The sequence below is a fragment of the Mixophyes fleayi genome, chromosome 1, assembly GCF_038048845.1.
Source record: "Mixophyes fleayi isolate aMixFle1 chromosome 1, aMixFle1.hap1, whole genome shotgun sequence".
NCBI lineage: Eukaryota > Metazoa > Chordata > Amphibia > Anura > Limnodynastidae > Mixophyes > Mixophyes fleayi.
Genome location: NC_134402.1, coordinates 70,765,882 through 71,013,976, shown reverse-complemented (window position 1 = coordinate 71,013,976; position 248,095 = coordinate 70,765,882). Strand labels below are relative to the sequence as shown.

The 248,095-nt window shown below is 40.5% G+C and overlaps 2 protein-coding genes across 4 annotated transcripts; both read right to left on the bottom strand.

The window, feature by feature from the left end:
* Window positions 1-12,267: 12,267 nt before the first annotated feature.
* PDGFRL (platelet derived growth factor receptor like) lies at window positions 12,268-110,093 on the bottom strand. Its single transcript, XM_075196441.1, has 6 exons — window positions 109,852-110,093; window positions 85,724-86,015; window positions 32,236-32,387; window positions 18,545-18,838; window positions 17,254-17,393; window positions 12,268-12,771 (listed from the first exon to the last, which is right to left on the bottom strand). Exons 1-6 carry the CDS (start codon window positions 109,904-109,906, stop codon window positions 12,583-12,585), a joined length of 1,122 nt encoding a protein of 373 aa, XP_075052542.1. The 5' UTR covers window positions 109,907-110,093; the 3' UTR covers window positions 12,268-12,582.
* Window positions 110,094-134,434: 24,341 nt separating this feature from the next.
* Window positions 134,435-213,835, bottom strand: SLC7A2 (solute carrier family 7 member 2). 3 transcript variants are annotated; one of them, XM_075196418.1, is made up of 12 exons: window positions 213,664-213,835; window positions 174,023-174,413; window positions 171,802-171,957; window positions 166,200-166,365; window positions 161,232-161,368; window positions 158,681-158,903; window positions 154,182-154,321; window positions 148,361-148,463; window positions 145,435-145,640; window positions 140,777-140,943; window positions 139,531-139,639; window positions 134,435-138,578 (listed from the first exon to the last, which is right to left on the bottom strand). In XM_075196418.1, exons 2-12 carry the CDS (start codon window positions 174,396-174,398, stop codon window positions 138,379-138,381), a joined length of 1,983 nt encoding a protein of 660 aa, XP_075052519.1. In that variant the 5' UTR covers window positions 174,399-174,413; window positions 213,664-213,835; the 3' UTR covers window positions 134,435-138,378. The 3 variants fall into 3 exon arrangements, with proteins under 3 accessions (XP_075052519.1, XP_075052509.1, XP_075052529.1); XM_075196408.1 differs by lacking the exon at window positions 213,664-213,835 and adding an exon at window positions 187,209-187,491; XM_075196428.1 differs by lacking the exons at window positions 154,182-154,321; window positions 213,664-213,835 and adding exons at window positions 153,619-153,755; window positions 187,209-187,485.
* Between the last annotated feature and the right edge of the window lie 34,260 nt (window positions 213,836-248,095).

Sequence of the window (248,095 nt, the reverse complement as noted above, 5' to 3'; positions counted from 1 at the left end):
TATAGCTACCTGTTTATCCCCTCAAGCTGGTTATCTAGCATTTCTCATCAACTCCAACAGTTGTTGATTCTGAGTTTACACATGGACAAACCATCATGGTTACAGTGTGTGTATTCCAAATAATCGCTATAAGCCTACATCAAGGAGTGGCTGCAGATTTGGCAGAAGTCCCCATAACTTTTCATTGTATGCAGAGCATGTTAAACACCTTATGAAAGAGCAACATACTTTGAAAGTAACTCAAGTCTCAGTGTGTGTATTCTTGCATTTCACAGTCTATAAAAGCTACCATATGTGTTTCTGAGAGAACTGTCAGGTATGTACACTAGTTGTAGGGGGAGAGACATAGGTGTATTGTGGTTGTAGAATGAATGTGTTCTAGTTAGAATGCACACTCGATAACAGCTGTGTATCATCCTGAGATCCATTAGTGAAACTATGACATTGAGTGACCTTGCACAATGAGGTGACCACATCAGACATTTATTGATTATTGGTGAAATTACAGCCTGTCCTATTCCAAATGGTCCTAGTCTTGTGGCCCGATTGTATCAGTTTACAACTCTTAGCATGGTCGATATTGAGATAAAGGTTCTTCTGTTACAGTAAGCTGGGCGAGTAAAACTTGCAATGCTAATTGCAGGAAGGTGTAATTTTTTTGAGGCATTTTGATGGTAATGTGGGCGTAATATGTTAAACATTTTGTACATAAAATCCTGTTACAATGTAAATATAGATGGGTAGATACTATATGGCCATAAGTATGTGAACACAGAAAGGGTTCAGAGAAGGGCGACAAAATTGATAAAGGGTATGGAGTCATTAAGTTATGAGAAAAGGTTAGCCAGTTTAGGCATGTTTACTTTAGAAAAGAGGCGTCTAAGGGGAGATATGATTACGATGTACAAATACATTAGGGGTCAAAACAGAGAACTTTCATGGGAACTTTTTACCCCATGGACTATACACAGGACACGTTGTGACCCCCTAAGGCTAGAGGAGAGGAAATTTCACAACCAGCAAAGGAAGGGGTTCTTTACAGTAAGGGCAGTCAAGATATGGAATTCATTGCCAGGAAAGGTTGTGATGGCAGATTCAATAGATATGTTTAAGAAAGGGTTAGACAAATTTTTAGCGCAAAGGTGTATCCAGGGATACGACCATTAATTAAAATGTAGGATAGTAGTGGATATAGGGTAAAAATAGGACTGCAATATTGAGTCTGGGGGATTTTCACAATTGAAACAGATGGGCGGTTGCTTACTCTGGATCAATTTCAAATATAAGTGCAGGATCGCAGGAGATCCAAAATAGGTTGAACTTCATGGACTGGTGTCTTTTTTTTTTTTTTCAACCTCATCAACTATGTTACACTTTCTAATTGGTGTGTTTGGCCATTTCAGCCACAACCATTGCTAAAAGGTGCATATAATAAAGCATACAGTCATGCAATCTCCATAGTCAAGCATTAGGTTGAAAATTCTTCAGTGTAACCCATTCTACTGCTGACACACTCATAGGATGGCACCTTTCCAACAAGTCAGTTGGTCAAATTTCTGACCTGCTTGAGCTGACCCAGTCAATTGAAAGTGCTGTTTGAAATGGAATAGTCTAGGAGCAAAACCGTATTGATGTGAAGCTGTAGACCGCACAAGCTCACAGAACAGGACCACCCTCACAGAATGGGACCCCCGAGTACTAAGCCACATAGGGCGTAAAAATAGTCTGCCCTTAGTTGCAGCACTCTCTATGGAGTTCCAAACTGCCTCTGGAAGCAACGTCTGCACAAGAACTGTTCATTAGGAGTTTCTGGATTGGGTATCCATGGCCAAGCAACCACACCCATGCAATCCTAACTGTTGACTAGTGTTGTAAAGCGCTCCACCATTGGACCCTAGACCATCAATGCATTCTCTGGATTGACGAATCATGCTTCACCAGCTGGCAGTCTAATGGTCAAATCTGTTTGGTGGACTCCTGAAAAATGCATAATGCCAAATGTAAAGTTTGGTGGAGGAGGAATAATGGTCTGGAGCAATTTTCATGGTTTGGCCTTGGCCCCTCCCTTCCAGGGAAGGGTAGTCTTGATGCTAAAACATAAAATGGCAAACTAGAGAATTGTGCTTCTGACTGTGAGACAGCAGTTTGGGGAAGGCCCTTTCCTGTAAGTTCCAATAAAAAATGGTTTCTATAGTTTGGTGGAAGAACTTGACTGGCCTGCACAGGGCCCTGACTTCAACTGCATTGAACGCCTGAAACACAGATTGGGGAACCAAGCCTTATCCCCCAACATCAGTACCCAACCTGACCACTGTTCTTATTGCAAAATGGGTGCAAACCCCAACAGCCATGTTCCAAAATCTAGTGGAAGTCCTTCTAGAAGAGTGGAGGCTGTTGTAGCAGCTAAGGGGGAAACCAACTCCATATTAATGCCCATAGTTTTGGAATGAGATGTTCAACAAACACGAACACATATGATGTTGAGGCACCCACATACTATATACCATGTAGTGTATATGGAGCGCTATCTTGATGGTGGTGTCCCCTGTGATCTAGTGAAGACAGGAAGTGGGACACCTCCAGCCGTCCGAATCACTCTACTGCGCATGCACAGATGCCAGGTTCAGCTCTCGGCAGCTTCCAAGTGTCAGTTGAACTGTAAAAGACGTAATGCAGCCATTTTGTGTTCTCTAATTTAAATCTAGATATATCAAGTGACCGGAGACACAAAAATGTATGTGAACAACCTCTTCTGACATTGCCCACAATATAAGCTTACCATCCGCATATGTTAACTTTGTCATACTGCCTGTCTGTTGCAGTCAGTATCAACTGTGAGCAACTGTATATATCATCTGTTGCAGCAAATTCTGAAATAAAACCAACAAATTGGTTAAATCAAAAAGCTTCTTGTGGTTTAACATCTACCACCAACGCCGCTGAGACCTATTATATATGATCGCACAAGTGCCCTGATGATGGGTTTCTGTAAATACATATGTAATATAGATATAAAGGTAATTTCTCTGCCATGTGTTACACTGCTGGCAGGAGATATAATAAAATAAAGCAGAGTGAGCTGGGGGAGTGTAGAAGAGCCTTTGCTAGCTCTGTACACTACAAGTAAAGCTACGCAGTTGTGAGTGATGTCTATATGCAGTTTTAGAACAGGTGCTGACCAGTAGTAATTTGAAAGCCCATCAAAGCACACCGCTACTTGCAGCATGTATGGTAGCTGCTTGATCTACATGAGATTTAGCTTTGTAAGGTGATTGAACCACAGATTATGGGACAGCTCATAGCTAAAGGAGAACTCCTGCTGGAGCAATTTGTTGTAGAGCCACAGTCACCCAATCTGTTTCCAGCTTTTCTTCCCTTTAATGGCGTTTCCTTATACAGCACCTGGACTTAATGTAATGGACTGTTGTATTTAGTGTTTTCTTAAATGATTTTTTGGCTACATCATGTAATGCCATACTTGCCAATGTCCGGGAGACTCCCGCATTTTGCGAGGGTCTCAGACTCCCGGGAGAGTGTGGCAATCACTAGGAAGTAGGCAGAATTTAGGTCCAAAATGATGCGATTTTCGGGGCCCCGCCCCCTGCATGCCGACCTTCCCTGGCAGTCTCCCGGATCATACTTGCCAGAAGTTGGCAAGTATTTGTAATGCTTCAGTTTGATCTGGAAACTTTGAGAGTGTTCATAGTCTGACACTGAAGACTTCAGGCTTGCTGATATAACTGTTTGCTTGAACTAGAAATTATTTGAGTGAATTTAGAGTTTGTCATATGAACAGAACCAATCCTATTTAAAATGACATCAGGTCGCTGTAAGGCTTATATGAAGTGTCTCACATACATCGTGTTCTGAGTTAAGACACCTCATATAAGAAGTCTCTGTGTGGCTGCATTGAAGGGGTCAACTTCATTCACTCTAGTTACTATAGTGGTATGGGTTTAACACATTCTCAGCTATTCATCCTTGTGTAACCCAAATAAACCTAAATGGGTTTATGTTCTCCATTGTACAGCACACTCCACTGCTATCTGTTTATAATGCTTGTAATGAAGCTGCAAGCAGACATTAGTAATTGCATGATCAGGTCTCTGTAATAATAGGAATTATGATGTGAAAACGCAGAAATGACAGGTTTGTGGGATCCACATGCTCATTTTAGGGATTCTAATTATGGATCTAGTGGAATCATGTATGCAATAATAGTTGGTTAATATTCTTTTTTTTTTTGAAAAGATATTTTATTGAGTTTTTCCAAACAGACAAAAAGGGAAACAGGCAATACAGGTGACAGATAGCTGCAACAAAGTTTCCACGAAATATAAACAGTATATTATTAATGATATGAAGAAGCAAAAGTAGATTTAGAGAGGAGAGAAGGGAGGGGAAAGAGAGAAGAAAGAATAGGGGTGAGAGGGACGGGGGGAATCACTAGCCAAAGCAAGGAAAAGTGAAATGAGGAGAAGGTGGAGAACCATGACACGGTTTAGGAATGATAGTAGGGGCTTGAGGGCCTTAAAATGCGAGAGGGGAGGAGGCTCCGTAATACTCAGTCCAAGGACTCCAGACCTTGTTAAATTGAACGGGGGTGTGGCGGAGAATGCTAGTCATATACTCCATATGGTAGACCTGCCATGTGCGGTTAATAACCGATGGCAGAGAGGGAGGGCTCGGATTTTTCCAAAATAGAGCAATTTGGCATCTAGCAGCACTGAGTATATGTGTGATGAGTTTCTGAGTTGGTTTTGATATCTTGGGAATAGAGCGCGGAAGTAAGGAATACGACAGAGATGGCGGAAGGGGGATCTGAGTGATATCAAAAATTAACCGATGGACCGACTTCCAGAAAGGAAGTAGTTTTGGACAGTGCCACCATATGTGAGACAGGGTACCTTCCCGACCGCATTGGCGCCAGCATAGCGATGAGGAGTCTGGGTATATCATGTGAAGACGGTGAGGGACCAGATACCAGCGGTAAAAGATCTTGTGACTGTTTTCGCTGATCTTGATGCAAATAGAGGTCTTAGAGAGATTCAGGCGAATCTTAACCCATTCTCCGGGAGAGAGTGACTCCCCCATGTCCTCCTCCCACTTGAGCTCATGAGAATCTTTAGGGGGGCAATTATATTTTTCCATGAGGCGGTAGAATGTGGAAATCAGGCCCTGAGAAGAGGAGCGAAGGCTGCAGAAAGAGACCAAGGGAGAAGTTAGATGTATATCCGCGACTGTACACCGGATAGAGTTATAGAAATGCCGAAGTTGTAGGTATTGAAAGAAGCAGGACGAAGGGATACGAAATCGCGTTTGAATATCGGTGAAAGATGGAAAGATTGGCAATGGCCTGATGTCGGAGAGGAAGTTGATGCCACAACGCGTCCAGTGAGAAAATTGAATAGGGCGGAGTCCAGGGGGAAAGGCGGGGTTGTTCCAGAGAGGCGTCATGCGCCATGAGTTGGGAGCTAAATTATATGAGGAGACTGTGTGGGTCCAAGAGGTCAGTGAGAATGCTAATGGAGGGGGGAGACGTGAGGAAGGAGGCTGATGTTGGGGTTTAAGCCAAAGAAGCGAGGAGGGCGAGATAGTGTCTGAGAGAGCGGATTCAATGTCGACCCAAACTCGCTGTCCTGGAGGAGAGTGAAGAAGAACACACTGGGTGAGGTGAGTAGCGCGATAATATTTGAGAAAGTGAGGAACGCCCAGGCCCCCATCTTGAATAGATTTGTGGAGAATCTGCATGCGAATTCTAGGCTTCCTAGCAGACCAAATAAATTTGGTGGCCATTTGTTGAAGGAGCTTAAAGGAGTTAGCAGGGATTTTGAGGGGTAAGGTCTGAAACAGGTATAGAAGTCGAGGGAGGATGTTCATTTTAAGGGAATTTATTCTGCCAGTCCAGGAGATAATGAGTTTATCCCACTTTAAAAGGTCAGCCTTAATGGCCGAGAATAAAGAGAGTTGGTTAATATTCTTATTCCTATATACGCGTAATTTTTAAAAGTAGATTTTGGGTTTGTTGGAGGGTAACTCTGTGATACAACGTGGGGAGTATCCACTCTGGTACAGGAGGGGGTAATTACTGATTTTGATCTGTCACCATACAACACAAAGCAACATATAGATAGATAGATAGATAGATTTATTTATTACATTTTTTTCCATCTGTCTCCACACACAAAAAGGAAAACGTTTTGGGCCAAGCTTTGTTAGCTGGAAGTATGTATTGTCTATAATGTTTAGCTCAAATTTACAATGCATAAGTGAATCAACATTATTGTTGTCCATGGGTGCAAGAGGCCGAAGTTGCTGGCCAGGAGGAAGATTACATCGATCCTGGTTTTTTTGTATTATGTAATATCTTGCAATTGCACATTTCATCATTACATGAACCTGTATGGTTGCAAAGAGTTAATGTGCAGATATATACAAATTCTATACTTGTTGTGAAATACGAGTTTATAATGTAACAAAACAGATGAGGGTAATGAAGGAATTGCACGCCTGCGTGTTCCTCTGACAAGGGATGACATAAATGCATGCAGTGCAAAAAAGGTGTTGTCTGGTGCATCCAATAGAGGAGCAAATAAAAAAGCGCTACTAGATACGATAAAATTGCTGGCACATAAGTGAGCTGCCCCGTATTCATCAAGTTACATAGTGCCTACATACACTTGACCTTGAATACGTTAAAAAACAAACATTGATGAATGGGACCCATAATATCTATCTTGTAGGCACTGAACTGAACAAGCGGGGTGGTATCAATCATTCTGTAATGTGCATGGAAGAATGTATAATGTTTTTGACACATTTACAAAGAGAGATAGTGTTTGGTCAACTTTGCAGTGACTAGTGAAGATGTGCGCATTATAAGCAGCCTTACTTATAACTCCAGCACAACAAATGATATATAGTTTAGTTCACGTACATTGAGCTACTGGCCTCCCCTCTGTCAGCTGGGGTGACACCTGCCACCGTCATCCATCTTGACATGTGATGTCCCATTTCTCCGTCCCCACTCTACATCCATGATGCTGCTACTCCTCCTCCACTTCTCAGTAACCTGTGCCCTGATGCTTCCTGACACCACCTCTCCCTCCAGCCCCCACCTCTTTTGGCACTTTGTGTCGTAGGTCCCATATGCTGTCACCTTATCCATTGCCACACACTTGCCTGTCACGCAGTGACTCCACATGGTGCAACTCTGAGGGGAGCGACTGCTGGGGTAATGTGGTGAGATATTGGTGGAAGGGCTCTGGGTGGCAGTGGAAGGAGGGTTATAAAGCTCTGGGATCAATTGTAAAGCTCTACGGAATTTGCTGGCGCTATTTAAATGTTGATGATGATCTGCTATGCTGCAGCTCAAATGGACTGTGTCTTCCTGCTACAATCCTTGTGGCCAATGGCTGAGCTCAGAAAAGGTCAGACAGAGACAGACTGCAGAGCTCATCAATGAGAGGGGAGAATGGTGTTTGTTGCCAATGGCTGAGTGACCCCCGCCAAGGCATTGAGAAGCAGGCAGAAGCCTGCCCGCTCTGTATATTGAAGGGGGGGAAAAACAAACAAACAGCTGCAGGACGGCATCCTCTATTTGCCTCTCAACTACCATGCCCAACCATGCTGTGTGTGGTCACAGGCAAATGTCATACAGCCCAGCAGTGGGGCCCACTTGGCATTTTCTCAGTACCCTGTTGGGCCAGTCTGATCCTGGCCACTACTATCCAATCATCAGTTCTTCATTCAAAAATATAAGAGCCACTGATAATCACACAGCCAAACGATCATTTAATCGGTACAGTGGAGTATATCCAGGGGCTGGCTGGGCAGGTGGCCACCATAGTGGGTTATCTTGGGCTGGGCCACTGCATCCACCTGCTTTTTTCTCCCTCTAAAATAGGCTGCCCTCAGGGCTTAAATTTGCCAGCTCTTCCATGACTAAACCCTGAACAACGGGAGTCTCAGGAGTTGGAGCCCCTGCCATTTTGCTTGTTCGTATGGGAGTTTGTTGTAGAAGATTTACTAAAGATGGAGTAGTTCTTTAAGGTGCTTAGTCACAATCCCAAGAATCCGCTGCCAACCACTGGTAATTGGTAGTATATTTGGATTGCCAAAGGTTTCTAAAGCCTTTTTTAAATTGGTGATACGATGGTTTAGCCACTGGCATTATTAACCTGAGCTACAGATCCATTTACCCATAATCCACGTTCCCAGCCCTGCATCCAGTTGTTTTAAAAAATAGCAATAATTAATTTTAAGAAGTAAATTTTAAGAACTAGTTTCAGCAAGTTTATATATTGAATATCATCTGCAATTAATAAATTTATATAGAATTAGTTCTGCCATGCAACCAAGATTTATAGATCTAGAACACAATATTGATATTTTTTGTAAGTAATATAAAACCATTGAAGGACAATCTTATGGAAAGTGACCATTTCTTGGTATCCTTGATATGTGAGCAACTGTATTTTATTTTCCTTATTTTATCTGCAAATTTTAGTAGAGTGTATATATAGTAATTACATGTCCTGCAGCTCCTGCCATCTTTGGGGGGGTTGGCCGTAGAGAGTCCTCAGGTTTAAATAGACGTCATCAAGCTTGAACAGAGTAACGGAAATAGATTACAGTATAGACCATTATACTCAAATCTGTGGTCAGGCGGTGCTCGCCCTAGACAAAGGACACGCTATGGCAGGGGTTGGCAACCTTTTTCTATCAGTGTGCCAGCTAAGATCTAGTCCAGCACAAATGTGCCATTTGTGTATGTAATAATGAAATGTTAATGTTATGCCACACAGTGCTGCCCCCAGTTCAATTTATGCCACATAGTAGTACACCCAGTTTGTTTTATGCCACATAGTAGAGCCTCCAATTCATATCATGCAACATCGTTGTACCCCCAATTCTTAATAAGCTTCATAACTGTGCCCCCCAATACATATGCCACATAGTAGTACCACCAATTAAATTTATGCCACAAAGTAGTGGCCCAATTTTTTGCCACATAGTGCCCCCAATTTGTATTATGCCACAGTATTGCCCCCCCAGTTCATGGTGTACCACACGAGTGCCCCCAGTTTACGTTATACAGACATATGTGCCCCCGAATTGACATTATACTACATTAGGCAGCTGTGTGTGCGACTCACCTCTTGTCGACACACAAGTCTTCAGTTCCGCAACGGGAGTAGGGAGGAACTGCTGGGCAGCAGTTGCATTTCAGCGATCTTCTCCTTGAAAGATGCTCGGGGCGTGCCAGACAGCACAGGGCTACGTGCCATGAGTTGCCAACCCCTGCACTATGGTATGTGAATGTATTGTACATGTCGTTGGCTGCAAAAGTTCTTCATAGTTGCACATCAATATATTGTATATTCTCTATTTGATCAGCTCATTGTTTTCCATCTTAGTTTGTATTACGTTCTTGGGTGCAAAGATCATGTTGTTTTTAAAGGAAATACTTTCAATGAAATTTATATATGTTTTCTGTTTCATGTTGCTCGCTAAAACAATAGAAATTGTGAAAAGCTTTCTTCCTGGGTAATACCATGCAATATCCTGCAAATGTATCCTGCAAATGTAGCTATAGCCTTGCAGTTGTCTGTTATTCTTCATATTACCTCAACATATGTAAATATACCACACATTAGTAGTTCACATTATTATAAATATGCAGAGATTATAGGATCTCTACAGACGAGCTTTACATAAACCTGACTCTGGGATTTGAACAAAAGTCACCATGACATCTTTCAGAGTAAGCTCCCAGTGATTTTGGTGTTTTGTGACAAATTGACTGATTCAACTAGTAGATTCTAAAATGAAATGGTATTAAACCTTTATAAAATATTATTTAAGTGACGGATATAAATTCATGCCTTTATCAAGTGGTATGTGCTTTGTGGATCTTTTAACTAATTCCACTAATTTTACTGATTTTTACTACTACTGCTGGTAGGCACAATTAGGACATTCAGTAAAGGAGGAACATGGTTGAGGGGACAATTGCCAGGATTTGGAATATGTGCAAGGAGGAAAAACATTTAATAGAACTAAAATTTTGTTGTCATGGAAACTTAAGGCTGAGTACACACTACAGAAAATGTTTCCCCATGCAATATCGTTAACGATTTTACAAACGTCAAAGTCCCGATCAGCATCCTGATTCCTGTGTACACACCATACACGTTTTACAACATTTGCTTTCAGATCTGTGATTTTCATCTGTCACAACAACCTGCTGAAACGATTGTGACTCTGTAAACTCTATGGAGATCTGCCTACAATGCTGGTCGTGACTGCAGAATTGGAGCAACAACGTTTCATAGTTAAATAAGATTTTTCATCTGTTTATAAAATCAAATGAAACGATACGATGTGCTTTAGAACCAATCGCTCAATGTTGGAGTGGAGTGTTCACACTAATACAATATGGGGCCGAATGGGCATTTATCATGTGATTGGCCCAATAACCTGGTGAAGAACCTGTAGTGTGTAACAAGCCTAAGTCAGGCTGTGACTGTTCTATGCCATCTACCCAGGAACTCACTTATTACAGCGCAGTATTTGTAATCATATCAATATATTGTAACAATTTTTTTATCAATATTTTCCAGTTGGAACAGGTCTGTTTAGGGTGTATTGATGAGTACAGCAGCGCACATATATACAAACACGTTTCTATTCAGTCTTTAGATTATAGAATATATTCTAAGAAATACAGTACAAAGACAGAGTAGCTGTAGTCAGTCTGTATGAATAAATACGAGTGTTCATTAGTCAAATCTAATCAGTGATAAAGCATTTTTCTTAATGTAATTCAGTGGAGCAAGTCACTCTCCAGAGAGAGAAGACCCTCTTTTTATCTTACACAACCGCGTATTATTTAAAAAAGGAAAACTAACAAATCCTCTTTTTTAAATGCAGTTGTGCAGTGTTATAAAATATGTATTGTAAGTGTAATTAATATATATATATATATATATATATATATATATATATATATATATACATACACATATACATACATACATACATACATATTTATTTCTAAAATTGATGTAATAGAGCTTCACCATGTCTTTAAATATAATCAAATTTTTGTATTCTTAGTTATTGTACGATTAAGAGGCTCTTCTTTAATACTTTGATACTATTTTCTTCAAGCCTACAGGCGTCACTGTAGCCATTATTGCTGTCTGTAACAGTTAGATCAATCTAATCACATGCTAAGCATCATTTTAAAGGGGCATAGGGGGCAGAGTGAATTAAATTAATGAAACACTGCTTCTTTTTTTTTTTTTTGTGAACAAGTTGCGGAGTTCGGTAATTTTATTTTACACAGCACTTTAAAAAAATGCAGCTCTTCTGTAAATGTAATTGTAATATACAAAAAATGAAAGCCTGGTTATTTTTTATTGTTTGGACCAAATTATTGTATTTAACAGTAGTGCGTGTGTTTTTTTTTTTTTTTTTTTGTTGTATCCCTCTTCATTTCTTGTTACATCCTACTGTATTGTGTCTTACATTTTTTCTTTAATAAAAATCATTAAATAAAGTGATCAAATACTAGCTCTAAAAATAACCCCTAAAACTATGGGCCTGATTCATTAAGGAAAGTAAGGCAAAAAAAAAGAGAGCACATTTTCTTCTGGATAAACCATGTCACAATGCAAGGGGTGCAAATTAGTTTAATATTTAAATATCAGTTAAATACTGCCTGTTTTTTTTCATGTAGCACACAAACACTTGATAGCTTTATTTTTACACTGCAATATAAAGATGATATCGGACATGCCCTACCCCAACTATAAATCTGTCCCCACATTTAAAATGTATCTCCCCTCCAATGCAACATGGTTTTGCCAAGGTGCAAAGATACTACTTTTTTTTGCTTTACTTTCCTTAATGAATCAGGCCCCTATATGTCAACACTCAATGACAGAGATCCCTGAAAATGGGAGATGAAGCACATACATTATATAGGGAAAGATGGATCTTGTATTATTGTGCTGAAAAGGCAAATTAAAATGCAATTAGTAGATACAAAAGCAGTACAAAGACAAGATTTTTAATTTTATGAGTTACAGCCCATTTCACACAAACAGCATAGCCTGGTGAGTGTAGTGACAAGGGTTTATTGCAGTTCTGAAAGAGGTTTGAGGTGTGAAATAATTAGTATTGCTGTCCATTATGTCTCTGCTATAGAAATGCAGTATAGTTGATTTAAAGCTAAATAGGACTACAATGAAAAATAAGTATTTATTTTGCTTTTTTTAATATGAAACATGGTTAAATGGAATACTATACATAAAGTATTTGACTGAATACAGAATTTTCTATCATTATGATTAATTATTGCAAAGGGAAACCAGACCTAAGGCTGAGTGTAAGCGTGAGCGGTTTCTCTGTCCAATATGTTCCACATCTGGAAGGCTGAACGTCTTACTTAGTAAACGTGGGCTGCTTGAATGACATGGAAACGGTCTTGCTGATAATATATACATGTGAAACCTCTGAGACATCTAGCAAGCGTTGCCTTTAAGGCATTCTTGTCCGGAATGGAAGGTCCATTTAAAATCTGTCCACTCTGGTAGCAAGTGTCGTCTGTCCTCGGAGATTCTGCGCCTTACAAATATAGTAGCCACCGTCAATGGTTTCAAAGTCTTCCACGGTGATGATGCTCTTTGAGATTCTGGTGGTGTGTCCAATGCCACGGTTAACCAATCTCCAGGAGTCTTGAATAGTCACAGGCCTTTCATACTGTTTCAAAACACACATACGGCAAATTTCATCTTTTACATCAAAATATTTTCTACTCTTAGTGCAGAGGCAATATGTAAACGTAACAACAAAGAACGTAAATTGTAATGAAAGTGGTCTGCAGTAATTAATATAGAGAAACTTATTGCAATTAGAATTGCTTCCTTGTTAGACACTAGTTACATAACTCAATGTGGAAAGTGGCTAAAACCTGTAACTTAGTGCTTTGAAAACAGTGGGAGAAACATGCATGATGTATCTTTGTCCATTTTTTATTTTGTTAAATGTCATTTCAGGACAAGAGAGCAGTTGGGAACCATAGACTGAACAATGCATTAGTATGTAAAACACAGTGGGGGAGAGTCATGAACACTTTTCTACAGGCAACTGTTGAGAATAGTGTGGTCCATAGCAACCATTGATATTCTTATGGTACATACCTACTGACGGCTTTTATGTGTGGTCCATAGCAACCATTGATATTCTTATGGTACATACCTACTGACGGCTTTTATGTGTGGTCCATAGCAACCATTCATATTCTTATGGTACATACCTACTGACGGCTTTTATGTGTGGTTCATATCAACCATTCATATTCTTATGGTACATACCTACTGACGGCTTTTATGTGTGGTTCATATCAACCATTCATATTCTTATGGTACATACCTACTAACGGCTTTTATGTGTGGTCCATAGCAACCATTCATATTCTTATGGTACATACCTACTAACGGCTTTTATGTGTGGTCCATAGCAACCATTCATATTCTTATGGTACATACCTACTGACGGCTTTTATGTGTTCTTAACATTTGTAAAATGCATGTAAATGGTCTAACACTAGAAACCATTATTTATGATGTTTTCTTACCACTGGCGTTTGTGTTGAGCTCAGTTGCACAGTTTCAATGCATTTGTGATTAAAATCATCAGATAATCTAGAAACACTAGTAAAAGCATAAAACACACCAGTGGAAATGGGTGGCCATAACTCATTGTTATAAAACCCCACAAAAATGGGTCTGACACTAGAAACAATTGTTTTTGTTATGTTTTCTTCCTTTGTATCCCATTGCAGAGTTGTTTTGGAACTTTACTTATAGAGTATAATAGGTGTTTTATCATGCCTGTAGGCATTAGAAATGAGCAAATGCACAGAAAAGTAAAGACATCGGGGTGTTTAAACTAGTGTTAAAAAATGCATGTAAAACACCAATACGGTGTGCCTTGTACTGTACAAAATGAAAACAAATGTCTGGTTACTATGGGTATCGCCATCTTTTCTAGTTACCGGTTGAACAATTTTATAAAAGTCCCCTAATGCATGTATTATGAAAGAACTAGCCCTTTCTATACTGACACTAATACTTTGCATGTGTCCATAAAGCAGTCTTGATTAATATGAACCTATTCACATTTATCATCTTAATTTGAGGACATCAGAAATCATATGTTATAATCATTGTGAGGTAAAGATTTACAGTGAAAAAATACGGCTGTGCTGATATAACCAGGGTCCGTGGGAGTTTAGCAATTGGTTGGCTGTATGACAGCTGGTGATTTAATAGTCAGATTTTATTCTCCCTAAGACACTTTATGCCATGGGTAAACTTCAGCCTACTTAGGTGTCCTGTGTTTTTTATGGGAGCCTTAAGGACATCCCCCAGCTTTGGGGCCTTTTCGGGTAGCAGAGTCTGGTATGTGTCTGCAGTCAGTGTCAGAGTTGGCAGATCAGATCCCAGAGTCTGTTCAAGTAATTAAACCAAGTTCTGTGGTCACAATGGCAGAGGAAGTGATGTTACAAAACCAACACAAAATATCTGGGATATTTTAAACTATAAAAATAAATTATTAAGCTGGTTGTTGTAATTTTCTTGTCCATGGGCGTGAGGTGGTGCCCAGGACTCCTATCTCCAGCAACAGTTCAATAAAGAATTCACATTTTGGAAACAAGTGACTACAGATAGTTTGCAGCCTGTTCTTGTCAAATGCACTAATACAGACATAATTAGAGAACTCTGGCAGCTTCTAAACAACATCTGCAGCAGCTGTGTCGATTACTTGTCTCACTCCTGAAAAAATGTGATTCACTTGACTAATCCTTCCTGTCAGTGCGGTTTCCTCCCTGTCAGCCCTTATCATCTCAGGGACTGCCCAGTATCTGCAGCAAACTATTTTATCATTTATAGTGACAAAACAAAATATCCAGTGAGTCAGTATTAGGACATTATTTTTTACTTGTCAAACATATGAGTATTAGAAATGCTGGATGATGGGTACTATGGAATAAGCAACATGTGATAGATATGAAAAGTTCTGGATGATAAGTGACAAACCATGTGTTTGTATGAGAGGAGATGATTGAGGTGTAACATATTTCAGTCATTATTTTGATTTTTTTTTTTAAATAGAAGCAAAATAGACCACCAGGGGGCGCTGCTGGCTTTTGATTTTTGTCGCCATACAAATACATTCAAAATGGCCTATAAACTTCTCTTTACACAATGATAAATGACACTATTTGTTAAACCACCTTGTGTGGAAATAAATATTAATGAAACAATGAGCTATTTTTAACACATTGGAGTATATTTACTAAACTGCGGGTTTGAAAAAGTGGAGATGTTGCCTATAGCAACCAATCAGATTCTAACTGTCATTTTGTAAAATGTACTAAATAATGAAAGCTAGAATCTGATTGGTTGCTATAGGCAACATCTCCACTTTTTCAAACCCGCAGTTTAGTATATATACTCCATTGTGATTTGAATCACTCTGAAGGAGCTGTAGATAGGGTATAATTCTGTTAGATGTGAACCAGCAGAAACGGGTAAGGCGTTACCACATAAATATCTTCATCTAACTGTTTATACCAGGGCATTTGTCATTGATAAATGTAATTCTACATCCTCCATCTGAAAAGAACAGCTGAGCTGAGAGATGTAATATAAAGCCTTGTTCCTGACCACTAAATGTCACTGTTTTCACAAGGAGACTCTATGATCAATCCTCTCACTGCCAATACCAACAATATGAGACGGATCTCACACTTTCCCACCCCAGGTGCTGTGCAGCCAGAACACAACGGTCTCTGTGCTTGAAAGGAAGATGTGTCACAAGAGGTCAGAACACAATAAGTGGAAAGGATAGTCATGGATGACAGGATTCTTTTGGGTGTGTGCTATTAAACAGATATATACTATTGTACATCCAAGAAAGCTTGTGCTTCACATCCTATTAAAACTTGTATTGCAGAAATCTGCTATTGTACAGCACTGCTTAACTATCCTGCTGTTTTGTATATGGTTATAATATATCATTCAGGTAGAGGAGCAAATAGCCCTTGTTCTATGTGCAGTGTCTGTGACTGACTACATTAAGAACGGGCTATTATCTGGAACTGTTACTTTCACTTATTGAGTTACAAATATAAAGGGAATTTGAAGAAGAGACATTTCTGTATGCTTTCATTGACTTGAGTTATAAGCCATGTATAAATGATAACAAGAATTGATATTTTGGGGTAGTGGTAGAACTACCATTAGTGCGGCAGGTTTGGTGCATCGGGGCAGATAATGGAGATAATAGGGCCCACTGCACGGCCGATGCAGAGGGTCGGAACTAGCAAACTGGGCCCTGGTTCCCTCCCTCCTTCTCCCTGGCCCACAGTTCGCTATTTCCGCCTCTGTTTTGGGGGGTGTTAAAGTGGATGTCCTTCTTCTGAGCTGGGAAAGGTGTATTACAGTAAGACACCCTCTAGACACGTCAGATTGGCGAGGCTTCTTTTTCTTGGGTCTCGTCTGCTAGTTAGATTCAGCTCTCCTCCCATACTGTACGCTGCATTGGATGGTGCCTGCAGGTACATTAATCTGCCTATGATTTGAAGATCCTGTAAAATGAAAAGTAGCTCCTAATGGGATGGTTGCTGTTATCTGTCCAATGAGCTGTTGCCTTCGATTTTACAACGTCTCCAACAATGGACGAGAATAAGGGCCAAGGAACAACTAATTCCTTGTAGCAGTTGGGTCACTCCCCCTGTTTTTGCTTAAGGACACATTGTTGTGGGTAATTATGATAGCTCATATGTGCAGAAAGTGGAGTTGATTGCAGGAGAGTGGTCACTAAGGTAGAGCGAGGATAATCTCCATTTGCTTTAACTACTGGAAACTTTGTAAAACAAGCTCTCCTTTAAGTTGGAGCATTAAATCGTCCACATTGTCCTGGAATATGCAGGTTCCAACAAGTAAATCTAGTTATACAGACTCATTGTTAAAAATAATACTTTGAAATAGCTACTGGTTTTCCTATGTTGTATTATGTGTTCGTCACCAACCTCTAGCTCACGCCAACCAATATCCAAGAGTGCACCTCCACTTTAATTTTGAATGACTATCAAATAACAATACAATGAAAGAATTTGCACACATGGGAATTCTCACTGAAACTTCCCATACACATCTATGATTATCATCTTACTTGTTGTCCAGGGTAGATCCAGGTGAATTCTACTTCTACATCTGGCTCCCCCAGGACGGTGCAGAAGATGCTGAAGTCACCCCCACTCCGAACCTTGTTGGCAGAAGCTGAGATTGTTGCAGAGGGTGGACCACTGGGAACTATACAATACATAGATATTAAATGTTATAAACTGTATTGGTGCTCTAAGCATAAACTCCATGAATAGAATTAATAAGCTTCAAGGTGTCACTTCTTAAGACAGACGAATATTGTTACAGCTGTGTTCCAGTCAGTTCCATTTGTTTCACTGTTTCTCTGGCATTTTTCAAAATCACATTCGCTAAGCAAGTGGGGGAAAAATGATAGAAATGTGCAAACCCCTGACCGTTCCGTTGTTATGATCCAATACAAAGTCCCCCTTGGCAATAAAGGTGTGGCCTAACAACATTATCAATTATCAGCACAGGGACATGACAGACCAGGGATGTGACCGGGCAAGTTAGGGAGGTAGATAATTGAATTCTGCTAAATGATTAACTTTATGAGGGATGGCCTTGTATAGATGCAAGTCTGGTTAAAATAATGTCAATTATCTTTGAATATATATTTTGTGCATATGTAGGGAGCCATAAAATACAGATTCTTTATAAATACTTATTATATCTTGAACAATAGTTATAGTTTTATAGACTTTGGGAGACAGCACAGATTTAGAATTACATACGCAGGAAAGTACATGTAATTAGTAAGGGTAATGAACTAGGAAACCTCAGTGTTCTTAAGTGATAATATGCCCAGTCACAGTAGTCTTAAGGCTGTGCCAGGATGGGCTTTTTTTGGAGTGTATTTGGAGTACTTTGACAATGCAATGATCTACAAATATACCTCTCCATCCACCTGGAAAAAAAGTTAACATTCCTAAACACCTATGTGTTTTTATTTAGAAAATGCCAAATATTGGCAAGGATGGTCGGAAGTACCTCTTTTTCCATGTTTCTGATTGGGGTGAAAGAATAAGTAAGAAAAAAAATCCCCCGTGAGGTTTTAGCACAGAAAATAAAGTCCTTTGGACATAATTTAAATAGAAGATAAAAATGGACTTTGGCATCACCCTGGTGTGACAGGGGGTCCCATTAACTTCAATATTACACTAACTGAGCGTATCATAACACAAACTATGGATTCAGAACGCTGCAGTCTCCTGGCCAGAAAACCACAGCCTTCAACATCACCTGTGTGTCCCTGCTCTATCAACATGAAGGAAAAGAAACATAATTGGTTGGACAGAATGGCTAAGCTCTGCTTATACCTTCCACATAGAGTAACTGATATTTAATAGATATTTGTGGTGCTCCTCTGGCCTCTGCTCGGCAATATACTACTCCACTTTGGTTAGCACTGGGATGCTGGTAAACAAAACCTTTCTTCACATCATAGAGGATGTCGGTGCCATCAGTTTTGATCAACTCCGCTGGAAACTCTCTGTGTAGGGTGACTTTAGCGGATGCAGTCGTCACTCGACATGGAATGACAGCTGGTCTATCTGGGTGCAGGTAGACAATCTCAAAATAACTGGAAGACGGCACAAAGAGTTCTCCTTTATCTGCAATGGTAAGAGATTCAATTTATTGTATTAAAACTGTTATTTCTGTTTTAATCTGCATTTCATCACACAGCCCAGTGCACATTGCAAGAATGAATACATCTATCTATCTATATATAAAACATTTTTAATGGTTGAGGTTTGATTCATATATGCTCTCCAGCCTTTCACAAGTTTGCTTTTAAATTCACCAACTTCAGATATTTTGTACAGCATGTAATGTTGTTTATTAACAAACAATATAAACAGACAACATCTAACTGAATAATGGAGGGATTATAGCTTTTATGAACTATATATATATATATATAAATATTTATTTTGCTTGTAGCACTTGAAGTATGCTCGTATTTGCTACAGAATGCAGAGTTGGACAACACTAAGCTCAGGTGACGGGCTGAGTTCACATGACCGTCTTCTCCAAAAAGTTCATATGTGAAGCATGGGGTTAAAATACATAATCTGGTAATTTACTATAATTTTTACATTTTTCATGGATTTTCCACTGTTGCATTATTTACAATGATAGAAATTGCATATTTCCTTCTCCTTTCTCAGGTGAAAAGCTACATTTAATAGACCAAAAAGATGGGTCATTACATACTCAAACCTGAAGTGACATTAATGGTCATACAAGCGTGAACTCTGTACAGACTATTATTGTTTCTTGGGTTGCTACAAGCTGATCAAGCAAGCTATGAACAATTACGCTTCTTTTACCCCTTTCTTTCCCTGTCCAGAGTGATAAAAAAATAGAACCCCTGGTTATTCATGTTTAGCAAAAGGATGGGGCCAATAAAATACAGTCCTGATTTAAAAAGTTATTTCAGGTATATAACTTATGTTCAACTTATAACTGGAGTTTGTGAATACTGTATTATACATGACTTAAAAATAAGTTTTAGATATATTGCCAAACAATGTGAAAACTATATTTTTGTATTATTAGTAATGGAACATTTAGTGCCCTGTTTCCATTTTTGGGGTATAGATCACTGACTGAAGGCTGCTGTTGCTGTCATTCTAGGTCTATTATATCTGAATGTCTCATTTCTTTGTTTTCTTCCTGAAATGTTCAGCATTCATCTCCATACTTCATAGTTTAAGTGCTAAGTATTGTACCAACAGTAAACCCTAATCTAACAGGAGTATGAAGTACATATATAAGTTCACATTATATTTATAGGTTTCAGGCATGTACCATGTATGGAGGTAATATTATTATTAATAGCAAAATATGTGTAGCTAATAAAGAAAAACAAATTTGCAGTAAGGTGTAAAAGGAGGCAGTATAGCATTTAAGTGTGCTGACCAGATAATCATCGTCATCATCTTATATGGAGCCATAGAATCTCCAGTTCCGCACAATCAACAGAAAATAAAACAAAACGAGATATAGATTAGTAACGGACAAAAGAAACAATAGAATACAGTAAAAATGAATACAAATGATTTTAGAAAAAGTAACTACATAAGAAGGCACAACTAGTACAGGAAAACATTACTAAGAGAATAAGACGACAGGGCATAGAGTGGGACAAAACTTGTGAGAGTTAACCTTAAGAGGATTAGGGTGGTAAACAGAGATGATAAAGGTGGAGTGAAAGGGGCAGGTGGAGCGTGAGGAGGGAATTGCCTTAGGATGGGGCCGGGTAAAGTGTGTAAAGGTGATTTCTGAGGGAGCGTTTGAAAGATTCAAGATTGGATGGGTGGGGCAGAGAGTTCAAAATGTGGGGAGCAGTGTAGGCAAAGTCCTGAAGAGTGTTAGGTGGTGATAGGTGATGAGGAGAGTCGAAGGTCATTGACAGAATGTAGTGGGAGAGCAGGGGAGTATTATTTGACAAGATTGGAGATGTAGAAGGGGGAAGGCATTAAAGAGGGCTTTAAAAGTGAGGGTAAGCAACTTGAATTGTGTTATAAAGGACATTGGGATCCAATGGAAGGTTTTCCAGAGAGGCATAACAGAAGCAGAACGTTGGTTGATGAAGATTAGTGGTGACATTCAGCACAGATTTTAGGGGAAAAGAGACGTTTGTTAGGCAAGCCAGAGAGGAGAAGATAGCAATAATCATGGCGTGACATGACATGAGCATGTATGATGGTCTCTGTGGCATCCACGGAGAGGAAAGCATGAATCTTGGAAATCTCCCGAAAAAGTAGGCGACAACAATGGGCAAGGGACTGGATGTGGGGAGTGAAATTGAGGGTGGAGTCAATGATGATCCCCAGGCAGTGTGTGGGGGGAACAGGGCAACAGCATCAACCTTATGGGAGATCAGAGTAGGGGATGTGAATCTAGGTGGGTGGAAAGATAAGTTCAGTTTTGAATATGTTGAGCATAGCGTCCAGCCATCCAGGTGGAGATGGCAGGGAGACAGTCAGAGACACAAGAGAGGAGGGAGGTAGAGAGGTTAAGGGAGGAAATGTAGATTAGAGTGTCATCAGCATAGAGGTGATTGTGGGGTCAAAGAAGCGGATGAATTGACCAAGAGAGGGGGTATAGAGCCTTTGGGAACCCCAACAGATAGAGGACAGGAGTGGAGTAGGCATTGAAGGAGGTAAACGAGGAAAGGACAGTGAGGCGAAAGACAAGGGAGTGAAGGGTGTCAAGGAGGAGAAGATGGTCAAGTGTGTCAAATGCAGTAGAGAGGTCAAAGAGCAAGAGGTGGGAGAAGTGGCCATTCACTAAGAATAGATCAGTAGTCACCTTGGTGAAGAGAACAGTGTGTAAACCTGATCCTGTAAGTTAATCTTAAGAAAGTGTGTTAAACATTTGTAGACTACCCATTCAAGACACTTGAAAAGAAATATGAGAAGGGATATGAGACGGTAACTGAAGAGAAAGGCAGGGTCGAGAGATGATTTCTTGACAATAGGAGTGAAGAGCGCAGGTTTGAAGGCAGGAGGGAACATGCCTGTAGCGAGAGATAAGGGAGGGTGAAGAGAGTGGCAGGCAGCTTTAAAATGGACTGGGGTGAGGGAAGGGAGAGTTGTAATTAGGAGATAACATGGTGGATGGAATAGATTTTACCCTTGAAGAACCAATTCTTAGATGGTGGAGGGGTTGGCGTTGAGGGCAGATGATTGGAAAGAGGTGCTGGGGGTTTTTGGACTGGGAGATAAGAGTTTTGATGTATGATTGTTTGGCAAGAGAGAGGGCAGCATAATAGGATGACAGGATTATTATTATTAATTATTTATTTATTTATTTATAAGGCACCACAGATTCCGTAGCTCCGGATTTAGAAGCAAGTAACAAATAGATGAGGAAATACACATAAGTAGTACAGATGAGTGTGAGTAATTCTATGGAGACTCACACAAAGTGCACCAAAATACATGACAGGACATACAAGGGAGTCAGACAGTGGACAGACATGGGACATTCTAGAGGGAGGGGTGATGAGAGACAGTAGGAACAGCTGGAAGAAAATGGACATGGCAAAGGAAGAGGAGGTGTTGGATAAGATGGTCAGGAGGTGGTAGGCTAGGGAGAGTCGATTGAGGCAGGATAGGGAGTACCAAAGGATGGAGGTTGAATTTGAAATAGATAAAATCTGTGTGAGAGCGGGAATTTCTTCAGAGGTGCTCAGTGGAACGGAAGCCTCTCTGAAGGTAGTTCCAAGGTAGAGGCCTAGAATGACGAAGGTGAAGTGTGGTGGAAGAGACTGCGAAGATGTTGGAGTTGTAAAAGCAGGCTGCTGCATTAGGGCAAGACAAAGAGGATATGGGCGGGAGGAGTGGTTCACGGATGGCAGAGAAGTGGGAAGGGTCAAGGTCTGCAGGTTGCGTAGTGTCTGCAGGGTTTTGAGTGCAAGAGAGGAGAGGGTGGTATGGAGAGGAGGTTGTAGTCAGAAAGTGGGAATGATGGATTGGAGAAGTCTAAGATGTCACAGAGGTGAGAGAATACAAGGTCAAGGGAATGCCCATCATGGTGGTGGGAGAAGAGGTCCAGTGTGTGAGACCATGGGCAAAGCCGAGGGAGAAGAGTTTGGGGGTAGTTACCATTGGGGATATCAACTTGGATATTGAAGTCCCCAAGAATGAGGATGGGTAGGTTGGAGGAATGGAAATGGGACAGCCAGGCAACAAGATTGGCGAGAAAGAGAAGGGTGGGGCCAGGTGGGTAGTAGATAACACAGAGGTGGAAAGGGAAGAAAAGACATATGGTGTGAGTCTCAAAGGAAGAGAAGGAGAGGGAAGGGACAGGGGATAAAAGGATGCCTATGCATCCACCTAGGTGTCAGAGCATGGAGTGTGTGTGCAAATGTCAGATCTCCAATTGAGAGAGAAGCAGCAGAGACCGTGTCAGTCAGAAAGAAGATGGGATCCAAGTTTAAGTGAGGACAAGTAGGTTGAAGAAGCTATAGTGGAAAAGGTCATGAATGGGAACAAGCTTAATACATACAGATCTGCCAGTCTAGAGTGCGCAGGTAAAGGGGTGGAATTTAAGAGAAAGGATGGAGATAGGGTTTCAGGGGTTGAAGGAATGTGGTGGGAGGGGTAGATAGTGGCGGAAGGTAGACAGCGGGTGGATGGTGGGAATAGTGTGGGGCCCAGGGATGGAGAGGCAGTTCCCGGAGCTGTGACAGAAGGTGAGATAGTGGGTAAGAGCAGCGATTGGGAAGGCAAATTGGTGGAATCAATAGCAGTAGGTAGGGGAGTGAGGGGGGTAGAGGCTGGCTTTAAGGAAGAAAGTATGTGGCTGAGTGCAGGTAACAATGGTGGGGCTAAGGAGTTTAGGTGTGGGGAGGTTGTGGAGTTGTGGAACCTGATAGGGGAAATAGTAAAAGTCTCAGGGAGGCAGGGGGATCAAGGAGAAAATGGGACAAGGGATATGGTTGAATGGTATAGGTGGGATAGGAAGGTGAGGTGGGCAAATGGTGATGGTAGGAAGAAGGTAGTACTTTTGGATAACAGGGGTGAGTGAAAAGAAGTGCTGGGGATTGTAGCAAATATTGGGAGGGAAAGGAAAAAGAGGTAGGTGGAAGGCACATGTAGATAGTGTCTGGAGTAGGAGGAAGGAAAAGGAGAGGGCAGACCACTTATGGGAGTAACTGTGGAGTATAGTGCTATATGGTACTTAGGTGGGAAGCAGAACCTCATGAATTTGTGAGTCACACACCATGTCCCATCATGTTACACTACTGAACTAGGATCTGGATTTTTCTTCACTCCTCTCTGTAAGTTCAACAGAGAAACTTTTCATGCTGTACATGGTTCTGGCACAAATTGAATGTGCTATGCATAGTAAATAAATTAAAGCATTCACAGAGTTAGCATTTTTCTGTAAATGAAGGAAAAATGGAGGTGTTGCCCTTAGCAACCAACCAGATTATAGCTATGATGTTCTAGAATGTACTAGATAAATGCCTGCTAGAATCTGATTGGTTGCTATGGGCAACATCTCAACTCTTCCTGTTTAGAAGGTTTTATAAATCTACCCCTAATTTACTGTTCATCTTCAATGCTTATCTTATGCAACACTAAAGTGTTGATGATATAATAATCAGTAATTGAATTCTGGTGCCTGGTGTCCTCCTGCACACCCTCAGGGAGGTTTTTCCATGTCAGATGTTTCCAATGGCACATCCTGCCTTGTTACAGGTTCAGTGCCTGGGTCACTGTTCTGTAAACACTGCTAATTTTGCTGCTTGTCAGTTTCAGTTAATGATATTTGTGGCTAAATCTAATTTAGGAAATATAACCATTATTGTCTTTTCCTGACTTTCTTCTTCCAATGAATCATTTATTGTGATTGTACAGTTAATAACATTTCTAACTGGTGTCAAATACTGTTTTTCAATAATCATTTACAATTGATAGAGGGACTTTGAATTTAGTTTATTTATAAAGGGTATACCGAACAGGGATATGCTCTCTATTTGTTTGTTTGTTATTATTATTATTATTGTTATATTTTATTTTTTTTCTCTTTAAATTATTATTCTTTATATATATATTTTATATACTCAATTTCTCTCTGTACCCTATATTAGTAATTTGTATATGCATATGATTCCGGTATGGTTGATATATAATTTTGTTTGAGACACAGAACCGATTAGATTTATAGATTGTCTAAGATGGAATGGGTTAATAAATAGATACATGTAGGTCCAATTAGTGAGTCCTATAATTGCCCCTTTCCCTCCACATAAGACCCTTTGGAATAAAAGACTTTACTGTTTGAAATAGTATGTGTGTGACGGGCGAAACACGTTAGGGAGGAAGACGTACTGGAGAAGACCAGATTGTAGTGTTGCCTTTGTCGAGCTAGGAACGCAGTTTATGTGTCTTAAGTTTTATCCAGTGGGCGGATAAAAAAAGGTGGCCACCAGAGTAGACAAGCGTATGTGATTGCATGTCTGATCCAAATTTTCATTTGGAATTTGGTGTGGACAACGCATGTTGGGGACATCTCTCTCCTAAAAACACCAGGGGGTAAATGTATCAAGCTGCGAGTTTACGGCGGGTTTGAAAAGTGGAGATGTTGCCTATAGCAACCAATCAGATTCTAGCTGTCATTTTGTAGAATGTACCAAATAAATGATAACATCTCCACTTTTCAAACCTGCCGGAAACTCATAGCTTGATATATTTCCCCCCAGGAGATCCATTACAGATTGATTAACATTGTGCCATTCATTCAATTTGGCTCAATGGGATACCATATATTTGGATAGTTACTTCCTAACATAAGCCATATGAGAAAAATGATTACTATCTTTTCTGGATTATTTTCCACTATGCATGTGCTTCACTAACACCATTTGTTCCTTGCAATTCTTGCATAATATTTGTCCTCTGCTGATCACAGTTTTCAATAGTAACTTATTGATTTTATGTATTGTATGTGCAATAATTTTTTGAACATACAAATATTTGCATATTTTAATGCTATACAATAAAAGAGTTAATGCAAAAATCGATTCTCTAGAGTAATCGTTTCTGCACTGTCAAAAACATTAAAAGAAATATATCTACATAACTTGGGTATCAAATGAATTGATATTTTTCTGCTTGTACTGCGCTGTCCTAATTTTTGCTTTTGGCCATAAATGAGCAGCAAAATGTGCACTTTCTGCCCCATTTATGTGTAACCCGTGTGCAGGGACATCTGACATTACATGTGCTTATCTAGACAGTACACTGCTACATTTAAACATTGAAATGTATACAACGAATTGGTCAACTAGTAAAAACTGAGACAAGTTGAGTGTATGAACGTTTATTGCACAGGTGCATTTTACACCACATTCTTCCTGCTCTAGTCTCACAGGTGCTTCACATCGCTACTAAGCTGTTTGGGAACTCTGCTCCTTCCAACACTAACTAACCCTCAGTCACTGCACCCCTCTTGCCTCCATTCCTCTCATCACTTCCCAGACACTGACTTAGGGGCATATTTAACAAGTAGTGATAGTGCACTATCGTGTACTTACCGTGAGATCTAGGTCTCTCCGTGACACTCGAATATTTAAGAAGGGTGCATCGCAGCAGATATCGTGGATATCTGTTGCTTTGCACTCCTCTTCGTTTTTGGGAGCAGTCACCATTCTACAGAATGGTGACTGCTCCCGGCCGCAATCTAACAACTTGTCTTGAAGCTGGCGTACATTATCATAATTGAAAAAAATCCAATGCTCCGAAGAGCAGAGCTGGACAGCGCATGTGTGGAGGGATCACATGATCCCTCCCTGTCACTCACAGCTCTCTCTGCAACTATAGTTATATACTATAGTTGCAGAGACAGAGCGGGGATCTTTGTGCTCATGTGCAGTTCTTTGAAATGCACATGCGCAATTGAAGGAAGAAGAGGAGCGAAGAACACCTGGAGGAGATCCTGAGACAGCGCGTCCCGAAGAGGGGGGTAAGTGTGATTTTTTTTTATCACAGAAACAGCATTTTTTCGGAACTGCTGTCTCTGTGATCCGTTTTTCATAAATTTGAGAAATAGTTCAATCCTTATCCATGCGATAAGGATTGATAACTATTTTTCATTTTTGCCGATGATTGATAAATGTGCCCCTTAGTCACATACAGGCCTGTCCTCCCACAAGATCACACACACATCTCCTGAAATACTCAGTGTGGCTACTTTATGAAGATCTGACTGGCTAAAGGTTGCTCTGCACCCGCCCACTCCAAAACAGGGTATAGGTGGATACATAGAAGATCATGAATAATTAAAAAGGGATCAAATCCTAATCAAAGACACCTTAACCGGTAAACAGTAAACAGATACACTATACCTTCCAAATGTTGAGAGATATGTCTTGCTTACCATGGTGCTATGCACATGACAATGTAAGGGTCTTCTTAGGGGAGGAGAGGAAGGTTAGAGGTGCTAGGTACACCTGTGGGGAGGTGCAATCTCCCAATAAGGTGTGATGCTGACCCCTTTTTGTGTGTGTGTGTCTCACATTAATTATCCTAATTTGTTGGGATAAACATACAGGCACATAAATGGCCAAATTGCATGAGATGACCTGAGCAGACAGATCTCTTCTGGCTTCACTAGGATGTGAAATTAATCCAACTGAACTATTATCCTACGTTGATGTTCTCCTGGGTCCACTTATGCAGCAATATTAGACCAGTTACCGCATTTTACTTCCAATATTGCAATGTATGTGACTAGTTTTATAAAAGTAATTTTTTACTAACAAAGTATAAAGGGACATTAACTCATTAATTAGGTTTGAGTTGGAAGACAGAGGGTGGAATAGGGCCGATTTATGTTAACCGCTGTTGTTGGGCCTGAAATTCCCCTTTTTGTAATCAATAGGTCGGGGATTCAGTGCTAGTATTTAGAGGCAGGAGGGGGGGGGGGGGGTGATTAAGGGGGCAGACACATGGTTACAGGTGTTAGAGGAGTTAGTAGAGGTAAGGGTTGGGAACAGCCAGTAAGACAGGTAGGCAGGTGTGAGAGGTCTGGGCCTGGGAGGAGTACAGATAGGATAGGTATAGGATTATAAGGAGAGACACTGGAAGAAGGGGACAGAATAATCTGTGATTAGAACTACACATTTTCCCACCGGACTGCACCCAATTAACGGCGTTCATAGATAAGTAATTATTCTAACAACTTTTATTGAGTCGATCAACTAGGGGAGAGCAAACTGAGTTATAACTTTCCCTCCTCTCCCCTCAGTGGCTCATACAAGAACTATCTATTATTGTTAGCTTCTAAGTGTAATATTACAGTAATGGAGGAATGTTATGTATCATTAATAACATGTTTTTTGGTTTGCAGATGGGTGACAACAAGACAGGAAAGCACTGCAGACAGTGACCTTTGGGTCATACAAGGAACACATATGAGCACCCCCTTCAGGATGCTGCTGAAGTGCACCTCACCACCCTTGTGGGGGTCCTTTGTGCAAAGCCAGGGGAAGGTGGGTGAGTTATGGTTATGGTATAGATTGGAGCTGGCATTTGTTTCTTTACCACCATGTTGCTGAAATATATTAAATAAAGTTGTCACCATTTTTAGCCACACATCCCTTTTGTCTTTATTTGGGTTACAATTTGGGGCTGATATAGTGGGCCTAGAAAAGGGGCTAGGAGGGCATCAACAGTTATGTAGCTTAACAGAGTGCAAGTTAGACAATGGAAACAAATGTCTAGCTGTCAATGCTTATTGCACATTTGCACTATGTGAGGATAAATAGCCGATTTTTCAAATATTCTATTAAAAATTACTAAAAATACAAACATTGTACTAAAGACGTATAAATACACATACACCATATTTATTGATCTAAAAATATATATTGCAAAACATGATTGTAATATTTTATTATGCATGCTAAATCCTGTATTTGTTTCTTACTGGCTCCATAAAGATATAAATACATTTTTTAAATAATAATTGTGTTGAGTAGGAAGAATGTCTTAAGTGCAATAATGTCAATATTAACAACTAAATGCATCTGGCAGCAGCTAATCAGATTGTACTAATGATTATTCTACAATCAGCCACTGTTCTGATCTGCCTGATCCTGAGACGTGGTTTCCGTGAAGTACAATGGGGGCACTTTGTTTCTTCCATGTAGACCTTATCTTTCTGGAACATGAGCTTTAGCAAACAAGAGCTATTTTTATATCTGACAGCAACATCTGTCAGGCTTCTTCCCTGAATACCTAATGTCCTACATATAATTACCATTTCATTTCAGTATAGGCTAAGACAGGGTTTCTAAACTCTGGTGTTGGAGGATACCTAAATCATGGACTGGTGCCTTAATCTATTTTGGCTTTGTCAGTAATTATTTCACTTGACCCCCAGAAGTAAATCCTCGAAACATGACCTGTTGGGTTAAGCGAGAATTGGATTTGAGCGATACCTGACACAAGGGGGGCAGATTCAATTGATAAAAAATCCCTGCGAGGTGCCTCCAGAAATGTCACGAGGCACCTTGCGCAGAGGTGCAAATGTGCAGTAACCTGTGATAGCCAATCATTAATCAGCTTTTATCTGTCTAGTGTAAGTTTGACATTGAAAACAAATTTCTGATTGGTTGCTATGGTTTGTTTAGTATCTTTGAGTAATCTTTGTAAATCTTGTAATCTTGTAATCTCTGTAAAATGAACCTAAGAGTGACCAGTGCAGTTGCACAATAGTTCAGATTTAAGAATGAATAAATTTAATTGCAAGTTGCTGTATGTAACAGAGCTACTAATAACAGTAACATATGTGTAAAAGTTCTAATCCTGTGGCAGAACACAGGTGTAATATTGTATTTACGCTGACTATGCAGATGTATTGCTCTCCTTTGTCCTCTGCTATCAGCCACTTGCAGACATAAAAGGCTAATGTAGTGTGCTTTAGTGGGAAGACTGACAGGAAGCTCTATTCTCAGAATCATGGCTTCTTGTCTGGGAAAAAGTGGAAAGTATTATTGCCTGAGAGGACAAATAAAATGGTGCCCCATTCACAAGCGACATAACTCTTTGCAGTGGTGTAATGGACCCTTTGAAAATGAATGTAATAATTATTAAATGTAAGATATAAAACACTTCAGACTTTAGCAGCAAAAAAATTGTATTTCTTATATTTCTTTTATTTTACTGGTCTCCAAAACCTGCTGCAGGATTCAGGAGCTTCAGCTGGCCACATTACTGGATTACACTGACACAGACTGACAGGATATTTATAGGAGCACCACACTAAGGACACACTATGGAGGTATCAGTTCATCCAACTTATCTGCTCTGCAGCTTCATTGGAAACGTAAGATTCCATGGATCTCTGATTCCTAACAGATACGAACGCTGATATACATTGGAGCTGTGCTAGCTACTTACAGAGATACACTAACACCAGACCCTGGGTACCTGGAGTACCCTGGGAGTATTCAGACATTGAGGCTAGGGCTATCTTTGCTATACTGCATCGTGGGGGATTGGACTCCTTTGATCTTGGCATTCTCAATATATAGGTGTCAGTCATACCCACCCTCTAGTTATGTCGTGTTCCTGACAGGTCTCTTTCACCTACAGGATTTTATGTTTTAGATTGCTTAGGTTTTAGAGATCATATGTTGCTATTGCTTCACCATACTACTGAACACAATGTAGCGTAACTCTTTGTATATCTGGGTCTGAGACTGTTTAACCTAAATAAAATGAACTATTTTCTTCCCCCTCAGATGTTAATATTGAATCTAAATTATTAATTAGCTAATTTGGAATATATGTTTTTCAGGGCCACATACGTCACTAGGCGTGACCACATCTGCCATGGGGTAGGTTGTATTAAGTAGTGGCTCCTCCCTGATTCCAGCCAGTGTAGGCCTCATACAGTATATACATTGTTTCTGAGGAGCTGTAATGCTCAGTATAGTTCTCTCCCACGCCCTGCAGGTTCACTTACCTAGTTAAAGGCGTTTATCATTTTAATCATATTTTGTCCTAACTATCATCCCTCTCACCCTCCAGTGGGGGTCTCCTGGGACCCCACCATTTAATGTATACAGTAGGGTCCCGTTCACACATTGCCGGGGCCAATCATATTCAGTGCTGCTTATAACCAATACAGCGGCTATGAAAGAATGCCCACTCCTTGTCTCACCCCTAATAAATATATGTACAAGTGCATCCCAAGTGCACATTAGCACCACTCTCCCACACCCACTCAGCTATCCCAAAATTAGCACAAATGCACAAACCCCCCAAACCAACCACTCAAACCACACACACGTGCAGAGTCCCAAACACATAACTCCAAATGCAATCACGCCCATTTGCTCATCCAAATACAGATATGAAGGCGTCCTCCCTCCCGACAACCAAATTTCAAAATGTTTCACAACATATTTATTTATGTAAAAATAAATAGCTGCAGAGTTTGGAAGAATGGATTTATAACACAATTATTTAAACTGTGCAAGATTCTGCAGTACTAAGTCCAGATATTAAAGGATCTGGTAGTTCTATAGGGTTAATTAATTTATCATTCACTTGACAAAACTTCTTGCATTAAAGAGCACCTGTCACACAATCACTGGAGGAAGTTTTTCTTGTTAAGCTGAAGCAATATTCATGAGAACACAGCTTATCATCAATTGATTAGGAACCAGTACCCTAAAGAAGTCTGGTCGTTTACTGCCTTAGTGATGTCACTGGTTACTAGAGATCCTAAGCGCTGCATTCTTTTAAATATTGGTTGAGTCCTAAAGATGGCTGCCTCCAGAGGTGTAGAGTAGATGCACTTTAAAGCCAGTGATTGCCTCTGTTAGCATAGTTATGAAGTAAGTTCTCCATGCTTGAATAATTTCTGAAGCACCAAGCACTTGTGTCACCAAACTTCCATGTATGCTGACTGGTGTTGTATTCTGGGTTGGGTACAATATGGTAACAATGAAAATGTCAACATTTAAAATGTTGACACCAAACTGTTGACAATCAAGAGGGCCCTTGTTAATTTTTTATTATTAGGTAGTACCGGCTAAAATGCAGGCATTGCCACTTTAAATTTAATGCTTTCTGTCGACATTATCATCAACTTAACCTTTCGGAATTCACAATGTTGGCGTTTTAACTATAGCTACATAACGAACGTGTCACCATTCTGAATGTTGACCTTTTAACTGTGTCGACATTATGATTATCATATGGTTCATTGTCGCCATATCGACTACATCCCTTATATACCAGTTAACAGTGTGCGTCCCTAATTGTAAATCTTCCTCTACTGATTTCTCAAGGACCTAGTGCAGCACAAATATACACTTATATGTGTATCATGCATACATCCTTCAAAATAGGAACCAAATTTTACATTTTGCATCCGTTTTACCTGTCTGCCTTAATGTCAAATATTGAACTGTGAAAGCTTGGATGTGACGTGTATGAATCTCACACCACATTAGGCTGAGGTTATTTGTTACCTGTGAAAAAAATGTATGTGGAGCCAGTCTTGGATTCATCCTTTTTGCATCCGAGACTGTCACAGTGCTGGGCCCAGCAGCTAAACTCCCCAGTGTCTGCGGCAGAGGCGTTCATCAGGATCAGCTGCCCGTATCTGTCAAGTTGTTTAATGCTGGAGAGAAAGCAAAGCACAGTACACTGTTCAGTCTCACAATAAAGTGTCTACCTGTGACCTTTAATTCAAATTACCTCTTATATGTTATATGTATTTTAAATTTAAACCATGCTTTAGCTTCTTGTATTTGCTTCATTTTTAATTGCAGTAATCAGAATAAAAGACTAGCGTGTAGGGGGCAATTTATGACCAATGAATCTGGGAAGCTTTTATCTATAATATATATCTAATATATAAATGTCTAGTGGCGTGTGTTAGTCTGTCTGTCTGTGTGTGTGTGGAAAAAATAAAACCAAGCTGCAGCGCCACCTGCTGGGCGGAGTTATACACTGACCTACTAAATTCTTAGTGTGTGTGGTAAAAAAAATTCAGAAAGGGCTGAAATTTGGTATACTAAAATGTTTTTAATTTGTTAATTTAATTTGTTAATTTTTAAAAGTGTTTATAAAGATTTAAAAAAAAAATATATATATTTCTTGAAGGACAAGTGACAGTTGGGAGTGGTTGGTGGTTGCCGGGGGTGACAGTGGGGAGTGGTTGGTGGTTGAGGCCTGGGCTATGGCCCAAATGCATGACAAGAACCTTTTTTAACACCTTAAATAGCTTGATTTGACTAGAATGCATGAGTATCATGCGCGGGTTAACTTGTGTGTATATATATATATATATATATATATATATATATATATATATACTGTGTATTCTATGCTATGTGATACTGAGCTGTGTATCCTGTGCTGTGTGACACTGAGCTGTGTATCCTGTGCTGTGTGATCATGAGCTGTGTATCCTGTGCTGTGTGATACTGAGCTGTGTATCCTGTGCTGTGTGATACTGAGCTGTGTATCCTGTGCTGTGTGATACTGAGCGGCGTATCCTGTGCTGTGTGATACTGAGCGGCGTATCCTGTGCTGTGTGATACTGAGCTGTGTATCCTGTGATGTGTGATACTGAGCGGCGTATCCTGTGCTGTGTGATCATGAGCGGCGTATCCTGTGCTGTGTGATACTGAGCTGTGTATCCTGTGATGTGTGATACTGAGCGGTGTATCCTGTGCTGTGTGATACTGAGCTGTGTATCCTGTGATGTGTGATACTGAGCTGTGTATCCTGTGCTCAGTGATACTGAGCTGTGTATCCTGTGCTGTGTGATACTGAGCTGTGTGATACTGAGCGGTGTATCCTGTGCTGTGTGATACTGAGCGGTGTATCCTGTGCTGTGTGATCATGAGCTGTGTATCCTGTGCTCAGTGATACTGAGCTGTGTATCCTGTGCTGTGTGATCATGAGCGGCGTATCCTGTGCTGTGTGATACTGAGCTGTGTATCCTGTGCTGTGTGATCATGAGTTGTGTATCCTGTGCTCAGTGATACTGAGCTGTGTATCCTGTGATGTGTGATACTGAGCTGTGTATCCTGTGCTGTGTGATCATGAACTGTGTATCCTGTGCTCAGTGATACTGAGCTGTGTATCCTGTGCTGTGTGATACTGAGCGGTGTATCCTGTGCTGTGTGATACTGAGCGGTGATCCTGTGCTGTGTGATACTGAGCGGTGATCCTGTGCTCAGTGATACTGAGCTGTGTAAAATATACAGGTGAGTGGACAATGTACAGAAGTGTACGAGGTCATAAAGTCACCGTGACAGATTCATGTGAATATAAGAGTTTCCTGAAATAATGAAAATCTAAAAAAATTAGTGTATGAAAACACACTTTAAATAAATTAAAAAAAAATACAAAAAACTGTGAGGTCCCATCAGTATAAAGCACATCGTAAACAAGGCTGACTATAGGCTCAGAACACCTGTGGGTAGCAGTAAATGGCACAGCAGGAGTATGAGTAGCGAGTCAGGAACCAGCTCACGTTACCGAATAGTAATTAGCACCTTGAAGAAGTTGGGGGGGGGTTGGTGAATGTGCCCAACCACGTTTACCATATTGTATTATCACTGCAGTATCAATGTAGTTAAATGCATATTTAGAAGAGGGAGCAGTTTGGTGATTTAACTGTTCTCCATTCTACACCTTCTTCTGTTCATGGATGTTTCTTGATTGTAGACATGAATACCCATATTCTCATTAAGGAGCTTTAAAGGACCATTAAACTTTTTTTTCCTGGTCATAATTTGGTTGCTGTGATGGAGGAGTAATGTGCCAGTGGATGTAGAGTTATGTTGTCCACTCACAGTAATTAGGGCCTTTATAATCTCCCCCTAATCTTACTCATCTAAGGGGTCTGTCCTTTTAGAGATAATGCCGAATACCCGGTAGTTGACCATCCAGTTACATCTGCATTTTAACATTTACCTTACGTGTGTAAGGTAGACTTATTGTAGTAGGTATTGGATTGCTCAGTGAACGTCCTGGTGGTCTGACTGGTAGCTGCAGGATTCAGTTGGTTAATTCTTCAGTTTTGTTAGAGATAACATGCAGGTTTTACACCATATAGATGGTATAGTTTGGGATAAACATTTTTGATGGGTTACCTGTCGTATCTTTGTACTTGTGTCCCACATATCTGGGCCTTGGAAGCTGTTCAATATCATTTAGCACTTCTGCCTCACAGCACTGGGGTCATGGGTTCAATTCCTGACCATGGCCTTATCTGTGTGGAGTTTGTATGTTCTCCCCGTGTTTGCGTGGGTTTCCTCCGGGTGCTCCGGTTTCCTCCCACACTCCAAAAACATACTAGTAGGTCAATTGGCTGCTAACAAATTGACCCTAGTCTGTGTGTGTGTGTGTGTGTGTGTGTGTGTGTGTGTGTGTGTGTGTGTGTGTGTGTGTGTTAGGGAATTTAGACTGTAAGCCTCAATGTGAGAAAGTTCTCTGTACAGCGCTGTGGAATTAGTGGCGCTATATAAATAAATGGTGATGATGATGATGTGTATCCTGTGCTCAGTGATACTGAGCTGTGTATCCTGTGCTGTGTGATACTGAACTGTGTATCCTGTGCTGTGTGATACTGAGCGGTGTATCCTGTGCTGTGTGATACTGAGCGGTGTATCCTGTGCTCAGTGATACTGAGCTGTGTATCCTGTGCTCAGTGATACTGAGCTGTGTATCCTGTGCTGTGTGATACTGAGCTGTGTATCCTGTGCTGTGTGATACTGAGCGGTGTATCCTGTGCTCAGTGATACTGAGCTGTGTATCCTGTGCTGTGTGATACTGAGCTGTGTATCCTGTGCTCAGTGATACTGAGCTGTGTATCCTAAATAGACTTCTACGTCTATATCTCAGAATACTTCTATTGTTATCCTGATTTTAATACACTGTATCTCATCATTGTTACTCACATTATCAATTTGCAATAAAGAAGCTGTTTTCTCTTAAACTAAATGCTTGGGTAGCTGGTACATTTGAGACAATCTCTGACACACTAATTATTAAGTATTTCTAAAACCCATTGGAAATAATAACAAAATATTCCATTAATATATCACAAGAAAAATATGAAGATGATAAAATGGAATTTATAGAAGCTCCCTCTTATCTAATTAAAATTATATTTAATTTCTAGGCAAAAAGAATTGTAAATGAACATATAACAATTCTATTGGGGCCTTTTACATTAACAGTTTATTAGAGACCCATAGCATAGCAGTATATATTTGCATGATATTTTGCCTGTACTGTATGAGCAATAAATCCATTTACCCTATTATTTTGTAATTTTATATATGTATAAATAAAAGTTTATAAATATATAGTAAAGTTTCACTACTAAAATTACTCTTAAACATTGTCAACTGCATTTGAATATTATCAAATTCACACATTATAAGATTATTTTGATAGGTTAGTGATGCGTTGTATTACATTATCCCCTGTCATGTATATGTTTCACTCTAATGGTGGCACTTGTATAACAAAAAACAAACAAACCAAGGTCACAAATATTTTTAAAACAATAGGTGTACCTGGAAGGTAAAAATAATATGTGCACAGAAAGATATTACAGACAGTCATCTCCCAAAAGGACCCTCATATCCGAAACAGGACAAATTCATAGGAAAATAGCAAGAGACTCAAATAAACCAATTATTATTATTATCGTCCTCTATTTGTAAAGTGCTCCGTGCTCTGCAGTGCTGGACAATGAGGAAAACAGTGCACACATAAAGAAGTATCACAATACCTAGGAATAACTATACATATGTAAGACAGTGGTAAGCCAACAGAATGTTTATAAACCATCATTTGACAAGATGACTGAAGGCGTCAGGTGGGGAGGCCTGTTATTGAAATATGAAATAACGTTTTGCTGTGATTTACTGTTATTTATATTATTTAATAATTGTGGCAGTTGAGCAATTCTCCGCTGCGAGAGCAAAAGCTGTGTAGACTGATGAGATTTATTTATCCGTCTGCGGGTCCACATTCTGCTGACCAATGTGTGGAATTGGAAGCCCGATTTGAGCTGTCATTACAAAATATAACATTAGAGATAGATATAGAAGAGATAGATCTACCTTTTCTGTCCCCTACGAGAAAATAATATTTATTTCTGGGGACAGGGCAATAGTCTTATTCATTTCAAACAGATACAAAATGAAAAAAAAATATTGAATAAACTACTTTTCTGTTAGCGCCATCCCGAGTTACATGTACCACTGTGATATTTGATATATAGCCAGGAATACCCCTGTAATATATACAGTGTAGTGAAAGAAATCCCTATGGGCTGTGAAACAGATGCTTTTTGCCCTTTGCTACAGGAAACCCTAGGTCACCACAAATGGCTACAAACATGCGGAAGATGACCCTCCCCAGGGGCACACCCCCCACCCAAAAAAAACACAAAAAGAAACTCTGTTTCGGCAGCACTGTACTATACAGCATCCGCAGCGCTGTCAAAGAAGCGTCAGCAGATAGTGTTGCTGCTGTAAAGTACTGCTGTATAGTACAGTGCCGCTATGTGGGGCATTTAGTTAGCGAAGGGAAGGATTTCTGGAGACCCAGAAACCCCCCCTGCATGCGCCCTTACTCCCCTGTGATATTTTAGCCACTTCTCCAAAGACCGGTCAAGTTGTAATACATTCAGCAGTTCATTATCTTCATCATTCCTGATTTGTTCCCTTTGGTGCAAGGTGAACATTTTGTGGAACTGACTTGTGTAAGATGCTCTTGTGCTGGTCAAACAATACAAGCAAATGGTGGTACAAAAGTTATTATTATTATATTATTATTATTATTATTATGGTATATTTATATAGGATCACTCCTATTACACAGGGTAATACATATGCAGTACAGAGAATTTGTAATCGGTCACAGTAATCCCTGCAACTTCACACAGATAGGGCCCAGGTTGGAATTAAACTCATGACCCCAGCACTGGGAGGCAACAAAAGTTATATTATTATCGCCATCAGAGGCATATTGAGTGGTTAACACATGGAATGGTAATACGACATGATGAGTTGGGGAGTGCACAGAAGATATCTAATAAGACAACTTCACCATAATTGTGCTACCTATAGGCAGCAGGTCGGGAATGTATTACAATTCTCCCTCTTCAATCAATTATATTAGCTACTCCCAGCTTATGTGAGCAGAGTCTTTATATGTCTTGGTCTCATGGTATGTATTGTTAGGGCATTGTTACAATGTTGATTGCATTGCCTGTGTTTTACAGTACTATTGAATATTCTATTATCATAGCTTGCCATAAATACTTTCTACTGTTATGTTAACAATGTGTGAACTACTGTACTTACTCTATTGAAGTTTGTGGTGCAGTATTTTGATGTTGGCTAGATTTGTCTTCTCTAGCTGCTACAATACTGTGCTAGTAATATATAGGATCTAATAAAATATGTGAACACCAATTCAACTGAACATTACTGAATGAAATACCTGGCAACATCCCCAACTGGATAATCAGAACAGAAAAGAAAACATGATTCATTTGTATAATATGTCCTTATTATTGTCTGCATTATGTAATGATGTTGCAATGTGGTGAAAATTGCTTCCAGGCAGTGTGTATAAATACCAGCCAGACCTTTTATCTTATGGATTGTATGACTTGTTGGAAAATAATATCCTGCTCATTTTCATTTGTATGCTAAGTGCACTTTAGAAGAAACACTTACTTTTTAAAAGGAATCAAAATTTAGTTGACACTATGGAAAAAATAATATGAGATTTTATTTACACTTCACATAGAGGGCTTCAATTAAAACAGTCTGCAATTTGGGGGTCCTTACATAGGTCATAAATCTACCCTCGCAAAATTGCAGTTTTACGTATATGAATTTTGAGTGGCAAATATTTTAATTATGATTAAGATACATAAAAATTGGCGGCCCCATTCTCTGAGCATATACGGCAGGCGCAGGAACGCCATCAGGAGGTACTAACGTAAAGGGCGGGGACTCATCAGGGGGCCCGTCGCCAGCAGATACTCCCAGCAGCACCAAGTCATCTGCGGGAATCACCGGCCCTTGGGAAAGTCACCTGCAAGGTGCGAGCAGCAGCAGAGGAGTTGCTATTTTTCTGTTTTCTCACAGACTGTGCACTGCTCCCTGCACCCTAAACTGTTGTGAATGTGTCTCAATGACCATGCTGTCGGCACAGAGGAACCAGGAGGAGTCGAAAATCAAGCTGAGAAATAAGTGGAGCTGTCATAAGTGTAATCTTGACCTGATGGGATCAGTCCCTCCCCAGGGTCCAAATTTCAAATTCACTTATTTCTTCCTTTATTTTTTCACCTCTACATATAAATTTTTTTAAGATATTTCACCTGTCACCAATGTACAAATGAGTGTTTTTTAATAGTTATTAATAAAGATTTAATTTTTATTGATACTCTATTAGATAAATGACTGGAGTGCTTCCGTGTCCGACCTTTCTTCTTTTAAATGATTCCATACATGTTGGAAGAAGCACCCCCTCATAAATGGTACACATTCATTTAATAGTGTGTCTAGAGAGGATGGTCCATAACCTGGTGCGGAGCTAAACTTTTTTGTTGTGCAGGTGATGGCGGCTGTAGCGACACATCCGTCCCTGGAAGAGCAGCAACAAAGGAGGTTGTGGTCAGTGTCAGTCAGTACCATTGTCAGCCTGTGTCAGTCATTGTTAGAGTCTGTCTGTCAATCCTATTCATGTCCTCTATTCTATTCTTATTTGTTGGTACTATGACTACAATCTAAACATGTCATTTCTGTTCTCCATATATATCCATTATATCCTAACCATAACTAACAATAATCTAACTCACATTACTATATATTCATTACAGCCACTGGGGGACATTTACTAGAGTGGTGCAAACATATATATGTCATAAAACCAACAGCAACCAAACATTTCATTAGATGATCCTGCTTTACACCAATCACAGCTATTCCTCGACTGGTTGTTTTGTCTTACTGGATGCTTTTACTTTGCTAGTAAAGAACATTCTCTATATTTTTTATTAACCATGTCCTTTATTCTATTCCTATAAACCAGTGATGGGCAACAGGTGGCACTTGGGCCAGCACCAGGCTGCCGAGCCTTCACCCGCGGCTCCCCAGCCGGCTGGTTCTGATCTTATCACAACGTGACGTGACCATCTGAGCACGGTGCAGGAAGGTCATATCCGGAGGAGGAGGAAGGAGGGCACTGTGCTCTCCCTCCTTCCTCTGTGCTTCCCCTTTGAAGGCAGGAGGGCTGCACATCACTGCTATAAACTGTATATTATCACATCTCCTTATCCTGTCATACACTGCTTTCTGCTTTTCCTATAAGCTAACACAGTCACTCAATCTCTGTAATTCCTATACACTTACTCCTATTATCACACCCTAATAGCGTCAGTCTGCTATTCCCATCCACTTGGTACAGGCACTAGATCCTCAACCTGTCGTATATGCTATACCTACCATCACAATGCATGGCTCTCCTTGAATTTCTGCAAACAGGTTCCCAGCTGTCCTTCTGTGTATGTGAGGTACAGTGTACACACTGGTCATCCTGTGTCTGTAGGGCAGGAGTCAGTGGCATGAAGCAGGTAGTCAATGAGTTTGAGTAGGCCTGGCCAGTAATTCTCAGCAACTGTTCCTGCACAGTCCTTCCCCTCCTGTCTGTCCATCTCTCCTCCTCTAGTGCCTCTTCTCCTCTTCCTGTCTCCATGTCAGCTATACACCTCTGTCTGTCCTCCTCACATCCTCATGTGCTGCTCCCAGACACTGGACCACAGACACACAATGTCACTTACTATGTTCGTATATTCATAGTTTGACTACTCTCCTAGAATGTCCGGAGACTCCTGAAACTTTGGGAGATTTCCTGGAAGCTCTGGGTAGGCTAAGTTCCTGTTGTGTCCCCTAAATTGTCGGCTTGCCCATTTGTGTTTAACACATGATGATGCAACATCACCCATTTAATGCAACCTTGCTAGATTTCCATCTGCCCTTGTACATGATACAGAATCTGGTGTGTGCCACCCATACACAAACCCCCTCTGGCAGCATGTTGCACACAGCACTATAGTTTCTACCTGGTGGTATTATAAATGCCCCTGGGTGGCACTAGATATGTCCACGGGTGAAGTAAAAAGGCCCCTTGGTGGGAGCAGATCACGACCCACGCCTGCCTATTACTTGCCCCTGAAATTATTTTTCAATTATAGCCAAGTATGGTGTAATTGTGAGTCTGTGTGACAGTCTATGTGAGTGTGGATATGTGTGTAAGGAATAGATTTATTTTTATTAAAACTTGTGCATTATATGGAATAAAGTACCCCCTATTATTCTGAATTTACATAACCTGGAATCTTGTAATTTGTACATGGTAATGGAACTCCTCTGTAACTTATAATATCCTTAGAATTTACATTAGGGGGTATTTTTTTCTATATTATATAGAGCTGTTAGATATGGCATTTAATTTAAACGGTGGTCCACCCAAAGCCTTGAAGGAGGGCATGTTGTCACAAGCAAGTCAAATTCTTACTCATCATCATCACCATTTATTTATATAGCGCCACTAATTCCGCAGCGCTGTACAGAGAACTCACTCACATCAGTCCCTGCCCCATTGGAGCAATACCTACAAGTATGTTTTTGGAGTGTGGGAGGAAACCTGAGCATCCGGAGAAAACCCACGCAAACACGTGGAGAACATACAAACTCCACACAGATAAGGCCATGGTCGGGAATTGAACTCATGACCCCAGTGCTGTAAGGCAGAAGTGCTAACCACTAACCACCATGCTGCCACAATTTGTTAACTGAATGGAATGATCGGACTGCTGTTCCTGCACTGTGGAGTGGAGCATGGTTTACTCATGAACAATCTGTCACACTGTAGTTACAACCACACCTGCAAAATAAAGTCCAGAGAGATCCTTTATTTATACAGTCTGATATCATCTGGCAAAGTAACAAATTTTATTTCGCCAAATTATTTCAGACATGTTTACTTTATGGGACTTAACCTGAGCTATTCTCTATTGGAATATAAATAACCTTATACAATACATTCTGTCATCATAATCTTATAGATCTCGATGGAAAATTGTAGGAACTTACTGCTGTACTGTAACCGAGAGTCTGACTCATTGTGAGGATATTTCAGTTATGCCAAAGCTAAATAATGAGATTAATTGTTTTACACAAACATATAAAAATGTATAGATTTGTTATAAAAAAAAGCAGAATACAAGCAGTGTATGTGATAATGTGGTAACTAATTACAGTCATTTTTAATTAGTTAAATTCAGGCTAGAAATAATAAAGCGAGAAAAAGATCATAAAGTCATAATTTATACTTATCATGATATAATGCCCTTGGTTTGGAATAGGGTATGTCTCTCTCCTTTTTCTGTTTTCAGTGAGTTGGAGGGAGGAGGTTTGGAAGTCGTTACACTTAATGATTACTAGCGTGTTGATATAAGAGGATAAAAACACACATTGAAGCTATTGGATGTTAAAACTAAGTTAGGTTTCCCATTCTGTTCTACTGAACTCTCCCTCTGAACTTCCCCAGCTCTGCCATCATTGCCTTTCCCACCACCTCTCCCTTCCTCACTGGCATTGCCAAAAAAATACACACACCTTCTTTTTAAACCCATATGGAGTGCGGAAGGTCCCACACTAAATGCAAATGTGTAAAGTGCATAACTTTCCCTACACAGACTTCATAAATGCAGAGCACATGCCACCCATCTATTCCAAATGCAAAGCACATGCCACCCATCTATTCCAAATGCAGAGCACATGCCACCCATCAATACCAAATGCAGAGCACATGCCACCCACCTATACCTAATACAGAGCACATGCCACTCATCTATTACAAATGCAGAGCACATGCCACCCACCTATACCTAATGCAGAGCATATGCCACCTATCTATACCTAATACAGAGCATATGCCACTTATCTATACCTAATACAGAGCACATGCCACCTATCCATACCTAATTCAGAGCACATGCCACCTATCTATACCTAATTCAGAACACATGCCACCTATCTATACCTAATGCAGAGCACATGCCACCCATCTATACCTAATGCAGAGCACATGCCACCTATCTATATCTAATGCAGAGCACATGCCACCTATCTATACCTAATGCAGAGCACATGCCACTTATCTATACCTAATACAGAGCACATGCCACCTATCTATACCTAATGCAGAGCACATGCCACCCATCTATACCTAATGCAGAGCACATGCCACCTATCTATACCTAATGCAGAGCACATGCCACCTATCTATACCTAATGCAGAGCACATGCCACCCATCTATACCTAATGCAGATCACATGCCACCCATCTATACCTGATGCAGAGCACATGCCACCCATCTATAATGCAGAGCACATGCCACCTATCTTTACCTAATGCAGAGCACATGCCACCTATCTACATTATAACTGGTAGTATTGCAGTTGATGAAACGGCTGATGGGGAGCGATGAAGAGGCTGATGGGGAGCGATGAAGAGGCTGATGAAACGATTGAAGGGAAGAGTTGATATTGCTTAAAGGGAGTAATGAAATGGCCGGACGGAGCATTTAAAAAATAGAGCAGCTTGTATTTGATATATATATTTTATAGCTCTTTGACAAAAATGAACATATATTTTATTGTCTATAGTTAGTATGCCTGTGCTAGGGGTAGTTTTATCTGGAGTGTTGTGTTTGAAGTAAAGGGCCTAATCATTCAGGGGTTGTTAGCATTTTGCATTATAATACAATTTTTGCATTTATTCAAAACAGGACCCAGACTTTCCAGAAATCAGCCAAACAACAACAAGGCTGTAAGAACAAGCAAGAAAGACCAGCAGGATTAATACTGCAAGAACAGGTAAGAGAGGATTTGAATGCTGGAGAATACTCTTGAACAGGGCTATAACTAGGGCGGTGCGGTCCGTGTGGCCGCCTTAGTTACGGCAACACTCGCCCGTCCGTTACATGCCACCGAAGCTTGATGTGGTGCATGTCACAGGCAGCATCGCAGGGCTGTATTTGCCCATTAACAGAGAGCCGGCACACTGGCTCCCTGCTCACCACAGCTTCCTGACATGTAAACATGATGTCAGGATGCTCTCCCAATAAAGGTGACAAGAGGAGTCTTAATGAAAGATGATACAGAAAGAAGACACAGGAAGATAATACACAAAGAAAAAGCAGAGAGAAGATCAGGAGCAATAAGGTAATTAAATTACTATAGGGGCTGGAGAGAACAGGAGGGCAGGCTGGAGAGAAAGGGGAGGGTGTCTGGAGAGGAGGGGGCCTGGAGAAAGTGTGGGTGGGTCTGGTGAGAATGGGGGTGGGGACTGGAGAGATTAGGGGTGAATGGAAATAATGGGGGGAGGGGGTCTGGAGAGAATGGGGCTCTGGAGAAAGTAGGGAGGTCTTGAGATAATGGGGAGGGGGCTCTGGAGAGAATATGAGAAGGTGTCTGGAGACAATAGAGGGAAATTCAGGTGGCTGAGTGTTGGAGAGAAGTGGGGATTTTCTTTGGAGTGCATAAATATATGATACATACTATAAAAACATAAGTAATATAAAACGTAAATCAGTAAAATATTCATTAGCAATAATAATCTCTATAAAATATGGGGTGAGCTAAAATCATTTGATTGCAGGGCTGGTGGGGAAATAGACCTTTGTATTAAATGGGAATGTTAATAATTTAATGTCGGGGCTGTTGAAGGGTGAAATTGGTCTGTTTGTTAAATGTGGTGGTTATTAATTTAATGTAGGATTTGGTGAGGAGGAATAATTCCATGTCTGGGCTGATGGGGTAGTATGTCTGTTTATTAAATGGGAATATTATTAATTTAATATTGGGCTGGTTAGGGAGAAGGAGGCCTAATTATTAAATAGTGGGAGCTATTAATTTAATTTAATGTCTGGACTATTTGGAGGTTAATGGGCATATTTATTACATGTAAATGTTATTAATTAAATTCTGGAACTGAGTGAGTGGAAGGAGGCATGTTTATTAAACAGAAAAAACTACTGATTTAATGTCCGGGTGGTTGTGGGGAGGGAGGACTAGATTGTTCACTCACTGCTCAACTTACCAGGAGGTGAATTGTAACAATTTCTTTTCCAAACAGGGCCCCAACATTCCAGGATCCGGCCAAGCAGCAACAGAACATAAGACTCCAGCGGCAGCACCAGGTAGTCAAAGCAGCAACAGGTAGGAGAGTGCAGCACCATGTTGGAGAAAAGCATTGTACTTCTAAAGTTCTACACACATCCCCTCCGGTGATGCGTAACCACTGAGAGGCAGTACCCCACTCCCTCCCCCCACCTCCAAAGTACGCAGGGAGCCAGTGCCAGTGTTCTGTTTTGCCCAAGGCACTAAAATATTAGCTGTCTAGTTACAGGAGTATTTGTATACGCCCATACATTGGGGAGGAGGGGGCGCTATTGGTGTATTAGCCTAGTGCAGCTGGAACCCTTAATCAGGCCCTGCAAACAAAAACATTTTTTTTTATATTATCAATATATTTTATATTATAAATTGCTATGTAGTCAATATAGATATAAACATGGGCATGGTTCATCTTCAAACATAAGTCTATTTGCGTGTCGTGTCTTGTGTGAAAATGCTCGGCACATGCGCCAGAACAGGACTGACGCCAGTGAACGCAATTGTATGCAATTCATGTCTGCACACAACTAACACTTATGAATGTCTACAACTTGATGGACAGAACAGGAGGGGGAAGGGGGCGGACAAACTCAGGCAGTGAGGCCATGCCGAGGGCGTGCTGCCTGCACAGATGCGGCCGAGGTGATGATGTTTGTGTATATACAGTGCTGCCTAATATGTTGGGGCTATATAAATAAAAGATAATAATAATAATGTGTCAGACGCCTGCTATTGGGTATCTGGCACAATGATTTCTATGATTTATGGATAGTGTCAGCCATTCACTAGTCAGACTGTCAGATACCCTATATGGTCCCAACACTCTAATTGATGAATTAAGAGTCATTTAGTGGTTATGACAGCTTCCCAGTACTTCGTTTTGAGCATGCCACAGGGAGACAATGCAGGATGTCAGGATTGGTAAGTATTCAGATCTGCATTATGCCACTACCAGAGATCTATAGAAAGAAACCAAACATTTGGAGATATGAACTGTAAATCCACCAGAAATTTGAGTTGTTTTGCTTTGCAAAGTCAGGTGAGAATTGGTTGTCTGCATTTTAAAGACACCACAGATCATGGGGTAGTATTATCTTGTGGGTATGGTCAACTTGATTGAGCATTGTCATGGGACATACTTATTGCAATTAGTGTATCACTTTGTGGCACGTACTAGCTGTGCCATTATCTTCATTTTTTTGAAAAATGTGTATATTATAAGTATAGAGTACAGTTCAGCAGGTAGAGCAATCGTATACATACAAATAGCAAAGGTATGAACTTACAAACTAGACATCAGCCTGAATATCATAAGAACCATTTTTGGATAGTTGAGAAAGAGGTAAGGGAGGAGAAATGGCGTAGCTAGAACCGTCAAAAAGAGAAAGGGAGAGATGAGAAGGAGTAGAAGGGAGAGATAATTAAGTAAAGGGGGAACTAGTGTGAAAGAAACCTTGTTAAAGGACTTGGAGGAGGTCTTAAGGATGTTAGCCATATACTCCAGCCTCTAAAAGTGCCACACCCTACTAATGATTGATTGGAGGGTGGGGGTGGGGGGACTGTTTCCAGTTAGCAGCAAGTTGCCAGGTGGCCGCTACTAGAATGTGTCTAATAAGCTTATTTTGGTGATGCGTGGCTGCGGGAATGGCAAGGGGCAGCCCAGTCCTCTTTATCCAGGGACTCTCCCAGGTCCCGCTCCCAGGCCAACTCTTATGGGTCCCTTATCGGCACCCTGGAAAGTGTGAGTTCTGAGTATTTGTGGACATCAGGCCAGCAGTCAAAGTCTGATGCAGGCATAGTGATTTAACAGTAGTCAAGGTGTGATGAGTCAGGGGGCTCTTAACTATGGTGTTATTATTTTGGAATTGGAAGTACTGGTACAAATTTTTAGATGGGATATGAAATGTGGTTTAAATGTCAGAGAATTTGGGGAAAGGAGCCATTGCAGGACAAGTTATTCAGGTATCTAACACCATTTTTCTGCTAGAGAGAGAAAGCTGATGGGACGAGGCCAGAAGGGAAGTCTGGAGAGTTAAACAAAGGGATAATTTGGGAAGGAGATGGGGAGAGGGCAAATGCTTGGACAGTTCAATCCCAAACCAATAGGGAGTTGGAAATTCTAAGATGATATTAAACTTTCTTCGGGCATCCAGCACATGGTAGTCAGAGGAGGGAGGCAGGAGCGAGCAGTCCCAGACTTTCAGCCTCAAGATGAACCCATACTGTACAAAAGTCAGGGCTGCTCCCTAGAATGCATGGGAGTAGATTTATTTTGGTTGCATTAATTTAGTCTATCCAAATATAAAGTGATGGGACCACGAAGCACGGTCTGACTTGATTTGGGAGAGAACGCGGGAAAAGTTGGCCTCAAAAATCTGATGATAGCGCTTGGTTATAAATATTTAATTTTGTGAAGTTGCCAATTGAATGGAAAGATGTATTCTCGTGATGTCTAATCCGTCTGTGAAATGTAAAAATCCAAGACTTCTGTTTAGCACATTATCTTCTTTTTAGAAATTCAGTACGACCCATATTGCAAAATGAATTTGGTTCTATTCACAATCAATGCCAACAGCCACAATATGTAGCACCTCTATATAAAAGTAGGACCAGTTTGGTCTGAAGCATTCAGTCTTTACACCATGCCAAAAAGAAAAGATAAATGCAATAATCTTAGAGAATCAATTGTTGCTACTTATTAGCATGGAAAGGGTTATAAAGTCAATTCCGTATAATCTGAAGTCCATCACTCTACAGGGAAAAAGATTATTTACAACTAGAGAATACAGAGGACAGTGTTACCAGTTGCACATCCCAGGACTGGGCCTTCTAGCAAAGTCACCCAATGATCAGACTGTCTGATGCTCCGAGAAGAACTCACAAAGAAAACAAGCTGCATCCAGGGATCTCCAGACCTTCGTCAACCTGGTAGATGTCAAAGTTCATAACTGTCATCAGAAAAAAGACTGAACAAATATTGATTTCATTGAAGTTTATCCAGGAGAAAGCTTATTCTCTCTACAAAATTTGCAGTGTGGTTTAGGTTTGCAAAGGTGCATGAATAAAACACAAGAATGAATCAGTAAATGAAACACAAAAGTATAACAATGTGCTCTGGACAGATGAGACTAAAGTGGGGTTGTTTGGTTTTAATGCAAAATACCATTTTTGGTGAAAACCAAGAACCTCACACCAACCATCAAACATGGTGGTGGAGGGACGATGAGTTGTGGCTGCTTTCAGGACACAGGACCTGGATGCCTTGCAATCATTAAGTTTACCTTGAACTCCTCTATATGCAGGTTGTCTGAATGACAACTGAAGCTTGGACAATATTCAATCATGCAACAGGACAACACACCTCAGTAAATCTACAACTGAATGGCTGAGAAAGAAAATAATCAAAGTGACTTTAAGAGAGCTGGCATTAAACAAATGCCCTCAAACATCAGTGTTGTAAGTAGGAGTGGGTCAAAATTCCCCAAATACAAAGTAAGAGGCTGATGAACGCACATTCTGTATACGTTTTATTATTTTCTATTATAGTTTTTGCTGCTAAAGGTGATTTTACAAAATCATTGGGTGTACTTTTTATACGTGGCTTCTTTATGTTGGCTTATTTTTTTGATGGACAAGTAAAACTTCTTATGGGTTATTTGTGGGATTAGGTTTAACAAATTTTAGGACATGGGGAGAACTAGATGATTGTTAATTATGTACTGAGTGTACTTTCTTTTTTACATGAATATATAGCTGTTCCAGTAAGGACATTTATAAGAACATTGTCAGATTCCTTCACTCCCATACAGTAATAAAAGGGAGCTACAAAGTGGTTAATGCTGTACATACGCGGCTTCTATACAGCCTCTATGTCTGTCAGTTCAAACATCTGGGTCTAGATGTGTTTTCCCTGAATCCCATTTACCAGCACATGTATTACTCATGTGTCTATGAGTAATACACTTAAGGTAATGATTGTGGCCTTAAGGATTTGAGTGCTATGTTGACCAGATGAAACTGTTGTTGTCTGATCACACAGAACTCCATAACAATGTAAATCCTGCAGGTGCCATGTACAGTGCAAATTAACAGAAATGTAGAATCTAAAGAAAACAGCAGTGGGGGCCAGTAAGATAGAAAATGTGTTATACTTTACAAAAGAAAACAATGATTCTTGCTTTTTACCGCTTCTAAAAATGCAGATTACTACTGTGGGGAACACAGATAAAGCACATTAACAATCACTAATGTAAACGGATCCTGAGTTTGGTGGACAAATTGCTCTTCTCTGTGCAGTACATAAGATAAGGACTGGAAGGTATGCAAGGATCAATCATTTTACCTGTAATACTGAGTAACGTAACATTCTATAGTGCTGTATCTGCCATAATAACATAATCAGTGGTGTGCTTCTAATTGGGCAAATAAGGCAACTGTCTAATGCGGGAGAGCTGCAGAAGAAGCATGTAAGAGTGTTTTCTAATGCCAGTAACAATGCATACCAAGTGTGAACATGTTTGACATGCGTCAGTTAATGAGCATTTATGCTCGACGGTTAATAAGTGCTTATGCTAGCATCCAGGGTGTCCAGTGTGCGAGAAGGGCAATATTACAGTTGAGGCCTCAAACAGCAACAAGATTGGTCTTATTCCTGAGTGTAATACAACAAAAGCTTTTACAAATGGATTCATAGTTGTCTGCTTGTGACTGTACTAAATAGGTACTCTTTTGCCATGATAGTAATATATATGCAATTTAATGACGGACTAATTAATCGTTTTTAAGCTTTTTTTTTGTTAATTTTGTTTTTTTCACATTTTGTTATTGAAAACGAGCAACATATAGAGAGAGCCAGTTAATAGAGTACAAATATAGTGAAGCTTCAACAGACATAAAACTGTAAAATGCTGCCACCTACTGTTCCTTTTATAGAAGATACGCTCATCATTATTTATTCACTAGAGCAAATGGTTCATAGCATTTTTTGATGTTGTGACACGTCTGCCAACACAGATGACAAAGGTCATTTGTTTGTGGCACACCAATGTGAAAATATTGTAATAAATCATACAAGAATCTTAATATAAGTATGTTCAAAACCAATGTAAACTTATGCCAATTTGTTTAGTGAAAATAGTTTGCATATAATCCTTATTGCAGAGGTACCCAAACTCAGTTCTCAAGAGCCACCAACAGTCCATGTTTTCAGGATTTTTTTAATCATGCACAGGTGAGTTTATCTATTTTCCTGGGTAATTATCCCACCTGTTTCTACAGACAGAAATCCTGAAAATATGACCTGTCGGTAGCTCTTGAGGACTGGGTTTGAGCACCTCTGCCTTATGGTATATCTTTTTACCTGTTACTCAAGCTAGCGTATATAGTACACTCTGAATTCTGTAGCCCGACCATCAGCTTCCATATAGACAGTACATTAAAATGTATCCATTGGTAACTTGAGTTTTTTTTGGTAAAAGCAAGGACATTTAAATGACAAAATACTAGGTTACACAAAAAAATAGTTGCAGGTTGATCTAAAATGACAGTGTTATAGCCACTGATACCTCCACAGTGTTAGTATTCTGGTGGTGTTGCATCCTAGAAAATTAGGAGGCAGGACTGGCTGCCACAATAAATTGAACAGATGCCCCAGCCTAGGATGTAACTACCATAGGTGTAGGGTGTGCAGCTGCTATGGGGTCCTGAGGAGGGGCCAACATTTCACATCACATCCCCAAGTGTATATGTGAGTTTTTCACCGTTTGGCGGTACATTGGGGGGGTTACAAAACATTGCTATGGGGTCTACAAATGTTAAATTATGCCCCTGGCCACAGTCATCCAGTCCGTTGCTGCCTTCCAATCAGCACACACCTTTCACACCTTGCACGGTACTAAGTATTTGGAGAATAGGAAAACTGTAGTAGTGGCTATATCAAAATAATTTTATGGCTACCGAAAGTAGAACATATTAGTTGTCTGTGTGATGAACGTCTGAGAAGAAAAAATATGCTGTAATTCATAGCTCGCAACATGTTAAAAAAATCAAAATTGGGAGAAAATAAGCTCCACCCATGATCCACCCAAACCACACCCAGATTCAACCAACAACTTCTGAATTCATCATCATCATCAGCTATTTATATAGCGCCACTAATTTCACAGCGCTGTACAGAGAACTCACATCAGTCCCTGCCCCATTGGAGCTTACAGTCTAAATTAATTTTTGCATTTTTGTGAGGCCGCCCCTGCTTTCTACCAGGGTATGTCAATTTCACAGTATTTTTAAGGGCATCCATTTAACTGCTTTTAAAATTTCTTATGCTGTGTTCAAAATAGCAGAATTTGCTTTTTAAGAAATACAGTCCTGATTCTTATATTCACCATAAATCTGGTACTGACAACACCCAAGAAACACCAAACTCCAGTTGCAGCAGGGACGAGTGTTAGGTTTCATTGATAGCTTTTGACATGCAGTGTGACTACATTTCAGTTGTGTTGGGTATACATGCTTTCCAATTTGAAGACTTGCCTAAGTACCAGAAATCATCATTAATCCTCAAAAAGAAAATGTTGGGAAAATTCCAGATAACTCTGTCTTAATTGAACAATATAGAATGCAGGATAAGCTCCCATGGTTGCATATATAAAGGAAACTCTGTTATTTGTTGCACCATTTTATTGGAGACCACTGAAGCATTGAGCTGCTTTTTTCGGTAGTGCTATCACGGCATTGACAAGTAAGGGCGTAGCTGCAAGAATCCTATCATTGGCTGAAAGGGCACTGCTGAGGAACAGATACAGAGGTTAGGGGGGTGAGTTGGAAACTGTGCTCTGTATAATTGATGCCAGTCACAGTAATATAGTGATTGGAAACACCAGTCAGCTGTCATTCTGGAAGTATCATTCGTTTTTCTTCTTTCTGCTCCTCATATATTGAATAACAGATTTGCAGCATCTCTGTACTTTAATCAGTAGAATCAGAGTCTGCTGGGGCTCCCAATAAATTTAGGTAGTCTTATTTTTCTCACAACCTTCCAGGACATGAATTCAGGAATTTTCCATGCCCTGATCCACCCAGCTCACACCCCAATCTGCCGTAACATTTCCTCATTTGGCAAAGCCACAGCTCCAAAAGCATAAGTTGCTGCAGTAACATCTATGGCCAGAAAATGGTACTATATAAGTCTTCCACTGCTTATAACACCTATGGCCAGCAGGTGGCACTAAATAAGTCTTTCGTTGCCTGTTTATTGGCCCATGTGGTTTGCAGACTATTGAGGTAATTACTCATATTTACAGTACATTTATAATGTGTTTTTGGCTTGTATGTTTGCTCATATAGTTTTGATGTATAAAAATAACATCCCGGTTTGTTTGTTTTTGACAAAAGAAACCAGGTGGAATCTTCCTGTGAAAACCCAGCATTTACTTTTATATCCTGCCCTTGGTGTATAATTCTTCTTTGGTATGTTACATATAAAAGAAAAAGAAAAAGACATAGGACATTTATAAAATCAGGTGCAGAGGTATGTATGGGAAAGGTTCTGTAACATAAAGCATCCAGTCACTAATTGTTATTTTTAATACAAATTTGAAAAATAAAGCAAACATCTGAATGATTGCCCTGCAACGCATGTAGCGTTCCTAATTGTGGTCCCCCTCCTGATAGTAGGCGTGGTCACTGGGGGAGATCTATCAAGAGTGCAACAGTGGGGCGGGTGCCGGTGGCGGGGATTGTCGCATCATCATATGTGCGTTCCCCTGCGATGATGCCGGCAGACACATCATCAATGGGTGCATGGCCAACAGCGTGAAAGCCGTACATGCCTACTCTCCCGGGATTTCCGGGAGGCTCCCGAGTTTCTGGGAGTCCTCCCGGACTCCTGGAAGAGTAAGCAAACCTCCCGGACTGCTGAAATTCACGGCATTGAAAAGCGGGGGGGGGTTTGCTTTATTAAGCCCCACCAGCACTATTCAGCACCTTGAATTTCTGTATTCTCTAGAAGGGGCGGGGCACTCCCTTCTACCCTCTGTCACATGATCTGTGCTCTGGGATCTCCTGGGGTACAGGTTTAAAAAGTAGGCAAGTATGGTGGAAGCACCAGTGCCATGTATAGGGCTGTCACATGGGAGGCTCTGGTTTCCCGCACTTTTAGCTGGGACCCAGGAAGGAGGAGGGTGGTCCCGGCAAATAATGGTGGTGGGTGCTACAAGGGCACATGTTACTAGTTTCCAGTAAAGGGGAAAAAGGGCCTCATTGTAAATAACATCCCACAAAGGGGGGAGCGAGGTGGTGTAGAGAGGCTCAATTTCAAGACCCTGTAGTGGGAATAGTGAGCCCCATATTGAAGAGAGTCCTGTAGAGAACAACAGTGGGATCCCCACCTTTAGGGCTTAACCCTTGGGTTGAGTGATATTAGTTGAAGCCACACATGCTGTGAGAGAGGACCCTGTGAAGAGCCCCCTTGTAGAGGCCCCCATACTGTGAGGGGGGGGGTCACTGCTGATGCAGCCGGCTAACAGGAGCTTAATTAGGGGAGGAGGTTCCCCCTGTAAGAGAGCCCCCGTGAAAAAGCCCTATAAATTGAGGTGGGAGGGGGGGGGGCGCTGCAACTAGGCAGTTGGCTACTCTGAAGGAAGGTCGTTCCCCACGGTGAAAATTAGATGATAGAGTCCTGTGGTGTAGAAAGTGTTGCAAGCAAGTGAGGCAGAGTCCCTGGCCAGTGGGATGTATGTAAGAGGTCTGCCTGAGGGATGAATGTCCCTGAACTGCACAATACTGCATGGGGGTTCCCAAGCTTTAAAGAGTCTCTCGATATTTGGATGCTACTGGAAAGTGTCAGTGTGAGACACAGCAGTGGGGCTGGAGTAAGAGAGGGTCCATGTGAGGGATGGGGGGGAGGGGTGGTCTGTGGCCAGGAGAATCCCTGGATAGTGGGATATTCGTTAATCCTTGTTGGATCGTGTGCATGAAGGGGTAGTGATGGAGCATTATCACTAATAACATCAGCTGAAGTTTATGTGCTGGAGGCGTTTGGAGAAATTGTGCTTATAACCACTATGACCTGTGCGGGAGGAGAAGCTTTATTGTTACCATGAGATGGTCTGGCGCCCAATAATTTATTGTACATTGCACTGCACACCACTGGTGACCACTCCATGTTCATTGTGTTTAACCCCCTGAGTATTTACGGTACCCTCTGATCACAGATGCCACAACCACGGCATAGCCAGGGCAGAAGAGGAGTCCACAGCGAGTGCTGTACGGCAAGTCAACAGGACGCCTTAGTAACTGGTAGCACAACTCCATCACCAGACCAGTAAGGTTTCACAGCTTCAGCACCATTTCTTCAGCCGCCCATTAGGAGGATAAATAGTAAAACACAGGAACATAATCATCTGCTATTCATCCGCATGTAAGTTGTGAGAATTCAGAGGAGACCTGGCAAGAGGAAGATTGCTCTTGTATTTTGCAGATGAGAGCAGGGACTGATAGGTTAATGAGGTTGCGCACATGTCAACCTTTGTGGTGTAGATATATACTTACTGTGCAGCGTTCCAAAATGTGCCTCTGTCTAGTTTTGTGCGTATCTTAGACCTGCAGACCCGTATGCCTGGAGAGTCGACATGGGGATAAGTGCATGTTGAGTACAGTACGGGTGTGTTCACGTAGGTGCACGACGCACCCTGGAGATACCACCTAATGAGACTTGGCACATCTCCAGATATGCCTCTTAGGGGCCATATGTTTTGCAGGTACTGGTGACCTGATGTAAAGATATGCAATGATGATGATGACACCTGCAGCAATGTCTAGCTGCTGCTGATTGGCTGCTCGTATATTGAGCCCTGCAGCCTATTTTTATATGAAGCTGTTGATTACTTGTCATTTCCATTGGACTCTAGGGAATAATTCTCTCCTGTGTATTTGACACTTCATAACATTATATTTTGTTTGAATAGGGGAATGTAGTTTCTACTAGAATGGCCAATCGTGTCATAGGGGCATATACACATTTGTACACCTCACATACACCTACAAAAATGCACATTCTAGCTGGATTTACTGCTTACTCAAATTGGGGCCCTGCGAGCACAGAATATATACAAATACACACATATATATACACATATATATCTACATGAAGCAGGTAGTGTACCGTCAGCTCAGCAGTGAACCTGGTTGTGGGGTTGATAACTTGATGCCTTTTGCCAGTTCCTGAGAATCAGGATATGAAATGGATTTTGCTCTGCAGAGAGGTGAGGTGAGGTGAGGTGAGGTGAGGTGAGGTGAGGTGAGCACACACTGACATTAGTATTCGGCAGTGCAAGGGTGTATACGGGTACAAGAGTGTATACGGGGAGGGAAGTGAGGATGGGTAATGCCCCTTTTGACGCCTCCTCCGCGAGGCAGTCACATCCCTATCCCAATAGTTGGAATGTTGGGTGCTATTTATATTTAATATTTTCCCAATAATCTAAAAAATAGAAAAATAAGCATTTTAGTTAAAATTTCCATTGTGAAAAAACAGGACCCAGTCTTATAGCAGATGTCACATAATCATGACTATCCTGGAGGAGAAGCTGAATCAGAATGGATATTGTACTTTCTATAATGGCCTATTATTGTAAACAGGTATATGGTGCTCTGGGAATAGGGTTCTGTTTGCTGCAGAACAAAAGCTGGCTGCCCTCGGACAGTATTGTGTGGTGGATCTACCCGGTTTTAGTTATGGAAAAAACAAAACAAATAAAGAAAATGATGGTAGGCCCTTATTGTACAGTACAACAAGAGTGCTGCCATTCCTGAGAGATGATTAGGAAATGAGGCTGGGTACAGAAAAGGCCATTAAGAGTCAGATTCAGAGGTTTAAGTAAGTCCATTAGCGCCATGTAAAAATGTGACTTTGCATGTGCACAACTTACACTGTACTGTAACACATTGTATTTTAAGTTGAGCAATGGTTATATTTATTAACCTCCAGGATTGAAAAAGTGGAGATGTTGCCTATAGCGACCAATCAGATTCCAGCTGTCATTTTGTAGAATGTACTAAATAAATAAACTAGAATCTGATTGGTTGCTATAGGTAACATCTCCACTTTTTCAAACCCACAGTTTAGTAAATATAGTCCCATATCTTATATCTGTGCTTGAAGAGGCGAATCATGGGGGTTCACATGCAAATTCAGTACTGTTAGGAAGTGTAGACGTAAGTTAGTCATGCTGCCCCTTAGAGATGTCTTTCAGATAGGCCTTTAAGGAGCCATATCATAACACGTTTCACAGGCCTGGTGCCCATTTCTGAGCTGATCATTATGGCGGCTGCTTCTTTGCACAGATGCATCTATACACTAATGATAAAGTTGCATATATTTTAAAATATGTGCAGCCAAAAATATAACTGTTCAAATTTAAGTGTATAGACTCATTTTTCCATGTACATAGAAGTTGAAATTTTACATTTAACTCACACACACGTCCATTTTTTAAGCAGTCTATTAACTTATGTATGTTTTTGGACTGTGGGAGGAAACTCAGTGAGAACAAATAAACTTCACACAGATAGGGGTTGGACTTGAACTCATGAACCCAGAGCTGTGAAGCAGCAATGCTAACCACTGTGCTGCCCCAGATCCTTAGTGGTTTAAAACACTTTTCACGATTTGTTTTGTGGACTGCGCACTCCCTGGTAATGTACATGAGACCTTTCATTATATCTCAAAAGAACAAACAGTTTGGCAACTACCTCTCTCATTAATAGTTAAATAAATGAACATTTTGCTATTTGTTACATTTGTCTATTAACCTATGCTGGCCATGTTTCAGTACACTGTTATACTTTCAGGGACGTCAATACGCGAGTAGAGCCGGGGGCCCCAGGCTGTAGTACCTGCATGGTGATTGGCTTATGTGTGTACGATCATCACATACCTCTTTCAGCTACTGGCAGATTAATCACACTGAGTGACTGCCTGGAGGGGCAATGGACATGGAAGACAGTAACACAGTGGTAATTAGTACAGGCACATACACGTAACCTGCAGTGCTTACATTCTGTCAAATAATGTACAATATTGTGTGATGAAAGTCTCTCCCATGTCATACCATGAGATGAGGTGGCGAGGGCCCCATAAGAGGGGAGGCTGGAGGGACATTCCTGTGTTCTCTTAAAGCTAGCTGTGTGCAACCAGTATGTACTATGGTGGAAGTGGCTGTGTCCTGCAACAGACTGAATAAAGTCCTGTCTTGATATAGAAGAAAATATGAATCATCACTTTTACACATCTATAAAGACCAAGGTGCAGGGGATTAGTCTGTTTCCAATCAGTGCCTGACACTTGGGGCCTTGCTGGAGCTATTAGACTGGTGCAATGAGTCACATGACTAACTAGCCGCTTGTGATTGGATGTTTGCTGATCACCTCTCCAGTGTAGCACTTAAAGACTTAGTGCACCTATAATATTGTCTGAAGTTGCGTCCGTCTATTGCATTAGTAATTGATATTTCCAATTGGATTACGAAAGGGAACAGATTTTTAAAGGGGAACATAACAGATGTTTGTGTTTATTGTAATTTCACTCAATTTTATTGAATTTGTATTTGTGTTTATATATAATCATATTTTTCGTGGTAAGTGCAACATTTATTAATATCACTAGCCAGACACTGTTCTACTGTGTATACAGTCAAGTCAAATCTCTATGCTTTCTCCATGCTACACCTGTCGCTCCTGCTGTGAATGGGGCGTATATGTTAGTGTTGTGTAGCTGGAAATATTGTTTATTTAAAGCTTGCAACCTAACATAACCAACTAACACACAACGAGGCAGTGTCGTGTAGCTGGATGCACCGTGAAATGCGGCCAACTGAGCGTATATATAAGTAAAGGCACTTTATTATGCAGACGCCTTTTCCTCTTAAAGTTCAGGATGTAAATGCATCCAACTTTACATGAGCCCTGGGTGTGTCAACATTGTAAATATATATATTTCTGAATGGTGCTTATGGTTTTTTTCTAAAAAGCCTTATAGTTTGAATTATTTCAATTGGTTTCCCACATTGTACAACCCTCAATTGTTGCATTTGACAAGATACCACGCTTTCCTAAGACATCATTAGCCAAGTTCTGGGGAGACAACTAATGAACTGGCTGTGCACAGATTTATAAACTGCAGTGAAACACTTCTAGTGCCTGATTCACTCCATGAGAGTTTGCTTTAGAAAGCACGTAGATCGGGTATACGTATGCCCGAATTTAGCCAGGAGTGGATGTGAAGATATGTGTTTTGATGAATATGGATGTAGGTCTGCTCTACTAGACAGGACATTGCAGGATATGTCCAATACATATGTAGAATATAAAATCACAAAAGAACACACACATAAAAAAGACTATTCAATTAATGTCACCTGTCAATAATATAGGAATTGAAAAATAAAAAGTATTGCTTTTTTAATCTCCGCCCATGAAATACATTTATTAGTATGTTATGAATGTCTACTGTACAGTTGCTCCTGACTACATACACATGTAATAACATGCATACTCAGCCGTCATCACTTGTAATCAGCACTTAGACTAGACCTGTAGCTGAATCAAGAGATATTCCTGAAAAAAGCCCTTTTCGAGATGCCCAGAGCTTGGATCAGATGCTGCTGTGTGTGCTGGAGATTGGCACGCGATTGGCACGCTCTCATTGTACATTGACTATGGACAAATGCCCCCTAGAGTTTTACGTGAGGATATCAGAAACTACATTCAAATGTTCATGGTCCTCAAGTGATTCCAGATAGAGCTAAAAATAGTGCTGGAGCTGTGGACCTTCTGGAGAGACTGTGTGCTCCAGTCTACAGCAAACTGTTTTATCATGTTTGGCTGTGTGCCGTTTATGCATTTTATGTGACCTGTATAAAGTATTTAATAAATACCATTTATTGATCTGACAATGAAAAGATTGGGAAATCGTCCTCACCAAACCCCCAATAAGCTCAGTCTCAATAGTACGGCGAAAGATGTGATTTAAAATTATTTCTTTGAGTAGAGTAGGATTACCAGATCAGGCATTTTAAATCAAACACATATAAAATACACATGTTGCATGATTTCACTGTAATTTGTCTAGATGTTTGCTGCATGCTTATATAGTAACAGTGAAAGCTATGCATCATGTAGATATAGTAACAGCTAAATATATGCATCCTATACATAATGGGCCTGATTCATTAAGGAAAGTTAAGCAAATAATTGAGTAAGTTTCCTTACTCAAGTTTTCTGGACACAACCATGTTGCAATGCAAGGGGTAAAAAATTAGTTTATTTTGCACATAAGGAAAATGCTGTCTGTTTTTTCATGTAGCACAAAAATACTTGATAGATTATTAGTACACTGCAATTTAAAGTTGATCTAGGACATGCTTTACCCCAACTATAAATCTGCCATCTCATTTTAAATTTACCTCCCCCCTCCAATGCAACATGGTCTTGCCTACTTACTTATTTTGCTTAACATCCCTTAATGAACCAGGCCCAGTGTGGCAATATCATATTTGTCCAGTATTAATCATGCATGTATCTCCTACACAATATAGCTAACTGAGGAATTTCTCTCAGGCAGTAGATTTGGGGAAACTAAAAATTGCAAATGGTCTGTTTATGTAAACATACAAATATTCCTGCTACAAAAGTTTAAGGGGTCTATTTATGACCCTTCGTTTTTTTTACTTGATACTTTTCATTCCTTATCTCCTTGATAAGGATTGAAAAGTAATGAAAATGTATTAAAAAACTTCTCAGGGACAGCAGTGCCGATAATCTGCTGTCCCTGAGTAGTAACTCACCTGATCATCGCAGTATTTTCTCAGTTTTGAAGCATAGTTGCCTACTCTCCCGGAATATCCGGGAGACTCGAATTTTTGGGAGTTCTCCCGGACTCCTGACAGAGCAGGCAAAAATCCCGGATCCAGCATCTCCCCGTTGATGAAGATGGCGGGGGATGGGGCAAATTGCGGCATTGTGGACCCGCCCCCTTCTGCGATTGGCTAGAATTTATCAAGATTGACAGGGGCGGAGCCTAACGGTGCACGCCGAGTGGCCACGACCCCTTGATGGACCCCCTCCCAGACGGCTGGCTTCAAAAGTAGGTAAGTATGTTTTGAAGGCTGCGGTGATCTTTTCTTTTTTTTTTCTTTTTTGTTAGTGCGTATGCACTGACCGAAAACTTGGTGCATGCGCAGTAACATCCTAGACGGCAAACTGTACGATAAGTGACAGGGGGGGATCACATGATCCCTCCACACATGCGCTGTCCAGCTCTGCTCTTCAGAGCTGACAGCTGCGAAAAGTTTTCAGATATGTTACTGTGCGCCAGCTTCAGATGGCGCCAGCTTCTGGCGTACATTGTCATGTAGAAAAAGAGAAAAAATTCTCTAAGCAGACTTTCATACATAGTGGTTCTGAGCACTTCACATACACTGTTACGGGGAGTGCTCAGAAGAATGATAGGAAATGCAAAGCAGCAGATATCTGAGATATCTTCTGCGATGCTTCAATAATACATAGCAACAACAGTTTTCGGGGGTTTAACACAGGGGGAATGTTTGATAAAGGGGCCCCCAGATGAGGGATCTCCAGTTTGTTGATATAATTAATAATTAAAGGGACAATATTTTATCTTGTACAGCAGCCCCAATACAAATGCTTATGATAGGTTGGGTAAGGGTTGAAAAGGACCATTTGCTACATCAGGGAGCAGAATGATTGACGACTCTCATTGATTTACTGTCTCTACAGCTCTCACACGCACACAGAACAACCTGTCCTCACTGATGCCAGACAAGGCTATAACAGACTGGCTGCAAGTGGAAGTTTTGTTTAAATACAAGCTCCTGTCATTGAGGAAGACATTGATCCACTGGCATGTAAATGGCATAACACAGAAGTACGTTCTCTTTTTGGAATGGGCTATTTGCACCTCTTGCTGGCAGCCCTGTGGGAGAAAGTATTTCATTTCAAACTCATAAAAGCAAAATATAGAGCTACTTTCTTATGATTACACCAATAGTCATTAATGTGTATTATAATTATCCAAAGTTTAGTTGGGTTTAATCAAACTCCCTTATATGTCTTTATTATAATACCTAGTAGAGATCATTTATGAAGGGCAAAGTGGGCACTGAGCAGTGGAAATACGCCTCGATTTGTGCGACTACATGTGATTTTCTGCCACCGTGCATACGTTTGCAAAGTGGAAACTTACAAAGACAGAGGGAAGTGTTGGGATGAGGAGCTCTCACTGAAGTACATAACAGGTGCACCTTGCCATGCACAGCTCCCCCTCCACAAACAGTCTTGAACTGAGTCCTATACTTCTAAACAGATAAATCAGTTCCTATGCACAGTACACTGTGTCATTAAGAAATAAAGCAACAGGCAGAATGCCCCCTCCCCTCCACCCTAATCCTCAACCAGCCCCACCACTAGACAGCCTGGGCTAGTTTCCACTATAATATTAAAATATAACAAAATATATATCATTATGTTAGAGCCATCAAACACAGTTATTATGTCCTTGGGAACAGACCTGCAATCCCACACCTGCATGTTATACCCGGTGAAGAGCATTTAACCAGAAAAGCTGTTTCTATTACTTCAATTATTGTGTTTATTAAAACCAGTTCAATACATATTGCACCATGTTGTCTTTTTCTGATTGGTAGAAAGAGGAGATGTGGAGAATTCATCAACAATGATTTAGATAAGGTTTAACTTACTACCACACTGGTGTGAGGCCACTTTGCACCTTCTACTAATTTTCACTTATTGAAAATGAATTATTGCCCTAGAAGTCGTCTTTCTTTTTCATTTCAGATCTTATGCCTGACGCACCACAGGGTTTACAGACATTGGCTGCCACCTTATTACTAAAAGACAGTGCTTTTATAATTACACATATTGAATGAATCACTTGGACATTTAAGGACTTTGCGGACAGAGTGATAGCTCCACTTTTTTACTATGTTCAACTAAAAGTTAAGCCCTCTGGGACCCACTCCCCTTCAGATACCCCACTCATGTTTCCCCTTTATCAATATGTTAAATATAATGTGTTATGTGTTTAAACTGTGTCTCTATGTATGTACCAATGCTATAGAAATATATAATAAAAGAGCTGCACCCTGGGGAAAGACCAGTCCTGCAAAGCCAGCTGTGAGTGCAGCCTGCCCCAGCTCTTGCAGCAGCTGCTAAGGAGACTATGCAAGTAGAGGGCCTGCTAACACCCATAGGAAGTGCTATTGTGTCTGTAGCTCTGGATGTCACTAAAAGACTGGAAGAGGTTAATTCAGGGAGATTCCCACAGCTAATTTAGGCTCTGTACACACTACAGTGTTTTCATCACCAGTGATTAGTCTCCTTCCTTGAGATCCAGTGTGCAAGCCTGTTATCGCCATACTTTATGGGGCCAATGACAGCAGGGGCCAGGAAGGAGTTGGGCAGCTTTCTGTCCCTGTCCAGCCCATGGGGGACAAGGGCTGCCAATCGGCTAGCCAGCAGAGTTAGCTTCCTCCCTGTACCCAGAAGCCATTAACAAGGGAACCAGAGCTAGGATAAAAGATCGTGCTCAGAGACCAGAAAGGAGTCTCTGTGATTCAGTGGTCATATTGTGGAAGGACCGGTAAAGACTTTCCAGGATGCACTCTCCACTCACCAAAATAGCCTGCGAGTGCCCCAGCATTGTGACAACACACATGTTCAGTACATCATAAGCTTCAGCCTAGCAAAACAATATTTTGTTTGAGAACATTTAGGATAAAAACATTATTTTGTACACTTAATAAGAATATTAGTTTAGTATTAGTCATAGGACTCCAGCTTGTCTATATGATTCATATGTGAATCATTGTTAATATTCCAACAAGCAAGTTAAAGAGACATTTAAAATACAGCATTTAATACCAATACATTTAAAGAGACCTAATTCCTTTCAATCTTACAATAATGAATGCAAATATAAATATATATGTAATTACCCCTTTCACGCTACTATAGTAAAAACCAGACCCGGTGATAGATTCAGAAAGTGACTCGTCTAGGCAGGACCGAATCAACGGTAGGTGGGGCCAACACAAAAGTAGGTGGGTTTAACATACTGTTATCCCTAGTCACATCAGTGGTAGAAGAGGCTAATACAACATGCAATGGTAGGCGGACCAAACACTCAAGTAAAGCAAAGCATTGATCTGGTAGGTGGAACAAACACAAGTAGGCAGAGTCAGCTCACCAGTGTGTAGCATCAGTTATATGAGTGGTGCTGCTTAATCCAGCATTAGGTAGTATCTTATCATTAATGTGATAGTAGTTGAGTCTGGGAATTGGTTGCTGTTACATGAAGTCCGGTCATTATAAGATGGATCATTCTAACTGGGGTCTCATCCACTGTCAATCTCCCACCAGATCTAAAGTCTTCCTATCAGTAGAAGATAAACAACATCACATTGCATCTGCCTACATGATGGTGGGTGTGCCCTTACACCAAGAGGTTTCAACCTTCCAGAGCCCTCCTCACCTCTTCTTGTGGGCAGAGGTGGCTTTCAAAGATTAAATAAACCAATTATTTGATTAACTGTGATTACTTGAAAACAATAGCATCAGTGTTTTCAGTTCAAATTACATGAAAATACTTCTATAAATGTGCCATGAAAAATGTATTGCAAGACAAAGCAATATTATACTGCTTTGCATGATAACTGTTCCAGTATTAGTTATAGATATACATTTCCCCATGTAGTATACCTCACCCTCGTTCATCCTCCATCTCTCCCACTCTGGCTTCTTACCCTCAGATCCCCTTACATTGGCTCACCCCATGTGTCAACCGTTTGTCTGCCCCTTTCCCTTTAGATTGTAAGTTCTAGTGAGCAGGGTCTTCTTCCCTTCTGTCCTCATTATCTATGACTTTTTCTCATCAGTTATACTCCGCATCTCCTCCTTGAGCTCTCTGCCCATTGACTCCTCTCCTCCATTGTCTTTGCACCTCGTTCATTGGCTCTAAACCTGTTAGAGCCCATACTAATGAGAATTGCCTACACTCGCCTGACATGTTTCCTTTCTGCAAACAACCTATTGGATCCTCTTCAGTCAGGCTTTCGTTTTCAACACTCCGCAGAGGCTTCATTGAGTACGGTTGTCAATGATTTGATCACTGCTAAAACTAAACGCCATTACTCTCTTCTAATTTTCCTGGATCCCTCTGCTGCATTTAACACTGATGACCACTCTCTTCTCATACAAACGCTACAATCCCTAGGTCTTCAAGACACTGTCCTACCCTAGTTCTCATCCTACCTTTCTAATCGCTCTTTCAGTATTAATTTTCTCTGGTTTCACCTCTGCTCCACTTTGTTTATCAGTTGGAGTACCACAAGGCTCAGTACTAGGTCACCTGCTGTTCTATCACTTCTCGAGGGAAACTAATAAGCTTTTTAGGATTTCAAAATAATTTTTATGTGGATAATACCCAAATTTATCTATCCTCTTCTGATCTCTCACCATATGAGTTGTCTCGCGTTACTGACTGTCTTTCTGCCATTTCACCTTGGATGTCCTCTCGCATGTGCGTTCCACTGACGGGAAATTTGGCATTTGTAAACAAAAACTTCCTGTCAGTGACTTTTTTCGAGCTGCACCCACTCTGTGGAATTCCCTCCCTCGCACAGTAAGACTTTCCTCTGGTCTGTAAACCTTCAAGAGTTCTCTGTAAACCCACCTCTTCAGGCAAGCTTAAAATATTCCCCAACCAGCCTCTTAACCTCCCTAGGTTATCCTATTACCACCCTCTGCACAATTCCCACAAGAAAACAACCCTCTGACCCCCTGACTGACATTGCTGTGTGACTGGATCATATAGCATACAAATCACTTTTACATTTGCAATCTGGCTGGACCAAAATGCAATATGTAGACATGTATCAAACTCCCATTGTCCCTTAGATTGTAAGCTTGAGAACGGGGCCTTCTTACCTCTTTGTCTGTATTAACCAGTATTGTATATTATTGTGTTTGCCCCCAATTGTGAAGCGCTGTGGAATTTGCTGGCACTTTATAAATAAATGATGATGATGATGGGCACAGGTTTCAGCCTGCACCCTAGTAGCTGTGTTGAGAGTTGCAGTGTTATTTGTTTGCTGTATTGTACTGTTATACCATGTACTGTCTTGTTGTTTTCCCTCTGTACAGGGCTGTGGACCTCATGTGGCACCCTATAAATAAAGGTTAATAATAATAATAATAATACTGTGCTTGCCATCCTAGTGACCACCATACAATACGGTTAACATAGTGACTTCCATACAATACAAAGTGCATCCTAGGGACCACCATATAATACAAAGAGCATTCTTATGATCAACATAGAATAGAGAGAGCATCCTAGGGACCACCATGTAATACAAAGAGCATGCTTCTGACCACCATACAATACCAAGAGCTTCCTAATGACAACCATACAATACAGAGAGCATCCTAGTGACTGCCATACAATACAGAGAGGATCTTAGTAACAATCATACATCTCAGAGAGCATCATTGTGACCACCATACAATACAGAGTGCAACCTAGTTACTGCCAAACAATAGAGAGAGCATCCTAGGGACCACCATGTAATACAAAGAGCATGCTTCTGACCACCATACAATACAGAGTGCATCCTAGTGACCACCATACAATACAGAGAGCCTTCTAGTGAAATATTTATGTGTGTTTTTTCTTTTTACTCTTTTGGCATAGTCGAGAGGCGGTGTGAACCTTGATGGGCGCTGGGTGGACCATTGAGACATGGTGAGCATAGTGTGTGCTCTGCAAATAAGCTCTGGTAAGTTTAAGTTTAATTAATATACTAATACATACTCAAGGGTGATTTCCAGATTCTGTCAGTGTGGTCACAGATGTGAGTCACCCGTAACCTAAAATTTCTTTCTCTTCTGCAGTTAATCAAAGCTAATAGATCTCTTATAGCATTATGGATTTAGAAGTTGAATTTCTAGGATGTATGAAGGATTATTATGCACACAGGGATCATATTGTGTCCCATTTGTTGCACCTGGTATATTTTGTTCCTGGCACAAGTTTTAATAAAGGATCAGTGCTGGCTGATGTGGCATTACTTCTGTCACATGTTCTGAGAGACCAGAATATGCCCATCTTACAACAGATCACTTTACCCCCACTGTCTCGTCACCAAGAAGCTAAAACATGTCATTTTTGTAGGTTTAATACCCATGCAGTCCAACCATATTTTTATGAAGCTAAATGTACTACACACAGTGCACCGAAATTGTACACAACAACCAAACCTTTACATTGTACGTGAAACACCCACATAATTTACACACCGTGCCCAATCTGTGCACAATAAACAAAACCCATACTGTACCCATAATGTTGACATAACAGTGAACACACAGCACTGTCAGTGTACACACAGGTAACCCATGTTGTTCTCATAGTACTGTAAACACATAAAGACATCAGTCTCTCACCCCCAACAGTCAACTTTCGCCCCCTACTCTTGTTTCTAAAGGAAAGTTGCCCCATGCACTCCTATGTATAACCTGGAGAAAAACTTACTTTTTGTCTGAACACCTATTAATATACAGTATATCTGGAGTATATCTGCACTGACCAGATCCAGGCTGCAGGTTACCGACGTTCCAGACAAATTTGGCTACGGAAGAAACTTGGCAGTGATTTTTTTCCTGTGAAACTCGCAGCAGATATCAATCTGATGAGCAGCTAGGGACAGATTTATTTTATATACTTTGAATCCATAATAAGGTCCATACAGTGATAATTTCACCTTGTTTCATTAAAGGGTTACATACACATTTGAGATTCTTCTCCAATATGCTTTTATGACAGATTCCAGCATAGTACCAGCATTTTCCACTGAGGCAGCGACACAGCATTCACAATACAACGCTGCAGTGCAAACTGCAGGACCAACTTTAGGGCAAGAAGGGGGCATTTGCCCTTTGTTCATCAATTTTTAGGGGCTGTCTTTACCAACATTTGCTCTGGTTCTGAATTTGTTATACATATATAATATAATAACTATATTTGTAATTCAAAAGGATATTTGACCAAAACTTAAAATATATGCACCTATAGAGCAGATATACAAGCACACAGACAAGCTTATGCTTCATATATGCTGCACTGCAAATACTACATTGTCCGTAACTGGAATCTAGCCAGGCCTCCTACATAAAGATAAGTGATTAATCACGTTTGGTTCATTTTTCTAGAATGGAATAAATAACTAACTTACAGTTAATAAATCCCATAAGGTGAGGGATTCCTGGTACTCATATCACCCCACCACCCCACCCAGTCCCCAACCCCCAACAGCCCACTGCCCACCACCTAATTATTCTCTCTTCAAAATATTCCTCCTGCAGCCCCTCTTTTCTTTTGCCCAATATTCCCCCTCCCCACATATAACGTATATAAACATCAGGCAGGAACAGTAATGTGGGTGGAATTCTTTAAGGGTGTCGTTTTTACTTTATTTAATGATCAACTACTCCTGCTGTACTTAAGATACTTACCAAACCAGTGTTTGAACCCAAAGCTATTACCTGTAGCCTGGAGATGTTTGTTAAATCATACTGCCCAATCAGATGCATTGAAAACCTTTCACTGAACAGTGTTTCCACTCACACTTTTCAAACTGGTTGAGCTGGGTACACACTGCAGTGTTTTCACACAATTATCGGGCCAATCACACGATAAACGACCATTCGGCCCAATATCGCATTAGTGTGTACTCTCCAACAATGAACGATTATGGTTCCAGACAGGGGCTACCTGGGCTAGGTCACTGGGCCACATGCATTTATTTTTTTTCCATTAAAATAGGCTGCTGAGTTGGGCCCCCTGGGTTAAAATTTGCCAGCCTTCCCCTGGTTCCAAAGCACATCGTATTGTTTCATCTGATTTTTAAACCAGACTAAAAATGTCGTTCAATGATGGAATGATGCCGTTCCAATTCTGCAGTGTGTACGCACTCACTACCGGCAGTGTCCATAGATCTAGTGTGCGGAGTCATGATCTTTTCAGCAGATGGTTATGACAGATGAAGAGCACAGTCCTGAAGGTAGATCTTGTAAAATGTGTATAGTGTGTACACATGAATCAACACGCTGATCGGGACTTGTATTTTTTCAGTCGTTGGTAAAATCGATAATAATATTGCATTTTTCTGTAGTGTATAGCCAGCCTTAGTCTTGAACATAATTCTCAGGCTTCGAAGAGAGATTTTTATTTTCTACCTAAGTCTAGTTAGAAAAAAATAATAATTTTAGTGCCATGTATCCTTTTAACCTTTCCCTATTCACACAAAGATGTGTGGTCTTCCATCCAGCAGGTTTATAGCAACTGTCACACAAATATTTCAGGTCTAGTCGGCACAGGGGTGGACAAAAACATTTACTCATCTGAAATGAATGTTTTAATTCATGTCTACTTTGTTATCTGTAGATAAATGCTCGATTATTTTACAGATCAGTTCTAAAATAAAGCAATTTAATGTCAGGCAATTATACAAGAATCTTTCAATGACAGAGTGTGGGAGTTTGTTTTAGGTACACGGTTGGCTGCCACAATTGTGTCCAGGTAAGACGCCTTCATAACAACTACTGAGTGACTATCTGCAATTGGATGTTAATCTATGTCTGATAAATGACACCTATAGAACATCATCTGATACATTGCAAATTCCATAGGCTTGGAGGAAGAGCTAATGTTTCTGTGAGCAATTAGTATTTAATCTTAGCAAAACTGGTCAGGAAGATGTATCTATTTTAAACAGTAAAATAAAATAATTTTAAGACAGCTAAAAACACATGCAGGGCTCTTTAGGCTCTTTAGTTTAAAGGATACATTGAAATGGCTTTTGCCAGCAATTTTTCAATACCAATAAACGTATGCAAACTGATATGGAGATGGAACCTATTTATTCTAATGACCCCGTACCCACTTCCGCTTCAGCCTGTGGATGGGTCCAGTAGTGACATGACAGCAGCTTTAGATGCTGCATGCTCCATTTACTTTTAATAGTAAATTGTACCCTCCATGGGCCCTTCATTACCATTGTTTTAATGTTATTGGGTAACCGGCATATAGGAAGCATTCACATTTTCCTATATGAATCATTAAAATAAACTGTACTGTGAAGTAATTGCTTTCTTGTTAAATGTACATTTTCATCCACAGCAATAAAACAAAAGTACATAAAAATAGCCACCAGATCAATATCTGCCCAAACACTGACCTTGGCACTGCAATGTGACTGGTGTTTAGATGCAGGCAATCTACTGAGTTCAGTACACAGCTTGTTCTGCATGTAACATCCACAAGCAGTGTGGGATAGTTTCATGTACCTGATGTATTTCATAACTGGTTGTCACTTTCTTAAGTTATTTCTTCAACTTTTGTTTCCCGTAATGGGAGCATCTACAGAGTTTTACACTCTGCTTGTCTATCATGTACAAAGAAATATTAATTTACAGTTTTTTCCTTAAGCTTTTTATTTGCGGGCAATGGATATAAGTAGTAAGAGAAGGGTCAAATAGTATAATAAAAGGATGATTGTAACGCAAATGAAGCAGTTTAGGCATATGTTATCTCATCACTTTGCTTCTTATATGGTTAAAGTATTGGGCTCTCAGAAGTTGTTGAAATCTCAATTTAACTGTTTAAGGTTCAGCTGATCTGGTATGTAAATCAGGTCCCAAAGAGACGTTAGAACTTACAACTTCTTGGATGGCCAATGACCCTAAAGACAACAATGGGGGTATTGGCTGACACAATTTTTCATTCTGCCCAATAAAATCCAATCTGATCATGTAGAAGGGGCCGTAGGACGTTTCTTCTTTTAGGATTTTTGCAATTTTAATGATAAAGGAATGAACTGTTTTGGTAGTGTTGGTGAACCACCATAAGTGGAATAAGTACCCATGGTCAAAACTGAACAGATCTAATTATCAGGTGATCAGTGAAGATTCACAGGTAAAGAGACACCAGTAAGTCTGGCTTCCTGGTTGGTAGATCACCACACATTAATTGGACCGTTAGCTAGAATTGCAGTACTACCTATTCACATCCTGTGTAATCAAGTAAGATTTGCATACTACAATATGGGCCACAATACATTACAATGTACATGACAAGCTTTAAGAGTTGACATTTTTTAAACATCTTGTGCTGCCTGCGATAAATTAATCAATGATTCCTTTATTATATGGGCACCAATGGTGATATATTGTCAATGTTAAATTGTTCCATGTGTCTTCAGCCCAATTTGTTTGGCCAATAACGTTACAAAGGTGGTGTGGACACAAGCCTACGGACCATGGCCAAGCATATCTAGTTGTGATTGTTTCTGTCTTGGTTCTTGAATGTAAAATTTTTTTTCATGAATTGCCAGGGGTCACAAGTAATGCTTATAAGAATCATACTTTTAGCATATTAAAAGAAAACAAACCTCAAAGAGGTCTAAAACGGTTTATTTATATATATATGTGTCTGGATGAGGAATAACCCATTGTAAATTGCACTTTTTTAGCCAACCTAATCCTACGAATTGAGAGCAGTCCAGGATGTTGTTGGCTGTTATAGACAACTTGAAATCTTAGCCACATGTTCTGTATAATACACTTGTGTGAAGCTGGACTCCATACTCCTAGCTATCACACCACTGCAGTCTGAGCTGGTACTGGCACTAAAATAACATCACAGGCTTTTACTTCATACCACTGAAAAGCTGGAGAAGTAGACAGATTATACCCAGGGAGTATTATTTTAATCAAATAAAGTCTTTCCCCTGCTTATACCTTTGGCTTCACAGATTGTACAAAGCTTTGGCAACGTAAACACATTCTTCTAAAAATCCTCCTTTCTTTTCAATGCTGTTTAGGAATATTTCTAATCATTAAAAAAAAATCCCTGGAAAAAATGTTAAATATATTTTAATACCAATAAGATGGTATACAAGGTATAGCCAACTTTCTGGTGGTAATTTTGTGTAAAAAAATCTAAAAAAGTACTATGTAAAAATATATAAATTATCAGTGAGTCATCACAGCCTTACTGACAAGATTGTTGGCAGATTCCAACAGAATCCTCAGTAATCAGTTTTATTATTTCAATCAGAATTCCAACTTTTGAGCCACCTTGTGAATAATGACTTATAATTATGTACACTGTTACTAAAGACATATGTAGTCTTTAGTAACAATGTATTTATTTAATGCCAGCATATTATGCAGCAGGAGAACGGTGCGGTCAAGCAGAGAAGAAAGAAGACGGCGAGGAAAAGACATTGAACACAGAGAGCCCTTTTCAGGAACTACTCTGTGATCGGAAGACCGGCGTGATCAAGATAGAGGAAGGTGGCAGAGCCTAAAAGCAGCGGCTGTTGGGGAATCCCAGGAGAAGATCCCCGAAGACCTAGGAGACAGGTAAGGCCCTTCTGGGCATCATCCCTCTTGGGCCCCCCTCCCGCACTCTATTCTTTTCTCAGATAAAGGCACAAGCCCCTCAGCATTTTGGGCGCTAGGCCCCGGGCACAGTTAGGCATAGGCAGGGAATAGCCTGGAACTAGGCCCCCATAAAGTGTTGGGCTTAACACCCATAGTTAAAGAGGGCATAAGGCCCAATAAAGAGGCCGTAAGGCCCTATAGGTATAGTGGCATACAAGCCCAATAAAGAGGGCACAAGGCCCTATAGATAGAGTAGGTATCACAGCCCATAGTTAAAGAGGGGCAAAAGGCCCAGTAGACAGAGGCAGGGCACAAGGTCCTTATAGATAAAGTGGGCGTGAGAGCCCTTTGCTAAGAAGTTAAGGCAGGGCACTAAGCCCTTAGGAGCAGTGTGAGACGGAGGGCTAGCGTCAGGCAATAGGCCTGGGACAACAGTTTGAGCAGAAGGCTCCTGTTGTTGTGTTGTACACTAGACTTATCAGCTAACCAGAGCAGACCATCCTAGACAGTATTAACATGTAATTGAACTTGTGTGTTGATATAGCATTGTGTATTGTGTTTGGATTGTGTTTAGTAGTCTCTTCCAGGTACAAGACGTCAGGCCCCCATTAAAGGTAGGCTCTTGTAACCTGCTCTCTCCTTTGTGTTTACTCCCACAGAATAAACAGATTGTCACGGGCACTAGGAGTCTTGCCCTGGATTTCACCAGTTGGCTATGCTTACCAGAGAGGCGGAGTTTGCACAGCGGTCCTCTGGCAGCAGGGTGAATAGTGGAACGTATGTAACAGCAGATGGAGAGAGGATGCCAATGGAATTGAGGATAGTCAGTGACTTGCAGCTATACTGGTAAATGAGTCAGCGACTTGCAGCTATATTGGTAGATGAGTCAGCGACTTGCATCTATATTGGTAGATGAGTCAGCGACTTGCATCTATAGTGGAAAGGCAGGTTTGAACCACGGAGACCAGGGTGGACGTGAGCCGGTGAAGGAAGGTAACAGGAGAGTCAGTGGTCTGCGGATAGCAAGTTGTACCACTGCTGTGAAGGGAAGACTTGTCCAGGTGCAGGTAGGTAGCGGGGAAGTCAGTGGTCTGCGTACAGCAAGTTGTACCACTGCTGTGATGAGAAGACTTGTCCAGGTGCAGGTAGGTAGCGGGGAAGTCAGTGGTCTGCGTATAGCAAGTTGTACCACTGCTGTGACGAGAAGACTTGTCCAGGTGCAGGTAGGTAGCGGAGAAATCAGTGGTCTGCATATAGCAAGTTGTACCACTGCTAGTAAGTGAGGAGTTGTTCAGGTGTGGATGAGTGGAGGCATGAAAAGAGTCAATAACTGTATGAAGACAATGAGAGCACAGAGGAATTTGTTCCAAACAGATATGCAGCGTTTACAGCTAATAGTCTATAACGGTATATATACCGCTGCTGAGTAGAGAGGCTTGCACAAGGCTGATATGCGGGATAATAACTGATAGTCAATCACAAGTATGCATATCTCTGCTGAGTAAAGAAGCTTGTTCCAAACTGATATGCAGCGTAACAACAAATAGTCTATAGCGGGTATGGATACCGCTGCTGAGTAGAGAAGCTTGTCCTAGGCGGATATGCAAAGTAACAGTTGATAGTCAATAACAAGTAAGCATACCGCTGATAAGTAGAGAAGCTTGTCCACGAGGATATGCAGGTACAGCGGAAGCGCTGAATGGCTGTAGCGGGTATGGGAACCGCAGGTGAGCAGAGCAGGTAATCCAGCAGACAGCTGAGGACACGAGCAGGATACAGGAGTATGTAGCGTGTAAGGGAACCCCAGGTGAGCAGAGCAGGTAATCCAGCAGACAGCTGAGGACACGAGCAGGATACAGGAATCTGTAGCGGGTATGGGAACCCCCGATGAGTAGAGCAGGTAATCAGCAGGAAGCTGAGGACACTAGCAGAACACAGGAGACACCTTCAGAGACTCACAGGGAATGAGACTTAAGATCAGGCAACGATGTAATGAGCAAAGGTGCCTTAAATAGGGAGAGGTGCCTGATCCACCAATTAGATTAAAAGCAAAGGTCATAAGTTCTTGGATGCTGCGCATGCGCAGTCCATCAAGATGGCGGTCGGCCGCGGCTCAGGACAGGCGCCGGCAAGAAGGCTAGAGAACCACGCACCAGCGCAGAGGCACTTACGGTCCGGTGAGTGACACAGATAGAGAGTCAAATTACATCACATACGGTAGGTGTAGGATACATGTTAGTTTACCTGACCCGTACTTCCCTGGGCACGCAGACTTACCGAGGCAGTGATTGGGTACCCCAATGGCAGTGCAGCACGGCCCATTTGAGTTCTGGGGGTTCTTCCTTCAGTTCCACTTGGGTGCATGATTCTGAGTTCCGGCAGGTCCACCTGGCAGTTCCAGTAAAGGCAGTGTTACCACAGGATTGGGCGTGTCCGGTCTGAGTTCCGGTAGTGGCCACTGACATTTCCAAGTGGAGGCGTCTTGCCAGGTATAGCTGGGCCCCGGTCGAGCATCTGCAACTAGTCCTTGGTGCTGTGTAAGTGCCCCTAGTGAGGAGACAGTCTCCTTGGTAAGTCCTGGGATTTGGGTTTAGCTTATATCCCCTGAGAAGAAGGTAAGTACCGGCTGGTGCATCCCCATGAAGAGGACGGGGGTCTTTGGCAGTACACCACATAGTTGTTGTAGGATCAGTGTGCCTGTTGTTTAGCTAGTAATATCTTGTGATTGGTACACTATAGTCCCACGGTTAGTGTAGGTGAGAGGCTGTGTGTTGTCGTTGCAGGTGATGGGGGCATGCGAGCGAGCAGAAGTCAGAAGTGGGAGAAGCTCGGTGAGTATAGCTACTAGGTTTCCCTACTTCTGAGCGGGCCCTCGTCTATTGGCGAGTATAGTACTTGGGCGGAACTGTTTCTAGTCCCAAGTAATTGTAGTGCCGGTTTCTGGCCCAGAGGTGTCGGCAGGCGGCGTAGAGTGAGTGTCTCTGCCCCTTTGTCGTGGTCTCGGACATATTGTAACCTGGTGCAAGCAGATCCTCACTTTTGGTTTCTTCTCCAGGCGCAGTGGCAGGAAGACGGGAGAGTGATCCTTGGTTTGACCGACATGCATGCAGTGAGGTGTGCTTCATAGTGTCTACTCGGGATCCAGTGAGTCGTTGGAGTGTAGGAAAGGGGATTGTAGTCTGTGTGGCTCTGTCTCCTTCTTTTGCACTATTTACAGTTTACAATGCAGGCTGTAGGAGAAGTGGTGGTATGGCATACCACCGTATACACCCCACTTCAACCACTGCTATAAAGTATATAGAGGATAATGTAGACTGTACTATACGTTGTAAGGATATTAAAGTTCACCGAGGAATTTTATGTCTATATATAGTAGAGGCACCAGGCTTCTGACAGAGTTCCTTTACCTAGATCACAGGATTTCACGGTGCATACTAATATTCAACATAGGTGTCCTTTTATTACCATAAAGGTTTAATCCGCTATAAAATCTTGCACTGATTATTTCCCTTTGACATTCCTCTTTGGGAAAAAAATGTGGTGCTCCCTTAGTAAAATCCAGCCCCGTGCTGATCGCACTGGGGCTCTTCCCAACACCCCTGTGGGGTGGCTGTTGTGGTAATATTGTTTAACACTTTTGTATATGGCACTACTGGTTCCAGCAAGCCACGAAAGCCATAAAATGCTTGGATATACTGGCGCTTGTAGAACTTGGGTGGCACAATATTTAACATTGCACTGGGGTAATGGGTTCAATTCCAACTAGGGACCTATATGTATGGAGTGTGTATGTTCTCCATGTGCTTAAGAGATGAGTTTAACCCCAACTACATTGGGGTTAACAGGAGAAAAGGCATGGAACAAGCAACCTACAGTCATGGCCAAAAGTTTTGAGAATGACACAAATATTATTTTTCACAAAGTCTGCTGCCATTTTCTCTGATGAATCCCCTTTCAGATTGTTTGGGGCATCTGGAAAAATGCTTGTCCAGAGAAGGAAAGGTGAGCGCTACCATCAGTCCTGTGTTATGCCAACAGTAAAGCATCCTGAGACCATTCATGTGTGGGGTTGCTTCTCAGCCAAGGGAGTCGGCTCACTCACACTTTTGCCTAAGAACACAGTCATGAATAGAGAATGGTACCAAAACATCCTCCAAGAGCAACTTCTCCCAACCATCCAAGAACAGTTTGGTAAGAAACAATGTCTTTTCCAGCATGATGGAGCACCTTGCCATAAGGCAAAACTGATAACTAAGTGGCTCGGGGATCAAAACATCGGGTCTATGACCAGGAAGCTTCCCAGACCTTAATCCCATGGAGTGGTCAATCCTCAAGAGGCGGGTGGACAAACAAAACCCCCACAAATTCTTTTTTTTGTGAAATAACTCTGAAATGATGCAACCGATTACAACACCAATATTTCTGCAAATATACACACCGAGACCTTTAACTTGGTATATGATGCTCAGACAACGGCATCATAGAAATAAGCCACTTATAAAAGTTGTACTTATGCTATTAATATATAGATTGTACCTCTGATGGGTGATTTAGAGTAAGACACAAGTGTACTTGTCCTGTGAAAATATGGATCTTGCATAAAATTTATAACACTGTGTATGCACAAATTGATACAGTTTTTTGAGATGCACCGATTTAACACTTATGGTGTTCACGTGCAAGTGCATTAAGGGGGTGCATAAGCAGGTTTAACACGTCCCTCTGAAATGAGTTTTATTTTGGGGGACACAAATTTTTGAAATGCGTTAGTAAATTTTGACACATATTTTTTCCAGCTGCATCTATATGCTAGATTTAAGGTCGCAAACGGGCATCTTTTATGTTTAACTCTAAATTACCCCCATATTGTTCACTGAGCAAGAGAAAAAGACATAATTTTGCACTGACTATGTCTGTTGTAAATATTATGAAATAAAATATACATATGTATATATGCTGTTGTAAATTATAGCATAAAACTGTCTTAACAAATATCTGCAATGATGTGGAGATAAACAATTTATTAAACTACTGTACAGTCAGGAATATATACATATCACTTTTAAATTAACACACGATTCTAAAGTTAGAAGAAAAAAATTGACCAGAGGGAAAGGGTGAAAATGTGGAATTTCAGAAATGCTAAGATCTTAAAATGACATGTGGTGAACCTGCCTACTCAGCATATGAAAAAATGTTAGAAAATGTGTTAAAAACACAAACTCTGGCATAATTCAGAAATACAATAACTGAGGCCTTCTGGATTCTATTAATATATCATTTTGAAGAATGCCCAAGAATATGTCTTGCGTATAAGATAATATGGGACATTTACGTTTAGTGTTGGTGTGGCAGTGGTACGCCTGGGGCCTGTAGACTGCTTCCCAGACCCAGTCATTTACGTTCAATAAACTGTATGTGATTTTGCATTGACACTTTGTAACCGATTGAAGTAACAACATAATATTAGACCTGTGAGAACAGTGCGCTGAAAGCGTCCACTCGTGATGTCAGAGGAGAGGAATATTGCTTCCTATGTCTGCCTGTTGTGCATGCACTTACCATTAGACAGACTACACCCTGCGGTGGGGTTAGTGAGAGGTTAGTTTTAATGAATAGATATGGCTTCCCCCTGATAAAGAACCAAGCTGGTTCAAAAACCATAGAGCAGGCCTGCCAACCTGCGGCCCTCCAGGTGTTGTGAAACTACAAGCCCCAGCATGCTTTGCCGGTAGACAACCAGTTGATAGCTGGAAGGGCATGCTGGGACTTGTAGTTTCACAACACCTGGAGGGCCGCAGGTTGGACAGGCCTGCCATAGAGCATCTCCCCTTACCCTTAACATCACTAAATCCTACTTCCCAACATTTAGAATGCCAAAAGAGGGACAACATTAGCCCCACCCCCATTCCAACCAAAAGGATAAAATGTCTAAAAACCCCACCCACTTTCATGTTAAGCACCGCCCCCTTTGCGTTCCGAGAGTTGGGATGTACCACTAAAATCGAGACCAATGGGAGGTATATGCTAAGTTCAACTGGGAATCCATGGGCAGTTTTAGTTGAACCATATCTGGTGCCAAACATACAAGATAATCTATATTTTCTACCAAGTATAACATGCTAAGACAAGTTTGAGCCCTATTTGGCAAAAATGTAATCATTCTTTATTTATACAGTGTCTTTCTCCTAATAAAACTCAAAGTAACTTACATTGCAGCAGAGACAGAGAGTGAGGCAGCCATCTTGGGTGTGCTCAGCAGCTATTCTATACAATCACTCACAACAGCCTCTGCCTCATTGGAGCTTATAGTCTAAATTCACTTCCAGACCCACACAGGTCTTTTTATGTCACAAGTTTTTGGACTGTCTGGACGTAAACCTGAAGGAATGTCACACAAACAGAAGGAGAACATATAAACTTCACACAGATAGGGCTATGGTGGGTATCAAACCCATTGTGGTTGAAAGCAGTAATACTAACCACTTTGAGCATCATTTGGTGCCAGGTATAATATGCGAGCCATATCTGGTAACAAATTTTAATACACAGGGCCATAACTGTACCAAGTCAAATATGGAAAGCCATATCTGGTGCCAAGTCTAATATTCAGAGCAATGTCTGTTGCCTAGAATATCATGCACAGCCATATCTGATAGCAATTAAACACTTACCCTTGCTGATCTCTCTCACACCGATACTCTCTCTTCTCTATTCTAAAGTGATTCCTCAGGCAAGTTTCACCATCGGCCTACAAGCTGCCAAGCAACGTACAGCGTAGGACAGGAACAAGGGCAGATATTGGCCGGAAGACAGTGCGGGAGAGAGGGGAAGAGGGTCGGCAGCTGAAGCTGTTTTTCACTTTTTTTATGTAAATGTAATGTAAAAATAAAACTTGGAGATACAGGACCTTAGGCAACTGCCCAGTTTGCCACTCCATTCACAAATGCTGTAGAAATCACAGATGGGCACCATGCCCTGCAAGCATCCATGTCTATTTGTGTTCCACGTGTGGCTTTCAAACAGACATTCTCTGCAGGGCTGTTGATGTGAGTTTTATAGTGTTACATTGTTTCGATATTGTAAGTATAATTTTATTTCTGAATAAATCATTTTTTGACTGTACTACCTTATAGGCTCTATAGTGTTTCTTGGTAGAATAGACATATTATTATACAAAAGTAGGGGTCATAACCATTGCCACATCTGCATAAGACTTGGTTAGAAAAGATATGCTTCGGAAAAATATGTTTGGGTGGCATAGTGGTATAGTTGTTTTTTCTTTATCAGCCCAGGGTTCAAGTTCAAACAGGGACTATCCGTGATAAAATGTTATGTTCTCTCAGTGTTCATGTGGGTTTCCTCTGGGTACTCTGGTTTCCTCCCATAATCCAAAGACATACTGGTAAATTAAATGGCCTCTGACTAAACTGGCTTTGGTATTTGTGCTACGGCTGTAGGGAAATTAGATTGTAAAGTCTATCGGTGCAAGAGATGATATGCCTGAATAATCCCCTGATTAATTGCTGCATAATACGTTTATGCTGTATTGATAAATGAGAGAAATGATAAAGTTGTTTAGTGTGGTCCGAGATTCAGGTCAGTGAGTATGTCACTGTTGCCTAAAGTTCTACAGAATGTAATGTGTGGAATCTGTATTATATTAAGTGGTTCAAAGGAAATTTTTGGGGAAATGGAGTAAAATGTGAACTTTTAAATTTCAAACTATTTATTCAACGGATTGTATGTTTGAGGCTGTGTACCTGATTAGTGCCTGATTCTGCTGTTATTATTGACTCCGAATTCCTATTCTGAGATACTAAGGGGCATATTTAAGAAATCACGGTAGTGCACTATCGTGCACTATTAAAGTAATTATATCGTTTTCAAATAAGCATTGCATAGGCGATTGTATTATGTTTCTAATGCACAAAGTGATTTATTTTAGCAGATGTAAATAGTCAACAATTCAATACATTATTATATTATGATACAGTACAGTACAGCCAATGCCAAAAGATACATACATACCGCGCTCTTATTGCATGCATTCGCTGCGCATCCACGGGACCCAATGGACAGTATATCTGCTTAGAATACTGTGTCAGAGTTGACTGAGGGCCGTGGGGGTGCAGCTATGATTATATACAGTACAGTGTTACACAGTGAACAATAGAGATGACGTAGATTGTTTCTATAGGTCAAGACAAAGGGTGGCTCCAGGGTAAACAGGTCATAGGCTGATTCAATCTAAGGAATCCAAAGGTGGGGGTCGTCTCTCCAGGGGGTCTGCTCCTTTTATAGCCAACATCATACAAAGGTTTATTCCCTAATATCAATAACTAAAGTATGCAATGTGCGATCTCTTCGCCGACTGCACCGGACAGCTGCTGATGAATAGGGGATCAATATGATATCAGGCATGACACCTTTCCTATAACCTAAACCTTTAATAACACTAAAATGTACATATAATCATATTATATAAACTAATATTAAACCAAATACTATCTGTTTATAAATGACAGTGTAACGGAACTAATATGAATATGAATTATATAGATAACTAAATGTTGTAATGCGAGTGTGTGCGTGCGTATTTTACCGTGCGATCGCACCACGCGCTGTGTTAGGTGGCGTACGGAACTGTGTTACGTGGCGTACGCATCGCAATCGCACGGCAAAACAGTATTAACCAATATATTTTCGTTCATCCAATTATACGACTTCGACAGCACTTACCGTGTAAATCAGGTCCTGATGTGTCCTCCGCAAATTTATTAAAGGTGCATCATGCATATCTGCTGCTTTGCATTCCTCATCGTTTTTGCGAGCAGTCACCATTCAACAGTGTGGTGACTGCTCTGGCCGCAATCTATCAAGTCCCGAAAAAACTTGTTATGTTAATGTACGCATTATCGGAAATGCAGGTGAAACTTTTTTTCTTGGTTATGTCCAGCTCTGCTCCGGAGAGCAGAGCTGGACAGCGCATGTGCAGGGAGTGATTTTGTGATCCCACCCTGTCACATGATATCACTGGTTTGAGATGTCTTTGCGCAGCCTCAAGGTCTCTGGACGGCACATGCGCAGTTGCATGAAGAACACAAACTAAGCTGAAGAGGAGGAGATCCGGAGACAGCACATCCGAAGAGGCAGTGGTGAGTATGTATTTTTTATCACAGAAACAGCAGTTTATCGGAACTGCTGTTTCTGTGATCCGTTTGTCATAAATTTGAGAAATAGATCAATCCTTATCCATGCGATAAGGATTGATAACTATTTCTCATTTTTGCCGATAAATGATAAATGTGCCCCTAAACCTTTGGTTGGCCCTCTATGCCATCCCTTAATTGCCTAAAGAAGTGTAAGGTAGGATTTCATCCTCTTGTCCTCCGATGATTAAAAAAAAATTTGCAAACACATTCACGTATATTCCAGAGTTTCTTCTTAATGAATTAAGTCCAGTATAGTGCAAGATCATTTTTCACACTTTGGCTCGGGATAATTATTACATTTTCCTAGCAGCCTGTCTGATGCCATACCAAATTCCCTTTGGCAACCAATTACCAATCTGACAAAACATTGTTTTGGGTGTGTGTGAGCAGTGCCGGTGCTAACACTAGGGGAACCTAGGTGATCGCCTAGGGCGATGTGTTTAGGGGTCACCGAAGATACTGAATGAGTGACAAGATGTCACTACGTTATCCCCGCACTGCGTGCTAGTCGCTGACATGGAAGGACAATAGCCAGCTGCTTCTATAGGGAAAGGGGTTGAGAGGGTGCCCACGACGGGTGTGAGCCTAGGGATCCCAGGGTGCACATGCCAGCCCTGTGTGTGAGAAGGTTCAACTTTGTAAATGTGCAAGGCCACCATAGGTTTTATATGTGTTACGCCACAAGTAACAACTTTAAAATGAAGTAAACAATTCCATCTCCTCCTCTCGTCCAACGTGAGTTTCCTGCTATGTTGCTGCTACCGATGGCGCATGTTGATAACACTGGAATAAAATCCACGGTGATCCACGGTAAATACAGTTTCCACAGCTCTCACTAAAGTTACCTGCACCTATTTATGTATCAAGAAGAATATAAGGCGAAAGGTGGTCGCTAAACAGTGCAATAATTCGGAGAGAAAAAGGGGTTGGATACCACCGCACAAGATAGTGTAAAGTATAAACTAATCTCCTCCTATAGTATATGTTACGTAACAAAACCTGGGATATAGAGATGTCAGAAACAGTGCAACCCAAAATGTTTAATTACATACCACAGAAAACACAAAGAGATTGGTGGACTTGCAGTGCATTTCCGAGTATTTACTTGAAGTTAACAACTCCTATTGAGGAATTTAAGAAGCCATGATAGGGGTAGACAAGGGCTTCACAGCTGCGAAAACTGGGACAATATCCATGAAAAACATGATTTTTGGAGTGAAGCATAGGAATGATAAGAGCACGTGGTTATTCCAGACATTGTATCATGTGCAAGACAACAATTTCCTGGCACTGATATTCCCTGAACTTGCAAGCAAATCTCCCAGCATGCATTGCCTGGTATACATCACTGTGGAGCCAATGCTGTGGGCACAGCTAAGTGCTATGGTGTATGGGGTGTATCAGAGAGACATGATGCTGATCTAGTTACAATGGGAGTGGAGTTAATATAAATATAAATGTCTCCATCTCCCACTGACTCTCCTCATTCCAACCAGACCGCTGATAGCTGTACAGAAATGCCAGTCACCAATGTCTGGATTATGATTGGCGGCTGGTAATGCTTCTGCCTTACACACACTTATTCCCACCACCAGCTATAATTGTTATTCCTCAACCATGTGCATCAGTGGTTGCCCACCTTATTATCATATGTTATTTATATGCATCGTGGCCCTCTGAAAATAAAGCATTGCATAATATGTTGGCACGTAATAAATAAAGCATAATAATAATGTGAGAAATGCTTACTCAGGCATGTTGGTGATAGGGCAAAAACCTTTTGTAGTGACAAATAAGAAGAGCAATGCATTGATAGTGACACATATTGGTAGTAACTAGAGATGCTCACTGACCTCCGTGAACTGGTTTTGGTTTTGGATCTTGATTAGCTTCGTGTTTTGGTTTTGGTTTTGGCAAAACCGCCCTCGGTTGTTTTGATTTTGGATTTTTTAGAAAAAATCCTAAAATATACTAAAATCACATATTTTTGTTCTTTTTTTGTTCCTACATTATTATTAACCTGAATAACACTAATTTTAAGTCGATTGCAGTCAATTTTGACCACCTCACAGATCACAATATTATTTTCATACACTTTCGGACAAAGACTGCAGCGACCTGGCTGGATGGTAAGTGACAGAGCAATGACACAAACACATAGCAGTTCCTAGCACATCTAGGACACATTGGTACACAGCAGTGGCAGAAAAGAAAAATGGTGCAAGATGGAATTGTCATTGGGCCCGCCCTCCCTACCACCCACCCACTGTTATGTTGGATCTTAAAAAGGAATCCAAAAATCCCGAGATCTGAGGACGTAACAATGACGTTTTGCCTCGTTTTAGATTCCGAGGATGATATTGTTTGGTAGTGCTAGCATATAACCCTGGACATGGTTAATCCTCAAAGTGCTGGTCATGCATTCTAGTTTTCCCACTTCCTCTCCTACACATCAACAATCACACCTGGTAGGCTGATAGCATATGTGGGCCTCAATGTTGAGCTTACAGCCCAGGTAAATTAGTTTTTATATATATATAAAGGGGGAAAACTTTTCCTTTGTTGGATGACGGTAGTGCAGGCAGGTCTCCAGCAGGGGGGGGAGCATATAACAATTGCAGTGCATCACAATTAGAGAAAAAACCTTACTGCAGACAATAATATAAACATCTTTCAAATCCTTCAAACATGCCTACATGAGGACACGCACATGTTGCTGATAACACAATTTCTTTCTTTCTAAAAGAACTGTTTTTTTGTATTTATTATGTGCTTCTTATTGCGATTTTCATGTATCAAGTAGAGGAATTGTATAAAGAAGTTTAGATATATGAATATTAATATGTGTCACCAGCTTAAGTGAAATAATGCCCTTATTGGAGGGTTTGAATATAAATTGCCCACAAGAGGGATCAGTTTACTATGCACCTTGAGAAAGACCAGTTAAGGTCGAAACATGTTGGAGCATGTTATTATATCTTTTTATTATATCTCCTCCATTGAATGGATGTTTAATTTCCGGCTGTTCTACACTGCGACCAATTTGGAAGCCCTGTGGAATTATACCAACTGCCTGAATACTCTGTTTATCTGGTAGGAGTAGATACACTTTGTTTTAATATTGATTTATATTTATATCTTTGTGATTATATGAATAAATTTTATCAAAACAACATCACACTAGATATATTTTTTTATATATTTTTTTCTCTGCTGGTGAAATATACATGATGTATGTTAATGGAATTTACCCACGGATAAAGATCCTATGAAAAGAAAAGGAAAACCACAATTTGATGGGCCTGTATTTCATCTAACTCTTGTGAGTACCCCACCAAAAGGGGCGTCTACATGTAAAAGAGATCTTCTTTTTCAACCTATAAGAACATAGTTAAATTGTTCCATGTACAATTTTGATTGTATTACACTATGTTGCTCTTTTCTCTTTGTTCTATGACCACATGAACAACCTGTGAGAAGTAAGATTTGGAGGATTACTATCATACAATTTAAGTATTCTCCTATTCTATACTATCTAACTTTATAGAGAATATTTATAAGCGCCTGCAGGTTTTCATAATACTCTATATGCTCTGAATGGCTAAAAGTTATTTTATTCTACCTCATCTTCCTGTGTTTTCTGTGTGTTATAAGTTTTGAAGAACGAATAAAGTAGGGTCATATACACAAGTTGAAATGAGTGATGTAAGTTTAATGTTATGACTTACTGCAACTAGTGACACATATGAGCAAATTGGATGTAGGGGGGGTCATAACTTGGTCCCTCTGGCTGCAATAGGGCAGTAGGATGCAAAGAACAGAAACCACTATCTACTAAGCTTGGCCACATTTGTGAACATCTAGGGGTAAATTTATCAAGCTGCGGGTTTGAAAAAGTGGAGCTGTTGCCCATCGCAACCAATCATATTCTAGTTATCATTTACTTAGTACATTCTACAAAAATGACAGCTAGAAACTGATTGGTTGCTATAGGCAACATCTCCACTTTTTCAAACCTGCAGCTTGATAAATTTACCCCCTAGGCTTTAACTGAGTGCAAGTAGAGACAATGGCTGGTAATAAGTACTAAGTGAATTACCAGGATTATCTATTATTATTATTGTTGTTGTTGTTTTTATTATTATTCTATACAGACAGCCCAAGGGTTTGTTACTCATATAAACGTATTCAGTATCTGCTGCACAGATGGGCTGCACACTGTACACATGAAGAAACTTAGCAGCTTTAATTACACGTGTAGAGCTCTGTTCCTGTGTGCTTGTTCCATGATCTGCAGCTGCTTTATTGGTTGTTTCTAAATGACTCTGCTCACTGTACAGCTTCTGGTAAGTATCCATTGCGTATTTCTATTATCAGTTCTTGGATGTCTCTTTGGCAAACCACTAACTCCATGTCTGCTGTGTTGCAGATCGTGCCTCCTTTACTGATACATGTTACCGTTGTGCTGCTGTTTGTCTTTATTTAATGGAATTATTTATTGTGTTTTTATGCAGCTTATTATGTTTCTAAATAATTCATTGATATGTATCACTGTGGTGCTAATAATTATTATTATTCTGTTCCAGTTACTTTTAAAAGGAAGGAGATTATAATTTCCTTCTGATCAAACCATTATAACCTAGTGTTTAATATGGCATTTTATGTGTTTTTTAACAGGTTGTTCATTTTTATAACACTCAGTTGTATTTAATAAACATAAATTCAAGACTTGTTTATTTGTATAGCTTTTTTTGCCTGTTGTACACACAGGTTCTCATATTTTATTAAGGCTCAATTTCTTTATTTTGGAAATGATCAATTATTGGATACTTGGCAAACAGTAATGTATTCTAGAGATGCTGTATAAAGTACCTGTAAGAACAGTTATAAATGCTCATTGTTAAACAGCACAAAGCCCCGTGACAAGGAGATAACACACAGTTTAGTTAGTAACTATAAACCAGTACCTGAGTCTGGAGTCCTTGAATGTGTTCAGGTACTCAGGGTAGCTCCATGCTATCCTCTCTCCCTTACACCTCAGCTCCATGCTCTGCCCCGCTGACATAGTCAGCATTGCTGGGGGCTTCTGGAAGCGGCCTTTGTCCATGACTTGTGTCATTATGGACTGAACCTTGGAGATGGGCTCTGTGGATTCCTTTAGCTTAGTAAGTTTGGGTTTCAGTTTCTTTATTGCAGGTTTAATTTTATTTTCTGCAGGTTCTTTCGAACGTTTACCTTTGGCGGCAGGTTGACCAAACACTAAAATAAAAATGTACAGAGGCGTTTAGTATTGTAAAACACCACATAAACATATTAACAGAAGGGCAGTTACATGCTACAAACACGTCACGAAAAAAAGAGAAGAATTTAACAACTGATTAAAAAATCACCAAACCTGGTAAGATTTTTTATTTTTTTTTAAACAAACATTAACATTCCTGGGGGTATATTTACTAAACTGCGGGTTTGAAAAAGTGGAGATGTTGTCTTTAGCAACCAATCAGATTCTAGCGGTCATTTTGCAGAATGTACTAAATAAATGATAACTAGAATCTGATTGGTTGCTATAGGCAACATCTCCACTTTTTCAAACCTGGAGTTTAGTAAATATACCCCCTGAAACTGATATGGCCTTTAAACGAACATAAAACACCCCACCATTTTAAAGTTGGTGTATTTTCATTCTTATGGGAATATATTAGGACACCTTATTTCATTTTGATACTACTGCACCCATCCCACTTCATTTTTTTATTGGAGGGCATTAATGGAGAAATAACATAAAAATTAGATATTGTTATTAGAGAATTGTACAGTAACATATCATGATTAGAGAATTTTGAAGTAACTCCACCGTTTAATAAAAAAAAAATTCCACAAAAATATCTCATATGTCTGTAGTTTATGTTTGGCATCCAAACATGACCAGTATAGAAAAGAATACATAATACACCTCATGATTTTCAAATACAGACTCTCCAACATAACACCTTTCCCCAGATATAACATTTGATGCTCCTGAAATTCCCACTTAAATTACTATTGCAGTTACTTGTACTAAATTTAATTAATTTACATTAGTGAATTAAGTACAGATAACTGTAATAATAATTTAAGTGGGAAGTTTTAGGAGCAGAGCAGTTTGTAACATGGGGAAAGAGTCTTGTTGGAGGGTGCGCAAATGTAATTTAACATTTTGGCAAGATTATGAGATATAAACACAAAGAAAACCTCAATAACTATTTTCTCCCTTACGCTAATGGGGCTGCGGCCTGCGGGCATAGAGGTGATTGTATTCACATCTGGTGGCATTGCCCGAAGATCATCCTATTCTGGAGGGAAATTCATGCAATGCTGGAACAGATATTGGACTACACCCCCCCCCCCCCCCCCCTCCCCTTCCCCCCGGTCTGCTCTCTTGTGCCTCCCTGTCCCTGGTTTAGGACCACAGTCCAACAAACTTGTTTCTCAAATTTTGAATGCAGCCAAATCTTTTATAGCTAAATACTGGAAAGATCCTTTCCCACCTTCTCTCTAACATGTTAACAATACAATTTGGTCCTCTATGTAAAAAAATACTTTTCAACTGCAATTGAAAGAAGATAAATTCCACCCCATTTGTGAGCCTTGGATTACATTTGCCTCCCCCACTCTCATCACTACATAGTTGCTGAATATCGTGTTTTATATCGACTCTTCCCACTATAATCCACCATTTAATCTGGCTTCACTATAATAGCTAAGTGGGCACAGTGTATCACTAACCTTCTTGCTTAAACTAAGTTTGGCCCTCTGTCTTTTGCCCTTCCTCTTTTCTCCCCTTTTTTCTCTTTCCTCCCACTGTAATCTAAATTTAAAAACAGTTCAAATGACATACTGAAAATGTTCTTTTTCTTAGTCTTGTCTTGTTATTATTGTGTTAATGTTATATTGTTGAACATTTTGTTTTACTTATTTATTCTGTTTGTACAAATTGCCAATTCAAAATGGAAAGTTTAAAAAAAGGAAAAAAACTCAACAGTATTATTTCTTTAGTTGATATATCAAAGAACAACATCATAAGAGCACATAACGAGACATAAACTAAACATAGGGACCAGCACACAACTCAATAGATTTTGTTATGCACGTTTTGTCGCTATTCAATAACGATTCTCGAATCTCGATTTGTGTTTCCAACGCACAAATATTTATTCTCAAAAAGTAGCAGAATAATTCAAGCGAAATAATAATAAGTACAGCCGTTACTTATCGCAGGCGCTCTGGATCCAGTGAACAGTCATTCAGGTCTGAAGTCTGTGGTCAAGATGACTGAACACTAGATGAAAAGCTCCTGCTTATATGCAAACAGAAATACAGTAAAACAATGCAGATGGTGTGGCTTGCTTCTATTGGTCCAGGATGTTGCAGATCATAGGCTAGTTCAAACGAAAGAATCCAAAGGTGGGGGTCATCTCTCCAGGGGATGTGCTCCGTTCTTCCCGCCAAGACTCCAGTTTCAACTAGTCCATTAGCATTTTATAGTCAGTATCACATTAAAGGTTTATTCCCTAACATCAATAACTAGAGTATGCAATGTGCAATCTATTCGCCGAATGAACCGGACAGCTGCTGATGAATAGGGGATTAAAATGATACCATACATGACACATTTCTTTTACTAACATGCATATAACTTATAATATTACACATAAACACTACTATATTTCAACATAAATAACTATGTGTTACAACTACAATTAATGTGTACTATTTACAAGTGCGAGTGTATATGCGAATGTATATAAAAGTGTAAAAACTGTTTATTGCCACGTGTTGCGGCTGGATACGCCCTTCCACGCCGTAGCGTGCTCTACGCATATTTTCGGACAAAGACAACCAAGTTTGCTTGATATTAATTGAAATGACTTTACCCAATTTGCTGACTTCGACAATTTCTATACAGAAATTACCAAGAAACAGTTCCTATAAATGACCTTAACAATCACAATGCAATAGCATTCACAGAGAGGCGGAACAGGGGATTGAAGGGGCGGACGGACGTAAGCCGTGTACAGTAAAGGTGTTATGAGGAAGGGGGGGAGCAGGGCAAGTACTGCGATGAAAGATGAGGGAGCGGAGCATTTTCTGTGATGAGGTAGGGGAATGATGGAATATTTACTGTGAGGAGGGGGGAGCACAGTATGTACAAATCTACGATAATAATAATAATAATAATAATGTTCCGCTCCCCCCGTCCCTCATCACAGTACATGCTCTGCTCCATCCCCGTCCCTCATCACAGTACATGCTCTTCCCCCCCCCTCCCTCATCACAGTACATGCTTTGCTCCCCCCCTCCCTCATCACAGTACATGCTTTGCCTCTCCCACATCCCTCATCACAGTACATGCTCTGTCCCCCACATCCCTCATCACAGTACATGCTTTGCTCCCCCCTCCCTCATCACAGTACATGCTCTGCTCCCCCCATCCCTCATTACAGTATATGCTCTGTTCCCCCCTCCATCATCACAGTACATGCTCTGCTCCCCCCCTCCCTCATCACAATACATGCTTTGCTCCCCCCTCCCTCATCACAGTACATGCTCTGCTCCCCCATCCCTCATTACAGTATATGCTCTGTTCCCCCCTCCCTCATCACAGTACATGCTCTGCTCCCCCCTCCCTCATCACAGTACATGCTCTGCTCCCCCCCTCCCTCATCACAGTACATGCTCTGCTCCCCCCCTCCCTCATCACAGTACATGCTCTGCTCCCCCCTCCCTCATCACAGTACATACTCTGCTCCCCCCCTCCCTCATCACAGTACATGCTATGCTCCCCCCTCCCTCATCACAGTACATGCTTTGCCTCTCCCACATCCCACATCACAGTACATGCTCTGCTCCCCACATCCCTCATCACAGTACATGCTTTGCTCCCCCCTCCCTCATCACAGTACATGCTTTGCTCCCCCCTCCCTCATCACAGTACATGCTGCGCTCCCCCCCTCCCTTATCACAGTACATGCTCTGCTCCCCCCCTCCCTTATCACAGTACATGCTCTGTTCCCGCCTCCCTCATCACAGCACATGCTCTGCCTCCCACATCCCTCATCGCAGCACATGCTCCGTCCCTCCCCTCCCTTCCCTAGATGTATAAATGTGTAGGGTTCATTGGAAGCCATGTCTGGAGGACAGAGAATGGTATGTACTGATATTTAAAGCATAAAGATCTTAACAACTGGCCACATGGAATGAAAGAGGAACAGATGTACAGTACAAACAATGTTCTTGATGGAACAGATCACACCCCAGTTCATGGAGGCTAACCGGTACAATATAATACAGTCAAACATAAGGTAATGATACAAGAAAACACCAAGGAAAAATAAATAAGACAATCCCTTTGAAATCAATCCATAGGAAACTTCCTGTGTGATTTATTTCCTAGGTCCTGCAGTCTGTGTATGATTAATTCAATATTTCAGACATGAGCTATGTGTATCACCCTGGTTGTCGCTCATTTTATGTGTCGCAACACACATGCCAGATACACCAGAAAATAGAAAACACATTTACTGTAAACGTAGTTTCAGTCATCTTCTATATTCCAGTTCACAACTATGCAGTCAGTGGTTCTCCCGGTGAATGGATTAAACATATACGAGTGTTGGCTGTATGTCTCTGCTGCTATCCTTATTGCACCATACTGTAACATTGTTATCTTATCGGAACTTAATAGGAACTCTCTAAAGAAATCTGACTTTTTGACGTCAACAATGACAATATTGTAGCAAACCTACAGGGAAACAAACCTGAAATAAAAAGTCTACTAATAAAAGTAGCATTAATACATTTTTAATTTAGTAATTAATATCACAAAAGGAAAAAAATAAGAATCAGCCTTGATATTATTATACATTTTATTTTTTCCATTTGTTATATGAAATGACAACCAAATTTTCAATTTTATTCTTTTTGTTCGAGAAATCTATTATTAGTTTTTCAATTTAATGACAGTTCTCTAAGAAATAATTTATCTTTAACCCTGTATGCTTTAGTCACAATTTGTCAACTGTATTTCATCTGTGGCTTTAAAATATAAAAGACACTAACATGGAAAATCAACATTACAGTCATTGTAGAACAGAATAAGTGACACTACCAGCAGCAGATCACAGAAGTTTGTCAAGAGGCCCCAAGACGTTCTCTGAGGGTCAGACATGGATTGACCTAAGTTTGCTCATAGGTAATGGAGAGATTTACAGTCAGAGGATGATAGTATCTGTAGGAACCACATGGGGGATTTGGATCAGAAGTATAATGAAGATATAATGGATATGGAAGTTAAATATGTGTTTGAAGTGTGTTTATCAATGGTCAAAGCACCTGTTGCATTCATTCTTCATGTTCCCCATCTCCTTCATGTCTGTGTGGAGGATACAGTAGCATTGCATGCATTGTTCTGACCCTGGTAAAGACAGTCACAATTTCTATTTTAATAAGAAAACTTCCTAGGTGAGCGATCTAATCTTTGAAAAGAAGAGGTTTCCATGGTAACCTATAACTGACATAAGATTGCACTTAGACTAGAAGGTGTCAGTGAGCATTCTGGCAATGTTACCATAACATGGATGCTTCAGACGATCTTACAACAGTAGATAAGACCAGTGTGGGACTAGTATAGCTCTGCAGTAGAACTTGAAAAATGCAGATTACATTAATATCCTACATGTTTTCTTTATTTTTAACCTGTTTGTTAACCTGTGTAGAGTAAGACCACAAGCATGATATAACATAAGAAGCTGATGATTTGAGAACATTCAGAAACTTTCTTTTCATTTGCAGGAGACACAATTAACTGCAGGTGATCAGTGATTTTTATCTGTTTCAGATTCTTGTTTAGAAACTGGCTTATATGAAATGAAATGAAGTTTAATTGATTTAAATTCATGATTATAACCGAATGATCTGAACTGCAGTTCAGTCTTCTCTGTAGAATCTGGCTTCTCAATATTTATTTGCACAAGACCTCAGGAATCAGGCAGCTGTTAAAATACGTGTGAAGGTTGGTAAATGAAACGTTGATTGGAATATGCAGCACATCCGCATACCCACTGTAGAGGTTAAGATAGTATATATTATGTAGTAGACATTTTATAATCTGTTAACACTAACAATAATCTACAATATTATTTGATTTGGTTAATTGTTTTGTAATGTAAACAGCCAATATAGTTTTTTCTTATGTTTTCTTTCTTTTGATCATGCTGGAAAAGGGCACAAGAGAAACACTGAAGAAGACCGGTCAGTTCTGAGATAAAATATTTTTATCATAGTTCCTTGTGCAGTATGGGGCTCCATTAGAGGTGGATATGAATGTTCCGTTGGCTTATGTAGTAAAAAAGGCACAAATGTAAAAAGCATAACTGTGAGTCAGGACACATCTTACAATGTGAACAACACAAGAACAGTATATACGCCAGATGTACCAGTGTATGTATGTACACTTGACGGAAGTATAGGACAAGCGTTAGGCGTATATGTTAGTACCCAATGCATTACTCTAATGATGTAATAAAAACATATTTTAATACAGTATTATGTTTTTTACAATCAGATACACAAGGGAGAATTATTATCTCATTTAATAAAATGCCATATATCAAATGAAATGCAGAACATCTATATTCACTGTTTATCCCTTAAAATTTCTTGCTGCAGCCTATATTAAAATGACAATTAACTAGTGCAAATAGATGGCGACTAATTAATTGAAATAATGACTGACACTAATATCTGGAGGTTAATCCAATCGGAAGCAGCTAGATAGTGTTGCTGACAGTCATCATAATGTATTTTTGCACCAGCCCTCCAGCGCCTGTAAGAGATACGCCTCCTGACTGGCAGATCTGTGACTGCGTCCATGTATGATTAAGTCACAATTACGTGGATGCACCCATTACTGTACTTGGCCTACACTTGCTTGCCCCTTCCCTCCCTCATGCTGCCTCTCCAGGCATAAGCTTTATTTGGTGTCTGTGATTTTCCTGGATTGTTAAACCATAACACCTTCCAGCTTTTACAGTTACCCTTACAGAGCCAGATGTGTTCATGTACTGGTATCCACACCAGTGGTGAAAGTGGTGGTGTATACAGTGGTATGCCACTGCCATCATTGTAAAACGATCAAGTTCCATTCACTTATATTTTCATTACATTTTTCATACCACCACTTCTAAATCTCCATAAGGCCACTACTAAATCTCCATACCGCCACTTCTAAATCTCCATGCCACTACTTCTAAATCTCCCTACCGCCACTTCTAAATCTCCATACCACCACTTCTAAATCTCCATACCACTACTTCTAAATCTCCATACCACTACTTCTAAATCTCCATACCACCACTACTAAATCTCCATACCACCACTTCTAAATCTCCATACCACCACTACTAAATCTCCATACCACTACTTCTAAATCTCCATACCACCACTACTAAATCTCCATACCACCACTTCTAAATCTCCATACCACTACTTCTAAATCTCCATACCACCACTTCTAAATCTCCATACCACCACTAGTAAATCTGCATACCACCACTACTAAATCTCCATACCACCACTAGTAAATCTGCATATCACCACTACTAAATCTCCATACCACCACTACTAAATCTCCATATCACCACTACTAAATCTCCATACCACCACTACTAAATCTCCATACCACCACTTCTAAATCTCCATACCACCACTTCTAAATCTCCATACCGCCACTTCTAAATCTCCATGCCACTACTTCTAAATCTCCATACCGCCACTTCTAAATCTCCATACCACCACTTCTAAATCTCCATACCACTACTTCTAAATCTCCATACCACCTCTACTAAATCTCCATACCACTACTTCTAAATCTCCATACCACCACTACTAAATCTCCATACCACCACTTCTAAATCTCCATACCACTACTTCTAAATCTCCATACCACCACTACTAAATCTCCATACCACCACTACTAAATCTCCATACCACCACTTCTAAATCTCCATACCACTACTTCTAAATCTCCATACCACCACTACTAAATCTCCATACCACCACTACTAAATCTCCATACCACCACTAGTAAATCTGCATACCACCACTACTAAATCTCCATACCACCACTAGTAAATCTGCATATCACCACTACTAAATCTCCATACCACCACTACTAAATCTCCATATCACCACTACTAAATCTCCATACCACCACTACTAAATCTCCATACCACCACTTCTAAATCTCCATACCACCACTTCTAAATCTCCATACCGCCACTTCTAAATCTCCATACCACCACTTCTAAATCTCCATACCACTACTTCTAAATCTCCATACCACCTCTACTAAATCTCCATACCACTACTTCTAAATCTCCATACCACCACTACTAAATCTCCATACCACCACTTCTAAATCTCCATACCACTACTTCTAAATCTCCATACCACCACTACTAAATCTCCATACCACCACTACTAAATCTCCATACCACCACTTCTAAATCTCCATACCACCACTTCTAAATCTCCATACCGCCACTTCTAAATCTCCATGCCACCACTAGTAAATCTGCATATCACCACTACTAAATATCCATACCACCACTACTAAATCTCCATATCACCACTACTAAATCTCCATACCACCACTACTAAATCTCCATACCACCACTACTAAATCTCCATACCACCACTTCTAAATCTCCATACCACCACTTCTAAATCTCCATACTGCCACTTCTAAATCTCCATGCCACCACTAGTAAATCTGTATATGACCACTACTAAATATCCATACCACCACTACTAAATCTCCATACCACCACTTCTAAATCTCCATACCGCCACTTCTAAATCTCCATGCCACCACTAGTAAATCTGCATATCACCACTACTAAATATCCATACCACCACTACTAAATCTCCATACCACCACTTCTAAATCTCCATACCACCACTTCTAAATCTCCATACCACCACTTCTAAATCTCCATACCACCTCTACTAAATCTCCATACCACCACTACTAAATCTCCATACCACCACTACTAAATCTCCATACCACCACTACTAAATCTCCATACCACCACTTCTAAATCTGTATACCACCACTACTAAATCTCCATACCACCACTACTAAATCTCCATACCACCACTTCTTAATCTGTATACCACCACTACTAAATCTCCATAAGGCCACTACTAAATCTCCATACCACCACTTCTAAATCTCCATACCACCACTACTAAATCTCCATATCACCACTACTAAATCTCCATACTACCACTACTAAATCTCCATGCCACCACTTCTAAATCTCCATACCACCACTTCTAAATCTCCATACCGCCATTTCTAAATCTCCATGCCACCACTAGTAAATCTGCATATCACCACTACTAAATCTCCATACCACCACTTCTAAATCTCCATACCACCACTTCTAAATCTCCATACCACCACTTCTAAATCTCCATACCACCTCTACTAAATCTCCATACCACCACTACTAAATCTCCATACCACCACTTCTAAATCTGTATACCACCACTACTAAATCTCCATAAGGCCACTACTAAATCTCCATACCACCACTTCTAAATCTCCATACCACCACTACTAAATCTCCATACCACCACTTCTAAATCTCCATACCACCACTACTAAATCTCCATACCACTACTTCTAAATCTCCATACCACCACTACTAAATCTCCATACCACCACTTCTAAATCTCCATACCACTACTTCTAAATCTCCATACCACCACTACTAAATCTCCATACCACCACTAGTAAATCTGCATACCACCACTACTAAATCTCCATACCACCACTAGTAAATCTGCATATCACCACTACTAAATCTCCATACCACCACTACTAAATCTCCATATCACCACTACTAAATCTCCATACCACCACTACTAAATCTCCATACCACCACTTCTAAATCTCCATACCACCACTTCTAAATCTCCATACCGCCACTTCTAAATCTCCATGCCACTACTTCTAAATCTCCATACCGCCACTTCTAAATCTCCATATAACCACTTCTAAATCTCCATACCACTACTTCTAAATCTCCATACCACCTCTACTAAATCTCCATACCACTACTTCTAAATCTCCATACCACCACTACTAAATCTCCATACCACCACTTCTAAATCTCCATACCACTACTTCTAAATCTCCATACCACCACTACTAAATCTCCATACCACCACTACTAAATCTCCATACCACCACTTCTAAATCTCCATACCACTACTTCTAAATCTCCATACCACCACTACTAAATCTCCATACCACCACTACTAAATCTCCATACCACCACTAGTAAATCTGCATACCACCACTACTAAATCTCCATACCACCACTAGTAAATCTGCATATCACCACTACTAAATCTCCATACCACCACTACTAAATCTCCATATCACCACTACTAAATCTCCATACCACCACTACTAAATCTCCATACCACCACTTCTAAATCTCCATACCACCACTTCTAAATCTCCATACCGCCACTTCTAAATCTCCATGCCACTACTTCTAAATCTCCATACCGCCACTTCTAAATCTCCATACCACCACTTCTAAATCTCCATACCACTACTTCTAAATCTCCATACCACCTCTACTAAATCTCCATACCACTACTTCTAAATCTCCATACCACCACTACTAAATCTCCATACCACCACTTCTAAATCTCCATACCACTACTTCTAAATCTCCATACCACCACTACTAAATCTCCATACCACCACTACTAAATCTCCATACCACCACTTCTAAATCTCCATACCACCACTTCTAAATCTCCATACCGCCACTTCTAAATCTCCATGCCACCACTAGTAAATCTGCATATCACCACTACTAAATATCCATACCACCACTACTAAATCTCCATATCACCACTACTAAATCTCCATACCACCACTACTAAATCTCCATACCACCACTACTAAATCTCCATACCACCACTTCTAAATCTCCATACCACCACTTCTAAATCTCCATACTGCCACTTCTAAATCTCCATGCCACCACTAGTAAATCTGTATATGACCACTACTAAATATCCATACCACCACTACTAAATCTCCATACCACCACTTCTAAATCTCCATACCGCCACTTCTAAATTTCCATGCCACCACTAGTAAATCTGCATATCACCACTACTAAATATCCATACCACCACTACTAAATCTCCATACCACCACTTCTAAATCTCCATACCACCACTTCTAAATCTCCATACCACCACTTCTAAATCTCCATACCACCTCTACTAAATCTCCATACCACCACTACTAAATCTCCATACCACCACTACTAAATCTCCATACCACCACTACTAAATCTCCATACCACCACTTCTAAATCTGTATACCACCACTACTAAATTTCCATACCACCACTACTAAATCTCCATACCACCACTTCTTAATCTGTATACCACCACTACTAAATCTCCATAAGGCCACTACTAAATCTCCATACCACCACTTCTAAATCTCCATACCACCACTACTAAATCTCCATATCACCACTACTAAATCTCCATACTACCACTACTAAATCTCCATGCCACCACTTCTAAATCTCCATACCACCACTTCTAAATCTCCATACCGCCATTTCTAAATCTCCATGCCACCACTAGTAAATCTGCATATCACCACTACTAAATCTCCATACCACCACTTCTAAATCTCCATACCACCACTTCTAAATCTCCATACCACCACTTCTAAATCTCCATACCACCTCTACTAAATCTCCATACCACCACTACTAAATCTCCATACCACCACTTCTAAATCTGTATACCACCACTACTAAATCTCCATAAGGCCACTACTAAATCTCCATACCACCACTTCTAAATCTCCATACCGCCACTACTAAATCTCCATAAGGCCACTTTTAAATCTCCATACTGCCGCTTCTAAATCTCCATACCGCCACTACTAAATCTCCATAAGGCCACTACTAAATCTCCATACCACCACTTCTAAATCTCCATACCGCCACTTCTAAATCTCCATACCACCACTTCTAAATCTCCATACCACCTCTACTAAATCTGCATACCACCACTACTAAATCTCCATACCACCACTAGTAAATCTGCATATCACCACTACTAAATCTCCATACCACCACTACTAAATCTCCATATCACCACTACTAAATCTCCATATCACCACTACTAAATCTCCATACCACCACTACTAAATCTCCATACCACCACTTCTAAATCTCCATACCACCACTTCTAAATCTCCATACCGCCACTTCTAAATCTCCATGCCACCACTAGTAAATCTGCATATCACCACTACTAAATCTCCATACCACCACTAGTAAATCTGCATACCACCACTACTAAATCTCCATACCACCACTACTAAATCTCCATACCACCACTTCTAAATCTCCATACCACCACTTCTAAATCTCCATACTGCCACTTCTAAATCTCCATGCCACCACTAGTAAATCTGTATATGACCACTACTAAATATCCATACCACCACTACTAAATCTCCATACCACCACTTCTAAATCTCCATACCGCCACTTCTAAATCTCCATGCCACCACTAGTAAATCTGCATATCACCACTACTAAATATCCATACCACCACTACTAAATCTCCATACCACCACTTCTAAATCTCCATACCACCACTTCTAAATCTCCATACCACCACTTCTAAATCTCCATACCACCTCTACTAAATCTCCATACCACCACTACTAAATCTCCATACCACCACTACTAAATCCACATACCACCACTACTAAATCTCCATACCACCACTTCTAAATCTGTATACCACCACTACTAAATCTCCATACCACCACTACTAAATCTCCATACCACCACTTCTTAATCTGTATACCACCACTACTAAATCTCCATAAGGCCACTACTAAATCTCCATACCACCACTTCTAAATCTCCATACCACCACTACTAAATCTCCATATCACCACTACTAAATCTTCATACTACCACTACTAAATCTCCATGCCACCACTTCTAAATCTCCATACCACCACTTCTAAATCTCCATACCGCCATTTCTAAATCTCCATGCCACCACTAGTAAATCTGCATATCACCACTACTAAATCTCCATACCACCACTTCTAAATCTCCATACCACCACTTCTAAATCTCCATACCACCACTTCTAAATCTCCATACCACCTCTACTAAATCTCCATACCACCACTACTAAATCTCCATACCACCACTTCTAAATCTGTATACCACCACTACTAAATCTCCATAAGGCCACTACTAAATCTCCATACCACCACTTCTAAATCTCCATACCGCCACTACTAAATCTCCATAAGGCCACTTTTAAATCTCCATACTGCCGCTTCTAAATCTCCATACCGCCACTACTAAATCTCCATAAGGCCACTACTAAATCTCCATACCACCACTTCTAAATCTCCATACCGCCACTTCTAAATCTCCATACCACCACTTCTAAATCTCCATACCACCTCTACTAAATCTGCATACCACCACTACTAAATCTCCATACCACCACTAGTAAATCTGCATATCACCACTACTAAATCTCCATACCACCACTACTAAATCTCCATATCACCACTAGTAAATCTGCATATCACCACTACTAAATCTCCATATCACCACTACTAAATCTCCATACCACCACTACTAAATCTCCATACCACCACTTCTAAATCTCCATACCACCACTTCTAAATCTCCATACCGCCACTTCTAAATCTCCATGCCACCACTAGTAAATCTGCATATCACCACTACTAAATCTCCATACCACCACTAGTAAATCTGCATACCACCACTACTAAATCTCCATACCACCACTACTAAATCTCCATACCACCACTTCTAAATCTCCATACCACCACTTCTAAATCTCCATACCACCTCTACTAAATCTCCATACCACCACTACTAAATCTCCATACCACCACTACTAAATCTCCATACCACCACTTCTAAATCTGTATACCACCACTACTAAATCTCCATACCACCACTTCTAAATCTCCATACCGCCACTACTAAATCTCCATAAGGCCACTTCTAAATCTCCATACCGCCGCTTCTAAATCTCCATACCACCGCTACTAAATCTCCATAAGGCCACTACTAAATCTCCATAAGGCCACTACTAAATCTCCATACCACCACTTCTAAATCTCCATACCGCCACTTCTAAATCTCCATACCACCACTTCTAAATCTCCATACCACCTCTACTAAATCTGCATACCACCACTACTAAATCTCCATACCACCACTAGTAAATCTGCATATCACCACTACTAAATCTCCATACCACCACTACTTCATCTCCATATCACCACTACTAAATCTCCATACCACCACTACTAAATCTCCATACCACCACTACTAAATCTCCATACCACCACTTCTAAATCTCCATACCACCACTTCTAAATCTCCATACCCCCACTTCTAAATCTCAATGCCACCACTAGTAAATCTGCATATCACCACTACTAAATCTCCATACCACCACTAGTAAATCTGCATACCACCACTACTAAATCTCCATATCACCACTACTAAATCTCCATACCACCACTTCTAAATCTGTATACCACCACTACTAAATCTCCATAAGGCCACTACTAAATCTTTATACCACCACTTCTAAATCTCCATACCGCCACTACTAAATCTCCATAAGGCCACTACTAAATCTCCATACCACCACTTCTAAATCTCCATACCGCCACTACTAAATCTCCATACCGCCACTACTAAATCTCCATACCGCCACTACTAAATCTCCATACCGCCACTACTAAATCTCCATAAGGCCACTACTAAATCTCCATACCGCCACTACTAAATCTCCATAAGGCCACTACTAAATTTCCATACCGCCACTTCTAAATCTCCATACCACCACTTCTAAATCTCCATGCCACCACTTCTAAATCTCCATACCACCACTTCTAAATCTCCATGCCACCACTAGTAAATCTGCATATCACCACTACTAAATATCCATACCACCACTACTAAATCTCCATACCACTACTTCTAAATCTCCATACCGCCACTACTGAATCTCCATACCACCACTTCTAAATCTCCATACCACCACTTCTAAATCTCCATACCCCCACTTCTAAATCTCCATGCCACCACTAGTAAATCTGCATATCACCACTACTAAATCTCCATACCACCACTAGTAAATCTGCATACCACCACTACTAAATCTCCATATCACCACTACTAAATCTCCATACCACCACTTCTAAATCTGTATACCACCACTACTAAATCTCCATAAGGCCACTACTAAATCTCCATACCACCACTTCTAAATCTCCATACCGCCACTACTAAATCTCCATAAGGCCACTACTAAATCTCCATACCACCACTTCTAAATCTCCATACCGCCACTACTAAATCTCCATACCGCCACTACTAAATCTCCATAAGGCCACTACTAAATCTCCATACCGCCACTACTAAATCTCCATAAGGCCACTACTAAATTTCCATACCGCCACTTCTAAATCTCCATACCACCACTTCTAAATCTCCATGCCACCACTTCTAAATCTCCATGCCACCACTAGTAAATCTGCATATCACCACTACTAAATATCCATACCACCACTACTAAATCTCCATACCACTACTTCTAAATCTCCATACCGCCACTACTGAATCTCCATACCACCACTTCTAAGTCTCCATACCGCCACTAGTAAATTTTCACTTCGACCACTGATCCAAACCCAGGGCCATCTTAACAACATTATGGGCCGCCGGGCAAAGCAGTGCACCGGGGCCCCTAGATATGGATATAGATATATAGATGTATACAGATACAGATATAGATAGAGATAGATAGATGTACTTGATCAGTGACCCTTGAAGGTTTTTTTTGCAGGTTTTTTTCTTTTGCAGGATTATTTATTCTCATGGGCCCCCCTTGCCCGTGAGGCCCCTGGGCAGCTTCCCATCGTGCCCAATTGAAAAGATGGCCCTGTCCAAACCTGATTCTCAGAGACAGCTTCATCTTCATGCAAGCCTGCCACCTTGTTATTCTGAAGCCTGGGTACTTTATTTTATTTCTTCTAGGTTTGAGTTTATCTACACTTCTGTGTCTTTGGCTCCTGTGCAATTGTGTATCTGCTGTATTTTGCTCCATATTCTGGACTGTTTGCTGTGTTGTACTTTCTGGCCTTCTGAGGGTGTGACTAACTTGCCATCACGTGTGGTGAACATAATAGATTTCATCATTATTTCACCCTCTTATGACTCCTCTCCCAGTGTTTGAACACACAGTGATCACCACACTGCTTCCTCCATCCAAGATGCAGATTGTTCTGTCTGCACTATAGGCAAATGCAAAATGTAAACTATGGAGACACCTGTTCCCTTCCAGGCGAAGCTTTAGGTTGCAGTCTCCTGCATGCGAGCATGAGATCATAGTTGCAGCTAAGATTTGGCATTTGGATATATTGTGCGGGGGAAATTTTATTTCAGTGGGGGACTTGATTCTAATGCACTATGCAAAAAGGACCTTAATTCAAAATGACAGGTTATCTTTAATAGCCAGTTCAAGCCCAAGGTAAACATGTTATTTGGTATTTTGGTATTTTGTGACTTCAGCAGGGCTAGGTAAAGTAAAATCTGTATCATACATTGGAATACATACACCATGTAGTTTAGAACAAGTTATGTAAATATGTCCTCCTCTAAAAAGCACATTTCCTGTTTACAGATTGGTATGAATGCAGCCAGTCTGTAGCCATAAATTCCCATTTTCACTCCTTACCTTAACCCCATCCCTTCATTTGTATTTATTTTGTTGCTGGTTTGCTCTTTTTGGTATATAATAGCAATTTAAAGTACACACTTCTTGCTTGGTAGATTGTGTATATATATATATATATATATATATATATATATATATATATATATATATATGTTTACGTTCTGCTTGTCTGCTCTGTTTATTATTTAAATGTTAGTAATTTACATGTCTCCCAACTATAAAGTTGGCTAATTGGGATCAATGTGCGCACTCACGTCATGGGCTGTGACCGCATCCCCCGGAAATGTCTTGTGCTTTCATGTGCTTGGCAACCCCCAACATCCTTAAATACAATCCTTGAATGGCGCAGGCTCCGGTGGTGGATACATACTGCACCTGTTCATCGCTGCAGTGTGCGGGATATACTTCTCAACCTTCCCAGTGTGGCTCAAATAGGGACTGTCCCACCTAAGTGGGGACTGTTGGGAGGTATGACTTATGTTCATGTTAATTCCTGTCTGCAGATGTAGAAGTATGGGGACAGACCACAAGAGAAAGTAGGCACATCACTAAGTTCATTTTGAAGTGCACCTGTCATGTCATATTTTCTAAACCAAGATGAAGAACGTGTACTTAATCTATAATCTATGCATACTTGCCGTTAGTCCTGATTTATGTGAGACATCCCAGGTTTGATGGCCAAAGGGACATAGCCAATTAGGAATGAGTGATATCTGAATTGGACACAGTTTGGGAAACCTTGGGTCTCATGTGGAAGAGGCCTAATGTGTCCTGATTCCAATTGGGGATGTTGGCAGGTGTGAGGCATGTTTTTTTTTGCTTTTTTTCTGTATCATGACAAACTTATACATTTTGTTATGCCAAACTCTACCTCATTTATATATAGGTGTAGCCCACCAATGTCTGTCTGTCTGTCATGTAGTGTTTAATACTGTGTGTCTTTCCATTATGGAGTCTTTATTTTTCCTTTAAGTAGAATGTTATTGTTGGGCACTAGACCCCTGGTTAAATGAGTTTAGCTTAAAATTTAGGTAAACTTTGCTGGAATTTTGACCCTTTGGGTCTGATTCATCAAGGCACATATTCTGGGCGTAACGTGTGTTAAATATTCTATGCCCAAATTAATCAAGGCACGGATCTCAAGATACGTGTGCTTTTGAAATTGAGGGCTGGTTTGGTGTGCTCTACTACACAAGACGCTCAATATCTATGTGGATTATAAATTTGCAAAAGAACAGAAAATAAAAAAAATATTGCATTAATGTCAACTGTTAATAAAAGCATTAATGATAAAACAGTGCAGCGCTTGCTCAGGAATGGCAGCAGGCAGGTGTGAGTGCATCTGCACGCACAGTGAGGCAAAGGGGTATATTTACTAAACTGCGAGTTTGAAAAATTGGAGATGTTGCTAATAGCAACCAATCAGATTCTAGCTGTCATTCTGTAGAAAGAACTAAATAAATGACAGCTAGAATCTGATTGGTTGCTATAGGCAACATCCACACTTTTTCAAACCCGCAGCTTAGTAAATCTAGCCCAAAGACTTTTGGAGGATGGCCTGGTGTCAAAAAGGCCAGCAAAAAAGCCACTTCTCTACAGGAAAAACATCAGGGACAGACTGATATTCTGCAAAAGGTACAGGGATTGGACTGCTGAGGACTGGGGTAAAGTCATTTTCTGTGATGATTCACCTTTCAGATTGTTTGGGGCATCTGGAAAAACGCTTGTCCGGAGAAGGAAAGGTGAGCGCTTCCATCAGTCACGTGTCATGCAAACAGTAAAGCATCCTGAGACCATTCATGTGTGGGGTTGCTTCTCAGCCAAGGGAGTGGGCTCACTCACAATTTTGTCTAAGAACACAACCATGAATAAAAAATAGTACCAAAACACCCTTCAAGAGCAACTTCTCCCAATCCATCCAAGAACAGTTTGGTGATGAACAATACCTTTTCCAGCATGATGGAGCACCTTGCCATAAGGCAAAAGTGATAACTAAGTAGCTTGTGGATCAAAACATTGAAATTTTGGGTCCATGGCCAGAAAACTCCCCAGAAATTAATCCCTTTGAGACCTTGTGGTCAATTCTCAAGAGGCGGGTGGACAAACAAAAACCCACAATTTCTTACAAACTCCAAGCATTGATTAGGCAAGAATGGGCGGCCATCAGTCAGTATGTGGCCCAGAAGTTGATTGACAGCATGCCAGGACAAACTGAAGAGTTCTTCAAAAAGAAGGGTCAACACTGCAAATATTGACTCTTTGCATAAACTTAATGTAATTGTCAATAAAAGCCTTTGACACTTATGAAATGCTTGTACTTTTACTTCAGTATACCATAGCAACATCTGACAAAAAGGTCTAAAAACAATAAGGCAGCAAACTATGTGAAAACCAATACTTGTGTCATTCTCAAAACTTTTGGCCATGACCTTAATTATATATTCCATTGAGGTTATGTGCCAGATTCAATTAAGAACCTATTACCATTTGTTTAAAGCTGACATTTCTGCTACATTTGATTCACAGTGAATATCAGACATACAATATCAGCACACCCCATTGCAGCAGGGATATGTTTGCCTGGTCTGCTATTTCTCACTTATTTTTTTATTGCATTAACCAGAGCTAATTAGTTGATGTAAATTATGTATTTTCAATAATCAAAGAGTTTGTTCACTTTTAGACCCATTTAATATAACCACCCCATGTAGCAAATAGGGGTCCCTCTTACCTAAATCCAGGATCTGGATTGCATTGTGTGCTTACAAAGCTGGTGGACTCCCCCCGTCAGTCTTCTCATCACAGCTACATAAAACTCTTATGAAGAGCACTAAATGGATTGGAATACATGCAGTGTGTTACAGCAAGAAACAAGCTACTTCACAGAGGCAGGTTATATTAATGAGGCTCATCAAAAAGTTGACAACCCCATTAATTGGGCATGATGTAGTGAAGAACGCCAGAACAGACATTGGCACAACTGCCTCCCAGAAGTATTCCCCTTTGAGGTTATCTGAAATTAATCTTGGTTTTGTACCTGTCCTACTCTTCCTACCAAAGTGCAGTAAGGTTCATCTTTTAATTGCTAGATAGAGTCTGGCACCCTTCATTAGTACATACTTCATCATCTGTAATACATGCTTTATCATCTGCTGTCAAACACTATCTGTAGTACCCTGGGAACAGTTGCTTACAGCTTTCTACCACATGGTCACTGGGATGTCTACATCTGCTAACGTTCTTGTATGGCAGAGTAGATGGGTTCAACAATTCTAAATCATGAAAAAATATATCTGCCCCACAAGTCAGACTTCAATTTATAGTCTCACGCTATTTCCCAATACAAAGCATCTGACAAAGAGTCTGTAATTTAAACACTACTTAATACTTAATGCCTGGGGCAGAGACTGATGTGAGTGAGTTTCTCTGTACTGCGCTGCGGAATTAGTGACGCTATATAAATAAATGGTAATAATAATAATAATAATAATAATAATAAAAGGTTGAAGTAATTTATAAAGCTAACTTTTTATTTATAGCTGCTGGGTATGTTAGCTAGGAAAAGTAGTGAAAAATATGCCTTACAATCTTTATACAGTGTATCTACTGAACACTATCCATATATAGCTGATATCCCTTTAGAGTATGACGACATGGGATTTGGATGAACTGTCATAGATCCTTGATAGTCATCCAGTAATAGCTCCTGTCATCCTCTCAAGTTGTGAATATAACATGCACTGAAATCTCAGTAACAGCAAGTTAATGTGGAAAATATATAGTTTATACAGCATGTTATCATTTCATATATATATACTTAATGTGTAGGTGACAGGTCCATTTCTCTTAGGTCATGTGTATAGCTCATGTTTCCTAGTTATTTTATTTGAAAAAAGAAAAAAACTTTTTTTCCAACAGTGTCATTTGCTTCCAAATAAAATCTATTAATTCCATCCCTTCCTTAGAATATTCTTATAATAATTTTCCATTTGTTGTATTGCGCAAGGTACAAGTACATATATACAGCTTGTCATCTGCTGCCCACATGTCATAATCATTAGGTCTTGGTTGGGAATCCAGCCCCCGTACTATTCTAAAGACGGAGGCAATAAAAATATATGTATTTTAAAGTGGAAAACGCCTTTGATTTACAAAGTTTATTTTTTCATTATTCAAACTCCTGATACACTTAAATAAAAACGAATAAAGGACTGTGTCTGTGCAGGTCCAGGACATGCACAGTAGAGCCCTGATCGGACCGGCGCATGCTCAGCAGAGAGGGTACAGTAGCATTGCGGGGCCCATATTTTGCTATGGACCTGCCGATGCCATGCTACACCCCTGCCACAAACAGAAAGGTAAGAAGGCTCTGCTTGCAAGCTTACAAACTGTGGGACAATAGGAGTTTCGTTCATGTGGTCTGGAGCCACATTATGCAATTTGGGAAAAAGTTGGCCTATATGATCAAGTCACATAGCAATGTTGGTTTTGGGGGCAGTAGGTTGTACATCAAACACACATGATCCAATATCCAGCATGAAAAAAAATACTTTTGTAGCATGTGTTTGGTGTCATAAATCAGCCTAGGCTTTAATCCAAAACTCACTTGTTGCATGATGTGGACACTAAACATCTATTATGCAAATGCATCTCAGTTCTGCGCATATTACAAATTAGCGTGAGGGCTGGCGCTATGCATGGAGGGCCCCAGGTGGTCATGGGAGGGCCCGAAGTGGTCACCCCTCCCTTCAGACGCAGGACCCCCACTACCACTGATTCTTACCATGGAAGCATCCTCGGCTCCTCAGACTTGGTTGTGACTTCATAGCCAAGGGCCACACTCTCAGGTTAACACAGACACTGAGGAGCAGCAGTCGATGGCTTCACATGGAAGACACTGCTGGCTGCTTCTCCTTCAAGCCAGTGACCAGTGCTTCATGCGTGTGCATTGCAGGGGGTCATTCAATCTCTGAGTGACTGACATTATGTCATTCAGTGGTTTAGGTGCCCCCTAACTATTGGTGTCATGGGCAGCTGCCTACGTTCACTTAATGGCAGCATCAGCTCTGATTAACATTTTTGCCAACATTTGAGTAAAATTTCCAGGGTCCCTCTGTTGCTGATGCACTACAATCCCCATAATGACATGTTTACTAAACATTTAATAAATGTTGACATGTGCTAGAGGGAGGTCTGCTGGTTATCGTCTTTGGAAATTGACATTTTAGACACACATAAATTTGTAATTTTCTGAATTAGAAGAGAAATATTCTGTGAAGATATGTCAATCTAAAGGGTTACACCTATTCATTTATATGCTGACATTGGAGTATAATCATTTCAACAGTTTTGAAACTTATTGGACCGCTATGCGGACTGTGGTCTGAAGGATCTCTTTGAGTTCTTCAGTTAAGAAATGTGCTCAGTAATTTTTTGATGGTACCATGGCAATACCTCATCAGTGTAATGCTTCCGCCTCCCAACTATGTTTTCATAGCCTAAAAAGCAATATTTTGGTTGTTCAAGACTTTTGGACCCAAGATTCTCAAACCGGTTTCCAGCTTTTTAAAACAGTGGCGCTCAGAGACCCATTGAAAATCTTTTAGGAAACATTGATTTTGATCTTGACTCTGTTCTCAACTTGGAGGTTGCTGGTGTCAGTGTGTGAGTGTAGAAGTTTGCACAAAAATCTGATTTGTAAAACTATTTTTGTTTTGTTGTTGTTGCATTGAATTCTATCTTATAAGGATGAAGTGTACCATCCACTTGATTAGTGTTCAATATAGATATTTAGAAGAACAATTTCCTGTGACAAATCTTTCAAACATAGAATTGATCTTAGAATTTAAGAACAACTGGCAATCCTATATTAGTGTGTAGGTTAGCTAGATCAGTCAGTTCAAACCGGACGCCTATGAAATGCACATGTTGCAAGGCTACGTTGTAATTAGCTCAGATGTATCCCTTGTGCATGTAATATAACAAATACAAGTATGCAACATGCACCTTCCTATGGAGCCTGGAGCCTTAACATGTGCATGTCATATCTCTGGTTTTAGATGATTAGCTTTCTGATCCTATGCCAGATATAGGCTTTACCCAAATCCATTTATGTGACTGTTTCACCCACAGCTTATTATCTTGTTGTCCCTTATTGTCTCTGTGATGTGTGTTTTTGGCAAATTGTACACATTAGGAATTACAATAAATAATCTGCATTCTCCACTGATAAATAGCTAAACCGAATTTAGTATGGAACTTAAAATCCACATAGTGGATAATCTAAATGCCGGTATCAATATTTTCTAATTACGCAAACACACAGTTATGGCAACACACAAATTGTAAATTGGCGCATGGATGCTCTTCAATAGGAAGTGGAAAGGGTGCGGGAGAAAGTCTACTATCCCAGGGGTCCGGAAGACCTACCCGAAGTCATGAGTCTTCCGGATATTCTGGGAGAGTTGTCAAATATGATTGATGGTTCAAAGTGACGTCATTTTAAATTGTCGGGCTCTCCTTATATCAGAAATGGGTAAACGTAAGTCACTGTTTTTAAGATGACTACCACTGGTGCTGACCACCACTTGCATTACATTGATAACTAGCGGTCATATTTCATAAATATAAATAAAATAATCATATCAGCGCTATTTGATAAATAACCCCCTATGTCATTTATTATAAATTACAATTTTGTCCTTGTATTTGAAAGAAAATAGCAAATTCTGCAAAGAAAAAGACCTAATACAAAAGCAGACACATAACATGCAGTGAGAAGGACAGGTGTATTTATTGTGTCCACTGTCCTTCTACCCTCTGAAACTTGGTGGATTAACAACAGTGATTAACAGAAAAATAAACAAACATTAATAGCAAATGTACCCGTTGTCTGACATTTGGTTTACAGTATAAACTTGTATCACACCTAACAATAAAAATTGTATCCATATCTAATATAACAAATATGCAGACATATACATAGGTACATCAGCCGTGGGGATTCCAGAGAACACATTCTCAGTCAGTGATTTCATATATTTATCTTTGCTTCCTGACAGGATTATCCCAATTGCAGTTCCCCCAGTCCCACAGGCTGCGAGTTCCTAAAGGCTGCACTGTTAGACTACAAGGTGCTCCTGGTGCACTAATCACAGTCAGTGAAATAACTCACCATTTTGTAGTGCTTCGTGGACAAGAATCAGGATGAAAATGACCCAGAACTTCATTTCGGGAGCAGGCTGGGGTCCCCTAATGGAGCCTTACCCCAAGACAGTATGTTAAAGGAGAAAAGTCCCAGCGTGCTGTCAGTAAAAGGATGATGTAAAAAAAAAGGTAGTTAGGAATGTGGACTGCTGATTTGTATTTTCCAAAGCATGAAGTGAGGCTTCTGAAGGATCAAGTTTCAAGAAATCCTGGAAAAGAGAAAAAAAAATCTAAACTTTGTAAAACTCGCCTGCTCTCTACTGGTTACTGGATAGAATGTACCGTGATGTGCTGTGCAGGACACAGCGACATCAGAGACTGCAGATCGTCCAGATTCACCCAGATTTCACTAAATGATTTACAGGCAAATCTCAGGGCATTGAAAGTAAAGAAGACAATCGGCATGGATCAACAAATGTCACTAGGAGAAGTCGCTTGTGAATGCTACTAATTATCTCATAGATTGTCAGCTTGTGAGCAGAGCCCTCTTACCTCTCTGTCTGTCCGTATTACCCAGTATTGTTCTATTACTGGTTGTTCCCAATTGTAAAGCGCTTCAGAATCTGCGTGCTCTATATAAATAAATGTTGATGATGACGATTTATGATTGTGACTGTGTCTTGAGATGTGAGCTGTGATTCACATCAGTAGCTTGGGTCTCTGACTATTGTAATCTTCAGCTCCACTGTTTCTACTTATCTAGCTCCATAGTCAGGGCTGGTGCTGGCATTTCCAGGACCCCTCTGCCGGCAATTTGCGCACGTGCAGCGAAGCCTGGTTCTGCTCCCCTGCACCGAGCACCTATTCCAATCCCCGCTCTGTTCAGAGAGAGGACTTGAAGGTTAAGGGAGAAGGCGCCTCAGGTGGGCTGGTGGAGCACTCTGGGAAGTATGGCACCCTCCTGCCTCACTTACCGGGCTGACCATGTTCTGTAGGCCCTGCCTATAGTAACTCACGGTCTATTGGAGTCTAATAAAATTGCCTATATCTTCACCCACCTACTTTATATCATTCAGAACTTAAATAATTTGTCATTGCTCATATAGGTGTATTACCCAGGAAATACTTTTCAAAACACATTTTTCTATATTTGTCATTAATGCCATTGCTATCTAGGTGTACAAACAGCCAAGCAATACATTGTCTTCTCAACAGGTGTATTTTTTACAAAGTCAGCATCATTAGTCATATTATGGAAGCCTAGATTATTATTATTATCGTTTATTTGTTAGGCGCCACAAGGTTTCCGCAGCGCCGTACACGGTACAAACAATAGACTATACAGGGTAAAAACAGTACAGAACAATAAACACAAAGTACCAGTATTCCAGAAACTCCAGGCAGGAAAATACAGTAGAGATGGAGCGGAAGAACAGGTATGGAGACAGGAGGGAAGAGGAGCCCTGCTCATACGAGCTTACATCCTAAGGGAGGGTAAACAAAATAGGCACAGAAGGGAGCCAGTGAAGCATAGGGGAGAGAAAAAAAGGTCCAGGGAGAAACAGAAGAGGTGAGAGGTTAAGTGGATGGTTGGTAGGCCTTAAGGAACAGGTGAGTTTTAAGTGCCCGCTTGAAGGAGCACAGATTGGGTGAGAGGCGGATGGAGCGTGAGAGGTCGTTCCGGTGAAGTGGGGCAGCGCGGGAGAAGTCTTGGATTCTAGAGTGGGAAGAGGTGATCAGAGTGGAGAAGAGGCGGTGATCATTGGCCGAGTGCAGGGAGCGGGCGGGAGTGTGAATGGAGAGGAGGTTAGAGATGTAAGGGGCAGTAGACTGGGAGAGAGCCTTGTAAGTGGTGGTGAGGAGCTTGAAAAGGATTCTGTAGGGGAAGGGGAGCCAGTGTAAGGCAAGACAGAGAGGGGAGGCAGAGGAGGAGCGGCGTGAGAGGAAGATGAGTCTTGCAGCCTGTCACGAACTTACCTGCTCCCCCCTGCTCCGTAGAGATGCCGCACTTCCGGGTTCAGCGGTCACATGACCGCAACCCAGAAGCGGGGATTTTGAATCCCTGTTAGCATAAAAACCTCACTCTGACACACGCTGAGTGTCAGAGCAACACTTACCTGTTCCTGGCTCCTGTGCTTCGTGGATTGCTGTGTCTTCCAGTCTCCTGTGTCTTCCTGTGTGCTGATCTCTGCCTGTTAGACTATCCTGGCTCTCCAACCCCTGTGTACCGACCCGGCCTGCTGACCATCCCTCTGTTCTTGTGACCCGTGTACCGACCCCAGCTTGTTGGACTCCGAGTTGCCTCCTGATTCTGCCTGACTCCATTCCTGTGTACCGAACCGGCTTGTCTGACTCTGCATCTTCAGCTACACTCTGCTGCACTACATCTTGGGACGAACCTGAGGACCGCGACCTGCGACTCCTGGCAGCGAAGCCCACCCCGCCTTGCGGCGGTTCTTGGTGAACACCGGAGAGATCGTTAGACTCCGTGCCTCAGGTAAGCCAGCGCTAATCAAGATTAGTAGTAGTAGAATTCAGTATCTGTTACAGTTTGCTCTGACCATGGATTCCACAGCAAAAGATCTGTTGGAGCATTTAGTGGGAAGGATGGATAAGCAAGAGGCTAACCAAGAGCAACTTTTAAAATTCCTCAATAGTTTATCCACCCGGTTGAATGTTTTCAAGAATACCCTAGTGGATAGCGGACCACCTGCGCCGGCAGTGGCTGCCCCAGAACCCCAGCCCATAGCGGCAGCTTCTTCCTCGCAGTTACGGATACCTAACCCACCTAAGTTCGATGTGGACCCCAAATATTGCAGAGGATTTTTAAATCAATGCTCCATACAATTCAAGCTATTACCCGGGAACTTCCCTTCCGAAAAAGCAAAAGTGGACTATTTGATTTCTCTGTTGTCCGGTCAAGCCTTAGCATGGGCTTCCCCTTTATGGGAGAGGGATGATCCCATTCTATATAACTTCAACACCTTTTTGTCCACTTTCAAGAAGATATTCGATGAGCCAGGAAGGGTATCTAATACCGCTAGCGGCTTATAACGTCTTCGCCAGGGAAACCAGTCTGTGGGACAGTATGCGGTCCACTTCAGAACAATGGCCTCTGAACTTCGCTGGAACGACGAGGCTCTAGTAGCTACGTTCTGGCAGGGCCTTTCAGACCGGATCAAAGATGAGCTGGTATCTCGGGAACTCCCTACGTCTCTGGATGATATCATCTCCCTCTGTGTCAAGGTTGATTTGTGTTTTAAGGAGCGTAGTTCCGAGAAGGAACAATTTCGGCGCAGTATGATTCGCTTGACCCCCAACTTCCAAACCCCTGTTCTTCCTCCCAAAGAGCCAATGCAACTGGGGAGGACCCGCCTGTCGGACGAAAAAAGGGAGAGGAGATTTTGGAACAAGTAGTGTCTCTATTGTGGAGAGGGTGGCCATCTTCTGAGTTCTTGTCCTAAACGCCCGGGAAACGACAGGGCCTAACGAGTTCGAGGGCTGTATCGTTGGGCCTCTTCTCTCAGTGTTAGTCAGTTCCTTGTACTAATGATTGCCTGTCTATCCCCATTTCCCTTCAGTTAGGACAGAAGACTTTCCCGCAGTCTGCACTTCTTGACTCCGGAGCCGTAGGAAATTTCATTTCTGCCGCAGTAGTTAAACAATTCGCTATTCCCACACAAGCCTTGGAACAACCCATCTCATTGCTGGCCATTGATAGGGAAAGAATTCCTGAGGTGTCCATCCTGGTACGCACTATTCCCCTCTCTCTCCAGATCGGAGCGCTTCATCGGGAAAAGATCTCTTTTCTAGTAATTCAGAAATCTACCAACCTAGTCATCCTTGGACTTCCATGGCTTCGTCTCCATTCTCCCACCTTAGACTGGAAATCAGGTCACATATTGTCCTGGGGACAGTCCTGCTTCTCTCACTGCCTTCAAAAAGTGATCCCTCCAGATATTACCAGACGTTCCCAAAAATTACCTGTGACTCTTTTGCCTGAACCATTTCAAGCCTTCTCTGATGTTTTTTGTCAACAAGAGGCCACTAGGCTTCCTCCTCACAGAATCTGGGATTGTGGCATTGACCTTATACCTGGTAAACCTATTCCTAGGGGCCGTGTTTACCCCCTTTCCCTTCCGGAGTCTAAGACTATGGAGGAGTACGTTCAAGAAAATCTAAAGAGGGGCTTCGTCCGCAAGTCTGCCTCCCCAGCTGGGGCTGGCTTCTTCTTCGTAAAAAAGAAAGATGGGGGTCTCCGCCCTTGCATAGATTACAGAGGTCTGAATGCTATTACCATTAAAAATCGGTATCCTCTGCCACTGATTTCCGAATTGTTTGACCGTATTCAGGGTGCCACCATCTTCTCTAAACTTGATCTCAGAGGAGCTCAAACTCCTTAAGGAGGGGGATGAATGGAGAACTGTGTTCAACACCCGTGACGGCCACTTTGAGTACCTGGTCATGCCCTTCGGGTTATGCAATGCCCCGGCTATCTTTCAGGGCTTTATGAATGAGCTCTTTCAAGATCTCTTGTATCAATCCGTAGTCATCTACTTGGACGACATCCTCATCTTTTCTCAAGATCTAGTATCTCATCGCAGTCATGTACTGGAGGTCCTCTCTTGTATCCGGAGAAATCATCTGTTTTGCAAATTAGAAAAATGCACCTTCGAGCAGAAACAAATTCCTTTCCTGGGATATATTATTTCTGGCACCGGTCTGCAGATGGATCCCACCGAATTGAAAGCCATACTTGACTGACCTCAACCTTCTGGTCTTAAGGCTACCCAACGCTTCCTAGGATTCTCCAATTACTATCGTCAAGTCTTGTGGCTCCCATCACTGCATTGACCCGTAAATCTGCTGATGCTAGCATATGGTCCACTGAGGCTATCCAAGCCTTTATATCATTAAAGTCTCTCTTCTCGTCTGCACCCATTCTTCAACAGCCTGATTGTTCACGTCCTTTTATCCTGGAGGTAGATGCCTCTTCCGTTGGTACTGGAGCTGTTCTGTCACAACGGAGCCCTTCTGGCAAACTTCATCCTTGCGGATTCTTTTCCCGTCGCTTGTTACCTGCTGAGAGGAATTATGGGATTGGCGACAAAGAGCTCCTGGCCATCAAGTTGGCTCTCTCCGAATGGAGACATCTACTAGAAGGGGCACAATTTCCAATCACCATATATACCGATCACAAGAATTTGCTTTACTTACGTACTGCCCGATGTCTAAACCCTCGGCAAGCAAGATAGTCCTTATTCTTCTCACGCTTTGATTTCAAATTCACCTTTCACTCTGGATCCAAGAATACGAAGGCAGAGGCCTTATCTCGCTCTTTTGATCCAGCTGATATGGAACCTTTGGAGGACAATAAATTCATTGTAGACCCTTGCCGAGTATTGGCAACTACACGCCTGGACAAGGGTTGCCCTCCGGGCAAAACATTCATCCTGCCACGTCTGCGCACGCAACTCCTTAGCTGGGCTCATCACTCTCTCTTCTCTGGGCATGCCGGCATCCGCAAGACCTGGGACTTGTTGTCCTGAAGTTACTGGTGGCCTTCTTTACGGGAGGATGTGAAGAAATTTGTTTCTGCTTGTTCCAAATGTGCTCAACACAAGACCTCTTGAAAAATACCTTATGGATGTTTGCTCCCATTACCCATTCCTGACTACCCGTGGTCACAGATTTCAATGGACTTTATCACAGACCTTCCACCTTCCAAATCCTGTACTGTGGTGCTAGTGGTCATGGATCGCTTCTCTAAAACAGCCCACTTTATTGCTCTTAAAGGCCTTCCATCTTCTTCCTCCTTAGCCGATATTTTTATTAAAGAAATATTTCTCCTCCATGGCTGTCCTCAACATATTGTTTCCGATCGTGGATCACAATTCATATCAAAATTTTGGAGGTCCTTTTGCAATAAATCCGGAATTAAGCTTGACTTTTCCTCCGCATATCATCCTATGTCCAATGGGTCTACGGAGAGAACCAACCAAGAATTAGAAAAATTCTTAAGAATTTTTATCTCAAGTAATCAAGATAACTGGGTGGATCTTCTCCCGTGGGCCGAGTTCGCCGATAACAATCATTTTCATGAGGCCATCTCTAACTCTCCCTTTTTTGTACTTTATGGCTGCCATCCTAGCCTACCCACTTTCTCACGAATTACACCTTCCGAAGTTCCGGCGGTGGACTCTATGTTTCGTAACTTCTCTTTTATTTGGGAACAAACCAAGAGGAATTTAAAGAGCGCAACCATTCGTTCCAAGAGATCTTACGATAAGAGGAGGAGAGTTAGCCCAAGCTTTTCTATTGGTGACAGGGTATGGCTATCCACTCAAAACATTCGTTTAAAGGTTCCCAGTAAGAAATTTGCTCCCAAGTTCATCGGCCCATTCGCTATTTCTGAGGTCATCAATCCGGTAGCTTTCAGATTGAATCTGCCGCCTTCTCAACGCATACCAAATGTCTTTCATGTCTCCTTATTAAAACCAATGGTAACAAACAAATTCTCCATTCCATCAAGAGTTCCTCCTCCTAATGTGGACCAGGATGAAGTGGAATATGAGATTAAGACTATTCTGGATTCCCGCAAAGTTCAAGCTTCCATACAGTTCTTGGTGGATTGGAAAGGTTACGGCCCTGAGGAGCGCTCCTGGGTTAAAGCTACTGATCTGCACGCTCCCCGTCTCCTCAAATTATTCCATAAAAAATTTCCCCTAAAGCCCTGTTAGGTGTCCGAAGTCCACCTTTAGGGCGGGGGGCACCAGCTTGTCTGACTCCGCATCTTCAGCTCCACTCCCCTGCACTACATCTTGTGGCGAACCTGAGGACCGCGACCTGCGACTCCTGGCAGCGAAGCCCACCCCGCCTTGCGGCGGTTCTTGGTGAACACCGGGGAGATTGTTAGACTCCGCGCCTCAGGTAAGCCAGCGCTAATCAAGATTAGTAGTAGTAGAATCCAGTATCTGTTATACAGCCGCATTGAGTATAGAGCGGAGGGGGGCGAGGTGGGAGCAGGGGAGGCCAGTAAGGAGGAGGTTGCTGTAGTCAAGGCGGGAGATGATGAGAGCATGGATGGTAGTTTTGGTGGCATCTTGAGAGAGGAAGGAACGGATGCAGGCAATGTTACGGAGTTGGAAGCGACAGGCTTGGGCGAGGGATTGAATGTGGGGGACAAAAGAGAGAGAGGAGTCAAGAGTGACTCCTAGGCAGCAGAGTTGGGTGACAGAGGAGATGGTGGAGTTGTTAACAACAATAGAGAGGTTGTGGTGGGAAGGGAGTCTAGGTGTGGGAAAGACAATGAGTTCAGTTTTGGATATGTTAATTTTAAGAAAGCGTGAGGACATCCAGGAGGAGATGGCTGAGAGGCAGTCAGTTACACGAGAGAGGAGGGAAGAGGAAAGATCAGGAGAAGAGATGTAGAGTTGAATATCATCAGCATATAGGTGATACTGAAGACCGAACGAGGATATGAGAGCCCCAAGGGAGGAAGTGTAGAGCTAGAAGAGTAAAGGGCCAAGAACAGAGCCCTGAGGGACTCCAACAGGGAGAGGGGAGGGGGCGGAGGAAGAACCAGACGTGGAAACAGAGAAGGAGGGGTTAGCAAGGTATGAGGTGAACCAGGCATGGACAGAACCAGAGAGGCCAAGAGAGAGAAGAGTATGCAGCAGGAGAAGGTGGTCCATGGTGTCGAAGGCCGCGGAGAGGTCGAGGAGGATGAGTATGGAGTAGTGACCCTTGGATTTGGCTGATAGGAGATCATTAGTAACTTTAGCCAGGGCTGTTTCGGTGGAGTGGAGGGTGCGGTAGCCGGATTGGAGAGGGTCAAGGAGGGAGTTGTCAGAGAGGTGTCTGGTGAGGCGACTGCAGACAATCCGCTCAAGTAATTTGGAGGCATATGGGAGAAGAGAGATAGGGCGGTAGTTAGCAAAAGAGGTGGGGTCAAGATTGGGTTTCTTGAGGATAGGGGAGATAAGAGCGTGTTTGAATGAGAATGGGACAACGCCAGAGGAGAGTGATAGGTTGAAGAAGTGTGCGAGTTAAGAGCAGGCAGTAGGAGAGAGAGAGCGAAGGAGGTGGGAGGGGATGGGATCAAGAGGACAGGTAGAGGGTGGAGAGGAAAGAATTAGGGAGCGAACTTCTTTACCTGATGTGGGGATGAAGGAGGACCACAGCTGGTTGATGGCGGGAGGTGAAGTAGATTGTACTGTGAAGCCCAGATATCAATTTTATTGTATCGACTATTGGTTACTTTAGTGTTTACTTTATAGAAAATAACAACTTGCGAGAACAAAAATAATTTTAAACCTCCAAAATGTGAGAAGCTTTGCTTAATGACTTTGTTGCTTTTATCACCCCTATGCTAGAACCTATTTTGGCCCTTTTTGGGCAGGTCACATTCCAACATACATATCTGTAATTTGTTTATGCGGCACCTACACAAATGGAACCTGTGTAGGAATAAAATGTGTAGCACATTTTTAAAAATAGACAATATAATGCATAAAATGAAAGTTACCCGAGTTTATAACAGCTATGATGGAGTTCTAAGCATTAGAATGCCCCCATCCCTGGACTTATTAACCCTTTCTATCATGTTATTGTCTGGTGATCACCAGACAATATTATTGACAAAAAAGGAGAGAGAAAAAAGTGTGTCTTAGGACAGAGGCACTCTAATGGTCAAAAACTTTAAAATTTATAATTTTATTGATTTACATTAAAATGTATATTTCATTTATTTTACAGAAAATAATTTGTCGCAGACTAATAGCGAAATATTAAAATAGAATATGAAATGTATTTACCATGTTAATAAGTACTGTTAAAAAGGTAGAAGAAAGAACTACCTTGCTGCGCTGCTACTCTAAGGTATTGCTGATACTTCTTAGTGAGACCGAATATAAATCTGATTATCCGGGATGTCTGCCACCTCTGGTCATTGGCGGAACGACATCCTGTTGGTGTGATGTTCAATTATTTCAATAGTCACTATATATGGTATGGATATATTATGCGGGACCCTTAGAATGTAATGAAATATAAGGCTCAATAATCTAATTATAATTATACTTAACAGGTCCACTATCTAAGCCTGTATGGTGAGGAGTATATTCATGTTTTAGAACAAGTTATATTCATTCGGAGCTAATGTTGCTCAATTAATACGGCAACAGAAGCTTCTGTTTATAAAGTTCCAGTTGGAATGGTTAATCCAATCCACATATATGTACTAGGTAGAAAACCAGTTCCTAAAACGTGGGGAAGTGATAAGTGATCCCTAAAAGGGAGAGTGAATAAAGAATTGAATATTATATATATTTACCAATGATAACAATTGAGCTACATAAACACTCTAGAACTAGATATTTTAAAATCTTCCACTCAATAGTCATAACATGATGTGGATTGGATTAACCATTCCAACTGGAACTTTATACAGGCTTAGATAGTGGACCTGTTAAGTATAATTATAATCAGATTATTGAGCCTTATATTTCATTACATTCTAAGGGTCCCGCATAATATGTCCATACCATATATAGTGACTATTGAAATAATTGAACATCACACCAACAGGATGTCGTTCCGCCAATGACCAGAGGTGGCAGACATCCCGGATAATCAGATTTATATTCGGTCTCACTAAGAAGTATCAGCCATACCTTAGAGTAGCAGTGCAGCAAGGTAGTTCTTTCTTCTACCTTTTTAACAGTACTTGTTAACATGGTAAATACATTTCATATTCTATTTTAATATTTCGCTATTAGGCTACGAGAAATTATTTTCTATCAATAAATGAAATATACATTTTAATGTAAATCAATAAAATGATACATTTTAAAGTTTTTGACCATAAGAGTGCCTCTGTCCTAAGACACACTTTTTTCTCTCTCCTTTTTTGTCAATAATATTGATTATATAGAGTGTGAGAGTGCACCCTCCTCTTAAAATATTGTGAAAGAATTATTGGAGAACTAATGGTCCACTTGGTGCGGTGTAATCCTACAAATTACAGATCACCAGACAATAACTACTGAGGGGGCACATCACTTGAAGAAGGGGTTTATCCTCTTTCAAACAAGGGTAATCCTGAGTCTCTAGGTACCAAGATGATATGCCACATATGTACACTGAAATAATTCAGTGTACATTCTTGCTGGGATTCGGCTACTGGAGTTGTACAAATTTGTGAGAAGGATTTCTACTGTTAGGTCTGGAAATGATCATATTCACTGTGGGAGACCTGTTGTAATGGCTGAGTAAACCATTTGATTCTAAATAAAGTGATAGTGGAAGGTGATTGCCTTGTGTCGAGGGATTCATTTCCTTGTTAAATTTTAAACTAGCCATGGCTATTGCCTACAACCACCACTGATGGCAAAATATAGCAGGGCACATCCTAGAGGACTAAACTTCAAAAATGATAGCTTTTGAAATTATGCCTTCCAAGTTTCTTTTTATATCTGTGTCAATTTAGGAGTTGGTGGCTTGTACGCAAGCAAGATGAAGCTTGCTTAGATGAAACTGGAATTTTAGTGGAGAAACGCGTCAATAGAGCCGTTGGATCAGAATACTAGTGCATACTAAAGATCCTTATTCACCGTAACAACTTTAGATTTGAAAAATTAAGGTGTGTTTGCAACAGAACCATATAACTTTCAGCCTATAATAGGCCTAGCCCAAACTCTGAACAACAGCTGCATACCATTATCCCTCCTCCACCAAACTTCACATTTTGCATAATGAAGTCAGGCAGGTAATGTTCTCCTGGCATCCGCCAAACCAAGACTTGCCCATCTGACTGCCAAACAGAGAAGCATGATTCATCACTCCACAGATCACATTTCCACTGCTCCACAGTCCAGTGTTGGTGTGCTTTACACCACTCCATCTGACGCTTGGCATTGGTCTTGGTGGTGTGAAGCTTGCATGCAGCTGCTCACCCATGGAAACCTATTCCATTAAGCTCCCATCGCACAGTTTTTGTGCTTACATTAATGCCAGTGGAAGTTTGGAACTCTTCAACTATGGAGTCAGCAGAGCGTTGGCGACTTTTACGCACATTGCACTTTAGCAGTCGTTGACCCTGTTTTGTGATTTTACGTAGTCTTCCACTTCGAGTGCTGTTGTTCCTAAATGCTTTCATTGTCTAATAATATCACATACAGTTGACCGTGGAATATCCAGCAGGAATGAAATGTCACAAATCGTCTTATTTGAAAGTGGCATCCTATCACAGTACCACGCTTGAAATCATTGAGCTCTTCAGAACAACCCATTTTGCATCACAAATGTTTGCAAATGGAGACTGCATGGCTAGGTGCTTGATTTATACACCTCAAGCAACGGGTCTGGTTGAAACACTTCTATTCAATAATTAACAGGTGTGGCCAAATACTTTTGTCCATATAGTCAGAGCTATTTTAGCGTCACGAGGGGGACCTGCACAATATTAAGCAGGTGGTTTTAATGTTGTGGCTTATTGGTGTATATCACATACTGTGATCCAGTTACATTTCCAACTTATTTGAAGCTGGAGGTTAAGACTGAATACTTGAATTTTGGAAACCTGTGATTTTTTTGCTATACTATTTTACTCAAGAGGTTCAGAGATTACCAGCAATCGGGGTCTAATTTTGCCTATTTCTTCTCAGAAAACTGAACACTGTAGGATCATATCTATGGGTTGGATCTTTTGCAGGTTACAGCTGGAGTGTGGCATCCTTTAACTAGGGACTTTAAGCAGAACCTGAGAGTTTAGAGTTCCTGTTTTTAATGTGGTGACAAGAGATCCAGTCTAATGCTGACCTCAGTTTGTTTACTGATGCTGCAGGATCTCTGGGGTATGCAGCAGACTTGCAAGGCAAACGGATCATATGCAAGTGGCCAGATGATTGGCATAGGGATTAATTAACCAAAACTGTATTATATATTTGTTTCTCATTAAAGTTGCTGTAGAAATCTTGGGGTAGATTTTTAGTCAATAAAACAAAAACTTCCAGAATAATTAACAGTGTAACAGCTGATTCTCCACCTGCTATTAATGTGATAAGGGCGACACATGTTCTGGGTTTGTTGAAATGGGCCATTGATGCTTTTTGTCTTAGTTTCAGTGATTCCATATTTCTATGCTGGCTCTTCGGATAGAGATGAATCCTATGCCTTGCATGTACTGTTTTTGGAAGGGTCAGCAAATTGGGTAAAATTTTGTTTGCACCCCTCAACACGAGACTTTTTCTCTAAAGTTTGGTTTAAGTGGTTGGATTTAGAGAGTTGTGTTGGGAGTCTACTAGGTAAAGTGCTTAGAGCAGATTTGTTGTTGTTATTTCAAGGTTGGGTTGTTAGTTTCCATGTTAATGGATGAGACCTTGCAGCTTTGTATTTTGTTTTTTCAAAAGGATGGATTGAAGGGATTTTACGAAAGCATATGAGGTGAGTGGACAAGATGAGGACTGGTAAATGTATAATTTCAGAAAAGATGTTTTCTGCTTTAGTTTAGTTGTGGAGTTAGTGCCCATAGTGGCAGTGAGGGGAATTTGCAGTTTAGGGTAGTGGTGTTCCATGATGAGGTGTTGTACATATGTCTTTATAACACCAAAGCAGCCAAGACATATAAGAGTTTTGCATCTTTTTAGAGTGGAGGGTCTCATTGTTTTTATAATTTGATGGGGATAAGCCTCATGGCTCTTCCTTTTTACTAGGGCAGTAGATCACGCAGCCATTTCCATTCTCCATATATAGCCAACTTTCAAAAAAAGATGTTTACATGGTTTAGCTTAATAAGGACTATGGTTCGCACTCTACCAGGGTTGGGGATGCCACAGAAGTGGCTCATAGCGGTTTTGGTTAGACAACGGGGAGTAGAATTGGCAATTGGGACCCCAAGGGTTAGGTTATGTTTTGTGCTGGGAGAAGGATAGTGGTGGAAAGGTTGTTGAGGCAACTTTTTAATTTCTGCTGTCATTTTCAAGTTTAAGTAAGTGTGTATGTGACTGGTTGTCCATTATTAGGTATACATAGCAGAGACGAGGGCATGTGTTTGACCTACAGGTAGGTTATTTAGGACAGAAGTGTTCATACCTTGGTATGGATTCAGAGGTATGATCTGGGATCAGGTAAGTCGTATGGTTGGGGTGTGGGCTACTACTGAGTACTTCTCACATTCTTTTCATTCATACTGATGCAAGTTATATAGGAAATAACATAATTTGTGATATCAAGAGAGATGCTTTATGGTTTCCTAGGGTTTCAATGAATTATTCAGAAATTGTACTATATTGTTTTGGTGTTATGATATTTTACTGTCAACCTTGACTACAACTGGAGTAAAAAGAAACAAGACTGTATCTAAATTAGTTTGTTGAATGGGTGCCTGAGTGTTAGGCATTTGTTGTTAGACACTTGCTTCATTGGGAAGGATGGGGTACATTTGTCTGGGTGTGTGGAATGGTCAGCTGGTAGTCAACTTTGCATCCAATGATGGGTCCTTGACAATCAGTAATATTAATTTTGTGGAGCATTAAGCACTTGAGTGGTTTTCATTGTTTTCAAGTTAAGTGCACTTCCCTAAGGCATTGGCCCCAGGGAAGTTGTGATGTTTTTTTCGTATGTGTTAAGCAATATCCCTTTAGTAGCCACTGTAGCAGGCCTGGGGATTTGAGTCTCAAGGCTGGTATGGTGTATATTTTTATGATGACCATTAACTGACTTGGGGGTCTATTTATGACCCATCCCATACTGCTCGCATTAATTGTCATATCTTATCGCAATGATAAGAAATTAATTAAAGTGCCAATTTATTAAAATTGATTTGCTGTACTTTTCTAAGGGCACTAGTCCCTAGAAAATGGCAAATGGACTTTTCTTATGTGTTAAGTAATATTCCTTATATACTGCCCTTGTCATGAATTATTAATATTGTTTATTTATAATGTGCCACAAAAATCTGCAGAGTGGGAAGTAGAGCATATAACAGCAAAGAGATACCCCAACATAGTAACGGACATAGAGGATACAATACTGTGCATAAGACGTAATAGTCAAGATATAGAGAACATTCACCAAATAATTTTATAGATGGTACTGGGTCCCCTCCCACATTCACTCAGTTTTCCCCAATTCCTCGGATCTCTGTTGGTGGGCCACTGGCATGCGAGGCACCCTGCTGCTTATATGGTGGACATGCCCAAAAACACGCCGTTACTGGCAATAAGTCCACTCACTTATACTATCAATCACTGATGTTAGTATGCCTGCCTCCGTACTATACCCAGGCCCATCCCTGATATCCCCTGCCACAAAAGTTGATCAGACACATAGTAAATGTGGCAACATGCCTCATAGACGCAAACTGGAAAACATTGCCCCACCCACTATCTCCAATACTATTCAGAGTGTGCGGGCCACATACTGTATGGAGAGCATAACAACCACACTTCATGACACCCCTACTGCTTTCCGGGCCCTCTGGTCACCATTGGATCGATCACTACAGAGCTACTCTCCTTTTAATCACAACATATTCCCACTTACTCAACTCTTCCAACCCACTGTCACCATATTAGAGACTCTTTGCTGGCTGACATCATTCATCCACTCTCACATTCAGTCTAAATAACCTTCCCACCCCCTTTTCCATGCCCCCTCCTCCCCATTGTATGTCCTCCCCTGAAAAACATGACATATGGATATCTCTCGGTATGCATAGGTTCGTTTCCTCTGTTTAGAATCTATCTTTGCCTTCTGACATTGTGTTTTTGACTTTTTTATGACTGTGCAACACACAGGTATCTATGCATCCAATGACTTATTGTCATTCACATTTATGCCTTGTAAAAACCAATAAAATTTTGTTAATTTTTTTTAAAGAATAGTCAGATATATAACAGGTGTCATAACGAACATGCAGGAGGCAAGAGACAAGGACACAAAGGTTGAAGAGGTAGGACCAGACTAGAAGAAAGAAGGCCCTGCTTGTTAGAGCTTACAACCTAATGAGGAGGCGCAAGTCTGAAATGAGAGGGTGTTACACAGAATGAGAATGTGGGTAAAAAGAGGATTGGCCTATGGGTTAAGTTAAGGAGCATTTGAAGCATTGGAGGCTGGTGGAGAATCTGATTGAACATGGGAGTGTGATCAGTAGATGAGAACTAGTGCCAGAGAAGTCTTGGAGGTGGGAGTATCATGTGGGAGTTAGCGTAGTAGAGAGGGCAGAAGGGAGTGCAGAGTGAGATGAGGTAGGAGATGTAGACGCTGAGTGATTTATAGGGACAATGAGGAGTTTAAATTGTATTCTATAGGGAATGGGGTGACAATATAGTAGTTAACTTTTTGATTGGCTGCAATAGATATGAAAGAACAATGGATTGCAGAGATTTGTGTTTATTGCATTTAGGATGGATTGAAGTGTGGAGAAGTGGGTGAGAGGCAAATCAAAGAGTAGGAGGAGTGGATACAAGTCTTGGTAGCGTCATGGGTGAGAAAGGGTCTAATCAATGTATGGAAGGTGGAGAGACATGCTTGGGATAGGAATTGGATGTGGAGAGGGTTTGGGTATGGATTGCCTATGTTGAATATGTGGACATTTATCCTGTCCTGTCGACAAGAAAACATCAGCAGGTTAAATGCCTAAATATTCATTTTGTTGATAAGCGTTTTTATATTCTGTTTGTTTGTTTGTTTTTAATAACTGTTTTGTGCTGACAGGTCTGCCGGCATTGTCCGCTTAATGTCGACATTGTGACTGTCGACATTACTAACTGTGCATATTGAACTTTGGAAATATTGGGCAGCACAAATGGGTAAGTGGTTAACAATTCTGCCTTACAGCACTGGGGTCATGAGTTCAATTCCCGACCATGGCCTTATCTATGAGGAGTTTGCATTTTCTCCCCGTGTTCGTGTGGGTTTCCTCCGGGTGCTCCGGTTTCCTTCCACACTCCAAAAACATACTGGTAGGTTAATTCGCTGCTAACAAAATTGACCCTAGTCTGTGTGTGTCTGTCTGTCTCCGTGTGTGTTAGGGAATTTAGACTGTAAGCCCCAATGGGGGTAGGGACTGATGTGAGTGAGTCCTCTGTACAGAGCTGCGAAATTAGTGACGCTATATAAATAAATGGTGATGATGATGAAATATGACTGGCACCGGTGGAGAGTGAAGGAGGGGAAGAAGTTGACGATGCTTTGCAGGCAGCGGACATGAGGAACATAATGATGTCCATGGAGAAGGAACGGTGGGGAGGCTTGGAAACTCTAGAGGGTTGTCAAAATATCAGCTCTGTTTTCGACATGCTGAGCTTTAGATAACGTTGTGACAGTCACAAGGAGACAGCAAAGAGAGAAGAGAAACTGGGAGATGTGGAGTTAAGTTTGGGTGTCATCAAGCATAGAGATGGTACTGGAGAAGTAGTTGAATAGTTCACCAAGGGAGTAGATTAATTGGCTGCTATCAAAAGTGACCACAGTGTGTGTGTTAGGGAATTTAGACTGTAAGTTCCAATGGGGCAGGGACTGATGTGAAGGAGCTTTCTGTACAGCGCTGAAGAATTAGTGGCGTTATGTAAATAGCTGCTGATGATGATGATGATGGGAGGCGTACAGGGAATGAGCAGATGGCTGAGGATAGAGCCTTGTGGAACCCTAATGGATAAAGTGAGAACAAAAGAAGAGAAGCCAAAGGTAGCAAAAGAGAAGGAGCGGTAGGTAGGAGGTAGGGGGAGGTAGTGAACTAAGAGAGAAGATTATTGCTACCATTAGTAAGGGCTGTCTATGTGGAGTGCAGAGGCTGGAAACCAGATTGGAGTGGGTCGAGTTTGGAGTGAGAAGTGTGGAAGCTTGTAATCTGGAGATGAATGGGTGGAGAGAAATTGGGTGGTAGTCAGAGAATCCTACGTGGGTGACAAAGGGTTAATCACAACAAAACCACCTGGTTTTCTACAAATGATAACTCCGCAGAGGTTCTCCGGTTCTCTCTAACTTATAACCCACTACAATTCAACTTAAATTAACCAGAGTTCATAAACCAAACAATAATATTTGTCTATTTATATAGCACCACCATATTATTAAGCACTGTACAGAGAATATTTGTCCTGCCCTTAACACACACACACACACACACACACACACACACACACTATAGTCCATTTTAGTCAGCAGCCAATTTACCTACTAGTATGTTTTTGTAGTGTGGGGGGAAATGGAGCAAACCCACATGATCACAGGGAAAACATACAGTTAGATACTATTGCCGTAAGTCACTGAGTTAGGTGGAGGTAGGGAGCTGAATAGAAGTGTGGTGGTAATGGGTAGGGAGATGGATAAGGTAATTTAGGCAGCAGGCAGTAGTTTGATGATGCGATAGGGCGATGTAGAAGAGTGTGGATTAGAAGAATGGTATGAATAAAGAGAGACTGAGGAAGAGCAGTAGATCTCAATGCAGGAGATGTAGTGCTTGAGACCTGGTAGAATCCTTGAAGTTGCAGAGTGGTCCAAATCCAGAACATCCTCCAGAAACAACTTCACATTTGACATGACATACTTAAGATGCAGGCTGAAAGGTGCAGGCAGGTTGTTGCAATAATACTCTTAAATAGAAGTCACTGGATCAACTGTTGCAGGGGAAAGGGATAGACAATTAAAACCACAGTCTAACTCAGTGGTTCCCAAACTTTTGCAGTTCGCAGCACCCTTAGAGTCTCCAAATTTTTTCAAGGCACCCTCCTCTGCCCTCTGTCCCCCTCCTCTGCTCTCTGTCCCCCTCCTCTGCCCTCCTCCTCTGCTCTCTGTCCCCCTCCTCTGCCCTCTGTCACGCTGTCCTCCTCCCCTGCCCTCTGTCACGCTGTCCCCCTCCTCTGCCCTCTGTCACGCTGTCCCCCTCCTCTGCTCTCTGTCACGCTGTCCCCTTCCTCTGCTCTGTCATGCTGTCCCCCTCCTCTGCCCCTGTCCCCTCCTCTGCCCTCTGTCCCCCTCCTATGCCCTCTGTCACGCAGCCCCCCTCCTCTGCCCTGTCACGCTGTCCCCCTCCTCTGCTCTCTGTCACGCTGTCCCCCTCCTCTGCCCTCTGACCCCCTCTTCTGCCCTCTGTCCCCCTCCTCTGCCCTCTGTCACGCTGTCCCCTTCCTCTGCCTCTGTCCCCCTCCTCTGCCCTCTGTCCCCCTCCCCTGCCCTCTGTCACACTGTCCCCCTCCTCTGTCACGCTGTCCCCCTCCTCTGTCACGCTGTCCCCCTCCTCTGCCCTCTGTCCCCCTCCTCTGCCCTGTCACGCTGTCCCCCTCCTCTGCCCTCCTCCCCTGCCCTCTGTCACGCTGTCCCCCTCCTCTCCACTCTGTCCCCCTCCTCTGCCCTCCCTTCTCCTCTGCTCTCTGTCCCCCTCCTCTGCCCTGTGTCCCTCTCCTCTGCTCTCTGTCCTCCTCCTTTGCCCTCTGTCCCCCTCCTCTGCCCTCCTCCTCTGCTCTCTGTCCCCCTCCTCTGCCCTCCTACTCTGCCACGATCCCTCTCACTCTGCCCCGCGCCAGCCATAGAAAAAAAGAAAACAGAAACTTACCAATCCGCGCGGCGCCGGGACCCAGGCGCCTCCTCTCTCCCGCAGCTGTCACTGACGTCGATATTCAGTGACAGCTGCGGGAGAGAGGAGGCTGCTGGGTCCCGGCGCCGCGTGGATTGGTAAGTTTCTGTTTTCTTTCTTTTTTCTATGGCTGGCCCGCGGCACCCCTGTGAGCCGCGGCGCACAGTTTGGGAACCGCCGGTCTAACTAACAGAGGAGATGTTTGAAGGAAGCCCCTGGCCTTTCCGGGACCTCGACATGGGTTAAATAGATCGCCTATGTAAATAGTGGGTGAAAGATGCAGCCTTTCATTATATATTGTGACAGAAGCACTGGGAAAGTGCTGAATGCAGAGGTATATGTTCCAGGCTTTTTGCCTTGTTCACATTAAAACACCAGGGAAATATGGTAAGTGTCCCTGGTGTTGTGAATGGAAAGAGAGTGCGGGCTTCATTCATCAGGCCCATTCCGTGTCTTTCGGCCCTCCAGCCTAAGTACAGGCAGATTTGCAACTGCACATGTGTAGAGGTGTTTAAAAAGCCGTCAAGCTGGACATGCAGTCTCTTTGCCTGGGAACAAGGGCTGCAGAGTCTCTGTGAGAGAAAGCCCGCTATCAGCCTGTAAGTTACTGCGCTGAAACCTCTTTTGTTTCGTCTTAGATTTTAGTCAAGGTAACCTACATTTAGTTAGAGCCGGACAGCAATGTGATTATTTTAAAATTTTCTTTGCTTTTCTGTTTAATAAAACTGACACTAGTTGCTCAAAACCTTTTGACTTGTGTGAAGTCTCTGGGCTGCTATAAACACCATCTACCCCAGGAGATGGTACCTGCCCCCATACCCGGTCACAATATATAAAACACACCACACACACATTTGTTTTTCTTTTTTTAATAACTTCTAAAGCTGACGTATTTCCTGAGGTGATGCATAATACATGTCCATTTATGTGGCTAACAACTCTGTAGCACTCCAGTGAATGTGACAATCTCCGTTCCTTCTTCCTCTCACGAGTGGCACAGGGGCATACTGATTTCCATTTGTGCAGAAGAGTAATCGTGTCATGGGTTCTATTCCAATCAGAACACTTTGTGGTGTTTGTATGATTTCCCTGTGTATGTGTTGATTTTCTCCCACAGTCTCTGCGCACCATGTTAGTGCTATATAAATAAAGGGTAATGATAATTATTTTTTCTTGCAAAACAAAATCTCATTTTTGCAGGTTATGATAGCGCATTAATGCGCTTGTCGTGAGAATTGTACTCCCCATAGTAAGCTCACTCTGGTGTGGACAACATTTTCTCATACAAATCCATGCACTGTCCAGTAAAACACACAGCAAATTAATATGTATACATTTCTTATTCCGTTATTTACTTAACGTATAGATGTGGGTAATATTTTATAATTAGCACAATAATCCAAATCCATGATGAAATGTAATTGGTGCACTCCCCATCTTAGATGGCGTGGAAACTTTACTACACAGCAGTATTAAGTGTGATATACGTAAACCCTGCTTGATTATAACACACTCCTAAAGGACTATCTAGGTGTCTACAAAGAAGAGTCTTTCCAGGCAAAATACAGACAGTCATTTTTTTTTTCCTCAGATTTTATATATAGTAAAAAATACAGACAGTGTACAATATTGTATAAAGCATATACTACAATATGGAAAAACACATACCGGTACATTTAAAAACAGATGAAAATGATGACGCCTGTTTGTATCTCACATGTTGTGAATGAATTGAGATCTATGGAAAAACAGCAGGTAGTTGTAAAAAAAATAAATCCTATCATGCAAACATATAGTCCATAAACAGTAGTCTCTCCATGCCCTCAATCCACGGTACAAATTACAACAGATAGCAAACTATGTGGAATGTGACCTCTCAGTGACATCATTATGGATAGGCCACAGAAAATGGCAGTGATGTTTTTGAGGTCCCACTGCACTTGAAGAAACTAGGCACATCCCAGCACTAGAGCTACTACTGACCTCCATGACGCCTTTGTTTGTCAGGTCATTTTGGGAGTTGTAGTATAGCAGAGACTGGAATGCAGAAATTGCCCACCCTGCCATACGTATAAGTATACTTCCTGCTGACACACTCTGGAGGCAGCCATCTTGTTGTCGTGCAACTTATCAATTCAGGTGTAGATCGCACAATACACCTCAATTCATAGTGTATTTACAGGCTGCACTGTTATAAATGTTGGATCAGGCCACAAAATGGCTGTCTCAACTATGTGTAGGTGACATGTACACTTCTACAATGAAGTAATGTCTGTATCTATAGGGTGTAAATATAGCAACAGCGCAGTAGATACCAAGATAAAGGGCTAGATTTACTAAACTGCGGGTTTGAAAAAGTGGAGATGTTGCCTGTAGCAACCAATCAGATTCTAGTTATCATTTATTTAATACATTCTACAAAATGATAGCTAGAAACTGATTGGTTGCTATAGGCAACATCTCCACTTTTTCAAACCCGCAGTTTAGTAAATGTACCCCAAAGAGTGCATTACATTTCCCTAGTATCAAACGTTATTTAAGCATTGCAAATTGTAAATTTGATACAGGTAAGTATCATACATAAGCATTAAACAACAAAAGATAATAATTGTGTTTTATTCTAAGGTAAAGCATTAATACAGTTTTGAGGGGGCAGCTTATATATATGCATACATACAGTAGAACATTACAGTAGGTAAATTGTTTAGAGAAAGAAAATTAAAAAGAAAAATCTTTAATTCTGAACTTTCCACATAGGTTAATGAAACTTAATTCAGCAAAGAAAAAAAATCAGTCATATTATAACTTGAAATGTATTTGTATGAAACTATATGGTAAGAGAGCTTAAGTAAATTGACCCAGTAAGCTGTATTTGTACAGCATTATAGAGAATTTGGAGAATTTCTTAGCATATTATGTATTGAATTGTGCAGTTATTAATTACTTAATTACTTGTGACCTGGTACTGTGTGATGTGTTATTCTCACATACATGTGACAGGTGTCAGCTAACATCCAAGAATTATTACATAGAAAATATTTTATCACATAGGTGACAGACTGTCCATGGTGGGAGATTTATACTCCTTTAACAGCTACTTCACTTAAGCTGGGTACACACTACAGAATTTTCCACCAACTTTTTATGCCGATCGATTTTACATGCGATCAATGTTCCGATCGCTCGGTCCATGGACTGCACATCCACTAGCCTTGTTTAGGACGATAAAGGGAAGAGCGGACGTCCCTTTAGCGACTTTTTACAGCCATGTTGTCGTGAGCATTGACTGTAATTTCGTACTCACTGTTGTGGATCGGTCGGAAGTTTATACACACTACACAACGGAAACGAGATTGGAACGAAAATATTAAACGGTACGACCAATCAAATGAGACGACAATCGTCCATTTGGGCAGACTTTCGACCATCGTGTCACTACACACACTGACCCAACTTTTGAACGAGCGGTCGTACGTCGGCTGGTTTAGCCGATTATTGGATGAAAACTGTGTAGTGTGTACCTAGCTTTAGTGAGAGAAGAGTAAAAACACATTATCGCTACAACTCTACAGCTACACTGAGTGTCAATAGGAACAGCTTGAACAGTTTCTAAATACAACATCCAGTGTATTCTATTATAGGGTCTTCTTTTAAAAGGACTCCACACGAGGCTTGACAACAAGAGCTATGGTACAATGACAGCGTAACGCAACACTTTCATAGAGCAACTGGCTCTTCTGAGAGACATGAAAATTAAACATATAGGGCCTGATTCATTAAGGAAAGTAAGGCAAAAAAAATTTGTAAGTTTTCTCCTGGACAAAACCATGGTACAATGCAATGGGTGCATTTTAGTTGATTATTTTGCACATTAGTTAAATACTGGCTGTTTTTTAATGTAGCACACAAATACTTGATAGCTTTATGTTTACACTGAAATTTAGAGTTGATCTAGGACATGCCCTTTCCCAATTATGAATCTGTCCCCATATTTTAAATTTGGCTTCCCCTCCAATACAAGATGGTTTTGCCCAGGTGCAAAGTTACTCATTTTTTTTGCTTTACTATTCAATTTGGTTTCCGGTCCCCAAAGTCAATCCACAATACCGCAATAACGTGGATTTTCGTGCGCACCCCATAGGGTTGCTTGGGAAAATCTGCGTTATTGCGGTAGCAGACTACCGTCAATACTGCTCACTTTTCACGTTACCGCGGACCGGAAACCTAATTGAATATGCCCCTAAGAGTGCATTAATTGCCACATAAGGCTTACATTTTAAAATTAATGCTAATTATACTAACTCACAATTGTTAGACAGTGACTAGAGTCGGAGCACATATCACATTGCTCTTGTGCATAAAGAAAACATTCAGTTATTAAAATTAAAATAATATTTGACCATACTTAACACAAAATGTAACTCCTATATCTTCCTAATACAATGCAAAAAAAAACCACTACAAATCCCAGCATCTAAAGATATATGTGTATATATATATATATATATATATATATATATATATATATATATATATATATATATATAATAACAACAATAACTGCAGCAATGAAGGGTTTCTACATTTGGGGGAAGCAATGGGATTACTATCTTATCTAGTTTATATTTACATGACAATAAAGATTTTCCACTGAATTGATTTTAGAACACATTTAGTATCCTTACATGAAATCCCTGTGTTATCTTATTATGGGATAGGGTATCTGTACAGTCTCCACAACACTGTTGCCCTGAATATAAAAACACCCATTTCCACATGAAATTGTCAGTGGAAGACTCTTAATAACATAAATAATTCTGTTAGTTTAAAAAGGTGAATGCTGGAAAAAGAGGACTTCCAAAACATGTCTCATGCAAGATAACTCACAAAATATTGTTTGTACTAAACAATAATCATATATACATGTCAATTTACTTTAATACTAATTACAAAATATATGTTCATTTTATCTTAAATAGGCCTTTTTGTCTTAAATACAGTATAATAATATTAATAATAATATCACATATTAATATGGTCTTCTAAAGTATGCATAAATAATAGCACTGTTTATATGATGTGGTTTGGTCAACGAAACAGAGGCTCACAAATACGGGGCAAACATCACAAGTGTTGTTGCTGAACCAGTGGCAGCTATAAGCTCAATGGAGACTGATTCGCTGTTGTTTTGATGTTGCCTGATAGTGACATGTAATTGTTGAAAACATTTGGCATTTTGACATTTTTGTAAATGATAGAATAATGAATATCAGTTTTTAATGTTTTTTTTTATCAGTCACAACACAGCTTAGAGCTGCCTCAGTTTGCGTAACTTCTGAACAGAGTGGACAAGTATGATATGTAACGTGCTTTGTCCAGGGTTGTAGTTTACCAGCAAGCAGCACAAACACTGTTCAGTCAGCAGCAGACAAATGGTTTGACAACATTTTCTTTAATAAAGGTGCATATTTAAACATCAATTCAGGCCAGGTATCTGCAATAATAAATGAAGTTGGAAGTTTGGGAACATTTTGTACCAGGTGGTAAGGTTCATTTTGTGTGTAGTATTATGAGTATGAGGAGTGCATTATTAATACTTTACAGACTATTTTACTCTTGCTTTTTTCACAGCTTGATTTATTTGTAAAGCCCTAACCCTGCCTTATATTGGTTTCTATCTTCAAGAAATATCCATTTATTGGCTTATGCATGCCTTGTAACATTGTTAGAGTAAATAATTGTATATATGTGGTGTTGTCTGTGCCATCAATTACATCCTTATATCATCAGAATAATTGTTTCTTTTAATGTGCCCAGGATACAACACAGAGCTATTTCATTTCTGAGGGCAAGTTATATAAACATTAGGTGGGCATGTAAAAAACCATTAATGAAAGTCATGTAAAGGTGGATAATTATGTTAAATAATTATAATACACACTGCATTGTGACACATTTACAAAATTAACAATGTCTTACTTCGGCTATGAGTGGATTGTATGTATGTGTAGTAAAGACAGAGAGGGAACTCATCAAAGCCCAAAATCGTTTTATTACCTTTGCCTATGTCCATTTTATTCTGGGATGTGTTTAATAGTAAGGGGGTTATTAGGAGCTGGATTTAAGTGCACTGGGCAAACCATGTTACAATGCAAAGCGGTGCAAATTCGTTTATTATCTAGCACATAAGGAAAATACTGGATTTTTTGTCATATAGCACATAAATATTTGGCAACTTTATTTTCACACTAAAATTTAAAGTTGATCTAGAACATGCCCTATCCCAACTATAAGTCTTTCCCCACATTTTAAATGTAGCTCCCCCTCCAATGCAACATGGGTTTGCCAAGGTGCAAAGTTACTCCATTTTTTTGCTTTGCTCTCCTTAATGACTCAGGCCCAAGATGTGTGCAGTTTTGATGATGATAGCCTCGTACTTGCTCTGGGTGCATCTATTTGCTAATTGTAAGGATGCACAGAAATGGAAACAAAGTGTGTAGGCCCATATATACACATCAGCACACAGGCATATAGTAGGGTCAACTGTAAATCACTCCTAAAATAGTGATTTTTTTTCTAAATTTTTCAAATAGACCGTACAAGAAAATGTTTCTCACTGTCATTTAAGTAAATAATTTGACTACATCACCATTGCTCAAATTAAAAAAACTGCCTTTGTGGTAATTCTGTTTAAATGATACAAATCCAACAGATAATAAGACTTACTTGACAAACTTTACTATCTGGTCTCCAGTAGATCCTGGAGGGGAGATCACGCCACTGAGACCGAGGGTGGGGGGCGGTATAAACCATGTTAAACGCTTCTCAGCACCACAATTTTCAGCCTACAACAGCGAGGCCATCAAGATGTGATTCGTTGTGACTCACCTCATTAAGTTCCACCCCCGAACTTCACTAGAGAAGTGGGCAGATGATGGAGGTTGCACTGCTCTCTAAGGAGTCCAAGAGATCTCCTAGAACAGAGGTGTCCAAACTCAGTCCTCAAGGGCTACCAACAGGTCATGTTTTCAGGAATTCTTTACTCATGCACAGGTAAGTTAATCTATTTGACTGGGTCAGTAATTATCACACCTGTTTCTACAGACAAAAATCCAGAAAACATGACCTGTTGGTAGCCCTTGAGGACTGAGCTTGGACACCTCTGTCCTAGAAATTCAGGAGACTCTTGGACATTCCGGGAAAGTGGGCAATTACTTTCAATAAGGGTCATTTACAAAAGTGCAAAAATGCACCTCCTGCAAAGCTAATGGCATTTGTCCTACTTGTAGAAATGTGCCCAATAAGCCCCAGATGTAGATTTTACATGTGGTATATGGTCAAATCATAGTGTTTCCTGCTGACTAGGCCAGAAATGCAACACAAAAGGCTGGGTGGTTATTTAAATAAGATTCAAGGTAATAAGGTGCCTATAGGGGGTGTACTCTCTGTTTACCAGGGGGTCACAGAGCATTTTTCACAAAACAAAAGGATATGGATTTCTACACAGCCTCCGAGTTAGCAGAAACCAAATCTCGACCTATACAATACATATTTAAGACCTCCCAGACACACTTATGGAAAGCCCATTTCTTGCTCATTTTGATATAGAACCAATTTAAACACACAAAGTGACACATAATAAAGATAGACTGCTTGAGTGATTCTAATGGGGAAAAACAACTTTGTATTGGATGTTAACCTATAATCGCATTTTTCCCTGTTATGGAAAGTATTAATGTGGGCACATTTTATTATAAAATAAAGACGTTCGCTAAATAGATTTAACTGAAGCTGAAGTCACTGAAATTTGTAAACTGCATTAATCACGTTCTACAACATCACAGCATAACCTAAATAAAATATATGGTCAATACTTTAATTTTACTTAACCCACACCCAGGATACATAGGTGTATTTAAAATAATTCAAATAATTTTACATGACACTACACAGTGACTTGCTTTTTACAAACTAGACAATGTTAATACAATTTTCTTGTATTTAATAATACTCACATTAATTGCATTTTATATAGCCTATAGACAAAAATGTACAGCACTGGTTTATGTTACTTTAATACTTATTTCTTAAATATTAGAACATACACTAGTGTCATTACTTAGTATTACTACAGTAATTTGGCTATAACTGTTATCCACCATTTATCAGTCTCAGATGCCCTCAGACTACTGACTCATAGGGAGCTTCCATCAGTCATGTCTGTTCTTTATAACTGACGTATTATTTAGTTATCTCTCTTTAGATCAATATCTGAGTTTTATATTTTTAATCATTCATACTTATGAACTGATACCAAGCCATCACTACTTTTTTAAGGGCCAATGATCTATCCCTGCAAATAAACCGAAACGGAAAAATAAGAAAAGGTAAATAAAAGGGACAATTTCAAAATAACAAAGATACCAAATATACAAATTTATACAAAAAGATAAACATTGGTTTTACCGGTATATAAAAGCACGCTTCTTACAGATTGAGCACATGGTATGAAATACACAATATATAGAAGAGTTAGTAAAACTTCTGTAATAAAGTAATTAGTGCTTTAAGCTATTAATGTAACAGTGTTAGACTATGTATCAATGTATAGATATATAGGTCACTAATTAAGTGTCCGTAAGCTCCCCAGACCTGCAGAATGTTATTGGCCAACACAGTGTTTATCTTACTTTACTAAAAAAAAACTATTTTAGTCTAAATAACACTACAGACTGTACAAGATCATATAAACAATACTAGAGTAGCACAACACACTATGACAGTATGGAAAAATAATACCATGTGCTACTAAACATTAAAATCAGAGGGAGCAGTTGATTCCTTTTACTAAGGGGTAGTCGAAGGATTTCCTTGAAGGATGATAATAGTTTATGGGGTTCTGAAGGTGTACCTGTTGCCTGCACACAGTGCAGGCAGTCATATTGTGGACTGAACCAAAACTAATGAGACTGTAGCCTATATATTCACTTCTCCAACTTTTCTGGTGCCTGTTAGCACGGTAGGAAGATGACAGCAGTCAACGTCCAACCCCATTTAATGTTCATTGAAGACCCCCTATGATAGGTTCATTCCCGAGTATTGCGGTGGTATTGGGGCCACACATGCAGCAATTACTGGCAAAATGCATATGTGATCACCACAATATTAATTTAACAACATGTAGCTTATAGCAAAAATGGACTATAAGCCATAGAGACCAATAAGATAATAGCTAGATCAGGTCAGACTTATAAAAAATGTTTGACTATTGGCTGCTATAGGATACAACACATTGTTCTATTTTCAGTGAGTTATTACAAAAACGATTTGTTAACATTTTACAACCGTTTTATACAGATACCGAATTAACAACCATCCACTACAGACAAACCGCATTAAATCCTTCTCAGTAGCTTACTGTGTGGGATGATAGAGGACTGTCTTACATTGCTCATGGATTTGCCCACAAGATTAGGCAAGTTTCCTCACGCAATATATTTCATTTTGAAAAGTCCAGAATTATGAGAAACTCTTCTGAGAAATGTTTGCTGATTTCATGATCGCAGGGTTTTGGTTTTTTTTGTAAAAAAAATAAAATACATATGTTGCATTTCATATTTTAGTCAGATAAAAAGGGGCGTAAGGAATGTGGCCTACTGCCCATTTAAAAAAAGGTAAAAAAAATATTTATCTTTTTTCTCTTTCAGGTTCTGGTCGGCCATACGTTTTACCTTATATTCAATCACTGAGAAGCTGTTGCACAGTAAGACATGTAGATACAAAATAAAGCTATTTAGCAGCAAGACCTCAAAACAACTCACTTTGTTTAGGAGACATGGAAAACATAGTTACAAGTTGTTTTTAGGAGAACTCATAGATCTATAGCACAGAGCTCTGTCCTGGTGTGATCTGTCAGCATTCCAGCACTTTGGGCACAGTGCTGAAGCATCGCATATCCTCTCGAGAAGTTGGCTATCACTAGCATTCACTTGTCCTTTCACGCAATATAAAATGATCACTTTCTTTCGCATTTTCTTCCTCGTTCTGTTTTCCTAGTGTTTTCTCATCAGTCCCACTGTTGTCAGAGTCATCGTCCTCCTCTTCCTCCTCCTCGCTATGTTTTTTGGGTTTTCCTTCAAGGCTATTTCTTATGCCGTAAGCAAAGTAAATCAGGAAACCTACAAAACAACAGTGGTATATAGAAAAATTGTATTAAACAATGCAACGCTCTCTAATATCACAGTATACACATTAAGGACTCTATTTGCTGGTATACAGGCAGGGAAGGTGCTAGAACAATACTAGATCATTTCTTTGCACAGTGTTTGTTACAGATCAAAAATGTTTAATTTAGTGGAAGGAAGAATGTTGAAGAAATGCTTAAACTGCTAAAAATGGTGGTATGATAGGTTTCATATATGAAAGTGTCCATCTCTGTCTACAAGTTATTTAATATACTGTGCCCCATTTAAGAAAGAACAAAAACTAAAAAAAATATCTAAAAGACTGCACTGTCTTCTTTAGTTTCAACTGCCCACCAGAAATGTATCAGTTTAATAGTCCTGTCCATTTATGGCTACCATATGTATCTTTCAAGTCACTGACTTTGGGTTACTGTATAAACTGCCCTTTTAGCAATGAATGTCAGTATACGTTTTATATGTTTACAGCTCCCCATTAAATCGAAAATAGCAGAACATGACTATTGTGATAAAATGCCTTAACTGCTGAAAGCACACACAGCACTGCTCCAGTAGTGTACAGGGCAGGCTGGGATGCAGGGCAGGGGGGGGGCATCTGCCCCCCGGGGCCGGTACCATAGTGGGCTACAAGGGGCTGGGTACTGGGGCACCTGCATTTTTATGCTGTTAAATCGAGTCTTTCCCCCCGGGCTAAAATTTGCCAGCCCTCCCCTGATAGTGTAGCTACCAGTATGCAAACATAGATATTATAGAATTAATGAGAGTAAGTCAGTATTATTAGTTTATCACTTGGATAAATATTTTTTATTTGGAGTGTTAAGATCGTTAATTTTAGTAATCATTTATATTTGATGGAAATACATAGTGAGTTAATATTATATCTTCATAATAAAATAATTCTTATGATTTGAATCTTAATGTGACTTACCAAGACACATCCAAACAGTAAATCTTATCCAGGTGTCACCGCTTAGCTGTACCATTAGGTAAACATTTACCAGGACACTAACAACTGGCAGATACGGTAAGAGTGGAACCTATAGCAGAGGAATAAACAGTATTACACACTTTGCATTACTCGGAAAAGGGACAGAAATAACATAATGTATATAAACATGTCAGCATACTGGGTGTAACCTGCTACATTGTCAGTAAATGTCTGAGACGTATACTGCACGACTAACTCACAAAGTACAGCTTTGCTGCATTCCTCTCAAAACATATAATTTGTGTTCACATATTTGGTCTCCAGTACATATGGGTATCAGGTAATTGTGACTTCAGTTCAGTTGGACACCAAGGGCCTATTTCATTAAGGATCTTAACTTAAGAAACTTCTTATTTAAGTCTCCTGGACAAAACCATGTTACAATGCAAGGGGTGCAAATTAGTATTCTGTTTTGCACATAAGTTAAATACTGACTGTTTTTTCATGTAGCACACAAATATCAACTTTAAATTTTAGTGTAAAAATAAGCTATCAAGTTTCTTAAGTTAAGATCCTTAATGAATCAGGCCCCAAGTCATTTGGGCTCAAGTCATTTTGGGCGCCACATCACCTGGGCTCCATGATCCAGTTCATATTAGTGCCAGCTCATTTCCATGCCAGTTCATTTGGGATGCAAATCAATTGGGCACCAGGCCATATGGGCTCTAGTTTATTTGGCTGCCAAGTTAGAATTAGACAGTAGAGCATCAGTTTGTATTGATTCTGTTCTTTAGTCTGCAACTTAATGAAAAATATATATAGTGGGGCTGGTGTTAGATTACAAATTGTGAACAGGAGTTAGGGAGTTGTTTAAAAGACTGGGGATATGGATTGGAGACAGGAATTGACTTGGGTTAGGGACTGGGGTTAAGAATTCAGGTTTGAGAAACAAATTAACGAGGGCAGAATAAATGGTGCCCTAATAAGCAGTGCTGAAATGAAGTGAATTACAACAACACTGATCCAAACAACTGGATCCTAAGTGATGGAACCCAGATAACTCCACTGCATTTGAGGGGTCTTCCTTGTCCCACCTAGTGTGTCAGTGGGCCAAGATAATGTCTACCACCTTGTCACCTAGGTGTCCTCCAGCAATGGCCTAAATCATTATCACATAGGGCCTTTGATGGCTAGTAATAGGAGGCTAACACATGCACATGCTGAGCAGAACCCAAGTCATGTTTACCATAAAAGCAACTTTGTGCTGGTTCTGAGGTTGTCTCCAGATGATTAAGACAATCAAGACAATGAGTATGATGAAGACCGTGAGAAGGGCGATACTCCACGCTTCCACATTACTTATTGCTTGGATTGCATAAGTTCCCAGGACGCTTAATGCACAAATAATTAATGCTGCAAAAAAGAGGAGAAAATAATCATTATTGTATTACTTATTCACTTCTTTCTTTTGACAGATGTAGCTGAATTGATTATATTGTATTACCACACCAAATATTAAACTTAGAATTAAAGAAGCTTATATGTCACTTTTCTAGATCAGACAAAAAAGACATTTAGTGCATTACATACCTATAGATCACATACAAAGTTTAAATGATTCCATTTTAATTTTTCTACTTTAAATGCAAACCATCTTATATAATCGAGTGGTCCAATAATTGAATAATTCCATTGTTTGGTGAACTAATGTGAAATGACGGAATGAATGATGTCTTGTGGACAGCAGTGTTCCCTCTAAGCCAGGCCTGTCCAAGCTGCGGCCCTCCAGGTGTTTTGAAACTACAAGCCCCAGCATGCTTTGCCGGTAGACAACCAGTTGATAGCTGGAAGGGCATGCTGGGACTTGTAGTTTCACAACACCTGCAGGGCCGCAGGTTGGACAGGCCTGCTCTAAGCTAAGCAATCTGGAAAGGAAAGAGTTAAAAGGTCACTCTAATGAGGGCTCCACCTGAAAGGTTTGCATTTACAATCTGCAGGATGTTTCCTAGTAAAATACAGGTTTAACTCTACCTTTTCCAGATTTCTCAGCTTAGAGGGAACACCGGTGGACAGTAACATGAATACATATGTAGCCACATACTTTTCCGATACTACACAAATCTGCAGACAATTTGACTCGACATGAAACTACAATGTAAAGGACTCACATCTTGCAGACTAGAGAAAAATGTCACACAATACAACTCATTCATTGCAATTGTGAAGGTCTGACAATGATGAGCCTGGTTTATTTTCGGACATATGTCCATTTGTGTGCCATATCCTGCATGATTCCGCACTGGGCTCACAAACGGACCTTACGCCAATGACTCCAAGTGCATGCAATTCATGTCTGAGAGCAAGTGACACTTATGTCTGCCTATAAATTGAGAGGTGGAACAGGTGGGGGGAAGGACTAACGTAGACCATGCACAGTAAGGGGTTTCTGGCAGAGATATGGGGCAGACTCAAGTCCTGGGTGTCTCATATGTATTCTTGGTTTCACCCATATCATTTGCAACCACTACAGGGCTGGTGTAAATGCAGACTGATAGTAAAGATTGACCTGGCATAGTCTTTGATTGAAAAAGTAGATGTATGGGTGCCACTTGCTAGCACAGAGCATGAGTTTGTGAGTAATATAGACTATAAAACCACATTGGGCCTGATTCATTAAGGAATGTATAGCAAAAAAAATGAATAACTTGGCAAAACCATGTTGCATTGCAGGGGGAGCTCAATTTAAAATATGATGGAGGATTTATAGTTGGATAGGGCATGTCCTAGATGAACTTTAAATTTTGGGTAAAAATAAAGCTCTCAAGTATTTGTGTGCTACATGATAAAACAGATAGTATTTAACTTATGCACAAAATAATAAACTAATTTGCACCCCTTGCATTGTAACATGGTTTTGTCCAGGAGAAAACATATTCATTTTTTTTACTTGCTTTCTTTAATGAATCAGGCCCATAGTATGTATAGTATGCACTGCAAGCATCTTTATTTATGTATGTAATGTAAACAAAAATTAAGAAGAAAAATGTAAAATAAATATTTAATGATTATACTGTTAAGAGTTACTCTTATAGTTTAAATGACACATTTTGTATGCGTTCTGATGTGACCTTATATTATACATACGCTTGCAGTCTGTTGTGTCTGTCTACATACAGCAAGTACCGTTCAGGCAGAGCGTACTTCCACCCAGACTCAAAATGAAACGTATGTTGAGATACTCTTGGATTTGACAGCGGTCAGAACTATGCTCAATCTCTGCGCTCTTTCTTAAAACACAATTTGCGTGCAACTGTGTTCAGAGTTTTTGTCAGGAATCCTGATTTTGAAGTCAAACCTTTAAAACGTGATCCCTGCTAGAAAAGGTTGTTATATTTATTCCTATCACAGGGATGATGGAATAGAGGTTATAGACATGTTCATTGGAAAGACATTATGATGTTACGGCCTTTGCTCTCACAAGCACTTTCCACTAAATGTAGCTGTGATTAGTTGACAGATAAAGGACGTACAATGAAACAACTACAAAAGGATGTTTTAGAATAAACAGCTAGTACAATAAAGCGATATTTATTGATCTACTACTGAATCACAAAATGGAAATTCATGATAGGTCCACTTTAAATGTATTTCCACCTTCAGATAAAATTGATTCAATGGTCTGTACATTCTGTACTGTCCTGGAAATAAATAAATTGCTTTTTATTTGTGGCTCTGCATTTTTTACCAATCATTTACTCTATCTAGACAGGGTTGTTGTTTTTTGTTGCCCTTGAACATGACAAAATACTATTAGGTAGATTATTATTAATATTATTAACCTTTATTTTTAGTACGGCACAAGCTCCACAACGCCATACAGAGGGCAAACAACAAGACAGTACATGGTATTACAGTGCAATACAGTAAACAAATAACATTATAACTCCTAACACAGCTTTTGTTAGACTAGAAGGGTAATGGGGTGCAAGGGGTATATTCAGTGCAAGCTGAAAGCTGTGCCCATTAGCATGGGCGCAACTAACAAAATCAGAGCCCCCGAATGAGGTGTGAAGACAATAGAGGAGTGGCGTCAAGGGGCAAAGAGTGTAGCTGGTGAGCAAAAGTTATAGGTAATGAGAACAAGAAGGAAGAGGGCCCTGCTCACTAGAGCTTACAATCTAAAGGGAAAGGGGAAACAAATGGTTGAAACATGGGAGTGAATCAGTGTAACGGGATCTTAGGGCAAGGAGCGAGAGTAGGAGAGATGAAGGAGGGTGAGGTATACTACGCAGTGTAATGATTAAGCGGAGGAATGGTACACTTTAATGAACAGGTGGGATTTCAAGGACAGTTTGAAGCTTTGCAGGCTAGGCAGGTAGATAAAATATATCTCCTAAATATCTATATAATAAAATCTGATAGAATGAAGGAGATCGTCCAGCGGTGGGTAGCAGCATGAGAGAAATATTGGATTCAGGAGTGAGATGTGGTAACCAGAGGGGTAGGCGACTGTCATTGGCCAACCAGAGAGGGCAGGAGGGAGCATGTATGGAGATGAAGTTGGAGATGTAGGAAGCAGTGGAGTTGGAAAGGGCTTGTATGTGACGGTGAGGAGGTTGAAGAGGATTCTGTAGGGGAAGGGGGGCCAGTGTAAGGCTTGGCAGAGAGGGGAACAGAAAGAGAGGAAAAGAAGTCTTGCTGCAGCATTAAGTATAGATCGAAGAGGAGCGAGATGGGAGCGAGGGAGGCCAGTAAGGAGAAGGTTGCAGTAGTCAAGGTGAGAAATGATCAGTGAGTGGATAAGAGTTTTGGTGGCATCAAGGGAGAGGAAGGGTCTGATATGAGAGATGTTGCGGAGCTGGAAGCAACAGGATTGGGGAAGAGATAGGATGTGAGGGGCGAAGGGGAGGGAGGAGTCTAGAATGACAACCAGGCAGCGGAACTGGGGAATAGAGGAGATAGTGGTGTTGTCAACAGTGACTGAGAAGTCAGGAAGAGAGGAGAGTCTTGAGGGAGTGAAGACAATAAGTTCAGTTTTGGCCGATGTTAAGTTTGAAAAGGCATAAAGACATCCAGGAGGAGATGGTGAAGAGGCAACTGGACACCTGATAGAAGAAAGAAGTGGAGAGATCAGAAGATGAGAGGTAGAGTTGGGTGGCGTTGGCATAGAAGTGATACTAGAGGCCAAACTGGAGAGGATCAAGGAGGGAGTTGTCAGAGAGGTAGCTGGTGAGATGTTTGTAGACAAGCTGATCAAGTATTTTGAAGACAAAGGGGAGAAGAGAGATGAGGTGGTAGTTAGAGAGTGAGGTGGGGTCAAAATTGGGTTTTTAAGAATGGGTGACACAAGAGCATATTTAAAGGATGAGGGTAAGATGCCAGTGGAGAGGGATAGATTGAAGATGTGAGTAAGGTGAGAGTGGATGGGATCTAGGGGGCAGGTGGAGAGAGAGAGAGAGAGAGGATAATAGAAGAGAATGGACTTCGTCACATGTAATGGGGCGGAAGGAGCATAAGAGGTGGTGGCTGGAGGGAGAGGAGCGTTGAGTTGTGGGGGCGGTAGAAAAGAGATGGAAGGAGGAGATTTCATGTGGATACATTTTTATTTAAAGTACAGGGTAGCGTCATACTCCATGGCAGGAAAAATAAAGGCAAAGCAATATATTGAGTAAAAGTTGCAGAATGGTATGTACACCCCAGTAAATTATAGGGGAAAACCCTTTTAACTGTTAAACAAAAAGATATACACAGCATTTAATATGTCCCACATGTATATATTTTTTGTGGCTATACTCGATCCCACCGCTTGTCTTTCCAAATGATATTTGAGTAAGGGCAGCATGAGAGAGATTTCCCAGTGGAACGTACAGTTATTGCCATTTCAAACACACAATGCTGTCTTACCCAGCAGTCCCACTAGATAGCTAACCACAGAGGCGGACTGTTCCGTTGGCACGCTGGCGGGATATAGCAGAGAGTGAAAACTGAATCCCGGTTCCTGTAGGATATTGATTTGTGACTCGTTCGTCATTGACTCTCTTTCTGATGCAGACAGCATTTCTTTAGCAGGAGCACATTTAGGTTTCTCATAACCTAAGCCGGGCTGGTACCTATATAGAAAGTGATATATGGAAATTGAACTTAATATAATATATATAATATATACATAGATACAGATATATATGTGGGGTGTGGCTAGTACTAGTCTAAATCCAGACACGCCCCTAATCCACACTTTGACTGTCATCTGGCAGTGAGCAGAGAAAAACGGAACCATTAGCGATATCCAAAAAGTTGATGTATTTTTCTAATAATAATAAAACCGGATGTATGTTGCAGCCAATTGCACTTTGGGTCAGAGACGTTAACAGGTAAATTGAGCACAGAAACTGTGCGAAGACGCATACGATTTTGACTTACACAAATCCTTAATATATGTCTTTTAGTATGTGTATGTTTGTATGTTCCATAGCTATGGTGTAATTTTATACCTTGGTGAAGATAATAGCTACATTTTGGTCATGGACGTATCTATACACTAGATTGCAAGGTTGCATATATCTTAAAATACATGCAAAATACAACGTACAACTGCAATATTGCAGCGGGTTTTTTTAAGCATATATTTGGCTTGCAATTTTGCCGCCAACTCTAAGTGAGGCCAATAATGTCACTAGAGAAATGGAATTTGATTTATTTTCCACTTTTTCACAGTTATTGGTTTAGTACGTCACCTAAAGTTTAGGCATAGATAACACTTTATATAGTTAAGACCAGAGATCCATTTTATGTAATATTTTCCAAGCATCATAATAATTCTGACTCATCAAGGCACTGAATGCCAAAAATCCCAATCCCACACCCAACGCACTTAATGTGAGACACTGACAGATTTTGTTTATTTGAAAGAACCAGGCAACTACCTAAGCCAACTCTTACATAAGATAGTTACTATTCACTAACTACTGCAGTCTAATGAAAGATAATACATAATATTATTAGCAACTAAAGTTAAAGAACAAAACAACATATTTGGCAATAATTCATTATATAAAAGCCTTGATACCAAGCAACAGAGAGGTCAGGATATGAATTATTAAATGTGATTAAAATAGCTTTTTCGTTGTTATTTCCTATAGCTCAAATCAGCCTTTGTTTTATTTATGTATTTATTTAGCTGCTATTATTATTGGGGTAGGTATACTTTTATCACTAGGTAGCTGTAAGAGCAATTAAATAAATGTTTAAATCTGGAATTCACTAGGGAACGAGCGACACACTTGAAAAAAATTAAATAACTTAGAGCTTGTATATAGGTATTGAAAAACCATGTTACGTATATCGTAAACAGAACCTAGAAGTGTGTTCTCAAAGCCTCCGAGCATTATAGTGTACTATGTTCGTAATGAGTCTTCCCATACAGCACCATTGTATTTTATATAATATACATTGCATATTTTTTTTATAATGTGCCTGGCACAAGGGTAAATTCGTGGACACAGGGCTTTTTTTACATTTATCCCACTGCTATTGCCGGAGGAAACTGCAAGTGATAATATTCACATATTTAACCGTCGCAATCCTTCTTTTGCTGTCCCTATCTCATGATAATTTTTGGAATAAAGCATTTCTTTTTTCATTAGGCAATTGTTTTAAAAATATATATATTTATTTAAAAAATATTTTTATCTACTTTTTACTGCAAAGTGACAGCTAGCATCTGATTGGTTGCTATGGGCAACATCTCCACTTTTTCAAACCCGCAGTTTAGTAAATATATCTCCAAGTCTCTGCGTCCATTGTGCATTCACAAATTGGCTAGCTGGGTCACATATGCATGTATACCCCAAGACAGGCCTTGTGAAGCTGTAAGTTAAGCTTTAACGCCAGTATCGGCAAATAATACAATGTCTAAAATAACCTGCAGCATATAAAGGTATATAATAGCATAATCATAATAATCATCATGAGTTTCAGATCCAGGGCCCTTAGAACTAATCTAACCCCTCCCCTCATACCAAAATACTTTGAATACTTAGAATTTATTGATTAAATGTAAATTGTTAGGAAATATCAGTGAGTATTCCCAAATGCAGAGGCCAAATGAAGGATGGATACATTTATTTCTTATAAATGAATTGTAATAAAGCATTTGGAAATAATGAATTTTCATAAATTGCTACAAAGCAGCACAATTACCATTAAATCATATATTAGAAGCAAAATAATTTCACTCTTACTGAAAAAAACAAGAGTGTGAGAAATGCTTTGTTCAAAGGAACGTCGTTCTAGCTTAGAGATCATTATGAAGACTGCCAGAAGAGGTCCCCACTAAATATAGTTTTTTGACCCTGTGGATATTTGAGCAAACAGCCAGGGTTCCTCTCCTGGGAAAAACTAATGTGAGGAAGGGGGAGGGATTTAAAACACAAGTTGACAGTGGAAAGCCACGTTAAACATTCCACAATTACAAGCTGCTCTATTGAAGTTTCTAACATATCATCAAATGAAGTCTAAGAAAAATCATTAAGCCTCAGCCAAGAATTCAATGTAACATTTCACATTCCTCAAACTGGATACAGAATACAGAGTTTACAGTTATAGGAAATAACTTAGGTCCCTCTTCTACTGAAATATGATCTATATATAATGCAAAACATAAACCCTTTTTTAACAAAGGATTATATATAATATATTTCTAATAGAATCAGTGAAAGTGGAAGAAAACATCTGATTAGAAAGTGTGCTGTATTAAGATACAAAAAAACCTAGCCTTAGTTATAAAGGAAATATGACAATTGTCAAGTTGCCAGAATGGAATGCACTGTACCGGAGGATGAGAACACAGGCTGCCACAAGGGAGTAGGCCAGGAGTGTTCCAATGGACATCATGTCAACCAGAGCTTTCAGGTCAAACAGAAACGCCATTATAGCTACAAGGAAAGCCAAAAAAAAAAAAAATATTAGTAAGGTCAAATAAGAAACTAAAATCGACTCCAGCCATTAAAATATTACAACTGTAGTTATACATTAAATGTGGCATTTATGAAGCTGCAAAAAACTGGACAACCAGAGCAAACTCAACTTTTGTGATGCCATACGCCTGGCCTTGCACAATGGCACCTGCTTGTATAGATTAGCGAATAAAGATGGCAGCTACCCGGTCAAGCTACTTGCCCATAGATTGTATGTAAGCTGCGAGCGGGGCATTCTTACCGCTCTCTCTGTCTGTATTACCCAGTATTGTTTTATTACTGTATGTGTTCCCGTTTGTAAAGCACTACGGAAGTTGTTGGCGCTATAAAAATAAATAATGATAATTATTGGCCCTTCCACAGGCCCACACCCATCCACCACCATTACAAGTTGGTTCTACATTACAGAATCGGCTTCACAGGGTAGGGATAGCGCATTAATGCAGCTGTTCTTGTTTAGTGGCTGCAGCAAAGTTTTTTCAGCCCCGCAAAGTAACTTATTTTTCCCATGTTCTCATTGGTGCTAGAGAATGGGCGTCAGCCAAAATCTTCAATGGGGCTTTCTAGACCTTCCACACGCAAGTTATGTGGGAAAGCGGAAAGTAATTACATTAGTAAAATGTAGAAATGTAAAAGATAAAATGAAGAGTGCCAATACCGCCTTATTATAATCACCATTCAACATTTATTTTATATAGCGCCACTGATTCCGCAGCGCTGTTCTCATTCACATCAGTCCCTGTCCCATTGGAGCTTACAGTTTAAATTTCCTAACATACATACACACACACACACACACACAGAGAGAGACTAGGGTCAATTTTTTTATTTTTTTTATAGCAGCCAATTAACCTACTAGTATGTTTTTGGAGTGTGGGAGGAAACCGGAGGACCCAGGAGGAAACCCACGCAAACACGGGGAGAACATACAAACTCCACACAGATAAGGACATGGTCGGGAATTGAACTCATGACCCCAGTGCTGTGAGGCAGAAGTGCTAACCACTACCTTCCTGTAGCGTTTGCCAGCATGCACAATTCCATCTCAGAGCACAATCCCACACATGGTCATGGAAAGCCTTTGTATGGAAGCAATTCCCCAAAGATTAAATAGGCCACTTGTGCAAAAGTCATCTGCTATGTGTCCATATTTTTGCAGCTTCTGAAAGGACAATTTTAGCCTTTAGAGTTGACATTCTAACACAATTAACAATTAGATGGGTCTCATGCGGAGTTGTATCATATAGATCAGTGATGGGCAACAGGTGGCCTCAAGGCTGCATGCGGTCCTCCAAGTCACTGGCTGCCAGCTCCTTCCTGATTTATTGGTAAATGTGTGTGTTATAGTTTGTAACACTTGTTTAAAATGCCAGCTAATATGTTATTACAGATAAGGGTCTCTCTTGTTGAGAAAATGTATTGATTTATGTGATTACTGAGATTATGGTAATTATGGACCCTTTTGAAGGTTTTAGGGGGTCGCTCATGTAGTCCCTGTAGTGTATCAGGTTGCCGATCACTGATATAGATGATAGATGGAATTGTGTTCTTAAATACTTAAAAAACTCAATATGCACAGTACAAATGACATCAATCCATACATACTTCCCTTAACACACGTGTCATTGCCTAATGAGAACAAACCATATACACAGCATTAAGAGTTGATGAGTGTGGAGAACGATTTCTTTCCCTGTGTCACGACTGTGGAACTCCTGGTCTCTGGCTGGAAGTGTCCGTGACATATTTATAGGAACTCTTCAAGCTTCTTTTAAAGCTTCATTGTCATATATCATATATACAGATACAAATTCATGGCTTCCGCTATATATAGTGAGATGAATAATACTGGAGGAGTGTTAGGAGGGGTGTATGCCCAGATTACTGATTTTGAGGACTTATTGTCTGTGGAGGCAACAAAATGGGTTTTTATTAGTTTTGGATAGCTGGAAAGGGAGTCCTGGGGTAAATTTATCAAGCTGCGGGTTTGATAAAGAGATGTTGCCTATAGCAACCAATAACATTCTAGTCATCATTTATTTAGTACATTCTACAAATGACAGCTAGAATCTGTTTGTTACAGACAACATCTCCACTTTTTCAAACCCGGCGGCTTGATAAACTTACCCCCTGGAGTGAGTGGCAGTGTGTTTTCTGGGACAGCCACTCAGAATATCATTCCAGATTTTCGCCTAACAAGTCTATTAACTGTCTTCAGCTTCCAGTCCTTTATGAAGGTTCAGACAATTCAACAAACACTTGGATCTAATCATGGGGAATGGGGGTTATACAGATCTACAAGAGCATGCTCAAAGCCCACTCACTGTTAGAGAAATGCTTGTCTGGTACGAGCTGGACAGTCAAGGACTTTGTTCTATGTTTTGCTGGGAAAATCTGCACTTATTTCCTACCATCATCATTAATAAAACTAGCTGTAAACTGCCTGTTTTCTTGCATAAAATGTAATTATAGTTTACATTTGTTTAGGTAGATTTGTGTTTCTAATCAAAATAGTATTTGATTATATGATGCCTGCTCACTTGTGAATATTTGTGTGTGTGACAAAAGCTTTAGAACTATGGAATACAAGCAGAAACTATTGATAAAGCAATGATTTTTCTTCTGAGACACATAGGACCTGACTCAAGTCCGGACTTTCACTCGGTTGCGGAGCGTATCTTGGGTGAATGCACACAGCACATGGCTACAAAACCAAACTTGCGCAATTGTACAGAAATCATATCCTCACACATCATCTGACACTTACAACCCTTTACAACTTCAGAGGTGGAATAGTGACTGCAGGGGCGACTAAGTAAAGCCATATTCAGTACGGGTGTGTTCACACATATGCAGCTAATTCAAATCCTGTGTTTAACATAAGTATGGAAGCCTTCAGCTGTATCTTTTGCATTTGCTACAGTGCAGGTGTAAATGCCAGATGACGGTGATGATCAACACGACAATACCTCTCCCATTCTGATTGGGTGAGTGCATCATTTATTCGCTGCTTAGGAGGAATGTGAAACCTTTGCCTTTGTTTCCTACCTTTCATGCATGCGTCTCAGTAGCGATCACAGAAAGACTGTATGCATTGAAGATTTATTTTCAACACGCATTGTATGCACTCTACACAGTGCAGTTATTTATTTCGTTTAAAATAATAGATTAAATAAAAAAAAACCCTCAAACATATGCTTTATATTGAAGAAAAATATAGTAAACTTTTTTTAATTGGTTGGTTATTTTATTGTTACTACTTGTTTTAATTTATGATTATATAACAGCTATGTGCGTTTTGATTCATTGTAAATACACATGTAGTAAATATAATGCAAATGATCCAAACAAAACTACTTCTCTCTGTGTTTGTGTCTTCACTCATGGAACGTGAGCACTGTTTATACCTAAAGTACTTATACCTGTATTCACATTGTAATACATCTTAAGAAACACTTGGAGTTGAACATCGGTGGAACTACGCAAACGTTGTGTTGTCTTTTTAATCACGGAAAATACGTCTTGAATCAGCCCCATAGTAGATTAAAAAAAATGTATTAAAAAAAACTACAAAAATGTAAATCTTACGCATCATAGATTGCTGTTGACAGAATATTTTATACCCAGGTCTTGGAGACTTTGGGTGTGTGCTGGACATCATAGAATTATAGCAGTGTGTTGTGAGCTAATCGTGAATGACAAAGTCAAACAGCCTGTTGGGCATTATTGTAAACATTTACCATCTGCAAAATACAAACTTGCAACGCTCAACAGCATTTACTGTATCTTTTTCTCCTCTCCAATCAAATGAATTTGCAAAACAAAATATGGAATACTAGCTGAAAGTTATAGCGAACATCAGCAAAAATATTACACCCTGCCAACCATACTAAACTCCTCTTAACATGGTGGACCACACCCATGGCACACACTCATGAGGCTGAGTACAGTTTGATTCTGTAAACACCATATTTCCTATATACCCTTTGCTTCTAGAATCCACTAAATTAATTGTCATGACCTATAAATAATGTATAACTACAGAAACTGTTTCGCAGCATGTCTTATAAAATTATTGCAGGCTCTGTCTCTCTATTCATTACTGCCACTCCTCTGTTGTCAGATATGTGGAATGGGAGCAGCATTTCAGCTGAGCGATTTTCAGGAGTGCCTATACAAACTCCAAGTTCTTGGCTTCAATGGTTTGAATAAAACCAAAACTAACACAATAAAACAAATAAACAGTTGGAAAATGATTCAATGGAAATAGAAATATTAGGCCAAAGGCTTGAACTAATTTGTGGCAATAAATTATCTCTTCTCTATTTATAGGAGACATTATTCTGTTGTTGGAAGGACAGACCTTGGTGATATGAAGAGAGGAAAGGAAATGACAATAAATGTGTTACAGTCTACAAGTTTGCAGTTAAATGAAATATGTTAAAGTGTATCTGCTGCTGGGGGGGGGGGGGTCTAAAGGGCAAGTGTTGGTGTGCGACAACGCGATTCATGATGTCACGGTCCCATCCACGCTAGGCAGTGATGTCATCAACGCGTCATCAAGGCCCCTGTTTGGCCTCTTAAAAAGAAGTAGTGGAGATATCAGGGAGAGTGTCCTACTCTCTCGGGAGTCTCCCGGACATTCCGGGAGTATGCTTCACACAAGGGAAGCAACCGTTTTGTGAACTAGTGACATCACAAAATGCCTCGGAACTCAGCGATGTCACTAGTTCCTGGACTACATTCTCGTTAATATAGGTCTTAGCCACAATCTGCCTCCACAGCAAACAGGTGACAGATACACTTTAACAGCTACACGTGTGACACTAATATTAACTCACTTCATTCATGCACATGTACATTTTTTTTATTTATTCTAAAAACCTCAAATTCATAAAAAGATTCAAAGAGTATTTTCAAGTTTAGGATTATTATTGATTTTTGAATACTCAATACAACTCCAAAACAAAATTGCAAAACAGTTTTCTTTTACCTCTTAAATTAACACCCCTGACACACATGCAGCGTAAGCTACACAGCAGATCCCATCAATACAATTGCATGCAAATGCCATGAGCCATCTCCTCTTTTTTTTTTTTTTCCCACATCTTACCAGAGGTTACACCAGCTGTCAACGTGGCAGCGACTGGAGACTGCCGTTCACTCACGGTGGAAAGAAATCTAAATAGTAAACCGTCTCTTGCCATGGCAAACAGAATTCGGGGAAGAGGAAACATAGAGCCCAGCAGGCTAGAATAGAAAAATGATGGATGTTGAAAAGTTGCTTTTAGCGCTAAAGAGCTACAAAGGCGTAAAGTCAGCAAGCAGAAAGTGTGACGTCTTCAAAACAAGACTGGTTACAAAAAACACATTTACCCTTGATTCTTAAATAGGTGTTTCATTAACTTAGATCCATTACTTAAAGATTGGTAAAGTTTAAGTAAATGTCGTTCTCAAGGGTACATGGTTTAATAATGATGCAATGATAAAAGAATAAAGAAGATTTTAAAAGTGGGTTCAGGATATGAAATGATTTAAAGAACATGTAAGGAAAAAAGATTTGGGGATTTGAAACAAACATTCAAATAAAATATGATGTCACCATTATTTGTACAATGTACATAAAAAATGTTCCCATTTCTTTGTCATTAAAGGTTTACTCCTGATTGATCTCACCTGCCACTGCACCAGATGAGAGGGTGGCAATTACAGGGGTCTTCGTCCTTGGACTGATCTGAGCTAGAGATTTGAAAAGCAACCCATCCTCCGCCATAGCATAGATTACACGAGGCATTGGGAAAATGGATCCGAGCAGACTGAATAAAAGTCAAACACATGCAACAAAGCGAAACACCGGTCATGCAAGATTGTGAGACAGGAATTAAATGGTAATTACAGTCAATAAGCCACCACCATAGTAAACAAAGCCTTGGCATTACAGAGAATTAAAGAATGTTAGACCTAGACCGACACCCATGTTATTTGTAGGCAAATGTCATCAACTGTATAATTCTCTGTTAACAGTTTTCAGTCATACCGTGAAGATGTGAATTCCCAAAGTTTTATACATTTCACAAAGCATGCAGGGGGCAATGTACATCATTGTGCTGGTCTAGAGCAGAATATATCAACTCTGGCCTCAAGTATCCCCAAACATGGAAGGTTATTTGCAAAGCGCAAAAGGTCTTCTGCACATTACACCACCGGCTATGGAGCCGCCATGGGCCTCAATTTGCACAAGTTCTCCTAGATTTCAGCCGAGGTGCATGGGCTCCTGCAGCAGGTGCATGGGCGCCATCCATGTATACCGCTGCAAAACCAAGGCGCTTTGTGGTCCGCTTCATAAATGGTCTCCATTAAGTTTAACCCTAGAGTAACTGATTTTACTACAAGATAAATAATTTAATTGTAACCGTGGTGCAGAGCTGAGCATTACCACTGATCTCTCTGCACAGTTCTCTGGTTCCTGGCTGTAAAATATTATACTTATAGCATCTGACAGAATCCCTGTGTTCCAGCTTCCTCATTCCTTGTACCATGCCAGCTATAACATAAAGTATTATACTATGATAGCACATTGTAGTATAACATATATGTGTTATATCACAATATAACACATTATTATAATGTAAAACATATACATAATTTCTTATAGCTTGCAGGGGAGTGTGGGGAAGCTGAAACCTAGACATTCAGTGCAATGTCTAAGTAGGAATCCGCGAGCTATGCAGTTCCTTGCAGCATAATACGCTACTCTAAAGCTGGGTATACACTACAGAAATATGATGCAATTATCACATAGATCACATCATAAACGTTCGTTTGATATGATTTTATAAACTCCCTAAATATCATGATCTAATGGAACAATGATGTGCAAATTCTGCAGTGTGTACCTACTCGCAACCGTCTGTCCAACAATTCTGCCGATAGGTCCTCTAACAGCGACGCCTTTGTGGGCATGTATGTTTAAATCTATGATGTTGTCTCTAACGTGCTTTGTTGTCTAAGTGTACAACGTGAGCATATGGAAATTGTGATCTTTTATAAGGAATCAATAAACATTCTTTACATGCTCATCTGTCATCTAATTGTTCCTGACTACGAGTGTATAAAACATGACACGTATAAATACATATTCTCAATTAAGTCTCATTTATTTACTGACGTGCTATGCGTCCATTTCTTGAATTCTATATTATATACCTGTATGTATAATTATTTTGCCTGTTCTACCATCTATTTATATATATCTATAGATTGTGACAAAAACACTGGAATACTGTTTGTGGACAGATGTTTGTCCCAGGTTTCTGACCTACCTGTTTTTAAAAGCCCAGGGAGATTATCTTGTGTGGGAAGAAGCTTCCCAAAAGAGTGTGTTCAGCTTTAAGGAAAAGCAGGTAGGGGTCCCTGGGGCGTAAATGGATAGAGAAGGATGGGCTCTATTTACAAGGTCCAATCCGGGTCTTTTTTCTGCCAGTCTGACATCAGACTGATTAATGGTTGCACCTGTGAGAGGTGTTTAAAAGGATGTCAGATCAGGCTCAGTCTCTGCTCTACCTGGGGGAAGGAACTGCAGAGTCTCTAAAACAGAAAGCCTGACATTGGTTGTAGGTAACTATATGTGCTGGAACCTCTTATGCTTTTGTTTAGTTTGATAGTCAGGAATGACATACGTTTAGATGTTTCTTTTGAAGTTTTCTTTTTTTCTGCTTAATAAAACTGGCTGAGGCCAGTTGTACCTTGGACCTTGTGACCTCTGCTGCTGCATACTACCATCTACCCCTGGAGATGTCACCTGTACCCCTACCCCGATTACAAAATATATAAAAAATATATATATCTTCCTGGATGTTTGTGTGTCTCTATGTTTGTGTGCAATGAGAGATGGAAATTACAGATCTGACGTTACTTTGTGTAGGTGGGTACGAATGCATCGACAGGCTCATCGGTACATTCAGCAGAGTCGCCTACACTCACAAATTTGTAGGAGCACTCCCAGACTTCCGGGAGAACAGGGTTACCTCTCGCATCTGCTGTATTCTCCTGCGAGTCACGGAATCTGATTGTCAGGGGGGAAGAGGTGGGTCTAATGACACGATCCGCTCTGCCATTCCCCTCCACCTGTACTTGCCAACAGGGTCTATCCATTGGAATCTCCTGGAGGGGAGATCCTAAAGATTGGCATGTATGCTTTCAATTGTTAAAATCGTAACAGAAAACTCATCTGATGAAATTTTCTGGAGTGTGTACCCAGCTTAAGTGATTGGAAAAAAAAAGACTCTTGGGTAGGGGATAGTTGAGGACAAACGTTGAGAAAACCTGATTTAGACAGAGCAATAACTGGAATGATCAAACAGGTGAGAGAAGAAGCCCTGTGGGAGAAGCATATTTGGTGTAAAACATCATCACTCATTGTAATTAATGCAGAATGTTTTCTCAATTTACTGCTCTTGTTACAGCAGAAGCACATTCAGTAAAAAGAGTTATCAGAATCCAAATGATATGCAGTTTACAGTGTACGTATTGCAAACACATGCACAGAACATTTTGAACTATTTTATGCATTCCAAATGTACATACTCACTATGTATAAAATTAAATTGATTATGTAGATTATATAGTTCACTTTACTTTAATGACAGCTTTCATTCCAGAGACTGTGGGGTCTATTTATAAAAAAATAGGTGACGTTTTTCTATCACTGCTTAACGAATCAATAGAAGACCTTCTTTTGCTCTATTTAACAAAAAGCTTTTGCTGGGGCAGGTGAATGATGTCACCCAGAGATACCATGCCTGATTCATTAAGGATCTTAACTTGAGAAACTTCTTATTTCAGTCTCCTGGACAAAACCATTTTACAATGCAAGGGGTGCAAATTAGTATTCTGTTTTGCATATAAGTTAAATACTGACTGTTTTTTCATGTAGCACACAAATACTTGATAGCTTATTTGTACACTGAAATTTAAAGTTGATATTTGTGTGCTACATGAAAAAACAGTCAGTATTTAACTTATGTGCAAAACAAAATACTAATTTGCACCCTTTGCATTGTGAAAAGCTATTGGTGTGAGGCCTATACTGGCATTATATTGAGACTGGTGCTATAAAAAGGGTATACAGTCTAACAGAATGATTACATTTTAATGCACCATTGTCCAGAGAATATACCTGGTGGTAAGTTACAGTGCTGCTCTAAAGGAAGGTGCCCTGAATATACTGTTTAGACTATGCACCTGTGTAGCAACAGACGTGAATGTAAACTGCAATTTCATTTGATCCATACATGTATTTTAAGATAGGCATGTTTGATACATTTACAACAGTACATTTTCCCTTACAGAAACAGATCTGTATATACCTCTATAAAATAGTACATGCTCTCTAAAAAACATTAATTTGTGTCCGTAATTTCCTTAACAGGAGTCTACATGTAACCACTCATCAGCAAATACCATTTGTAAGCACTCCAATAGCGAATAATTGTGTTAAGCTAGGTACACACTACAGAAAATTTCTCCTCATGTTGACAAAATCGTTAAAGATATCACGACTGGGAGTCCCGATCAGTCATGTGTACAGACTTACACGATATACCTTCAGATCTGTGCTCTTCATCTGCCATAACCATCGGCTGAAGAGATTGTGACTCTGTAAACTCGATGGAGATCTATGGACACTGCTGGTTGTGAATGCACACACTGCCCGTCATCCTTCCATCGTTTATAGAGATTTTTAGTCCAGTTATAAAATGAAATGAAATGATACGGTGTGCTTTGGTACAATAAAAAAAAGATTGTTGGAGCGTACACACTAATTCAATATCGGACCTAACAGTCGTTTATCATGTGATTGGCATGATAATCGGGTGAAAGACATGTAGTGTGTACCTAGCTTAAGTCACCGCTGGTTTGTCCTAAAGACAATACAATGCACCATCACCAAATCAAACAGCTGGCAGATCTGTATAGATAAACATTTTCTCAATGAACAGAATGGTTGTTGCTACAATTCCAGGAATGAAAAGGGTGGTGGGCTCTACAGAATAAATTCACTCTAAGAGATGGAAGCTGTGCTGCATCTGGTAGAGTGAAGCAGATTAGTAGCACAACACACTACTTCAGAGCAAAGATTTGTGTGTAGGCTTGGACAAATTTTAGATATTTACCTGGTTGAGAGCGCGCAGAGTGACCCAACAGCCACAACGTATTTAGCAGGTCCCCAGCCAACATACTCAAATGCAACTGGAAGAGGACTTTTCTCATCTAATAAGTAATATGGCATCATTAATGTCAGAGCTGCTGACACACCAAAATAGGCCATAAAGCACACCAGCAGGGAGGTCACGATTCCAATGGGTATTGCTCTCTGTGGGTTTCTGACTTCCTCCCCTGCAAACAAACAGAACAAAGGGCGGGTGAGAAAGACACAGTAATCACTAATTTTACTTGAGGTCCATCTTTAGAAGATATGAGCACTGTATAACATGTTATTGTTGAATAAAACATTCCAAGACAGATTTTTAATGGTACAGCAGAGTTACTGTTACATGATGTGTGTTTGTGTGTTGTATAAATAAGCCTATATTAACTTACTTACAAACAAACGTGAATTACAAACTTGAGTGGGGTAAAAGTTAACAATAAAATGCAAAGTCTATACAACAATAGCCTATCTGGGGTTTTTCAGTAAATCATACACTATGGGCAGCACGGTGGCGTAGTGGTTAGCACTTCTGCCTCACAGCACTGGGGTCATGAGTTCAATTCCTGACCATGGCCTTATCTGTGAGGAGTTTGTATGTTCTCCCCGTGTTTGTGTGGGTTTCCTCCTGGTGCTCCGGTTTCCTCCCACACTCCAAAAAAACATACTGGTAGGTTAATTGGCTGCCAAAAAATTGACCCTAGTCTGTGTCTGTTTGTCTGTGTGTGTGTGTGTGTGTGTATGTTTGGGAATTTAGACTGTAAGCCCCAATGGGGCAGGGACTGATGTGAGTGAGTTCTCTGTACAGCGCTGCGGAATTAGTGGCGCTATATAAATCAATGGTGATGATGATGATGATGAATATGTTGAAGTCATCTTAATATTGTCAGATGAAACATTGTAGCACTAAAAGTGACATATATTATTATATTCCTAAACCTATACAAGTTGGATGTATGAACTTTGTTTAATACAGAAGTGGATTTGACACCACTATCTCCCAGCATCAGCGTGAGAGCAGCTCACATCATTACTCATTATTACTCTGTGCTGTTGGAGGACCCCGCTCCACTATTGTCCAATTCTCAGTCTGTGGCTTTCTGATTGACTCTATATTCCCCTCCTCATATCACACCTCTGTCACCAACGTGCAATATATAACTTACACAGCAAAGGGTATATCATTCAAGGCAGAAAACTGTCATCAGACTATAGAATTGTCACCAGACTAATATCACCAGAATATTGTCACCAGATTAGTTATACAATGTTAAAGGGTATCTCCACTACAATGTTGCATTGCTCCATCCAGCACCCTATCTAGAGATAAGAAGACATATTTTAGTCCTTGCTAGCAATACTCACTTATTGGGCTGTTGCAGCGTGCAATGTCTGGCTGCAGATAACCCCAATTCTGCCTTCCCCGGGATCTCCATTCACTGGCTTACTATAATGTGCCCAAGCTGTGATAGTTCAGAGCACTGAAGTGTGCTGACAGAGAATAGCACAGTATGGTAAGAATCACTAGAGCACTCGGAAGCCAAGGGAAGAAGGAAGCAGGGAATGGCAGAATAAATTAAACATGCGTGGGATAGATATAAGGATATCCTTACAGAGAACGGAGGATCAAATAGAGTTTGAGGTTACCATAGGTTAACAAATGGGCAGACTAGATGGGCCAAGTGCTTCTGCTGGCCAATTCCATGCTTCTATATATAAGCTGCAGCAAGGCAGATGTAAGGTGAGTGCATGAATGTCCAAAAATGATAAGTGTGTCTAGTAAAGAACATTATATTAATTCTTATCTCAAAATAGCATGGGTGGCATGGGGAAATGACATTATATAAAAATAACATTTTCAGGAACATTAGCAACCATACAATTGTAATGTATTGGAAATTCAACATTTAGGGCAAAGGTTTTTTTTTTGTCATGGCCTCATTTAGAGTTAGTAGCAAAGCACAAAAGGTGCAGGTTTGCTCCTGGACAGAACATGTTGCAAAGCGAGGGGTGCAAATGCATTTAGTTATTTTTTTGCATGCAGGGAATATACTGGCTGCCTTTGCATGTAGTACAAAAACACTGGACGTCTTTATTTTTAAACTGCAATTAGAAGCTGAGCTAGAACAAGCCCCCTCCCAGCTCTAAGTCTGTCTGCACATTTTATATTTGTCCACCCTGCAGTGCAACATTCTGCCAAGGTGCAAATTTCATCTTTTTCCATTTTACTCTCATTTAAATGATACCCAAAATCTCTGCTTAATACACATAATTTAATATAAACAATTAAGCATTATAGAAAAGGCTAACATATGCGTAATCTTTAAATAAACCTCATTAGCATTGCTACTACATAGCCATACACAAGTCTTGCTCTGTTTGTAGCACACCAGACATTCCTTCTAACGTGTAAAAAATGACTTTCTAGCCTGTGCTGTATTACAGACAGCTTCATGCACAAGGCCTATCAAGTCTTCAGTTGTCTATTTAAAGGTAGTGTGCACACTAGTTCTTACCAGTTGTTGCAATGCAGTCAAATCCAACGAAGGCATAGAAGCAAGTAGCAGCACCAGCCAGCATCCCAGTCATTCCATATGGCATGAAGCCTCCAGCACCGTGTTTACTTGTCACATTTTCATATGACACAAAATTGCTGAGAGGAAAATATATGAAAGTATTTATTATACAGCACTTGGTGTGCTCAGCTTAGCATATAACATGATTCAAAGCAACATATAAGTTGCTGCAATGCAAAAATACAATATGCTTTTATATTTCTTATGATTGTTAAGTTACATGCAAATCTGTGGCAATTACTATGTCTCTATTTTTGGTGCTTAGTGCTGTTATTAATTATATTTGGCGTTTAGTGTCGTTGTTACTTATATCTGGCGTTTAGTGTTGTTGTTACTTATATTTGGTGTTTTGTGTTGTTGTTACTTATATTTGGCGTTTAGTGTTGTTGTTACTTATATTTGGCGTTTAGTGTTGTTGTTACTTATATTTGGCGTTTAGTGTTGTTGTTACTTATATTTGGCGTTTAGTGTTGTTGTTACTTATATTTGGCGTTTAGTGTTGTTTTTACTTATATTTGGTGTTTAGTGTTGTTGTTACTTATATTTGGTGTTGTCACGGGCACTAGGAGTCTTTACCCAGGGATCACCAGGTGATAGGCTTACCAGAGCAGTATAGGTGGTAATATGGTACTCTGGTAGCAGGGTGATCACGGAACAGGAAATAGCAGATGATGAGATGCTCAGGAAAGTCTATGACTAGCAGCACTGGCAATATGGAGGTAGTAATACACGAGGAACTGTATGGACAAAGGACACGTGAAGGTAGTCAGTGGTCTGCGGTAGCAAGTTGTACCACTGCTATAATGAGGAGGAATGTCCAACAGAAACGAGGAGGTGATGAGAGTCAGCGGTCTGCGGATAGCAAGTTGTACCGCTGTCTGAGTGAAGGAATGGAATCCAAGTGGAGGTATCCGGGGAGTCAGTGGTCTGCGTTAGCAAGTTGTACCACTGCTATGTGAGAGGATACTGGAACAGGTGAAACTGTAAACAGGAGTCAGTGGTCTGCCACTAGCAAGTTGTACCACTGAATATATATGTGAGGAGGTGCACGGGGAGAGACTGCAACACAATATATACACGGGCACCTTGACTTTGATCCACAGTAATATGCACAATATAAATGTATAAATGACTGAACAACACTGCCAATATAGAAAGTCTCTTGAAGTAATCCAGCATGAGATAACACAGTCAATGATGGCAATAGAGTCAGCAGATAGTACACTCCAGAGGAGAACCACACAGTCAATGATGGCAATAGACTCAGCGGATAGTACACTCCAGAGGAGAACCAACACAGTCCAGCAAGGTATGCAATACACAGCACAGTCAATGGGAAGTATGCATACCGTGGTTCAGGAGAAGGCAGTCAGACAGGAGTGCAGAGATACCTGAAGGGCAGGAGGCCGGCAGGATCCAAAGTCCCTGGATGGGTGAAGCGGTGGTCTAGCAGGTGCAGCGCACAGGTAGGTAGACCAGCAGGGAACACAGGAAGGCGTGGAGAGCGGATCAGCAGTAGATGGATGAGTAGCGCTGAGAAGTAACAGCAGCGGGTCTCTGCGGGAACACGGAGGTAGCCAATAGCAACCAGCAGGTGCAGTAACGATGGGACACCGGAGCAGAGATGAACTGGAACAGTTGATCACGGAGAGTAGCGGGTAGCAATAGTGGCAGCAGACTCAAGGAAACACGGGAGAGTTGACAAGGGCTGAAGACTGAAGCGCACAGAGGCAGCGGATAGGAATCAGCTAAACAGTCACGATGAAACACAGACGGGTTGCAGGTTGAAGACTGTAGTGCACGGAGGCAGCGGATAGGAATCAGCTAGCAGTCACGATGATGAAACACCGACGAGTTGCAGGTTGAAGACTGTAGTGCACGGAGGCAGCGGATAGGAATCAGCCAAACAGTCACGATGATGAAACACAGACGAGTTGCAGGTTGAAGCCTGTAGTGCACGGAGGCAGCGGATAGGAATCAGCTGGCAGTCACAATCATGAACAGGTGAGTGGATGTGAATGAAAGACTGTAGTGCACGGAGGCAGCGGATAGGCATCAGCTAACAGTCCCAATGATACATGGTAGAGTTGAAGTGATTAGAAGACTGTAGTGCACGGAGGCAGCGGATAGGAATCAGCTCACAGTCACGATGATACAGTAGATGGTAGAAGTGGTATGGGAACCACAGTAGTAGAAGTGGTTTGGAAACCACAGAGGTAGAAGTGGTTTGGAAACCACAGGAATCAGCTGGGCTGAGTAAACGAGGAAACACAGGACACCTTCAGAGACTCATGGGGAATGAGACTCCAAGATCAGGCAACGTGGTGTTGACCACAGGTGCTTAATATAGGGAGTGTTGCCTGATCTGCCAATTTAGTTAAAGGAACATACACTGGAGGTATGGAAAGGGCTGCGCATGCGCAGTCCCTCAGGATGGAGGACGGCCACGGTTCCTAAATGTCCGGGAAGAAGCACTCACAGTCCGGTGAGTGACAGGTGTTTAGTGTTGTTGTTACTTATATTTGGCGTTTAGTGCTGTTGTTACTTATATTTGGTGTTTAGTGTTGTTGTTACTTATATTTGGTGCTTAGTGTTGTTATTACTTATATTTGGCATTTAGTGTTGTTATTACTTATATTTGGCATTTAGTGTTGTTGTTATTTAAATATTAGTAATGTCCCTTGTGGCACATAATAGAGTTCCATGATAAATGACAGTGAACACACAATACAGCGGGATCATCTCATATATGCAACAAAATAACACATATCATAAATAAAAAGGATATTAGAAGACACCTCAGCGTTCCATGGCCTGTTTAAAAGTAATTAGCCTGTAAGCCTTGTAACTTCTAATATTCTATTAGTGATGTTAATACATCACACAATGCATCCCAGGAGTATAAACTCATGTAATTTGGAGTGAAGACCTGAATGGGGAAGAGGGAAATTAAACAACAGGCTGTAGGAGCTGCACGTTTAGGAACCTTAGGGGTTCATTTACAGAGACTTAGTTGACCAATAGGGGGGCTTGGGTGGAGCTCCATCGAGCTTAGTGTAGTCACACAGGAAATCGTCAGCACTTTCTTCGTGGAGACACCCTCCCTCCCTCCCTTATGTGTTTTATGTTGCTCTTTGTCATGTATTTGTTTGATCATTAACCTTACTTTCTCTTTGCATTCAGAGAAGGCACAGTAGGCCAGAAAGTGGTGCAGGCAGCGGTTAATACAGTGCGCAGTTGTTTATCTTTAGCTTGGCCGCAGGAGTCTTCCCGATTCGATCTTGTTTCTTTAAGGATTCACCTCTGCAGGTGCCCTGGGTATCGTTTCAGGAAGCGTACCCGTGAGGCCAGAGGGGGTGAAGTTTTTCTGATGCCTTAAGGTTGCGCTGGGACTCATGGGCTGGCTGGCCATCCCTATAAGGTTGTGCATAAGGTTTGGTATTGACTGATAGCTGCCTGCACTCTCTTTCTGTCCCACCATCTTCAAGTTCTACAGGTCTAAATAAACTGTGACCTTAGTATGCCAATTTAAATATGTGTCCTTGTGGTTATTTGAGGTACTATTATTTAAGGTTATTATTATTCTAACAAGTTTAACATTTAGGTTGGACATGTGTGGTGGATTCAGCCTTTGGCGTTTAATAATATCTGTGTAAAAAGCTACTTCTGATGTCACTGCTTATAAATCGGTGAGTTCTAAAGTAATCACTTCAGTGCTCATTATGAAAACTTGCATATTATAAGGAATAATGTACTCCCTACTGTAGATTTCTGTGACCAACATCATGCTTTTATATGGTCACAGCACTCCTCAGTGACTTTTAATTTTTATATAATATGTGTGTGTGTGTGTGTGTGTGTGTGTGTGTGTGTCATAGCACTTCTAGCATTTCACAGACCAGTTGGGACACCAATGTGAACAACTCATATATTAGATATATTGTTTGACATACTGGATACATTTGGCTAATTTGTGACAACTTGTGAAAGCTAATCTTTGAAATGCTAATAAGAGGTCCACACGCTAGAGACACAGGAACCAGAATTCAGCTGTGATAACCCATATATATCTGGGAAGTCCACAGACAACTATTACTAATGGGAGTTCATGAGGTTGTGATGGGAGGTTAGGATGAGGCCTACATCACAGAGAAGACAGAGGAAGTGTGCTTGAGGTTGTGATGAAAAGCTAGGATGAAGTCTATGTGACAGAGAAGATCAGGGAACTGTGCATGAGGTTGGGATGGCAGGTTAGCATGAGGTCTACATGACAGAGAAGACCAGGGAAGTGTGCATGAGGTTATGATAGGATGTTAGGATGAGGTCTACATGACAGAGAAGGCCAGGGTAGTGTGTATGAGATTGGGATGGGAGGTTAGGATAAGGTCTACGGAAAAGAGAAGACCAGGGAAGTGTGCATGAGGTTGGGATGGGAGGTTAGGATGAGGTCTACGGAAAAGAGAAGACCAGGGAAGTGTGTATGAGGTTGGGATGGGAGGTTAGGATGAGGTCTACGGAAAAGAGAAGACCAGGGAAGTGTGCATGAGGTTGGGATGGGAGGTTAGGATGAGGTCTACGGAAAAGAGAAGACCAGGGAAGTGTGTATGAGGTTGGGATGGGAGGTTAGGATGAGGTCTACGGAAAAGAGAAGACCAGGGAAGTGTGCATGAGGTTGGGCTGGGAGGTTAGGATGAGGTCTACGGGAAAGAGAAGACCAGGGAAGTGTGCATGAGGTTGGGATGGGAGGTTGGGAAGAAGTTTACATGGCAGAGAAGACCAAGTAAATTTGCATGAGGTTATGATAGGATGTTAGGATGGGGTCTACATGACAGAGAAGGCCAGGGAAGTGTGGTTGTCATAATAAATGATATCAGAGAAAATGACAAACGGTTTGAATGTAGGTCTTACCCTGGTGGAGCAGAGATATTCTGGAGAAATGATTCTGTTATCTTCCAGTTTTGAGGATCTCCTTTCACAAATCCAGCAATCATGACAAACAAGAGAACTAGAACATTTACTGCTGTGAACACCTTGTTCACCCAGGCAGATTCTTTCACTCCAAATGACAACAAACCTAGAAAGTAAAAAAACACAAAGACATACACTAATAGAAAGTTTCCAGCACACCTATGCCATCACTATCATGTGTTTTGATCTGAGCTAACTGAGACAAGTAAGGTAATTTCTCAGTAAACGCTACAGCTATTGCTTAATTTGACTCTGAAACTATGTTTTTCCCTTTATATTTGTCTAATGCAAATATTAAGGAATAAGGGCCTGATTCATTAAGGATCTTAAATGAAGAGGATTCTTATTTCAGTCTCCTGGACAAAACCATGTTACAATGCAAGGGGCGCAAATTAGTATTCTGTTTTGCGCATAAGTTAAATACTGCCTGTTTTTTCATGTAGCACACAAATACTTGATAGCTTATTTGTACACTGAAATTTAAAGTTGATATGTGTGTGCTACATGAAAAAACAGGCAGTAACTTATGTGCAAAACAGAACACTCATTTGCAGCCCTTGCAATGTAACATGGTTTTGTCCAGGACACTGAAATAAGAATCCTCTTCATTTAAGATCCTTAATGAATCAGGCCTTAAATGTTTTAAAATATTTTTTCTTTAGGACTTTAGCTAGTTTGTATGATGATGCAATTAAGTCTGTTAGCAGAGCTCTCACATTCAGTATAGCTGCCATTGATTCACTTCCTTTCCTCATAAGTAGGTAAAGAGGTGGCAGACACAAGACCTTAGATTATAGCCTGCACAGAGGGATAACATAAAACTAAGTCTAGCATATACAGTCACCTGACCAGGCCATAGAGGTTATTTCCCATCTTTTTGCAGTGTGTCCTCATTGGTCCTTTCCATCCTCTCCCAGCTGCCAACTTATTTTAATACTTACTACGATTTGTCATAGCTTAGACTCCATACTCTCAGCGGCCCACTCTGCTCCCCATATCCTTAGCAAATGTGCATCCATCCACTCCCCCGGATATACAGTGCTTTTAACATGGGTTAAAATTTCATGCATAACCTATTCTTGGCACACTCTCCTTTTTCCTTAATTCCAGTGACATTGTGAACAATAAAGAGGTAGGGAACAGATTCAGCTAGCATTATAGCAGTTTAAAAAGAGACAAGACCTTTGCTAAGCAAACATGAAGGGAAATTAAACTGTAATCACTGTTTTTAAGTGCGTAAAACAACTCATTCCCCCAGTGCTCGTCAATGGTCATTTCTCCTGCCACATCCAACAAGTATAGATGGGTGAACTGATTTGGCCAATTCTGAAATTCATCCAAATATAAATCAATAATCAATTTGCAAATCTATTTGTTCGTCCAAATATAAATCAACAATCAATTCGCAATTTATTTACTCTCCCTGGAGAATAAGGCCAATCAACAAGAATCAACAAATGTCATATGTCTATTGCCGTATAAAAGGCAAGCACCTCTTGCACTAATTCTTCCTGGATTACACATCTGTGAATGATACTATTTGTGACTTTGACTTGTGATGTTAGCTGTGACCTATCAGCAGCTTGGCATCTGGCCATTCTATACTTCATCTACTTCTTCATTTCTGTTCTGGGCATACTTAGTACATAACAACATTGCCTACTCTCCTGGAATGTCCGGGATGTTCCCAAATTTCAGGTTGTTCTCCTGGATTCCCGGGAGTGTAGGCCACCCTCCAGCATCCTGCACAATTTTTCAGTGAAGTAGGTGGGATGGGGGCCCCGATGACATGATTTGCTGAAAATCGTGTCATTTTGGCACACACCTGAAATTATAATTAAGTGGCAGCAACTATTCCACATGAGGATGAGCAGCATGAGACAGTAACACTGCGAAGTGACAGTCATCCTCAGCAGGACGATGAGGATGAACATTTACCCTCGTTCCATGCTCAACGATGACCAGATGAGGATGAGACAGCAACACTGCGATGTGACAGTCATTCTAAGCAGGACGATGAGGATGAACATTTACCCTCGTTCCATGCTCAACGATGACCAGATGAGGATGAGACAGCAACACTGCGATGTGACAGTCATCCTCAGCGGGACGATGACCATGAACATTTACTCACGGCCCATGCTCAACGATGACCAGATGACCAGATGAGGATGAGACAGTAACATTGCGAAGTGAGTCATCCTGAGCGGGACGATGACAATGAACATTTACTCTCGTCCCATGCTCAACGATGACCATATGAGGATGAGACAGTAACAATGCGAAGTGACAGTCATCCTCAGCGGGACGGTGATGATGAACATTTACCCTCGTCCCATGCTCAACGATGACCAGATGAGGATGAGACAGTAACAATGTGAAGTGACAGTCATCCTCAGCGGGACGATGAAAATGAACATTTATTCTCGTCCCATGCTCAACGATGACCAGATGAGGATGAGACAGTGACACTGAAGTGACAGTCATCCTCAGCAGGACGATGACAATGAACATTTACTCTCATCCCATGCTCAACGATGACCAGATGAGGATGAGACAGTAACAATGTGAAGTGACAGTCATCCTCAGCGGGACGATGACAATGAACATTTACTCTCGTCCCATGCTCAACGATGACCAGATGACGATGAGACAGTGACACTGTGAAGTGACAGTCATCCTCAGCAGGACGATGACAATGAACATTTACTCTCGTCCCATGCTCAACGATGACCAGATGAGGATGAGACAGTGACAATGTGAAGTGACAGTCATCCTCAGCGGGACGATGATGATGAACATTTACTCTTGTCCCATGCTCAACGATGACCAGATGAGAATGAGACAGTAACAATGTGAAGTGACAGTCATCCTCAGCAGGACGATGACAATGAACATTTACTCTCGTCCCATGCTCAACGATGACCAGATGAGGATGAGACAGTGACACTGTGAAGTGACAGTCATCCTCAGCGGGACGATGACAATGAACATTTACTCTCGTCCATGCTCAACGATGACCAGATGAGAACAACAAGTGATAAACCTAAATCTGGCAAGGGAAAAAAATGGCCAAATATACTCATCCTACATTGTACAAGGAAAGGAGAAATGCTAGCACCAGTGTTAACAAAGCAAAGAAAAGTAGTTCTGATGCATCCTCATTCTCGTCCAACTTATTTAGAATGAAAAAATATATTGTTAAATGTGTTATTTGTGCCCAATGCAAAACAATATGTGTCTCTAGTGACATAGCCTCAATAAAGGAAATCACATTAGACAATCAATTTTCAGAATCTGCTTGTGAAGGTGTTTTGATTTTAGTACATGATGATGTAGAGAAAAACAATCACAACATTCACCCCGAAAAAACCCAATAACATTTTGAAAAGTGTAATTTAGCACTGGCTAAGTGAAAACAAAAATATCAGACAGTGCTAAGTCTGCTAGTTCTCCATCACCTACGTCCTTACAAACAAGCGGCAATGAAGTTTCTAACTCAAAAATTAGAAGCCATGCATTATGTAAAAGATAAAAGTCACCATTGGAAGCCAAAAGATGTTGGTTTGTAATTTGTATACAGTCACAAGGATAACATGGCATGGGTCATGTGTGTAGTATGTGTATAACCGGTCAGTTGAGGTGACCAGGGAACAATGCTTGTAATGTTGGCCTTGATCCAACATATAGTAAGGCACCGGAAAACCAGAAGGCGGTCCCAAAAATAAAATATGTTAACTGTAGATATGGCATTGTTGTCCTTGCTGATGGTGATGAGGGTGATGATTATACACTTGTTGAACCTGATGGGACTGAAGCTGCACAATCTCAGGCACTGTCACTTAAAGTATGTAATAATTCTACAGAAAAAGTCCCTACTGGAAGCATTAGACAGGGAATAAGTACAGCAAGTCACATCCTTGAGCACTTTTCCTAAATGTGCAATAACAGAAATCACAGAAATTATAACGTTCAAGTTTATAGAATCTGTGTCACTTCAGGAATTAAAAGTTTGTGCAGAACTAAGACGACAAGTAGTCAATATTATTTTTCACTCAAAGCTATACCTGCTTTATACACCAACACAAAAAACTCCTAAATGTACCTTTTTAAGCACCCAACCAAGCATCCACTCATTATGTTGTGTTTTGCTGCCTGCTGCTTCCACATAGATTGTGGATGGCTGATAGGGAGTGGATGGAGCAAATAAGCGCAAAGACCCAATGAATCAGACTGAATGTAAGCATAACTTTAGGTTGACATTCACTTGAATGAAGACAAGCAGAATTCTGTGGCATCTGCTCTGTGGCAGCAGAAATGACAAATCCTAACATGTCAATAGAGTGCTAGCTGGGGTCTGGGAATATAGCTATTAACAGGTGAGCAGAGATCTTCTTTCAATACACAACCCTTTACTTGATTTTATTTAAATATACCACTATGGATTTATATATTGCAAATAGATTCTAATTACGAAATACACTGACAGAAGTTATAAACTCAACATTTCAAACATAATCATTCTCCTCATTATCAGGAGATTAAGGCAACAGCATTTTATGCCATGTGAATTAACTTCATAAGATCATGTGCTACAACCTTTCATTGGATTTCAATATCACACAGAACAATTCTTTCTGGAAAAAGAACAAACTATCTGTAATCTTTGTTTTTCATGTCTTAATGACGCAAAATAATGCGTTTCTCAGCAATGACAGCTTGAATTTGATAATCCATTTGATGGTAGATCTCCACAAGCCTGGCTATAATTGTGAGTCTACAATCAGTTGCTTGTACTTCAAGCAAAACAACATTTTATTCAGTACATATAGGGGACACATATAGAGTTGTGAGCATAGCAGAAGGAGAAGCAAATTTGCATCTTGGCAAAACCATGTTGCAGTACAGGGGGGGTGTAAAATGTGTGAACAGATTTAGAACTGGGAGGGGACATGTCCTAGCTCAACTCTAAATTACAGTGTAAAAATAAAGCTGTCTAGTGTCTGTATGCCACATGCAGAAGCAGCCAGTATTCCCCTGCGTACATGACAAAATAAACACATTTGCCCATGGTTTGTACAGGAGCACATTTTCTCCTATTTTCTTGCTTTGCTCCTAATTCTAAAGGAAGCCCAAACTGTTTGTCTAATACTTCATTCAGAAATTGGGACCCACAGGTACAAAGGTGTGTAACCTCACAAATGGCCATTTGTTGCGCAGACTTTGAATCGGTTTTGTGAAATCTATGGATTGCTGCATAGAATATAAGGGTAAAGTACAGTACACCAAAATACAATGCACAAATGCATTAGATTTCAAAAGAAATACATGCCTAAGATCAAATCTTTTCATGTTGAACAATTCACATTCATTCTGTTCTTCAGAATTACATATATTTCTGCTTCACCCATTTTTTATTTCATATCTATCTACTATTTTATACTTATATTTTCTATTAGTACACTATGAAGTGTCATTTGCAATCATTTATGCTGTATATATATTTCTTTTCATGTTCATCATTTTCTTTTTACATTCTTACCTGACAAAAGCAATATAAGACAAACGGCAAAAAAGTCAGGGTATTCAGCCAGGCCAGGGGAATTCATTCTGAAATAGGTTCTAAAAAAGTGACCAATCTGCTTCCCCAGCAGTTCATCAAATGTGCCACTCCATGCCCGCGCTACACTGGAGGTGCCTGTAAGGAGACAGCATTGGAGAATGAAGTTTCGGGTTTGTATCTCTTGGTATTTGAGTTCTGATATTTTTTTTTTGTAGCTAAAGAACTGATTGCTGATTTGCTTTGTGGTCCACAAGATGAAAAAAACATAAGTGTGCCTTACAGCAGAGAAACACCATCAAGAAAACTACAGCTCAACAAATCAACACAAATATAAATTTCTCATACCTATAAAATACACCTAATAAAAAACTACTTCTATGTCATCTTACAATCTGTTTAACGCAGTATTATCCCCTACAGAACAAGTTTTACTGACGCCCCCTCTCCCCTCTCCTTTCTTCCTGGAGCACGGGGGGGGGAAGGTTCTTTTATTTCCTCTTACAGTCGTAGATGAAAATCACACGTGTGTGTGAGCAGGAGGACCAATCAAAAGCCTCAATAAAGAGATTTCAGTTTGTGATTTGTCCTCTTGTTCTCACCCCCTCATTACCCATTTTTCGGCTGGGTCACTGGGCCACCTGCTCTTTTTGCCTTTAAAATGTTCCTAATAGGCTGCTGAGACGAGCCTTGCTCCACGGGCCAAAATTTGCCAGCCCTCCCCTGCCCCAGGGTACTAGCTAGGGGTAGGTGCACATCAGTAAAAAACATTTAATAGGTGTTTGTGCAGTTTTAAGAGGGATCTTTTCATGCATGAAGTTTGCCCAGAAAGACTACTATTTTTTTCTAGATTCTGAATACTTATTAAATTTTTTCACTTGTTTTAAATCTATTAAAATCGCCATGAATCGCCCAAAAAAACCCTTTGAATTCATGGCGCATTGCTCTAATCTGCCAGTGATTATATTTCAAAATCAAGCAAATTGCAGAAAATTTGATTCATTTCCAAAAATGTGATTTACCAGCTTCACCATGAAAATATCATAGCTTTTCTCATTTAATACAATGAACCATGTATATCAATTGGCTTTTCACTGTGTGCACTACATGCAGAAACCCCCAATAAAATGAATGGGCCCACTAAAATGAACAGATCTCCACAGCATTGTTAATTGTTTTCCCTCCCACATCAATAGAGATTAAATTAGTCTCTTCATGTGGGATTAAAGTGACTCCTTTACCAGCAGCCAATCGCAAGGCAAGTGTGACTCGCTGGTAGCAAAATAGAAGTTCCAGGCACTCCCTGCTTTCATTGTCTAGTGCAGACAGGGATTTTTAATTACCTTCCCCGTTGAACTAAATCAGAAGAAAATATTTTATTTCTCTTTGGACTATGGCGGTTCAAGGACAAACCTTGAATGCTTTCCGCTACAAGGGAGCCATACAAGCACTGTCATACTGAAAACATCACTCCCCAAGTTTTAGCGTTCTCCCCAAATCTTCAAAGAGCTGGGACTGATTGAAGATTTGAAGGGAAGGTATACTGCTTGATATTTTTTATTTACTTGCTGAGCTTTCCCATTTATTTTAATGGCCCATTCATTTCAATGAATTTTTCAGTGTATGCCCAGCATACATTCAAATGACTAGTATTTGAAATTATTTGGATAACCTTCCTCCATGCAAAGAAGGTATGTATACACTCCTGTGAATAATAGCTGATTTGATATTTTTACAATCAAAGCACAAGGAGGATAAAACCATGTTACAATGTAAGGGGTGCAAATTAGTTTATTATTTTGCACATAAGATAAATACTAATTTTTCATGAAGCACACAAATACTTGATAGTTTTATTTGTACACTGAAATATAAAGTTGATCTAGAACATGCATTACCCCAACTATAAATCTGTCCCCATTTTAAATTTACCTCCCATTCCAATGCAACATGGTTTTGACAAGGTGCAAAGTTACTCTTAATGTTTTGCTTTATATTCCTTAATGAATCAGGCCCACAATGTTCACTCCACGGAATAATTTACAAGCTTTTTAAACATATATTCATTTTTAGTATATATCAGTATCACAGCAGACCAGCTATGAAAATACATGTAAGGAAGCGCAACAGCTAAATTTGGAACTAGCCCATTCTATACAGTGATGGCTTTTAAAAAAATCTTTACATTGTGAAATGTACTTACCTATGACATATGATAAAATAAGATTCCAGCCTGTAATAAAAGCCCAGAGTTCCCCAACCGTGACATATGTGTACAGGTAAGCTGAGCCAGTTTTTGGAACCCGGGCTCCGAATTCTGCGTAGCAGAGGCCTGCCATTACAGAAGCCAATGCTGCAATAAGGAAGGAAATCACAATGCTAGGTCCAGAGTTTGACTTGGCTACTTCCCCAGCAAGAACATAGACCCCAGCTCCAAGAGTACTTCCGACTCCAAGAGCGATCAGGTCCACAGTAGAAAGGCAGCGGCATAGCTTGGAATCTTCTAGACTGTCCAATGTTACAATCTTCCTGCGAAGTATACATCGAACAAACGACAGCGCCGGTCCACAGGGCACCATGATGGCTTCTTCTCTCTAAACATGAAGAAAAGAGAAAACTGGTAAGTGATGTGTGGTCACTATATACATATTTTTCTAAAATAAGGTGGGCCTAAGTGGTGTCACCTGGGTGCTTTATCTCCAGCACTTTTTCAGCTAGAAAAGTTGAGAGTTCAGAAGCGCTTGATAGTGGTGGCGGGGTCTTTATGCAATAAAACTATATTGCAACATTCAACTTTATTTCACTAAACAACAAGCTAAAATGTGTACTATAACTGTATGAAATGCATTGTGTAGATGCGTGAACATAAAGACAAACAGTACACTTCTTCATTTCAGAAGGGTTAATTATTATTTTATAGACATTGGGGTATATTTACTAAGCTGCGGGTTTGAAAAAGTGGGGATGTTGCCTATAGCAACCAATCAGATTCTAGCTGTCATTTTGTAGAAGGTAGTAAATAAATGAAAGCTAGAATCTGATTGGTTGCTATAGGCAACATCCCCACTTTTTCAAACCCGCAGCTTAGTAAATCTAGCCCATTGTCTCTACAAGTCAAGCAATTAATGAATCAAATTTTGGCCTCAGTAGTAACGTCAAATAGCATATGTTTAAATCTACAAAAGGATTTGTTGTTACAAACAAAATGAATAGAATTACATGTTTCATAGTCAAATCTGACTTGTTTCAATGTTTTCTTGCTCACATAACTTTTGGCCGTTCCATCACTAAGATTATACTTAATGATACACAGAATTTATTGTTTTTGCAAAGGTAAGCCTCTCAAGGAAAAATCACTGAAAGTACTGATAGTAAGAGTAAAGGATTTATACAGTATTGTACTTGTTTATGGAAACAAATACATTTTAAGTGGATTTAATTTACTGAAAAATAAAAACAGTGCCTGCTCAGAAAATGTGAACTATGCGCAAACAAGGGGAGGGCTGAATATATTATAATATTCCCAATATTGTGTGCTTTTAAAGTGAAGTAATGTATATACATTGCCCACACACTGTAGCGCAGGGTTGTCCAACCCGCGGCCTGCGGGCCACATGCGGCCCAGCACGCCTGTAAATGTGGCCCAGAAGGAGTTTTGGTTGTGGCAAGGGGGCAGCGCTCTTAATGGAAAAAAAAAATCCTCGTCAGCTGGTACTCCGGCTCCCTCCCTTGTCTCCTCCTCCGTGCGGCGCTTGCAGTGAATGTCGGGCGTGATGTAATCACGCCCAACATCCATTGCGGAGCGCAGCACAGAGGAGACACCCGCGCGAGAAGAACAATCAGCAGCACAGAATTGGAGAAAAGAAGAGAAGAAGACAGGAGAACAAGCCGATTAAAAGGTAAGTTAAGGGGGATTTTTTTTAGTATTTCAAGGGACGATGACAAGTGAATAAAAGTCACCTGGTCCTGGAGCATCATGGACCTTATCTCCCTGCTACATAGTTCTACTTGTATTACTAATGGGGCATTATATATTATTCTCTCTGGCCCATTATAAGTTGTTATCCCTTAACTAACATAGTGGTGTAATTAGCAAAACAGGTCACAATTTGGGGTCACAGTGGTGTATACGTCAGGTACCGCAGGCCTGGTCAGGGCACCCTGATATACAATGCCCGGCTTAAATGATATTGCATCGAAACAATACAAAAAGTGATTATAGTATAATAACTAGAGAGGATTTTTTGAACAGGGCGATTGAAAGGTAAGTATAGGGGGATTTGAAAAAAAAGTGATATATATATATATATCACTTTTTTTCTCTATATATATATATATATATATATATATATATATATATATATATATATATATATATGTTAACTATGTTTTCTATGGTTTTTTGGATGATCAGCTATCGTTATTGTTAGTGTATCTTATCTGCGGCCCAAACCAACTCGTCGTCTGCCAATGTGGCCCAGGGAAGCTAAAAGGTTGGACGCCCTTGCTATAGAGGATACAATTTTAAGCATCCAGCATTCTAGTTCACTAGGAACCAAGAATATTGGACCAGCCTATAAATGCGCAGCAGCTCCGTTTCGCCAGCGCTGTCCTATACAGCAGCCGCGGCTTTGACAGCGCCGCGGCTGCTGTATAGGACAGTGGCCACTTAGTTAGCGCAGGGGGGGGTTTCTAGAGACTCAGAAACCCCCCCTGCGTGCGCCACTGAGTCTCATTCCTACTACTGAGCCTTAAGTGTAAAGCTGGGTACACATCTATGCAATTATCATGTAGGTCACACAATAAACGAACATTTGTTCAGACATTGCAAGAATGTGTACGCTCCCACGTTCATGTTTTATTGGACCAAAACGCATGGCATCTGTTCATTTGGTTTTCTAAATTTCCTAAAAATCACGATCAATGATGGAACAATGTCAGGTAATGTGGAAGTGTGTATGCACTCACGGCCAGCAGTGTAGGCAGACAGCTCTATAGAGTCTACAGTCACAATCATTTTTCAGCAGATGGTTATGAGAGATGAATATAACATATCTGAAGGTACATTGTGTAGGTGTGTACACATAAATCCGCATGCTCATCTGGACTTTCAATCGTTGATGAAATCGTTACAAAAATTGCAACTGAAGTAAGATTGCATAGGTGTATACCCAGCTTTAGAGATGACACAAGCATGTAGCACAGTTGTGCAAGTAAATACATGATTACAATTATGTAACAGCTTTATATATCCTCATGCATAGTAAGTAAGTAAGTAGTGAGTGTGAGAAATAGCTGCAAGCATGTTAGATGAATGTAAATAGTTCCCATTCCATATAGTATATGTGTATCCTCATCACAATCTACACATGTAATTATAACAAAGAGGGAAGAGTCATAGATTGGGGAGAGGTGAAATGCCCTGCACTGCAGAGGAAACCACTACTGCAGGGTAACGTGACTACTACTGCAGGGTAACGTGACCACTACTGCATGGTAACGTGTCCTGGGTGCGGTAATCCAAGTGCTTAACTGTGGTCAAGTACGTATGGCCCTAACACACCTTGTTTCATGCCACTATTTAATATACTGTCACACAATATGTTGCCTTGAAATGTTCTGCACTAACACACCTCACAACTGTCCGTATTGGAAAACTGGGGTAGACGACACCCCTGGACTGCCCAAACCACTCCGACAATGCCCTACCATTTCAAGTGAGGCCACTTTTCCAGTAGCTCATTCACACTTAATGACAACTAGAAATCAGGACTGTCCTGTGAAAATCAGGACTGTTGGCAGGTATGCATTACTATATACTGTTCTGTACAATCATCCCACTGCCTGGGATTTAAAGTTAATAATAGATAAATGCCATGGTGCAGAGTATGAGTCTTCAGCTGTTGCTACACCGTATCCCTTATAACTCTCCTGAAGTCATGGAGACTCTAAAAGGTATGTATGAGTAATGTGCATCTAACAACAGCTTAGGAGTCTACATGCAAGCATACTGCCTGCCAGACATCTTATAGCGTAATTGATATAACCCAAATATTTCCTAAAGCACAAAATGGACAAATTCGGTTTCTCTGTCTCTTTCTTGTAATGTCAGGCCTTTTCTGGTAGGCTACACCCCTTGTAGACCATGCACCACTTAAGCTGCCCTTTGTTGCTTCTCTAATTTAATTATGCCCTTCTAGAGATATTGCTTCTAGAACTGAAAACAGTATTCCAACTGTGATCTCTAGAATAATCTATATGGTGGCATCATCACTATCTCACTCTTTCTATGTCTGGGTGCACACTACATGCTTTTCAACTGACTATTGGGCGGGCCAATTACACGATAAACGAACATTCGGCCACAGATCGCATGGACGATTATCGTTCCAATGCACGTTGTATGGTTTGATTTGGTTTTTAAACCAGACTAAATAAGTTACTGGACGATGGAATAATGTCAGAACATTTTTGGTCCTGTACTTTTTTATTGTGCCAAACACCCTCTCTAGCAAATCACAAACCTACTGGAATTATTATTATTTATTTTTTTGCTGTAAAAAAAGTCTTTGAAAATATGGTTGTACCCATCATAGAGCACACCACACCACAGACCTTAACCAATGCAGCTCCCATACACTTCCACACAGTACAATTCTCATATTCCCAATTTGCATAATAACACCAATATACAGCTCCTATATTCTCCAGTAAACTGTACAGATATGCCCATATTTAACAGTACAGCTCCACTTCCCACAATATACAGTACAGCTCCAGTACCCACAATATACAGCATTACTCCAATCTCCTATAACAGGCAATCTTAAGGATGAAAAACTACCTGAAAATAACCTTGGCACGAAAACATCACATGCCCTCATGTACACCAAAGCTCCACCACATGCCCTCAGATCGTCCTGCAAGTCCTCAGATCTCGCATGTACAAAAAAATTCCCCACATGCCACTGTGACCTCTGCACATGCCCCTAACATGCCAGTCAGATATCCCCAAATGCTCCTCAGACATCCCCGCATATCCCTCACGTGCCCATCAGTCTTCCAAAATGCCACTTAAACCTCCCAACATACCCCAAGACCCCCCCAAAGACCATCAGACCTCCACCATATGCCCATCACACCTAACACACATGCCAGTTACTCTTCTCCTCACATGCCCATCACACCTCCCTCACATGCCCATCACATATCCCCCACATGTCATTCACTCTTCCCCCACATGCTAATCACTCTTCCTCTACATGCCCATCACGTATCCCTCACATGGCAATAACTCTTCCCCAACATATACATCACACCTGACACGGTTCTCACACCTCCCCCCATTTTTACAGTTTTTTCTCCAACCTACTTTTCAACCTCCTGCCTGCAGAGGAAGGAAGGAAGGAAGGAACGAACGAACGAATGAACGCGTACTGTGCTCCCTCTACCTCCTCCGGAGTGCTGCATAACCTCCCTGCATTGTACAGCGGAGGTCACATGACGAGGAAGTCATCTGTCCTATTCAGCCTTATTCTCTACTTTATAGAACAGTCAGAACGGGAGCAGTTGGTTGGGTGCCGCAAATGTTTGCCCATGGACCAGCTTTTGCCCAGCACTGGCCTATATAGTATAGATTTCTGCTCCCTACAAATTGAGAGTTAGTGATAACATTATTACAAAAATATAAAACAGGGCTTCTAACAGGTTGTGTCTGTTTCGCTCTTTGGAAAAAATAGACTGTCCATATTAATTCCAGGCTTAGCACCATCCAATGAACCACTGAGTGTGAATCAATGAGGAATCAGTTTCTGCAAATGTTACACTCTTTAGTGAGTGGAGGTGATACAACTTAATAAACTGGCCAATTTTCACATTATATTCAAATTATTTATTTTTAAAGCTTTTTTAGGGGCCAATTAGGTTGTTACAAGCCGCAAAGACAGCCGATCCTGATCAGCATCCAATTGGGATATATCAAATGTCATGTGAGATGAACAGTAAATGAATAGGATAGTGACGGACTCTGTGTTTTCCATCTGTTAATTAAATGACACCTCTCAATACAAGTGTCACCTGTGCAGAGTCTTTACACATTTATTGTGTAAGATCACGCTGTTTGACATGAACTGGCAATGCCCAGATCATCATCATCATCATCACCATTTATTTATATAGCGCCACTGATTCCGCAGCGCTGTACAGAGAACTCATTCACATCAGTCCCTGCCCCACTGGAGCTTACAGTCTAAATTCCCTAACATACACACACAGACAAACAGAGAGAGAGAGACTAGGGTCAATTTTGATAGCAGCCAATTAACCTACTAGTATGTTTTTGGCGTGTGGGAGGAAACCGGAGCACCCGGAGGAAACCCATGCAAACACGGGGAGAACATACAAACTCCACACAGATAATGCCAGATCCTTGATGTATGTATCTACATGTATAACCATATCGGACAGTGATCCGCTCACAGGACTGTGTATGGACAGCTTTAATCTACGGATGGGAATCTTGCAGATTTTTTAAACAAGTTTTAACAAGTACACAAGTAAATAAGTAAAATAACTATTCACAAGGTGTATAAAATAACTATTCACAAGTCACAAGGGTGAAGCCACTAGTTTGCTTCCTTGATTCAGAAACATTACATAAAATATTAAAGTATGATCATTGTATTAAGTAAATGCAAACTAAACTGTATACCCCATTGGTAAATGTATGCATCTTATATTGAAGCCCAATTTGGAGCATTTATATTTGAATGTATTTGTATATAAAGATCATTATTTAATGATAAAACACTACAAACGACTCTTCTGTCAGCAATGAACTGTGCAGTGTTTGCAAATAAGAGCGGTTTCTAAGCCTTACAAAACCTCTTTCACATCATGTGTTTGCTTGTCCCCTTCTGGGGGTGGAGGTAGAGAGCTATAGGTGATTGGATGAACCACTAACTGTAAATAGCTGTGACCTTACCTCCCATAAATCATGTCTGTAGCTATAACGTGAATCAAGGCAACTCCGGAGGACAATGTTATCCCAAACATCCACATAATCTGTGCTTAAAAACTGCAACCCTTGTAAGCGCCTCAATCAAAAATGTTATGTCATACAGTGAATGTAGGGAGAAGTGCAGAGTGATTTGTCTGTGTGTGGCTGATACTGGGGAAGGTGGTGAGGTATTAAGCTGGCCCATCATTTTGAAAAAGGGGCACGAATGAGACCTGAGATTTGCTTGTGCCATAAAATATACAACATACTTGTTTTTGGCTATTAAATTAAGTTATATATATATATATATATATATATATATATATATATATATATATATACCATGTGAGTTTGATACCTTAAGGTTCTTACTGTATTAAATTTGTATTTTAATATACTACACCATGATGGCTCTTTCTTTCTAATATTGAGACCAACACAGATGTCCTGTTTGATGGAAGCTGCTTGCTGCAAACGATACAGATAAGCTTTAAAAACAAATTCTCTGGTACGCATATACAATATGCATAAGGTGTTGGCGCTTTAAATTGTGTATAAACAGATAAGCTATAAAGCTTCTATATCTGGTACGCACATTGCAAATATAAGGTGGTGGTGCTTTTTAGAGTGGTGATTGCTCTATGTATTTCCATCTATCTCACTGATCTTTGAAAACTCTGTTATTGTACACTGATACTCCAGTATATTCACGTGGAGATTGTCATTTCTGGGCTTGTGGAACAGTCACTGTATTAGTACCTCTAGAAATACAGTATTATACTATGTGGCGCCCCATCCCTTCTGTTTTGCTCTATATATAAATATATATCTATATATATATATATATATATATATATATATATATATATATATATATATATAGGATGCCACAATCACTATTTTCCTGAGTAGTCTACTAACGTTCCGGAAACAGGGAATAACTTTGTGACAGAATTGAGCAGCAATGAACGGGAGCCATGTGCACCTGTCATTGGTGCATACGGTAATGCAGGGATATATTTAAGGGAGGAGAAAGGGTTGAGCTAGTGTTTCAAAAACATCCGGCATACCTCCAGGGGATGTGGCACTCCCCCAATGTGACATGGTCACACCTCCCGCTTGGAGGTGCCGTGTTCCAATTCCAAAACATTCAATGCTGTGAGGTGTGAACACTTGGAGGTAATTTTATCAAGCTGCGTTTTTTAAAAAGTGGAGATATTGCCTACAGCAACCAATCAGATTATAGTTAGCATTTATTTAGTACATTCTACAAAATGACCACTATCACCACTATCTCTACTTTTACAAACTCGCAGCTCGATAAATTCACCCCTTTGTGAAAAATGCCAAAGGTCTTCCATAGTGGGCATCCTGTACTAGTGTGCAATAAAAGAAGAATCACTACACACTCATCATTCCCCATCACTGAGCAAAGACCGACATATATGTGGACTGAGCCTCAATAAGCAGCTCATATTTTGTGCATATGGCCCTGAAGCCTTCCACATACAAAAACGGTTGCCCCGTGACACTAGGGGTAAGTGAAATTTGAGGGTCTGGAGATTGTACAGTGCCTGTGGCATAATAACACTTTTAGACTAATGTGATCACATGACTGCACACGTCAGCCCTTCTCACCTGTACTTGCCCACCTTTCCTATTTTTCTTCTTAGAGTTCTGGAGACAAGTTAAGAAAAGAAGAAGTGGGCGGTGCTTGGTAACGCGATTGCAGTGAAAATTGCGCGATATCGCGCCCTGCTCTTGTCAATATGTACAAACAACTAGGTGTTTTTATCGGGGTGGAGTGTGATTGATGACACGCCCATGTCTCTGCCCCCCTTCTGGCAGGAAGTTGTTCCTGGGAAATTTGTTTTCTCTATCAGAAGTCAGGGAGATTATTAGAGTTATGATTCCCTCCTAACAACTTTTTGAAATGCTTTAACACAAGCATACACAACCTCCAGTAGCACAGGAGTAGTACATAAAGGTATCGTTCTTGTAGGATGTGTACACAGCAGGGAGCAACAAGACAATGTGGTGAGGAAGTACACTACTAGAAAAATAATCATTTTTACTACGAAGAATAAAACAGATTGTTATTTTAAACCTTGTACAGGTTCCTACCATGTGCTATTTACAGAAAATGTATTCCACTTTTATTTACATTTCTCAAGTACAATAAAAGAACAATTCTATGGACATGAGCAAGACGCCTGTGGGTGTAAATCAACACTGTGTAAAATACTACAGCTCCACCTGATCGGCCAAGCAATAGTACAACAAGGAACAAAACCCAGTGTGGAATGATTGCTAAATAATATGCCTGTACAGGTGATAAAACACCTACATGACTTAATATACACTAAGTGGGACCGGACATCAGTTGTGATATTAAAGGACCACAAAAAAAAATTCAACACGTTTCCTTAAAACATTCATTCATAAGGATTCTAACCAATATTTTGAAACATATCTTTCTGGAGCAGATGTCCTTAATTTGATCAAATATCTTGGAGTTTTTGAAACAAAGAAGAAATAATACTTGGTTTCTGCCTATTTAAATGTGTTTGGTGATACTTTTTTGTGCTTTTAAGATGTACAATTAAAGCACAATAGAGTGTATTCACTTATGACTACCAATAAACAAATATGAAAGGTACCACTGTTGGATTAGTCAAATACACTTAAATCAAATAATACATACAAATACACTTGTATCAATTCTCATTGAACATTACTGCCAAGCGCCCATAGGCTTTCTGTTCTTGGGGAAATTAATGTTACAAACTTTGCTTCTTGAATTAACAATCTACGCCCATGTTTTATTTGTGTTTATGCCATATCTTATTTTATTTTAAAGTATCACATGCCTAGGTATAAAGGAGTCTAAAGGGTAAATGTATCCAGCTGTGAGTTACCGGCGGGATTGAAAAGCAGAGATGTCATCTATAACAACCAATCAGATTCTAGCTATCACTTTGTAGAATGTACTAAATGTATGATAACTACAATCTGATTGGTTGCAATAGGCAACATCTCTACTTTTCAAACCCGCCGGAAACTCGCAGCTTGATAAATTTACGCCTAAGACATTAATCACTGAAATTCTCGTCACATTTAATAATACTTGTTAACACGTTAAAGTAATAATGAATAAATACAGCTTCCACTAGTACAAATTCATCATCACAAGTGGTAACCCATTAAACAACCAGAATGCTGACTCCATCATTTCAGTCATAAACTTGGAATTGGAGGCAATTCTACGACTAACCGTTGGGGAACCAAATTAGGTAAAATTGACAATACTCTATATTGAAAAATCTATTTCACAAGGAACATTTATGTATATTGCAGCCCAGGAAAATATTTACCATCCAGTAATGATTGCTGTTCCAGCCACAGCGGCATGTGAAATATATACACATGTATAACTCTGTCAGCTGATCAAACCTAACTTTATATTAATCTGTCACTGTCACAGTCTGTTTCACCAGTACTAATAGGATGTCCTTTCTCTGTAGTCCCAGTACACTGACTGGATTACCTCTCTCTAGATGCTGTCACCGTTACAATATGTGCACAACACCAAACGTGTGCCCAGGGAAAAAGGGATTGCTCTGTTCCCTCTAATTCGTGTGGCTGGGAACTGACGACATATGGGTGATACCAGGACAAACGCAAAACAGGAAATCTGCCAAAATGTAACCTATAGCAGGTCCTGGAAATCGCCCAAGTCTAGGACAGATTTCAGGCTCTCAGCACAGTATTATATTTGTGTCCAATACATTCAAATGATACGAAAACCAAGGATTTGAAACTCAGTCACGTTACACGTTACAATGTGGAATCATTTCTCAGAAGGTTTCTCTTGCTCGCCAAATATATGCACTATTACTAAACACATACCAGTGTATCGCACTCTGGGGTGTGCTGGTGCTGTACAGGTTAATAATAATAGACAACCATCTGCGACCTATGCAAACATGTCAAACACTGGAGTTCGGGTGAATATAATGTAAGAACGTACTAGAAAAATAGTTAGCAGACGCTATAATTAAGGCAAGATGTAGCCGCGCTCAAGAGAAGTATTATTTAAGTAGGTGCATTTAACTAGGGTCAGAACACATAGTGTCGTCCTTGATGTCTTACATGCTTGTGAGCATCCAGCTGTGAAGTGGGCTGGGCTAGAACAGTCTGTAGCTAATCAGAGCATTATAACATTAACAGCAGCACACAGCACAGGTCACTTAGGAAGGTGCAAACCGTGAGCTTCCTGCAACACAAACATATTGGGCCTCATTTAGAGTTGGATGCAAAGTCCGTTTTAGGCGCATCAACCAAAAAAACACTATCACGCATGTGCAGCAAGCACCATATCCGTCTGCATCTTGGACGCAATTAACACTTGTGGCTTACTACGAGTGAAAGGACGGAACGTGGAATTGTGAAGGTGTGATCCTGTAAATAAATCCTAGATGCAATAAGGTGCAGACACAACACACGTCAAAAAAGAGCTGAAAACGTGTGGCAGGAATTAGGTGGTGCAAGCAGCTAGCTAGCTGCAGGAACTACTCGCAGCATGGTAGGGTATTAAGAGTGGGACGCAAATGGGGTTGCTTGCCACTCGTAATACCCTACCAAGCTGTGGCACACTCCCACTCCTGCATGTCTTAGACGCACATTGCGTCCGACTCTAAATGAGATCTATTGTGCATATATTTGCATGAATTCACCTGTTTTATCAGGGAGGTGCATTGATTTGCAGATTGGGAGTGTTCCGTGCTGAGTGCAGGCTAGACGCATCAGTACATCTAGTTATGAACACACATACGAAAAAGTGATTTTGTTTTGTACTTCCAGAGTATTTATATCAGATTCAAGGTGTGGAAAAGGAATATTTAAGGGGGTGTTTCCTGTTTAGCAAGGGCCCATATTGTAAATTCGACATACTCAGAGCTGGTAAAAAGTTTATATATTGATCTTGTAAAGATACTCCCAGATCGATCTCTCATAAAATTCTTTACTGGTGATTTACTATTCAATAGTTACTATCAGTTCAGGCTGTTTGCTTGTGACAGTCTAAACATAGTCTACATAAAGTTACTGAAAATCCCATTAATGCCAAGCACAAGTTGTAAATCCTGTATAAGTTAGTGGCGCTATCCATAGAATATTAGAGTGAACAGATTGTCACATGAAATCAAGAGAACTGGAAAGCTGTCATTTTGGTTAAACATTTACCCATGTTCTCATGAAAGGTAGGTGTACAGAAAAAAATTCGAAGCAAACTAAACTTGACCCTCAACTCTTGGGATGAGCAGAATGTATCAGAGCGATGACTGAATACTTTCATTCCATAATTTAACTCTTTAAAAAGATTATTTGGGTGACAAGTGGATTCAAAGCTCAACGTGAGTTGGTGCGATAGTGACACTAATGTACTGTTAACCATTCCTCCCTCGGCTTATTTTGCTGTCATAAGGTTTTCATTACAGAACACTTTCTGTACGCAGAGGGAAAAAGCAAGCAATAGTGTGACAATTAATACACATGTAGTATACTGTAAACAGAGGCACTTGTGTAAGAAATAAAAATGTTCGGTTAAGATAAGGAACACAGAGCAGTTTTACACATTCCCCATGAGGTAGTATTTTCTATAGAATCTTGCTTTATACTTCTTAATTTTTTTATTTTTTTATTATTATACGATTGATTTCAATATAGTTATCTATTGTCACACTAGATTATGGTCTTAGGCTGCTAGGGCATACTGATAGTACAACAAACATTGCAACAATGTACACAAAATGATTACGGGTTGTTGCTACGACAGGTTTATGGGCAGACTGACTCTTTCTAATCCCACCAGACAACTATTACTTAAACAAGAATTATTATGAACTATTTATTGAAAGAATTCTTAACACAATCATATTTTGACACACCCCGCTCATTATTGACGGGCTGGATAAGGGAGGCAGTACACATGTGTTTTCCTGCTAGTGTTAACCAGTTTCAGAAACGCTCATTCATAATTTTTATAACAATTTTTATCACAGTTGTACAAATGTAGCACTTTTACACCTCACAACTTGTAATGGACGCTCTGTGTTTCTCTAAAGTTTTAGCATTTTCACATAAAAAAGTATTTTAAAAAGTGATTTGCTGTACTCTCTCAGTTGATACACCTTTAAAATTAGTTAATTTTAGTTGTTTTCCATTCAAGACTGATTGTAAATTGAGTAACAATTTGCAAAATGTGAAAAACAAAAATAAATAAGAAAATAAATAATAATAAATAAAAAATACAAAACAAAAGTATCATAAAAGCAATGTGTTAACTTAAAGCTACAAAAAAAAAAATAGAACTTTAAGAAGTGATACTCACCTAGAGACCTATAGAGGATCTTTTTCCGATTCAGAATTCAAATGTTACTAAACGTCTAGATTTGCAGTGAAATGAACAGAAAGAGCGACTGAAATCCTATCATGAGGTTGTATCCAGCTTAGTGAGATCCTTGGCTCTGTCCGTCTGCAGAATATATCATGTGGAGTAGGATGTCTCTCTTTCAAACATAGTGACCACAAAAAAAAAAATCAGCACTACAGCACTCCAATGGGAGGTTCTGAGAGAATGATCTGCTGACCAAAACTACACTGCAGTGTGAGCATCTAAAATATTCTAGCAGGGAGATAGTGGATAGATGGAACTGATATTTTTAATTTCAGTTTTTTCCTATTTGATACTCCCTTTAGCGTGTCATTAGGGATTTGGTTATGCAAGAGAAGGGGTCTGTATATTGAGAGGTATATGGAAAGACAAATGCCTCAATGACCACACCTAAGATATATAAAAGGCATTCAATAGTGAAAGCACATCACAAGTTCTCAAAGACGTAATCTAAGGTCTCTGTGTACTTCCAAATAGAGAGATTAAACAAAACATCAATTGAAAAACCCAAGAAACACAAGTATACTGACATTTTAACTGCAATGCAATATATTTTAGTTCAGCTAGTGCTAAATTATGACCACACCATTATATAAGCTAAGGAGAATCAATGGCCACACAAACGGACTATTGGTCTGATTGCTATATGACCAAATTTGCAGCCAATGTGGATGGCCAGATTGTAGAATTAAGTCGTGCATGGCCAAAACTACCACAAGAGGTATTTAACTTACCATAAACACACCAATGGGGCAAGCTTTAAATGAACAGATGGTAAGGAGGTAAGAAGAACAAATATATAAAGTTTTAGGAATTTCCTTGGATTTGAAGAGTATATTATGCATTTCAAAACTGATCGCTGTGTGTCCATCAAGGGGATAATTAGAACATAGCCAAGTTCTGCAGATCTCTGGAGATGTTATAAAAATAAGTTTGCAAGTCAATAGCATAGAAAGTAAACTAGAGGAACAAATAGGTTATGGATAATACCAGTTTATAGGTCAATACATTTAATTGCCATTCAAAAAAAAATACTTTACTATAAGTAGCTTATATACTTACAGCAACAGTTCAAAAACTTAACTCAACGGAAATATATTGGTGATCTCAACCCAATCCAGGAATACAAATATAAACATGGAATGTAATTGCTGCCATTATATTACTCTAGTATTACCCATTCCTTCTAGAAGTCAAAATTAACTATTTAACCACTCTCTTTCTAACACTGGCTCCTAGGTCATTATTGTCCTACAGCTACACTCTGTATTTGTAACACTTGAGTCTGTGCAGAGTTTGTATACCTAAATTCTCACCCAAACCTCTTCACTTGACTAAAACCATGTTTAAATATAAGGGCTCCATAAATCATTAGAAGCGGTTGAAAGAAATTGGCGGATCAGGCCAATGACTCTTGCTGACGCGTATTCAAAGTTGATTGCAAAACTAATGAAATCTGGGCAAGAAATCATTGACTGTAAACAAGATACAATTTACAAAACATTTGGTCTTCTTACGTGCAAAGCAATATGCCAAACAATGAATACGTAATGAATGGATCAAACGCAGTCAAAGAAATCTTTCAGACTATTTCAAAATATTAACTCTCAAAAAGAATACAAATATTATGTTATTAAGGTTAACAAGTATGTAACTGTTGATACAAATATAACATGACGACTGCGTAATACAATCTCACATCAACTTCAGTCTATAATGCATGTTAGGATCTCTTTCTTCGGTTCCTCTACTTTAATGTATTATCTTTCTGATTCTTTAATTGTTTTCATTCATTTTTCCTTTGTCGATATGTCACAGGCTGTTGAAGTGCATGCGTGATAAGAGTTCTGTGCGCGTGATAAGAGTTCTCTATGCGTGATAAGAGTTCTGCATGTGTGATAAAAGTTCTGCATGCGTGATAAGAGTTCTGCATGTGTGATAAGAGTTCTGCATGCGTGATAGGAGTTCTGCATGCGTGATAAGAGGCATGTGTGATAAAAGTTCTGCATGTGTAATAAAAGTTCTGTATGCGTGATAAGAGGTCAAACAAGTGTCCAATTTTCATCTGGGAACCCTGCAATGAGTTGACTAACTTTTTGACGGGACACTGCCCGGGATGACTCCACTAGGCAGCAGCTTACACATGACAGTCCAGAAGCCAAGGTGAGACACAAAAGTAGGTAAAGACAGGCCAAAAGTCAGGGCACACAGCATAAATTCAATGTCAAGAAAACCAGGGTCACAACTGACAGGGATTGTCAAAAGACAATCCAGGTCAGTAACAAGACGACTAACAGACAGCAGCCCAAAATAACCTATTGCTCAGAGACAGTACTGTGTACTCTGATGAGAGAGACAGTTCCGTTATATTCTACTCAGTGACAGCACTATTGAAGGTAGAGAATATCCTCTACAGATCAGGTATGACGACTGCTTGAGTTCGGATAGTGATGAGCAACCTGATACTCTTCAGGGGTCGCATGGGCAGCCCTCTAACCTTCAAAAGGCCCCGACAATGCCCTTAATCTCAGTAATAAGATAAAACAATACATGTGAACAAAGAAAGAGACACCTATCTGCAATAACATTATAGCAGGCATTGTAAACAAAACTATTGCAAACAAAGCTATCAATAAAGCAGAATGGAGCGGGAGACTACAGGTGAACACTCGGAGGGACAAATGCATCTCTAAGGCCGCCTGCTGCCCATCACTGGTTTATGGCACCAAAGGCTGTGTGCCTAGAGGAATAATGATGTATATCTAGCTCAAGCTCAGGTACTAGAGTAAATATTCTTCTTTCCACTAGTTGTGTAAAGGAAATGGTCTTATGTGTCATTTTATTAAAAAGGTGTCCCTGTCAAGATTTAAATATTTGCTATATTTGTGGATAAACATTTTAACACTATTGTTTGATATGATATAATTTTAGAAACACACACCAAATCATGAGTATTATTCAAAACAATCACATACTCTCACAAAAGGATTCACAAAAAAGTGTAGACTGATTTCTATGAACCTCAGTTTGTCACATGGGATATTGGCATGAACACAGAGTACACAGTGACTTACAACGCAGATGTCCCTAATCACTTATTGTTCCAACATACTTTATCATTCAGCCATTGACGTAGCTTTGTGTGATGGTCCAGATCTTCATATTAAGGGGCTGATTTCATCCAACACAATATATGGAACATGTCCAGATTTTCATATTAAGGGGCTGATTCCATCCAACACAATATATAGAACATTTCACTCACACACAAATAGCACACTTTTTTAAAACCAGTTCAATTTATCGCGCACAAAGTATCATCCATTTCAAACAAACTAAACGTTCTCTGTGCATCTTTGAGTAGCTCTAATTCCTCATCTGTTTTTTGCCCAGATGAGTGTGGAGCTACTGCTGGCTATTGTGGAACTACACGTCCCAGCATGAATTGGCAGTCTTTGCCTGAAGTGACATGCTGCTGCTTGTTAATCCGTAAGCTACATCTTGCCCATTCCGACAGTTCCTGCCAATGCATGCTGGTACATATAGTTCCACAATAGCAAAAAATAACAAGACAAAGATTTTAAAATAAAGTTTAATTGAATAAAACACTCAATGAAACCCCTCGTTCACCACTTTAATATAAAATATATTGTTTTCTTTGTAGTAATGTAATGGAAAATTCTTCTGTGTTTGTCATCAAATGGGAAATTCTTCTCTTTTTTAAATACAATGGGAGAAGAGGGATTTGAATACAATCTAAAGAGCAAAAAGCCCTACTAATGGCAAAAACAGTTGGCGGGGGGGGGGGGGGGGTTTCACCAGATAAAGGTCTTTTTTATTTGCATAATATATACTATATGTTATCCATAAATTTTGCTGAATTTTCAATCATAGAAATATTACATTTTAAGTAATATCCCCTCACATAACAACATAACATTCTTACATTATAGGTTATATAATAAAATCTAAAAAAAAAATACAAATAGAGAATATTGACATGAAACACATTTTATAATGGAAGTGGAAATGTTCCCTTGATGGATGAACAAGGTCACTTGAATGCTATGAAACAGGACAAGCCTTAGGCATCTAAAAAACATCAGGGAATAAACCAATGCCCAAATATGCATAGAAATACTATCATCTGAAAAATGTTGAAGTCCATAGAGGCAGCATCCAGAACAAATGAGCGTGTGTTCATACAATATGGTGCCCTCACTTAAACCTGAAAACAAACTTCAGAGTATTTCTAACACAGCTGATGGCCTGAAACTTAGTTCAAAGGGGAGTTCACTGGGAGATTAGGAGGTGTATTAAACTGGAAGCGAGTTGGCTACTGCCACTATTTGGATAAATCTTTAGAATGGTTTGGCTCATGATCATGGAACTAATTTGTCTGGATGTCAGCTTTCTATCAGCATTAGTAGGTCCATATTAGTCTAGACATGTGTAGTGTGGGAAAGGTATGCCTGTCACTAGTACATAAATGTGCACGTGGAAGCGGACCACGTGACCTGATGACCCCCTGAGTTTATTTCGCTTATAGCTGATATAGTAGATAAGAGCATTTGATAATCACTAAAACAGTGGAAATACATTAAAATCCGTCATACAAATACTCCTTCTTTGAAAATCCATTTTATCCATGTTTTTCACTTATGTGAAATATTTCCTCTTCTCTTAATAGGAATACAATGGAGTAAAACAGCAGCAGCGATGAAGGAGGAGGAATAAGAGAAGACACAATACAGTTCCAAGAAATCTCTTGGGCATTTAAAAGTACACTAATACACTAAAAAAATGATACTGCTGCACTCTCCCCTGGGGGTCTCTCCTTCTACCACACTCCACCTTCGTGTTGCCATCATCTTTTGTCCCCTTGGCCCTTCCTCCCAATTTCTTGATAACTTTCCCATTTCCTCTCTTCTCTCACTTCCTCCTAGGGCCTCTCTCAACCCAATGGAACATTTCTGACACCTTTTGTGATGGTCATCCCTGGACCTAGTGTTCTCCCATCTCTGTGACATCTCCAACTTCTGTCGTTCCCCTCTCCGACCACAATATCCTTTCCTTTACCCTCTCTTTACCTCTTGCCCCCCTCTCCCCCCCAAACTTGCTTGCACGCTGTGTTCCATCAACAACATTCCTGTCTCTCACTTTTTTGACCTTCCATCCATACAGAATGCTGCGGCTAGGCTCACCTCCCTCTTCTGTCGCATCTCATCCACTACTCCACTGCGTAAATCCATTCATTGGCTCCCTATCCATTTCAGAATTCAGTTCAAGCTCCTTACATTCACTTTCAAAGCCCTTACCAAAAATGTTCCCCCTTACATCTCTGACCTTGAGGTATATACCTATCTGGCCGCTCCGCTCTGACTTCTGCCTCAATTTACCTCTCATTACCTCCTCCCATGCTCATCTCAAAGGCTTCTGCTGTGCTGCCCCCAATCTTTGGAACTCCCTACCCTGCTCACTCAAAACTTACCTTTCCAAGCTTACCTCTCCTACCACCTCCTAACCATTCTATCCGTCTCCTCCTCTGCACCTCTTCTTCCTCGCCTGCTATCTCTACTTTGTCCCAGTTGGTCCTACTGTCTCTCACCCCCCTCCCTCTAGAATGTAAGCTCTCGCAGGTGGGTCCTCTCTACCTATTGTCCCATGTCTGTCTACTGTCTGACTCCCTCGTACATCCTGTCATGTCTTTTGCTGCATTCTGTGTGAGTCCCCATAGCATTACTCACACTCATCTGTGCTACTTACGTGTATTACCTCATCTATTTATTACTTGCTTCTGTATCCAGCGCTATGGAATCTGTGGCACCTTATAAATAAATAATAATAACAATAATGGATAGGAAATATACAGTGCAACTGTTGTACACAACAGAAGCAGTGACAATTGCTGTTTATAAAAGGTACTGCACCTCATAAAAAAAATTATTTTAAGATTTGTACATTTTCTTTTTATTAATAAAAAAAACCCCAAGAATTAAAGTAGAAATAATAATAATTGTTAGAAATCAGTATTAATACCCATAGTAGCAGGGTCTGTATTCTTAAAAATAGAGGGGTATTCCTGTTGACTAGAGAATTGCAGATGTCCCAAATATTCAATTATAAATGATCTCTGCAATACCCTTATAAAGCACAAGTGATGGCAATATATGAAAAAAAATCAAATCATGTTGGTTTATCTGTGGTGGGGAGATATTCACATTTAATCTACTCTATAATAATGACTGTCAATCTTCTATATAAAGAATGTGGTTAGTGGCTGAGGTGGTACTTTGGGACAACAAATGTTGTTGCCTAGATGCTTCAATTATCTAAACCTGGATCTACTCTCCTAATATAAAACAAATATAAAAGCTTTGGTAAATTTCAGGCAAAATGCCGGTAAATGTGCTCCATATTCTACACAACAATACTGCAGCATTTATTCCACATTACCATTGCTTTTTTACCTTTATAAAGTGAAAGTGACCTTTACCTTAGGGATAAAACAGATTTACCATTTAGGTTAATTACGTGTCATTTATTTTTCATTTATTACCAGAGCTAGAAATCCATAGTCTACTACAAGCTATGTTCCATTAAACAGCACAGAGAGCTTAGGAAGCACAGACCTAAAACATATGGATAACATAATCGCAGGGTGTCAAACCTAGTGCCAAGAATATTAAAAAAGAACAATGGACTACATCTGCTATTTCCTTCACAACTCTAAATCTCAAGCTCATTCTTGAAACAAATTCTTACACTGGACGTCTCTGCTGGGAGACTTATTAATTAGTACTGGGCAAAAGAAAGCAGCGACAAAATGACAGCATGAGTCTTGTGTCTACTATAAGGGGAAACCAAACAGATATCCTTAACGATAGGAAGAAAACATAAAATATTTTGAAAATTCTTTGTGCAACTGATACCTAAATGAGCTGATAAGATCTGGGTCAAAAGGATACTCGGGCCTGAAAAGATCAAGTCATTTAAACAGCACTGCAGGGGAGTGTACAGATGTAGCATTCTCCACTTACCTGTATTTATTTATGCAGACGTTTCTTGTTTGCGTTGGGATATTAGTACAATAGGGCAGAGCTGAGAGATTTAGAACCTTCTCTGATGTTTATTCCCATTCAGATAAAAATAGGAAAATGTAAAACATAATGTCTACATTGTTTTCTATCCTTAAAACCAATCTATTTTAATAATACTATGTGGGCCAGAAGCTGTGAGATAGTTGTTGACATAAAACAAGTAAACTTATCCCTAAATAACTTGACGGTTAAAGTTGAATGGGGTCAACACAAGTTCTGCATTAAGGAATGTAGGTGCTGTTTAGTTATTTGTTTCAATGTTTTCATTCCATAGGGTGTATGCCTTAGGCAAGACAATACAAGGCTGTGGGTGGTGAGATCAATATGATTAGCCGCATTATAGGTCTTTACCCAAAAATATATCTATAATTGTTTTTTTAATTGATTTAATTTTCATAACTCGTCTTCATAAATAATAATAATAGATATTGCTATCAATGTAGTTAATAGCTAGTCGGCTGGTGTATATGCTGCAGAAATTCAGAGTTTATAGATGACAACTCTCTGAGTCAATTCTTTAACCAATGGAATTTCAGAGTATGACACAGTGATGAACCAGTATCTCATAATACAGATAGGCTGTTTATCATTTTTTGAAGGCTCATCAGTGTAGTATATGGGATTTCTAGGGCCTGATCAACCATTAGGCTGATCAGGCTGAAGCCTGGGGCGCTGGGTCCCGGGGGTGGGTGGGGATCTGCGTGGCGCTGCCGGTATTTTTTTTTTTTTTTTGTTCAATTATGTGATCCATAGCTGTCTGGCATCAACAGGGCCACCTCTGGTCCAAAGGGGGCGGCTCTGACTGTCACATTGCAGACAGGCAGCCTGACAGCAAGTCCGATGCTGTTAGCTGCCTGGCACTGGAGCCAAGGAGCTTTTGGTCAAGTCCTGCGAGATTTCCACATCTCACGAGACTAGACTAAGCCTTCTCTGCCCCTGCACTGACAGGCAAGTGGAGATCCTGCAGGCTGCTTGTCATGGAAGTGGAAGACTTCTATGATGAGGTAAGTGAGTGAGGGGAGGGGGATATGGCTGCAGGGGAGAGTGAGGAAAATAGCTGCAGGGAGAGGGAGGTGAAGAAAATAGCTGAAGGGGTATGTAAAAGTCCTGAGGGGCATTTTAAAAATTAGAGCAGCTTTGGGGGGGGCATGATCTCTTTATTGTGTGGCGGCTACATGGATGCTCTATGTGGTCTCAGCGATCACTAGAATGCTAAATATTAGATATATATATATATATCTTATACATTTTCGTTTGAATCTGGGTGTAAGTACACTCTGCCTACGCAGTATTTGTCGTTGTAGACAGAAAGTACTGGCTGCAGTATACTCACAAGCGTATGTGCAATATAAAGTCACATCAGAACGCATAAAAAAATTCTATTATAAGGTAAATTAAGAACTATTAACAATATAATCATTAATATAAATATGGATTTTCCAAGATTTTTTTTTTGTTACATTCAATGCATAAATCAAGATGCTTTAAATGCGCCTGATTCATTAAGGAAATAAAGGCAGTAAAAATGAGTATGTTTTCTCCTGGACAAAACTATGCTACGATGCAAGGGGTGCAAATTAGTTTATTATTTTGCACATAAGATAAATACTGTCTGTTTTGCTCATGTAGGGCACAAATACTTTATAGCTTTATTTTTACACTGACATTTGAAGTTGATCTAGGACAGTGATGGGCAAACTACGGCCCACTTAGAGGTTCTATCCGGCCCGCCAATATTTTAAAAAATTTCATTAAAATATGCATAAAATTATTAGGGCCGGCCCTGTGTGTCAGAACCTTCATTTTTATGCCTTCCCAGCTATTTCCTCCATTACACTTCATCCTCCTTCCTAAAAGGACACTTCGTATGTCAATCACTCAAACACCTGCCCGCCCCCTAATGGCTGAAAGTCATGTGAGAAGAGATGGGCTGGGCCATATACTTATGCGGATTTTGATTGGCTGCTGTGTTGTCAGTTAGTGGCTCACCAGAAAGACGGATCTGCAACAATCTGCTGAAATAAGTGCTGTGTCTGTACGATCGCTGCACTTCTAGAGCTAACACTGCTATATAACACCCTCCCGTCCCATTCAAAACATTTGTATTATATATTTCGATATTTGAGTTTTTTAATAAATTATATTGGCCCGCCTAAAGTTTTTCTTTTTTATTTGGCCCGCTCCTGAAAAAGTTTGCCCATCACTGATCTTTGACATGCCCTGCCCTAATTATAAATCGGTCATCACATTTTAAATTTACCTCCCTCTCCATGCAACATGGTTTTGCCAAGGTGAAAAGTTACTATTTTTTTTTGCTTTTCTTTCCTTAATGAATCAGGACCAATGTGTAGTTCTTTAAACAAAGACTACACTGTGACCGTCATCACTATCAGTCGGTATTTACACCAGCACTGTAGTGGGTGCAAATGATAAGGCTGAAATCCAGCGTACTTATGAGAAACCGGCCGCATCCACGTCGGAACACTATACATAGTCAATGTTAGTCCGCCCCTTCCCTCACCCATTCTGCCTCTCAAACCGTAGGCAGTACAAAATGTCATCTTCGTTCAGATATGAATTGCATGCAATTGCGTTAACTGGCGTAAGGGCTTCTTTATGCGCTGAGCTGTTACATGCAAGATACACTATACAAACTGACAACATGAATCAGGCCCAAAGTGTATAAGCAACGTTAGTGACATCAGCAAAGCAAGACTACCATCCACTCTGATGCCCTCTCCGTGTCACAGATCTGCAGCGAACAGAGACAATCTGTCATTTCCATATTTCCCATGAGTTCCAGCCTTATCCTGTGCCTCGATCTCATTGCCGATTGAATCATCGCTACATTAATGCCAGCTGGCTGGATATTATGTGCATTTTTGGGCTGTGTACAATGGTCACAACTTTTAAATACATATCCAAGAATACAAATGTCACTGTGACCCATTTCATCTGAGAGATATATGTCTATTCCTAAATTTATCACCAAATTTCTCCCTGACTTAACCTGGGCTAACTTAACTCACTGTCAGAAAGACTGATGTGCTAAATTCAACAAACATATCCTAGATTAAATAGACCTAGTTGACGTCTATGTAACCAAAGGGATCGATGAAGCACCGCAGTGCTGCCAAGCTTACATAACTTGCTTGCATCATTTTTGATGACTTAAATCAACAGACCTTTATGCCTGAATTCGAGCCATGAAGTGAGAGATAGAGTATACTACAGTACATGCGCTCTCACTATTCTCTGGGGTAGGTGTCTCACTGAGGTCCGGTTGGTGGCTGAGGACCTTGTGGGAGAAGCAGTATACTTCATATGTTTTTATTATAACTGTTGTGTTTAATAATCATTATTATTGAATTGGTAGGACCGCACAAGCTTTTTGGGGGGTTTTCTACACCCTAATACATGTTTAAAAAATGTAAATGTCTGATAGAAAAGTAGGAAAACAACAATGAATGATGATCTTAAAAATGTTCTGTAATATTCTGTATTATGCTCTGTAATATGTGTGTTCAGCATGAAATCTACAACAGGAAAAGGAGATTAAATAAAATATATTTATAGCAGTAACATCACTCCATCTGGTGTATTGCAAAATATAAATCCCAAATACAGGAGTAAAACAGATGCACATTACATGGTTTGTGTCATAAGATTTGCCAGAACAAGATTAATGTACACTGTATTAACACTCATAGTACAAACATGAATGTAACAGAATGTTCCACAAGCTTTAACTATTCCAACCCAGTGGAAACTGGAAGAAACTTTTAAGGGAAAGAACAAGAGCTCATACTATGGTGTAAGCAAAGGGGGACTGTTGTGTTACCTGTCTCTAATTTCCACACAACAGAGAACCCTGACAAGACAAACATCAGCTTAACAGAAGGTCAGATCACATACTCCAATATACCTTGTGCTCCCGTATAGACCATAAATTACCCCCTCCCACTGTATCCACTGAGGAGGAAGACGGATTAATGTGCCCCATGGTATACAACACAAGCTTATGATTTCTCTCTTTTCAAAATGTGCTTGAGGATGTGTGAAGAAAAAACACAACTAGAAGGATGTTATACTTGTGATGAAATCTACTAATTGGAGAAGAAACATGAACATTGACTAAAGATTGCTATTAGGAATTCACTACAATGTGACCTCCGCTATTTATTCCTGCTACTTGGACATATTATTATCTCCTCAAATAGAGAAGGCGACCAGATAACACACAGTTAGACCCCAGTGGAGGCTGGGGACTTTTATCTGCACAAGGTAAATTGTCTGTCATGAATCCATTTGCTTTGAAAGGGACCCAGACGTTCGGATTAACTGTATGTGTTCTCAGATATTTGATTTACTGGGCAGAACAATTAGCCTTTAAGGATAGCAATTATGTGCATCTAGATGGGACTTTCTGATGAGTTTTCATTGCCGACTGTTCTGTAATTACAAGTGGAGGGATATTGACATATAAAAAAATGACATGGAGACAATTTGATTTTTTTAACGACCTGTTTCTTTTTATATGATATATGTTTCTAATAGCTTATCAATAAAATTGAAACACAATACTTTTTGCTCTAATACAGACCTACTCTGTAGCGCTACTCTCCTTTTTTCCTTTTACACAACTAGGATACCTCAAATTGGCCCAATGTTTGCCATTGTTAATTTTGGGCATATCACCCCTCCCAAATCTCACCTCTGCCAGGTACTATGAGAGACAATTTATACAGGCTCTAACAGTGATGACAGTCAAGATAGAGTACAACAAGTCTTCCTATGCCTTCTTTCAGCTAGGAAAATTCCTGGTGACATCATTATGTGACATCACTGGTTAATGAGTGCAATGGTCACAGGGCTAGGAACGAAATATAAAGGCTTCTGACCACCAGACTATTATCAGCCAGGGGAAAGTGATGTTTGTGCGCAGTAGACAGCATCCAACATCTTTGTGTGCTAATTCTAACACTTCTTTATAAAGCCAACAGAAATAAGTTATATCCTTACTTCTCCTCAATAAGCATTCCTCCCCACTTTTTGGTCAATGGCTCGATATCATGTGCAAAACTAAATATCGGAAATTCATTAATCTGTAGAGAATTTATTGATTACAGATACAAACAGACTGATGGGCCAGACAAGAACAATAGATGAAAACACACAACATTCTGTTCCTGTTTATCCACCAACTCTGACATCTAAATCACTTTGCTAAGAAGTAACTTCTGGATAATGGCATGTGCAGATGACTTGTTCCCTGCCAATTAAAATCCACTGATTATTCTGGTCACTAGGTCACTAATTTAACTTCCTAAATATGATCCACTTCTCTGGTTCAAAATGTTCCCATCACTGTGCTAAGTCCAAGTAGAGGTATTCCAAGCCTCAATCCATTTCTGTGTTTTCCCCCTCTAGTCACAGATATTTATTATTTCACACAATGACAAACTGCACAAGCCATTTTCCAGGGGTCATCCCAGACTATCTGAAATTATATATACCAGACCACTAAAAGATAATGTCAAGCCAAGGGGGGGAGGGCGGGGGGGAAGGGGCTGGGGCAGCACACTGCTACCTTCAGTGTGATGGAACACACTGTCCTGCTCCCTCTGCCTTCCTCCCACCTCTCTACTCCCTCCACCCACCTCCCTTCTTCCTACTGACTGGTGGGTGTGATGTCATCATCACATCCCAAAGAGAAGACAGAAGAAAGAAGACATAAGGAAAGAAGGTAAGCAAAGAAATATATGATGCAGTGTAATAGAGGCAGCAGTGTGAAAAGGGACTGCAATGTGATAGGAGGGCACAGTATCAAAAGGAGCATCAGTGTGAAAATGGGGCATAATGTGAAAAGGGGCAGCAGTGTGATAAGGGGGCACATTGTGATAGGAGGGCAAAGTGTGAAAGGGGGGACAGTGTGATATGAAGGCACAGTGTGAAAAGGGGCACACTGTGATAAGGGCACAGTGTGAAAAGGGGGCCCAGTGTGATGAAGGGGAGAAGTGTGATGAAGGGGGACCTGTGTGATGAAAGGGGCAGTAGTGAACTGAAGGGTGTTCAGTGTGATGAAGGGGGCCCATTGTGATGAAGGGGGGACTGTGTGAAGAGGGACAAATTGTGTGAAGGAGGGGGAACTGTGTGAAGAAGGTGGCTGAGTGTGATGAAGGGGGCACAGTGTGATGAAAGGGAGCAGTGTAATGAAGGGGAACTGTGTGATGAAGTGGGACCACTGTGATGAAGGGGGAACTGTGTGATGAAGGGACACAGTGTGATAAAGGGGCAGTGTGATGAAGGGGGCAGCAGTAAGATGCAGTAGAAACTGTGTGATGAAGGAGGCAGCAGTGTGATGAAGGGAGACCTGTGTGAAGAAGGAGAAACTGTGTGAAGAAGGAGGAACTGTGTGAAGAAGGGGCCCAGTGTTATGAAGGGAAAACTATGTGATGAATGGGGAACTGTGTGAAGAAGGGGGAACTTTGTGAAGAAGAGGGCTCAGTATGATGAAGGGGAGCAGTGTGATGCAGCGGAGCAGTGTGATGAAGGGTCACAGTGTGATGAAGGGACACAGTGTGGAAAGGGGCAGCACTATGAAAAGGGGCTGCAATGTGATAGGGGGGCACAGTATCAAAAGGGGCATCAGTGTGAAAATGGGGCATAATATGAAAAGGGGCAGCAGTGTGATAAGGGGGCACATTGTGATAGGAGGGCAAAGTGTGAAAGAGAGGAGAGTGTGATAAGAAGGCACAGTGTGAAAAGGGACACATTGTGATAAAGACACAGTGTGAAAAGGGGGCCCAGTGTGATGAAGGGGAGCAGTGTGATGAAGGGGGTACTGTGTGATGAAGGGGGAAGTGTGTGATGAAAGGGGCAGTAGTGAAATAAAGGGTGTTCAGTGGGATGAAGGGGGCCCATTGTGATGAAGGGGGGACTGTGTGAAGAAGGACGAATTGTGTGAAGAAGGGGGAACTGTGTGAAGAAGGTGGCTGAGTGTGATGAAGGGGAGCAGTGTAATGAAGGGGAACTCTGTGATGAAGGGAGAACTGTGTGAAGAAGGGGGACCACTGTGATGAAGGGCAAACTGTGTGAAGAAGGGAGACCTGTGTGAAGAAGGAGGAACTGTGTGAAGAAGGAGGAACTGTGTGAAGAAGGGGCCCAGTGTGATGAAGGGGAGCAGTGTGATGAAGGGGGAACTTTGTGATGAAGGGGGGACTGTGTGATGAAAGGGGCAGCAGTGAAATAAAGGGGGGGACTGTGTGATGAAGGGTGCCATTGTGATGAAGTGGGAACTGTGTGAAGAAGGTGGCCCAGTGTGATGAAGGAAGCAGTGTGATGAATGGGGAACTGTGTGAAGAAGGGGGAACTGTGTGAAGAAGGGGGAGCAGTGTGAAGAACGAGGAGCAGTGTGAAAAATTGGGAGCAGTTTGATGAAGGGGGCCCAGTGGATGAAGGGGGAACTGTGTGAAGAAGGGGGAGCAGTGTGATGAAGGGGAGCAGTGTGATGCAGTGGAGCAGTGTGATGAAGGGGAGCAGTGTAATGAACAGACACAGTGTGAAGAAGAGGGCACTGTGTGAAGAAGTGGCCCAGTGTGATGAAGAGGAGCAGTGTATTAAAGGGGGAACTGTATGATGACTGGGGAACTGTGTGAAGAAAGGGGCACTGTGTGAAGAAGGGGCCCAGTGTGATGAAGGGGGAACTGTGTTATGAAAGGGGCAGCATTGATATGAAGGGGGTCCAGTGTGATGAAGGGGGAACAGTGTGATTACGGAGGAGCAGTGTGATGAAGGGGGCCCAGTGGATGAAGGGGGAACTGTGTGAAGAAGGGTGAGCAGTGTGATGAAGGGGGCCCAGTGTGATGAAGGGGGAAGTATGTGAAGAAGGGGAACTGTGTAAAGAAGGGGGAGCGGTGTGAAGAAGGGGGAGCAGTTTGATGAGGGGGGTGCAGTGTGATGTAGGGAAAACTATGTGATGAATGGGCATCTGTGTGATGAAGGGGGAACTGTGTGAATAAGGGGGCTCAGTGTGATGAAGGGGAGCAGTGTGATGCAGCGGTGCAGTGTGATGAAGGGTCACAGTGTGATGGAGCGGTGTTATGAAGTGTCACAGTGTGATGAAGGGACACAGTGTGATGAAGGGACACAGTGTGATGAAGGGACACAGTGTGATGAAGGGACACAGTGTGAAGAAGGAGGCACTGTGTGAAGAAGGGGCCCAGTGTGATGAAGGGGGAACTGTGTGATGAAAGAGGCAGCATTAATATGAAGGGGGTCCAGTGGGATGAAGGGGGCCCATTGTGATGAAGGGGAAACTGTGTGAAAAAAACGGGACATTGTGTGAAGAAGAGGGAACTGTGTGAAGGTGGCCCAGTGTGATGAAGGGGAGCAGTATAATGAAGGGGGAACTGTGTGATGAAGGGGCACAGTGTGATGAAGGGGGCCGCAGTGTAATGAAGGGGGTGCAGTGTGATGAAGGTAGCCGAGTGATGAAGGGGAGCAGTATAATGAAGGGGGAACTGTGTAAAGAAAGGGGAGCAGTGTGATGTAGGGGGAGCTGTGTGATTAAGGGGGAGCAGTGTGATGAAGGGGGAACTGTGTGAAGAAGGGGGAGCAGTTTGATAAAGGGGGAGCAGTGTGATGAAGGGGCACAGTATGATGAAGGGGCACAGTATGATGAAGGGGCACAGTATGATGAAGGGTGAGCAGTGCGGAGAAGAGTGAGCAGTTTGATGAAGAGGGAACTGTGTAATGAATTGGCAGAGTTTTATGATGAGACAGAATGTTATAATGGAGCACAGTGTGATGAAGATGGAACATTGTGATGAAGGGGGAACAGTGTTATGATGGGGTAGACATATATCTGTTGCTCTTATTGTTGTGATTTTATAGCTATTTAATGTTTTACTTAAAATAAAACAAAGAATAAACCTGACCGGCTTGTATCCTAAAATATATTAATTTGTGTGACACAGTGTTGTAGGGCACAGGGCCTACCAGAGGAGGGACTGGAGAGAGGAAGGAGTCGTGACTGGAGAGGGGGAGAATCTGGATTAACCTATAAACTGTCGTCCCCTGAAATAAATGTGTACATCCGCCCCTGTTTCATGCTACCTATAAATTATAATAAGTCAATAAAACAAAAAAATAAATGAGACATAAGTTACTAACTATTGCATGGGTACTGACGGATTCTAAAAGAGGAACTACACTCAGCTGCAAATGTTTCTTTAATCTAAATTGTCACTTTAAAAAGGCAAATGTCTCCATGGTGCAGATGACAGTACTGGCTCTGTTCTTACCGTTTTGTGACTGGCTGACTACGCTGACACCCATTAAAAAAAAAGAAGAGAGGGATTATGTCAACTGTACCATGGATGGTCTTATACGGGCCTGTTTGTCTACCACTTGGTTTCAAGTGGAAGACTTAGGGGTAGATTTATCAAACCTTCTAAAAAGAAAAAGTGTTTTCCATAGAAACCAGATTGTAGCTTTCATTCATCAAGTACATACTGGAAAATGAGAGGTAGAATCTGATTGGTTGCAATGTCCAACATTTACATCTTTGCTTTTTAGAAGGATTAATAAATCTACCTCTTAGCTGGAAGATAAATGTACAGCTGGATGGCATTCCCCTTTAACCTATTGGTCTGGACCCAAAACATGGTTCACCAAGCTTTTTATGACTGGTCCCCAATAAGCTCTTGCCAAAACTACTGGGTACTTTCAAGTAATATGGTACTTATCTATCATGTTTATTAATATTATTTTGCATAAGTATTCCGCTTCATATTCATTATCCTAAAATATAATATAATAAGTTTGTAGACAAAAGTAACAAAAATGAAATACATTATCAATGAGAAATTAAACAATGGGTCACAAACCTGATATACAGATTTAATTTGAGCCCTGACTGACAAAAGATAACACCCTGGTTTATAAAAACAACCCCACTATTTTAATATTAGTGATGTTAACATTGTTATTATTCATGAAAATTCATACTTTATTTCTGAAGTGTACCTAACAACAACATACAGTACAGATATATTACTGACATCAGGCATTCGCTGTTCAGTCTGTGGAAACTATATAGTTATAACAGACTCATAGAGCAATGAAACATAAAGTAAGCACGAGCCCTAAGTGATTTAGCTTCCTATATGAAATGGATGTAGACGGATATGTATTTACACAATGCAGCTCTTCAATGCACTTGTGTGCAGCATCAATAAGTCACAACATGCTTGGTACATCGAGAGATTTCACTTCATCTACACCGTTGTTGAAAATTGTGCAACCTCAACTGTTATTAAGTGCAGATATTGCTCTTTTCTTGTTCGGTTCACTTAACTAAGTGCAAGCCATCTGTTATTACACAGAAAAATCAACAAAGATAACTTGCCGTGTTTAAACAACCTTAAAATTAATGCATGGTTGAACCTTCCCATATGGACCAATTTAAACAGTTTTAACTAAGAGGTTTATAACACAACCCACATAAAACGTGGCAATGAGACAACAAATTAGCTTTGTATTTACACTCTTGACTATAAGTATATATACTTGGATTATTATGCATTGTAAAAATTATACTAATAAACTTAACTACATCCAATTTAAGAATAAATGGAGACATTGGAGCTGTTTTGCAAAAACACTGTCACAGTTTCATTAAAGTTACATTTACTACTGGAGAAGAAACTTGACTCATCATGGCATTTGTCAGTGCTGTGGCACTAGCCAACATTTTTAAAATAGGCAAACTAACTTAATACCACAAATATTCCAAATGGTGAAAGTGGCACAATAATCAGATACTATTATTCTTTCATTCCAACAATCATAAATGACCTCCTCAGTGTTTATAGTAGGATCAATATACTTCATGCATTTGCACTTTTTGACTATTTTCCACATTTTTGTAATAAATATTATCAGGAGTGGACATACAATAGGAGTTTTGTTACCTATATACTGTGTTTAACGTATAATGAGAATTCAGTAGAGAAGCATTGTGAATCATGTTGGGATTCAGAGGACTTAGGCTGCACAGATCATGTATGACTGACTCTGCTTGTTAGTCTAAGATATTTTGCAATACATTTAACTAACAGATTTAATTTACCTGGGTATAGAAATCACTAGTGAAATAAAGATGACATCTTTATCAAACAGGAGTGTTACTTTTATTATTATTATTATTATTATTATTATTATTAATAATAATAATAATATCTTAGTTGAAGGTAGAGAGAAAGACTTGACCTGAGTAAGTTTTCATGTGCCTGTCCACTTTCATCTCCTCTCTGTATGACCTATCTATAGGTACAGCTGCACAACATAAATCAATAGCAAACGTCAGATTACTGTAGCTAACAACCTCCACTGAACACCATCAGCTGGTTACTGTGGGATTATTAGAATGACAAATTAAAAGTCTTAACCATAAGTCTTAATCATAACGCTTTAAGATCCATTTCACCTGGTAGAAAATGCTTTGCTGTTGATTGATGGAACTATTTTATTCCACAGAGATTGCAAAATGGGTGTTATCACTAATACTAATAGAACTAAATTAAACTATCTTGTCACAATGTTAGCTTTGACTTACACTTTGACTTTGGCTGACAGAGCATGCACAACAGCCTGCAGGCAACCAGGTTCCTACCTACCTACCCAGTTACTGCATTAGGAAAACAAGTGGGGAAAAACAGGAGCAAAGAATCTTGTACTGGGTGAAATGGGTCCTAATGGATGATCAGCCTATTGGAGATCCAATCTGTCCTCTCCTGAGGAAGTCGCTAGTGGCATCAGACAGTGGGGGAAGGGAGGAGAATATAGTAGTGCAGCATAGGCTAGTCTGTATCTCCCCTCTAATGCTGTGTAACGTTCAGGCTTGTTGAGGGTGTTTCTTTATAGCACTGGATGAAAGGCTGTGGTTGTGATTCAGGGCACTATTAATTCATTTATTCTTTCTCCAACCTTTGCCCACTGAACTTTTTTATTTATGTTTTATTTATGATTGTTGTGGAATTGAGATCCTGGGCACCACACATGGACTGGGGTTTCGTGGGTGGATGGGGGTGGGGTCCGAAGAGTGCCATCTCCCCGAAAATCTCCAAGCTGGCAAGAAAGAAGGGGGGTGTGGGGCTCCAGCGGAACCCAATGTAAAAGGGACCTGTCTGAAGACCATTCCCAACAAAGAGAGGTGGGCCTGAACTTCAGCACCCATGTGCACATTTTGGTTTGCACGTCTGTGTTTTCAGTTGTTTTTTTTTTTGCACCGTATCATGCTTTCAATAATAAAAAAAAAACAAGCTTGTTGAGGGAGGTTGCCTTAACAACCAATGTGAAGATATGTTCTGGATCTTCATACATATAATTGGCTGTGTAGAAGCATGCCCATGTCTAAAAAAAAACAATGTGACATTTGAAATGTCAGCTTGATTTTGATGCTTTTCAGGTTCATTTCTCTGGCTCTGCAACCATCCATATTCTAAATGTAATTTGTGTAGTGCCGTTTGGAAAATGAAAGCACCTTTTTCTTTTGCAACAACTTTCATAAATGTCTTTCAGGAACGCATAGTTACAATTTGGTGAAAGAGGCACAGCCTATTACAATGCGGTTAAGGCATGAATGGGTCGATATGCCAGGACTAATTTGGTAAGTGTCTGAGAGTAGACAGAGTGTCAATATATGAGCAACTGAGAATATAGATAGTGACACAGACTGTCAGCATACTGGCCTTCTGTTCGTAAGCTTTAACTAAAGAAGAAGAAAGCACTAAACAATCCATTCCACAAAACAATGGCTCCCAACTTTCTGGATTTAGGTCCCAAATCTAACGGACTGTCTAATGGACTGTCCCACAAGTCAGGAGTTTGGCCGATCACCGCTGTTCTGCAGAACAATCATGAATGGGTGCCAGGTGACAATGCAGGAGTGTATCTAGGGGAGGTTGGTTGTGGCCAAGGGTTTAATAAGTGCACCTACATTGTGACGCAACCACTCCCCTTTATCCGATTCACAGACATAGAATGTTGGGGCAGCATGAAATTCTAATACAGCCCATACCAATGCATTCCAATCAAATTGATTTATTCAGACACAGGAAACACTTTTACAAACATATATTCCCCTACATAGAAAATGTTAAAATAGAAGTAAATGCAAAAACCTTTATTCTACAAATATGCTATGAGTCCTGTCAAATATTTAAGCCCAAACTTTTTGGTTTAAACCTGAAGAGAAATTTCCTGGAGAATCCTCTGGCCGTAAAAAATATTCCTGGAGCATCGATAAAATATCTGTCATGGTAACCTGAGAAACAGCCAAAACTATGGGCATTCAGCTACTGAGTACATTCCATAAAGGATTGTCTGTGTTCCGTTTAAGCGGCTTAACAATTCTCTAAATGATTAGAAGCATTCCTTCTCAGCGTTTTACACTTTTGAGGCGCTCTTTATATGGGTAAGTACAGTTAATGGCACATTTCTCCCAATGTAATAAAAACAAGAATGTACAAATATACAATAGTTACATGTTATAAATATGACGTCCCTTACTCTCATAAGTTACTGAAGACATACATGAGGCCGCCTAACCAAGCATCATCTCAAAAGGAAAATGTAAACACTGAAATGAATGAAGGGGTCTTAAAGCGATGACAGACTGGACCTGATGTAATGTTTTTCTTCATCAACAATGCGCAGAACACTTTTCTGGGAGCCAGAATGTGGGTGTGCACCTATGTGTACATGAGGCGGTGGATAAATCAGTGTATTTGTGTGTATTACATGTGTTTCCATCTCTTACAGCTTATAGTGCTCTAAAATAAATGAATACATAGTTTTGTGTATGGTATGAGAACAGTGTTGCCTGAGGCAGCAGAGGAGTTAGGATTAAATTTAAGTGACTGTAGACAAGCACCAGAAACGTACAATAAGTGATCATGAATTTAACACAAACATATGTAGCTACACAAGATGAGCCAGACCGACAACCTGTCCAGTCCTCTCCAGTGCTGTCCAGTAGACCTGTATGGAGCTCTGAAGAGGACTGGGCCGTCTAAGCCCTCAAGCATTGTGAATTGCAGCACAATCCGGTTTTTTGGGTTCAGTTATCAGTGTCTCCTCACCTTCCATGTCTTGTCACTTTCACTGTGCTGCAATATGAGACAGCTGTATTGCCACTATCTTGATCCAAGCGCAATCACAGGATCTCATCTCTAGCTAATGGTGTGGCACCTATCCAGTAACACATGTGTATGATGGGCAAGATGAGAGAATCACTGCACAGTTTATATTTAAACACTTTTTAAAAATAAATGTCCCATCAACTACTGATGCAACCAGTTGCTTTCAAAATTGGAAAGTTGTGCGGAGATGTATCTTTGTGATGTTTCTTCTGTTCCCAAGCCCGTTTACATTATAAACTGTTATGAATACTTGAGCAATGTCTGTGACAAAATATGTTCATTGTAAAAGCTCTGGAAACTCTAATAAATATAACTATATTCACTTTCCATGATTAAATAAACAGTAAAAAAACGCTCACTGGAGTAGGTAAGAAAAGAGAAAAAACAAAGAATATCTAGTGAAAGAAAATTTAAAAGGTAACAGTGTACTTTCTCATAGTCAAAAATCATGTATATGTATGCACAAGTGCAACAACACAAAGCAACCAATCAGCAATTGGCTCTGATCAGACTAGATCAAGGGGTAAATGTATCAAGCTGAGAGTTTTCCAGCGGGTTTGAAAAACCAATCAGATTCTAGCTATCATTTATTTAGTACATTCTACAAAATGATAGCTAGAATCTGATTGGTTGCTATAGGCAACATCTCCACTTTTCAAACCTGCCGGAAAACTCTTGGCTTGATACATTGACCCCCAAGTGTAGGTTGCGTGCTGTGAGGAATAGCACATATTGTGGCTTAGTGGTTAACACTTCTGCCTCACAGCTGGGGTCATGAGTTTGATTCCTGACCATGGCCTTATCTGTGTGGAGTTTGTATGTTCTCCCTGTGTTTGCGTGGGTTTCCTCCGGGTGCTCCGGTTTCCTCCCACACTCCAAAAACATATTAATAGGTTAATTGGCTGCTATCAAAAATTGACCCTCATTTCTCTCTCTCTCTGTCTGTGTATGTATGTTAGGGAATTTAGACTGTAAGCTCCAATGGTGGAGGGACTGATGTGAGTTCTCTGTACAGCGCTGCAGAATCAGTGGCGCTATATAGATGATGATGATGATGATTGGAAGGGGTCATGTATTCTGCACATACAAATATTCTAATGCAATAATTAAATGGTCAACAAAATCATGTAACATAACTCATTACCCGTTAGGAACCAGGTAATGTTTTAAACACTAATATAGGAACTAGCAGTCATTTTTTAACCTACCATAATTACCAGCTCTGAGCTTTGTCCATCAGACCACAATGATCTTCAAGAAACGATATAACAGTGAGGCAGACCATACTGTTACTTTGTACCAGGATAATCAATGCTATTATCTGACTGGTTGCTATGGAATTATTATAGTATTTTTGTGCTATAGGTACCATATTCGTGAACGAGCCTGACCTGTGCGTGCTGATATATTAAACTGACGTCTGGTATACATTAAATTGCTCAATACTAAACCCATATATATTTGCTTAACATAAATTAACATTGTAAAATTGAGTCCTTTACATAAATAATACAGTAAGCAAACAAATATGTACACGTATAGTCAGTTGCACTTGATTTATTTTATGAAAAGGAAACAAATATTATTATGTAACATAACTATGTTTTTATGTTATATATTTGCTTATTACAGTGAACAGTTCTGAACCGTTCTTTACACAAATTACCATATCTGACATTGTATATTCTATGTGGATGGTAATAAGTCCAGACACATGTTCTTTCACAGGTGCACAAAATATGTATTTTTACCATGCGTATTTCTTGTGTCAGGTAAACACCCCACAGTAGGTCAATGCAATGTCATTTAAAATTTTAAGATGCATCTTTGTAAAAGGATTTAACCATTTAATGAATTCTGCATTTAAAAAGGATGCACATATAGCTTTAAATGTATGCGTTACCTATTCCCGTGAACTTAACGTATATTAATAAAAGGCAGATTCTGCATTTTTCTACCCGTGTAAATTATTGACGTTTCACTGATAACAAGATAATTGCTCATGATAATTCCCAATTAATTCAGGATGGCAAACAGCAGCTGCAGAACCTCTTGAGCCAGAAGCCACTATGACAGCCAATGGTTATATTATGCTTCCTTTTTTTCTGTCACAAGAATAAGTAGGTCAGTAACCTATCCCACTAGCTCTCTGGGCCAGTGACAGAACAGTGTATCCAACACAACTCTCTGGGTCAGTGACAGAACATTGTATCCCACCTCACTCCCTGGGTCAGTGACAGTACAGTGTATCCCACCTCACTCCCTGGGTCAGTGACAGTACAGTGTATCCCACCTCACTCTCTGGGTCAGTGACAGTACAGTGTATGCCACCTCACTCCATGGGTCAGTGACAGTACAGTGTATCCCACCTCACTCTCTGGGTCAGTGACAGAACAGTGTATCCCACCTCACTCTCTGGGTCAGTGACAGTACAGTGTATCCCACCTCACTCTCTGGGTCAGTGACAGTACAGTGTATCCCACCTCACTCCCTGGGTCAGTGACAGTACAGTGTATCCCACCTCAGTCTTTGGGTCAGTGACAGTACAGTGTATCCCACCTCACTCTCTGGGTCAGTGACAGTACAGTGTATCCCACCTCACTCCCTGGGTCAGTGACAGTACAGTGTATCCCACCTCACTCTCTGGGTCAGTGACAGTACAGTGTATCCCACCTCACTCTCTGGGTCAGTGACAGTACAGTGTATCCCACCTCACTCTCTGGGTCAGTGACAGTACAGTGTATCCCACCTCACTCCCTGGGTCAGTGACAGTACAGTGTATCCCACCTCACTCCCTGGGTCAGTGACAGTACAGTGTATCCCACCTCACTCTCTGGGTCAGTGACAGTACAGTGTATCCCACCTCACTCCCTGGGTCAGTGACAGTACAGTGTATCCAACACAACTCTCTGGGTCAGTGACAGAACAGTGTATCCCACCTCACTCTCTGGGTCAGTGACAGTACAGTGTATCCCACCTCACTCTCTGGGTCAGTGACAGTACAGTGTATCCCACCTCACTCTCTGGGTCAGTGACAGTACAGTGTATCCCACCTCACTCCCTGGGTCAGTGACAGTACAGTGTATCCCACCTCACTCCCTGGGTCAGTGACAGTACAGTGTATCCCACCTCACTCTCTGGGTCAGTGACAGTACAGTGTATCCCACCTCACTCTCTGGGTCAGTGACAGTACAGTGTATCCAACACAACTCTCTGGGTCAGTGACAGAACAGTGTATCCCACCTCACTCTCTGGGTCAGTGACAGTACAGTGTATCCCACCTCACTCTCTGGGTCAGTGACAGTACAGTGTATCCCACCTCACTCTCTGGGTCAGTGACAGTACAGTGTATCCCACCTCACTCCCTGGGTCAGTGACAGTACAGTGTATCCCACCTCACTCCCTGGGTCAGTGACAGTACAGTGTATCCCACCTCACTCTCTGGGTCAGTGACAGTACAGTGTATCCCACCTCACTCTCTGGGTCAGTGACAGTACAGTGTATCCCACCTCACTCCCTGGGTCAGTGACAGTACTGGCACTTACATCCTTCTCCGGCGCGCTGTACGCTCTTTACTGAGGAGATCTCGTGAGAGTGAGACTCACGAGATCTCCTCAGTAATGAGACTACAGCGCGCCGGAGAAGTACTGCAGTGAAAGTGCTCAGCAGCACTGATCACGCCGGGGGCGCCCCCGCCCCCGAATGATCAATACTGCTGCTGAGCACTTTCAAGGGCCCCCGGGATGCCATAGGCCCCTGGGCTGTAGCCCAGTTAGCCCTATGGTTAATCCGGCCCTGATCCCACCCCACTCTCTGTGTCAGTGACATAACAGTGTATCCCACCCCACTCTCTATGTCAGTGACAGAACAGTGTATCCCACCTCACTCTCTATGTCAGTGACAGAGTAGTGTAACCCTCTCCACTCTCTATGTCAGTGACAGAACAGTGTATCCCACCTCACTCTCTATGTCAGTGACAGAGTAGTGTAACCCTCTCCACTCTCTATGTCAGTGACAGTACAGTGTAACCCTCCCCACTCTCTGTGTCAGTGACAGAACGGTGTATCTCACCCCACTCTCTATGTCAGTGACAGTACAGTGTAACCCTCCCCACTCTCTGGCAGAACAGTATATCTCACCCCACTCTCTATGTCAGTGACAGAACAGTGTAACCCTCCCCACTCTCTATGTCAGTGACAGAACGGTGTATCTCACCCCACTCTCTATGTCAGTGACAGTACAGTGTAACCCTCTCCACTCTCTGGCAGAACAGTGTACCTCACCCCACTCTCTATGTCAGTGACAGTACAGTGTATCTCACCCCACTCTCTATGTCAGTGATAAAACAGTGTAACCCTCCCCACTCTCTATGTCAGTGACAGAACAGTGTATCTCACCCCACTCTCTATGTCAGTGACAGAACAGTGTAACCCACCTCACTCTCTATGTCAGTGACAGAACAGTGTATCTCACACCACTCTCTATGTCAGTGACAAAACAGTGTAACCCTCCCCACTCTCTATGTCAGTGACAGTACAGTGTAACCCTCCCCACTCTCTGGCAGAACAGTATATCTCACCCCACTCTCTATGTCAGTGACAGTACAGTGTAACCCACCTCACTCTCTATGTCAGTGACAGAACAGTGTATATCACCCCACTCTCTATGTCAGTGACATTATAGTGTATCTCACCCCACTCTCTATGTCAGTGACAGTACAGTGTATCTCACCCCACTCTCTATGTCAGTGACAGTACAGTGTAACCCTCCCCACTCTCTGACAGAACAGTGTACCCCTCCCCACCACCTCCTCTCCTCTGGGTTAGTGACAGAACAGTACAGTGCACCCAGCACTAAACCTTCTACTGCAGGTAAACTCAAGACATACATACAGTACAAGAGTTGGACAAAACCCAAATACAGCACAATCAGTCTGTATGTAGTGCATGTAGGTTCACATGAGTTCATCCCATATGTCTGAGGGAACTCTTTCACTGCACACACCCTTTCAATGCCAGGAATGCATTAAGATATAATAAGGAAGATGCAAAGAACATAGTAAAAGAACCTAATAACAGCACTTACAGTTTGGGGAGTGTCCTCCACTCTCTAAAGTCTCTTCTCTCTCTAGTGCAAAGGATCCGTGCAGGAATCCTAGTAAACTTGATCTGGCTGGAGACAGGAACCACGTTACACAGGGACTGCAGAGAGCAGAGAGCTAGAGGGTGTCGGGTGTCTGACAGCCAGCATGGAACGAGGGGCCAATGACAAACAGAGAAATGAGCAACACAGGGTTCCGCCTTAAATGGTGTGTATTTTTTGGGAGGTACTAAAAGGAATGACAACTCCAGTCTGCTAAATGAATGTCCATTGACTATAATGATAGCAAACTGAACTTTTATGAATACTTAAAAAAATCTTACAACTATGAATTATATCTTCCACACAGTTATTGCAAAAGTATTTGGTCATGCTTAACATGTGGAATGACATGGAATGATGGCTGTTTTATAAGCCACCCGAGTGCAGAAATGTCAATAACACTGCTAGCGTTTCATGGAAATACCCATATTTCTCTCATCCCCTATTCCCACACCCTAAATCCTTTGCCAAGGCGATTCACCATAGCCGTACCCCACTCACAAGTGTCATAATGTGGAACGATGGCTGATTACTATGGAATGATAATTATTTTATAATGCCCATGTCAATGCAGAAATATTAGTAAAAAGTTACGTTTAAATGCATAGCAGGAAAGTTTTCCCCAAATAACACACTTGTGGCATTACCTTTTACCAAACCAAATAAAGACACGGACACCAAATTAAAGTTGGAATGAATGACGGTATTTATTTATATTTAAACTAATAGGACTGTAAGGCGGACGAGAGCAGGGCAGTCAGGAACGCAAAACCAATAAGGTGGAAAGGTCAGACCATAGTACCACCAACCCAGGATCATACCTTATCTATTGGCCGGTGCTAAGATCAAGTCCAACGGCAAGACTACGCCCCCTAATTAACTCCGCCAGTATAAACCATACAAACTGGCCCAAAGGTCCTCCTAACAAACGGACCAACCATGGTATGACACCATAACCACAGAGGGGTAGTAACCTATGACAAGATCACCGAGCACCATATGCACAGTTACAGACTGCACTGCTCTCCTACTCTAACCAATAACCATACAAGATATCTCAGAATTGCAGGGAGGGCGGGAGGAATCCGGAAGCAGGAAGGACTGTAACCTCTGAGCACAGACTTATAACTGTGTATAAGTCCCATCCCCTTCCTGCTCCTATTGGCTGAAATTCCAGGAATCCACATATCATAGGTTCTTTGGCAAGTCACTCACCTGCATGATTTTAACTGCGTTTAGTCTAAGGGACACTCTTCTCTTCTCTCATAAACACCCCACTATTTCTCCCAGATCTCCTAATATCACACCATATATCCTTTGCATATGTGCTCCACTATAACTGTACCCCACTACACAAGTGTCATAATGTTGGATACCGGCTGATTACTATGGAATGACAGCTGTTTTAAACCATGTCACTGCAGAAAACTGTTACATGAAAAATGCTCCTATTTCTCTCACATCCCCTTTGCCTATGCGCTCCCCCACCCCTGTAACCCACTACACAAGTGTCATAGTGTGCAATGAGGGCTGGTTACTATGGAATGACAGCTATTTTATTTGCCTTCTGAATGACACAGGAAAATATTTAAGACAATAATCAAAACTACTGTCCAGAGGAATAAAATACAAGGAAGTGCAGGTACTCCAGCCTGGAATAAAATCCAAGAAGAGTTCTCGTTGGTGGCAAACCATAAATGGTCAATATCCAGTTGAAAGGTCAGGGCCGTCGGCAATCCAGAGAATGGTTAGATCGAAACTAAAGGTTGGGACAGGCAACAATCCAAAGGATAGTCTGAGTCTTGCAAAGGTCAGAACTGGCAACTCTAAAACCAGTTATAATTCGCCCCACAGCAGCAGCAGGAACAACTAATTGTACAGATGTGCGTCGGAGCCCACGGCTCCTGAAAGATTTTTTGGGTTTTTCCTTTAAGTCTCTTTTACAGAGAATCTGGAATGCTCCTGTCATACATACGTCTGTATGTTGCCACACAAATAAGCAGTTTCAGAAGAAGACATGGTAAATGCTTCAGTTATAATACAAGATTATCTTCTATCTTTTGCAAAAACAATAGAAATAAACTACATAAGCTCTATAGTTCACTCCAATGCTCTATGCATTATTTTTTTGTCTACCTTGTATGCCCCTGTTTTATGTGTGTACTGTTTTCCCTACTGAATGGCGCTGCAGAGCACTGTGGCGCCTTACAAATCTACGATAATAATAATAACCTTTTCAGAGTTGATGTCTCTTTTCAGTTCCACTGAACGAGTGTGTAGATGTGCATTAACCTCTTCTATAAAGTAAACTGAAAAGGTAAATTCTCAGCACAGCAAAATGATAAAAAGTGATTACGTGGCTCCGGAAATCCTATGCTTATCAGTTTGTGTGAAGGTAATCTGATGACCATGATCAAACACCTTTTTTTTTTGCGTTTGAGAAACACATATAGATGAAACAACTGAATGGGACATCTGATTATGTACTTCTAAAATCCTGACATGTATTTAGTATACTTATTGGTATATGCAAAAATCCAAAGTGAAAAGCAAATCCTTATCTAAAATTAAATAAAAGAAATTACAATGCTCCAAGCTGTCCTCTGATATTGGGAGACTTACCAGCCGTTCTACGCAGTCCTGGCAGTCAGGAGGTATGTCCCGCAGAGGTGGTGGGATGAGGTGCACCAGGCACGCCCCTGATGACTTGCCACACCCAGTAGCATGCCCCGCCCTCCTCTGGCGGTTATGGATTATAGCTGCAGTAAAAAGTACAGCTTTGTTATATCATTGAAGCAGCTGTAATGTCTACGCAGCAGAGGCAAAATTATCAATGTTACATATGTGAAGCATGAATAGATAATAAAGAAAGAAGTATTCCCGGGGGGCTCTTAAAATGCCAACACCTTAAGTAGGTCCACAATGATGTGCATTCAATACTTCTTTTAGTTATTAGCAATATTTTATTTATTTTCACAGTAATAAAAACAATACAGGTCTCAGACAACATATGACAAATCAGAGTCATGTACAGCATTATGCATAGGTACATCAGGGTCATAGGGAGATCACTGGGTGGGAAAGAAGGGTACATTAAGTGTTAAGTCATGGCATCTAACCCAGTAGACACAAGATAGAAGCTGAATACATGGGTATTTCGCCATTTCCTTCTATAGAGCTACTGCTTTCGGACAGATCCACACACTTTTTTTAAATACGCGGGATCGTCTGTGAAGATTTATAAAGATGATAGAAAATCACCTATAGCTGCAATTTACCATTAAAATCTCACCAAACACAGTGGAGCATTGCTAAAGTGCCTTGGCAAGATTTTAATGGTAAATTGCAGAAAATTACACTATTTTAAACTCACCCAGAGCGGTAAGGGTTAACTTCCTGCTTCGCTGGTCCACGCTCAGGTGATGTGAAGTATTATTATTATCATATGTTTATATAGCACCACCATATTAGGCAGCGCTGTACAGAGAAGATGTAGTCATTCACATGTGTCCTTGCCCCCTAAGGCAGTGATGGGCAAACTTTTTCAGGAGCAGGCCAAATAAAAAAGGAAAACTTTAGGCGGGCCAGTATAATTTATTAAAAAACTCTATAATACAAATGTTTTGAATGGGACGTGAGGGTGTTATATAGCAGTGTTACCTCTATAAGTGCAGCGATTGTACAGACACAGCACTTATTACAGCAGGTTGTTGCAGATCCGTCTCTCTGGTGAGCCACTAACTGACAACACAGCAGCCAATCGAAATCCGCCTTAGTGTATGGCCCAGCCCATCTCTTCTCACATGACTTTCAGCCATTAATGGCCCGGCAGGTGTTTGAGTGATTGACATACGAAGTGTCCTTTTAGGAAGGAGGATGAAGTGTAATGGAAGAAATAGCTGGGAAGGCATAAAAATGAAGGTTCTGACACACAGGGTCGGCCCTAATAATTTTATGCATATTTTAATGACATTTTTTAAATATTGGTGGGCCGGATAGAACCTCTAAGTGGGCCGGATCTGGCCCGCGTATTTACTAAGCTGCGATGAGCCAAAAATCTGGAAGAAACAGCTTTCGTCAATAAAGAATAGCCATCACAGCTCTTCTTAATTTATCAAGAGGTTAAAGCAGAAGAAATCAGAGATTTTGACCAGGATATTAGAATCAAGAGGCAACTGTCCCATTACCCACTAAAGGCGGATTTATGTACGATCTGTGTGCACAACACAACAAATGAATGGGATCTCTGCAATAAAGAGACATAACAAATTTATTCTTTTCCAACCTACAGCAGTTTCATTACCAGCAATGCAGGAAAGAGGCGATATCCCAGCATCTAAGTCGTCGTTAATGGAACACTGGTAACTCTCTCTCTGGGCAGACAGCCGTGAGTGCATACACACTGCAGAATTGGAACAACATTGTTCCATCGTTGAACGAGAATTTTAGTTCAGTTTTAAAATCTTGTTCAATAATCGTTCCTCTTTGCAGAGTACACACTACTGTGATATCAGGCCCACAGGTCGTTTATCGCCTGATTGGCCTGATAATTGGCTGAAATCACAGTAGTGTGTACCCAGCCTAAATCTAGCAATTGAGAAACTACTGCGAGTTTAAAAAAGTGGAGATGTTGCCTATAGTAACCAATCAGGTTCTAGCTGTCATTTTGTTGAATGTGCTAAATAAATGTTAACATGAATCTGATTGGTTGCTATAGGCAACATCTCCACTTTTTCAAACCTGCAGTTTAGTAAATATACCCCCAAGTCTGTGCTTCTCAGATTAATGCCAAACTGGCCTGATGAGCACTAAGACACCTCTTACCGCTGCCGGTCACTGTCAACCTAAATTGTATGGCTACCGATTTCCTATTGCAGCGATAGGCTGTGATAGAAAGTCTTCACAATAAATTGAGCCCTGTGTGACTTAGTTAGTGGGGTACAGGTATGGGAGAGCGCATTTGTCAACTATTTAGTGTGTGGGTTTAGGGGATTTGAGAGAAAGGCGTTTTCCATGAAACACCAGCAGTTTTATTGTAATTTCTGCATCGACAAAGGTTATAAAACAGCTGTTGTTCCATAGTGATCAGCCATTATTCCACATTATGTCACTTGTGTAGTGGGTTATAGGTATGGGAGAGCACATATGCAAAGGAGTTAGGGTGTGAGATTAGGGTATGAGATAGAAATAGGGGTGTTTTCTATGAAACACCAGCAGTTTTATTGACAATTCTGCATTAAGGTGGTGTATAAAACAGCTGTCATTCCATAGTTTCTGCCATCATTCAAAATGATGACACTTGTGTAGTGGGGTACAGGTGTAGGGGAGCAAATATACAAAGTGTGTGGGATTAGGAGATCTGGGAGAAATAGGGGTGTTTTAATGAGACAAATGCAACTTTTTATTGACATTTCTGCATTGACATGACGTATAAAACAGCTGTTACTCCATAGGAAACAACTGTCATTCCACGTTATTCCACATGTAAAACATGAACAAGTATCTTAGCAATAAGTGTGTGATAGATATTATTCATAGATCTAAGTTTTTTTAAAACATACAGAAAAGTTTAATTTGCTATCATTATAGTCAATAGGAATTCCTTTTAGCAGACTGGAGCTGTCATTCCTATTAATACCTCCCGTATGTTTCTCATTTGGCAGATGCATTAAATGTATTTCATTGGCCTAGAAGTTAGGTCTGTACAAGGAATAGGAGACTATCTGGCTTCTAGCACTGGAAAAATCTTCATTCCTGAAAGTCAATATCAACAAACTCTTCACAACTGGACTGAATGTACTTATGTATTTGTATTACTTTGAAAACTTATGCTAGTGACTTCCAATGCTATACAAAACACTTCTTGTAAATACTTTATAGGATGGGAAAGTACCTCAAAATGATTAGAGATAGTTTTTTTTATTATTGCTATTGAGATACAATATGGGGTCATCTGCGAAGCTGCAAAAGTGCAGCCTGCAGAGCACTGATATTCTGGGATGTCATGTGCCTATTTATGCAATTGTGGTGCTGGCTTTTAGTGTCAAGATAGCGGGTGGGGGCAAATTATTTCCCCATATGATGTGATGAGTTGGGTCAATCCTTCCTAAATGCTGGTTGGGCGCAAGAATGTGCCTCACTCTGTAACCACATGCTAAAGGTAGCTACGTGAAACTGAATATTTAAATGAGCTTCAAGCAGTGGGGATTGCACATTTAGGGGGTCATGTATCCTATGTCACAGTCTACTCACAGACTGAGATCAGGGGAGGGCTGGCAAAGTTTAGCCCGGGGGGCAAAACTCGACTTAGCATCCTATTTTAAAGGGAAAAATGCAGGTGGCCCAGTGACCCAGCTCAAGATAGCCCACTAAGGGACTGGTCCAGGGGGCAGATGCCCCCCAGCCCAGCCTGCCCCTGACTGAGATATATCTCCACTCTGCAGCTCTCTACACCTAACAAGGTGGAATGGGAGGAGTTAGTTGGCAGGCAGGTGTAGGCATAGTGCAGTAGGGGTGTGTTAACATTCCTTACATACAATTCTGAGGGGGGAGTAACTCCAACAAGCAGCATTTTAAGAGGAAATTTAAAAGGTTAAAATTAATTAGAGGGATGGTCCAAAATTGACCACTAAAAATATATTTCACAACATTTTAAATATGTTATTCAGGACAATCTGTGCACAGTGTGGACATCATCACTGCCCTAGGAAAAGATAGCATGGCCATGTCATTTTTTGATGTACTCTGTTTCTTCTGAAGTGCTAGGGTGGCCCTAACATCACTCCCAATACCTTCCCTCCCCCACGGGCAAACACAGGATTTCCAAATTAATATTAATCTCCTTTAAACAAATTATTGTTGACCATTTTACCGAAATAATATAATCTAACCTTGTAAAGTAGTACCACAAAATGAATACTAATCTACCATTCACATCCAATTGAATATAAAAATGTACAATTAGTGTTACAGTTACTCACCCAGTGCTTCACATCGCTCTTAGCAGCAGCTGCAGGGTATCACAAGCAACTTACTTTTACTACTTTTATTCTGGCTTTCCCTAAAGTCACAGTAACACTATAGCCAAAAGTGGGAACAATTGCTGTGGCCATTTTGTTGAAGCCAAAGTTCATTAAGACATTGTAAAATCCCCACAAAAATGGGTCTAAGACTGCAGACTGTTATCACTTTTTTTTAATGCAAACAGGAGAAGGAGGTTCCTAGAAGCCGTTTCTTCTTCTAAACCACTGAACTGGAAACCCTTGGTAAAGGTGCCCCTGTTCCTTTAAAACACCTCTGTATTGCTGCTGGCATCCTGTCAGGATCCTTTCTAGCATAGTCCCTGACTATGTTATTTTATCTACCGGAGTATTCTGCGTGTTGTGGTATCTTGGCATGTACGCTTAGGCCGAATCCTTCACTCACATTCGTTCTCTAAAATATTATGGTTGCTATGGGGACCACAGACTTGATGTTCTCTCACATGGGTGATGTTTTCCTCTGCATAGTGTTTCAGTTGTGATGTTTCTCACACACGACAGCAACAAGCAACCAGCCGTCTTTATGAAAGATTCTGGCAGGACAACAACTAGTTATGAAAATATAAAGAGTGTTGGTAATATGTATTCTATTGCACCAAATATATCAACATATAGATCCCAAAAGATCACGTAGCTGTGCTTGAAAAGTATAAAATGATCATATCATTTGATTGTTTCCAGTTAATTGAGCTTGGTTTCTATGAACCAGAGTTTCTGTAATTCTCTGTTGGACTGATTACTTTGCCTGACCTTTATGTTGTCTGACAATTCTGGCTCTTATCGACTGGCATTGTCTGAATTCTTCTGGTTCTCAATCTCTGGCCTGGAAAAATCCTTCTATCTACCACATACTAGCCGTGGAAACTACCCTACCTATACAGGGGCAGTGACTGTTGACCATTGGTCAAGGCATTTAGTATATACTCCAGCTATTGGAATCCATTGGTCTATATCACAAGTTCTTCCAGACTCTACTCACTTGTTCACTGCTGTTGTGCTGTGTAGCATGGCAATAAGTGGGACATACAGAACAGCAACATTCCAGTAGTCAGGATAAAAGTCCACTAGAATTGGGAATACCCTGCCTAAATCAGGACAGTTGGGAGATATGTTAAAAGTGATGTTTTTACTTTTACCAGTGTATTCCACTCTGGGCACACAATCATGCAAATGGTCATGGTGAGTCTTTACAGAAAGTGGGTGTGTACCACAAAATTAAATACACTGCCTGTCAACATATTACACAGTAAGTGACCGTTATGTACTCTAAAATCCCAGTTTCTTTACACCTGATTCTGTAAGGGGAGCACATATTATACTTATATTATTTTATACATTGCTTATATGTGTAATGTGTTAGTTGTGTAATGTGTCACTGTAAAAGCTGCAGTAAAGATCCTGACAGCGGTATTGTACTTATATTACCCACTTACCACTTCTATTTTTAGATGTAAGGTAGCAACAGGCATAAATAGTCGAGATGATCAAAATGTTCTAAATTGTTCAGCGGAATATTCGCCTGCTTCCACATTCAGGTGTGAAATTTTGCACATTTCTAGGGCAGAGTTTAGCCTAAAGGCTACGGCGTTGAATTCCCCATACCATGTAGATCTATCTTCCTCATCTTGTGCAATATTAATCTGTCAGCAACCAAAACTGTGCTTCCCTAAAATGATTCCAATGGTATATATATATATATATATATATATATATATATATATATTATTTTTTGTGTGTTTTCATTGTACTTTGAGAGTTTAAAGGGACACTTTAAAAATGATTTATTTGTCTTGTGTGCATAAAAATAGAAATGTCTGTATACACATGTTCTATCTTTGAACAAAGACAATTATGGGGGGTAAGTGATTTTCATTACACACACAGCAAGCAGCCATAAGTGGCCCTTTAATTCTCCATTCTACTTTTCTTCCCCTCTAAACAAATGTCTAATAAGGAAATACAGTACTTTTTCAGTATAAAGTTGGAGTGTGGCAGATAAAGTGTGTCTGTGTGTGGGATTTTAGCACACGTATATAGGGGTACGTCTTATCAGATAAAGACAGCAAGGCAACAATGGTAGTACATGAAACGGGCACAATAAGGCCCTGGCGTTAAAAAGACCAATTACCCTGTGTTTGCGCCTGCCGTCAGGTGTTACGGCATAGCAGAGCTGACCAGGCTCCATTTACACAGGCTCACTTCACCGGTGTTAGTGGGTAACCAGACTTGCTATTGTTTGTAACAGACATGGTCACAGAATGTAAGGAAGTCATAGGGTACTAGAATTTGCCACCACAGCATCTAGATGAGTGCCAAAGGTACAATGTCTCTACTGGCCCTGGCCTCGTTACCTATTTTTGTTACCTATTTTTAATATATGCAGTAGATGATTATCTCCCATGCATGTTAGACAGTACAGGAATTTTGCAGAGACACGTATTTAGTGCATACACATATTTATATTTACAGGTATTTATCAAGGAACTCTTCTACTGGCTCAAAAAACTAACTTGTTGGCTCCAATATTTATAATAACGCACTATATAATGTTACATTTTTTAACATAAATTATACCTGAAAGTCTGGTAAGATGCTTGTGTGTGTTTGTGAATACAAATGAACAATTTTTGTGTAGCGGTTTGGATAATTTAAATCAGAAACGTCGATTGACTATAATTTCTAAAAATTTAGTTGCCATATGACATGTACTTGTAACAGTTTTAATTTAAAGCAAAGTTACTATTTAGCTTCCAAACTTTTATAAAAGAATATATTTCCCAGTCCACTGGTCACATGTTACCATGCTGGGATCACTTTCTCTAAATAACTCTCACCTGTATGCTAGATACAAGTGATATTAGATATTATCACGTCCATCGGACCTTCCCCAGTAATTGATTTTTTTTACCACTTACAAAAAATAGTTGTGATTTAAAATAGATATGTTTCAAATAACCGATTATGCTTAGAAGAAGGATTGCCCCCCTGTATATATGAAATAGATACGTTCCAAATAACCAATTATGGTTAGAAGAAGGATTGCCCCCCCCTGTATATGTGAAATAGATAAGTACCAAATAACCAATTATGGTTAGAAGAAGGATTGCCCCCCTGTATATATGAAATAAATATGTTCCAAATAACCAATTATGGTTAGAAGGTTTGCCCCCCTGTATATGGGAAATAGATGATCCTGCTGCTGCTGGGACTGGGAATAATCCCTCCACTGCCACAGTAGTTTTCACCAATAATGTAGATGAAGACAGAGCTCTTGAAAAGGGAGAATATCCTCAACAGATCAAGTGCATTCAGCAGCACTTTTTTTTATTCAATTTAGGAATCACACTTATAATTTCCATGTTGGTTACAGGCATAAAATGGGTTAGCCCTGACGTTCTCTGCTACTCGTTTTGGAAAATCTTCCTTCCTCTGGCATCTGTGTTTGTTTCATATTGCACCCTTACATGTTTATATGCCCTTTACAGGTGCATTCATAAGTGTGATATATCTCTATCTGATGCTTAAAGCACCCTTCCCCCCACAAGAACATATTGCACATATAAACCATATAGAACATATAAAAACCCAATAGCATTTTATTGTGTCGGAACATACTAAATCTCTTTACAAAAATATAACTAAAACATTTTTTATACTTTATTGAAACATTAATTTTCCACAAACACAATAAAGTTAAAATGATAATTAAACTGTCATCATCATTTATTTATATAGCACCGCTAATTCCGCAGCGCTGTACAGAGAACTCACTCACAACAGTCCCTGCCCTAATAGAGCTTACAGTCTAAATTCCATAATACACAGACAGACTAGGGTCAATTTGATAGCAGCTAATTAACCTACAGGTATGTTTTTGAATTGTGGGAGGAAACCTACACAAACACAGGAAGAACGTTAAAAATCTTTGGGTTATTAAGTTATTCAATATATAATTCCATCTCTCTTCTCCTCAAACTCACAGATGGGTCCCCTGCTCCATTCTATACAGGGACCTGTTCAATTCAACAGAATTTTAAATAAATTGGATCTGCATGAAGTACTTCTAAGAAATGTTAGTATATTGCGTAGTTGTGCTTCCATTTATAATAAACATTAGGGGACTGATACTTTAAGGCTTGTAAATGCGGATAAGTGCCATATTTTGTGTAAAATCACTCTTCACATGGTCAGAAACAAACCATACGTCAGAGAACACACCAACATCTAATTCATCTGCCAGCACAAAGGACCCTTACTACAGCCTATGATGTCATGGGCGGAGCCGGGAGGGGCCTGGGGCGCATGCAAGTAGTCAATGTGCAGTAAGAACGTGCCAAGCTCAGGCAGCAGCGTCTGATTCAAGCTTTGGTCATCTCAAAGGTACATATTGTTCTGTTGTATCAGTTGCACCAGATACACAATGCCTGTTATTTACAGTAGACATTACTAACATCATTATAAATATACAGTATTTTATGAAAAATTAAAAAGATTTTTTTTTATGTTTATGTTTTTTATTATTAATGACTATATTGATAGGTGACAATAATTGAATAGTTTTCTTTTGGAACTTTATCTTCCACATATGTATTATACGTAGCCTGCAGTGTATTGTCTGTGACCTAGACCTGTATTCATCGACAGACGTATCTTTATAGACCTGCGTGTTCCAGATTTATGTGCCCTTTTTACAAAAAATAAAATAAAAGCTAACAATATGATCGTGTTGCGTCCCTTAATGAATCAGGCCCTTGATGTTCATGTACACGTTCTCGCAAGGTATGAATAGTTTGCATCCCTACCAAGCTTTGGGAGAGTGGCCAGGACCAGCAAGTAAGAAGAGGTTTGCTGCAACAACTTGGCCTCTAGTCAATATAGAAGTCTATGGGCTAAACAACTTGACCGGGACTGAATCATTGCTATAGCTTGGCCGGTAGTTGATCTTCTGGAGGGTCTTGTGGGCTCGAAGGCTTTGTTGCTCCTGCAACAGCCGCAGCGCCACTCCATTTGACTACAGCTTGGTCAGGACCTGGTATATTGAGAGGTATAGGAACTGACAACTTGGCCCAAAGTAAGGTACACCCTCCATATTGGTGTACCACCCTTGTATCTCCACAATAACTGAATCAGGATGTTTAAACAAGCAGCTTGGCCAGATGAAAATCTCCATAGACTGTAGCAGATAAGGTATAGTGGTTATTAAGTATTGCTTAGCAGCTTGGCCTGGCACTGTGGTACTTTTAGCCTACTGGTTTACGTTCCTTTTGGTTGTCCTGGCAACTGCATCAGGGCCACTTGGGAGAACTACAGCTCGGCTAGGAGATGATTTTGCATAGCTTGTTCTGTACTAGGAACTTTCTATTCATTTATATAGTTGTTAAGGTTTAGATGTACTAGGAGTGTTATTTGAAGTGTGGTGAGTACTTGGGGTTTGATTTAAAGTATAATATTTGTTGTTAGCTAACGCTAAGTTAAGTTTAATATACTTTATTAGCTAACTAGATACCATGACTTCCCTCTGGGTACCTACCCTAATGTTCTGGTGTCATCACATCTCTATTGAACCCTGAAATGAAACTTAGTGAGAATAGGGGATCACATTCTTTACACATCTCGAACAGTTCCACCCTATCTACCCCATCCCTTTGTTTCTTGAGCTCAAGAAGAAGGGAGGATCATCCCTTCTGCAACAATATCTCTAGAAAAATGGAGGCCTCTCATTCATAGTCACTATCCCAAGTACAATTATGTTTTATATGCAAAAGTCTATTTTTGCGTATCAGTTTTAGCCAGAATTCTTTATGCCCACTCCTTGCATTCAAATATGTGTTTCCACCCACCTCTTGGAAGCGAGTATGGAAGGTCAGATTGGAACCTTGAATTTATTGCAAAGATCTAAAAACACCTCACACAAATTATTACATGTATACATGAATGTATTAGTATTCACATAATCAATGCACCTCTCCAAATCTACCCTGGTACCTCCCCAAATAAATGAGTCAATGAGTCAATATTCATGGCAAGCAGGCAGAGTATGTATGTCCAAGTGCTATGATTACAAGTGCTAAATGGTTTGTTTTCCTTATTGATTAATGCTAGCTTTCGCTATGTGCTTATCTTAACTTAATCTGTCTAAATACAATGTATTAGCATCTTTCCTGCCATATTTTACATAAAAAAGCAACTGTAGCTGTATTATTTTTTTATTTTTTTTTTAAATCATTGGGACATTCACACTTGGGGCCTGAGGCAATCGTCTCACTGGCTTTGCCCTTGAGCTAGCCCTGATATACAGAATCCTAAAGCACAACAACGCTGAGTAATGTGCTTAGTGCGCAGTCTCCAGGGTAACTAAAACAGTACGACAAAGATCAGCAGTACAGTCCATTGAAAGTGACACAGCAAAGTTACTGCACTTCACATGCAAGTACTTGGGATACATAGTCCCCATGGTAAGATGCCCCTTTTATGTGATATGCAGAGTCCGCCCTGCAGTGGCGGAACTACCATTGGTGCAGTAGGTGCGGTGCCCACGGAGATAATGGGGCCCGCTGCACAGGGAATTAGCTTCTGTGCACCGGGGTCCATAGCTGGCTAGTTCTGCCTTTCCTGTACTGTCTAGTTTAATTATTTATATACCTGGCAGAGAAAAGATATGTTTTCTTGTGGATTTCTTTCCAAATCGCAAAGCCAATCTTTTCTTTCACCTCTAACAGCTTTATCATGCGTCATGTTGGTGGTAAGCACTACCGTAATCTAGGAAGATCACAGATCAATCACAGTGCTCAGCTGGACCTGGGAATATCCTGCATGACATCACTGTTTACACACTGCACTTCCAAAACAATAAATGTGACTTGTACAGTGAGCGCATGAGTGGTTCAGGAAACTTGACAGTTATGTCATTTCTGACACCCTATTAGCTACAAACCCCATCACAAGTGTATGGCAGTAGGGTCACAAACTAACTCTTTTACATACAATCGTCCATTATAAATATTTATTCAAAAAGACAAATTTAATTCTACTTCTAATTTTAACTCTGGATTTCATCACTCAAAATATTCGCCCTTCTTGCTTTATGATGTTGCTAAGGGCTAAATTAAACAAATCTTATTTAGTTAGTGACTGGTCTTTTTTTGTGCATCTGGCAGTTACAGCTGAAGTTCTTTTTCGATGTTGCTGGCAAAACATATGTAATTCTTGATTACCCATGAGTTTAGCCTCTTATATATATATCTTGGACACTACTGAGTTGTTAGAACAGTGTGCACAGGGCACTGTGTTACTGTCAGGCTTTCTGGACTTGTGAATATATGCACACACCCAACAGGAATCTTTTTCTCAGAGCACAGATGAGTGTTTGTGCTTAGCTTAGGTCGACCTACAAAGGTGCAGTGAAAAGCCTTAGGGTCTGTACTCCAAATGCAAAACATTTATGCCTATGATGCAATACTTGGAATCTTTCAATTCTGCTTTCACTTCATATCACGCTTTAAAACTAACCAGCTGCAAATTGTTTGCTGTCTTGGAGTTTTCTCAAACTGAATATGGGCAAGAGGCCTTGCTTATCTTTTATTTAATTTATGTCATGTTTTATTTTATTGCATGCCAGCAACAAGTATTTTAGGGTCACTATATATCTCTCTCTAAAAATAAAAAATGTGTAGATGTGGTATGCAAGATAACAGATTTCAGGAGTATCACAAGTGGCCTTTATAGAAAAGACCATACCAGCAGCATAATGTGTTGATGCAGGCCAAGAACTACTTTAACCTATGGTTGGATAGTGGAGAAAACATAGCCATTCTATAACAGACTATCTTGCGGTATCGCACATGAAGGGTGTATATGCAGGGGAGGATTGGCAAATTTTAGCCCGGGGGGCAGACTCGGCTCAGCAGCCTATTAGGAGAAACAATGCAGGTGGCCCAGTGATCCAGCCCAAGGTAGCTCACTGTGGGACCAGTCTGGGGAGAAGATGCCCCTTGCCCTCCAGCCCAGCCTGCCCCTCCATATATGGCCATCGATCAACCACATTCCCCACCAAAGGTGTAGAAAAATAAGTTTTGTGCATTCTGCAAGAACTGCTATTCTTTTTTTTATCATTTATATAGATATTTATTTTTTATCAAATAGACATTTTTATTGGGTTTTACACAGGGGAAAAACATACAGAAAAGTGGTCAAGAAAAAAAAAAGAGAACATATCTGTATAAAAAGTACAATGTAGAAAAAGACAGTAAAATAATGAGAAAGTAGAGAGAGAAAGAGAAGAAAGGGAGGATGGGATAAGTCACTATTCAAGGAAGGGAATGAAAGAGTAGGCTAAAAAAATTAAGATAAAAAGAAAATGGAAGGGGAGAGAGAAGCCTTAGATCGACAAGGGGGAAAGGTCCCGTAATACTCAGTCCAAGGACTCCAAACACAATTGAATTTGACCGGGGCACGGCGAAGGATGCTCGTAATTTATTTCATATGGTAAACTTGCCATACGCAGTTAACAATCAATGGGAGAGAAGGTGGCTCTGGGATTTTCCAAGAGAGAGCGATTTGGCATTTTATGGCATTAAGAATGTGTGTAAAACTGAGTTCAGATCAAGAAGAAGAGGCTGGAGAACTGTGAGAACATGTCTTTACTGTGTGGTATCTACTGAAAACTGAAGATGGATGCTAGTTATTTCCTGTCAGCCAGCACTTCCCGAATAGCAAGTGGATGGCAGTGATGTCACTTCCGCCAACCACACATAGCATACATTTACATCCACCTTTTTTTTTTTTTAGAACAAACTAAACAGGTACATGAACATGAAAACATGAACTGCTAATACCGAGAGTTACATAACAAAGTCCTGGAATTTAGTATTAGGCCTAGAGATTCTACCAGACCTTGTGATGAATAAAGGGGGTAGTGATGTGTCTTGTGTTGAACAGGGCTTGCTATTGAATAGCAATAGAACTGCGCACTAACCAAAAAGAAATCTTTATGTTCTGTCTAAGCAGCTAGATTCTAAATTGCAAGGTGATCCAATCTTGCATAAGAGACATAAAAAAAATATTGGAGAACCAGTGCTAATGAGCAGAAACATGAAAAATTATCAATTTGTATTGTATGAAGTATACCAATCTTAAATAAAATGGTACTTTTAATCTACTATAATGTTGGCAAAATACATATAGAATAACAATAGAGTATGAAAAATGCATACAATAACACATATCATGATTTTGAATCAAACCCAGGATAATTGCAAACAAAAAAAAGTTCAAATATGCCTAGATATTGAATTGTTGAATTCCTAAACAAAGTCTATTCCACATTCTCAAAGTTCTCAAATTAAAGTTCCCGACCTTATATTGTGTCTAAAACACACTGAATGTCACAAATTTTAGATAGTAAAAAGTTCTGACCTATATGAAACTGAAGAGAATTCTGAGCGCACTGTTGCCCACAGTACTTGCGGTATGGCTGAAACGGAGGCTGGTGTTCCCTTAGGATAAATCCTGATGAGGTAGCCAGGCCTTGGTTTTCGCCGCTTGTTGAAGAAAAGGAGAAGAAACTCTCTTTTACGAAGTAGTGATGGCGTGCGTTCCACTGTGGAACGCCCACTTCTTCCTGCTTCCTGTTTAGCGCTGTAACGTGTCCCGACCGGTTTCGTCACACTTGTGACTTTTTCAAGGGATATCTTGGTAATACCTAATGTTTGTGTCTTAAATACCGGCAATAGATGGTTCAAATAGCCGAGATTGGTCATCGTATTTTAGGTGTTTTGCATACATAATAAGGGAATCATAAAACACTCCACCTTGGATTACAATTATGTCATACATATAGTTGAAAGTACAATATAGATTTTAAGGGTTTGCAATCAAACAAATTGTATAAATTAAAAATAAATATAAATATAAAAAATAATAAAAATAAGAAATAAAAATAAAGATAAAAAAATATATACAAAAAATAATAAACTTACAAAATGTCAAAATGATAATACCACAAAGTTCTGCATAAATGCTATGTTACCATTAAGATCTAGTAATAAAGCATGTTCCATATATCTAGTCCTTGCAAATAAGTAAAAAAAAATGGGGGATAGATGTTATCTGTATAATTGGCATCCTTGGTTGAGAAAAACATTCAGTAAGCGGAGGGCTTAATCAGTGGTCCATAGACTCCTATTGCTCCGGTCACCTACAGTAACAGGTGTTCCCCTGTCCTATTCAGGCAGGGTACTAACTTGGCTCACCTCATTTCGCATTCAAGATCGGAAGGGTTTGGGCTGATGGAAAGGTGGTTTGACTGTAGGTTCCAGAGATTGGTCTTAATCTCTCCCTCTGCCTCTAAATGCATCCTAATATCTCAAATTTTATTTTTAATCCATTGGGGGCCAATGTTTGAAATTCGAAAATATGTTTTATTTCTTCCTTGTTAATTCTCTTAATGATATCACCTCCCCTCCAGTCCCTTTTGACTGTTTTAATAGCCATTAATTATAAAAAAAACGGGATCTTTATTGTGTTTCACTTTGTAGTGTTCTAAGACACTGTGTGTCTCCAGGCCTTTCTTGATGTTTCTTGTGTGTTGGTTAAGGCGTACATCATCATCACCATTTATTTATTTAATGCCACTAATTCCGCAGCGCTGTACAAAGAACTCATTCACATCAGTCCCTGCTCCATTGTAGCTTACAGTCTAAATTCTCTATCACACAGAGAGAGAGACTAGTGTCAATTTGATAGCAGCCAATTAACCTACTAGTATGTTTTTGAAGTCTGGAGGAAACCGGAGTACCCAGAGGAAACGCGAGGAGAACATACAAACTTCACACAGATAAGGCCATGGTCTGGAATTGAACTCATGACCGCAGTGCTGGGAGGCAGAAGTGCTAACCACTTAGCCACTGTGCTGTCCCATGCAATGCAATGATTTAATAGTCCTTCCTATATATTGTAAATGACATGGACATTCAAGGAGGTAAATGATGTCCTTGGTGTCGCATATCTTAAAATATTTAAGATAGATTCACGCTCCTCATTCACTGGAGTGAGTTGGGTTGATGTTATGGTTTATTTGCCTTTTGACCTCCCCTGAAGCCTCTTCTACAAGCTCTAATTTTTTCTTTGTGTGTGGGATTGGGGTAATTATATGTTGCAGTATCTCCTTGGGGGGCTCAATCCTAAAAAAGACTGATTATTATCAGAGTTGGATGTTGTGGGGACCGATTCAGTGTTAGCAAGGTCCACTGATTTAGTGTCTAGATTTGAACTAACTTGATTTTCTGACAATGAATCGTTGAGATTATGAGTGTTCGTGTTTGGGGTGCTGTGCTCACTATTGGTCAGGGGTATAAGACTGTCCTGCATTGCAATAGATGCTTCTTCAGAAGACCCATTGTCTACATTGATAGGTATTCTGATACCCTCAGTCGGTATTCCATGGGGTGGAGATGCTGGCTCACACACCCCTAAGAGGTGTCGCCTGTTGTGCTCATACAAAGCACCGTCGGATTGCTCCACATAGCTGTGGGGCCTGTTGTAGATTCCTTTCACAGTCCTGACTCTGTCAAACCCGACTAGGGTCTGGATATGGGCGATCTGCCCTTGTGACAGCGGTTTCAGCTGATGAGAGGTTTTGTCTTGATTAGCTTTGAGCCGTAACCAGAGCACTCCGTGCATTGTTCTCAATGGTTGGTTTAAGCTTCGCTTTGGTGGTAGGAATGATAGTGCGAGTGCATCTGGACAGAAGGCATTGACAAGGAGAAGGGAGCTAATCCCTTGGGGTATTACTTAAATTAAGGAGCGCCAAGAATACATCTGAACCATCTCTGTAGCATTTGACTAACAGGTGCTCTGCAGAGCGTACTGTCCTTTCTGCTAGTGTATTAGATTGTGGATAGTACAGACTGCTAGTGACATGTGAGATGTCTCATTCATTGGTGAAGGACTGGAAATCCCTACTCATGAGCTGCATTGCGTTGTCAGTGAGCAGTTAATGACTGTGGCACTCGTCAGTTTAGGAAGATATTTCGTACCAACCAGAATATGAGTCCACTAGCCCAAGGTGCTCTTTTCCCCTCCACACAAAAATATCTGCAGCAACAATATACCAAGGGAGGTCAGGTACCTTATGGAGTGTGAACGGTTCTTTGGCACGATGGGCACAAGTAGATACTACCTGCTCAATGACAACAGCCATAGAGGGCCAATACAATCCATCCTTAGCCCGTCACAAAGTGGCCTTCCGCACGGGGTGCCCCTAGTCGGCCTTCTGTGCATAAAATCCTTGGAGAGCATATGGGATTACAAACTGCGGACCTCTGAGACAGTTAACTGGTCTCGGGAAGCAAAGAATGACTTGAGGTCATTCTCTGGAGGAAGTTGGTCAGCCACGCAGGACGACATGTGACAACCGTTGGCAAAGGACATCACTGTGTGTAACATCAAGCAGCTCTTCCATGCGCCGGGAGGAGAGGACATCGAACTCCATAACATCCATGTCATCGTCAGCATCAGGGACACCTGAGTCCAGATGGTGAGCATGTGATAAAGCTTCAGCTACGCGGAGGTCCTTTCCACGCTTGTACACCACATTGAGATGGTTCCTTTGGAGCTTGAGCCAAAGCATGGGGCATAGGTTTGCGGAGAATAATGATCAGTGGTTGGTGATCTGTTTCAACCATGACTAAATGTCCATAGATGAACTCGTGGAACTATTGACAGTGAAAGACAAGGGCATGCAGTTTCTTTTCAATCTGAGCGTACCATGACTCAGTGTTTGTAAGGTGTCTGGACCCATAACTGATTTTTTGCCCTGCAAATAGACAGCACCAAAACCATGGTGGGAAGCATCAGCAGAGATGACCAGAGGCACATGTACATCAAAGAACTGGCACACTGGGCATAACCTTGAGGCGAGCAATAGCAACAGCATGAAAGCCCAACCAACAGCATTCAACATCATTGTGCAAAAGCTGGCAGAAACTTTGAAAGGTAATTTGTCATACCTAAAAATTGCTGCAAACCCAGCTTGTCTGTGGGGTTGGGCATTTACTGGATGGCCCGTGTCTTGGCTGGAACCATCTTGACACCCTCTGACGTTACAAGGTGGCCAACATATGGGACCTCAGTAACTTTAAAACAACACTTTCAGGGTTTAACCGCATGTTGATTTCACAAATCCTGTGGAGGACTTTGCAGAGGCGCAAATCATGTTCCTCCATGGTGCGATCCCACAAGAGGATGTCATCAATGATGATTTCACAAGGGTATCCCTCAAAGAGGTGCTCCATTGGAACACTTCACTGGAATGACCTATGGTATCTGTGCTGGCAGTGAAGTGATCCAATGGAGTTACCTTGTCCAGAGGTGACATAAATGTCACCTCTGGACAAGGTAACTCTTTGTCCAATGTGATCTGCCAGAACCCGCACTTGGTATCCAGAGTGGTGAATATCTGTACATTTGGCATATCGGCTATGACTAGCTCCACGGTCCTTAGGGGGTGATGCAGTCTCATCAGAGCTCTATTCAGATTTACAGGGTCAATGCAGATGCGTTTTGAACCATCCTTTTTAACTGCAACAACCATGGGCGACACCCACAGGATGGCTTCTACCACTAGAGCAATGACACCAAATTCTGTTACCAGAGCCGCAAGGTGGGTGGTGCGGCCGATGCGACCGCCCAGGGCACAAGGCCTAGTGGGGGTGCAACACCCGCCCACCTGTTATATATCACATCCCCACCAATGAAGTGGCAATCTAGTCCTGCGGTGCTGCTACTTTGCCCATTGAAAGACAGCTACTGGCCAGCGCAAGGAAGAGGGTGCCAACTTCCTGCTCCTGCAACATCCTGACGTACAAATAATGACGTCAGGGGACTGTCAGAACACAGGCGATGAGAAGTCAGCACAGAAGGAAGAATGACACAGGAAAATGATGACAGAAAGAAGAGAAGCTCAGGTAAGTAAAATACTGCAGTTCTGGTGAGAAGCGGTGGCTGGAGACAATGGGATGAGGAGTCTGGAGAGGGCAGGAGCAAGGGCTGGAGAGGAAGGTGTCTGGAGTGAATGGGGGGGTCTGGAGAGAATACGTGAGGGGTCTGGTGAGGAGGGTGTCTGGAGTGAATGGAAGGGTCTGGAGAGAAGGAGTGAGGGGTCTGGTGAGGAGGAGTGAAGGGTCTGGTAAAGAGGGAGTCCGGAGGTGGGGGGGGGGGGGGGGTCTGGAGAGAATAGAGGGAGAAGGGGGGGGCTGCTTTGGAGTACATAAATTCATGATGCATACTATGAAAATGTAAGTAATGTAAAAATCAGTAAAGGATTAATTATATAATAAATATATTAATTATATAATAATAATTATTATTATTAAATATGGGGAAATTTGTAAGCCATAATTGGATTGTGGGACTGGTGGGGGAGATAGACATTTGTACTAAATGGAAATGTTAATAATTTTATGTCGGGGCTGGTGACAGTCTGTGTCACATGCCGCTCACCCACGGCTGCCACCCGTTAACCTAAGTATCATTCATTCTTCATTCCCTGCTTCTTCCCCGGCTGTCAGCCCGGCAATCGGCTCTGAACATGAGCAGGTGATCATCTCACCTGTGTTCACCTGTCCCGCTCATCCATTGGTTATCTCTCGTTTATAAGGCTCCTCCCAGAACCTCTTAGTGCTGGTTCTTCTCATCAGACTCCTGGCCTAGAAGCAGCTCATGCACTCTACTGTGCAACTCACCTATTACCTGCTCCACTCTTTAGTGGTAACCCCTGCAGTTTATTGCTGTCATCTCTCCAAGCGTGCTGCAGCAATCACCTATTACCTGCTCCACTCGTTAGTGGAAACTACTGCAGATCATCGCTACCATCTATCCAAGTGTATTGCTGCAACTCACCTAGAACCTGCCCCACTCTTTAGTGGTAACTCCTGCAGTTTATTGCTGTCATCTCTCCAAGCGTGCTGCTGCAATCACCTATTACCTGCTCCACTCATTAGTGGTAACTATTGCAGATCATCGCTGTCATCTCTCTAAATGTATTGCTGCAACTCACCTAGAACCTGCCCCACTCGTTAGTGGTAACTACGACAGAGCATCGCTATCATCTCACCAAGTGTGCTGCTGCAAATCACCTATTGCCTGCTCCACTCGTTAGTGGTAACTACTGCAGATCATCGCTACCATCTCTCCAAGCGTGCTGCTGCAAATCACCTACTATCTCTCTGTGGACTATCACTGAGCATCACTTAGTAATTCTACTCATTTGTGGTTATCTAGTGCCTACATTCTTCTCTGTACTCGGTTCTCTATCACTGCTCACTGGGAACTCCCCTAGAGGGCCGCGACCTGCAGGGTGGAAGCTGCCAAACCCAAATTCCCTTGCGTGAACCTATGGTGAAAACCTTCCACTTTGCTAGATTCTGCGCCTCTGGGTGAAGTACCACCAATCCCAGGCAGAACAGAAGGATCCCACTCATCCTAGTGAATCCTGACAGTCTGTTTGTTAAATATGGAGGCTTTTAATTTAATGTTGGATATGGTGAGGAATAATTTGGTTTATTAAATGGGGATGCTATTAATTTAATGGTAGGGGTGAAATAGGTCTATTAATTACATGGGAATGCTACTAATTTAATGTATGGGCTGATGCGTGGGGTATGTCTGTTTACTAAATGGGAATGTTAATAATTTAATGTTGGACTGGTTGGGGGAGGATTATTTATTAAACATAGATGCTATCAATTTGATGTTGGGGCTATATGAAGGGAAATAGATATGTAAATGCTATTAATTAAATTCTGGAGCTGATTGGGTGGAAGGAGGAGGAAAAAGCTGCAGATTTAATCTCTGTCTGGTTGTGGGGAGGGAGACCTATGATTCTTCACTCACTGCTCAACTTTCCAGGAGGTGAGTAATAACAATCTCTTTTTCAAACAGGACCCCAATATTCCAGGATCCGTCTAAGCAGCAACGGAGCATAAGACAGCAGCAGGCAGAAGACACCGGCGATGCTTAACAACTGAAAGACAGCATCTACTCTTATAAAGGTACATTGTGGGGAAGGGAGAAGGGGGAACCAGTGTTCTGTTTCACCCAGGGCACTAAAATGTCTAGTTACGGCTCTGGCTGTCATACAAATTATTTCCGCTATCACCTTATCTTTTATGGCCAAAGACACCCTTCTGGGAGCACACTGTGTAATAGGAACAGTCTCATAAAGATGCATGTGATATGTGACAGGAAGATTTCCAATGGTCTCAGAATCGAATAGATCAGCAAATTCTCTTGATTCGTGAATATCCTGTTGCAGCACTTGCACAGCAGCACTTAATGTTATTAAACCCAGTTTTATACTGTCCAGGAGACCTAGCAAAAGTTTGACATTACTATCCAAAATATGAAACTGCAGTGAGACACCTATGGAGTGAAACGTGGCCATACCCACAGTTTTGATTGTCTGGCCAGTGTAAGCAATTAGATTCACTGTGTGAGAACAGTCAATAGGGGCTTGATTCATTAAGGATCTTAAATGAAGAGATATCTTATTTCAGTCTCCTGGACAAAACCATGTTACAATGCAAGGGGTGCAAACTAGTTTTCTGTTTTGCACATAAGTTAAATACTGACTGTTTTTTCATGTAGCACACAAATACTTGATAGCTTATTTGTACACTGAAATTTTAGGCTGGTGCGATCCCTAATCTCTATTACTTGGTGGCTGGCCTCTCTTCCGGGACCAGCCAACTTCTTCCATTGGCCGCAGATCCCTCCCTCTGTTCCACTAATTGTGGCCGGCTATTGCTGTCATATTGGATGCGCACCAGGTGATAGGTGCCATCCCATGTCAGAAGACTGCAGAGTGCGCGGATGAAACAAGGTAAGTGCGGAGGGGGGGGGGTATATTAATATAGTATGTATGTAGGCATGTATGTATGTATGTGTGTACGTGTGTATGTGTGTGTGGCAGTATATTGTGTGTATGTGTGTGGCAGTATATTGTGTGAGTATGAGGCCAGTATATTATGTGCGAGTGAGGGGCCAGTATGTTGTGTGTGAGTGAGGGGCCAGTATATTGTGTGTGAGTGAGGGGCCAGTATATTGTGTGTGAGTGAGGGGGCAGTATATTGTGTGTAAGTGAGGTGGCCGTATATTGTGTGTGAGTGAGGGGGCAGCATATTATGTGTGAGTGAGGGGGCAGTATATTGTTGTGAGTGAAGGGCCAGTATATTGTTGTGAGTGAAGGGCCAGTATATTGTGCGAGGGGCCAGTACGGTATATTGTGTGTGAGTGAGGGGCCAGTATATTGTGTGTGAGTGAAGGGCCAGTATATTCTGTGAGGGGGCAGTATATTGAGTGAGGGGCCAGTATATTATGTGTTGGTGAGGGGGCAGTATATTGTGTGTGTGGGGCAGTATATTGTGCGTGAGTGAGGGGGCCAATATATTAATATAAGGTGTGTGTGAGGGGGCCAGTATAGTAATATAATATGTGAGGGAAGGTGGTCTTAATATAATGGTGGAGTGTAGGTGGGGGCTAATTATGGGTGCTATTTTTTTTGTGGGGTGATGGTCGGGCAATTTAATTTAATAGTGGGGACTATGAAGTTAAGATGGGGTGATTGGACCTTTAATTGAATGCTGGGGTGGTTTGGGACCTATTAATTGAATGTGGCGCTGTTTGGGGAAAATGAGGGCTATTTATTAAATGTGATTATGAATTATTTAATGCCTGGGATGGTTGTGGAAAATGGTTATATTTATTAAACGTAAATGCTATTTGATTTATTGCTGGGACTGTTTGAAGGGAGGGAAATAGGTTTATTTATTAAATGTGAATAATGTTATTGGTTGGAGTTTTCTAAATTTCATGTACCCATTTTTTGTCAAAATAGGGCCCCCAACATTCCAGGATCCAGACAAGCAGCAACTGATCTAAAGACACCAGTAGCCACAGATGGTGAAAGTGACAAGAACAGGTAGGAATGAGCAGGACATTCTACCAACTGTCCTGAATCTGGTGGGACAGTCCTGAATTTGGGTGACTGTCTCGCTTAGTCAGGATTTGGTCCGACTTAAGGACAGTTGGGAGGTATGTCCTGCTTCACACTGTGCTGTTTGTGAAGGCAGAGCTACGTGCAACTAACAGTAGTGCACACAGTTTTGCCTGTGTATTGTCTAAAGTGATAACCATGATATATCACAGGGGCCCCCTGTCTAAAGTACCCCGGGCCCCCCAGAGCCTTAAACCAGCTCTGGGCCTGGGTGTCAGATTGACACCTAGTGCTCTGCTCTTCCTACCAGTACCACCCCTCTTAAACCTAAAACAAATAATAACCCTATTATTATATAGGGTGAAGCAAAAACAAGCCCTTTTGCTGGAAAACACATCAGGTTTTTAAAGCACAAGGACTTTTTGCATTTTGAAAAATCAGCCCTTGCGTTTAATTCTGTAATAGAATATTATTATATGATCGATTGCTATAATATGATTTATACCCCATTATAATCAGCCAAGTATATATAAAAAAAAAGAGAGAAAAAAAAAGGGAAGAAGGAACATATAAAATAAAAATGCAATATAAAGTGAGGTTTGTATTTGATGCATTAATTGTTTCCATTATTTAAGATTAATCATTTATAGTAATAAAGTATCGCTGGGTTAAGCACACTAAAATTGCCTCTTTTTATATTGATAAATATGTATATTGTACCGAAAACCACCCGTTAAGGATGGGCCGATACTTATGGGCCAGTGTTATGTGTTTGCCCCACGGGCTAAAGTCTGCCAGCCAGCCCCTGGTAGGGTAATACTTATTTCCACACCATTTCATGTTTAAAGTGTATCAGCATCAAGTATGCATTAGAACGCAGTGTTACCATATTTATGAAGCAAAATTAGGACAAATTGTGCCACATAAATTGGCACTACAAATGTTTAGGCCATGTCACATTAGCTACACAACACTTTTATTTAGTTATGCCTTGTTCTCAAAGCAGCAATAATGTTTCGGACCAATGTGATGACTTGCTTCGATATGTAGGACACAGAGTGATAGTACAAAATACAGTATTTTGCTATATAAATAGGCTGAAGATTTATTGGAGATAGCTCATTGCAATAGCATACATCCTAAAGTAAAACAGCTTGCATCCTTAAGTGAACTGTGAGTTTCAAGCACAATCAGGTGAATTAGAATGCAGTAACAGGTACACAAATATTGACGCTACCATTAACATGTGATACAATGTTTGGTCTAGTGCAGTGCAGTGGATGTAATGCATTTGTTTTGCAGGAGGCATTCTGGAAACTCAGCTGCAGTCCAATCTGCAAACAATTTTCTTTGTTTTGCATGAGGAGACATCTAAACTGCAGGCTGAGATTTGATGCAGTATGGATTAGTATAAAGACAGAGACCGACTCATACCACACAAAATCAAAGGTGTTAGATTTTAGGAAGGCTGACTTTGTAGAGATGGGAAAATGTGTAAGTGATTCTTTGGTAAAGTGGAAGAACTTGAAAGGAGTGCAGGAGTGGTGGGATAAATTACAAATTGCAATACTAAAAGCAACTGATCTTTGTATCAAAAGGGTTAGGAAAAGCACATGGAAAAGGAAGCCAGTGTGGTGTGCAAAAACAGTAGCAAAATTATGAAAAAAAAAATGGCCTTTAGAAAATATAAGCAGACCCAGAATAATGAGGACAGATGTATCTTGTTAGACAAAAGAAGACAAAGAAGGTAATTAGATGTGCAAAGGCACAAGCTGAAGAGAGTCTGTAGGTAAAGGGGGCAAAACATTTTTTTAGGTCTATAAGTGAAAGGAGAAAGATAAAAGAAGGAATAATAAGACTAAAGACTGATTCATTAAGGAAAATGAAGCAAAAAATTGAGTAAGTTTTCTTGCTCAAGCTTTCTGGACAAAACCATGTTGCAATGCAAGAGGTGCAAATTAATTTATTATTTTGCACATAAGGAAAATACTGGCTGTTTTTTCATGTAGCACACAAATATTTGATAACTTATTTGTACACTGAAATCTAAAATTGATCTAGGACATGTCCTACACCAAATATAAATCTGCCATCACATTTTAAATTTACCTCCCCCTGCAATGCAACATGGTTTTGCCTTACTTGCTTATTTTTGCTTAACTTTCCTTAATGAATCAGGCTCAGAGAGTGAGAGTCTTGTTGAGGGAGACAAGGTAATAGCAGATCATCTTAATAATTATATTTGCACAGTGTTCACTATAGAAATAGAAGGGAAGGGGCCACAGTTATGTTGCAAGTATATTAATAAAAATGAGATAGATACATTTACAGAGGAGCGAGTCATAGCATAACTCTCAAAACTGAAAGTGGATAAATCAATGGGGCCAGATGGGATACATCCAAGGATACTAAAAGAGAATAAAGGGGTGCTGGTAACACCATTAACAGAATTATTCAACCAGTCACTAGCTACAGGAGTAATTCCAGAGGACTGGAAAAGAGCTGGATGTAGTCCCACTGCACAAAAGTGGAAGCAAGGAAGAGGCAAGCAATGACAGACCAGTGAGCACTGTTATCCAAGCTCTTAAGGTGGTGCCTTCTGTACAATGTACATGGCTTAGTGAAGAACCTTGTATAGACGGCGCCTCCTTAAATGAATACCTTAAGAGCTCAGATGACAGTGTGTCGCTTCATTGTGACGTTATCGGACGCTGCCGAGCTCTTCAGCTGCTGCAATTTAGTAAAATCTGCCATCCAAGCTGCCTGTGTTTCCAGTGAGTCGGCGATGCGGGCTTTGCTGTAATCCTGCCGGGGTAAATAGTGTCAGGATATCCAGCATCATAAAATAGTACACAACCCATAAGGATATCCTTACAAAGAATAAAGGATCAAATAGTGTTTTAGGTTAGCATAGGTTAAAAAATGGGCAGACTAGATGGACCAAGTGGTTCTTATCTGCCATCAAATTCTATGTTTCTTACAGTATAGCTTCAGAATTTTTATATGTATTGATTTACCATGGCAATATATAGTATAATCCAGTGATGGAAGAGGATATTTAGAAGTGGCGGTATGAAAAATGTAATGGTGATGTAAGTGACTGGAATTTGATAGTGTAACTATGAAGGCAGTGTGAGAAGTGGCAGTATGGCATACCATCATATATACCCCCACTTCCACCACTGGTATAACCCCATAATAGCAGTCAATGGAACCAGCATGCCAGGCACCTATTGGACTAATTAATTTATTAATTTGTTAGAAGACCATGGCTCTATGTTTGTGGGCAGGTCATAGTGAAATAGTACTACTCAACCATCGCTGCCCCTTGTGATTCTGTAAAGAGCTGCTGTTGCTAAGCAGTTTCCTTGGTTTGATTAAACATAGATTTATCTGCCCACTCCTTCTGACTGTGGGTAAAATAGTGATGGGGTGCACCCTACTGCTGGGGGCCCTAATTTGTCATACTTTGGTACTAGTCTAGTATGTGATGTAAGACAATAAGATGGCTGCGGGTCTGTAACCCACCTTCCTTTGTCACACATCAGAACCGCTGATTGACGGACTCCACGCTACTACTCACTTTATTTCTAGCAGTTGTACTTCTCCGGGACGGACGCCGTGGCTCTCCTGGCGTGGCGCCATCTTCTCAGCTGTTCGGTGCATGTGCGAACCGGCAGTATTCCCATTCATTCCTTCCAGCCAATCAGATGCAAGGCTTCACTATTTAAACACACCTCTTACCTGTGTTTGTTGCCAGATCTTCAGGTCTCTCCTGCTGTTCAGGCGTCCAGCACCCTGGCTCTGCTGATTATTGCTATCTGTTCTCTGAGTCTCCAGCACATCGATCCGCAGATCATCACGGCTTCTGTGGCTACTCCACTATCCTTGTGGTGATCGCTCTGCAGACCATTGCTACCAGCCACCTGTGTAGTCAGCATACTGTTACCCAGTATATTGGCTCTGCTGTTTCCCAGGGAAACTTTCTCCTAGGTCCTCAGTTATCCTGATTCTTCTCATCCGTGGTATCCTCAGTTATAGTCTTAGTTCTCACTACAGTTTTGCTTATCATCTCCTAGGATAACCGCGGTCTGGGAGCAGCGAAGTCCAAGCTCCCTTGCGGGAGCCTCGGGCGGAAACCTCCCTCTCCGTTAGACTCCGTGCCTTCTAGGAGGTAGTACCAACGTGAGCAGACTGTACAGGCTCTCCTCTATCCCTACCGGTTGTGACACCCCTGGTACTAGTTGGGGGTAGGGGCTTATCTGGCTGGAGCTAACCAGGCCCCCTGATGACAGATAGGTACCAGGAGTATAATAAAAGTATCAAACATCTATATATTGCACTGGGTAATTCTACTATCCCCTTAGTATTGTACTTATGTACATATTTATGTGCTATAAATCTGATGTGTCCAAGATATTAAGGGGAAGGTTTCCCCCCCCCCCCACCAGGGGCAGGCTGGGCTGGGGGGGCAGGGGGGGCATCTGCCCCCCAGGCCAGTCCCATAGTGGGTTACCTTGGGCTGGGTCACTGGGCCACCTGCATTTTACTTCCTTTAAAATAGGCTGCTGAGTCGGGTCTTGCCCCCCGGACTGAAATTTGTCAGCCCTCCCCTGCCCCCCACATATACAACATCATTATCATGCAAGAGGAGGAGAGCAGATAATGTGTAACGGGGGCACTCACTGGATAAATTTAAAATGATACAATATCAAAACAAATACACATAAATGGGGCACTAGTTACCCTATATTGGTCGATCAAGATGCAGCTATCTAAACGGAATCTGGACCCGTCAAAGGTATAAAGACTATTATAATAAGGTTAGATAGCGCAAGACTCAGATCGATATAAAATTTATTACAAATACATGTGCATCAAAAAATGATAAGCAATTGCTACAATATATTCTGGTTAGGTGAATACAATATTAGAGGAGACCTGCCAGTCGCGAGACTAAGTCAGTAACATGGTATCATTATGAGTATCATAGTGAAAGTATGTATATATCACTAGAACAGTAACACTTGAGATATGTAAAATGTGTCACACATAAACATAAAACCTGGTTTAAAGAGCTTTTAGACACTGACAGGTGTCATGAATATCATGGAGATTAGCTACTAGGAGTTAAATGGTGTGGTGATTATCGCTATGCAAAAGGTTATAGATCTCATCAGAGAGCATCTACTGAGCGGGTAACAACATACAGTGAACAGTAACGATAAACAGGTAATTCCAATAAGTAAAAACGTGCTTAGATAGTCTCCAATTAGAGCATTGATTGGGATGTGAATTCAGAGGAATCGCAGAGGGCTTCCGTTAAGAAGTCAGTCTCATTAGGTTGATTTCCAGACTGGTTTAAATGTGCACCTCTATACAATAAATCTCCTCAGAGTGTCATATGACGACGGTCAAGTCCAAGTAAGTATAAAGGTGTAGCACGCTGCATGTCGGGCTCAATGTCCTCCAGCCGCGGTTTCCAGCGTGTTAGCGTCCATTGAGATGGATCGTAGACAGTGGTAAGTAATCACATTGAAATCAGTGTCCTCTGTCTGCAGATTAAGCCATGTCGGCATCCATTTCAAATGAAATGCAGAGATCAATATGTGGTTAGCAAGCAGAATGAACTTAATCCAACCCCGGGGTATGGGAAAGAAGATAGTATTTTTCTGCCACGTCTCCAAGTCTCCAAGTCTTCAGGTCTCCAATGGATAGGTGTACTCTGCCTGACGCGTTTCTCGGCACTGACTTGCCGTTTCCTCAGAGGCGATGATATCATCGCCTCTGAGGAAAACATATCAGTAGATGCTCTCTGATGAGATCTATAACCTTTTGCATAGCGATAATCACCACACCATTTAACTCCTAGTAGGTAATCTCCATGATATTCATGACACCTGTCAGTGTCTAAAAGCTCTTTAAACCAGGTTTTATGTTTATGTGTGACACATTTTACATATCTCAAGTGTTACTGTTCTAGTGATATATACATACTTTCACTATGATACTCATAATGATACCATGTTACTGACTTAGTCTCGCGACTGTCAGGTCTCCTCTAATATTGTATTCACCTAACCAGAATATATTGTAGCAATTGCTTATCATTTTTTGATGCACATGTATTTGTAATAAATTTTATATCGATCTGAGTCTTGCGCTATCTAACCTTATTATAATAAATTTAAAATGTACTTATAAGTAAATAAGTTTATAAGTAAATTTAAAATGTATCCAGTGAGTGCCCCCGTTACACATTTTCCTCTCTCCTCCTTTTGTATGAGTATAATAAAAGTATACCTGGAGGTGACATTTAATGTCATATGAGCCATTAAAAATCACTAGGTACCTACAGACTTCTTCTATGTGTGGTCATTTGAATCCCTGCTCCTTACATTCCATTACATGTAATCCACAGCATATTTTGACCCTTTCATTTTCCAGTGTAGTCCAGTTGGGAAAATAATAAATGAAAAAAATATTGTCCTTGATTCGTGTCACTTCATTTGGGGCCAGGAAAAAACCCTAGCCCTGGGCAGGCGGGCTTTAATTTATTGTTTCCCCATCCCCACTGTGCCCATTCAGAGAGAGGTTATTATATTTAAAGTCAGTCTCACACTTTCGTGATTTAAGCCCTGGGGCTTTCTTATTTTGTCGCTCTCACTGCAATAATGGGCAGCTGAATATTGTTTTACATTTTGGCCCCACATTATTGGTATACAGTGTATTAAATTAGTAATAAATATCATTACTGGTAATCACAGCTTAATAAATAGGAGGTGTCATTATAAGAGCAGGGAGGTGTAATAAAATGTAACAAAAGTACTTACCAAGCTGACATAACATTTTAGCAAGAGGGAGAAATATCTGTTCTCTGTGAAGCTTTTGTTTCAAGAAGTGCCAACTTTATTAAAAACAATCTTATCTGACAGGTTTAATGCAAATATACTGTTCATAGATGCTAATAAACTTGCAGAGAATTAAACAACTGCACCAAGACATTGTGTAAATCTCTCACCTATCCAGATGCTAGGACTTAATCTTGAGATATGCTCATATATGGGATGGTGATGATGATGATACAGTGCATGTAAACAAATATGTAATATATATATATATATATATATATATATATATATCTATAATATAAAAGCCTAGTGGTGTGTGTTATTCTCTGTGTGTGTGTGTGTGTGTGTGTGTGTGTGTGTGTGTGTGTGTGTGTGTGTGTGTGTGAAAAAAAAACCAAGCTGCAGTGCCACCTGCTGGGCGGAGTTATACACTGACCTACTAAATTCTTAGTGTGTGTGGAAAAGAAAACTCAGAAAGGGCTGAAATCTGGTATACTAAGATGTTTTTAATTTGTTAATATATATATATATTTCTTGAAGGAGAAGTGACAGTTGGGAGTGGTTGGTGGTTGCCGGGGGTGACAGTGGGGAGTGGTTGGTGGTTGCCGGGGGTGACAGACCGAGAGGAGTGTGATACTCAGGACCGCTGAGAGAGATCCCTGTGTCTGGATAGACATCTGGATAGATGTGGCGATAAACATGAAGAATGAGGTAATGGAGAATAATGATGAGGTGGTGACATGTGGACAAAACCACGTTAAAAAAGGGCGCTTGCGTGGGGAAGTAACGCTCTTCCCCTGAGGAGGCCTGGGCAAGCCCCAAATGCATGACAAGAACCTTTTTAACACCTTAAGTAGCTTGATTTGACTAGAATGCATGAGTATCATGCACGGGTTAACTTGTATATGTATATATATATATATATATATATATATATTAATCACACACATCTGTATATATTTACATATATACAAACCAACAGATTGATATATAATGGCGCTAATAACCACAACGTAATAGCAATGATATTAATATCAATTAGAAATACAGTATCCAAAGGAAAGTTCCAGATGTGTAGTTAGCTCGAGTATGAGCGGCAGCCACGATGTCCTGCAGCCAGATGGTTAGTCCGGAAATGGAAACACTGCAACAAGAGACAGGCAGGGCGCCTCAATGTGTATTATCAATTGTATAATATAAATAGGTGTAATATGTTGCGTACCGTGAGGTAATAGTAGGTCGTCTAATCAAGAATGGGAGATCCTGCTCATGGGCTGTTCCTCCCAGTTGTTCGAATATCGGACAATGCAGAAAGAAAGGCAACATGGAGTAGTATTGTCAAGCAATAAAAAACACACCACTTGTGGACATATATACCACCTATTAATACTGGACTTCCTTATCATAAAGAAGCGCATAAGCCCAGAGTGAAGATAAATATAATATATGGGACACCCATGTGAAACAACCATATATAAGATTATAACTGCGTACCAGATGGTCTCAGGGTAGCGGCATAAAGTTGCTTCTTTGTAGTCAGATGTATAATATTTCCATCCCAGCCTCGTTCATTGGCGGCGATAATGACAAGGAAAGGTATGGTATAAGAATACAATAGTACTTTAATAAAAAGGGGTAAACGATGCACTTACATCAAGGATTGCAGATAAACACTGACAAGGTAAGGCTCGACGCGTTTCGTCCCGATAAAAACGGGACTTCCTCAGGAGCAAGATAATAACATATTACACCTATTTATATTATACAATTGATAATACACATTGAGGCGCCCTGCCTGTCTCTTGTTGCAATATATCTTCTTTTTGCAATAGTTTGTTTTTACATTTCCTAATACAAAGTCTCCAGGACTCAGAGAATGTGGAATCAGTAATTATTTGTTATATAAAAATGCTACATTGTTCCTGCGTTAATCAAACTGAATGGTTTGCTAAAATTCTTTAATTAATTTTATATTTTATTACAGGAGTTTATTTAAAGAGTCTAAGTAAAATAATTAATTGCTACATCATAATACTGTGTACATAACACATTGTAAAACGGCTTACACTGGGCTTATTATCTATGTTGTGTAATGTTTAATAGCCAAACTATCAAAATCATTGCATCCTTTAGAACTCAAAGCCAGCAGATAGCTCTAACAATGATTTCTTGAAGTTGTTAAACAACTTAAGTAACAAGCATGTTTTTTTTCTTTAGTAAGTAAACACATTTATATTAATAATGTATCATACTGGCTATAGATTGTAAACTCACAAGCAGTGCCACCTTTTGTCTTGTTCCACATGGTAAACCATGTAATCCATGCAATAAATTATTGTACAGTGAGATATACTGCCATGTAAAGTAGAATAACCTGTGATTTACAATACAAGATTAGGGGGTAAATTTATCAAGCTGTGAGTTCCCTGCAGGTTTGAAAAGTGGAGATGGTGCCTATAGCAACCAATCAAATTCTAGCTGACATTTTGAAG

What these genes read in the sequence shown, in the direction of transcription:
- PDGFRL (XM_075196441.1), bottom strand. Translation starts at nt 109,906, where the DNA reads ATGAAGTTCTGGGTCATTTTCATCCTGATTCTTGTCCACGAAGCACTA. An exon ending in TTCAAGGACTCCAGACTCAG is followed by an intron (nt 32,388 to 85,723) that starts GTACTGGTTTAT and finishes CTTTCTCTCCAG; the next exon opens with CATTAAACAACTTGACAGAT. An exon ending in CACATACATTTTTTTCACAG is followed by an intron (nt 18,839 to 32,235) that starts GTAACAAATAAC and finishes TTACCATTGCAG; the next exon opens with ATAAAGGAGAACTCTTTGTG.
- SLC7A2 (XM_075196418.1), bottom strand. Translation starts at nt 174,398, where the DNA reads ATGGTGCCCTGTGGACCGGCGCTGTCGTTTGTTCGATGTATACTTCGC. An exon ending in AATATCTCTGCTCCACCAGG is followed by an intron (nt 161,369 to 166,199) that starts GTAAGACCTACA and finishes TTTTCCTCTCAG; the next exon opens with CAATTTTGTGTCATATGAAA. An exon ending in GCCTGTGTTCTCATCCTCCG is followed by an intron (nt 145,641 to 148,360) that starts GTACAGTGCATT and finishes CTTTCTATATAG; the next exon opens with GTACCAGCCCGGCTTAGGTT.